Source organism: Arabidopsis lyrata, assembly GCF_000004255.2.
Source record: "Arabidopsis lyrata subsp. lyrata unplaced genomic scaffold ARALYscaffold_2, whole genome shotgun sequence".
Lineage (NCBI taxonomy): Eukaryota > Viridiplantae > Streptophyta > Magnoliopsida > Brassicales > Brassicaceae > Arabidopsis > Arabidopsis lyrata.
Window position 1 is genome coordinate 1,059,835 of NW_003302554.1, and position 202,855 is coordinate 1,262,689.

The following is a 202,855-nucleotide window of genomic DNA, read 5'->3' on the forward strand; positions in this document are numbered from 1 at the left end:
ATTTTCCCGCCAAAAATTTTCCCGCCAAAAAAATTTCGCAAAAAAAATTGCGGAATCACTTTTCCCGCAAAAAAATTTTTTGGCGGGAAAATTTTTTGGCGGGAAAAATTTTTACGGGAAAATTTTACAAGGTTTTTTAAAGGTTTTTACAAGTGTTTTGGCGAGAAAATTGTGGGATCACTTTTCCCGCCAAAAAATATTTTGTATTTTGTGGACCTAATTTTGTTTCAAATAAGGGTAAAATAGTCATTAAAAATTAAAAGAGGGCAAACTTAAAAATGGACTCTCAAAGGGGGCATTTTTGAAAAGGGGTATTGAAAAAGGGGCATTTTTAACAATTTCTCTTTTTTCTATAATACTCAATTGTGGATAATTTTTTTTTAAGATATGAAAAAGAAAAATAATTTTATTTTTTAAAAAGTAATATTTTTTGAACAATGAGTTAATTTATGTTAACAACCACAAAATAGGATTGCATATATTTCAGTTAGATCAAAAATTAAAAAATCATAAATGAATCGCATATAAAACATAGATTATTTTGAATTAATTAAGAAAATTAGCTATTATTTTGAATTAATTTAGAAAATTCTTTTTCAATTTATAATTCTTTGGTTGTTGAAGTAGCGATTTGTTTGAGTTAATCTAATTACAAAATTTGTTTGAGATTTATAATTACGGAATATAACAATTATTCGCATAATCGAATATGTTATAAATATATATTTAGTATATAATAATACCAAAATCAACATGTGCGTTTAGTCTATATTTTTAGAGAAATTGTTAAAAATGCCCCTTTTTTAATACCCGTTTTCAAAAATGCCCATTTTGAGAGTCCATTTTTAAGTTTGCCCTCTTTTAAATTTTAATGACCATTTTACCCTTATTTGAAACAAAATTAGGTCCACAAAATACAAAATATTTTTTGGCGGGAAAAGTGATCCCGCAATTTTCCCGCCAAAACACTTGTAAAAACCTTTAAAATACCTTGTAAAATTTTCTTGTAAAAATTTTTCCCGCAAAAAAAAAAGTGATTCCGCAATTTTTTTGGCAGGAAAATTTTTGGCGGAAAAAATTGACAAGGTATTTTAAAGGTTTTACGGAGTATTTAAAAGTGTTTTGTAAGGTTTAACAATGTATTTTAAAAGGTTTTACAAGGTACTTATAAGGTTTTATAAGGTATATATAACTCGTAAAACCTTATAAAAAACTTGTAAAACCTTATAACTTGTAAAACCTTATAAAATAGCTTGTAAAATCTTATAATATCTTATAAATACTTTATAAATACGTTGTAAAACCTTTTAAAATACATTGTAAAACCTTATAAATACCCTGTAAAAAACCTTTAAAACACCTTGTAAATTTTTCCCGCCAAAAAATTTGCAAAATCACTTTTCCCGCAAAAAAAATTTTTGCGGGAAAAAAATTTTACGGGAAAATTTTACAAGGTGTTTTAAAGGTTTTTTACAGGGTATTTATAAGGTTTTACAATGTATTTTAAAGGTTTTACAAATTTTTACAAGTGTTTTGGCGGAAAAAATTGCGGGATCACTTTTCCCGCCAAAAAATATTTTGTATTTTGTGGACCTAATTTTGTTATATTTCCTTATATATTTATGATATCTTTTATTAAAAGAAGGGTAATTTAGTCATTTTGTACATAAAAAGGGGTATTTTTAAAAATGGACATCCAAAGGGGGCATTTTTGAAAAGGGGTATTGAAAAAGGGGGAATTTTTGTGAGTCTCCCATATTTTTATTTGAAAATCTCAATATTTTATTTTAAAATATTTCGTGCACAATCTATTATTCGTTAATTCTATAATTGTTTGAGGAATCAAATTTTCAAATATTTAGAGGTGTCAAACCATATTTAAATGTTCTACACTATTTTTAAATATTCTAAATTAAAATCTTTAAATTTTTTTTTTGTAGTTTATAAAATTATGAATTTCAATAAACAAATTATATGAAATTAAATATAACTATTCAAATAGTTATAAGGATCAAAACTCATTTCATCATATAATATATTATATTTAATCCGCTACCTATTATAAATATTTTTAAAAATAATCAAATTAGAGTATTTATAATTTTTAACTTTTTTGAACTATTAAGTATTAATGATATTCTCTAAAAATATCAAGTAAAACTTATTTTAAATGTTGCAAATTAAAATATTTAAATTTTTATTGTAGTATATAAAATTATACAATTCAAAAAAATAAATGTATGAAATCGAATATAAATATTCAAATTCTGACCTGTTGCTCAGTCGAAATTTTTGTTGAATTTATTTTTGTGTAAAAGAAATATATTACTCAAATCTGAATTTTTGACCCGTTTAATTATTTCTTTTATAGATTGAACAATTTATATGCGTTTTTAAAAATTCAAATCTTGGTATATGCAAAAAAAAATTATTTTTTTTTATTATGTAGATGATATGAGGATTTATTTGTTTCTTATAAATATAAGGGAGACTCACAAAAATGCCCCTTTTTTAATACCCCTTTTCAAAAATGCCCCCTTTGGCTGTCCAATTTTAAAAATACCCCTTTTTATGTACAAAATGACTAAATTACCCTTCTTTTAATAAAAGATATCACAAATATATAAGGAAATATAACAAAATTAGGTCCACAAAATACAAAATATTTTTTGGCGGGAAAAGTGATCCCGCAATTTTTCCCGCCAAAACACTTGTAAAAACTTGTAAAACCTTTAAAATACCTTGTAAAATTTTCCCGTAAAACTTTTTCCCGCCAAAAAATTTTTTTTGCGGGAAAAGTGATTCCGCAATTTTTTTGGCGGGAAAAATTTACAAGGTATTTTAAAGGTTTTTTAAAAGGTATTTATAAGGTTTTACAATGTATTTTAAAAGGTTTTACAACGTATTTACAAGGTATTTATAAGATATTATAAGATTTTACAAGCTATTTTATAAGGTTTTTACAAGTTATAAGGTTTTACAAGTTTTTTATAAGGTTTTACAAGTTATAAATACCTTATAAAACCTTATAAGTACCTTGTAAAACCTTTTAAAATACATTGTAAAACCTTACAAAACACTTGTAAATACTCTGTAAAACCTTTAAAATACCTTGTAAATTTTTCCCGACAAAAATTTTCCCGCCAAAAAAAAAAATTGCGGAATCACTTTTCCCGCAAAAAAAAATTTTTTGGCGGGAAAATTTTTTGGCGGGAAAAATTTTTACGGGAAAATTTTACAAGGTATTTTAAAGGTTTTTACAAGTGTTTTGGCGGGAAAATTGCGGGATCACTTTTCCCGCCAAAAAATATTTTGTATTTTGTGGACCTAATTTTGTTTCAAATAAGGGTAAAATGGTCATTAAAAACTAAAAGAGGGCAAACTTAAAAATGGACTCTCAAAGGGGGCATTTTTGAAAAGGGGTATTGAAAAAGGGGCATTTTTAACAATTTCTCTATATATAATCATATAAAGATGAGAGGTGAAGTTTAATGATTAATTACAATTTAATATGGTAAGTTAGATATCAAATCTTATATGTTCATTTTGATTGATCATTTAAAAAAAAAAATAACAAATTTTTGTTTTATAATTTAATTAAATTAATTAAATGACATAAATTAGTATTTTACTTGTTTATCCTTAAAAAATTGAATGAAATTTGTTCTAAAACGTGCTTTTTGTAATGGCATTCTTATGTAATATTTTACAAAAGAAAAGGTTAGTTAAGGGTTTCTTATAAAGTGTACTCCCTAAATAATAGTATAGGATTATCTATTGAGTAGGTGACAGTAAGGAACTATAATTTTCTTTCCTCATGTGAAATTACAAATTAATCTATTGTTATCATTTTTTAAATTAGGTTTATTAAAATTGAAAAAATTGATTTATTAAGATTTTTTCCCTCTACTAGCACTATTTATATGTTTTTGATGAGTAATACTGTATATGACTGTGGAGGTCGAAACTCACACAATCAAGATTTGTCTAGGGTTTTATTTTAGGGATACGATAATCGTGAATTCTCAAAGAACAACAGAAACGATTGATACCAAAGATGGTGTTCTTGATATTATTAATGAAAAGATGACTTTGATCGTACAAGAGTTTGATCGTAAAAGAAAAGGTGTTTGTGCTTATGAGCTTTGTGTAGAGTAAATTCTGGAGCGATATTGCTTAGCGTTCGTTTGAGCCTTGAGTCTCTTTATATAGAGATGATAAACCGCCTCTCCAGCGATATTCTCGGAAGATTTCCATTTATCTTGAAGTCGGCTAGAATATCGCGGATTAGGACAATTTCCTTATTCTTCGGAGTTTTTCGGAAGATTTCCTGATTTGAGTTTATCCTTCGCGCTTCTTCCTTATCATTTCCGAGTTTATCGGAAATGATCCTTCTTTTTCGGAAATGACAATGTGCTTGGAAATGATACCTTTAGAGAAGAAGATTTACTAAGTCCTTGCTTCGGGCGATGATGAAGACTTCGCCTCGGGGATCTTGTGCAACCGGCTCGGGTACACACGAAGGACTGGCTCGGGTATTCAAAGGTGGCTTCTTCGGGTGTCCCCGAGGTGATGGGCTTAGAAACTTCCGAGGCGGCCAGGCTCGGGTACCCCCGAGGCAATTGGGCTCGGGTGCCTGCGTCGTCTTGTCTAAGTATCCCCGAGGCGATGGGCTCGGGTGCCTGCGTCGTCTTGTCTAAGTATCCCCGAAGCGATGGGCTCGGGTTTCCCCCGAGGCAATTGAGCTCGGGTGTCTTCGTCGTTGTCTAAGTATCCCCGAGGCGATGGGCTCGGGTGCCCCCGAGGCGATTGAGCTCGGGTTCCTTCGTCGTTTTGTTTAAGTATCCCCGAGGCGATGGGCTCGGGTATACTAAATCGATTAGACAGATATCCCGAAGTGAATGACGCGATACCCCGAGGTGATCTCTGAAAGACTCCCGAAGTGTTCTAAGCCTGGCTCGGCGCCAAAGGGTGGAAACCGACCCCAACAGTTAGCCCCCCAGCTCGTTAGTTTGGAGAACCAAGCGTGATGAGCTTTATGACATTTAGGCCGAGCCGTTTACTTTGAATAGTTCGGTCCTTTTAAAGTTTTTGGCGATTCGGATTCCTCTGTCGTTTCATCTTCTCTTGGAGTGTGACGGTTGGGATTCCTTCTCGAGAAGTGGAAAGGTCCTTTCGCTGATTCCCGAGACTCGTGCGGATGCGAAGTATCTTACTTGCTTCGTTTGTGCCCGACGCGCCTCAGACGCGGATTCGATGTGTTTTATTTGGCTCGTTCGTACCCGACGCGCCCCAAATTTCTATAAATGTTAAGCCTCCGATTCATTTCTTCATTTCGCATTCGCAACGGAAAAATTTTCAAGGTTCGTTTTCTTCTCTCTGATCTTGAGTTCTTGGATTTTCTACTTTTTCCGTTAATATTTCCGTCGTAGCACCACCGTCATTAGATCTAGGTTGATTTCCCCGATCTGTCAAATTTTTGTTCCTCCGATCAGCTTCTTTAATCTCCCGAGCCAGATAATGTCTCTATCTGATTCCAGCGATTCGCCCCGAGGCGACACTCTTCTTCCCGTCCACAAGAGAAAAAAGGTCTGGAGTTCCTCGAGCGACCCCGAGGCAGACCATGAGATCGTGTTATACCGGGGGAGTGACGCGGAGTCGGCTTCACGGGAAGGAAACCCGAGCCATTTCGTTGCTCGGGAAGATGCGATTGCAAATGTGGCTCGGGATCAGGATTTGCCTGATGATCCCGAGGCGATTTTGAGTAGAAGGAGGGCCCATCCACCGGCAGTTGATGAAGCTGGAGTATCGTGCTGGCGAAACGCCCCCGAGGCGCCTCTACTTCCTATTAAGGCCGAGGAAGTCCACTACGATTCTGACGAGGCGGCTAGGTTGCTTCAAGCTAAAGTCCGAGCAGCCAAGGGTCAGCAGAAGAGAAAACGAGCCAAGAAGGCTAGGAAACCTGATCCCCCGGGTTCTACTTTATGCACGGAGGATTCCCTTCGGGATCTCAAGGCTCGATTTGGTTTCAGTGAGGGGGTTGAACTGAGACTTCCAACTCCAAATGAGCGAGCCGATGATCCACCCGAGGGGTTTTTAACCCTCTACGAGGGATTCTTTTATCATTGCTTCCTCTGGCTTCCAGTCCCGAGGCCGATTTTGGCGTTTCTGTGGTCGTACAAGATTGCTCTATCCCAGATAACGACCCGAGGCTTGCGGCATCTAGTGGGGATTTTAGTCCGAAGTATTGAGACGGTCAATCTAGTTGACCTAAGCCACTTAAGGAATCTCCTAGAGATCCGGCGAATACCGGGCCCTGTTGAGAGGTTTTACATATCTCCGAAGCCAAATAGGAGGGTTATCGGCGGTTTCCCGAGCAAGGATGAAAAATATACCGACCATTTCTTCTTTGTAGCCTTGAATGAGTATAGTGTCCACGAGGACTACTTAGGGAAAATTGTTGGGAAGTGGAGACAAATCGGTACTACGCCCGAAGCTGTATTTACTGTCTTGTTCTTCTTTATATATTTTTTTTTTTTTTTTTTTTTTTTTTTTTTACTAACCGTTTCTCTTGTTCACGCAGATCGGAACCCGTCGTTTCTCGAAGACATTCCCGAAGGTTTTCTAGAACTCCACGACGAACTAATAGCTCGGAAGTGTGATTGGACGAAGCACTTTTCCCAGGAAAGGATTGAGAGAGCCTTGCGTTTGTTGCACGGAGCTCCCTGCCAGTCTTCTTCAGAATCATCCGACCATCGTTTAGATCACCTCATCGAAATGCAAGGAGCCGCGCAATCTTTGAGAGCCAGGAAGGCTGCTGAAAAGAAAGCGGCTAAGGAAAAAGCCGTTTTGGAGGCGAACTTCAGACCTCCTACTCCTCCCGAGGCCAACCTTGAGGTTGTTATGGGTGCCGAGGCAACTGATGTACCTCGGGACACGGTTCCGATCGTTCCTGAGGTGGTCGGACACATCTCCCCTGCGACCGACGTCCCCGAGGCGGTAGGGACTCTGGTCGTTGCTGCTCCGGTCGCCGAGACGAAATCCAAAACTAGGGGAAAAAGACCCCGAGGTGATGGCTCGGGAGTTTCTAGGAAGGAGAAAAGGAGTCGTAGCGAAACTCCAGTGTACAAGGACAAGATCGCTTCGGCGAACTTTGTCGCTTCCTGCTCGGGGCCGCCACTGTCTGCTCCCGATGCCTTGTTGGAGGCTCAAAACTACCGTGAAACCGCTGCCGGATTCTTGAAGGTATTACCGATCCGTTCTTGACCTGTTTTACTATCGTTTCCATGTATACTTGCTAATAATTCTTGTTTTATTTCAGGCCTTCCATTCGATGAACTCCATGGTTCGGGCCTATGACTCTGGAGCTCGGAAGTCCGAGCTGGCCCGTGAGAGATCGGAGACGTCCCGAGCTAAGATCGAGGCTAAATTGTCCGAGGCGATCGCGGCTAAACAGGAGGCTGAGGCGTTGGCCAAAGCCGAGAAGGTGGAGCGATTGAAAGCTTCTGAGGATAGCTTGCGGACTCAGAGAGAGCTTGAGGCCGAGGTCGAACGACTCCATCGGTTATTCAACGAGGAGAAGGCTCTCCGGGAGAAGGAGGTTGTCAGAGAAAGGAGGGCAGCCAAAAGGGAGTTCGCCGAGAAGGTCAGGGCTATCGAGGCGAAAATGGACCAGTTCGGGGAGGCATCCACGCGCTATATGTACTTGGTGCAAGCGCGGGCCAATGCCGAGCTGATAGCCGAGCTGGAGGACGGAAAGAGGGTTGAAGACGAGAAGGCCGAGGTCCTTCAGTGGACTGCTGAATATGGGGGCGCCGAGGACGAGTACGTCCGTCTTGGGACCGAGCTGCGAGAGGACTTGAAGCTCCCTCCGGTTTCCCCGGATTCTGTTGATGACAGCTTCGGAAACCGTTCGATCGAAGGTGCCGCGGTGGCGCTAGGTGTTGCCGACCAGTCCGGTTCGAACCGAGGTACCGAGGTAGCTCAAGTTTCGCCGGTTAACCAAGATTCGATCTGATCCCGAGATGTCTTTTTTGTTTTCTTTTTTCTTTGTAAGACATGCCTGGATGGCTTTATCCCTTGAATATTATGTCGGAAGTATTTTTTCTTAAACATTTTCCCGAACTGAATTCAAAACTAATGTCAAGTATTTGGTTTTATCCTTCGAGCCGAGAGCAAAAAAGAATCATGCACCGGTGTTAAGTTAACCGGGTTTGAGAAGTTATATCCAAACGTCTTAACTTCCGAGCCAAAAATGAAATGAATCGTGTACCAGTGTTAGGATAACTGGGTTTTGATTAAGTAGGACTAATCTTTATCGGTTGCGACCCGAGCTGATATAGTCGATGCCAGTGCTTAGAAGCGAACTGGGGTACCAGTGTAGAAGTGAACTGGGTTTTCTGAAGACAACTTCTTTATGGGAGGATATCTCCTTCCGAAGTGTCTTGGATGCTTATATAGCGCGCTGTTACCGTAGAGGTGTAGATGAATTTAGTTCGCGGGCGTGGCCATCGCCCAAACGAACCGAACGGAGTTTAGACCGTGTTGACCGAGTTTCGGGGTAAAGACCGAGGTGGATTTGATCGGATAAAAACCCGAAGTGTATACTTAGAAATATAGTTTGATAAACTTTGAGACGGAGTATATGAAACGTATAATTGACAAAGTTTGAGCGGGAGTATGGATATACGGACCCACTCCCCCCCTTTTTTAATTAGGGGGGGTAGCTGAACTCGTCCGAGGACGAGCTGCCTACGTACCCTTTTCAGGGATCAAGCCACCCCGTAGTTCGAGTACATGCGTACCTTAGGTTTTTAGCGGTAGTATTTCCTTAGATGCGTTGCGTTCCAGGATCTAGGTACCGCTTTGCCGTTCATGTTGATGAGTTCGTAGATGCCGGGACGGATTACCTTTGCGATCGTGTAAGGTCCCTCCCAATTCGCGCTGAGTTTGCCTGCGTTCTGCTCGGCGGTATTCTGGAAAACTTTGCGCAGTACGAGATCTCCTTCGTGGAAACGGCGATGTTTAACGTGAGAGTTGTAGTACCGAGCCGTTGCATTCTGATAGTTCTGCATTCGAACCAAGGCCGAATCTCTTCTTTCGTCAACTAAGTCCAGCTCGTCCAGCATCATCTGTGTGTTGGAATTTTCGTGCTCGGGGAGAAAACGTCTCCTTAGTCCCGGGATCTCGGCTTCGGTGGGAATCACACACTCCGTGCCGTAGACAAGGGCGAAAGGTGTTTCTCCCGTGGCTCGCCGTGGCGTGGTTCTGTGTGACCAGAGTACTCCTTCTAATTCGTCGGCCCAGCGGCCTTTCTTTGCGTCGAGGCGCTTTTTTATTCCGTCGAGAATCGTCTTGTTTGCCGCTTCGGCCTGTCCGTTCCCCTGAGGATACCGAGGCGTAGACTTGCTGAGGCGAATTCCCCATTTCTCGCAGAATCCTTCGAACCGAGCCGAAATAAACTGCGATCCGTTATCTGTAACGATTTCGTAAGGTATCCCGTGGCGGCATATGATGTTCTTCCAGACGAAGTTTTCGACCTGCGCGTCTTTGATGCTGGCGTAGGAGTCTGCCTCGATCCATTTGGAGAAGTAGTCTGTTAGTACGAGGACGAGTTTCTTCTGTTTGGAGTTGTGTAGAGGTCCGATGATGTCCATGGACCATCGCATGAACGGATAAGGCGAAGTGATGGAAGAGAGGAGCTCGGCGGGTTGATGAATGGTTGGTGCGTGCCTCTGGCATTTATCACACCGTTGAGAGAATTTCTCGCAGTCTTTGACCATCGTCGGCCAAAAATATCCGTGGCGTTTGATCTTTATGGCTAGGGCTCTCCCGCCAGAATGGTTTCCACAAGATCCGCCGTGTACTTCTTCCATGACTCTCCGAGCTTCGTTTCCTTCGACACAGACAAGGAGAGGACCAGAGAATCGCCATTTAAAGAGTTCTCCGTCGATCAGAGTATACCGAGCCGCTTTGGCCTTAAGCTTCCGAGCTGCCCATTTTTCAGTAGGAACTTCTCCGTCGGCGATGTAGCCTCGGATGGCTCCGATCCATTTGGCGTCGCTTCCGTATTCGGGCTCGGTTGCGTCCGTGGTTTGCTGGTCCAGCTGTTCGATGTCCATTTCTTCCGGTTCTTCCGTTTCCCGAGCTGTTAGAACTTGATCTTTGCTATTATCTTCAATGCTCGGCTTTTCGATGAACTCAACCGGTATGATCCTCTTCTGATTTGGGTCGGAGGTTGAAGCTAGAGCCGCTAAGGCATCGGCCGATGTGTTCTCACCTCGTGGGATTCTATTCAACTCAAACTCTCCGAACTGTTTCGCCAAATCTTGCGTGAGAGCAAGATACGCTTCCATTCGTTCGTCGCGAGCCGCGTATTCTCCATTGAATTGATTAGCCACGAGCTGAGAGTCGCAAAAGGCTCGCAGCTTGTTGATCTTAAGTCCCCGAGCCAGCTTAAGTCCTGCTATCAGCGCTTCGTACTCAGCCACGTTGTTGGTCGCGTCGAAATTTAGCCGAAAGGATTGTTCAAGGATCTCACCCTCTGGTGATGCGAGGCGGATTCCGACGCCAGAACCTTGTTTTGAGGATGAGCCGTCGACGTGGAGGATCCAAACAGCGTTGGGTGACTCTTCTCGGACGTTCTCTGTTGGCAGCTCGATGATGAAATCGGCCAGGACTTGAGATTTCGCGCATGTTTTGTTTCTGTATTCGATGTCATATTCGCTGAGTTCTACTGCCCACTTGGCTAAGCGTCCCGATTGGCTTGGACTGTGCAAGATGGTTCGGAGCGATACGGGCGCCATGACGACAATCGAGTGAGACTGGAAATATGGCCGTAGCTTCCGAGCTGACATTACTACGGCGAGGGCGAGCTTTTCAGTTTGCGGGTAGCGTGTTTCCGCGTCGGTGAAAGTTTGCGAGACGTAAAAAATCGGCTTCTGCTCCCCTCTGTCTTCCCTGACTATGACTCCGCTTATAGCCGTGTCGGAGACTGCGATGTACAGGAATAACGGCTCGCCCGGGATTGGTTTCGCTAACACCGGTGGATTAGCCAAATACTTCTTCAGTTCCTGGAAAGCTTCTTCGCAGCGATCGGTCCATTCGAATTTCTTGTTCCCGCGCAGAGTATCGTAGAAAGCCAGGCATTTGTCAGTGGATCGCGAGATGAATCGGTTCAAGGCTGCGACTCTCCCGGTGAGACGTTGGACTTCGCGCTTGTTCTGCGGTGAGGGCATGTTTAGTAGAGCATCGATCTGTTTCGGGTTCGCCTCGATGCCTCGGTGTGTTACGAGATATCCCAAGAATTCTCCAGACTTTACCGCGAAACGACATTTTGCCGGGTTAAGCTTCATGTTGTGCTTGTTGAGCTGACGGAAACAGTCGCGTAGATGGGCTATGTGGTCGCTTTCTTCAAGAGATTTGACTAACATGTCGTCGATATAAACTTCCATCGTCTTCCCGAGCTGTTCGGAGAACATTCTGTTGACGAGTCGCTGATACGTCGCGCCGGCGTTCTTGAGTCCGAAGGGCATGACTTTGTAACAGTAGATACCTCGGTCTGTGATGAATGCTGTCTTCTCGCGATCGTCGGGGTGCATGAGAATTTGATTGTATCCTGCGAAAGCGTCCATGAATGATAGCAACTTATTTCCCGCGGTTGCTTCCACTAAACGATCGATATGTGGGAGCGGAAAACTGTCTTTAGGGCAAGCTTTGTTCAGGTCGGTGAAATCGACGCAAACTCTCCACTTGCCGTTCTTCTTTTTAACCACGACAGGATTTGCTAACCAGTCCGGATACCTTGCTTCAGAGATCGAGCCGATCTTCAGGAGTTTTTCAACTTCGGCGTTCACTGCATCTGCGCGATCCCGACCCAATTTTCTTCGCTTCTGCTTGATGGGCTTGAAAGATGGGTCAACATTCAGCTCGTGGCAGATTACGTCGATGCTTACCCCAGGTAGATCTTCAGCCGACCAGGCGAAGGTGTCGATGTTCTCCTTGAGGAATAAGATGAGCTCGGTCTTGAGCTCCTCGGTTAAGTCGCTGCCAATTTCCACACATCGTTCGGGCCGTTCGTCATCGAGGCTAATGGAGATTACAGGATCCGAGGTAGGCTTCTTCTCCTCGCGCGCCTCCTCGATCTGTAATTGCTATAACTGTTTAGATATAGCCTTCTCTTCACTCCGGCCAAGTTTCGATTTCTTGTGATCCGTTTCAGCCTTTACTTCAGTGACAGGGTTTCGGAGTTTGTGTGCTGCCATGAAACATATCCGAGAATTTTTCTGACTGCCCCAAATTGTTTTCACGCCATTAGGGGTCGGGAACTTGACACACAAATGATGTGTTGATGCGACAGCTCGCATTAGATTTAACCACGGGGTTCCCATTATGACGTTGTAGATGGTAGGTCGATCGGTGACTGAGAAGTTGACTATCTTTGTCACCCCGCCGGCTCGGACTGGTAGTTGGATGGTCCCAAGCGTCATCAAGGTTTCTCCTGAAAACCCGAGGACAGGCCTCGGGGTCGGAATCACCTGTGACATATCGATGTTCATTCGTTGGAGCGTTTCACGAAAGATCACGTCAATGGTGCTGCCGGTGTCAATTAACACCCGGTAAATATCGTGGTCTCCTATCGCTAATGTGACGACGATTGGGTCGTTATGAGGCATGTCGAGCCCGTTTGTCTCGCTCTCTTCGAATGTGATCACGTCGTTAGGTCGATCGAAGGGTCTTGTCCAGTTGCTAGGTGTCTCGGCTCGGCGTTGATAAGCTTTGATTGCCGCTACAGTGTCAGGACAGTATGGCGATCCACCCATTATGGTAAAAACCTTTTGCCGCGTACCATCTCGGTCTTCGTCTTCCGATCCCCGGGTTCTTTTCTGAGACTCCTGGTTCCTCGGTTCGGGGTCTCTTCCTGGGTTGGTCTGCTCGGCCTCCGGTTCCGGCTCGAGGTCCTTAAGAGTAACGTTTGTCCCGAGCTCTCCAGCTAGGAATTTGGTTGCTAACTTGGCTCCGAGGCTTCGGCATCTCGAGGTATGATGGCCGAAAATTTTGTGGTGTTCGCAATATTCTTGATCATTGCTCGGTGGCTGATCCCTTGTCCAGGTGAAGGACTCTCTTCCCCGCCCACGGCCTCGGCCTCTGCCGCGGCCACGGCCTCGGGGTGTGTCGATTTGGTAGCTATGGTATCCTGAGAAATTGCGCCCTTCGTGATGCGTATATGTACTGCTTTCACGCGTCTTCTTCTGGATTGGAGGTGCCGCTGGTGCTTTCTCAGTTTTCTCCGTTTTCTCGGCTCGGGACGCCTGTTTCGTCGGCTCGTGCCTCTTTGCTAGTAGCGCCATTTCTTCTTCGTGGGCAACGAAATCCGAGGCTCGATGCAGCGCGTCACGAATTGTTGTTGGTTTGGACAGGTTCAACTCCTTTCTGAATTCTGACTTGTACCAGAGAGCTTTCTTCAAAGCCGAGAGAGCTGCTACATCTGTAATTCCTTCGACCTTGGCTAGCGTCGATTTGAAGGTCTTGAGGAAATCCCTTAATGGCTCGGTGGGCTGTTGAGATAAGGACCATAGATCCGCATCGGAAGTTCCGGGGTCGATGAGCACGGAGTATTGTTTGAGAAACAATGTCGACAGCTCGTCGAAACTATCAATCGAGTTTCGTTCCAATCTTGAAAACCACTCTAATGCGGGTCCTTTGAGATGTTCCACGAACAGTAAGCACAGACCCGCATCCTTTTCTCCGGGCTTGAACCTGGCTCGGGCCACAGATATCACGAACGATTTAATGTGGCACTTCGGGTCGGTTGATCCGTTGTAGGAGTCGATTCTGAACTTTCCCAGGTTGGACATCGTCGTCTCAGAAATTCTTTTGGTGAAAGGCGTATTCCGAGATTCTTCCAAAATTCGGTCGATGTTCGGCGCGGAGGATGAGACGCTATGTATCTGGGTTTTGACGAGTTTCATATCTGCTTCCGCCTTGGCTAGGGAGGCTCGGATCTTGCTTAGCTCGTCTTCTCTTTCGGATTCTTCGGCCCACCTTATGTTTTCTTCAGTTTCTTCGTCATCAGTAAGGTCTGTTCGCTCGACGGAATTAGCTCCGGCTCGGGTACGCTCATCCTGAAGATCTGGCTCGTCTGTCAAGTCCACTGCGTCCGGCTCGGTGGGATCATCCTGGTCCTCGCGCCTGACAGGGTCGGCTCGGGTTGCGACTCTGGTGTTGCCGGTTGGTGTCGCGAACGTGAGTCTCGTTGGGTTGATGCCAGGCAAGTCCCTCCGAGCTCGTGGTGGCCGAGTTTGGAAACGTGTGGTTTTTTGTTGCCCACGTGTTGCGATTTCGTCGACTCGCTGCGCCAAGGTTTGGTTGGCTTTCTCTTGGTCGTCAGTTTTCTTCTGGAATTTAACCATCAGATCTTTCAGTTCGGCTAGAGTCGCTAGGATCGTCGGATCGGCGGGTTGAGGGTTCTGAGGGTTCGGAGGGTTCGGGATTCCTCCTCCAGCTGGTGGCGTCTGACGACCGTCTTCGGTCATCGTGCTTTTCGGTAATCGACTTCTGCGTCTTAGGGTAAGAGAATTCTAAAGTATTCCCCACAGACGGCGCCAAACTGTGGAGGTCGAAACTCACACAATCAAGATTTGTCTAGGGTTTTATTTTAGGGATACGATAATCGTGAATTCTCAAAGAACAACAGAAACGATTGATACCAAAGATGGTGTTCTTGATATTATTAATGAAAAGATGACTTTGATCGTACAAGAGTTTGATCGTAAAAGAAAAGGTGTTTGTGCTTATGAGCTTTGTGTAGAGTAAATTCTGGAGCGATATTGCTTAGCGTTCGTTTGAGCCTTGAGTCTCTTTATATAGAGATGATAAACCGCCTCTCCAGCGATATTCTCGGAAGATTTCCATTTATCTTGAAGTCGGCTAGAATATCGCGGATTAGGACAATTTCCTTATTCTTCGGAGTTTTTCGGAAGATTTCCTGATTTGAGTTTATCCTTCGCGCTTCTTCCTTATCATTTCCGAGTTTATCGGAAATGATCCTTCTTTTTCGGAAATGACAATGTGCTTGGAAATGATACCTTTAGAGAAGAAGATTTACTAAGTCCTTGCTTCGGGCGATGATGAAGACTTCGCCTCGGGGATCTTGTGCAACCGGCTCGGGTACACACGAAGGACTGGCTCGGGTATTCAAAGGTGGCTTCTTCGGGTGTCCCCGAGGTGATGGGCTTAGAAACTTCCGAGGCGGCCAGGCTCGGGTACCCCCGAGGCAATTGGGCTCGGGTGCCTGCGTCGTCTTGTCTAAGTATCCCCGAGGCGATGGGCTCGGGTGCCTGCGTCGTCTTGTCTAAGTATCCCCGAAGCGATGGGCTCGGGTTTCCCCCGAGGCAATTGAGCTCGGGTGTCTTCGTCGTTGTCTAAGTATCCCCGAGGCGATGGGCTCGGGTGCCCCCGAGGCGATTGAGCTCGGGTTCCTTCGTCGTTTTGTTTAAGTATCCCCGAGGCGATGGGCTCGGGTATACTAAATCGATTAGACAGATATCCCGAAGTGAATGACGCGATACCCCGAGGTGATCTCTGAAAGACTCCCGAAGTGTTCTAAGCCTGGCTCGGCGCCAAAGGGTGGAAACCGACCCCAACAATGACTTTGATATGCCAATCCCAATCTAATCTTTATGACAGAATCTCTTAAATAGGCCGTTACGTATATTTTCATATATTGCAATAAAAATTAATAAATGTTGCAAAAAACTTTACAAGTTGTTCAATTAATTTTTTTTTTCAGTTTTTTTTTTACGTCTAGATTTATTATTTATTGCAAATTATGATATCTGTTACATAGACGATCTACAACGGACAATTCCTTCCGACCCTTATTAGATCCACGACAGATGACACTTCCTTCTCCATGCTTTTGACGGACACTTTCAATGATCCACGACCTGACGACACTTCTCTCTCTGCGTAGAATCTTGGCGAACGGCTATAATTGTACTTCGCTGGAGATCTTCTGCACACTTGCCTCCTTTAATCTGCAAATTTATTAATAAATCGTAATATCTGGGACTCGAACCCCAGACTTCTTGGTGTAGAAGCATTGATTAACCCTTGGTCAACCAATGGACCAAGGGGCTTCCACTATTTTATTTTTTTTTTTATTTTTTTTTTTTCATTTTAACTTTCATAAATTTAGATTGATTTATGTAATAAGAATAAATAGAAGACACTTTCCATCTTCTTGATATACATATTTTTTTTGTCAGCCATCTCCTTAATAATAATTAAATAAATAATACGATTGTACTCTTTGGTTCTTTGGGACAAACAAGCAAGCTTATATGACAAAAAAAAAAAAAAAAAAAAACAAGCTTATGAAAATGATTACTGTAAAGTAAATTGGGAACATAAACATAGCACTAATCTTCTAATGAAATATTTCATCGATAGTAAAACCAAGAGATTGGCTCAATCACACACGAGGGAAAAAAATAAGTAAATTGACTCATTGGCGATGATATGAAATTAATAACCTAATTTCTTATTGGCGTAATATGAATTGTCATTGATATAAAGTTAACGATATCAAAGTAGTTCTTGTACTTGAACCAAACATCAGCAAAACCATACCTTGAAATCAATCTGCCAAAAAAAAAAAAAAAAAAGTAAGAGAACATCAATTGATACATAAATGAATCTAAAAATCAAACATTTAACCCAAAAGTAACGGAAAAAAGAAATCCATGAAACAAAACTCTGTTCACAATAAACAGCTAACTAATTTAATCTTTTGTCTCTTCACATTTCTTGTGGGATCTTTATCACTTTTGACTACTAACATAAGTTGAATCACATTCTATAGTTCTACTAAACAACAGACCTAATTACGTTCCAAAAACAAAAGTATTGTCCCGTATAGATTTCTTGCCTAAAAAGCAATCGGTCTAAAAAAGGCTTTGCGCTAAAGAGTAGAACAATTCATAAATTCAGATAAATAAATAGTACCTTAAAGTTCACTGATTAGTAATGGCCTTGATCATCAACATGTCTCTTGAAATAAGCAGCAAGCTTATCAAGATCTCCAAACATTCTTTTCCTGAACTTGAATCCCTTTGGATATAAACCGATATACTCATGGTGCGGGTTTGCGGATCGTATGTAAGACAATATAAAGCTCCCTGGATGTTCATGCGAAACACCAAAACTGTAAACTACCATTTTCGGATTTACGCCCTTCTCAACCCGAAGAAGATCATCTATTTCCGACTTTGTCCCAGTCCGAAATTTGCGGTAGTTTAGCATTGTCATAAGATGAGTTACCAAAGGATCAACATACCGATCCATTACCTGAAATTTTTTAAAACGAGTAAGTGTTTTCATTCGTATATCAAAACTGAAATTTATAAGAATATAAAGACGAACCTCATCTAGATCCTCGAAGGTTTCAATCCCAATTTTCAATGTTTTCCCAATACGTTGTAAGCTCACTATGTCCTTGTTCTCCTTCTCACCTTCGATTATCTCCTTGTTAGCATACACATTATCGAAAATCTTGATCATCAAAGTCAGATGATTCAGTCCTCGTGAGCTTGGACGAACAATGCTTTCTCCAATATTCTTATAAGACAAATACTCTGTTGCTTGCTCAGCAGTGATGTTCTGAAACCGAGGATGAACAATCATCCGAGACTTAAACTGCTTCTTCTCTTTAGGGGCTTTCTCTTTCTCTATCAGGACATTTTTTCGTTCCTCCTCGTGGTAATAATCATCGACATCCCGGAGATTCCTGTTCTTTCTCATTTCGCTTTCTTTGCAGACAAGTAACACATGATACCTTTGCTTTAGAATCGATTTGACCTTGCAAGTGACGATATAGCCTTCACACAGTTTGTTTGATAAATCAACGATATCTCTACCATCATCCGAGTAATCTTCCTTTAAGAGAATCCCAGGTAATCCACAATCTAATACACATTTGGCTTTACCACTTGATACTTTCTTAACAGTGGCCTGCACAATTCTCCCTTCACCAATAGTTTCTTTGGTTTCACCAGAAATCATATAAAACTCTTCATCTGGATCAACCTCTTTAAACAGACTTCGCCAATCCTGAAAACCACAGCTTAATTCTCTCATGATAAAACTATAAGTTTCCTTCTTATTCTCTTGGTTCTTGCTTCTCAAATACTCATCAAGAACGATTTTCCTCAAAGAAGCTGGCTCATCTCTTACATACTCTATCGCCATCTCTATTGCATCATCCTCATCATCTCTTACAGTATCATGAGTATAAACATCTTTCGCCAATTCTTGCGCAAGACCGTATGATTCCGGATGTATTCTAGTGTCATCCAACAAGTCAATAAATTGGCTGCTACTACAAGCCAACCCACTCCTACGAATCCGTAAGAAACCAGCTGCATTTACGAAAAGTTTTTTACCAATCCCATGATTTATCAGTTCCTTGCGGACAAATATCGAACCAGATCTAACAAGAGACCTCTGCAAAGATGCAGCTTTCCTAGGGCCAAGCCCTGAAACAAACTGTAAAGGAGCAAAAAGCCATTCATGGCTCGCAGCCAGATTAATGTCGATTCCAACTTGATTTGTTAAGTCAACCATAACTTGCTCAACCATCTCATACTTCTCATCTGGATCAAGAAAATCTTGCAAAGAATGTAGCTTCCATGACAAAATATCTTTACCTGGACCGCATAAGGTTGAGATCATTGCTAATGGATTCTGGAGATAACGTCCAAGAGCAACTGCGCGTTTCACAATCCCTGCCTGTTGAGGTAGTTGTTCTCTTGAGATTCTAGAATTTTCGTATAGCCTAGGAAGAGATTCATCCGCATAAACCACTGGTAAGTCATAAATCCCAGCTTCTACAACAGACGGCAGTTCTTCCACCATTTGGAATATAACCTCATAAATCTCATCCTTCAGACGTACACAACTCAAATTTGCAGCTGCTAAAGCCACAAGATTTGGTTGATGGTCTCTTATAAACTTTCGAAGACGATCTTGATCCTTCTTTTTACGTTTCTGGTCATTTACATCCCGAAACCGCAATGCAATGGATTCTGCGTAAAGCACATCAACCAACTCTCCCGATGAATCAAGCATCACAAATGTAGTTTCTGGATTTCCAGGTCCCCAACAACAAGCTAGGACCCTCGGCGCAGCTTCCTCATCCGAGGTATTATTATTATTCCTTCGATATGGCCCTGAAGACACTTTTTTCCATAAAACCTGTCCATACTCTGAAAGCAACCGAGTCTTCGCTCTGCTAGTTAGCAAGGATCTTGCTTCTTTCTCCATTGACGGCAAAAGAAAACCGTGAACCGCGTCCTCCAGTATCAATTTCCTCTGCTCATTCCAGAGTTGAGCATACTTACTAACACCAACACTTAGATAGTGTTCACTGCATTCACTAATTATCCTATTCATCTGATTCTCAGGCAGCTTGAAAGTTACTTGAAGAAGCTTCTCTTCTTCTGCTTTCTGAATAAGAAGCCATTGTGTACCTTCAAACTTTCTCAATGGCTTTTCGCGTAACCACTTAACCGCAGAAAACCGATGGAAAGAATCTATAACCACATCCCCATCTGGTGTTGGACTCGTTGAGACTACTGCATTCTCCATATAAATCCCGCGAACATACTTTTTAATCAATGGCTCGCAGCTTATCTCAACCGCAGCCACATGCCGTGCGCCTTTAAGAACAACTTGAGGATCTTCAAACATTGCACATTTATAGTACAATGCCATCTCCTCTGGTGTTTTCTTTGCATCTTCAAGCTCATCAACAAAAACTTTCTCAAGAGACAACGCAAATCCCAATTGCTCAGCGCTATAACCAAACTTGTTTGCAAATTCCCGGATTCCAAATTTGCTACAGATGCTATAATGCGATTTCCTATTCGGCCTCTTATACTGTCCTTCATCGATCTCACAATGAGGAAAATGCAAGTTGAACTTTGAGTCTACATCATCAACTTCTCTCTCTGTCTCCGCCGCTTTAAGAGACTTCATAACCGATTCAAAAAGACTCTTATTCAGATCAGACCTGCAGGTTTCTTCTTCAAAACGTTTGGTAAAGTAACCAAACAACGCGGTTTTCCTTTTCCGAAGAAGAAGCCACTTTCTATCCAAATCTTGAATCATCCAGAAGACTTTATTCCACTTGGTCTCAAGCTTCTTGAGAAGATTGAAATCACTACCATCATCATCAGAACTGTCCAACAAACTCCGACACTGCTCCTTCCGGTACATAGCTATAAACGGTATCTCTAACTTCTGCACATGAGACATCTCCAAAAATCTCACAATGTCATCTTTGTTAACCAAAAAACTTGGACCATGTTCTTGAACCAATCGAGCATAAATCCAGTTGCTCTCTTCTTCAATGCTAATATCATCGACGGGAGCGTTTCCAGTGACTTCTTCGAATATCTGCATTCTCTCAGGAACATCAAGCTTCCTAATTTCATCATCTTTCTGTGTCATATACTTCTCAGAGAGAACAATTGGTTCAAACTCATCTTCTAACTTTCTTTCGATCTTTTCGTTATACGCTAAATCCTTTCTCCGAAGTTTCAACAATTCTTCAGGATCACCAAATATATCATTAGCGTTAGCGTATCGTAAAGCGTTGGAATCAGTTCCTTGCTTGAATTTATTTATCTTCCTCCTCCATCCATGATCACCAGGAACATCCTCATCTACAATGAAGTGACTCAAATCATCATCATCATCCTCATTGATCTTATCTTCTTCCTCTTCCTCTGAAGATTTCTTCAAACGTTTATACTTGTTTCTTTGGAAATCGACGTTGTTATCTTCTAGAAGAAGATAATCATCTTCGTGAAGACTAAAGGCTTCGTCTTTCTTCCTTCGATTTCTACTCTTTTTCTCATTACAATGTCTCTGTTCTTCGTCTTCTTCTTCTTCTTCTTCTCCATCATCAGAACTATCCACTAAAAACCCATCTCCATACTCATACTGATCATGCTCATCTTCTTCTTCATCATCGTTGTCTCTATTCTCGACTGGGTCGTAGTGAATCTGTGGCTCTGTGTCAAAAACAGAGTCGAAACTTCAGAAGAAAGAAAAAACAGAGAATTAGGGATTTTAAAAGCAGAGCTTTTTATGTACCTTCGTTGATCCTCTGCATGATTATGTTAAAATATTTAGCTATATGAAATCGATGAAGGTGGTGATCAACCCTAAAAACTCTGTGATCGTGAAGATAGTAACAATTTGATTGTGATTTTTGCGAGGAGAAACAAAGAAGAAGGCTTTCGTAGTTCTAGGGTTCACAAAAGCATTAAGAGGCTACTAATTGCAGTTTTGAAACATTTCTTTAAAAAATCAAAATTATGGATCTCTTTGTAGCTAATATTTAATAAATATTATTATATTAAAATATATAAAATTCCTAATTCAATAATCTAAAAATATTTGTATTTGAATTTATTTTCGATTTACTAAAAGATTTATTTTCCATATTTATACAATCTTCGATTGATAATTTCTTATCACATTTCTTGACAAAGGGCTTTAATTTAAGCCTAGTTATTAAGGCGCTTAACGGTGCCAAAAAGAATGTTATTCTATTACATTAATGATTTTTAATTTAAAGGTTAGGTTATTTTCTTACACAATAGAATAATTAGAGGTTTACGAAAAATGAGAAAAAAAAAAAATGGAAAAATCAAACGGACTGAAATCACAGAGTATGCGATGTGTAACAAAAATGATGTATCCTGTTCATATTATCTAATAAAACAATTGGCCGACAAAAAAAAAAAAAGAAATCACAGAGTATGCATAGGCAGTTGCTTATTATTATTGTGTTCAGATTGCCTATTAATGATCCAATACAATTAAACTGGTCATCAACCTGAACCGGTCAACGAATCAATCCAATTAAATTAAACCGGTCATTGTGCCAATCCAATCAAACCGGTCGTCGTCTTTTGGTTGTCAAGGGCTCACTCACTCTCGTTAGCTCCACGAATCCGTTCAATTGTCAGAGTAAAATGTTGGCTAGGGTTTGTAGATCGGAATCTTCTTCTGCCAATGCTGCTGCTAGATTGATCAGCACGAGATTGATTCATCGTCGCGTCGCCCAGAAAGGTACAATTAGAAAGCGTCTACCTTCTTTGCCAGTCCATTGCAGTGGTCGCAAAGGAACTTTTGAAGGAGAGAGTTTGAAACTGAGAAGTGGATCTCATTATATCAAATGCTTTGATGATGCGATCGAATTGTTCGATGATATGGTTCGATCTCGTACCTTCTATCCGGCTGTTGATTTCAACAAACTAACGGGTGTCATCGTGAGAATGAAACGGCCCGATGTTGTGATTTCTCTCTATCAGAAGATGGAATTGCGGAGGATTCCAATTGATATCTACAGCTTCAGTATTCTCATAAAGTGTTTCTGCGACTGTCATAAGTTGTCTTTTGCTTTGTCGACATTCGGGAAGATCACTAAACTTGGTTTCCAGCCCAATGTTGTTACGTATAGCACGCTGCTCCATGGGTTATGTCTCGAAGATCGGATTTCTGAAGCCTTAGCTTTATTTGATCATATGGTTGAAACTGGATTAACACCCAATGTCGTAACGTTTAACACGTTAATGAACGGTCTTTGCCGTGAGGGTCGAGTTCTCCAAGCACTAGCTCTTGTTGATCGGATGGTTGAAAATGGTCATCAACCTGACGTAGTTACTTACGGAACAATTGTCAATGGAATGTGTAAGATGGGTGACACTGACTCGGCCTTGAATCTGCTTAGGAAGATGGAGGAACGCCACATCAAAGCCAATGTTGTAATCTATAGTGCCATCATTGATCACCTTTGCAAAGACGGACATCATAGCGATGCTCAAAATCTTTTCGCTGAAATGCATGACCAAGGAATTTTTCCCGATGTTCATACCTACAACTGTATGATAGACGCCTGTTGTAGTTCTGGTAAATGGAGTGATGCCAAGCAATTGTTGCGTGATATGATTGAAAGGCAAGTAAATCCTGATGTTGTAACTTTCAGTGCATTGATCAACGCATTTGTCAAAGAAGGGAAGCTCGTTGAGGCTGAAAAATTATACGAGGAGATGCTTCGTAGGGGTATATTTCCTAATACAATCACTTATACCTCAATGATCGATGGATTTTGCAAACTGAATCGTCTAGATGATGCAAAGCGTATGTTTGATTCGATAGCTAGCAAGGGCTGCTCTCCGGACGTAGTTACTTGTAGTACCCTAATTAATGGCTATTGTAAGGCTAAAAGGGTTGACGATGGAATGGAGATTTTCTGCGAGATGCATCGAAGAGGAATAGTTGCTACTACAGTTACTTACAATACTTTGATTCATGGGTTTTGTCAAATGGGTGATCTTAATGCCGCTCAAGACCTTCTCAATGAGATGATTTCTAGTGGTGTGGCTCCAGATTACATCACTTTCCACAGTATGTTGGCCGGCTTATGTAGGAAGAAGGAACTACGAAAGGCAGTGGCAATATTGGTGGATCTGCAGACGACTGTGGTATGTCCTTGACACATTTTTGTCCAGCTTATTTATTTTCCTTCTGGGTTTTTGAGAAGAATGTGTGCATATATATATCTAGCTTTGGCTTCAGAGCTATTGAAAGTACAAGTCAATTTTAAGATAGAGAGTCCAGATTAACCCTCTCTGATTAGCTTAGTGTGTTTGCTTTGCAGGATCATCATCTGGAGGATGAATGAAAGAATGGAAGATTCAATGCCATTTTGCTTCTTGCTTGATCGATTTCGATTCTGATGTTCCACTTACACTTGTTTTTTTTTTTTTTTTGTCGTGTTTATTTATGTTACTGTTGAAATGAGATAAGTTATGAGATGGTCAATTTTACAAAAAGAACTTGTTGGATATGCCTTCTTAATTCATTTGCTAAGTTCATCTTTATACTTTGTTCTGATGTCTCTATTGAAGATTGCTTCTGTCTTTCTTTGGGGCTGCTGCTCAATCAGGTACGTGTCTCTTTGCAACACATGTAGACTGGATTGAATAGTTGCAGATTTGGACTATATAGTATAACAATACTGCATGTTTCATGACTTTCTGGACAAGAATGTGAAACAGAGATCCCAAAGAGCATGTAAGAATGCGATTGAATGAACCAGTGTGTGCTTAATGAATGGAAGACTCTGTCTTCTCTAGAGACTTTTAATGGAGCTTAAAGAATGATGAAACATTTACTCATATGAGTGGAGCCATTAGTCTGTTTTGAGTCGTAACCGACTCTGCAACCTGAAACAGAGCATGAAATGAACTTGCTTGGCTTCTGCAATCTAATCTTTTTCAGATATTTTGTGTGCGTCAGAGAGAGATAGCATGATCGGGGTTAGGGTTCTTCTCTTGTTCTTCTATTTCTTCTTCTTCTTGTAATCGGATTGGTTTGTTATCGGCGAAGCGTGTGAGAGACAATATTGATAAACCGGTCACTGTGCCAATCCAATTGAACGGATTCGTGGTTTTGTGATTCTCAAGGGTTCACACTTTACTACACACACTCTTGTTTGCTCCATCGTCGTAGTTAGAGATCGAGAAAGAACATGAAATCTGAAGCCTGCTCTAAATATCTCAGACCATTGGTCACATTGTTTGTTCTTGAGAATGATGGGATGTTTGCAGAAGGCATTTACTTCTGATGGCAAAAAGTCAGAAAGGCATGTGAGTAGTCTCAGACTGTAACAGTTCAGGTAATGTCATATCATCAGAGTTTTTTTGGCTTCAGGTGGAGGAATGGTTACTTCATAAGGTTTCTCAGGTGATTACATATTGTTAATGATCTGAGTGGTTTTGCTAGCTTACATGGTTTTTCATTTCTTGTCTTTGTGAAACTTATTTTGGTTTTGTTTCTGTTTTGTTTCCTTAGTTTCATAAGTCCCCTTCTCCACGACCACTTTTGTTTTTGGGCTGCTTCAACGATACTTTTTTATCAGTCGTCTTAGTTACTAAATATTCAATTTTTGTTTCTGTGTTTTGTACAAGAGAAAATTTCAACTGAAGCCACATCTTCCTTTTTCAGTCGGTTTAACTTTATCAACGAACCGGTCAACGAACCAGTCCAATTAAATTAAACCGGTCATTGTGCCAATCTAATTGAACCGATCGTCGTTTTCTGGTTGTCAAGTGCTGGACTCACTCTCATTAGCTCGTTGAATGACACGGAGTCACACGTAATTCCACAAGTAGTTCAGATTGAGGTTCAAAGTTGATGAATACGATTAAGAATTGGTGAAGAAGAATTTGGTCAAGCTTTGCCTTTTTCTTTTGATCAACGAACCGGTCAAGCTTAACATCGGAAGAATTGTGTATTTGAGAAAGTAAAAAAAAAAGTGGTGACGTGGAGGCCTAGGTGGCACAGTGAAGCGAAGATTGGGAACGAACCAGAGGGTTCCGTTGTTGAAGAGAGAGTGAGATTCGAGGCTAAGAGGTTAACAATGGTGGGATCGAAGCAAACTGGGAAACTGATCCATGCAATGGCGAGTTCAAGTGCAGAACTTAATTAATCGATTTCACATAATCAGGTACCAATTTCTGTATTCAACGGTGATTCTCCGTATTAAGCATCATCTCTTTGGGTTGTTTTAGAGGGACTTTCAAACACAACACAAGGACACACTTGGTATTCAACGGTGATTCTCCGTATTAAGCATCATGGAATGAAGTCTATGCTGTTTCATTCTCTTCAGGGAATGCAAGTTTCAGGTCTTGCTGTTGTTACTGCAGAATGTGGGAATAGAAAGAAACTTCTTGGGACTGCAATACTCCAGGTTTGGCATCGTTTAAAGAACACATGGCTGACAAGTTACACACAGTTTCATCTCGTGCTATTTTTTATGGTCCATCCAAAGGTCGAGATTGCTGAAGGGGTTCAGGATATGTGTAAATTTTGCAATACAGGCTTCACCAGACACAACAACGTGACATCGATTCCAACAAATTTCCCTACAGTTTTGGCTCAATATTATATGAATCTGTAACTGCAAAATCAACAAACTACAAAGGTTTATAGCACTCTGTACACTGACACCGTTTTTTTTTGCTCTGGTTTGTTAAGTTTTGTTGCTGTAAGAAATATATGAGCTGATGGGTGTTCTGTCAGGTACGTAAAAAAAAGAGTTCATGTGATCACGTTTAACTGTTGGAAACGAGACAGGTTCATGTCTGTGATGTTTTCAGTGTTTGGCTTAAGATTTGAGATGGGGTTTCGGTCATGGGAACTGGGAATTCTCAAAAAGAACATATAGTTGTTTTTATGTAACAGGAATTATCCATCATTCTCAAATGACTGATTCAAGCTCAGGATACAGCTAGCATCGGCACACTCAAACTGTTGCACTGATATGATAAAATGTGATGCAGAAACCAAGTTAAAGCAGATGGTTGTCTAAGTGGATGGTTGTTGCTGGTTACAGAAAAAGCTTAGGCATGTAAGTAAGACTTGGAAGTCTGAAGCCTGCTCATTATGTCTCAGGACATTGACTTGGAAGTCTGAAGCCTGAAGCATCCAATGTGGTGAAAGATGAAGAGTACAAAGGGGAGATTTGGGTCGCGCTCTCCTTCAAGCCCTCGGTATAAAACATCTTGCATCGTTTCTTGATTTGGTTTTAAAATGTTTTAAGTAAAATTTGAAGAACAATGTGTTCTTCTGGTGGTGTTTGTTAGGAAAACCGAAGCAGGGGTATCGATGAGGAGTCCTATGGAGGCTGGAAAAACTCTGAAGCATCATACTAAGAGAAGAAACCATTGTGTGTTACTGTTTGATTTGAGTCTTGGGAACAAAATGTTGAGTTTTCATTTGAAAGAGTCTTTTTGTTCAGAGAGTTAACTCATGAAAAATAGTGTCTTGAATTTTCAAACATGTTACTTTTGAAATCACACTCAACAAAATTGCTTTTGGTAAATGTAGTTTTTTTGTCACAAGTCGTATTATTATAACATCACAAGCTTTACAAAAAGATATTTCAGTGGAGACATCCACTACATAACTGAGTTGTCTTATTAAAAAGTACAAACTTTAGATTATCACATGAAGATTGATAATCCCTGTTAAACTTTAACTTAAAAGAACAAAAGTTAGACTTTAAACTGATCCAAAAGTTGAAGAACATTAGATCAACTAAAGACTAAACTTTGCCTTAGTCAACAGTCTTAATCCTGTAAGAAGAAACCGCAGGAGCCAAAAAAATTCCTTCTGTTGAACTTATAAAATTTAGAAAAAAATTCCTGACAGAAAGTGCAGAGTGAATTATCGTTTTTTTGGAGGTATCTGAAATCCTTCAACATTCTTATCTCTTTTGTGTTTGGAACATTCTCCAACTTCAAACTTTGAGGAGATTGGTGAATTGACTTCAGTGTCAATACTTGAAGAAATTCATGAAGAAGTGTCGTAGAGTGGGCCTCAGAAAATGTTGTTCTGTGATTGGTTAAAACTTAAAACAATGTCCAAAAATAGAGAGATTCTGCAGAACATATGTTGGACCAAAAAGGCCCACTAGATCAGATGACAAGTGACACAAACTTCGTAGATATTAGTATATAATCATTTCCACTAGATGACCAAAAAAAAGGCAAAAACAATGTATTTGTTTTTTTTTTCTTTTTTTTGATAATTAAAAACAATATTTGTTTGTTACACCGTTTATCTTTTGTCATCTTATGTTATGACATGTTGATTTTTTAAAGAGTGATGTAACTATGTAAATTTTTAAAGCACGGTATCAATCAAGAATGCAAAACGTGTTGGTGGTCGAGGAGGCCGTGGTCATCACAATTAGTGTTTTCTAGTAACCTAGATTGCACGTCCCGGCCCTCTTTACTTCATCTTCTCATCCTTATGTTGTTATTCAGTTTCTCGATTAGGTGTAACACTTATCTCTTTGCTCTCTAAACTATAATCTAAACCACATGATCCAAAAGGTTGTGGTCTTGTAACCTGACATTTTTCATTTTATTTTGAAGATTTTTTATCAAGTTATTTTACAGTGAGAATCGTTGTTCTATCATATATAAGGTGGAGCTTAGTCTCGTTACAAGTGAACACGGACGAATATATATAATGAAATTGAGTTGGCACATCAACTTTAAAATACATTTATTTTAAAAGTATTCGAAATAGAAACCCTTCAAGTCGGGGATGTGCCTTTAGTCAAGTGGTTAAGTCCATTTGACTCCGCCTTCTTCACCGGAGTTCGACTCCAGTAAGTCGCGTTACCCCGCGTAGTAGGGATTGGCTATGGATCGGGCCTTGTCGATCCAAAGATGTCAAAAAAAAAAAAAACAAAAAAAAAAAACCCTTCAAGTCGTGAACTCATCACAATCAATAGACTCACTTATTAGTCACTAGTTACAATAACTTTTTTAATGTTGCTGGAAAACAAAGAAGCTGAAGCCTAGCCAGACCCGGCCCGCTACCCATTTTCAAGATACATGGGTATTGGGCCTCAAAATTTTTTGAAGATTTTTAATACCAAAATTAGGCCCCAAATTTTTTTTGTTATTGCATAAGTAGGCTTCAGTTTTTAGAAAGTTTTAGATTTTATCTCAAATTTTAAATTTTATCTATTTATTATTGCAAAAATAAGCCTCATTTTCTGAATTTTTAAGAGTTGATCTCAAAATTTAACTTTTATAGATAAAACCCAAAAAAAAAAAAAAAATTGTATGGGGCCTCATATTTATCTGGGCCGGCACTGAGCCTAGCTAGTTATAGTTTGAACAACAAACATATCAGAATTTGGGGCCTTGAGAACATCAAACAAACAAGGCAAATACTAGTAAGCATAATACAATTCCTCCTTATACAAAGATATATGAGCATCGGTCAACTGTCACAAGGGATTTTGTGTTCCTATGTCAATCTGAGGATATCATTAAAAAAAAAACATGAAAAAGATTCAGCAAAGTGAAAATAACCTTTTCACCAAAAAAAAAAAGTGAAAAAAACCTTAGATAGAAAAAGTTTCTCAAATACTTCTGACTTTTTGAAAGTTAAAATAAATAGCATAAATCATGCATATTTTCTTTTCTAGAGGTGTGCATTTTAAAATTTTAACTGAACCGAACTACACCTAATATATTTTCTTTGTGTTTAGATTTCTTAGAGAGGGTCTTGTGACATAACGAGACTCGGTCAATTATTACAAGAGCGCTTGTCTCACCACCGAGTATACATTAGAATTAGATAGCTCCTCTTTTGAATTGATGTCAACGGATAAGAAAACAAAGGAAAATCTTCCAAAGAGAAAGAGGCAGATGTAAATAATTTATGCCTTTGCTACAAACCTATATATGATTGATCCAAAAGCTGCCTTGTTGTTACATAGAAACAATTACTTCTGTAAACGTACCATTTTCTCATGTTTCAGATCACAAAAGATGTACTTGGGCGGGTAATGATAAAAATAGAAGACCTTAGCTCGAAATTCTCTTGGCTGATCATACGAAGGATCCTTACCTTTGAAGGTAATGAAATACATTACGGCAGGAGTACCAGTAGTGCAGATTGGCTTTGATAACCTTCACAAACTCATATCTTGTATTCTATATTTTAGACAAATGCAAAAACCACTCATAAATTAATAAGTACAACATCTTATAATTCAGTGTACATATTACATAATACGAATTTTATTAAAGAAAAAAACATAAGAATATAGTTTTGACCTCTCTTTCATTGTAACCCGCAAGGGATTCCCGAGACAGCCTATCCATTAACTCTCTGGGGGTTTCTGGTTTCACGACGAAAGCGGTATCATCATAATCAACGGGTCGGTAATTAAAAACGCAGCGGAACTGCTTGAAATCGATGTCGAAACCCTATAAACAAAAGATTCATCAAAAATCCACAAAGAAGATCAAAATCTCTTCCTATAACACTGACTTTTACCAAAGAATGGATTGACCAAGACCTGTGTCTCCGTGATTTGTTTTGTCAAAAGGAGCAACTCTTCGTCAGGGGTGAGATCAGGCCCCTCATCTTCACCGCGTCCCACGGATATGCATTCTTAGGCATAGAACCAGCATCGTACTGTATATATGGGGGTTCGTCCTCAGTAATCCAATCTGAGACCACAAATCGATTTAAGGGATTTTGATCCGTCCATCCTTAAAATCTAGACTTGGATTCCTACCTGGAAAGATATCAGCCATCGCTTCTCTCGGATCAGTCGACCATTGTTTTTGATACAAAAGACAAAACCCTAACTTTTAAGTAAACTTCTAGAGTTAATTGCATTGGAGTTCCTCTATGTTTATATTCTTTGTATTTTCTCCTCTTAGTTTTAATTCGACACTCACATCCCTCTAAATTGGTCAAATGAATAGAGAGTGATGCTTGATTTGAAGGAAAAGTGTATCATACAAGTTCCAAAGTTCGAAAACCGTTATTTCATTGTTAATTAGAGTATTAATTAATATTTGCACAAATGATAATTATCGGATAACTCTTAAAATCGTCATGTTTGAGTTAGAAACACAAAGAAAACATAAAATAGAAAGAGGAAAAAAAAAAAAACAGAATAAGAAGGAGTCTTATCAAAGTTAAGCTTAAGCCATTATAGTATATCCATCAACGGCTTGTTTCTTGCTACTCAAGAAACTGATAACAACTTACTCCTACGAATTTGTCAATGCAGTTTATTGATGATTAAATTTTGTAGATAACAACTTACTCCTACAAAAAGGTTAATGTTGTTTATTGATGGTTAAATCACGTAAAATTGACAATCAATAAGCGAACAAAAGTAATTGCAATGCTACATTGATTGTGAAGATGGGCTTTTAACAAACTTAAACAAATGCAAAATTCGCATCCTCTATAAAACAAAGAAAAAAAGTAAAAAAGTTTTTTTTTTTTTCCCCTCTTTCTGGAACCCTCGATAAAATAAAACAACAAAACCCTTTTGCTTTGTATCCAACTATTTCCCATTATTTGTACACAAGTCCCTCTAGTTTCTCTACTTTTCTTATTTGGCTCCTAGTTGTAGTTGTACACTATAAAAACCCGGGTAAGAGCGCAGACAACATCACGTGCCTACTCTGTGATTTCCTTTGCACCAACAGAGAGAGAGGAGAGAGAGAAAGAGACTGTTTCATGTAGCATCAGATTTTGTCCCCGGTTCGAGAGTAGTAATGATGAGTGATACACGTGTCGCCAGTATAGCTTTCTTTCTTCTTTTTTTCTGAAGAAACAAATTTAAAAGAAATCTGATATTTTCTTTAAGTTTAAGAACAATATATATATATATTTTCAAGATCACTAAAAAATTATGTATAAGAACCGTGTTTTCAACACTAATTATTTATTTTTCAAGATCACTTAAGTCTAGTTTTTGTTTTGAGCAGAAAAAAAAATCCACTTTGATTTCTTTTGTCTCTATTATAATTAATGGGTCCACTTGAATTTTGATCAAATGCATTTTATTGTATGACATAAAAAAAAAAGCATTTTATTGTAATTTTCTTCCCGAGATGATCTTAAGGAAACATTTCATCTCAGAAAATATGGGAAAAGAATGGAGTTAACTACATAATTTTTTTATAAATAATATAACCATAATAAGTTTGACAAAAAAAGCATTAAAATTTTAAGATTAATGAGTAACATTAGGATAAGCGTCGCCATGAAGAAACGAAGGATTGATTTATATTTCCAAAATCTTTGGCAGTAGAAAACGACGAATGTAAGCATTTAATTAATATCCGTACGGAGCTCGCGTGGTTCTAGTTTTCATTTAATAGAAATAAACAAGCGAATATTCAGATTTATTTATTAAGAAAATGATACAATAACAATGAAAAGATAAACTGGTAGACTAATATAGTCCATGTCACTTTACTCTGATGTTCTACTTTTGAATGTGTTACGTAAAGTGGAATTATAACATTTTTTTTTTTGTTAAAGAAAGTGGAATTATAACATTAGGAAAAAAACCAAGCCTAAAGTATATCTCCGATTCCAACGGGAAAAAAATATGGTGCTAAGTACTGTTGTGAGTTGTGAGTTGTGACCATTATTTGAATAATATCTGATACGGTAATAAAGTTACTTGAGTGTGATTTGATATGGTCTTTTTGGTTCGTCAAATATATTGGTAGAATTTCTATTCTGAGCAATTGTTTCGCTAGGCAAATTAAATGTTGGGTTTTAAGTATCCCTTCACCCAAAACGATGAGCTGGGACAGAGGACAAATAACCGATTTCAACAATAAAAATTAAATAAAAAGACAAAAGGTGAGAATGGTATATGTCGAAAAGTGCAACATCTTTACAAGGATGTTGGATTTTTTTTTTTTTAATCATAGTACAAGGTTAGAAGTTAACCACACTACATTTATATTAATTTTAGAATTTAAGTATAATGATGATTGATGAGAGATAGATCATAAATTTCAAACTGTCACGTGAAACTATGAACAAGTTTATCTGATACATTTTAGTGAGCTCAATTGATGATTAATAATTTAATTATTAGACAATCCTCAGATGCATTATTTGTTCCTTCCCAGATTCCATTTTAGATTGTTGACTAATAATCATATAATTGATTGATAATGCGTTGAATATTTAATTTCTTAAAAATAACACGTTGATTTTGGTCGATGTGACGATGTTGATGTGATTTGAAAGTTTTTTTTTGAATGCTGTATTCCACAAGATGCATGGTTGTAAGCATATGTTTGTAATGTAATATCATGATTACCAAAACTTAAAGTAGAAAAGCGTAATATATGGCAAGAAAAAAATATATAAGAGATTGTTAAAAATTTCCACACAAAGTACGTAAAGATAATTTCCACACGCATTCTATTTGCCTATTTAGTGATAGGTTTATTAACTTGTCTTGCTCATAAATTTCTCTGTAGCTAATAGACAGAACGAATCTTGAATTGATTAGTTCGAGGTGTAGAGCTTTATGTTGTCCTTCTATCAACAAGTTTTGCATTAGAATGGCTTGTGCTTCATTGATGAGTTTACTAATAAACCAATTTGAGTAATTTTCAAATATAGGACTCTAGGCTCTAGAAATTAAGATAGGTCAGTAATCAATATGTACTATGTAGTACATGACTCAGTGTGTGCTCTCCAAGTTTTCTATTTCACATACCTTTTGTTCTTTTTATCTTTTAAAGGTTGTGACTTGTGATCTTTTTTTTTTTCATGAAAGTTGGTTACCTAGTTTCGTTTGCCATGAAAGTTGGCTCCTTTCTTACTTGATTTGATACATAGGTATGGTTTTCTATTTACTTTTTTTTTCCATGAAAGTTGCTCTTTTCTTACTTGGTTTGAAGCATATGAATTTCTAATTGTTTTTTTCCATGAAAGTTGGTTCATTTTCTACTTGATTCCAAATTTTCATTCTCCATGAAAGCTAGCTCTTTTCTTACTTGCTTTGAAGCATACGCTTTTCTGTTTTATCATTTTAATTTTTTTTTGGTCGTTGACGTTAGTCAAATGGTTAGAACGGTGGAAATTATGTTTCTTTTCTTCTTACTTGTTTAGTTTTTCTGAAATTGTTTACGCTTACTTGTTTAGGATAGTATCTGTGTTTGTGTGATTTAGTTATATCATCATCATCATCATCATCATCATCATCTATAGTTGTAAATATTGTTCTATACTTCTATTTTTTGTTATTAAGTTTGATTTTCCATAAATGGGTTTTCTAGTTTATTCCTATTAAAGTTTTAGTACTTTATGCTGCTGGTCTGAAAGCTAATTTTGTGTCCTTTTTCAAATTTCAGAAATTGTTTTTGTTTATAATGGGAGATCAAATAGCAAGGGCCGAAAAGAATAAGAATGTGGTAATTATATATATATATATACGTTAAATAGTAAAATGCTTGGTGAGAGAAACACTACTAATGATCATTATTTGATTGATGATGAAATAGGTGGGTTCGTCTAGCTCTGAGTATCCTGAGGTACAAAAATGTGATTTTAATAATTTTGTGGATTTTGTGTTTAAGCGAAACTCTTAATGTATATAGATATCTGTTGTTTCTTTGGTAGGATATTCCACAAGGATGTAAAAGACGATTGAGCTGGAGAAATGTGGAAGGGAAAAACATGTTAAGGCAAGTGGTCGACCAGGGAAATCAGCGTAAGCATTCAACTCTGATGAAATTGTTTTTTTTTTTTTTTTTTTGTTTATCTTGTTTTAAACACAAATCAATTCATCATAGCAATTCTCGTAATGCATATGTGTATATATTATATGATATTTTTATTAATTATTTTTATCTTTTGATTGACAGCATATTGTTGGAATATTTCAACAAGTCACATGGTTTCATCACATTTATACATCCATGGAAAAACGGAAACACTTCTTCCGCTTTCAGCCCGACATTTGTTTGTCGGAGTTAAGGGAAAAAATCCGGATGGTTCGCTCAAAAACTTTGAGAACCTAAAGGATTTTTTGGTGAACCAAGGCATGATTCAAGAAAAAGACTGTGCATGTGTCGTAGAAAAAGAAAACAAGCAGATAGGAAGCAGCTCAAAGTCAAAACCAAAAGACAAGAAAAAAAGCTCGAAGAAGGAAAATGCTAAAGCTAATCCATGTTTTGGAAAAATGAAGGTAATTAAATATAGTAATAATTATGTGGTTTTTTTCTTTCAAATAATTATGTGTTATTTAATCAGATATATAATATATATTTTGATTTTTTCAGGGTAAAAAGGTTACCAAAATCAGGAATTTACAAATTGTGAGAGATGTCGATGAAAGAGAGTTGATCGAGCTGCTACAGAGAGGACCGGTTACAGTTAGTATAGAAGTAGCAGATACATTTAAGCTATTTAAAGGGGTGAGTAAATTAAATAGACCTATATTTTTCAATTTACGATACACTATGATTTTTATTACAGTATAATGTTATAACTATACAACAGGATGAAGTTCTTAGAGGATATAGTCAAAGCGAGAGTCTAGAAGATCATATGATTGAGTTGACGGGTTATGACACTACTCCCGACGGCATTAACTACTGGGAATTTCAAAATTCATACGGTCTTGGCTGGGGGAAAAATGGATTTGGAAAACTAATTCGAAAGAGTAGCCGAAAGAAACACGAGCCATCTCTAATCAATGCTTACATGTATCCAGAGGTATGACATAATAATATAATATCTGTACTTGGTATATATGTAATATGAATTTGTTTTGTTTATAAGATATATATCAATTTTGGTTTTTTTTTTTTTTTTTTAATGCAGCTTTTGGAGAGAGAGGAAGCTATTAATGCGCATTAGCAAAATGAGAAAAAATAATATTTTAAGTTTTTGTTTCTTCTAAACTCTCGTTTGTTTTGTTTGGATAATGTAGTAAATAATTTACGGCTAATGAGAATGTGACGTAGCGAGAGTTAAATAGATGCAAAAAATTCGTTTAGTTTTAAAATGTCAGAATTAACAAGCTTTCTTGATTTTATTGAAATTTTTTGAAATGTATCGAAAATAAAGATCGAGAATGTTCTTCTGAGTCCTTTCAAAAACTCTTTTAATTTGTTTTTCAAATTGACGACTAGATAAAACAATAAACCTAAAATCACATAGTTATTATAATTAATTAATTTTTTTTTTTGAAGTTTTACAAATATCTCCTTATATCATATCTCGCCCGCCTATAAAAATTCATTCTCAAATTTTGTATATACATTTCATCCAGTCGCGTAATAGGGGCGGGTGGACGTACGGATTTTTAGTTTGATTTCGGTTCGATTTTTTCATTTTATAAAAATTGAAACCACATGTATCTCGGTTCGGTTTGGTTTCAAAATTTTAGGTTATTTCATGTTTTACAAAAAAAAGCTATAAATTTGATATATAAATAAAAGTAAACATACAATAAAAATATTATATCAATAACTATAAAATTACTAAGAACTCAATAACTATAAGCCCAATATAGAATTTTTTTAATGATTACTATTATTAATCATAATATAAATTGAACAATATAGTTCTATATAATTATTTCTTAATTTAATTTAAAACCCAAAAATCATTCGGTTTAACGGTTTTTAACCAAACCAAACCTAAACCGAATACTTAATAAAAATAACAACCAAATTAGTTTTTAAGCTAAACCAAACTTTTTTCAGTTTCTACGCTCATGGAGATGCTCTTTTGGTTACTATTATTAGTTTTATTAATTTTTTGGGAAAAACTATCATTAAAATTCCTAACATATTGGAAACGTTGATTTAAATCCTCAACTCTCGACGAAACGAAATAAATATCAAATTTATATTGACTTTCCAAATAAATACCAAACTTTCGTTGACATGACCATATTAGACATAACGTTAAGTGGATTAACAGACTCTGTTAACGGAGTTAATTTTCTGTTAACATACCCGTTAATTAGAAACAACATCGTTTTGTCGTAACGACTGAACAAAATCCCCAAATTCAATATTAGATCCCCAAATCGAGCAAAATCTCTAACCCTAAAAATCGAAAACCCCCAATTTTCTCTATGTCTATTCTCTTACTCGATTGTCGAAATTGATTGCCGTAATGACATGACAGAAGCATCTTGCTTTCTGGAGTCCACGAAAGAAGCCGCATGCTTCTGTCGAGCCTTCCGAAACGGAAATAGAAATCGATTTTCTCTTTCTAGGGTTTAGATTTCTCAATTAGGGATTTTGCTCGATTTGGGGATCTATGATTTGAAATTGGGGATTTAATTGAGTCGATGCTACAAAATGACGTTGTTTTATTGTTAGAGAGAACATTGTCGTTTCAATTAACAGATCTATTAACAGAAAATTAATTCCGTTAACGGGATATGTTAACCTACTTAATGTCATGCTTAATATGGCCTGGTCAACGGAATTTTGGTATTTATTTAGAAAGTTAACATAAGTTTGATATTTATTTCGTTCCGTGGAGAGACGAGAATTTAAATCAACGTTTTCAATAAGTTAGGAATTATAATTATATTTTTTCCTCTGAAGGGCCCAAATAGTAGGAAATTAGAGGGACTTGTGTACAAATAATGGGAAATAGTTGGATACAAAGCAAAAGGGTTGTGTTGTTTTATTTTTATCGAGGGTTCCAGAAAGAGGGGAATTTAGGGTTCTTCAACACAAGGCAAGAATTTGATCCGTGAGGAGCGATGGGGGAGGTTGATATAGACGGTACGAGTCCAATTTTGCTTTAGGGTTTCGTTTATATAGTCAATTTTGTGTATAGCCCTGACTCTGATAACTGATAAACCCGTTTCAGGAAGGTCTCCAATGCTGGGACGTGTGTATCTGAGTTACGAGGTTGGTTCTTTTCCTAAGAATCTGATTCCTCCGCATATTCGACGGGACGAGAATAAAGAGCCTAAGTACACGACACAGCAAGAGTGTGTTATGATGAGAAGACAAGTCAGGAAGAGCAAGGTTCTTCTTCTCCTTCTTGTTCTTGTTCTTTTTCAATTCGCCACTTCATTTTGAGGTTTTTTCATGTTGATTTGTCGATTCTCTGTGTTATACAATTTAGGGGTTCGACATCGATTTCACACAGTTCCGCTCTGTTTTCAATTACCGCCCTGTTAATTTTGACTGTAAAGAGTATTCTTTGGCACCAGAAACCACTAGGGGGTTACTCGAGAGGCTGTCTCGAAACTCCCTTAAGAACTACAACAAAGAATGGGTCTGCTTTCAAATTCTCTTTGTTGTCTTGAAAGATAGATCAGTTTTAGTTTGATCTGCTAATGAAATTGTTTTCTTGGATAACAGTTTACAGAATATGAATTTCTCAATGTTGTCAAAGCCAATTCTTACATGTGTTCTGGGAGAATGTATTTCATAACCTTTGAGGTTCGAGATCCTTACGACAACCTGCCAAAGCTCTTCCAAGCTAGGGTCCGCTATTATTATGATGTTACGGATGACTACATATTATGCAGACCAAAACCCAATCAGAAAGGTATTATTATTGTTCTCTTCTTTCTGCATGACTAATGTAATCGTTTCCGTAGATCATTAGGCCAGATTGTTTGTGAATTGGCAATTGTGGTGTGCATTTGTATAATTCTTTGTCTTTTGAATTATATGATCCTATATATGTTTCTTCACAAGACTCTTTTGTAATGGTAAAATTTGATTGTTTTGTCAGTCAAATGCGTTGGAACTGCCAAGACACATAAAAGGTAAACCCGTCGTTTACTTTGATGCATCTCTTCCTTTCTGTTATTGTTCTAATCGTAGATCGGTTCTTTACACTCTTTTAATCTGTTCTCTTCTTTCTCTTCATGATTTTTGCAGATTGGCATAGGAAGCTTATGCAATCTCTAATGTGGTTGGATGTTGAGCAGTGAGCTAAATTAGTGTTTGGAGTGTTCAGAGTTTATGGTAGAATTGTTCTTGTCGCCCAAATCCACTACTAGGAAGGAATTATTAATGTGAGATATATTTTAATTAACAAGCTATTGAGAAAGAAAAACATTGAACATTTCTAGTCAAATTCGTGTAATGTGTTGGATGCTATGGGAATCTCTTTTTTTTTTTTTTTTTTTTGATTGACTATGGGACTCTCTCTTTGTGGACGTTTTCTTATTACCCATATCATATGCATCCTTGTATCGGACCCCCAAAAAAATACTTTAGTAGTTTACTCGATGAAAATGTTTTTTTACATTTTTTCTTTGATTTATAGAGGATGCGAATTTTGCATTTGTTCAAAAGCCCATTTTCACAATCAAATTAGGATTGCAACTATTTTTTTCTTCGCTTATTGACTGTCAATTTTACGTGATTTAACCATCAATAAACAATGGTTTACAAAAAAAAAAAAAAAAAAAAACCATCAATAAACAACATTGACAAATACGGTTTCTTCTCTCAAGTCAAGCGACTCTTTCTTTTTCTACTTTTAATTCTTAGGTTTTGTTATTAATGGTTTCCCTATCTCTCTCAAACGAGCATTCTCCTTGCAATTCTCGTAATTGGTTTCTCTTCCTTTGGAAGAGTGTTTGTCCGGCGATTGATCTACGATTCTTTTGGATCAGTTTTGTCGGTGTATGTCCGTTGAGTGCAATCTCTAGCGGTGGGTGGAAAGTATCATCTTCATATCAAGTTCGAATCCCTAAACCGCCATGGATATCTTTTTATTTTAACACTTCTTCGGCTTTCTTTTATTGCCTTCTCCAATTATCAACAAGCACGAATCATGATCTCCAACGCCGATCGCAAGATATTATTTTTGCTGTCGACCATACATTGAAAATTTTACAAACCAACATGTTTGTTCATTTGGTAGATCTGAATCTTTTCATTGTGTATCTTCGATTTTGGAGTGACTTTATTGCCGTACGACATAATCCCTTGCCGGCGTATTTCCAAGATTTCACTTCGTTGGTCTTGTTCTTCATCAGTTTTGGTTGGCTTCGGAAACATGTACTATGGCAACAACTATGGAAGAGATGGCATTTCAGAATGAAAGAGGAAACCATAGTCAATAAGCGGAAACGATATCAAAGGTTGATTTCAAAGAAAGTAAAGTCAAAGTCGAATCCCCATGTAAAGACTCGGATACGAAAATATTGGTATCCGATAGTCATAGTTTCAGAACTTACGATGGAAGCAATAGGTTTCACCATGCAGTGTGCAATTTGGAGATCAAGCCAAGAGAAGGTATCCACGCACACAGTTCGCATCAGAGCGAGATCGAATATGAAGAAGGAAAATAATGGATCTAATAATCCGTTAGCGAGTAAGGCTTATCTGAGAAAAGCATCGTCAAATTCCTTTTGTATCGTGTATCTTTCTTACTATATGGCGCATAAATATGCTTATGTAATAATTTGCTTTTCGAAAGTTCTGTAACCTGACTTTGTAATGTTGATTTGATATCAATGAATTTAGAAGAAAAAAAAAAAAAACAACATTGACAAATACGAAGGAGTAAGTTGTAATCAGTTTCTTGACAAGCGGGTTGATGGATATAATGGCTTAACTTTGATGAGATCTTTTCCTTCGTATTCCGGTTTTTCCTATTTTCTATTTTTCGTTTTCTTTGTTTTTTTTTTTTTAACTCAAACATGCCATTTTTAAGGTTTATCCGAAAATATCATTTGTGCAAATATGTAGTTAATACAATAATACTCTAACAATGAAATAGCAGTTTTCGAACTTTTGTAACTTGTATATGATACAATTTTCCTTAAAATCAAGCATCACACTATACTCATTTGACCAATTTAAAGGGGTGTGAGTGTCGTCGACTTAAAACTAAGAGGAGAAAATACAAAGAATATAAGCATAGAGGAACTCCAATGCAGTTAACTCGAGACATTTACTTAAAAGTTAGGGTTTTGTCTTTGTATCAAAAGACAAGGCGTATCTGATTCACCAAAATTCCTAACCCGAACAAAAATACATGATCCAAACCAGTTCTAGGTAGAAATACCTGAATGACTTAGAGATAGGTATTTCGGGTGTCGGGTTGGGTTTTTGTCGTGCTTTTTATTTTAATGATAGATTAATTTGTATTTTTTTTTGCAAAAATAAGTTAAGGTATTTTTCGACAAATACTAAATAATTCAAATTTTTTCAAGAATATTCCTCTGAATAAAACTAACAGTGTTTGACGATTCGGTTAACACCGTTGATGGCCATTATGACAAAGGTGGAAAACCGGAACAAAAATTTCATCGTTTTTTTTTATATTTCAAAACAAAATTAGTGTATGTATTTTTCTGCCAACTAAGAGAATTCAGTTCGTTTTCAAGAAAATATTAAATAAGTCGGATTTCTATCGAGAATTTTCCCAAAAGAAAACTAATAGTCGAATTCGAGGTAGCTAAAATATAGGAAAATATAAAAAAAAAGGAGAAATCTATATATATAATGGGAGAGTTTTCTCTCCTCTTAAGGTGTCCACATCATCATGTTAAACATCCAATTAAATAAAGCCATGTCATTAGTTAATTTTTTTTTAAAAATAAAGTCTAATTACAATATTCATTTAATTCACATTTATTTATATTAATGTTAATTATAATAACAGAAATTATAATTAAAGTAAAAAGAATTACATAAAAGAAATGAAATTTTAAAATCTATATATATAATGGGAGAGTTTTCTCTCCTCTTAAGGTGTCCACATCATCATGTTAAACATCCAATTAAATAAAGCCATGTCATTAGTTAATTTTTTTTTTAAAATAAAGTCTAATTACAATATTCATTTAATTCACATTTATTTATATTAATGTTAATTATAATAACAGAAATTATAATTAAAGTAAAAAGAATTACATAAAAGAAATGAAATTTTAAAATAGTAAAAGTAATACTATAAAAATTGTATTAGTAATAATAATATTATTCAACTTTCAACATAAAAAAAATGATTATATTTCAAATTTTTGAATGTGTTAAATGAGTTTTAGTATGGAAGTAAAATTTAAATGCATCGTAGAGTAAAAACAATTTATGTAATTGTTTCTGTAATTTTAAATAAATAAAATAAAATTTAAAGTAAAACATTAATTTGTAAGAGCAATATACTACAGAAAGTTTTTCTTTATTATGAAATATTCACTTAATTAAGAAAAAATTACTAAATCCAACTTACAATTTTTAATTTAAGACAAAGACATGGAAAGAGTCACACTTTTTTGTGAAATAATGGAAACAAATCCTAAAAATTCAAAAACGTTATGATCTATCTTCTAAAAAAAAAAAATTGGTTATATTATTCATGAGTTGTATAATAAAATATATGTAAGTTGTTAACAAAAAAAGTGATATATAAATTATGTAAGATATATCTCAAGTTAAACTACAACTATATAACATAATCAAATAGAAAAACACGTTTAAAAGTTCATCACCTAAATCAAATGTTTTCAGCCCAAAAATTGGTGGAAACAACATATTTAAAGTATATTACCTTTTTATTTGACAAGATGATGTTCAGCTTACATCACAAGATTAACATCTCAAAATAACAAAAAGCGGTAAGCCAAGTAGTGGTTTAAAATCACAAAAAGTGGTAGGCTAAAGAGTGTTCTGAAATCACAATGACACTATTATGAATGAAGATGGAATTACATTATATAAGTGTTTGAATGTGTAAGTGTTTTTTAAAAAAGTATAATTTCCATAGAAACTTTTAAGTGCATTTAAACATTAGATTATGCAATCTTAAAAAACAAAAATAATGAGATACAACATAGATATTAGTCAAATTTTTAATATTTAAAGTTATTTTCAACTGTTATGATTCTAAAAACTGACCTCTATGATAACATAATATATTACTAAACCCACGCGCTGCGTGGGTCATTTTCTAGTTGTTAAAAATGCCCCTTTTTCAATACCCCTTTTCAAAAATGTCCCCTTTGAGAGTCCATTTTTAAGTTTGCCCTCTTTTAATTTTTAATGACCATTTTACCCTTATTTGAAACAAAATTAGGTCCACAAAATACAAAATATTTTTTGGCGGGAAAAGTGAACCCGCAATTTTCCCGCCAAAACACTTGTAAAAACCTTTAAAATACCTTGTAAAATTTTCCCGCCAAAAAAATTTTTTTGCGGGAAAAATGATTCCGCAATTTTTTTGGTGGGAAAAATTTACAAGGTATTTTAAAGGTTTTTACAGAGTATTTACAAGTGTTTTGTAAGGTTTTACAATGTATTTTAAAAGGTTTTACAAGATACTTATAAGGATTTATAAGGTATTTATAACTTGTAAAACCTTATAAAAAACTTGTAAAACCTTATAACTTGGAAAACCTTATAAAATAGCTTGTAAAATCTTATAATATCTTATAAATACCTTATAAATACGTTGTAAAACCTTTTAAAATACATTGTAAAACCTTATAAATACCCTGTAAAAAACCTTTAAAATACCTTGTAAATTTTTCCCGCCAAAAAAATTGCGGAATCACTTTTCCCGCAAAAAAAAATTTTTGGCGGGAAAATTTTTTGGCGAGAAAATTTTACAAGGTATTTTAAAGGTTTTACAAGTTTTTACAAAATCAAATTTGTAATTTTGATGTGTGCACATTCTCATGTTTTCCCTATATATTTGTGATATTTTTTTATTAAAAGAAGGGTAATTTAGTCATTTTGTACATAAAAAGGGGTATTTTTAAAAATGGACAGCCAAAAGGGACATTTTTGAAAAAGAGTATTGAAAAAGGGGCATTTTTGTGAGTCTCCAAAAAAAAAGTCATACTCAACTGAAAAAATGCAAACCCACCCCTAACTTTACCTTAAGTAAAATAATGCGTTAACCTTTTTTTTTTTCCTCTAGATTTATTATTTATTGCAAATTATGAGAACTGTTACATAGACGATTCTACAACTGACAATTCCTTCCGATCCTTATTAGATCCACGACAGACGTCACCTCTTTCACCTCCTTCTTCATGCTCACCTCTTTCACTTCCTTCTTCATGCTTTTGATGGACACTTCACTCTCTGCGTAGAATCCTGGCGAACGGCTATAATTGTACATCGTTGGAGATCTCATGCACACTTGCCTCCAATAATCTGCAAATATATTAATAAATCGCAGTATCTGGGCTTCGAACCCCAGACCTCTGGATGTAGAAGCATTAATTAACCCTTGATCAACCAATGAGCCAAGGAGACTTCCACAATGCGTTAACTTTTATTTGTTTTTCTTTTTAATTGTAAACTTTTATTGAACTTTTATTTTAATCGCTAATTTTTGTTGACTTTGTAAAATAAGCCACGCTGTTAAGTTGACTAACGGAACAACTTAATGGAGTTAAATTTTCTTTGAGATTCTATGCTAAACTATTAAACGAGAACGTTTTGATTAAAAAGTAAGACTAAAAATGAGACTCGAACTTCGTAGCTTTTGGATAAAACCATGTATACGCCAATGTTGGTATAAAGAAACATTTTCTTTGTGACAGTGGTGAAGGATAGTCAACGCATTGGAGATTTCTAGAGAATCGAGTTCGGAAACTAATTTTCAAGGAGAGTGTAAAGCAGCCTACCAAAAAAAAAGGAGAATGTAAAGCAAACATGATAAGAATGTAACCCAGTAACACGTTGGTGATTAAACACTAATTTTTTAATTTGGAGAATTTATACTAAAAATATATATAAATATATGTTTGTGGTTGTAAAATTTTAGCTTGTTTGGTAATGAATTTATGGATTATTCGAAAGATAAAAGATTCAATTCTTATTTTTTGAGTTTTATTTTTTAATCAAAATATTGTTGTTTTGTGTAGTTTATCAGAAATTCTCAACGAAAATTTAACTTTGTATATTAGTTGTGATAGTCAACTTACGACGTGTTTTATTTGGCAAAAAAAATTTCAACAAAAGTTAGCGATTAAAATATAAAATTAACAAAATAAATTAACGATAAAAATAAAAATTAAATAAAAGTTGGCTAATTATTTTTATTTTTTTTTGTAGAAGTTGGCTAATTGGTTTAGCCGAAGCAAAATTGGAAATTATTTTGACATTTAGAAGTTTTATCATTAAATATACATGGTCGTTGACAAGTGACAACTAAATATATGGGGTTACTATTACTAATTTTCTTGAGCTTTGAGGGCCCATTTAAGAATTTGTAAGCTAGGTGGACTTTTGTACAATTGGTTTTTCTCGACGGTTCGAGAAAGCGGAGGATGATTAGAAATTAGGTTTCTTCAACACAAAGCAATAACTTGATCCCTGAGGAGCGATGGAGGAGGTTGATATAGATGGTACGAATCCAACTTTTTTTTATCATGCTTTAGAGTTTCGTGTATATTGTCGCAATCGATGCCAAGTTTGTGTGTATATATCCATGACTCTGATAAGCTTGTCTCAGGTAGGTCTCCAATGCTGGGACGTGTGTATCTGAGTTACGAGGTTGGTTCTTTTCCTAAGAATCTGATTCCTCCGCATATTCGACGGGACGAGAATAAAGAGCCTAAGTACACGACACAGCAAGAGTGTGTTATGATGAGAAGACAAGTCAGGAAGAGCAAGGTTCTTCTTCTCCTTCTTGTTCTTGTTCTTTTTCAATTCGCCACTTCATTTTGAGGTTTTTTCATGTTGATTTGTCGATTCTCTGTGTTATACAATTTAGGGGTTCGACATCGATTTCACACAGTTCCGCTCTGTTTTCAATTACCGCCCTGTTAATTTTGACTGTAAAGAGTATTCTTTGGCACCAGAAACCACTAGGGGGTTACTCGAGAGGCTGTCTCGAAACTCCCTTAAGAACTACAACAAAGAATGGGTCTGCTTTCAAATTCTCTTTGTTGTCTTGAAAGATAGATCAGTTTTAGTTTGATCTGCTAATGAAATTGTTTTCTTGGATAACAGTTTACAGAATATGAATTTCTCAATGTTGTCAAAGCCAATTCTTACATGTGTTCTGGGATAATGTTTTTCATAACCTTTGAGGTTCGAGATCCTTACGATAACCTGGCAAAGCTCTTCCAAGCTAGGGTCCGCTATTATTATGATGTTACAGATGACTACATATTATGCAGACCAAAACCCAATCAGAAAGGTATTATTGTTCTCTTCTTTCTACATGACTAATGTAATCGTTTCTGTATATCCTTAGGGCAGATTTTTTATGAATATCATGTTGTGGTGTGTATTTGTATCATTCTTTCTCTTTTGGATTATATGATCCTATATATGTTTCTTCACAAGACTCTTTTGTAATGGTAAAATTTGATTGTTTTGTCAGTCAAATGCGTTGGAACTTCCAGGAAACATAAAAGGTAAACCCGTCGTTTACTTTGATGCATCTCTTCCTTTATGTTAATAGACTCTCGAAACTCTTTAATCTGTTCTCTTCTGTTCATGATTTTTGCAGCTTGGCATAGGAGCTTCTGCGATATCTAATGCGGTTTGGGTGGTGAGCAGTGAGCTAAGTTAGTGTTAAGAGTTTATGGTAGAATTGTTCTTGTCGCCCAAATTACCACTAGGAAGTTAATGTTGACTAAATCTTATTAATGTGAGCTATATTTTAATTAAGAAAGACAAGCATTACATTTCTCGCCAAATCGTGTAATGTGGATGCTATTGTAATCTCTCTCTTTTTGGACGTTTTCTTATTTCCATTTGCAACCTTAGCTTTTATGATTGAACCACAAAATATACTGGTTGCGAGTGTGATATGATGGAAATGTTTTTGGCAAACAAGACATGTTCGTAGTGACAAAACAACCCGAGTAATAAGGGACAGTATCCATAGCTCTGATAGGATTGGGCTGTAGAGCCAACCTAAGGGATCAAAAGTTAAATCTAACTGTATAATAGCATATTAGCTCTAAAGTTGCGGAATCAAGATTTGGCGCCATGTTACAGAATTTGGTAGATGAGAATATCATGTCTTGGGATTTGATATCGATTTTAGGAAGTTCCGCTACCATACTGTTGATTTTGATGATAATGAATTCGTTGAGAAGCCAGAAACTAATGTGGATTTACTCAAGAGGCTGTCTCAGAAATCCATTGATAACTATAAATTTTTAATCATGAAATCATGAACATGTGAGAACTAATTAAGAGCTAGCTAGTCTCATTAAATAATGCTTCTGCTTTTATGTTTGTGATCTCCATTCTTACAATCAAATTAAAAGGTTCTATCTTTGTTTTCAAACAGGAGACAAAATATGAATTTGTTAAGGTTATCTATGCCAATTTTCACATGTCTGCTGGGGTAATGTTTCTCATAACATTTCAAGTAAAGGATCCTGCTTTTCCAAGCTAGGATTCGCTACTCTTTCGTCGATGAGAGCAACTTTGTCTTTTGCAGGCCAAGAAGGTACTCTTTATTTTCCATATATTGGGCAGGTTTTGGAATGGATCATTATATTGGGTACAGTAGCATATGAAATTATTCCGTCTCAAGTGTATTAACCTCTTCCTCCTTTTATCTTATTTTTTGTTCTGAAACTTGTCCTTCCTTGATATTTATTCTGGATTGTTTTGGCAGGTTCGACCCACGAAGATGGCGTTGGACTCTCCGAGAAAATTGTCACGAAACCAAGCTATAGTATTTATCCAGACATGGATGCATTGTTTCCTTAATGTTTAATGTGAGAATCTTGGTTTTTTCTTTAATATTCGCATACTGGCATAGAAGCTTAATTTTCTGCACGAGAGTGTTCCTTGGACGTGTTTCCATCGATTCGTCGCGAACTTACTAGCTCTAATTACAACAGCAAAACTAGCATGTCACCTTTTTAGATTTAAACTGAATTAGGATGTTTTAAACATTTGTTGCGCTAGATCACCTATATTATTTGGATAGTTATAAGACCTTCACATTTCTTGCTTCATACACCTGATGAGCCTGATTGGGTGAGACCAAAATACCACACACGAACCAAGAAAGATGAGCCTCGGTACACAGTAGATGAAGAAATTGCAATGATGAACGAACAAATCGAAGCCAGCAAGTGGTTTTTTCTTTTGTTCTAACTTAAAAGTTTTGTTTTATGTTATCAGTACTGCTTTTAAGGTTGTCAGAACTTAGAGTTGATTACAGAAACCAATGCGGATTTATTCAAGAGGCTGTCTCAGAAATCCATTTATAACTATAATAAGGAAAACGTGAGAACTAGTCTACTTGTTCTGCTTTTATGTTTGTGATCTTCATTCTTACCAATGGTAATTAATATCTATGTTTTAACAAGAACACAGAATATGAATTTGACAAGCTTCTTAAAGCCAATTTTCACATGTCTGCTGGGATAATGGTACTCATAACGTTTGAAGTGAAGGATCCTTCTGACAACCATCTTAAAGAATTCCAAGCTAGGGTACACTACTCCTTCGTTGACGAGAGCAATTATGTCTTCTTTAGGCCGAAACCCGAACAATAAGATACTTTCTTTTCCATAAATTGGGAAGCTTTTGTAATGGATATATAATAGGGTAGTAGCAAAAGCATATGAAATGATTAATGTGGAGTGTAGTAACCTCTTCCTTCTAATATTTCTTTTTCGGGTTGTTCCTTATGGTATTCTGGATTGTTTTGGCAGATTCGACCAACGAAGATGGTGTTGGAGTTGCCATGAAAGATGTCAGAAATCAAGGTATATATCTATTCAAACTTGGATGCATCGTTTCCTTAATGTTTGATGTGAGAATATCTTAGATGTTCATTTGATATTGGCAGACTGGAATAGGAGCTTTATGCACGAGAGGTTACCGATCCTTGGACGTGTTCCCATTGATTTGTGGCAAACTTACTAGCTCTAGCTAGTCTAAACTGTGATTTCTATAACAGTATATAGCAAAATTAGCCTGTCACCTTAATGTTTTGTTTTAAGTGTTAAACTGATTTTAGGGAGCTTTTTTAATCACTTGACTACACTCAAAGTATTTTGAAATTTTTATAAATAAGCATTTCTAAAATTTTAAGAAGGTTTTATGAACATTTGCCTGAAAAAGTTGCAAGAAATAAGATTACAAACTTTATAGAGGAATAAAGAAAATATTACTTCAACTTCACAAAACTTGACATTTTTCCTTTTGATATGGAAACTAAGATTAAACATCGCAATAAAGACAATTCCGTATTTCAATGATTATGCATAACTTTCAAATTCTCATATGAGACTAGCTCATACATTTCAAAATCATAAAAAAAAAAAAAATTGGTTGTATTCTAGATTTTGGAGTATCAATTGCACTTTTTACTAACGTTTTATTTGAATAAGATTTTTCAGAAAAGAGTTTTCGATTGGCTGGTAGTTGTACGAAACTAAAAGTATGAGGCCAAAGAATGATGTATCATAAGAAATAAAAGAGACTTGAGTAAAAAAAAAATAAAGAAGGGGAACGCAACTAAAATCACTTTCAACAAAGCGAACAGAAAAAAAAAGTTAGGGTTTCGTCATCTCTTCTTCAACGCAAAGTGCGATCTGATCCGTGGGGAGGGAGTCATGGTTGAATCATTCGAAGGTTTAGTTTCTCTAAACTCTAGGGTTTGTAAAGACTCCCGATCAATCGATTAAAAGCCCTTGATTTCGATTTGTTATTTCAGGCTGGACTTCATGGGTCGAAGATGCATATTTGCTATGTACACCTGAAGACCCTGAGTGCTTGAAGCATCACTATATCACACGAACTGAGAAAGACGAGCCTCAGTACACAGTAGATGAAGAAATTTCCATGATGAACGAACAAATCACAAAGAGCGAGGTTTTTGACATTATGGTTTTTGTTTTTGTTTCAAAGTTGCCACCATATTGAAATAATGAAGGTTCTGTATGAATTAGGGGTTCGATATTGATTTCTCGTTGTTCCGATGTCTATTCAACTACCATCTTGTTGATCCCAATGATTACGATTTCCTTGAAGATGAAACAACAGAAACCAACGGGGATTTCATGAAGAGGCTCTCTCAAGAATCCCTTAAGCGCTACAATGACGAATGTGTTAGAACTGAATAATCCATTTATGTTCCTATACTGTTCTTTTTTTGTACACAACAATTCAACTTAATGGTTCCTTGTTTGAAACAGGGTACAAAATTTGAATTTCTCGAGGTTGTCAAAGCCAATTTTCACGGATCTGTTGGATATATGTTTCTCATCACGTTTCAAGTGTTTGATCCATCTGATGACCAGGAAAAAACCTTCCAAGCTAGGATCCGTTACACTACACATTACCCGACTGAATTCGTCTTTTGTAGGCCGAAACCCAATCCAGAAGGTACAAATTAAAAGTTATTGTTTTGGATACTTGGGTTCATAGCATAATTGAGTGATTCATTGTGGAGTATATATAGTTTCGTCTTTCTCTTGTTTAAAGATCTGTATAGCTTGTAAAAGTGGTTATTATCTCTGGTCCTTGACATTTGTTTTCTTTGGCTTTATTTGGCAGTTGACTCTGGTGAAACTTCCAAGGAAGATGTCAAAGGTTGACGTTGACGTTGACGTTGACGTTGGAGTCTTGGATTGAATACTTGCAGATTGACGTAAAAAAAATAGTCTAAATTTTCAAAAACAAGGGTCCCATTCAAAGGTTTCTTTTGTATAGTGCTCAGGACCGGTCATGGGTTTATTAAACCCAATTTTTACTTAGCCCTATCGTTAACAAGCTTGCGATAGTTGTTTACTTAGCACTATAGTTAACAATCGAAAAACTTGTTACCATATAATTGAGAAAATTGTTATCATATAAGATTTTTAAATCTAAAGTTCCAAAAACAGTAAACAAAAGGTTGAAAAATTACAAACTATGGTGTGTTGGAGAACACGGTGTCGACAACTAGAGGAGAAATCGACAACAGCAACCATCATCGAGAAGACTTGTTTTGGAGATGAATGTGTGAGGAAAATAAAAATTTGTGTCTTATATCTAGATTTACAGATATTGAATGGTCAGAAAATTCGACATGTTTTCTTTGTAGTATATCTAGCTAGCTCATATACTGTACTTCTTTTTTTTTGTCCTATTCTAGTTTTTGGAGTATCAATTTAAAGCACTTTTTACTAACGTTCTTATTTTGACTAAGATTTTTCAGAAAAGAAATTTTTATTGGGTGGTAGTTGGGAGAAACTAAAAGTATGAGGCCAAAGAACGAAATAAAGAAATAGAAGGGACTTCATAAAAATATAAAGAAGGGTAACGCATCGAAAATCACTACAAAAAGTTAGGGATTTTTTCATCTCTTCTTCAACGTAGGGATGGGTGAAACATTCGAAGGTATGAATTCAATATTTTTTTCTCTAAACTCTAGTGTGTGTATATACTTAGTGCTTGTTATTTTCGATTTGTTATCTCAGGCTGGACTTCTTGGGTCGAAGATGCATATTTGCTATGTACACCTGAAGATCCTGAGTGCTTGAAGCATCACTATATCACACGAACCGAGAAAGATGAGCCTCAATACACAGTAGAAGAAGAAATTGCTATGATGAACGAACAAATCGAGAACAGCGAGGTTCTTTAAATTATTGTTTTTATGTTATATGTTATCAATCCACTTACAAAATTGTGGTCATGATATTGAATTACTGTGTAAATTAGGGGTTCGATATTGATTTCTCTTTGTTCCGCTGTCTGTTCAACTACCATCTTGTTGATCCCGATGATATCGATTTCGTTGAGGAGCCAGAAACCAATGGAGATTTAATGAAGAGGCTTTCTAAAGAATCCCTTAACGTCTTTAATAAGGAGGAGGTGAAAACTAATCCATGCTCTTCATATATGTTTTAGATGTGGTGATGTTGTACACTTATGAATGGTTGGTTACTTTGTTTCGAAACAGGGCACGGAATTCGAATTTGTCAAAGTTGTCAAAGCCAATTTTCACTATAGCGCTGGGTTTATGTTTCTCATAACATTTCAAGTCTTAGATCCATCTGATAACCAGGAAAAACTCTTCCAAGCTAGGGTTCGTTACTCAACACGTTTCCCGGCTGAATACGTCTTTTGTAGGCCAAGACCCGATCCAGAAGGTTCCTTTTCTTTTCTGACTCTTAAAAGTTTATACTGTTTCTACATATTTTTTTGATACTTGTGGGGATCATAACAAAAGCCTAAGTGATTCACTGTGGAGTGCATTTGCCTCTTTCTTTCTCTTGTTTAAAGATGTATAGTTGTTATTTTTATTTTCTTTTGAAGATGGTTGTTATCTCTGTTTGACATTTATATTCTTTGGATTGGTTTGGCAGTTGACTCTGATGAAACTTCCGAGGAAGATTTCAATGGTGTATGAAATTATCCATCTATATATACTTTGATGGATCACTTACTTTACGTTGCCGTTGGAATCTTGGATTGATTTTTATTTCTTTTGTCCGTTCATACTTACAAAAATTGCATGATCGATCGATCATCAATTTATGCGATGGTTGTTTATTAGCACTATCGTTAACAGTTATAAACCTATATATTAATTGTAAGTTATAAAATAAATTATTTGGAAACAGAGAGAGTAATATTTTTGCAAGGTCTGTATATATTTTTTGATACTGTATAATAATAAGTAGTATTGGAACAAATTACTTTCTTTTAAAGAAAAATTCATATAGATTCTAAGAGAAATAGACTAAGACTTTCCCTAGAAAAGTTTGTAGTCATATTAGATTTTAAATCTCTAAAGTTCATAAAATAATAAACAAAAAGTTGCAAGAAATTACAAAATTTTATAATTGAATAATAAAAGATAAAATACTTCAATTTCAAAATAAATGATATTTTCTTTTTGTCGGAATACAAGACATTAAAGTTGTAGTATTTCACTAGTTATGAAAAGATATTTCAAATTCATACACTTTTTCGTATCATAATTTTGAAGTATTTATTCAATGCACTTTTACTAACGCTGTTATTTTGGTGAGTGAAAAACGTTGTTATTTTATAATAAGAAAGATTTCAGAACAGAGCTTTCGATAGGGTTGACGAAATTAAAAGTATAAGGCCAAAAGACAAAGAAAAAATAAATAACAGCGACTTGAGTGAAATAAATTGGATATTAAGTTTAATCTAAACTCACTTTCCCCAAAGCAAAATTATAAATACAAAAAAGGGTTAGGGTTCTTCTTCATCTGTTGATCAACGATGTGTGAATTCGATGGAGGTACGATTCGAATTTCGTTAATGTTAAGTGTAAAGGTTTATAATTTTACTCTAACCCGATGGATTCCAATTACAATGTCTCAGGTTGGGTTGCGTGGCTCGAACCAGTAGCGGACCCAGCCAAAAGTTTTACCCAGTGCAAAAAAATACACTTGCGGGGAATTAAACCCTCAACCCTATGGTTATAGGGTAAATCTTATAACCACTGAACCAATTGCTTCAATATATCTAATGCAAAATCACAACAATTTATATATTACTCGGTGCAACTGCACCCCTTTCCACCAACGTGGGTCCGCCCCTGGCTCGAACCTACGTATTTGCTGTGGAAACCTGGGGGTCGTGGCTATGAGAGACCTTCATACATGACTAGGACGGAGAAAGATAAGCCTGAGCTGACACCAGAGCAAGAACTTGCCCTAATGACCAAAGAAGTCAATGCTAGCGATGTATATATGTCCCCCTTACTTTGTTTTTTCTTTCTTTTTATGATAATAACAAATCAACTTTACAATTTTTTGGTGAAAACATATAATATGCCTTCAGGGGTTTGATATAGATTTCAGCTCCTTCCGCTGTGTTTTCAACTACCATCCTACTGTTCTCCATTCTGATCAATTCGCTGACGATGACTCTGAAACTACTGAGGATTTCCTCAAGATGCTTGCTCAGGAAGCCCTTGATGTCTACAATGGCAGACATGTGAGGGAACTCGTCTTTTGTGCTTTCAAATTCCAATAATGTATGAATGTGTTTATGTTTTCTTTGTTTTAAAAAAATAGGTCACAGAATATGAGTTGGTCAAAGTTGTTAAAGCCAATTATCACTTTGCTTGTGCGATTATGTTTCTCATAACATTTCAAGTCAAGGATCCTTATGATAACATGATTAAGCTCTTCCAAACAAGGGTACGCCAGGGTAAACATATCACTACTCACTATGTATTCTGCAGGCCCAAACCCAATCAAGGAGGTATTTAAACCCAAAACTAATCATTACTCTTGTTGAAATCGGCTCTTTCTTGAGATTTTGAAGTATTTGGTTTGTTTTGATAGTGAAATACATTGGGATCAAGAAAGTTGTCAAGAGAGATATTGAGCAAGTTGTCAAGAGCCATGTTCCGAAAGATGTCAATAAACAAAAGTAAGTGATGGAAACATCTATCTTACATGGGTCTTTACTTTGCTTTTGTGTGCCACAAGGAGTTAGAATCCAAAGATGCTCCATTGGTCCTATAGATGTGACTTTAATTAATTACTTATGGGAGCTCTTGTGTTGCTAGGGAATGAACTTATATATTGTGCGACTTGTACTGTTTTTCTTTTTATACGTATCGTTTATTATTATGAGTATCAACATTATGTTTTAAAATGAGTCTTTGCTACTTTGTTCAACGGAAGCTTTAAAGCTTCCAAAATTTTCTCCACCGTTAAAGCTTCCAAAATTTCCATACGTCAGTGGAGCAAAAGGGAGATAATTAGTATAACGATTATAAGACCTGATTTAATCTGGAAATCGACGGTCACCGCGACAAATTAGCGACATAAATTTGAAGAAGAAGACATTTATTTTAAATTATCTAAAGTCTCCTAAAATTAATTTAAATAGTTTAAAGACAAATTAAGTTTTGAATAACAGTAGATTTGACATGATTCTGGTAAATCATATATTGAATAACAAGAGATTTATAATACTATTTTGAGTGATTATAAGCAAAATTCAAGTTCAATATTTGGAAAAAAATTGGAAACTCTTTAATTGAATAAGAGCTGATTTAAGAAAGAAATCAAACTCCTCCAAAATACTAAAAGTACAAAACTTAGAGGGACTACACTAGAATTAATCTATAGGAGTCCTGGAACTGATATCATCAATTCATATATAAAGTCACTTGCATGACAAAACTAAAGGGTTCTTTAGTTCATAAAACGCAAGGCGATATCAGAGTCAAGAGGAGCGATGGATTATAAACCTTTTAAAGAATGGGATCATTTGGACATACCTGCATATCTGCAACCTGACCCTGAGCATTCTTATATTCCGTGTATAAGACGCGGTGAGGATGATGGACCTCATCTCACGCCCGAAGAAGAGGAACACCCAGGGCCGTAACTCAGCAGAGCAAGAAGAAACAATGGACTTGGGCCCCCATTTCTAAGGGCCCCCCAAAAAGTTTTTTATTTGTATAGGTTATATATATAGTAATAATAAGATTGTACGTATATAGAAGAAACAACAAGCATAAAACTTTTTTTTGTTTATATTTGAAACCGAATGCATTTGAATATGGTTTTAAGATGCGAAATAGGGGCCCCCATTTTCTGTTTTGTTTGTGGCCCCATTTACCTTAGGACCGGCCCTGGGAACACCTTATGCAGAAACAAGTCATGGAGACAGAGGTTTTGATCTTTCTTCATTCATCAGTCATCTTGTAAATTTTGTAAGTTGATTTTTGGATTCTTAGGGAGATCTTGTGTTTATAGGGATTCGAAATCGATTTCAAGCAGTTCCGCTGCATTTTTAACTACATACCTATTGATTTGGATGACAACGATTTAACCATGGAACCAGAAACTACGAGAGAGTTAATGGATAGGCTGTCTCGGGAATCACTTGAGAGATACAATGAAAGAGAGGTTGAAAACTCGAAACTATTTTCTCATGCTTCTGCTTTAAAGTCGTGTTATCAACACTAATACAAGATGAATGGTTTTTTGCTTTTGTTTTAAAAACAGAATACAAAATATGAATTTGTGAAATTTATCAATGCCAATGTTCATTTAAATTGTAATCCTTCCATAACGTATTACATCACCTTTGAAGCTAAGGATCAGAGCCGACGCTGACAAATGAGAGGCCACAAGCGGGGAAAAAAATTTGGGCCAGTTTTTTTGACAGCAAACGAGGGAAAAAAATAATAATGCATTTTGGCAGCTTAAAAGGTTCGAACCTAGGAAAGAGAGGAGAGCAGCCTTATATCCCTTATATCTACACCACTAGACTAAAACTGATTTATTAAAATGGGGGCCGAAATCTTTATATAAAATGGGGCCACAAGCATGGACTTCATCAGCCTGTCCCAAGGGCCGGCTCTGCTAAGGATCCTTCCAATGATCAGCAAAAACATTTCCAAACTAAGGTCTGCTATTGTTTTCGTGCACCGAACAAGTTCCTCTCTTGCAAACTGAAACCTGAGAAAAAAGGTATCCAACTCTCACATTGCCTTTTAAAAAAAAAAATTAAGGCATAAATGACTTTCTTTATCTTTGTTTTCTTGTTTGGATTATTTTTTGGCAGTTCACTCTATTAAAACTGCCGAGAAAGAAGATGTGAAGAAACCAAGGTATATGAAATTTCTTATCTTCTTACTTTGATGAGTCTTTTCCTTTTGTGTTGATTATAGATGATTCTTGTTCTATCTAAGGGTTTTATACTTTGCTAAATGTTTCTTGCTTCTTTTATTGATATCTTCAGAGGAGCTCTCTAATGTTGGTAGTGAGACCCAAGCACTTCTGTGATAATTGACATGAGTGAATATATTGCGAAACTTGTACTACTTTTACCATTCGCGTTCGCCTTGGTTCGTTTGTGTTTTCTGTTCTGTTTGTTATTCAAACTTTATCTAGAGTTTTGTTTTGTGTTTTTATATACTTTAAATGTGATATGTATTTACGACTTCACTGGTTTTTATTCCTAGTTAAAAAGGTATTTTGAAAGTTAATGTGCCAACCCGTACTATACATGCTTGTTCGTTCTCACTTGCAACGATAATAAATTCCACCTTACGATAGTGCAATCACTTCCAGTGTAAAGCATGTGATAAACCAAAAATAATTTATTTTCAATTTCTTTGTGAACATACATTCACTTTCACTTTCCGTAAATCACAAGAAAACGAATAATTATGATTCGTTCAATATTCTAACTCCACCAACAAATCTCTTGATCAAAAAGGAAACTTTCATTTTCAAAAATTAATTTTGCATTTGGGTAAATTTACCATTAATATAACATTTGATTTGTAATAGTCTGCATTCATTTATTCAACAAAAAATTGGGTTTATGAATGCATCGACTTCTATTGAGAAAAGAAAATAAATGTATGGATTTATGGTTGTAGTTGTTATAATATAAAATTTTATACATAGACCATTTAAACTTTTTTTAATAAATTTTATGACGCGCTAGAAAACACGCTAAAGTGTAAACATCGTATAAATGGAAGGTTTGGTTTTACAAGGAGCTCAACCTATACAATTGTTTTTTTTTGGATTTTTGGCAAAATAAAAAAAAAATGAAAAAGAAAGCGATACAGTTGTAAATGGGTCTATATCAGTGAAACTAAAGACTCATGCTTTTGGAAACGCCTATTAATTCTTCTCGCAGTGGTGGAGTTCTTTATCTCTAGATCCATGGCTTTGAAGATCACCAAAGGCAGTACATATAGATATATAGGCTTGGTAGTGGTGCAGGTTATTTCGCTGTTCTAGATGGCATTGCTTCGTTGAACCAAAGTATATTCATTATTGTTACATTGCTTCGTTTACTAATGAGTTTTGTATCTTCCGTCAATAAATTTATCGGACAACTAACATTATACAAATTTAATCGTTTCCTACTGTAAATCTCGATCCAATTTCACAGAAAAATTCGAGCATCAACCAAATGATCCATGCAAGGGGATTTCACTATTGATTCATTGTTTCTATTGAGCAAAAAGTTGAGACATCATTTTTTCTATTGAGATGCATACATTATCTTATTTTTTTCTTTCTTTTGTTAGGAAATATTGACTCAATCTCTCTCTCTCTCTCTAATGACGGTTTAATAACCATATATGTTATTGACTCAATTATTGTGATGGGAATTAACCTTTCTATGATCAGCCAAAATCTCCAAGCTAAGGTCTGCTATTTCTATCATGAACCGGCCAAGTACATCTCCTGCGAGCTAAAACTTGAGAAAAAGGTACTCTTTTCCTTCCAACAATTTGAAAAAGTAATAATTGTTTCTATGTAATAATATGCAGCTTTAGGATCAATCATAGGATTTTTTTTTTGATAAAGCAAAAAAATACTATTATCAATCATATATAGGATTGTTGCAAAGGAATAAATGATTTACATTTGTCTCTTTCTCTATGGAAGATGGGTCCATATTTGTTTCCTTGTATGTTGAGATAAATTTGAAACTGGTTATAATATTGTGCTACTTATTAAGATTGTTTTGGCAGTTCACTCCATTGAAACTGCGGAGACAGAAGATGTCAAGAAACTAAGGTATACAAAATATTTATCTTTTAACTCTGATGAGTCTTTTCATTTGTTTTGATTTTAGATCAGTCATGTTATATATGTGAAAGAGAAGATAATCAATTTAAAATCAACCATACAATATTCTAACATCAAAGTAAAAGCCCTTGTAGATATATATTTCATTACCTTTGTTTCTTGAAATCTCTCTCCACATCTTTCTTGATACTTCCAACGCATTTCATATTTAACAAGGTGCAAAAGCCTAAGAACTATACAGTCTATACTATATAGGATTCATTAATTGTGAGCATTTTGACTTGGAACATGTATTATACATCACCCGAGGGGGATTAGTGTAAAAACCAAACTATAAGACTAAATGCTAAAATTACAAAACTTAGAGGGACTGCAGTACAATTAAACTTGAATAGTTGGATCTTATCTTTTTGATGTATAGAAGATTCCAGAACTACTGGAACTGATTTTAATTCATAAAGTCACTTTGTTCCAAAATCATTGCTAGCTACACGAACTATACGCCAACACATCACCACACATGCAGACTATTTTAATGTTTCGCTAACTACACGAACTATTGGTATTACATACGGACATCCCTGAACTATCATCGGTTATGTGTGCAACACCATAACCATCATTTCCAAATAATATAAATGTCTTGTTAACTACACGAAGTATTTCTTTTTTTTGTCAACTACACGAAGTATTTTCATCAATTTTTTTTTAAAACTAATAAGTTAAATAAAACTATATAATATATCAATTTAAATTATAATGCACACATATATCAATGTAAATTATAATTTAATTAAGTGACACTTTTAAAAATTTAGTTAAATTAATTTCATATAAAATATATGTGTGCATTAAAAAATAGTTAATTAATTTAACTTAAAATTATAAGGGATACTACATATGTGTTGGGGTCGGATCCCACACATTTTTGGTAGGATCCACTTGGATCTGTCCACGTCATTATTACATAATAATTCTCTTGGAGTTAAAGATATTTTATTATGAGAATCAAGCTTGACCAGTCGGGAGTTCGATTCGGTTTACTAAAAGAGTTCGATCTTTACCAGTACGGAGTTCGCTCTTATTCAACATACAGTTCGCATAGAGAAAGGCCGAAGCAAGGAGAATATTGTTCGAGGTTCGCGGCAGCGTCAAGACGCGGGAGTTCGGAGTCAACAAGAAAGAGTTCGGAAGATCCGCGCGAAGCCCAAAATAGTTCAAATTCAAGCCGTTTCGGTCAAAATGTAAATTATATGATTAATGCGGATCAATGCGATTATGAGCAGTAAATGACCGCATTGATCATGTTTTCTCTATAAAAACAACCTCAAACGCATGTGTTTGAGGGGAGAGGCGACTATTCATTACTTCTGAGCAATACAATATATTTTTCTCTCTTTACTATCTTTCGCAAGGCATTTTGTACTTCGTCTTTATCAATTTTTCCTCATTTCTTTTCTTGGTTGATTTCCTTTTCAAATTCTCATATTTATTTCCTGATTTTACAAGAGTTTTTCTCCACAAAAATACTTAAAGATAATCGAGTGTGAATCCTACATCCACAATATGTAGAATTTAAACTTTAAAAGTTATAATGCATATATATAATTAACAATAGTGTATTATTTACTTTTAGTTATTTTTTCATTTTGTAATTTAGTTTTTAAAAAATGATGGAAATATTTCGTGTAGTTAACAATACATTTATATTATCTGGAAATGATGGTTATGGTATATAATTTACATTGATATATTATTTAGTTTTATTTAACTTATAGTGATGTATAATTTAACTAAGTGACTATTTTAAATTTTTAACAATTTAATATAATAAATATTAAATTAGTTAAATTAATTTAACTTAAAAGTATAATGCATTAAAAGTTATAATATATATATATATATAATTTATAATAGCGTAATATTTACTTTTTAGTTATTTTTTTATTTTTAATTACTTTTTAAAAAAACAATTGATGGAAAATACTTCGTGTAGTTGACAAAAAAAAAAGAAATACTTCGTGTAGTTAACAAGACATTTATATTATCTGAAAATGATGGTTATGGTGTTGCACACATAACCGATGATAGTTCGGAGATGTCCGTATGTAATACCAATAGTTCTTATTGTTAACGAGACATTAAAATAGTCTGCATGGGTAGTGATGTATTGGCGTATAGTTCGTGTAGCTAGCAATGATTCTTCTTTTGTTCATGGCGATATCAGATTCGGGAGGAGCGATGTCCGATGATTTACCAGGTACGAATCCAATACTAAATCTTAGCATCTAAACATAAATAAAAAGTACCGATCGACGGATCATATCCCTAACTTCGAACTTTCCGGTCGGCTCTCAGAATGGACCATTATGGAAATACCTGCGTACTTAAAACACTTGCCTGGTTCAGAGCCTGTGGATGCTTATATTCTGTATATAAGACGCGGTGAGAATGAAGAGCCTAATCTCTCGCCCGAAGAAGAGGAACAACTCATCAAGGAACAAGTCTTTGAGAGCGACGTAAGTTTTTTCTTCTTATTACACTCTTTTATGATTGATTTGTCCAAGTCTTTGAAAATATAGTGTTATATAGTGTTACAATGTTATTTTATGTTGTTGATTCTTGCGGAATCTTGTGTTTGTTAATTTATAGGGTTTTGACATTGACTTCAAGCAGTTTCGGTGTCTTTTTAATTACCTACCTCTTAATTTCGATGATAACAACGAGTATGTCATGGAACCCGAAACTACGAGAGAGTTGATGGAGAGGCTTTCTCGGAAATCCCTTGAGAGATACAATGAAAGGAAGGTCGAATACTAATTAGTTCAAACTCATTTAAGAAAGATGTGCTTATTCATGAATGGTTTTTAATTAGCTTTGTTTTGAAAACAGGATACAAAATATGAATTTGGCAAGGCTATCAAAGCCAATTTTTACCCGACTTGGGCTGCTTCGGTAATGTATTTCATTACCTTTGAAGGTAAGGATCCTTCCGATGGTCAGCCAAAACATTTCCGAGCTAGGGCGTGCTTATTCTCAATTTAGAGGTAATGGAGAAAGTGTTTAAGTGTTTGAGAGAGAGTTTTAGGAAATAGAACTTTTATTACTTTGATTTTAACTTGAAGACAACTTCACAACCTTACAACAAATGAGAGAGGGAGGAGGTATTTATAGCCTTCAAACTACAAAATATCTAAAATATTTTAATCCTAAATCTAGATTATTCCATCATAATATCTAGATTATAATAATAAAATTATCTAGATTATTCTATAAAAATATCTAGATTTTTATGTTTAAGGAGGTGATGGAAGATCATTCTAGAGATCTTCTAGAACTTTTTAAGGAGGTGAAGATGATGATATTTCTAGAGAAAACTCTAGAGCTTGGATTTGGCCCATCAAATGATTATTGGATAATTGATCCAATAATTAAACTTGATTCAAAATCAAGTTTAACTTTCAACAAGTCCACCCTTGTACATCTCATGCAATCCCAAACCTGAGAAAATAGGTATTCTTTTCTTTTACTTTTTCCTTTTAGCTTTTGGATGAATCATTGGTTTTATTTGTAGATGGGTCTATCTTTTTCTTCTTCTTCTTGATTTCTCCTTTTCTATTTATAATTTTGGATTGTTTTGGCAGTTCACTCCATCGAAACTGCAGAAAAAGAAGGTGTCAAGGTATATGAAATATATATCTACATTATAAAACGTCTTGCTAGTTTTATGATTCTGACTGTTTGCTGAACGTTTCTTGTTTTTTTTTTTGATTGATTGCTATCCTCAGACAGATAGAGGAGCTATCGAACGTCTAATATATCACTGGTGATGACGCAATTACTTTTACGATAATTGACCGAGACTTGTAATACTGTTTATTGTTTGCCTTGCTGGCTTCTTGTTTTTAGATCTGTGTTGTAAACTTTAACTAGAGTTCAGACTCTTGTGTATTTTTCACAAACTTCAAATAAAACTTTAGCTAGCTAGGGACTAGCAATTCTAGTGATTGCGATATGGGGTCACGACTTCACGGCTTTTACAGTGAACAAATCACGGTTCATTAATCACATTCCAGCCGTCTTAATAGAAACAGTTCGATGTTGAATGGGTTTGGTGATTGTTTTCAGTTAAAATTTAACGAAAAGGTTCAGACAACTAATCAGATTTTCACGACAGCGTTTCTCACTATACCCAGCCCACGAAAGAACTGTTTATTAATGGGCCTAAAAGCCCATGGACCAGATATATACGCACCTAATAACTCTCTGTTCCGTTCTAGCTTTTTTTTTGTTTCACAAATATTAATTTTTTAGGTTTTTGTTTTATTTTTATTGATTGATATTAATATATCGTAAACTTCAAAACACAATGATTAACTGTTTCATATTATTATTGGTTCAAAATGTTTAATTTTAAAAAGAAGTATTGTTAAATAATTAAACAATGATTGTATCTTAATATATTTGAAAACTCTAGAACATCAATTTTCTAGGAAGAGAGGGAGAATAAGACAAGTGGGAAATGGGGGATATATCATCACATTTAGGGTATTCAAGAGAAACCCTAAACTAGTTTTCTTTGTAATCTCATCATTAGTTCACCTATTACTGTAACATTCAATCAATAAACTCTTTATTCATTCGTTCTATCAATCTTTTTAATTCGAGCTATCATAACGAAGATGTAAACCTAAAGTCTATGATCTAAATCATAAATACTAAAGTGGAGATTAATGCCACTGAGGATATTTTAGAATTTAAACGTGTTACTGATGAAAATGCGAGCCCCGTTGGTCGTTACCCATTCTAAACACCGTGTGATGGCTTGGTGGCAACAATCTAAAAAATCACGGGTAAATGGCGAATTGTTTATGGGAACGTTTGACAAAGCATTATGAGTGGAGGATTATGCGACTGCTTTGTTCACATGATCGCAAGGACAACGTTGTTAGAAGCGAAAGAGCAACTCGTGTCGTGTTTCATCGGTGATCGGTGGCTTGCATTCTCAACAACAAAATGCGCTCCAACAATTTAACCTTATAACGGTCTCGCAATGGATATTCAATATCGTTTTTTGGATTTCATCTGTTTCTCTCGTTCACGTTTTCAAAACACGATCACTGGTGAATCAAGCAGGTCCTTCCACTGAACCTACTTTTATGAATCTGTGTATCTATTTTTCTTTTCACCAGCATTCATATACGATGAACTATGGATTAATTGATAATCGTTTATTTATTAATTAAGTTATTACTTTCAAAGTGTCTCTCCTCAAATTAATTATTACACACCCTATAATCTATTGTGGTTACCATGTCTTTTGAGATAATTCAAAACAAAACAAAAAGACATAAAACAAAATGCGAAAAGAAAGAAGGTTTTCGTTCGTTCATAAATTGAAATTTGTAGCAACGTAGTGCACCACATGGAAGACAATTCCTTAGTAAATTAACCAGCAGATTTCTCACCCTTGCACTTCAAAAACTTGATCAAGAAAGCTGCATGGTATTAAAATAAAAAGATTAGTAGAATTATCAATAAAATAGATAACTACATTTGTTATATGATCAACTACTATATAGTATATATGCGATTCAAAAAAAATAAAAATCAACCCAATATATACCTCTGGGTACATGTATGCCATTATCAAATATTGATTTCCTTTAAGACTGACTTTTCGGACTCATTTCCCAAAGCCATTGTCACCTCCCCATGTGGTTCCCCATGTACCTTGATACTCAAAGTAATGAACCCCATTTCTTGTTCCAATCCCAGTAATTAGAACTATATGGTTTTCTGCATCGGTATTGCTGTTCTTTGGACCATAGTATATCTCATCCTAGCTAATTAAAAGGAAATACAGTTATATAAAATGAAGCAAAAATGTGAAGATACTATTTAAAAGAAGGATTTGTACCCACCTTACGACTTCCCTCGTCTTGCTTGCTTACTCTTATATGAGCTGCAATTGGACCTCGTGTTTGGAGCAGTCGTATTATTTGTTTTTCATCAATTTTCTCCTCTACAACGATGAAATCACGGATCTTGAAAGCCATTTTATCCTGAAATTTTTATATAAAAAAACGTAAATTTTAATCCAATATACTTTTTGAGGGGGCCATATGATCAAATATACTAATAATTACTTGGTAACATTTACTTACTTTTACTTTGTCACATGCACTTTTGCTTATCTTATATTTCCCCACATTGCATTTGCACTCCCTTTCTAAAACCATGCCATTTTCCTTTAGAAAAATCTTCACCCCATTGTAGCTTTTGAGAAATCCATTGGAAAACTTTTCTTCAATATTTGCGAAAAGGTGGTGTTTTGCAGAAAGGTTCAAAAGCACTCCAACTTTTTGGTGGATGTATAGATGAGATGCTACCACCATACTGAACACTATGGTCCAACAATATCCTAGTAATACCATTTACCATATTGATCTCTATAAATAAATGAATAAAGTAACCAAAACAGAGTGTGAAATCTTTGTGATCAACGCAGTAATCTTGTATTTTTTTGGGAAGATTGCAATAAATCACCTGACCATCGTATTTCCGTTTTGTTTATAAGTTGGCTTTATACGTTTTTTTATCTTTCTTTTTTAGTTGAGCGTATGTTTTTCTTTTATTTTAAGTTTGGATTTGTGTATGCTTTTATTTTTAGATAGGATTCTTTTAAATAGATACACTCCATGTGCTCTGTTTAAGGGTACACAATACACATTTGTAAGAGTACAAAATTTCTTATTGATTTTAAAATTAAAAATTGTTTTTTCCGAAAAAAAACACTCTTTTTGAAACGCTAATTTAATACAATTGTATATATGTATTTCATCACTAAAAATTAATACTAACTTATATATCTTCAATGAAAATAATAGTTTTTCTATTGTAATAATAAAGAGAAGAGAACTTTATTTATACATATAATTTTTATCATTTTTTGTAACTATCTTTAAAAATTATTGTTAATATTGGTGAATAAAGGAAAACTAGAAGAAAAAAAAAACGAAAATGTTACAGAAATTAGAATTTTGTGCCAACAACACGTATTAATCTGAAAATAAGTATATTATTTTGAAATAATGATAATGATAAAATTGTGAAACGTGAGAAATTTATTTTCAAAATGTTTAAGGTTTATTAAGCTGGGGTTTAGAATTTGAAGTTTGGGTTAGGGTTTATTTGACTGTTTTCAATTTTGATAAAGAATTTATGTAATTCTTAACTCTTCCTTAAGTTATCGGAAAAAAAGACTTACCTACACGTCCTTGGTCTATGATCGGCAGCAAAACTGTTTTTTTGTTTTTGGGATTTCTCCAACTCATATTGTAACTACATCCATCAGGAAGATCCTTATTACAAGAGAAAAACTAAAATGTTAGAGAATATCATATTTATGTACAAAATTATAGAATATTTATAATAAATAGCAAAAAGGTAAATTATATATACCTCAGGAAGTTCTGAGGGTGTCTGTATCAATAAAAATATATATGTTAGTAATTAAACTTTGCTTGTCTATTATAGATTATGGTTATTCATTATTACAAACGAATCTGCTTACCGCATCGACCATGATATCTTTTCCTCTTCTTCTGTAGGCCATCTTCTGAGAATGTAATTGTCAAATAAAAAAAATTAGACATTACGCAGTAAGTATAAACTAAGCTAGATGAATGATTAAGAGAGAGAGAGAGAGTGAGATGAGAAAACAAATTAAACCTTAGACTTTCGGTGAATGTGAGAGAGAAAGAATGAGGTAAGAAAACATGTGAATGTAACAAATATATAAAGAGAAAAAAGAAAAAAGGAGAAAGTGAATATGGGGGGGTAAGAGACAGAGAGAGAGCTTATACTGTTTATTTTCTAGAAGTTCAAAATTAATCAAAATGTTTTAGTATCTGAAGATGTTGTGTTTTTGTGCTTGTAAATATTAGTAATTTGTTTTTCAAACAGCTTTATTTCCTTTGATGGTAACAAAAAAAAACTCCGAAAAAAGACTCAGATTTTTCCCATTGGTTTGGAAAACCCACCACATTATACTCACATAATCAACATGACGACAAATACTCCAATCTTTTCCATTATTCGTAATTTTTATATATCTGACTTTGTTTATTTGTTTTCACAGTAATACTATTTTTGTCAACTCATAGTCTTACAATTTAATACTATATATTTATTGGGCTCAACCATACTCTAATATTTGAAAACGACTACAAAATTAATGGTATTGACAAAATTGTAAAAAAGAAAAAGGTTTTCAGCGATAAAACAAAAGGTTTTAGACAGACAATAAAACAGAGTAACGTGAAATGCCACATATGAAATAGTGGAAAAAGGTTACCCCAAAAAAACTGATAGAAGAAAAATGGAAAAAGAACATACACAAACGTACCGTCGATATATGGTTCCATGCTACTACGTGACTGACATATCCCTTAACATGTGGGAAGTGAGCCCATTTGTTTTTTTTTTTTTGTTAAAGTTTATTAAATGGTGATTACTCGGTTAAGCTAATATATTCATTATTAAAAAAATTCTACACTAAACTCATCAATCGATATGATATACTACTATTAAAACTATTCTCAATTAACTTTCTCTTAAAGGCGACAAAACGAGTGAACCATATTATTCAGAGGTAGTTAAATTTAGTTTAGATAATGGTGGCTAAATATAAAGGCCCTAGAATTTAGAAAGAAATTAAATATAATATTGGTTCCTATATTAATATATTGGATCAACCATCAACTAAACTATTATATAATCGTGGGACCAGTACGAGGTTGGAAATGGTAGCTAGTCAGGGTACTATAGAGATTCGGATTCATTCGAGAAGAATGTTTGGCAAAAAGACCACACAAAATCGCTGGAAAAAATATATTATTCAATGATTTGTTAAATAAAAAAAGTTTATTCAATGCTTTTATTTATTTATCCAATAAAAATTTCACAACTGTGTCTTTTTTTAATATAAATTGTGTGTTCTCTATTACTCCATTTTTTTCTATTTAGTTGAAGTTCAAGGTTTTGACACATAAATTAAGAAATTATTTAATTAATCATATTTTATTTTAAAATATGATTAATTTTTTATTAAAAAAAATTCAAGCAATAAAAAAAATACAGAATTTCAAAAATCAAAAAATTAAAACAATAATTTATTTTGCATTAAAAATCAAAAACACCAAGTAAAATGAAACAATTTTTTTTTTGCTTAAATAACACTTAATAAAAAAAATAGAGGGAGTATTCTTTTTTTGTTTGCCAGCCATGTTCCCTATTATCCTTACTGGTTGTCTTTTCTATTTGTTTTTGGTTTTTAGCTTTGATTTCAATAGTTCATCATTGTTTTTGTCAACTTTATTCTTAAATATTCAGGCCACTTAGTATTTAACAACGGTTACATGGTAAGCAATTACTAATACATTATCAGACCTTGACAAAAATAAGAATATAAAAATATATTTGTGAAACTAACAATAACGCGGATAATTATGATGCTTTGAATTCTCTCCACACAATTCCATTCGTAGAAGAAAAAGACTTTCCTTCTGAAAAATTAACTTTACGGGTGAAATTTTCTAAATTAATACAACAGTTGATTTGGATCAATGATATTTAAGCCATAGTATTCCATAGACTAAAACCAATGGTATTTAAACCAACAGATCCAATTGGGAAGATAGTAGGTGAAAACTGTAACTAAAGTGTGTCATCTGTCAATCGGATGGTCAAGATGAAATACTACAAATAGTATAAGAGAAAAAACAAAACCGAAAACGGTTTTGGAATTGAATCAAATTGTGAATGATCAGAACATAATTTAATACGAAACACCATCGCATGGTGCCCTAAAGCATTAGTATAGGCCACATATTTTTTTTATTACACATGAGACAAGAATATTATATAAAATACATATCGTTACAATGACATTCGGAAGTCATCCTAGGATATATTTAAAAAATACCATTTATCGTAAACTTGTAGTAAGAAATTACTTCAATTTTCCAAATTAATATAACAGTGATGTCAAAAAAACTTTTTAATATAACAGTTGATTTGGACCTCAACATGATATCCCTATTATTATCTTATTTTTGGATATTATATTGTTTATATTGTTTGCCTTGTCACGTACCAATTTTTTATGAATATGGTTCGCGTAAAAAGTTACGACCTTGTCTTGTGAAAAAAAAACAAAAAAATGGTTTTATTGAAAAGCACACTACTATGCCCTAAGGAAAGCAAAGGTCGGTAGTCGCTGGATCAGACATCTGAGATTCTGAGTAAGGGAAGAAAAACTAATTTTTTTCCACAATTAATTAAATAAATTATCAGTTAACAAGAAATGAAATAAATTATCAAACCTTACAAAAAGAAAAAGAAATTTAAAATATATTTGTGAAACTAACAAGAAAGCGGATAATTATGATGCTTTCCTTCAGTCTAACTCTATACACAAGTAATATAAATTAATTTTGCTAAATATTATCTGCTTTTGGGCGAATTTCTATATTAATATAACAGTTAATATGGACCTCAACATAATATTTATAATAGTCTAGATTCATAGTATTTGAATCAATGGTATTGCCAAAGTATCCATAGAATAGACTAAAATCATTAATGGCATTTAAACCAACAATTCCAATTGGGAATATAGTTGGTGAAAACTTGTAGAATGTGTTATTTTGTCAATTGAACAGTGAGGAAGAATTACTAGATACGGATTACGGAAGAAAAAAACTAATACAAAAATAACACTAGCTAAAACTCATTATATTACACATGACTTTATAGGGTATTCACATTTATTTTTGGTAAAATAGAAATGAAGTCAACAAAAATCATGTTTAATGAGTTTTCCCTTATTATCTCTTACAAAATAAGTCTTCCAATTTATTCTACTAGAAAATAGACCCACGCGTTGCGTGGATTTAATAATATATATTCAATTTTTTATAGTTTTGTAAATTACATTATTTAAAAAAATTTTTATTCGAATACTATTTAAAATATATATGTAATTCTATTGGTAAAAAGCGGTTATATAAATATAATATAAATGTTATAAGAGATAATTGTATAGATGTACACGTCTATTTATAATATGCTACATATATTAAACGATCTTTTTTGTATTTGACTTAGTATCTTATGACCGTTCATTATATATATTCTCTTTTAGTGCATGAATTCTTATGAATAACATTTTTTTTTATATAATTCTAGAAACTCAAATGTGATATTTTAAATGTGGTTTATTTTTTCTAATTTATATCTATTGTATTTAGAAGAAAAAAAGAAAAAAAATATACTTTTATATATATATATATATATATATCTCAATTTATATATTTGCTTTTCTTTAGGAATTTAGCTTTCTGAGACTAATTTTGTCACTATTATTTTTTTTTTTACTTTTTGTTTCTATCTTATTAAATTCAATGTTGCAATTGTGCTTTTTCTGCTTCTTTTTGATATTTTTAAAATAAACTTTTATATTTTTAATAAGTGCATAATATTTGTATTACTATCAAATGCATTTATACACCATCAAACGGTGAGCCATCAACAATGGGAGCTGCCAACCTCCGTAGAAGCCTATCTCCGCTACATGCCGAATTCGAGGCCCTCCTTTGGGCGATGAAGTGTATGATTGGTGCAGATAATCAAGAGGTAGCATTCCTTACAGACTGTTCTGACCTGGTGAAGATGGTGTCTTCCCCAACCGAATGGCCGGCCTTCTCAGTGTATCTGGAGGAATTTCAGAGCGACAAAGAAGAGTTCTCTACCTTCTCTTTATCTTTAATTTCTCGTTGTGCAAATGCAAAAGCGGATAATCTGGCACGAAAAATTCGTACGGAACCGCTTCATATCACTTATGTAAACAACATTCCACAAGAATGGCTCTTTTGAGTAATATTTAATTACAGATGACAAAAAAAAAAAAAAAAAAAAAAAATCAAATGCATTTATACATTTACTTATATAAAATTTTATATTATATTTATACAAAGCTAAAATATTAAAAATATACATAATTATATTTTAGTTTTGTTTTAAATTATTATACACGATACTATTTAGCTATATTTTAACATTTTGTTTACTATAGTTTACAAAGTAATCAACTATTGTTTCAATTAGTAATATGTCATAAGATTCATCACTAATTCACTATATAGTTTTTTAAAAAACTAAAAATGTATGCTTTTTCAACTTTCATAGAATTTTAGAATTACCCAACATATTGATTTTTAAGTATTTCATGATTCATTACTATATTTGTTTTTTGAAAGTTAATAAATGTAGGATCTTTCAACTTTCATATAATTTTTGCAATATCCATCATATTTATTTTGAATATATCAATTTTAAAACTGAAATATCCATCATACTGATTTTTATTATCTCAATTTTAAAACAGAAATTTTTATAAAATTTTAAATATGATTAATCTTAAACATTTTCTCACTAAAATTCAATTTCTATTATTATGTATAAGTTTATATTTCTTTGTGTTTTACTTATAATATTAATTCATTTGTATTTAACTTAAATATTTTTAATCATAAATAACAATAACTAAAAATAAATATGTATTGAATGAGCATTTAAAATAAATTATGTTTTTAATTTTTGATTAAATGCATGCTTAGGTGAATGATGAGTTGATAGCCTAGATGGAGAGAAGACTAAATTATATTATTATGTATAAATTTATATTTCTTTGTTTTTTATTTATAATATTAATTTATTTGTATTTAACTTAAATATTTTTAATCATAAATAACAATAACTAAAAATAAATATGTATTGAATGAACATTTTAAATAAATTATATTTTTACTTTGTAATTAAATGCATGCTTAGGTGGATGATGATGTGGATAGCCTAGATGGAGAGAAGACTCTCCTATTATATATATAGATTTTTATTTGTTCTCTCTCGTACGAGAACATTTTTTCAAATAGACAAAATCGGAACGATCCATACCGATTTTGTTTTTTTCCCTCTACATTCTGTCACACCTCATTTAAACAAGAATTGGGATTCAAATATCATGATTACTTCATAGATTTTTATATTATGATTCAGATTTGAGGATTCGGATTAGAATTTTGAAGTGGTATAAGATTTAAGTTTCTCTTAAAATAATTACCATGCATGTTATTTGCATTAGAATTGTTCTGCTTCATTTACTTTATATTCAAGCACACCCACAATTAGTAATTCGGATAGGTAGCATCTTAATTTACTATATCACATGTTACTTATATAACTCATTTTCTACTCGAGTGCTTTATATACGAGGAAAGAGTTTTTTTTCACAGGAAAAAAATAAAAGGTTACTAAGAAAAGGTAATCTTTAATGAGATGTTAATAATTCTTTGCTTAACAATCAAGTTTTTTTGTTTTATTATTTGTGAGCTCCAACAAAAGACAGGTTGTTCTTTGCCAAGGTTACAGAAAAGAAAATGCTCACGGTTAAAATTTTGTCGAGAATATCATTTGACTATTATAAAAACTCACCAAATCAAACTCACATTGCTCACTCACATATTCAAAGCTTTATATTTGATCAGTAATAATTCAAATTAGGCCTGGGCGTTTAATCCGAATCCGAAAATCCGAACCGCATCCGAAAGAAAAACCGATCGGATATTAATTTTTATATCCATCAGATATCGGATAATACCCGATCCGATCTGATATCCGACGTGTATCCGAACATATCTAAACTCTCCTCTATTACCTTAGAGGCCTAGACTATCAATACGTACGAGATCAAGATCAACTTCCCTTATCTTGATTTTCCTAGCAAATCGGGATCCACTCCCCTAGCAGTTAAGCATAAAATCCTAATCTCTCAATATGGAATCCCTAATCTATATATCGTCCCAGTCTCATCCATCAGAATTCAGACTTCAGAGACATCAAGAAATCGATCTCGGGTATGTCTTTGAATTTCAAATAATGTTCCCCGGTAGTAACATCATTTTTTCCATTATTCTCTAGATTTTGTTTATATAAATACGAAGTTCTTTTTTTGTTCTGATTTTGCCGTATTTATTTAATGGACAAGGTTTCGATTGGGTGGTAGTTGAACGAAACTAAAAGTATGGGGCGAAAAGAGGAAAATAAAGAAACAAAAGGAACATTGAGTAAAATAAATGAGATATTATTATAGAGAGATCTAGAAGACGGGGAATCTAAAAACACTCCCCCAAAAGCGAAACTGAAAATTGAGAAGAAGAAAAAAAAATTAGGGTTCTTCATCAACAATAAGCGATGGGTGACTTTGAAGGTACGATTTGAATTTCGTTTATCTAAAGTTGAAAGGTTTATAATTTGGTCTCGCCCGATTACAATGTCTCAGGCTGGACTAAGTGGCTGGTACCAGGGTTTTTGCTGTGGAAACCAGAGGATCCTGGCTATGAGAGACCTGCGTACAGGGATTGGACCGAGGAGGAGGATGAGCCTAAGTACTCACCAAAGGAAGAACTTGCCTTACTCGACAAACAAATCCTTGCAAGCGATGTATGTTACATTATTTCTATCCTTTTGGTTAATAATGAGTTCTATAGATAAATTTGTGAAATTAATTGAGAGTTTGTGAAACGTCAACAGGGGTTTGATATCGACTACACACACTTCCGGTGTGTCTTCAACTACCATCTTGCTTATCTCGACTCAGATGAATTCGCTGAGGAGCCAACAGAAACCACTAGGGATTTACTCGAGAGGCTCTCTAGGAAGGCCCTTGATGACCACAATCTCGAATATGTGAGAACTAACCTATATATATATATATGCCTTGTGCTTTTATCAAATGTTGCATCTATGTATGATCGATTCTTTTCTTCTCTCTTTGTTTGGAAAAACAGGGAACAGAATTTGAGTTTGTCAAGGTTGTGAAAGCCAACTTTCACTGGTGTTGTGCATATATGTTTCTCATAACATTTGAAGTTGTTGATCCTTATGATAACTTGATAAAACTCTTCCAAACAAGGGTTCGCTACGAGACAGATATCGTGACTGAGTATGTCTTCTGCAGGCCGAAACCCAATCAAGGAGGTATCTCTAATCTTGTTTTGTTTTCCATCTGTATAGTTGTTGTTCGTTGTTGTGGAATATATATTTGCCTCTTTCACCCACCATGGAAGATGGATTAAGCTTTTCGTGGCTATTTCTTTAGTAGATTTATAGTATTTGGATTTGTTTTGATAGTGGAATGCATTGGTGTGAAGAACAATGATGGTGTTGGGAATGATGTCCAAAACAATGTCAAGAAACAAAAGGTAATCGAAAGATGTATAACTGCAAGAGTGTTTTCTTTACTTTAATTTGATGTCAAGATTCCTTGTATGTATGGATGGTTTTTAACAGTTATCGGCTTTCTCTTTACAGATTGGAGTATGAGCTTCTATATGCCACAAGCAGTGAGAACCGAGAGATGCTCGATTGTTATTATATCTATTTGCGTCCTAAATTTGACTTGAGTTGCTGTATTGCTGCCTACAAATTAAAAACTTATTGTATGAGATGTTCTTTCTACTGCTTTTTTTTAGCTTGTGTCGTTGTTTACTATATCTAACTCCAGCATTGCGTTCTTTAAAATAAAACTTTCTTTTCTGACGTTTGACACGCACTGGTCAATTTAGAATAAGATAATAACAATGTCTAAAACAGTAACAATGTCTAAACAGAAACAATAACTAAAACAGTAACAATGTCTAAACAGAAACAATAACTAAAACAGTAACAATGTCTAAAACAAACAAATATTAGCAACTAAAAGAAGTTCTGTTGTTACTCCCATCTTTGAACCCTTGAATCACTTTCTCAGGCGTCTTCTATTTCCCCTTCATATAGATCCAGAAGCTATATGAAAAATGTTTTTGTTAGAGTATGTAGATATATGTTATAAGTGTAACTAATAATTCCCATAAATATCATTACCGCAGGGTAAAGAATGCAGGTAAATAGAGACGGTTCTCCTGCAGGGCGACTGATTTTTCGTATGATTTTTCCATACCCATTGTTCCCCCATTTAGTACCTGCTGAATTTTGCGTTCTCCAGAAATGAATCCCTTCAGGCAGTTTTGTTCCGTAGCCATACACTAACAACATATGTTGGTCTTGCTTGCGGCTCCCTTTCTTAGGTCCTTCATATATTCCATCCTGTTAAACATATAAAAATGTATAACAAGAATTAAACAAACAATGTACCCGCCAAAAACTGTATGAAACTTAAGTAAACTAAAGGGACATGAATCCAAAATATTATATGCCTCTATGAAAAACCTTTGTATATATTGCCATTGGTTTTCATATATACTTACATGATTTATTTAGTGATTTCAAGCATAGTAGACTATTTATTTGTAGTCAACACAGGAAAAGACAAAAACATGGTCTTAAGACTCAACACCAAACATAAATTTTGTTAACAAATCCAGTTAAATTTTTCATGTTCCACAGACACCAAAACCACGATAAGGTAAAATCCGTATTATTAAACCAGAACCAATTACTACGACGTTGATTGCTTTAACAATTCTTCTAGTCATAACGCAACATTTAGAATATATTAGAGATAAAAGATTGTGCTAACCCCTTTGAATTTCGAGAATTTTCTGTGAACATCGATAGAAACAGCAACAGGGCCCTTGGTGACCAATTGTATAAGTTTTCCTTCATCTACTTTGTCCAGAATGATTAAATCTTCGACTTTAAATGTGCGATTATGCTGCAAAGTAAAGAAATAGATTAATATATATTAACTAAATGACACCACACAGAGAAGAAAAGAAAAAATCACTGAACACGAAAGAAAGTCAACAAAAAAAAAGTTTAATTAGTTACCATGGATTTGCCTTTTTCGGTACACAAAACCGGATCGGATTTAGAGGCATCATTTTTCATTTTCAATGCTAACTGAGGACAGCCACATTCTTCTTCCGAAACAGTACCATGATCGATCATAAACTTTCGCAAGTGTTCTAAATTATTGAGTCCGCCTGTAGAGTCTACTTTGTCAATGAGACCAACAAGTAAATGGAGCGCTGATAAACACACCGGAGGTAGAAATCTCTTGTCGATTACAAGACGCGCAGACAAACTTCTTGTTGGTGGAATGGTCCAACAAACACCTTCACAAACATATTATTAAGTTAAAAAATTATATACAAATTAGTGCATAATAAGAATTAAACAAACCATGTATCAATAAGTACTGTATGAAACGAAAGGGACATGGATTCAAATTACAAAATATTATATGCCTATGACAAACCTTTGTATTTGCCATAGGTTTTCATATACTTTCATAATTTATATAGGAATCCAAAAACTCAAAACCCCAAATCAAAAATTGGATTTGACAATTCACTAAATTATCCAACCTTAAATTACTTCCAACTTTTACTTGAAATACTACTATATATCTAATAAAGTAAACTGAATATTTGAAACCATACTTATATTCATTTGATTTAATTAGAATCACATATTACTTACGTCGGTCTCCTTGGTCGATTACTTCTCTCATCACGCCCTCCACATTACACCAATCCAGATCTATGTTTTTAATGTTTGCCGGGATATCCTATATATAAATATTTATATGTGTATCAAATAATAAAGCCAGTTTTAGTTTTTAACATAACAAAACTAAATCAGATAAAATGAATAACATCAATGCAAATTCATACAAAAGTAAATATTAATATAAAAGGATGCTTAACTGTGGGATAACACTCGTCTGACTTCGTCAACTATTAGCATCATCAAGATAGAGCGATTAGTAAAAGATATATAAACAATTTTATTTGTTGCAAATGAATTATCATTCTTGCAAATAAACAACAAATTACCTTACTAATTTGTGGAGGTTTTTCTATCTTTTTTGATTTCTTTCTGTTTCCACCACCACCGTAAGAGAACATATCATCTTCCATCATGTTTTTTTTTCTTTTGTTATCACCATCGTCCATCTTTTTAATCAAACACTGATAAATCTTCAGTAGTTCTACAATAACAATTCGAAACAAAAATCTTCAGTTAAAATCTTAGGTTTCAGTAGCTAAGCGATACTAAAACCTGAAAAAAAAAGTGACTGAAAATAAAACAGTCTCGTAAGTTTGACGAAGAAGAACATAGAATCTCGAAAAATCAAACAATATAGAGAAATCATAAAAAATTTGCATTTGGAACCAGAAACTGGAAAAATCGTTAAAGGAGATGAACGATACTTGAGATTCAAAGAATATCCGTACGATTGAAAGATGAACAGAGAGGATTTCGAAAAATCAAAACCAAATACGCAAATCGTGAAGTTTTTCGGTAGCGATGAACATTTCAAATTAGAAACTGGAAAAATCGTTAAAGGAGAGGAACGATACTTGAGATTCAAAGAATATCCGTACGATTGAAAGATGAACAGAGAGGATTTCGAAAAATCAAACAATCTAGAGAAATCATGAAATTTTGCAGTAGCGATGAAAATTTGTAACCAGAAACTGAAAAAATCGTTGTAGGAGATGAACGATACTTGAGATTCAGAGAATATCTTCTAAAACCTGCAAAACAAAAATGACTGAACATTAAACAGAGTCTCCTAAGTTTGACGAAGAAGAACAGAGAGAATCGAATCTCGAAAAATCAAACAATATAGAGAAATCATGAAATAGCGACGAACATTTGCAACCAGAAACTGGAAAAATCGTTAAAGGAGATGAACGATACTTGAGATTCAGAGAATATCCGTACGATTACAAGATGAACAGAGAGGATTTCAAAAATTCAAAACCAAATACACAAATCGTGAAGATTTTCAGTAGCGATTGAACATTTAAAACCAGAAAAAAGTATATGAAAAACAAAATCGTGAAAAAGAAGAAGAAGATGAACAATGCACCATAGTATGTCTAGATGAACAGAAAAGTTCGAGGAAAAACAAAAAAAAAACTAAAAGGAACAGTGAGGTTTTAGATGAAGAATTTGTATCTATTTACCTATCTCAGCTTTACCTAACAAGAGAAAAAAGAATGAAAATCTGTTTAGCAGAGCGCAGTGCAGAGGAGCTGAAGGAGAAGAGCAAAAAGCAACAAAATAAAATAAAATTGGGCCCCACTTTACAATCTCCTGCAGATATATTATTGACGAAACTAGCCCTATTAAGTAATAACCGTTTCTACTAAAGCCTACAGTTATTAAATTACCCTTAATTTTCTATGTAAGAGAAAAAAAAAACAAAACAAATTTTATGTTATTATTCTCAAGGTCTCACAAGGACTAAATAACATGAGTAACCCATCTAATTCCAATGGAAATTCAATATAATTTACATGCATGTGTTTAAATTTTAAACACACAAAATAGAGTTGTTGTTTTTGTTAATAAGTGCAACGGATTCTGATTTTTGTTTTGTTGGTGAATTGGATTCTAATAACTTATGTATTTTCTAAATAAATAAAAAGAGAGGAAAACTAGTTTTGGGGTAAGTGAGGAAACGATACGGATCACTAACTGCTATTATCTGTTTTCGATACCAACATAATTAGAGCTTTATTAACTTATAAATTGAATAGTTGGTTGTTTTGTTAGAGAAAGAATTGATATATATTTGATATTTTTTCTCTTATTTATTCATCATTAGCAGCTGTCACGTGCCTTCCGTACAAGTTATGGGATATGGAAGAAATACGGTGCAGTGACTCACTGTCAAGAAAATGACGGTCGATTGACGAATTGAAATGTTGGATCTGATGAGTAAGGTAAGAAAAGCTACTGCTATTCACCGTTAGTTTTTATTTTTATTTTGTTTTTTGGATATTTTGATAATTGATTATGACCGTTAGTTTTCTTTGGTAGAAACTAATTCAATCTAATTACAAATATAAATCTAACTATATTTTACAAAAAAAAAACGAATTCAATTTGAAAAATAAATAAGATAGTTTTTTTGGGTCAAGGTATGGTGAAAAAACATATTTCATTATATTTAATAAAACTAAAACCCTAGTAATAATAAAAACCTTTTTAAAAAAGGATGCTTTTTCATAATTATTAGTTTTATAACAAAGAACTTCTGATGTCATTTAATAGTACCATATTTTATAAAATCATGGAAAGAGAGCTATTAATACAAGATATATGAACTAGACCTGAGCAAAATAACCGAACCACGAGAACCGAACCGGAACCGAAGCAAAAAAAACCGAACCGAAATTTTAAAATACTCAAATGGATCCTAAATTTTAGAACCAAAAGAACCGGAACCAGAACCGAACCGAACCGAAATATTTCGGGTTCCCAAAAATACCCGAAATACCAACAAATATTTAGAGAATATAGCAAAAAATACTTAAAATATCCAAAAATATTCAAAAATATCCGCAAATACCCAAAAATATCCAAAATATCTAAAAATATCCGAAAGAAAATATCCGAATGGATCATAAACTTCAAAACCGAAAGAACCGGAACCGGAACCGGAACCAAACCGAAATTGTTTGGTTCCTATATGGATCATAAACTCTAGAACCGAAAAAACCGGAACCGAATTGGAACCGAACCAGAACCGAACGGATACCCGAACGTCCAGGCCTTATGAACCATGAAAGAATTAAAGAAATTAAAGAGCTGGCTTCTGGTTTTTGCAGGTAGAGTATATGCAACTTTATTGCTTTCTCATAATTAACTTAATGAATGATAAAATAATAAATAGTAAAAAAACTTATTTTTGGATTGCGAAACGAGCTAGAAAATAAGCAGTTTTTATAAAAACATTCATAAATTGTGATTAGTATCAACTGCTAATCTCTGAAACAAAACAAAAATAAATTAAATGGGTAACTTTTGTTTACATGAATTTTTAACTACGCACCACCGCTCTTTTGAATGACTAGTTACGAACTGATCACGACCCTAAAATTTAGAAAGAAATGAGGATTCTTATTAATTCCATCAACTAAACTGGTTACTATAATATAGCAACTACATGAATCATGATATAATATTTACTATTATATTTTCTTGGGACCAATAGTCCAATACGAGGTTGGTAATGGTCGTAATATAACGTCCACACTACAATGTTTGGCAAAAAAGACCCCACAAGATCGCTTGACAAAAAATATTCAATACCTTTTATTTATTTATTATCCAATAATATTTTCCAAATAGTGTGTTTTGCTGTTATTCTTACTGTTTGTCTTTTCTATCTGTTTTTTTCTTCATCATTATTTTTGTAAACTTATTCTTATCACTTATTTTAAATACTTAAATTTTCATGTCACGTGGCATTTTTTCATTGTTGCATTTCCACTAACTTGTCTTAGGGTATGCCGTGATTATTTTAAATTAAGTAAAGAAACAAAAACTTTCCTTTCTCAGAAATTAATTGGACAAATTTTCTATATCCTATAACAGTAGTTGATTTCGACCTCAACATACTATTTTATAATAGTCTACATTCATTGGAAGTATTTGAATCAATGGTGTTTAAACTCAATTTGGATGATTATAGCCTTAAGTCTCAATTTATATATCTCTTTCTTCTCGTCCTATAATCGGTACAATTGAAAGCTAATCAATAGTTGTTGTTGACCAAAAATATGCAATTATACGGAAATAAAAATATCAATATAAGAGAAGAAACAAAATTGAACATCCCTAACTTAAACTCACTACACATGATTTTCCTAAGATATCATAGTGAATAACGTTATTATTGGCTCATATTTGCAAAATAGAAATAGAGTCAACAAGTTCAAAACTCCATAGGAACACATGTAAGAGGATATTTTTGGAATTAGGATTTTGATTTTTGGGTTTTAGTTTCTCTTAACATAAATAACATGTCATATGCGTTTAGTAATTAATATACTTAATTACTTATATTCAAGCACACGGTAACTATTTTTTTTTATATATAGATAAGCAGCATTATATTTTAATAGTATATCACATGTTAACAGAGCCGTCCCTGAGAATTTGAAGACCACAAGCAACAAAATATAATTTTAGGCCTACTATTTGTAAAAAAAGATTAAAAATGAAAAAAAAAAAATGATAACAGAGTAGTGGATTCGAACCGAGCACCTGCACAAGCTATGACACACTTCAAACCACTAGACTACTTAAACATTATTGTTAAAAATGTGGCCGATTATATATATAGGGAATTTGGGGCCGCAAGCACAAGCTTGCCTTGCTTGGCCTCATGGCCGGCTCTGCATGTTAATATGATTAATAATATGATTCATAGAAACAAAATCCAATTTTTACAAACGTTACATGCAGTTTTGCATAAATCATCCAAATTTTCAACAAGATACATAATTGATTATGATCAGTGCATCACTGTTTCATATGGATTATCCAATTGTCATCGTATTTCAATCATCCAAACACTTTTGTTTAAACGCCGATGCATTTCAAAAGATGTCGTAGTATTCAATATGATCACACTGCCCCAATTTTCTATGAAGAAGAATTGCAGACCAGACTCCTTTTTGTTGCATCGACCATTATGCGTCAGAGGAATTACGTCATTCTGGTGGTAGAGTGCTTTATAGCGCGTGCATACACGCTCTTTTCCCACTTACACCAAATTAGGAAAGTTTGTTACAGAAAAAAAATCAATGGTTACCAATAAAAGGTCCGTTTTGGTGAAATGATAATTAAATATTTGCTTGACAATCAAGTTTTTTGTTTTATTATTTGTGGGCTCCAACAAAAAGACAGGTTGTTTCTTGTAAAGGTTACAGAAAAGAGAAAAGATTTTGCCGAGAATATCATTTGACCATTATAAAAGAGACTCTTGACCATTATAAAAGAGACTCACCAAATCAAAGTCACGTGCTCACTCGCATATTCAACAACTTTATATTTACTATTATTCAAATTATGTTCCTCGTAGTAACACCACTTTCTGGTTATTCTTCTTTTTTTTTTGGTAGGATCTGGTTATTCTTCTTTTATCTTAAATAAGAATTAGCTAGACAATAAAAAAAAAAAAAGAAGAAGTTAAACGTTTGGGTCTTAACATTCATTTTTTTCTACCATCAGATTTCGAATTTAGTAATAGAAATTTAACATACGTAAAAAAACACAAGAGTTAACCAAATGATATTGTTTTTTTTTCTCATTGTTGTTAGTTTGTTACATCTTTTTCTTTTTGATAAAAAAGTTTACTATTTAATGTATGAGAAAGAGATTGTTACAGCCAGCCCATGCTTGTTTGGGTTTAGCCCAATTACATTTTAACCATGTCAAAGTTACATAACAATTAACAAGAACAATTGAGTCCTTAGAACCATATTTTTTGCTTCATCAAAGAAAGTGAAACTGAAAACTTATTTCCATGTAGGAGCGTGTGGTCAATCAGAGATCTTTGGGCAATCACTGCTTATTCAAGTTTTCAAGGAAAAAAAGCGGAGATTAAAGTAAAAAATTTACATGTCCTTGATAAGTTACAAGGGATCCCAGAGTATTCATTAGTAACCACTATCTACATACTGTATATACTAAGTACTAACGAGTATGAAATACTAGGTACGATTCCATCTCTAAATCTAAGGATATATACAGAAATAGTAGTGTACCGATCGAGGGATCAAAATAGACCTATTTGGCAGTTCACTTCATTGAAACTGTGAAGATGATGAGTCTATTTTGATCCGTCGATCGGTACACTACTATTTTGATCCTCTGTTATTCTTATCTTTTTACTTTGATGATGAGTCTTTCCCTTTTGTGTTGATTTTACATTATTCTTGTTCTATCGAAGGGTTTTTCACTTTGCTGAATGTTTTTCTTGTTTTTTATTATTATTTTTCAGGCTAACAGAGGAGCTATCTAATGTCTAATTAATATTTGTGTGATAATTAACCTGAGTACATTGCTATAACGAGACTTGTACTTTTTACTATTAGCTTTCTTTTTCTCGAGAGAACTTATTAATAATTCGGATTCTTTTAGAATGATCTAAGAAGTATAAAAATTATATTACAGAAAAATAAGTACACAAATTTTAGAAACAACCATTCGTTAGTTTAGTAAAACTTTATGGCCTAAATGCATATTTCAACTGTATAGTAGATTCCACCCGTCCATACTTTTTTTTGTATCAATAGATTTGTGTTGCGGCATGTCCCCTAAGCAATTCAAGTCATCTAGGACTCAAATAGATTGAAAAATAACAGAGTATCTCTCGGTTCCCACACCTTGTGGCATATAATAAAAGCTTCTACTCCAATCTGTGAAGAGAACAAAATCAATGTAAAAACCAACCATACAAGTTATTATCATATGTAAAAGCCCTTGCAGATATATATATCAGTACCTTTGTTTCTTGAAATCTTTCTCGACATCTTTCTTGATAATTCCAATGCATTCCACTATCAAAACAATCCAAAATACTAAAGTCTCAAGAAAATAGAGATGGAAGCTCACAAGCTAAATCCAAATCCATCTTCCATGGTGAAAGAGAAAAAATATTCCACAATGAATCCATAAAAACAATTACTTTTGTCATATGGAAAACAAAAGAAGATTAGAGATACCTTCTTGATTGGGTTTCGCCTGCAAAAGACATACTCAGTCACGATATCTGTCTCGTGGCGAACCCTTGTTTGGAAGAGTTTTATCAAGTTATCATAAGGATCAACAACTTCAAATGTTATGAGAAACATATATGCACAACACCAGTGAAAGTTTGCTTTCACAACCTTGACAAACTCAAATTTTGTTCTCTGTTTTTCAAACAAAGATGGAAAAGAATCGATCATACATAAATGCAAAGCACAAGGCATATACATATAACATATTTAGGTTAGTTCTCACAGATTCTTGATTGTAGTCATCAAGGGCCTTCCTAGAGAGCCTCTCGAGTAAATCCCTAGTGGTTTCTGTTGGCTCCTCAGCGAATTCATCTGAGTCGAGATAAGCAAGATGGTAGTTGAAGACACACCGGAACTGTGTGTAGTCGATATCAAACCCCTGTTGTTTCACAAACTCTCAATTTCACAAATTTATCTATAGAGCTCATTATTAACCAAAAAAATCATAAGGAAAACAAATAATGAAATACATCGCTCGCAAGGATTTGTTTGTCGAGTAAGGCCAGTTCTTCCTCTGGTGAGTACTTAGGCTCATCTTCCTCCTCGGTCCAATCCCTATACGCAGGTCTCTCATAGCCAGGATCCTCAGGTTTCCACAGCAGAATTGCAGAAACCCTGGTTCGAGCCATTTAATCCAGCCTGAGACATATCATAGGAATTGATCAGGAGAGAGTATATAAAATAAACCCTAACTTTTAAGGAAACGAATTCCGAATCGTACCTTCAAATTCACTCATCGCCCTGTGTTACGTTGATGAACCCTAACTTATAATAAGTATAAGAGCCCTAACTTCAGGAACTATCTACAGTAATGTCCTAACTATTTCCCATTTATTTCACTCAAGTCCCTTTTATTTATTGATCTTTCGTCTTTTGCCCTCGTATTGTTTTGTTTTGTTAGACTACCCCATCAAAATACATTAGAATACCAAACGATTGTGGCATGAATAAGAGATTTTCAATTTTCAAATCTTCTATATATTAAGAGAGAGTTTTTTTTTGTGATAATGTGTCAATAACGATGATATTTGTCTGTCTTTATTTTTTTTTTTTTTTTTTTAAATTTTAATATATGTAGTACTTCTTGAAAACTCGCATTTTTTTCCTCATACAAATTATTGTAATGGTATAGTGAGTCTTATAGTATCTTTCGATTTTGCTTATTCGGTTCTTTTCATATTCTTGAAAAGGGAACTTCGGATTGAGCTAGAGGAGTCGACGTGAAGGAGAAGTTGGGTTATAAGGGTTTGAATAATTGTGATCATTAAACAATAAGTAGAGAGAAAGAGAAAAACAATTAAGTATTTACACGCTTGTGACTTGGGATGTAAGCAATCAACATTTCTAAGCGATTAATTTATGAAAGTACCAAAAATTCCATTGAAATGGAACTTCGACTGAAAAAGCAAAAAAAATTATGACTATTAATATAATTTTAAACAAATGACAACACAACACCTCATATTATTTGGTTTAGACCATCTAAATCCTTGTTGGCAAAAGACTATCTAAATCCTTATATATCTATAAAAAAATTAGGAAATTAAATCGAATTACACACTAAGAACAACAACAAACAAACTTTAAATACCCCACTTTTCCCTCTAATCCTCGTGGATTTGGTCATCACTCGTTATCCAATAATCCCAAAAATAGCAAATGAATCATCTCTCTTTTTTTCTAACAAGATCTTTTTTTATTTGGTCAAAAAAGGTGTTAAAGTTTGTTCTAACAAGTTATATAAACCCTCACGAATTCAAGAAACCAAACAAAAGAAAAAAAAGCTCTCTCTTTCTCTACCTTTTTCCTTAATTTTACTTTTGCGGCGTCGTTCTTATCTACTCACAAGAAGGCAACCGATCAATAACTCCCAAATTAAAGAAAGACTCAAACTTTTCTCTCTCTCTTTCTTAAATAGTGAAGAAAGCTTCGATTTTGGGAAGTGGGTTTGTGTAAAAATGGGTTCTTCTGTGGAACAGAACATTTTGGTGACTGGTGGTGCTGGATTCATTGGAACACATACTGTTGTTCAGCTTTTGAATCAGGGTTTTAAGGTTACGATCATTGATAATCTTGATAACTCTGTTGTTGAAGCTGTTCATAGGGTTAGGGAACTTGTTGGTCCTGATCTCTCTACCAAGCTTGAATTCAATCTGGTTAGTACCCAAAAAAAAGCTTCCATTTTTATATCAATATGGCTATTTTTGGAATCAAGATTGTATTTTTATCATAGATTCTTAGTTTAGTAATCTTTTGGCTTGTTAGATTTTGAATGTTTTGATTAATTGCAGGGTGATCTAAGAAACAAAGGAGATATTGAGAAACTCTTTTCTAATCAGAGGTATTGTGAAAATTTTTGAAACTGAGATTATGCAAATTGTTTATTCATGTGAATTGATTTTAATATTATGATTCTTTTGTGAGGGGGAAACAGATTTGATGCTGTGATTCACTTTGCTGGTCTTAAAGCTGTGGGAGAAAGTGTTGGAAACCCTCGTCGTTACTTTGATAATAACTTAGTTGGAACTATCAATCTATATGAAACCATGGCAAAATACAACTGCAAAATGGTAAAGATCAAGATCCTTCACTTTTGAAAATGTGTTTCTTGTTCTAGTTTAGTTACCAAGTTGTTCTGATTCTGGAATTTTTTACACAGATGGTGTTTTCGTCGTCTGCAACGGTTTATGGCCAACCTGAAATAGTCCCATGTGTGGAAGACTTTGAGTTACAGGCTATGAATCCTTATGGTCGTACTAAGGTACTTCAGACCTCAAATCTGTTTTGTTCTGTTTTGTGTTCATAATCTTGAAAGTTATATCATTTATGACTGAGATTTTGAAAACATTTGATCTATTTGTGTAGCTGTTTCTTGAAGAGATAGCTAGAGACATTCATGCTGCAGAACCAGAATGGAAGATAATTCTTCTGAGGTACTTCAATCCGGTTGGAGCTCATGAGAGTGGAAGAATTGGAGAAGATCCAAAGGGCATACCGAATAATCTCATGCCTTATATCCAACAAGTTGCGGTTGGACGATTACCTGAACTCAATGTATATGGACATGACTATCCTACTATGGATGGCAGCGCGGTATAACATCGATAATACCGTTTCTTTATGCAAAAATTCGGTTTTCATTTCTGATGATAGATTGATAAAATAAGGTACACTTGACACTTGCAGGTCAGAGACTACATACATGTAATGGATTTAGCAGATGGCCATGTGGCTGCATTAAACAAGTTGTTTTCAGACTCAAAGATTGGTAAAATCTCTATACGACTTTTAACTGTTTGTTTTTTATTTGATGGAGTCAATCAAAGTTTAGAGTTTTAATAATGTTTTGTATGTGTTGGTGTGTCATCTTAATCTTAGGCTGTACTGCTTATAATCTTGGGACTGGTCAAGGAACTTCTGTCTTAGAGATGGTTTCTGCTTTTGAAAAAGCTTCTGGCAAGGTAAGATTTTCTCTTTCTCTAATTGCTCATGAATTTTGTGTGAATGAGACCGAAGATTTGGTGTCTGAAAATGCTCTAAACCATTTGTTTTGCAGAAAATCCCTATCAAGCTATGTCCAAGAAGAGCTGGAGATGCAACAGCTGTTTATGCTTCAACTGAGAAAGCTGAGAAAGAACTTGGGTGGAAGTAAGTCATCGGTTTTACCATTTCCGCATTTAAATCTTTTTCGATCGGATATGAACTCGACTTCAGTTAAATTTCTATGCAAAGTTCATGTTCATGGCCTCATGGATATAAAACTGACTAGATATATGGTTTAACAGAGAAGTATATTGAATCTTGACATGAATTTCAAGAACCATACTTTGAATACTTTTCAGAATTTTTATCTTTATCTGTTGAGTTATTATGAACATAAGATTAATTCTTTGTTTTTCTTTCTTAGGGCAAAGTATGGAGTTGATGAGATGTGCAGAGATCAATGGAATTGGGCAGATAAGAATCCATGGGGTTTCCAGAAAAAGCCTTGAAATGTTTTTTTTTTTGTTTCACCACTCAAATATAAAGAAAAATATATATAGATGTCGATTTATTTTCCTGCATCTATTTTATTTCTCTCTTCAAAAAAAGTTGTATTGAACTCTTCATCTTTCGGTTAATAAAGTATAACGTTTATCTACATTGCGTAATACTAACTAGTCGTTATAATCAACGAATCATTCATTTAGTATAAGCAGAAGCGTTCTCAATTCAGGATTGAATAGGAGAAAAAAGATGTTAACTTGTTGAGCAAGTAAGAACCAAAACATGTTAACAAGAGTCAACAACAACAGAACATACAGACTCCAAACAAAAAGCAACTAAAATGTGTAAACATATAACAAGCAATGTAAAACTACAAGTCTGCAAATTGATTAAATGTCGAACCCTTTTTTTTTTCTGGGTTCCTCAGCTGCTAATGATACAGATATTCGCATATTTGCAAGTCTTCTCTTCTTACTGTTCTAGACTTCCTCGCCTTCTTCGTAGTTGCTACTCTTGAGGATGTTGTATTTGCAGAGGGGACAAGTAGCGTTTATGTAAAGCCATTTGTCCACACAACCACAATGGAAATGGTGGCCACAAGGAAGTTCTCTAAGCTCTGTCTCATCTTCATAAGCCGAAAGACAGATGCAGCATTCCTGTAGATTGACAAAAGCAAAATCCGGCTTTGTTCGTCAAAATCCAAACAGAGTATAGCCATAACATAATATGCAGAGGTTTACAGGTTACTAATAGAAAGAAGAGTGATTTTGAGTGTTACTTACTGCATCCTCATGAGGAAGAGTATGTTCGACTGGTGAATCTGTACCACATTCAGTCATCAGTCCTCCTGAATCTCCTTGTTCTTCATCAACAGTGTGTTTCACAGAATCACCAACCTTTCGGAATTTGAATTTAGTAAGTTGGTCAATGTCTTCTTTCGAAGCTCCTTCCTGCATTTTCAATAGATTTTCATTGGAACAAATCCAACTTTCTTGGAGGTAACAAAAGAAACAGGTTATAAGAAGCTACCTGTTCTGCAACGGCGTATAGAACTGCAATGATGCAAGGCAAGCAGCAGCAAACAGCAATGCCAATAACACAAGCCAATGCAACGCAGAAAACCACAAAGAACACATCGAAACCAAGAAATACTATACATAACCTGTAAAAACAAAGACATCCAAACAAATTGAAGGAGCTTGAACACTTAAAACAGTCCCGAGAATGTAAGAGATATGAAAGAAGTGAACAACAAACCAATAAAGCTGAGGGGATCCTTGCGCTAACTCTTGGCCACCAGAAGATACCCAGTAGAATCCAATAACCCACCATATAAATGAGATCATCGTATTTGCAGATTCTAGATGCTTAGCAAAACTGGTTACAGAAAACACTGCTTTAGCCAAAATTAAAATCACATATAAGACAATATCTGCATCACAATCACTAAAGCTTAAAACCAATATACCTGTTGTTTTCATTCTCTAATTGACCTAGCTCCAAGTAACGATCATCTGAGTTTCTACTCAAACCCAAACCATCTTCTTCCTCCATAGAAGAAGAGCTAGATCTTGGACTCATATCTCTTCTTCTTCTACTATTCCTCCTACGATACTCAACACAAACACAAACCATATGCATCATACATTGCAACCCATACCCAATAACCCAAACCCTAAGAGGCATATTCGGATTCTCATCGCTGCTAAGTACCAAAACAGCTGTAGCAACGGCGACAAAAGCAAGATTCCAAACGAAATCCAAAACCACTACAGGTTTCGAATAAGCCCAATCGCTTTGTCTCTCTTCAAGCTGCTCAGCCGCAGCTTCACGAACAAGCATCGATGGTTCTCTCATCATCATTCTTCCGCTACTTGCATGTCTTAATAACCTCGCCGCTTCTCTTAACCCTTGTCTCCTCACCGATCTCCCTCCTCCTCCGCCGTCGGTTAAAATCAAAGGCGTTGCTTCCGTCGTCGTCTCTGTTGACATTTTCTCTCTCTCTTCAAAGTCTCTTCCTTTCTTCGAAATTTCAAAAATTGATATTGAATTGATGAAATTGGTGAAGCTTTACGCCATTAAATTGGGGCAATTTCAATCTCAGAGACAAATTCGGATTTGCTAGGGTTTCGATTCGAACAGAGAGAGAGAAAGAGAAAGAGGATGAGTCGGACAAATCGGAAAACGTGATGTTTGAAAAATCAAAATTTTAATTTATTTAATGTCTCCTCAAATGCCAACCAGAGAAATTAGCGGGACATATATGTAATAGTGAGTTCTTTTCAGTGGCTAAATGGTCAAATTACAGTTACTTGGTCCAAAAAGGGTGGACAAAAACCAAACCAAACTAAACCTAAATTTATTCATTTGAACTAAATCCGAATTGTGAAACTGTATAAAAATTTCAAAATTAATTGAATTTTCAAATTTTTTGTTGGTGTCGGATCTCGTTATCCATCCGACCCAAAGAAAAAGTGGGTATGGGTCGATCGGCAGATGGATCAAGCCCGTTTTTAGAAATTCGAAGTGATAATTGAAAACATTTGTCTGGACAAAACGGTAGAATTTTTTGGTGTTAAATAAATAACGTTTGCGGAGCATGAGTGACTCCATCTTGGTAGCGGAAGTAACATCCAAGGCATGATTCGCGGCACAAAATAAACTAGTATTTAATATCGTAATTTGGAAGGAGTAAGAAAAACACTATTACGAACAATATAAAACACTGTTCACTTTTTATTTTTGTCCGAAATTTTGATATAACTCAATTCACGAGGTAGAGAACCCCAAACTCTTCACAAATCTTTAAGTATAGATTACATAATTTTTAGCATAAATTTTTAACCCAAAACCGAACTAAATCTAAATCTAACTCAAATCCAAACCAAACTGTAAATTTTTAATTGAAAAAACCTTATTTTATACCTAAATAAACCAAATATTAAATTTATCGAACCGAACCGGGCATATATGTAATAACGAGTATTTAAAGGCGGGGGGCCATATAGTGAAATTTGGTACAGAATTCGGATTCTTGTATTTTTGTAGGCCCTTTAATGCAAACTAATCGTATAATAAAAGTAAAACCCTTAATCGGATCCTCCACCAATTTTCCCTCCAAGCCAGAAAACCCCCAAATCTCACCGGTCGGAGACTCCTTCTCTTCCGACTGATAATGGCGGCGTCTTCTTCTTCAACCTCTTCCGACGGCGGATACAATAACCCATGGGTGGAGAAATACAGGCCGAGCAAAGTAGTTGATATCGTTGGAAACGAAGACGCCGTCTCCAGACTTCAAGTCATTGCTCGCGACGGAAACATGCCTAATCTAATCCTTTCCGTGAGATTCACTCTTCTATTGACATTCTTTGATTTAACCCTCCTCGAATTTGCGAAAAAGTTTTAGGTTTGATGAAAATTTTCTCAATTAGGGCATTTTGGGTTTGTGCCATGTGTAGATTTCAGGATAAAGTTTGGATTTTTAGGGTTTTTGATCAATTTCTATGTCTGTTAAAGTTAATGAAGTGTATTGTAAGTTTGATTTCTAAGTGGATTCTGTGTTTTGTATTTACTTGTGGAGAGACTTGATATATGATTTAGTGTTTTTTTTTTTCTGTTGTATATCCTTAGGGTCCTCCTGGAACAGGTAAAACCACAAGCATTTTGGCTCTTGCTCACGAGCTTCTTGGCCCGAATTATAAGGAGGCTGTTCTGGAGTTGAACGCATCTGATGATAGGTATGTTCGTATGTGAGGTCAATCTTTTTACATATGGGATGTTGTTCCTTCTTCGTTCGTTGTTTGGTTAAATATATTCTGTGTGGTATTGTGTTCTGTTATGGTTGTAGGGGTATTGATGTTGTTAGGAACAAGATTAAGATGTTTGCGCAGAAGAAAGTAACACTTCCTCCAGGGCGTCATAAGGTTGTCATTCTAGATGAAGCTGACAGGTTAAGTGCTGCTAAGTTTGTGGCTTTTACTTGAGTCTTTCTTCTCAAGTTGAATTGTTCCAGTCAAGTTTTTTTTTTGACTCATTGCGTCTTTCTGAATGCGGTTTGTAAAATTAGCATGACATCTGGAGCACAACAAGCATTGAGGAGAACGATTGAAATCTATTCGAACTCAACACGGTTTGCACTTGCTTGCAATACGTCATCCAAGATTATTGAGCCCATTCAGAGTAGATGTGCCTTGGTTCGATTCTCTAGATTATCTGATCAGCAGATACTAGGCCGTCTTTTAGTGGTGGTTGAAGCAGAGAATGTATGGTTTGCCACTTTTCTTTCGTTCCACATGTTTACTTACTGCAATTTTGAAAATATTCTAATTGCTTGTGTTTTTCAATCTCTCAAGGTTCCGTATGTACCCGAAGGCCTTGAGGCGATAATCTTTACAGCTGATGGTGACATGAGGCAAGCTCTGAACAACTTGCAAGCCACATTCAGCGGGTTTCGGTTTGTCAACCAAGAAAACGTCTTCAAGGTTCGAAACAAAACCTTAATTCACTGAGCTTATAAAACACATTAGTTTCATATCATCAATCGAAGATCTCATTACTTGTCTTCCCCTTTCTCTTTTCCAGGTCTGTGACCAGCCTCACCCGCTTCATGTCAAGAACATTGTTCGCAATGTGCTGGAAAGTAAGTTTGACGATGCTTGTCACGGTTTAAAGCAACTCTATGATTTGGGCTACTCTCCAACCGACATTATCACAACGCTTTTCCGTATAATAAAGAATTACGATATGGCTGAGTATCTGAAACTTGAGTTCATGAAGGTATACATCTAATTCTCCTTGACAGCTCAAAACATCCAAACTTTTGTCTAACACCAATGCTTTTCTTCAGGAAACTGGATTTGCGCATATGAGAATCTGTGATGGAGTTGGATCTTATCTTCAGCTATGTGGTCTTCTGGCTAAATTATCCATTGCTCGTGAAACAGCGAAAGCACCTTAAGTTAGGTAACTTTCAGTCTTCCACTCATCTGTAGTGATGAACCGTTGACTGGTTTATGTTTAAACCGATTTGGTTAACCCTCGTTGTTTGAGAATTCGGATAGATCTTGGAACTTCCTTGCTGCTTTACTCTGTTTTCTAGATTTGAATGGCTTGTGAATGTTTATGAATATTATCTTTGAAGCTTAATCCTAACCAATTTGGTATATCGGTATTCTTACAAATAGAAAATCTGGATTTCGGCGGATTTATTTTATATTTTGTTTAAATCACACAAATGAAAAAGAACCAATACACAAACTATTTTACACATTATATGAAAAAAAAGTCCATATAGTATGAGTGATGAATTTTATTGGTAAAATGTTGAAATTATTTGTGTAATTCGATAACGCTATATGAGAAAACATGACAAATGATTTCACAACGAAGAAAACCCGAATCAGAAGCTAGAGTCTCAAATTGTGAAAGAGTCCTCTCCTTACCACCTGAGCTTTGTGTTAACATCAACATGTCCATGGCTAACACAACGTTAGAAGAAATATCGTTGATCTTTGGTTCCACTGGCGTAACCATCTCGACTATTATCACCTTTCCTTTATTGGAAAGACTTTTCCAACAGTTTTTTAGAATCTTTACACAATCTTCGTCAGTCCAATCATGTAGTATCCACTGTCAATCATTTCATTTCATATAGTTACTATATGGTTGACTATGGAGTTATTTACGTAGCAATAGGTACTTACCTTCATGAAGATGGCATCTCCTTTTGGAATTTCTTTAAACATATCTCCTGAAACATGCTCCACTCCTAGATATAACCGATGTTAATGAAGTACTATTGAGCAAGATAAATAATTTTAAGAGTTATAACTTGCTAATTTTCTTACTTAGTATACCTTTATGAAGAGGAGCATGGACTAAAACCGATGCTAGATCGAAATTGACGCCTTTAATATGAGGATACTTGGAAGTCACTAGACCTATGACGGTTCCAATTCCCCCTCCCACATCCACCAAAGTATTTACATCTTCGAATCCTTTGTAAACTTCTAAAACCTTCTTCATAATTAATCTGGAAGCTTCCGACATTGCGTGGTTAAACATCTCAGCAAATTGTTCATTCGAACCAATGTGTTCGAAAAACTTCATGCCATGAGCAGAGCTGAATGCATCTTTTCCTTCTAATATCACATCTTTGAGATGTGCCCTAGGAAAAATATATTATCATTTTTAGTTAACGTTACGAGTATATATATATATATAGAGTATTTTGTGAATAATGAAGTAGGAAGTACCAACTCTTCAAACAGACTTCGCCTTGGAGTACCATGAACAAAGTGGCGAGAGACCCCGAGCCATCTCCACGGTTCAAGAAAAACGTGCAAACCGGTTCAGCTGCATAGACCCTCTCCGTCTTTCTACTTCCGATGTCCTCTCCGTTTTCTACCGTACGGTACTTCAAGATTGAGTGGCTGGCTAATAAAACCAGCATCCGATCTAGCAATACTGGTGCCTCCGGATTGGTCGGCTTGGTTGGAAGGCCAAGAGCGATCTCAGAAGGCGAGAGCCACACGCCGTCATCTACAGAAGTGATCATGTCGATAACGCCAAGCTCCAAAGCGGCTTTGAGAACCATGGGGAAGGCCATGGCATGCAAGATCCTCTCCGCTTGCAAGCTCACCGTATCTTCATCAAAACGTTGTTCTTCTTTGATTAAATCCGGTTTAGGAATGGTGGTTAAGGAATGTTGAATATGGTTCGCCATTGTTATTGTTGGTTAAAAATTTGAGAAAGATGGTAAGAGAAAGTTGGTTTCAAGTTTCAACGTACTTACTGTCACTTTTTATACGGAGAAAGCTCACCAACATTATGCGTAATATTTTATAGCTAAATATTTAAATTAATGAGAATATTACACGTATTTTTATTGTAGAATTAATATTCGTGTAATATTTTAAATGATTTAGGTGTACGAAGAATATGTAGAGATTTGTTTTCAATTTTAGTGTGCGTTCATCAGTACAACTTTCCTAATTGAATGTGAATGTCGTGATCATACTCATTGAGTGTGAATTGTTGGTAAGTACTAAGTAGTATAATCTATGATTAATCTTTTCACAGTACAATATAGTCTAACATTAATTAACACTCCATTTTAAGAAAATGTGAATTTATATGCTTTGATGGATTCATTGATGCAACTATTTTTGTTTTGGTTTGAGGACACTTTTAAGATAACAAGCGAATGAAACTGAACTAAACTAGGGAACAACATGAAAAAATTCTGAATCGACCGTACGTTACCGATTGTATTCGGTAAATTACATTTTGTTTTAAAGGAATGAAAACAAATTTGAATATGGTATTGGTAGCTACTGAATCCGTTGATTACAACTTAAGATACACATTCAATAATGTATGTAAAGGTAGGTACGAAATCGAAATCAACATTTAAGAAAATGGAGAAATAGGCTTGGTATGTGTTAATGAATGTTCAACAAACAACCAAGTTTTAGTGATATAAGTGGGCATACGTGTAGAAAGTATTTCAATTAGGAGTCTCCTATAAACCTCTTGGTGAGCAAGACACTTTCTAAATCTGTCTTTAGAATCTGTGATGGAGTTGGATCACATCTTCAGCTATGTGGTCATTGGCACCAGGGCCGGTCCAAAGTTTCAAAATTTTCTTTGATACCCTACGCATAACTAAAAATTTAGGCCTTTTTGTTAATGTAAAAAAAAAAATTCTCCCAAAAAAAATATTTTATAATGTGAGACCCTAAGCGATGGCTTCACTTGCTTGCCCTCCGGACCGGCTCTGATTGGCACTGCAAATCCAACGTATATAAAACTAAAAGGGGTAATTGTTTGGTGATATATTGACATCTATGTAAAGTCTTAACAATTTGCACTAATTAATCAAAATTTACCCGGGGCATCTGCCCCCCACTTATAACATGTAGCTCCATACTTTAACCAATTAATAAAAAAAATCGAAATGCATGGTCAATAGATCGCCAAACAATTCGCCCTCTGGATAACTTTTGCAGTGCCTATTTGTTTTTTTTTTTCAACTTGTGTGCCACTTAAATAGCCACATTTAATTATGTCCATATGGGCGCATGTTTTTCACCTTAGAAAGCATAGATTTAGAGAATATGCACTATATAACCAAATTCTACTAGGAAGTCAAACAATGCAAAAATCAAATTCTACTATTTTATATACAAAATAATGGACAATAAAACATGAATTTCCTACGGGATTAACAAATATCATGTTACTTTTGCCGATAGTACGTACTCACATACGAAAAACAATCGGAACAAATGAACAGCGCAATACACAAACAATATTACACACAAGAAAGAACCAACCATTACAAACGAAAAAGGTCAATGTTAGTCTCCACTCTCCACAAAATAAAAACTAAACCACTCGTAGTTTTGTTGGTAAAATAATAAACCTATTTTTGTAATTCGATAACACTATATGAGAAAGCATGACATATATGATTTCACAACGAATAAAACCCAAGCATTGTGCTAACACAAACTGCATGTCCATAGCAAACACAATGTTAAAAGAAGAGTCGTTCATCTTTGGTTCCACCGGCGTAATCCTGTCGACAAATATCACTTTTCCTTTTTCAGAAAGACTTTTCCAACAATTTTTTTAGAATTTTTACACAATCTTCATCGGCCCAAATCATGTACTATCCACTGTCGTTTAAAATGAATCATTTCATTTTGTAGTCAATATATGTGTAACCATGGAATTATATTTTTCATAAGAAGGATTGTTATAGAATTTGTCTTTTTAACACTAAGAATGCCCTTTTATAATTTCAATGCATCATTTTATGATAAATTTCTAATTTTATCTATAATCTTTCAGCTTATTAATGGAGTAGAAATTCATAAATGTATTAAAGGTATAAGATAAACTTAAAAACTTTTAAATGTGTGAAAAAAATCGAAAACAACAATAATTGGGAAATAAAGATAGTATTTGTTATTGATGATAGAGAGGAACCTATTGTTATTACAGATGAATCAGAGATTTTGTTGGTAAAATGTTGAACCTATTTGTGTAATTCGATAACGCTATATGAGAAGGCATGACAAATGATTTCACAACGAAGAAAACCAGAATCAGAGGCTAGAGTCTCAAATTGTGAAAGAGTCCTCTCCTTACCACCTGAGCATTGTGTTAACATCAACATGTCCATGGCTAACACAACGTTAGAAGAAACGTCGTTGATCTTTGGTTCCTCCGGCGTAACCATCTCGACTATTATCACTTTTCCTTTCTCGGATAGACTTTTCCAACAATTTTTTAGAATCTTTACACAATCTTCGTCAGTCCAATCATGTAGAATCCACTGTCAATCATTTATCCATTTCATTTTCTAGTTACTATATGGTTGACTAAGGAGTTATATACGTAGTAATAGGCACTTACCTTCATGAAGATGGCATCTCCTTTTGGAATTTCTTTAAACATATCTCCCGAAACATGCTCCACTCCTATTTATAACCGATTTTAATGAAGTAATATTGAGAAATAAGAGCTGTAACTTGCTAGTTTTATCACTTCACGGTATACCTTTATAAAGATGAGCATGGACTAAAATCGATGCTAGATCGAAATTGATGCCTGTAATATGAGGATACTTGGAAGTCACTAGACCTATGACGGTTCCAATTCCTCCTCCCACATCCACCAAAGTATTTACATCTTCGAATCCTTTGTAAACTTTTAAAACCTTCTTCATAATCAATGTGGAAGCTTCCGACATTGCCCGGTTAAACATCTCAGCGAGTTGTTCGTTCGAACCAATGTATTCGAAAATCCTCATGCCATGAGCAAAGCTGAATGCATCCTTTCCTTCTAATATCACATCTTTGAGATGTGCCCTAGGAAAAATAAATTATTCATTTTTAGTTGACTTTACGTTTATATATATAGCACATTTTGTGAATAATGAACGTACCAAGTCTTCATACAGCCTTCGCTTTGGAATACCATGAACAAAGTGGCGAGAGACCCCGAGCCATCTCCGCGGTTCAAGAAAAACTTGCAAACCGGTTCAGATGCATAGACCCTCTCAGTCTTTCTACTTCCAATGTTCTCTCCGGTTTCTACCGTACGGTACTTCAAGATTGAGTGGCTGGCTAGTAAAACCAGCATCCGGTCCAGTAATACCGGTGCCTCCGGATTGGTGGGCTTGGTTGGGAGACCAAAAGCTATCTCAGAAGGCGAGAGCCACACGCCGTCATCTACAGAAGTGATCATGTCGATAATGCCAAGCTCCAAAGCGGTTTTGAGAACCATGGGGAAGGCCGTGGCATGCAAGATCCTCTCCGCTTGCAAACTCACCGTATCTTCGTCAAAACGTTGTTCTTCTTTGATTAGATCCGGTTTAGGAATGGTGGTCAAGGAATGTTGAATATGGTTCGCCATTGTTATTGTTGGTTGAAAAATTGAGAAGGATAGGTAATAAAGGTATGGATGTTAAGAGAAAGTTGGTTTCAACGTTCATACTAGTGTCATTTTATACGGAGAACCCTCAGCAACATTATCCTTGATATTTTTATAGCTAAATATTTAATTAATGAAAATATTACACGTTTTTTTATTTTTTAGAAATTAACATTCGAGTAGTATTTAAAATGATCTTCTAAATATAATTTGATGTACGAAATATGTAGAGATTTATTTGTTTTCATTTTATTGTGCGTTCATCAGTACAACTTTCCAAATTGAGTGTGTATGTCATAAAATTAAACTTGAATATGGTTAGCTACTGAATCTGTTGCTTGCAAACTTTAAAAAGAAAATCACATTCAATAATGTATGCAAAGGTACGGTAAGAAATCGAATCAACATTTAATAAAATGGACAAATAGGTTTGGTATGAGTTAAGAACAACTCCAACCACAACACCAAATTTGGTGTTATAATCATACTAAATTTAGGCCTTGAATGGTTGTAGATTTTAAAGTTGTTTTTGGTTTAATTTTTTACAAAAATCTACTTTAGCCAATCAAGATTATGAAAAAAATGGATTTCCTAAAAGATAGGGAATCTAGATTTTGATAGTTTTTGTCAATTTTCAAAAAAAATCTAAAATCTATGTTTTGTGGGTTTCTCACTTTTTAATGTGATTTGACTTTTTCTTTCCATTTTCCATTTTTTATTTTTTACAAAATCTAAAAACCGTAAACCAAAAAAAAAAAATCCATAAACCAAAAACTATAATCCAAACCACAAATAAGAAATCGAAATCAACATTTAGTAAAATGGACAAATAGGTTTTCCTCTATCTGTAACCACAACACCAAATCTTACACTAAAAAAATATTTTATATTATTATATTATTAAAGTTAAGATTTTTTTATTTTTTAAGTTACTGAAGAAACCAATCATTTTTATAACTGATTAATTATAAGATTAGCACAAAAAAATCAAGAAGATTACAATCGATAAATTAAAAATAGCAAAAGATATATTACAGTATAATCGAACTAGAAGTGTTCAATTAACGCATTTTGAAGTTTAATATTAGTTTTTTGGGTTCAATTAACGCATTTAGGTATTAATTTATATATTACTAGTTTTATATTATTAAAAATGAAAGATACAAAAATATTGTTGTCATATATATTTTTTTTGGTTGATAAAACAACAATTTAATTATATTATTAAATGAAAACCGCGGATTAAAACTAATGTTCAAAGTTCTAAGCTAACACGAGAAAGTGAATGATGACGACGAACAAGATGCTTTTTATACTGGATTAACATATACACTTTATCTCGAGGTAACTAACAAATATAAATGATGTTAAAACTTTATCTCGAGGTGTCGGCAGTGGTTATCAATCTAATACTCCATCCGTTTCGTTTTAGTTGTCGTTTAAGGTTTTTTCACACAAATTAAGAAAACCATTAAATGTTATGTTTTACCCTTTATTAAGATATTTTATAATTTTTTCATTGGTCAAAACATTAAAACAATAGAGATAAAAGTGGAATTTTTACAAAACATTTGCATTGAAAACCTAAAACGACAACTATTATGAAACAAAATTTAAATCCTAAAATGACAACTAAACTAAAACGGAGGGAGTACAAATTATTCAAAAATATTATATTTTAGATAAGTTCTGTGTGGGAACTTCTAGTAGATCTTTCTTGGCTGAATCCCCCAAAACAAGAATTCAACAAAGCAATTGAATGAATAAATCTGTAACCGGTTCACTATAAATTGTATAGACAAAAAGAAACCAAATCAAGTTATTTATTTGAACCAAAAGGAACTAGAAATCAATCAAAACAAGAGTTATAAAATACGTTTGGTTAAAAACAAAATCTACTACAGTAAAACCATAATAATGACACGTCTGAGATCTTCTTCTGATGCTCACCATTGATCTCGTGTGTGTTAACCTAACAATGAAATACACAAAGCAAAGAATCAGTCATCTTTATGAAGCTTACACACGACAGCAACCAAATACACACATGTAGCTTAAGAAGTAAACAGAGTATAGCAACATAAATACTTGATTCACCTCACACTCCTCTTCTCTCGAGGATTAACTGTTTTAAGAAAGCATCTTGAGAAAGCTTTTGTCCAATCTCCCATCATTTAACATATTTGTCATCAAGCTAATGGTTGAAGCATCTCCAGCAAACCCGCAACTCCTCATTTCTTTGATGAGTTCTGCCGATCCTGCTTTGTCACCATCTCTTAGGTGTGCTCTGATAAGCGTATTATAGGTGCCGCTACTTGGGAGGGGACCATCTACTTTCATTTCTCTAAACAAGGCATCTGCTTCTTGTAGTAGGCGTTTACTACACAAGCCTGAGATCATTGTATTGTATGTTACAACATTAGGCTTCACTCCCTTATTGCTGAAGCTACAAAAGAAATCCCAACCATCTTCCACCTGCCCAGCCTTGCACATCCCATCAATCATTATAGTATATGTGAATATTTTGAGTTTCATTTCACTCTTTTGCATATACTCGAATACCACCACTGCCTTCTCTAGGTTCCCGTTATTACAAAGTCCATGTAACAAAATGTTGTATGTCATAATATCTATAGGCACATCGACAGATTCCATCTCTTTGTATACTTTCTGGGCACTCTCACAATCTCCAGCTTGAAAAAACCCTTGGATTAGTGTGTTGTAAGTGAATGTGTTTCCAACCAATCCTCTTCGGGAGATCTCGCGGAAAAGTACCATACCATCTTCTACCTTCTTAGATTTGCAAAATCCCTTTATAAGAGTAGTATAAGTCACTACATCTGGGAAACAGTCCTTGCTAACCATGAACTCAAACATCTGCTTGGCCTCGTCTAGGCGATGACGCATACAAAACCCATTGATCAAAGAATTGTAGGTGAAAATATCAGGATCTAATGACCTTCGGATCATCTCCTCATATAATTTGTCCACCTCTACAAACTTCCCTTCTTTCACAAACGCATCAATCAGTGCATTAAAAGTAACTACATTGGGGTTGATTCTCCTCTCGATCATATCGCTCAGCAGTCGAGAGGCATCACTCCATCTTCCGTAATTACAAAGGCAGCTTATAAGGGAGTTATAGGTAAAAACATTTGGTCTAATTCCTTTGTTCTCCATTTCATTGAATAGGTTGCGTGCATCATTCACATGTTTGTATTTGCAGAGACCATCGATAACTGTGTTGTAGATTATAACATTTGGCTCTATTTTCCCTTTCTCCATCTTCTTCAACAAACTCAAAGTCAAATCAATATCACCTCTCTTACATAATCCATTAACTACAGCACTGTAAGTAACCATATCTGGTTGACAGCCTTTTACAACCATTTGATCAACTAACGCCACTGCTTCTGAAGCTTTGCTGTGGAGAAAAAGTCCATGGACTAGAGTAGTACCAAGTTGATCTCCCATTTCCAACATTTGACAGAATCCATGGAGTATCGAGTTAAGCGTGACTAGATTTGGCTCATAACCGAGTTTCATCATCTTGCCAAGAATAGCTAAAGCAAGAGAGAGTTGAGAGCGTCGACAAAAACAGTTAATCAAAATACTGTAAGTGTAAAGATTTACTGAACTCAACAATGGAAGGGAAAGGACGAGACTTGACCATGTCACTGAACAGATCAACAGCTTCATCTAATTTTAAATCACTCAGCACATTTCTACTCAGTTTCTCTCTGTAACCAACAGAAAAAGCTCGTTCCCAGAAAATGCAATGGCTAAAGGAAGGAGGAGCAACTCCAGGATTACCTTTTCCGAGAAGACTCCGATGAGCAAATCTGTTTCCCGTCGATGTAATCGCAAACAATCTCCTCACCTTCATCTGATTGGGGTTTTTTCTAAATCAGTGACTCGGAATTACTAAACTTGTATAAACCCTAAATGATGAACCCTTTTGGAGAAAGAGAGAGCAAAGGTTCTATGAACCCAAACAGAGAAGATACTCGCGAGTGACTGATTTCATTCATTTGTGTACCGCCGTTGGATCATTTTGATGGTCAAGATTTCATCTTATCATTTCCAATTTTAACAATTTTTATCACCGGTTTGGTTTTATATTTTATCATTGGGTTTTGTCCTAATATAATTGGGTTCTATAATATTTGTCTAATTTTTTTATTTATTTATTGCTGACATGTCTCTTTCTAATTAAGGTGAAACCGCGTGGACCTTACCAATTTATTACTACTTGGATTGTAAAGATCTATCTACTATCTAGTTGGTTCCACTTGTATATGCATAGATACAAATACAAGTTTGGTCATATTATCATTTTTCTAATCGAATGTTAACAAAACTAAAGTCTTAATGATAAATGAATGTGAGTGCAATTAGTTTAGAACATTAAACACGAGTTTCGTTGGACACATGGCTTCCATACGCTTTTGTGAGAAAAATTTGGTTATAGTAATAATAACATCTTTAAAGTTTATTTTAATACTTATTTTTATTTATTAACTTCATTGATATGGTAACAAACTTCAATGTTCTAGATGCGCGGAGTAATGAAAAGATCATAAACCATACAATGTTCCCTAAAGCCATCACCAAAATTATATTCCATCCAATCTTCAAAATTCTCCAACTCTACCTATACCTATAAAATTTTATACGCCATTGAAATATGCTGTAACGAAGTCCATTTAAGGCCTGATCATGAATTCCTTGAAGACCGACAATAACATTCAAGCGATTGTTAGTGACATTAGAGAGTTAATCCTTTGTTGGATTCAATTTCATTTGAATTTGTTCCTCAGTGTAATAAAAGTTCGACAATATATACAGTAATTCATTGTCTCTCTCTTCTATTTTAGAGGAAACTCTATTTTAGACGCATTGGAGATGCTCTAATAATTTTTAAATCTAATATTGTTTTTTAGCAAAAAAATCCATAAAACTTTTTGCTATATAGTATAGTTTTTCTTCTAAGAAAATATTTAAATAATAAATATCTTACGATATTGAATACAAATAACACATAATAATAATACCACTACTTTATATACAAGATTTTATCTTAAATGCCAAAAAAAAAATAGAAGAAACAAGATTTATCTTCTCTTTTTTTTTTCTTTTTACAAAATATCTTCTTTTCAAGTTTGATATTTTGTAATTTTGTCGGAGGTTTTAGTTGTTTTTTTGTGCACTCAAAAAAAAAAAAAAACTTGTAAAACCTAGGAGAGGAGGAGCTGGCACCACCGCCTAACTCGCCATTGACACAACACCAAAACTCTTTCTTTACTTTTATTAATCTACACTACACACATCGATAAAGATAATTTAATAGAATTCCATAAAAATAATAATCGCACTAACTTTTTCAACATCAATTCAACGGTTAAAATTCTTAAAAAAGCGTTTTTTTTTTTAATTTTATTTTAAAGGTTACAACTTTTTTTTCCCTAATTCTCTCCGATTACTGATACTCTGTCTCAATCTCTTCTTCCTTCAAATCCTCTTTCTTCCAAGCTACTTCTCCTGAATTTCGTATTTGATCCGTTTAATCCAAGTTTCGATTTTTATTTAACAACCACATAGTTCCTGAGGTTTTGTGATAAGAAACAGAGATAGAGAGAAACAGAGTAATGGCGAACAGAGATGTGGAAAGAGGAGGGAAGAAAAACAGAGGAGCTAATAGCAATTATTTCTACGATGAGTCTTCCGGTGAAACTCATTGGACTTCATGGCTGATTCCGGCTATTGTAGTAGCGAATCTCGCTGTCTTTATTGCTGTTATGTTCGTTAATGATTGTCCTAAGAAAATCACCGGAGCTAACAAAGAGTGTGTTGCTAGATTCCTTGGAAGATTCTCGTTTCAACCACTTAAAGAGAATCCTCTCTTTGGTCCTTCTTCTTCTACGTAAGTTTTACTTTAAGCTCGAGATTCAAGTTTCATCTTCTGGGTATCTCAAAAGTCTCAAACTTTGGGGAGTCCAATTTGCAATTGAATCTGATCACTATTGTCTGTTCTTTGGAAATTGAGCTCAAAGTTTTCATTTTTCTTCTGGAATTATGTATTTAGCTTGGTTAGGATTTCTTGATTGATAAACCCAATTGAAGACTTTTATGTTCTTGTTTTGGACTAAGCAACTTGTGGGATCCAATTGGAAATTTTGGAATTACGATTCTATGAATGATTATTTATAGTGATGGGTTTTTTACTCGGATTCTTGTATCAGATTGGAGAAAATGGGAGCATTGGAATGGAGGAAAGTAGTACATGAACATCAAGGATGGAGACTTCTCTCTTGTATGTGGCTTCACGCTGGTATCATTCATCTTCTTACAAATATGTTGAGTTTGATCTTCATCGGTATCCGCCTTGAGCAGCAATTTGGCTTCAGTAAGTCTTTACCTTTATGAACAAACACTCTTTTTTCAATCAAGTTTTAGACTCTCTTTAGTTTAATCGTCAAGTGAAATATTTGATCTTTATCGAGCGAATATTACCGTGCAGTAAGAGTCGGGCTGATCTACTTAATATCTGGTCTCGGTGGAAGCATACTTTCGTCCCTTTTCCTTCAAGAAAGTATTTCTGTAGGTGCTTCGGGTGCTCTCTTCGGACTTCTTGGAGCAATGTTATCTGAACTTCTCACCAATTGGACTATCTACGCCAACAAGGTACTTTATGCCCTTTCCACTAAACGCGCCTTAACCTGAAATTTAGCATTGTACACTAGGAGTTGACGATCCGATTTTCACCGTATGGTTTTGGTTAACTGAAATCAAATAAAAATCTTTTATAATTCTGTTTGGTTGAGAGCCTTTAATTCGGTTCCTCAGATTAAACAATCAGTCTTTCACATTTTGGTCTAAGAATTTTAGGTCCGGGTATGGTTTACATATGCCCTCTCTAACGGCTTCTTTTGGCAGGCGGCTGCTCTGATCACGCTTCTGTTCATCATCGCAATCAACTTAGCACTAGGCATGCTTCCTCGGGTTGACAACTTTGCACACATTGGAGGGTTTTTAACCGGATTCTGTCTCGGTTTTGTCCTCCTTGTTCGACCACAGTACGGTTGGGAAGCTTCCCGCACCAACACTTCACGTACCAAACGCAAGTATAGCATGTACCAGTACGCGCTGTTTGTAGTCGCAGTGGTTCTACTTGTGGTTGGGTTAACAGTTGCATCAGTGATGCTTTTCAAAGGAGAGAATGGGAACAAACATTGCAAATGGTGTCATTACCTCAGCTGTTTCCCAACTTCTAAATGGACCTGCTAATCATCATCATCATCATCATTATACAGTAAAAGCTTTTATATGTTCTTCTTGTTAACATTAAATCTCTTTGATCTCTCTAGCCTTTGATTACTTATATATGTACATTACAAAATCCGTCTTGTGTAAAAGGGGATAGAGACAAAAGAGTGTGTATTATACATTTAAAAACCGTACTTCTCAAACTATCTTTAAGTACATAAATAGTAAACAATTTTATTAAAGTAAAAACATAATTAGCTTAAATTGGAAATAAATTCCTTTAATTTGGTTTATAGTACACACTTCGTATTTGCATCTTACGTCTTGTAGATTGTTCTTCCTTTGCTTCAAATTCTTCTAACTTTCTCTATATCTCTTTCTTCTTGAGTTTAACATGATAGCCATTTGGAAATTGCAATCCAGGAGTTCGAAGTATATTTCCTCCACTAATTTCTTCCCATCTGATGAAATCCAAGAAACAAAATTACAAAATCAAGAACCATTATTTGTCATAACTTAAAAGATGAAAGAAAAGAGTAGGTAGTTTCATTAAACCTGTATTTTGTGACTAAGCTATGAAGGAATACTGCAGTTTGAACTTTGCTGAAGTCAGCTCCGATACAGAATCACATTCCGCCACCAAACGCCATGAAATTCTTCGATGCATTAGTAGTTTCTGATCCCTATGTTTTCACCAGTTTGATTAGTTCTTGTTACCAACACTTTATAGGTAACTAAGAGTAGAAGATATTGATGAACTCACTTCCCATCTAGATGGATTGAAGACAAGAGGATCTTCATAGATGTTTGGATTCAAATGTATAGCTGGAGGACATACCATCACTGCCCAGTTGGCTGGAATAATATCATCTGCAACCATTTACAAAGTTATTATATATAATAAAAAGTGGAATCAATTTAAGTGTATAATTGTGTTTTTGCTTTGTTGATCATACTTTTATACTTGATATCTCTCAAGGCTTTCCTGAAGATTGCAGGAGCGATATTCGCTAATCTCACTGTTTCGTTTATGAACTGCAAGTTAGTATTTAACATCTGGTTAGATGAGAATACACATTATAAATTTTAGGATATTGACAGACTTGATCATATACCTGAAATGTGTATAGTCATTGATTTGTATTCTTTCCATGTAAGTCCAGAGTCAGCATCTTCACGGTTTCCCAAAATTTCCTCATGCTCTTCCTAATAAAGACTAAAAAAATCTTTTTTACTTTAGGCAATGATCAGCTTACTTAGAGTTAGAGACAGTAGTTGTTTTTTTCGATTTACTGACCGTTAGACGTTTTAGGACTGAAGGGTTGTCTGAGAGGAACTTGATAGCTAATGTTAAAGAAAGAGAAGTTGTTTCGAAGCTAGCAAAAAGCAAGGCAAACATCAAGTCTAGTGCAATTGCTTCTGTCAGAATTGTGCCTTCTTTCTTAAGCTCTTCGATGACATAATCAAAGAAGTCACTCGGATTCTCCCTTGGCTTCTCACACCGCTCTTGAAGCATATTCCTCAACATTTTCATCGCACTTTCCCTACCCTGCATCACCAATTTTTAAGCATGAATACAATGAATTGCTTAACAAGAAACCATGAATTGTGGCTAAGTAATAACCTTTAGGCACTTGTGATAAGCTGTCCCTGGGATGTCAATAGGGAAGGAGATCAAACCGTGGATGAACGCAACAAAGTATTCCCTTAGATTCTCTGAGGACTTCTCTGTATCATGGCTTATCAACTTTTTCGCGGTGAGATCAAATATCAACTGATAAAAATAAAGTGATAATGTTAGCAATTCAGAAAGTTCATAGTGTTTTAAACAGATGTGGAAAGTATGTTCCTTGAGACTCACGCTTGCCACTGAATCTTTCAGCTCATTTGAGTTTTAAGTTGACCAGAGGTCTAACTTGTTACTGTTGCAATTCTCAAATTTTACTCAGGTTTTCTTAAACTCTCTCTTTCTTTTTTTTAAGATTTTTCATTCATGCTTTCATTTATTACAAGGACACACACATACACATACTTATACAAGTTTTCTTTCACTAGCTAGTAGCTACTCACTTACCCTTACTCTCTCATCTTACTTCTACAATCTAGATTCACTTACACAAGCAATCCACTCCATCATAGACTCCAACAACACACTCTTTCTTTTCATTTGGGCCTTAGTTTATTCGGAGCCCATTACTAAAAACAACCCTAAGCCCATAATCTTTTTGTTGACTTTTCTTCTTCTTCTTTGACTCCCTTCTTCTTCGACGCTTTTCTTCTTCTTCAACCAAGTTTCTTCTTCTTCTTCTCCTCACTGTAATTCTTTTGATTCTTAATCATCTTCTCTTTCTCAATTGCAGGTTCAATCGGAGACTCAACCTTCAACACTCCCTCTTGAGTTTTCGATTGAAACTCTCGATTCCAAGTTAGGATTTTGAATCTTGATATCTTCCCTTCGCCACTGCTGGTTCCTTTTCGCTTGATCGGATGCGAGCTTTTCAAGACGTCGGCATAAGTCATCGGTGAGCTTGATTTCTCAGTCTCCCTCTTGCTCTCAATCCCAGTGGATTCAACGGCTTTTCCCTTTTCAATTTTTGTTGCTCCCTCTTGAACAATTCTCTTCTCAGTCTTGTTCTCGTTTGCTTCATTCTCAGTTGGACTCACTTTGATCTTCTTTTGCAGATAATCAGGATGGAAATTTATGTCGCCAAACTTGATGGCATAATCTGGATGAAGGCTCATGTCTCCAATCTTGATGACGTTCGTTTTTCCAACCGGAGGTAATCCCTTTGCTTCTTCCTTGTTTTTAATTTCACCCTTGCAAATGGTTTCCAAATTTTTAATTCCAAACCCTTTGAACTTTGACGCTTGCTTCTTTTTCTCTGTCTCTGTCTCTTGATCATTCTCTGCCTTCCTTTTGCAGATTTCTTCTCTAGTCCACTTTTTCTCCCTCTTAATCTCAGGTGAGCTTTCAATTTTCTCCACCGTGTCTCTGTTTAACACCATCTTCTTCAGATTTTTTTCTGGACTCACATCCTTGACTTCTCTAACTTTGTTTTCTTCTTTTCCAGTTTCAGAATTTCTCTGGTTCTTAACTTCAATCACTGATTTTCCCTTCACAGCTTTATCTCCATGCTTCTTAGCTTGATACATCACAGATTTGTTTTTGTTTTCAACATTCTTCTTAGTACACCAAGGTTGCAGCGTTTTTTGATTTGCAATTTTAGTGTCTCCAGCTCCTTGACAACATGATTTCACCTTTTCTTTTGCAGCAACCATTGTTGCTTCTTCATTCTCTGGCATCTTAAGATGATAACTCTTTTTGATCATTGGCACCTCAGCTATCTTCCTTCCAGCGGGATCATGAATGGTACAACCATTTTGATCAAAGTTAACTTCATAATCATTCTCAATCATTTGAGAGACACTCAAGAGATTTTTGGCAATCTTTGGAACTAGTAGAACATCTTTGATCATTCTCTTGCCCTTCTTTGTCATGATTTCAATGTCTCCCTTTCCCTTTGTGGTCAGAACAGCTCCATTACCTACATGGATAGGAACATTGAAGCTTGTGTTGAGGTTAATGAACAGTTTCTCCTGTGAGGTCATGTGATTTGTGCATCCACTATCAATGAGCCAGACATTTTCTTCTAGTGTTTCTTCATCCTCTTGTCTTGCTGTGAACATATGGTAGGTTTCTTCTTCTTCTTCTTCTTTTTCGTTGTCTTCTTGAGTAACTTGAGCTTGTTCTCCATTCTTGAGTTTGCAGTCATTTATTAGATGACCTACCTTGCCACAGCGGAAACAGCTTCTGGTTTCTCTGTTTGTGTTAAAATTCGGTCTGATTTTTCCACTCTTGAGCCAGCAAACATCTTCATTGTGATTATCTCTTTTACAGTAATCACACCACCTCTTTTCTCTGTAACTTGACTGACCTTGGTTTTCCTTATTTTTGCTCTTCACATTCAGATTTCGGAAATGTGCATGGAAGGCTCCTTCTGCTTCTTCTTCATCCTCAGGAAAGAATTTCTTCTCATGTGCCTCAAGAGATCCAACTAGCTCAGCATAGGTAACTGTCATTAGATCCTTTGTTTCTTCCATTAAAGATGACAGACCAGCATAACTCTTTGGCATAGAGGCCAGCATTTTCACTACTAAATCAAAGTTTGATTTTCCTTCACCTAGAGCCCTCATCTGATTTGCTACAGCCTGAATCCTATCAGAGTAAGCTTTAACCTTTTCCCCTTCTTTCATTTTCAGATTCTCAAACTCTCTTCTTAGAGACTGAAGTCTAACAGTTTTAACTTTCTCATTACCTTGATAGGAGTGCTCTAGCAGCTTCCATGCTTGATGTGCTGAGGTTGCTGAGAGAATCTTGTCAAACACCACATCTGCCACTCCATGTTGAAGAATTTGAAGAGCAGCAGTATCCTTAGCTTTGAGTGCCTTCAAGTTTGCAGCTTCTTTGGTCTTGTCTGCTCCTGGAGTCTCTGGTGACTGAGATCCCGGATCTGGAACTCCATCTTTTACTACCTCCCACAGATCTTTGTTCATCAAGGTTGTTTTCATTCTTGCTGCCCAGAACTCATAGTTCTGTCCATCAAAAACAGCAACAAGTTGTGAAGATTGCAAGGTAAGTGTCATTCTTCTCTTCTCTTCTTACGGCTTCTTCTTTGCCTCCTTATTTCTTCTTCTTTGAACAGGCTCCAAGATCAAACCTGTCTCTGATACCATGTTGCAATTCTCAAATTTTACTCAGGTTTTCTTAAACTCTCTCTTTCTTTTTTTTAAGATTTTTCATTCATGCTTTCATTTATTACAAGGACACACACATACACATACTTATACAAGTTTTCTTTCACTAGCTAGTAGCTACTCACTTACCCTTACTCTCTCATCTTACTTCTACAATCTAGATTCACTTACACAAGCAATCCACTCCATCATAGACTCCAACAACACACTCTTTCTTTTCATTTGGGCCTTAGTTTATTCGGAGCCCATTACTAAAAACAACCCTAAGCCCATAATCTTTTTGTTGACTTTTCTTCTTCTTCTTTGACTCCCTTCTTCTTCGACGCTTTTCTTCTTCTTCAACCAAGTTTCTTCTTCTTCTTCTCCTCACTGTAATTCTTTTGATTCTTAATCATCTTCTCTTTCTCAATTGCAGGTTCAATCGGAGACTCAACCTTCAACAGTTACATGCACTTTGTTCAATTTCAGGAAGCATCTTCTTGAGACTTTCATGGCCAAATAGACTCAAGACCATGTGCTTGAGGTACTTATGCATGAACCCATGTAATGATCCCACATTCTGCTTTTCCAAAGATCTCAGTGAAAGTGTCAGGATACCAACACTGGAAACATCTACCTTCTTGTTGGAACACAAAATAACTAAAACCAGGGTCTGTTGTTACAATAATTGGTTTCCCCACAAGGTTGGTCTTGAAGATTGGCCCATACCTGCATGAATATTAATAGGATTTTAACTTTGGTTTGTAGACAAATACAAGTATGCAAGAAAGAAGAAAACACACACTTCTTAACCCTCTCTTTTATAAAAGGTTAAATGTCTGAAGTTGTGTAAGGTTTAAAGAAATGGATCGTCTCGCCAATAAGCGGTAAGCCCATAGAACCTGGTGGAAGCTTCCCTCTACATTTAGGGTTCCTCCAATTGTAAACCCAACTTGTGATGCTTGTCACAAGTAGAGAAACCAAAATGCACAATGTCCACAACATCACTATATATAAGAGGGTTTCTAATAACTTTTTTTTTTTATTTGTGTTCTTTGACAACCAAATAAAACAGTTCCAAAGGAAAAAGACAAATAAGAGAATAGAAACTGAATTGTTGGATGTTTCTTCAACCATACGATGACTCCTTAAATAGAGAGGAGGCAAGTACTCAAAACAATATCTACTAACAAGATCTGCATCATGCCATACATCAGCTTCATGCAATAATGCATAATTTTTAGGAGATTTCAGATATTACAAGATGGAACTGAACATATATTTTCAACCGTTCTATACGATTACGATCCGGTTACAGTTTAGAAACAATCGGGTTACAGTCCAAAATACAGTTACGGGTTGATTTTGGTCATGACTAGTGGAGATAACAAAATAAAGGTTCCTAGCATATTATTATTCTTTCTTTTTTTGGTACCACGTGGGTTTTACAAGTTTTTTAATATTACAAGTAAATGAATAATGCACCACACTTCATCATTTATGATGAATGGGTGACTTTAAGAAAACAATGACCACACACCACCCAAAAACCTTCCTGCAGAGTGTGTCATTTACATATAGGCCTGAATGGTGCAGTGAATAAGGATAAAGTACGGGACATAAACGGTGCCTTTAAACTCCACCATTCACAAATAACAATACCTTATATACATGCGATCTAACTTAAAATATAATGATTTTGTGCTTTGCTGATCAAAGCAAGAACTTTAAAACCTCTCGGTAGAAAGTACAAATTAATTGTTACTCTAATGGCAAGGCACAGGAGATTTGTCATTTATATGATGTTCTCAAACAAAGAAAAGTGACTCACACAGATCAACATGTGCCCAAAGTTAAGCTAAAGACCGAACTCTTTTCTTTACGTGTAATAGAAAAGTGGCGCAATGACCTTCAATGGCTTAGCTCTTGACTTCTTGATGGTTTGAGTTAGATCTCTTCAGCGCCCTGTCATGGTTTAGCATTGCGCTTACGCTCTCAACCACGAAAACGATCTGTAAAGAACCGCAGAAACCCGTAAGCCGGTTTTGGTCAAGATAACCCAAAACTACAACATTCTTTGATCAAAAACTGATGATCTCATCATCCTCCGGTTGATATCAAATTGTGCACTCTATGAATATAAACTCCAAATACTGAATAGAATAATGACTTTTGACATGGATCCATGCCTATATTTTACCTGAAAGCATGCGTAGCCGATAGCGTTTCCAAAGTAGAAATTTGCGTTTCCGGTTCCCTGTAACAAAAAATTACAAGTATTTGTGATCACTGGAACATTTTTCTTGCAACTGTTGTGAAGAGTTGGGCTATATATTTGAGTTGAAGCTTACCCGCCATATCCAGAGATTGTGCATCACAGGGCTTAGGAGAGAAATCCCAAGATATCCACAGAAGAGGAAGAATGAGAACTTCATATCTATGTGAAACAAAAAGCAGAGTTTTTATGCATAGACTAAACAATGCGAAAGAAAATGTGAAGCTTTTGCTTTTACCTATTAACTCATTGACAAACAATGCCCATAAGCTCAAGTATAACGCCGAATCTCCGACCTAGTGAGAGTAAGTCGAATGATATAAAGCATTGTTAACATTTATGAATATAATTCCTCGGAAAAAAGATAACATATAGTGCACAGTGAATTCAACTACTTACTGAAGGATAAGATTTAAGAATCGAGGAGATTGCTAAGTATATGAAAGCTAGGAAGCATGGCCGGTGTTTCAACCGTATGGCTAAGGGCAGTAACATGAACAGAATATTTACGTGGAAAACTATCAGGAAAAAGTTTCTGAAGAAGTCGAAGACTTCTGCAAAGAAGTACCTGAAAGCAAGATTTAAAACGAACACTGAATAGTTTTTTCATAAAAAAAGGGATCCCTTATTCATCACCAATGATATGACCTTATTATACTTACCAAAAGACTCCAATGTTTGGTGAAAGATCTTCAATACTGAGAATGAAACCATACGTCCTACAATAGGAGGCAAAGACACAAATATCAAAACGCCTAACGACTATGTTGCAAGTACTTGATATGTAATGATATGAGTAGGAATCTAAGTTATAGAGACTTTATGGCTAACGGAAACTAATCCTACAGCGGTATAATTAATGTTTCTAAGTTAGGGGATACCTCTTGAACATCTCCTCAAGCCCACCATATTTATTCAGTGATAAAGCACATAAGACCAACACATAGAGCGACCACAGAAGTACCCAGAACAAGAAATGAGCAACTGTTTTCCATAAGAAAGGAATGCGCATTGTCTGTTTCAACTTGGCTTGTTTAGAAACAGTAGATGTTGAAGTCTCCTCATTTTCTACACTCCTGGTCTGAAGGAACAATTTAATAGGAGGAGCATCCAAACCACATCCCAATAGAAAGATTATCTGTGGGAAAACACGAGCAATTAGAATTTGTTTAATTTGAGAAACGTGAAAAACATAAAATAAGAAATGATTACATACTGGAATTATCAGAGTAGCAGGATAAAGAGATAAATGGGTGGCAATGACTAAGCCAAATGCAGCCAGAGGAACTCGTCCTGTATGGGTAGAAAACATCAGTTATAGAATGTCGAGAAACTATTGAAAAATCAAATTTTTGCAAGTATCATCATCTTCTTACGGGTAACTGCTCCAAAAAGCGCCAGTATGACAGCCAGGTTTTCAATGGGAGAAGTTGATAAGCCCACACAAGAAACTATCGTGAAAGGGTTCCACAAATACACAAGAGCAGCAATATCACCACAAGGTAGGATCACTGAGGAGACAACGATAAGGGAGAGATAAATCTTTGTCATCAAGTAAATAGTTACAAGAAAAGAGAGTTCCTCTCTGCTTCAATCTCAATGAGCAGATAATACATTTGTGTTTCATCAAAAGAGTAGAAATAAGATAGATGACATATTGGATTCAACAAATGACTTAAATTTACCTTTATCCCTTGATGACTTAAGAAAGCCAAGTAGCCTCGCATTCAGTCCATAAGCCATCTGAAGTTTCTGACCAATACCTCGAAGAAGCATCGCACTTAATATATCTGCAATAACAAAAACCAAGCTGTATCCAAGAGAATGTTGGTATCAACGGCATGACTATAAAGTTCTTGATGAATACTAAAACATTGAAAGATCATCTCTTTTCCATATTCACACTTCTTGTCCCCATATAGAAACAGCTTATCAAGATCTATTACACTCACAATCTAATCCTACCTAAGATTTTAAACCAGCTCAAATCAAAAAGTACCTGCACAAGAGATGACTTGGTTGCCCTTTAATCCTGCAAACACCCAAATTGTCTTCCAATTAAACTCAGAAGGAACAAACTATTGTTTTCATATGGTTCAAGCTCAACAAATCACAAAACCTAAGATTATAGTCACTACCTCTGAACTGTGAGAGGTCCAAGAACCGAGAGCAGCAATGGTGAGCCATGATACATAGATCCTGCTCAAACACAAGTACAATTTCAGCTTCGAATAATAGCCTAAGAATTCAAAATTACAGAGGATCAAATCTTAAGATAGACCTGCGTATGGTGACATTGATGCTTGCTTCAACCAATAACCTTCAGCAACTGAAAATGTTCATACAAAACGAAGAAATGTTAGCTGAATTCTAGATCTTAGAGAGCTAATGAGGGAGTGAGAGAGAGAGGAGATACGGCGGCGAATGCTGGTGAGAGGGGTAGAGACCTCCGGACGGGAAGAGAGATTGAGATTTCCCGGGAAGGAGATCAAGATCAATCGGAAAGCAACGGAAGATAAAGCCCAAATCCAGAAACGGCATAGCTTCTTCTGCCCCTCCGCCATTTCTCCGTCGTCTTTTGTTCTTCTCTCTCTCCGGCGAGTGAAGAGAGACGACTCAGATGAAACGACGACGTATTGATATTAGGCTTTAGAAGTAGCAATCTGCTTAAGGTTTGGTTCCGGTTCGATTTTTTCGGTTAAAGATCTGAAACCATAGTAAATCCATTTATAGCTCGGTTTGATTTCGGTTCGTTTAATCTACTTAACATTTTTGAAGTACAAATTTGCTCAAAGCCAATCGGGTCGGATTTTTAGTGAGATTTTGACCCGATTAGATTTTTTGACCCGACTCACTGGCCAATCAAAACTCTCAGATTCTTTTAAATGCGATTTTCCAAAAAAGAAATCAACTACGACTTTTCAAAAACGAAATTAATTAATAAAATCTAAAATATATATATTTCTCAACTAATTATTATATCTAAACTCTTAATTTATGGTATATTCTTTACAATTTTTATAGATAAGGAAATCAAATCTGATGATTTAATGCTAATATAACAAATTTGAGCGAATTTCCTAAAATCTCTCTAATTAATTTAAACATAAATATATGATTCTCATTTCACTTTTATTTGATGTTATATTTAAATTATTTTGAATTATTATAATATATACATATAGTAAATTTTAGTTTTTTCTGCATATGTTATGATTCAAATTATTTTTAAACGGACATATATTACTCAGTTGATGAAGAAAAAAAGTATGTGTGCAATTTATATTAACATTTTTGAAAAACAAATTGCGCAATTAATCAGGTCGTTTTTTTTTTATTATGACCCGAAATTGAGTCATTCGGATCTTTTCTTAATTTCTACAATTATCTAAAACGGGAGAGTATACCACAGGTGAAATCTTAAAATTAACAAATCAAAATACAATTGTAAATTATTTTTACGGGTTGGTCCAAAAACACATAATTTAAAATATATATATATATATATTTATATATATATATATATTATGAAAACTATTTGAAAGTAAACTTTTAAATTGATTCGAATTATATGTCTTTTAAATAAAAGTGTTATTAAAAAATAACAAAATGATGTTTAATTTCACAGAACGGAATTATATGGTGGGATGGGTTTGGGTCGATATTAATATGGGAAAATATACCACGGGTGAAATCCTAGAATTAACAAATCAAAATACAATTATACAATCTTAAACACTAAACAAAATAAATACAACTTAAAATTTTTATTTTTTAGATACAACGCATATGATCCGCGATACAACAGGAAATATTATACACAACAAATTCATTAGTTTATAAAAAGAATAAAAAAAAAATCAAATAATTAACCCGCGGTGTACCGCGGGTCATATCCTAGTATAACTTTATTTCTGTTCGGTTTTGTTTGATGCATTTCGGTTTCGTATTTGTGTGATTAACAAATACTACAATTACTTTAATATTAGAAAAGAATAATCATATGTTTATTTTCTTGATCGTGTATAATTTTGAAGATAACACTAAATACATATATTATGCTTCGTTACTAAATACATATATTATGCTTCGTTAAATTTGAAGATAACACTAAATACATTTTTTTTTTTTGGTCAAAACAATAAATACATATATTATGCTTATTAACCTTTTTTTTGTTTACTTTTAATTACGTTGGTAGTGTGGACTGCTCTCTCCTGCTTCGTTCTTTGCTTTCTTCTTTAATTCTTCGTCTTTTGCTCGTTTTTGCGCTTCTTCTTCTTCCTTTATTGCTTCATCTCTTGCTTTCTTCCTTTCCTTTGCATCCACAATCGCTTTTCGCATTATATCTAACGCAGTTTTTGATTTCTCGAAGACATCATCCCCCATATTGTCTACCTCGTCAAGATCTCGAAGAAAATTAGGATCTGAATTTGCATTCCGTAGAACTTGCACGTGATATGAAACATGTTTAGATGTGTTGATGATTTGCTCCATTTGTGAAAGGATCGGGTTAGTCACGGCTTTAAACGCTTCGTCTCCCAAATCTGTGTTAGTAGCTTTCATGTAAGCTGTATGGAAATAATCTACATTCGTCCTCGCTTTGTTGGCTTTGGAATTTATCTCCGTAAAAATAGATTCCATCTTAAGAAAAAGAAAATATGATAATAGTAGATTTAGTGTTTTATTGATTTTTTAATAATACGAATAAGAGCTAGTTAGAGAGAATTGTGATGATGCATAAGGGATTCATACCATCCTATATATATACACACATTTAACAACTTGATTAGCAAGTTCAATAAATATCTCAAAAGTGCTTTATTCACTCATAATCAAATTTTTTTACTTTTTATTAAAACTCAAAGGAAATGAATGATCTAATTCAAGACTAATAATACAAAGGGAGTTCCACAATGAATGGTTAACGTGTGAGGAATTAGGTACCTTCTATCTTTTAATTAAGAACAATCCTTTTAATATCCAATTATATATTCTTTATTTTTTAATTTGTTTTAGCTTTAATGCAAAGTTTATTTTCTTTTTTTGGATAAAGACTTTCATGAGAAGTTCTTTATTGCTCTTATCCTATTATATCATCTCCATATTGTAGCATGATAAAATTTTACAAAGCACATGAGCGAACAATTCAACATATATATTTGTGCTACGAGTATCTATATTATTCATTAATATATGTTAATATATGATTTTTTGTGTAAAATTTAGATTTTATACATAGATTCAGCGATTTGTAGTCTAGTGAGTCATTAAGTAGATGATGTTCACATAATCACATCTCATATTTTGTAGTGGTGGTCCAGTGGTTTCCACTTGCAGAGGAGCGACTCTGTTGGTCTAGGCCAGGGATCGACTCCCTGCATGCAAGCGCGACACTCCTGGATTTTACCCCATTTGGCCACTGCCACGCCCTTAGCGATGGGATAACGTGAACCCGGTATGTAAGGCCACCAAGACCACACTTGAGGGCAATGCCCAATACGGTGCTAGTCGGGACCACCAGTGGTGGGGCCCGGACAACCTGGTTAAAAAAAAATTTGACAAAAAAAAATAATCACATCTCATATTTTGTATGTGTTTCCTAGAAAAATCACTAAACCCCCAAATACTTATCTAAACATCTTAAGATAATGTTTTAATAAGATGTTAATCTATCTTATCTAAATATCTTAAGATAAAGTTTTAAGATTTTACACCTAAAAGGTCCACCAAATGTTAATGAATGAAAAAAAAAATTAGGAGAAAACATACTAAACATTATAAAAGTCTTGAATTCTTATTCATTACCATTTTATTTAAAATAATACTTCTACAAAAATTTCCAACTATTTACCCTATTTCATATTCTTATTTTAGCAAAACTATACAACATTTTGACCAAAAAAAAGAAACACATTTTGCCCGTCGCTTTATTAAAAAGCCCATTAGATTTGGCCATGTAAACAAACAAACAACTGAACAAGAGGCTTTGTTCTTAGAAATCATCTAATTTATTTCTAATAGATAGGCTTAAACATAGAGTTTCAGTGTAAGAATCTACTCCCTCCGTTTCAGTTTAGTTGTCGTTTTATGATTTAAATTTTGTTTCATAATAGTTGTCGTTTTAGATTTTCAATGCAAATATTTGGTGAAAATTCCAGTTTTATCTCTACTGTTTTAATGTTTTGGCCAATGAAATTTTTTATAAAATATATTAATAAAGGGTAAAACAAAAACTTAAATGTTTTTCTTAATTTGTGTGAAAAAACTTAAACGACAACTAAAACGAAACGGAGGGAACAGTATTTTCTTTAAAATGTGTTACTTTTTGTGTTTGGTTTTTTTTTAGGCTTTATAAATATGTAAACTTCAAAAACATTGACGGACAATAATTGAATTAGTATTGATTTATAATTATGGGATAGTTTTGTGTAAAAAAATAGTACATGTAAATTATTGGTATAAATCAGAAAAAGATTAAGAGAACTTGTAAAAATCATAAACAATAAATCATATATATATATATATATATATATATATAAACTGGCAATATTTATTATAGACAGATAAAATTAGTACCCTAAATAGTTATTATTAGTAAAAAATGATCATTATACAAACCCAATGTCTTGTTGACAAAAAAACAAAAATAAAATAGTAATGTCTTTTTTGGTGTGTGTATTAAAAAAAAGTCGTTTTTGGCTTTCCCAATCAGAAGTCATTGATGTCCGTACACACCCAACACTCTTCTTCATCCCAACGGTCATATTTCTCCGACAATTCACAAACGGTCACCAATTTTCTACCGTTTGATTTAAAAGATCCAACGGCTCAGATAGATCCAGATTCCTCGTGTACCACTCACTCTGCCCAACCTCTAAAAAAAAACAATTTACTGTAAAAAGAAAAGTCGCCAACTTCAATTCTCGAAGACCCAACAAGAATACAAACTCTAAAAAGTTGCCTCAACTATGGTATTTGTAGAAGCTGTATAGTACCCCTTAACCCCTGTAGAGAGTTAGAGAGAGAAACACCAAAAGTGAGTGAGTGAGTGAGAGAGAGAAACAGAGAGAGTGAAGAAAGGAACAATCTTTGAGAGGTTTTGGATCTTGATCTTGAGTTTTCTGATCTGGGTTCTTGTGGTTTGGGGGTTTTGAGAGAGTTTCTTGATTTTGGCAAACCGGGAATGGAAAACCGGAATGGTGAACCGGGTTTACAGCAACTATCAAGTCTGTTTATCCAGCAACTTCGAGGTCGTTCTTCAGTAGTCTCTGTTCGTGATGATGTGAATTCGTTGGTCGTCATTATCATCTAAATGAGATTTTGTTTTTTATAAAGTTTAAGGAATCCGATGATTGTTTTATGGTAGATTGATTTGACAAAAGTTTTTAGATTAGTTCGATAATTCTTTCATTCTTTATTGAATATATAGATTCGTTGGTTCTTTTGGGGCAGGGGATTCAAATTCATTTCATTCTTCAATTTTTTGCATATTAAGTCACACAAAAAAAAAAAAAATCATTCTTTTTTATTTCTTCATATAGGATTCACTTTGATTTCATTCAAAACCAAAAAAAGATTAATCTTTGTTCATCGGATTCCATTTTTTTAGTTGTTTGAGCAAACACACACACACTTTTAGACCATCTCTTAAATTGGGTTGGGTAGATTTTGTAGAGGATGTTGGCAGGTTGTTCAAGTTCATCATTGTTGTCGCCGACTCGAAGATTGAGGAGTGAAGCAGTAGCAGCAACATCAGCAACAGTATCAGCACATTTTCCCATGAACACACAGAGATTGGACTTACCATGCAGTAGTAGCTTCTCTCGCAAGGAAACTCCTTCCAACAGACCACTTGGAAGAAGCATCTCACTTGACAACAGCAACAAACCGGTTGAGCGCAAGACGAGTGGTTGTTCGCTTAAGCAGAACATAAAGCTTCCACCTTTGGCAACAACAAGAGGAAATGGAGAAGGGTTTTCTTGGAACAACGACAACAACAACAACAGAGGGAAGAGTTTGAAGAGATTGGCGGAGGAGGATGAGTCTTGTTTGAGCAGAGCGAAGAGGACTAAATGCGAAAACGAAGGTGGTTTCTGGTTTGAGCATTTCACTGGCCATGATTCTTCTTCACCAGCATTACCTTTTTCTTTGACATGTTCAGGTGATGATGAGGAAAAGGTTTGCTTTGTGCCTAGTGAAGTCATTTCTCAGCCTTTACCAAATTGGGTTGATTCGGTGATCACGGAGTTGGCTGGTATAGGCGATAAGGACGTTGAGAGTAGCCTTCCTGCTGCAGTTAAGGAAACATCTGGATCATCGACAAGCGCATCATCAGAGAGTCGTAGCTTAAGTCATAGAGTACCAGAACCTACAAATGGTTCAAGGAATCCTTACACACACCGCGGCGCAACAGAGGAAAGGACCAGCGGAAACATCATCAACAACAACAACAATCACAGGAACGATTTGCAGAGGGATTTCGAGCTTGTCAATTTGCTTACGGGATGTTTAGAAGCGATCAGATCAAGAAACATCGCGGCGATTAACCATTTCATTGCAAGAACCGGTGATCTTGCTTCTCCTAGAGGAAGAACACCAATGACTCGCCTCATAGCTTATTACATTGAAGCTTTGGCACTAAGAGTTGCGCGTATGTGGCCTCACATCTTCCACATAGCACCACCTCGTGAATTCGACAGAACTGTTGAGGACGAATCAGGAAACGCATTGAGGTTTTTGAATCAAGTAACCCCAATTCCAAAGTTCATCCATTTCACAGCCAATGAGATGTTACTCAGAGCATTTGAAGGGAAAGAGAGGGTTCACATTATCGACTTCGACATCAAGCAAGGTTTACAATGGCCAAGCTTCTTCCAAAGCTTAGCTTCCAGATCAAATCCACCACACCATGTACGCATCACTGGAATCGGAGAATCAAAACTTGAGCTAAACGAAACCGGAGATCGCCTCCACGGATTTGCAGAGGCGATGAATCTTCAATTCGAGTTTCATCCTGTAGTTGATAGACTTGAAGACGTTAGACTATGGATGCTTCACGTCAAGGAAGGTGAATCAGTAGCTGTGAACTGTGTTATGCAGATGCACAAGACACTCTATGATGGCACTGGAGCAGCAATTAGGGATTTTTTGGGTTTAATCAGAAGCACAAACCCAATAGCTCTCGTTCTTGCGGAACAAGAAGCAGAGCACAACTCAGAGCAACTCGAGACACGAGTTTGTAACTCGTTAAGGTACTATTCAGCGATGTTTGATGCGATTCACACGAATCTTGCTACAGATAGCTTAATCAGAGTCAAAATTGAGGAGATGTTGTTTGGGAGAGAGATCAGGAACATTGTTGCGTGTGAAGGAAATCATAGGCAAGAGAGGCATGTGGGGTTTCGTCATTGGAAGAGGATGTTGGAGCAGCTAGGGTTTCGGAGTCTTGGAGTCTCGGAGAGAGAGGTTATGCAGAGCAAGATGTTGCTTAGGATGTACGGAAGTGATAATGAAGGGTTTTTCAATGTGGAGAGGAGCGGTGAAGACGGTGGAGGAGAAGGCGGACGCGGCGGTGGAGTTACTTTACGGTGGTCGGAGCAGCCACTTTACACGATCTCGGCTTGGACTATCGGCGGAATCGGAGGGAATTAGGGTTTTAAGAAAAATAAGTTTTAAAATATACATTTACGGGGGAAATGGTTTTTTTTTTTTATAAAGAAAATAGGGAAAAAATTGATTTATATTCTTTCATTCATTATTTGGGCGGGTAGGTATTTTTTATAAAAAAAATTGTAAGGATTAGAAGAAATATTTTGTAATAGCTTGGAGTCTTTTACATGTAACTTGGAGCTTTTAAATGTTTTTTTTATCAATGAGAAAAGTGAAGTATTTTTTTATCTATTGCAAATATAGAAAGTTTAATGACATTTTTTGCTCTATTAATTTTGTGAAGGAATATTGAAAACAACAAATGTTATGTTTGAGAAAGAAAATGAAAACCACCACTGTCACAATAAGAGAAATGTGATTGTTGATATGGGCCTTGTATGAGGTCGGCCCATTACTCTCCAGTAATTCTCATTCTCTACTATTGTTGGTTTGTGGAATTAGTTTTTCCAAACTTTGTGTATCAGATCATCATCTTGCGATAGTTTCTGACTCGGTTACAAAAGAAAAATAGTTATGGCTAGTTTGCATGAATGAATTATTTTTTTTCCAAGACTCGTCAAGTCATTTTCGATAAGAGTTTTGATTAAGTCAATTAGAAAGATCACTTATTTATTAGTAAAGAAAATATCCATCATACTTGAAAATTATTGAAGACCATGACCAAATTCTTTTTTAAAAAGTACGCGTTTAATTTTTTAATAAAAGTTTTATTTCTAAGATCTATTTTTTTTTTAAAGAAAAAAAATAGTCAACTACACGAAGTATAATAGAATACATGGCTACGCATGCCAAGTTTAAAAATGCACAACCAACTACACGAACTAAATGTATTGCATGCCCACATATATACCAATTATATGAAGACACGTAGTCAACATCACGAATATTTTATTCCGGTACACTACTCATCAAAATCCGGCATTGACCATCGTTGACCTGTATTGACCAACAAAAATATTCAAAAATATATATTTTTATTTATTTTAAATGTTTTTAAAAATAATTATTCTATAGAATCGGTTATGGTGTTGTATAATAATAAAAAAAACACATTCTATATTTTTAAAATATATATATTTTGTATGATAATAATAATTAGTTAATTTTTTCAATTTCAAAACTAAACTAAAAGCGAAATAAATAAAATTCTATTACAAAAATTGAGTATATGACTCTTTAGTATAAATTTTGCATGGTAGAAAAATATAAAGTTTTCTGCTAAAATCAAAATCATAATACATAAAAAGGATATATAGAAAATTTTATATACTCTTTAGTCTAAATTTAATATATTGTTAAATTTTTGTAATTAAAATTATTAAAACAAATTCTCGTAATATCGCATAAACAACAAAAAAAATTCGCAATATTTCTTTTTAATATATAGAAAATAGAAAATCTAACGATATTGATTTTTGCAAAAGCATTTGTAAAATAAGAAGTTAATGTTTTTTATTGACAATGTACAAATAAGTAATTGGCTTAATCACTTTTATTTTAGTTTTTAAATTGGAAAAACTAACTAATTATAATAATCAATATATTAAATATATATACAAAATATCTTTATGTTGAATTTAATATGTATTAGTTTTGTTTTTAAAATTAAATAAATAAAAATAATTTTTTTGCATATTTTTGCTGGTCAATGCCGGTCAACGATGGTTAACGCCGGATTTCGACGATTGGTGTACCGGAGTAAGATGTTCGTGATGTTGACTACATGTCGTCATATAGTTGGTATATGTGGGCATGTAATACATTTAGTTCGTGTAGTTGGTTCTATATTTCTAAACTTGGCATATGTAGCCATGTATTCCGTTATACTTCGTGTAGCTGAATATCTTTTTTCCTTTTATTAATTCAATCAACATCCTTTTCAAAGAACTAGTATATAAAATATAATTTAATATAACTATTGAAAATATATAGTAGATTGTTGTGAGTTGTGACTATATTATGACTATATTGATTAACAAAAAAAAAATCCACTTGACAACGATGTAATATACATCGTATACATAAGACTACTAGGGACTTCAAACAAACCACTATTAACGGATTTTGTTTAGGATTCGTTTATGTAGATATAAACCTAATTAGTACCCCTAGCTAGTATCTATCTTTTCGAATGATTTTCCTTTTTGTAATTTGGACGCACGGAAGTATTTGTGGACTAGTAGTGATTTCAAATCAATCACCATTAACAGATTCTATTTAGAATTTGCTTTGAGGTGAAATTAAATCAAACTCGTAAAATATATTTTAAGCAAAAAAAAAAAAAAATTGCTAAAATCCTAACCTCAAAAAGGTACAATTTATTTTTATAATTTAATGATAAAAAGGTACCAATTTGAACATAGTTTTATGCTATAAGGAAAAAAAAAACAAGGGACAAGTGGCACGCGGTGTTTGTCTCCTACGTACTTCTTCTATGTTCCGCCGATAATGTCTTTATCATTCATTATTTTTTATTTTTTTATGTTTATTTGCTTATGTATTTTACAGTTGTTCTGATGTTTAATTCTGATATTTTGTCGTCTAAACTCGAGTCTTATCTCTTATGGGTCACTTTCGGTAATTAGATTGTACATTTTCAACTAGTGATATTTTTTCTGCCCATAATTTACCAATTGGTGCATGAAAAGGTTTATGGAGAACCATACAATGAGGTTGGTCGGAAAGTAGTTCACTATTGAGTGGTAACCACATTTCAAATTATTTTGTGGTCACTAGGTTAACCAAAAAAAGAAAGAACATCAAATTATTATGAATAAATGTTGTCAGACAAAAATAATGAATACATAAAATCAAATCTGAAAGATGTAGAATCATATCAATTGTTATCTAATCTAGAGTCATTATCAATCAAGAATAGACACATACTAATTAATGGAGATAGAGATTTTTACGTGTTCGAAACTTCCAATACACACAAAGACTCGAACTTATACGAAACTCTTTTTCGTGCTGAATAATTAATTATAAACATATACAATTTATTTCAAAAGTTCATTAACATAAACAATTTCGTCAAAAGTATCCTAACTAGAACTTATTAAGACACTGTTCTTGTTTTTTTTGCAAGAACATTTAAAACCATTATCATCTTTAGAGTAAGTTGGGTTATTTTTATCTTGGGTCGGCTAAAACATTATTGTTTAATTATGGATTTTAATAGAATACCTAGTACAGTAGTACCTACCTATCCAAAATACCGAAAATCACTGTATATTAATTGTATAGTTAATTAGACGAGCATGGCATCATAATACAAGTATTGAAAAGAATTGCACATGACATCACTATATAAATAGTGGATTCCAACTTCTCAATAATATTTGAACAATTTTAATACAAGTTTTTGTTTTTTTTTTTGACGTTTTAAATATCATATTCCATGGTCGTGGTTGGTTGCTTATTCATTCCGTAACCTTTAGCCAAAAATATAGCATCAGAAGAAATTTTGAATATTTTGATTGTATATATTTAGCAGTTTTATTGTCTTTTTTTTTTTTTGGTGGTCAACAGTGACATGGATGCATGATTCGAACCAAATTTCCTAAAACAAATCTGGAACGTTTATACAAGCTGAACTATAATAATCAGACAACTATTTTTTGGCTTACTCTCTATTAGTGTCGAGTGTCGACTGTTATGTGTAAAAGTTTTAATACTATCTATTATTTCAAACTAGTTATAATATGTAACCACCATTTTTTAATCTCATAACTTAAATTACCAATTTATCTGTCTAATTTTATATTAAATTAATACAGTATTTTATCAGAAAACTAGTATCGTATATTCGTATTTCAGTCGGTTTACTCTATTTTGAATATCAAAACAAATTTTTCGTACGTTTAAGATTTTGGTATACTACCATTTCTGCTCTTTATTAATTTGTATATATCCACGCATAAAATATGATATATTTATGTAATCAATAAGTGAATGTAAATGCATTTTGCATGTTACGAGTTAGTAAACAAACCTATATTAAGAAAAATGGTAAAGCTACGTGCTATATCAAAAGCTTGACCATGCAACATTTAAGAAACATTAACCAAAAACTAAAAGAATTGATAAACGGATCAATTAATTATTTTCGTTCCTCGTCAAATCTAACAACTCATTTAGTAATGTTTTTGGTGCTTTTGACCTACCAAAAACCTTAGAAAATTGGACTATTCGATATTAGATTAAAATAAGATTATTTTGGGAGATACGTATGGGTCTAATTCCGCGTCGTATAATCTCGCATCGTCATGGCCAAGTCCACATTACACGTCCGCGACACGTACATTCACACGTGCCATGTTCTCCACTTCTCATCTTTCACACGTGGCCCATCTAATCTACGCGTACGTATTATTTTACTGTATCTTTTTATTTCTATAGATCGTGTCTTTTTCTTTTATTCTGTCTTCAATCATTCAATATTTCTATTTTCTACTGGTCAAGCCGAGATAAATAATTGTCGGGTGCGTATGATTTTACAAGTTATCACTATGAGTGATATAGCTTATCACATGACTAAACAAAATATCTGGTCGACAGAGAAATAAATGAAAATATCTCGTCGACAGAAGAAAAACCTGAATTAAATAATGGTACTAGCTATGAGATATTTTTCAGTAAATAAGTTAAAGCAAATATTCAGTTTAAGAGAACGTTCGACTTTTCCTTATGACACGATGAATTCTCACTATTTTCTTTCTATCGTATTACAAATCTCTTTAGTGTTTGTTTATATCGTTAGCTTTATCTTCATAATAGACTACTAGTAGTAGTTTATGTGCAATGACATAAAGCTAATTAATGCTTTCTTTGTAATGGATGTGGAATACTTTTAGTTGAAATAAATTGCAACTTTCGGCGATAACCAGGGGATGGCGTTGTTTATTTATTTGACATTCTCTAGGTCAAATTGACACCCATTTTTATATATTTTTTTTGTAACAACCCATTTTTATACACTTGGTCCGGAGGTTATGATAAACTTTTAATTTGTCCGAGATTATAACCAAAGAGAGAAAGAGTACAAATCGTAAATAACACCAACAAAGATGCCAGCTAATAGCACAATGTATGAGTTTGTATCTGTGTGCTGACACTTAGTGGTTTGCCTTTGGATAATTTGCCCAACCAATAGAAAACAATGAAATGTAATCTGTTCTTACGTTCCAATCATAATTCCTTACAGTTTCATAAACATTATCATTGAACGTACGAAGATGTTGAATACATTAGTTTAGAAAGTTCGAAAAACTAACAACCCAATTCGCAAACTTTTACACGTTTTTGTTATGTGTCTCATATATATATATATATATATATATATATATATATAGTATTAATAATCATCGTTTGTCTTTGATGTTGTTATTGTTTAAGGAAAAAAAAGTGTTTTCTGAAAAAACAAATACATGGAGTAATATTGATATATATGTTCAAATCAAAAAATTTCATTCTTTACATGTACATATACCACTATTGTTCTCTTTTACTGTAGCTTTTTTTTTTAATGAAAAAGAAATAGATCTCTTTTACTTGTCTCTTCGTCTTTCTGGATACGTTGGATAAGTCTACTTGTATATTCATCTCTTCTTCTTTTTTTTTGGTAAAAAATTAAATTTTATACCATTTTTGATTTTTGACAAAATTACAGGGATTACAAGAATCGGACTAAAGCAATCTACAGAAAATAAATACAACATTACTACTCAAATTGCTTCGGATCGCTTCTAAACGTTCAAGGCAAAGTTACGAGATGAAACACTCATTCCGAGCCAGTGAAACTCGAAAATTTGCGTGGTTGACACAGAATCGAAAAACTGAAATTCTCATCGTAGTTGTCACGAGCATATCTATCTGAGGCTCATCCTCGAAACCTCGTGATAGAAACCTAGAGCTTCTCCGAGAACTAACGCAAAAACGCTTAGACAATCATGGACTTCTACACTAACTCAATGAGATAGCGACGCCACTTAGACCTATTCGCCGTCTCTATTCAACACTCGTCTAACCTAGCCAATGCACCCAAAAGCTCACCTACATAATAAGAACCAATATCGACAACATCAAGAACAACAAAACTCCACCTTAGAGAAACCGAAGACGAGGCGAAGGGACGAAGAAAAATGGTCACGGAAAAGCCATAACTGTAACACCCGCGGTTCTCAATAGGATCACCGGAGAAGACTTGGTTCGAGGAAGAGTGGAAATCTCGGACTAAATCTAAGGGAAGCAGATAGAATGGCTTCCGAAGTGCGTAACAAGCTTAAACGAGCTGGAAGTGTTGAGCTAAGCAGCTCGACTAGCTGGGCCAGCTGTTCGGTAGCTCACCTAAGCTGGACGGAGTGAAGGTCAGCTGGTCGAGTTGGTCAAACATGCGTGAATGAACGGTTTCAACGAACCTATGCGAACAAGCGTTTTTCACCGAACAAGCACTTTTGGGGTAAAACGGTTTATTCCGGAAAAAAACTATAAATATAAGGCGTTTTCCTTCATTGGACACACGCGCAAACACCTAAAACTCCAGAGAAAAATCTAAGGCATTTGCCGAGAGAAATACGGTTAAAAAGAGAGTTTGCGGAGCCGAGCGTTCTATCGGCGATCGAGAGAGGCGACACGGGTCATTCATCGAACGAATCCGTGTAGTCAAGGTGGGTGTAAAGCCGTGGTAATGTGTCGGAGATTACGATCTCCGGACGTGCGGATGATCTAAGGGCTAGAATATTGTGGGGGTGTTTGATTAGTTTGTTGATCGGCTTAGTCATTCATGAGCATATTCATATCGTGCATACTTTGTATGGAGTATCGGTTTGGTTGAGATGGAGATGTGGCTCGGCAAGGAATCGGCAGATCCGCAAGGATCTACCGATTTTAGGCCGAACTGATGCGCTTACTTCCTCTATCCGATCCGTTTTCTGGACCAAATTAAAGGATTATAAGGACATTTAATGCATTGCATGGACTTGCATCCACTAAGTAAAAGTCGATTACTTATGCCTTGTTGGTTACATGAAAGGATGGTGATCATGGGAAAGATTTGGCTTAGGCGCGAGAGACTCATGGCCGGGAAGATGGGTGGTGATGAAGCGGGTAGAATATGATCGAATATATAACTTGTAATAGCTTATATGCAAACTCATAAGTTGTATCGAATCTTAAAATTATCTAATAAAGTATCCAATTGTTTGTTTTACTCTAAGGTTGCATAACGACTCTAAGTAATGAATCACGGACTAAGATAAATGGATTGTCTTAAAGAATGAGCCCTAAAATTCAACTAAGAATCGGACCACTTAGTGATCCATTTGGAGAGATTCTATTCGGACTTAGGCAGTCCGGATCGGGGTCTTTCAATACCCATGGCTGAGGAAGCTGCCTCCCTCTACAGCCTACCAATGGAAGAGAGATGTTAACCACCAACAACAACCACAACACCCGCAACAAACAAATCAGAGAACCAAAAAAGATCTCGTGACTTGCCTCCACAAGAGAAACCCGCCGGAATCCTAACACACCAACACCGGAGCGGAAAAAACTAAGGTGGAGAGACCCGAGAAGAGAAGATTTGTCACACCGAAAGCTCCATGTAGTGCCCAAATTACAAGAGGAACGACGACGTCTAAAGCAACACGGTGATGCACCACCGATTGCTCAGATCTGGAAGTTTGTCCCGCCGTTAGGAGCCGCACTGCTGCTACAGTCGCCGCATCAAACCACAACCTAGGACAGAGAGACACACACCACACGTCCTTTGCATCGTGCATGGCCACTCGCTGCTTTACCACCAACAAGAGACGAAGAGCAAGCCGTATAATCTGAGCATCTCCGGAGCTGCAAGACGAGGAGGAGGAGAAAACAGAGAAAAAGAGAGGAGAGAGAAGCCCTCTCCGGCCACCGGTAAAGACCACCGTGACCGGAGACGCAGAGAACAGATCTGAATTTTAGAAAGAAAAGTTTTCTGGTGGCTAAACCTAAAATCGCCTCGCAGAGACTCTGTTTAAATTAATAATAACTTACACTTAGTTATCCAGACAGTTTTTTATTCATCTCTTCTTGTTTTTGACCATGTCTTTTAGTATTCATGAATTGTAATCTATAAAAATTTATGTATCCCAACTTTTATGATTACGAGAGACTACTAATTAATATTCTTCCCATTCCAATTCTCTCATCATCTCAACATTTTAGACTTTTAATTAGTGATACATCTCAAGAAAAATTGAGATGACTTTATACGCGTTTGTTACCAACTTACCATACATCCTTCTTTTTTTTTTTTTTTTTTTTTTGTTGCTAATCATCCTTCTTTTCGTGGAAGCCCCCTTGGCCTATTGGTTGAACAAGGGTTAATTAATGCTTCTACACCAAGAGGTCTGGGGTTCGAGTCCCAGATACTGCGATTTATTAATAAATTTGCAGATTATTGGAGGCAAGTGTGCAGGAGATCTCCAGCGATGTACAATTATAGCCGTTCGCCAGGATTCTACGCAGAGAAGGAAGTGTTCATCAAGAGCATAAAGAAGGAGGTAGGTGAGTATGAAGAAGAAAGTGAAGAAGGTGTCGTCTGTCGTGGATCTAATAAGGGTCGGAAGGAATTGTCCGTTGTAGAATCGTCTATGTAACAGTTCTCATAATTTGCAATAAATAATAAATCCAGACGTTAAAAAAAAAAAATCATCCTTCTTTTCTTGGTTTGCTTATTATTTGTTTGATTCATCATATCTTAGATACATTATACATGTGTGTTCAAACGCAAATCCTACTTTCTTATTAGGAAAGAGACCAACACTTCATGAAAATTAAGGTATACTAGATAACAACCCGCACGATGTGCGGGATGAAGTAATTCAAGTAAAATTATTATGATGAAAATTATTATCCGGGATCCAAGATCCGTTTGTGTAAAACAAAACATGTTACACTTTTTTTTTGTTTTATTCAAATTTGGGACTATTTCATATAAGAATGTGTTTTACCCGTGAAATATTAATTGAACCTTGAATAAAACTTCAACGTGATAAAAAAGTATTGACGAAATGTTACCATTTATGGCAATATATCTTTCCGTATGTTTTAAAGATTTCTAGATTTTGTAGTATAAAAAGAAATTTTTTTTTAATAAGTATAAGAAATCCAAAATTTAGCAAATATGAGATTTGATAGTTTCCAAGCTAAGATTTTGTAGTGTTCCAAATCTAAGATTCTTAGATTATGAATGGATTATTTACGAAATGGTTATAGTGTGGCCAGATTTTGGTTTATATACAAATGTGGTTATAATATTTTTCTTCGAAAAGTTAGAACTCCTCCAAAAAATAGGATTTTAAGTATTCGTAACATATATAGAAAGAAGATTATCTTATTTATTTAAGTAAAAAATTTATGAAAGATGTAAAGATTTTGTAGTTTTGAGTTCGAGATTCTTGAACCAAATGTATATATTTATCATTTAAATATAAACATAAATATAAATATAAATAAAAAGATTATTTACCCATCCGCTAAATAAAATTTATATAAATGTATATAAAGAAAAATATAAATATAAAAATATAAATATAAAATAAACAAAAAGTGTATGTTTTTAATTATTTGTGAAATATATAGATGTATGAGACTAATGGCAAATTCTGTAAATAGTCTAATAAATTTTGGGTAATTATCTAAATAGAAACCAAATTATTGTGAGATCGACACATCAGCGTGGCAATCTTGTTAATAACACATGATGATAAGGTTTTTTTTAAAAAATGTTTTTCTATTAATATATAGGGGATATTTGCACATAGAATTTGGTTTGACTGACTTGATATTCATGAAAAATGATGACTTAAAAGGCTATTACAAATATTACAGTTAAATAAGAATATCTAATCATGACTTTAAAATATAAAACGACAAATAGAAAAATTTGTTGATAAAAAACATAGCGGGGAAACCCGATGTAACGTTTTCATGTTGTATAAATCTTATTAATTTTATGCGTTGGCAAAAACTACTGTCTCATGGAAAACCTGTGCGAAGTTTGTTTGGTATAACAATTTTCGATAAAAAAAATTTTCACGTTCAAACAAATTATACTCACACTGGATTTGAATAAAATATATTTAATTTTAGTTTTTCTAAATATTCTATATTGAATAAGTTAGAAGAAAATATTTGAGTAAAGTGAATTGGCATTGATTCATAAGTATTAAGCAATGTTTAGTTTGTGAAAATGGCACATGTATAATTGTTGAAAAAATAAAATAATTACAAAAATAAAATATTTTTTATATGTATGAAAATTGTAAAAATTTAAATTATAAAGAAATCTATAAATTAAGAAACAGAAATATTACTAATATTTACAAAAAGAGTTATTATTGTGAGGAATATGAATGGTTGTAGTGTTGTAGACTTCTTTGAGCTCATAAATTACATGCATTTGGATGTCGAAGAACTGGACGGCTAATATTTTAAACGAAAAGAATCCAATATTTTGAGTTTTATTTTGTAACGCATGGAAAAATCCTTGTGAAGATTATAAGGTATAAATATTTTATTATATATACGCGTTTTTAAGATAGTAACATGGAAAATCCATGTGAAGTTTATAAGGTAAAAAATTCCATTATATTTATGCGTTACATAATTTTTTTTTTTTTTTTTTATGTTAATAAAAGTATCCTAATATTCTATTTCACTAGTTATGTTGGATTTTAATATAAATTTTATATTAATTAAGATAAAAAAGAATAAAATCTCGAATATTATTGAATATATATGAGCAAATTGAATTGGTATTGATTCATATTGAGAAATGGTAGAAAAAAAAAGAAATATTAAATATTTTTTGAATATTTAGTTTGTCCAAGAAAAAAAAATATTTTTGATTATATATGAATATTCTCAAAATACTATATTTCTGATTCAATTCTAAGAAAAAAGATATCTCTAAGATTAACTTTTTGGACATATTTACAAAAAGAGTTATTATTTCTAATAGTTACAAATTACAAAACAAAAAAGTATTAAAATGCTTAGTCATTCATCATTACTTGGATAACTACGAATGGTTGTATACTTGTCTTATTGTTATATCTTAATTCTTACAAACTCATAGAGTACAAACATTTGGATGTCGAAAACAAATCTACGGCTAATAATATTTCAAATTTAGGATCAAAAATAGATAAAACAAAATCCAAAATCCAACAGATTGTTTTCATACTACAACAAATACAATAAACAAAAATACATGGTTTAGCAATAAAATTGCAACGATTTTTCACATAAAATAAGCCAACCAAAAAAAACAAAAACTTTCAAGTATATATATTTTAATTTATATTTACTTAGTTATTAATTAAATAGATCCTCGAATTTGAAGCATATATATATAATACACATATCCCCTCCCATTTGCGTCACCGTCCATAAATCAGAGAATCCTTACAACACCATTTGTGTCTGTCGCCACCAAACCCTTCTTTTCTCCATTTTTTTCTTATTTGCTTTGTTTCTGTGTTACGATTTGTCAAAAAGAAGAAACCCAAATCAAAAGTTTCAAAATTTCTCTGTTTTTTGTTTCTCTGAAGATCCAAGGCACAAAAAAAACAGCTTTTTGATTCTTCAATCAAGGATTTTTGCAGGGTTTTGATAACCCCATGGGTTCAGGGTTCTCTCTGTTTCACAATAGTTTATCGTCATGTTATGGAGATCGAGATCTGTTGCAGCCTGGTTTAGGAGATTTGCCTGAAAGTTGTGTGGCTTTGATTCTCCAGAATTTGGATCCGGTTGAGATCTGTAGATTCTCGAAGCTAAACAAAGCTTTTCATGGTGCTTCTTGGGCTGATTTCGTTTGGGAATCGAAACTTCCTCCAGATTATAGATTGATTCTCGAGAAAATCCTTGGTGGTTTCCCGGAAAATTTGCGTAAAAGAGACATCTTTACTTTTCTCTCTCGAGTTAATTCCTTCGACGAGGGCAACAAGGTTCGTCCTTTTAGATTTCTTTGGCTTCAAGAAAATTTTTAGGGTTCTTCAGAAAAAAAAAATTGGGGATTTTTTTGTTAAATGATTCGCATGAATGGTTATAGGAAATGAATTCATAATATGCAAAATTTTCCTGTGAATTAGAGAAGAAATCTAATGTTTTTGATGTTTTCTGCAGAAAGCTTGGGTAGATAAACGAACAGGTGGGCTCTGTTTATGCATATCGGCAAAGGGCTTGTCGATAACCGGAATCGATGATCGGAGATACTGGAGTCATATTCCGACTGATGATTCTCGGTGAGATTGTGTTTCTCTATCTGTTTCTTACACAAATCAGTTTGTTTTCATTAGATCCGATGCTTTCATGCATTAGGCATAGTTGATTTGATTACTTGCAACAGTTTAATAGTATGTAGATGTTTTACTTTTCATCAGTTATGGTTCCTTTTTGGTTGCTTGTGGTGGCTTGTGTTTGTTAATTTTGGGTGTTCAAAGTTTGGTTTTGGTAGTCTATGTGCAAAGTTTATATTTCCCCTCTGTTTTCTTGTTAGATTCGTTGGTACAATTAGTGAATGTTGACATTTTTCTATGATCGAAAAAGGCGACATTGTTAGTTGTGTGAAGGTTGTAAACTTGTAATGGATACAAATCATAACTTTAATCTAATGTTTTTTATGCTATAATCCTTTTTTGTCTCTTGGTTGTTTCATCTGTTCAAAGTTTTGATTTTTCCTCTGTTTTCTTGACTCGTTGGTAAAATTACTGATTGATGTTTGCTATGATTGAAAATGGCACTTTGTTGATTGAATTAAAGTTGTATTGGTTACAAATCCTAACTTTTAACCGATGTTTTGCGTTACTATGATTCTTAATTTGATGATATCCTTTTTCTTGATTCCTGCAGATTTTCTTCAGTAGCATATGTTCAACAAATCTGGTGGTTTCAAGTTGATGGAGAAATTGATTTCCCATTTCCAGCTGGAACCTACAGTGTTTACTTCAGGCTTCAGCTAGGCAAACCGGGCAAGCGGTTTGGTTGGAGGGTTTGTGACACAGAGCAGGTTCATGGCTGGAACATCAAACCGGTTCGGTTTCAACTCTCGACTGAAGATGGACAACATTCTTCATCTCAATGTATGTTAACCGAAGCAGGAAACTGGAGTCATTACCATGCTGGAGACTTTGTGGTTGGTAAATCGAAAAATTCATCGACGAAGATTAAGTTCTCGATGACTCAGATTGATTGCACACATACTAAAGGCGGGCTATGTGTAGATTCCGTAGTTGTGTATCCGAGCTCGTGTAAGGTTGACGCAGATTAAAGTTGCAAACTGGAGTTTGGTGTAGTTTAGAGGTTTTAAAAAGCTGTTCTTTTTAAGTAGTTTTTGAAACCTTTTGTAGAATCTTTGAGGGGTAATTAGGAAACTCAGTGTAAAGAGGAAAAGAGGGTAATTAGAAAGCTCAGTTGTTTCGTTGTTTAGGTCAAATGTAACTTTTGAAAGAGTTCTCAACTTTCCTGCTTATTTTTCTGTTGGAGGTGTGTGGGAAGTGAAACGCAGCGGTTAATACAGACCGGAATGGTTCAATTAAACCGGTTCGGCGAGAATCCACTAGTGTGAAAGTTTCTGGCTGCTCAATAATTTGAGAGTTAACAATTTAAATTTACAGTATTAGAAAAATCAGAAATTTTTTTTTAGTAAACCTCTTTAATTTGAGAGTTAATCTTATATATTAAAGGAGAAGTCGAAAGTGCTCACGTTCGCTCTCAGAATATATGCAGTCGTTTTTACGCCCCTCCCTTTAATGAAATTAAATTAGTGAAATTTCTATATTTTAATATACAAAAAAAATCGGACGTATAAAAAAAAGGAAATATAACGTTTTCGTTTTTCCAACCCCAATTCGCCTATTGGGCTTATATTTTTACAAAAAAAAAATGGTCCGGTCTAATTTACACCGTCATATGTAAAACCCTAAAACCTTATGCTGGAAATTCTTATAAATATAGGATGCCTCCCTTGAAACTCAAACATCACGGCTTGATTTTTATGCATAGCAATTATGATTTATAGTTCTTTTTTGTAACTCAAACTTGATCCTTTCTATGATGCATCGTCGTCGGTTTTTTTTTCTCCTTTTTATGTTATGGTCACTTGGAAAGTAAGATCTCACAGATCTTTGCCAATTAGTGATGAGTTATTTATGCAAAGTTTATAGTTTGGTCGATTACATGTTTTGGTTTTCGTAGCTGTTTGGCTTTATATGCTTGAGAATTTTCATGATTTTGATTAGCACCTCTTTCTTTTCTCAGGTACAAGCATAAACTTTTTGGATTGTGGAATTGCAAACGATGCTCAAATCAAACTGAGGTATCTCTCTAATCTTGCTTGATTTATGCGTTTTTTTTTTTTTTTAAAAAGAACTTAATTTGATTGCTGTTGCGTTATCATATAGTTACGATCATAAAAAGATTAACCGTGCGGCTTTATTTTATTTGGTACGACCTGTATTCTTTTACGTTTTTTTTTTAACGCATTGTTTTATTGTTTCGAATATATTTCTGTAATACGTAGGCTTTAAATCTGTTCAGAATGATGTGTTATATATTATGGAGTCTATGAAGATTATGCACCGTCTGCAACGTGGTCCAGAACGTATAAGGGAGAGGGCACGAGTCGTTACAGACTCGAAGACGTGTTTCCAGACTTATAATTACCATTATCGTATGATCGATATCTCGATGTATTTTTAGGTTTTGATTATGATATTTTTCTTGGTTATACTAAAATCATATTAATCAATGAAATATTTTGGATTATATTGAGTTTATCATGTTCATTGAATATCACACATGATTATGAATCGAAGTTAATCGGTAATATCTTGGGAATAATATTCATTGTCGACAGTTCTTATATTCTGAATTTATTATGCTTAACTGAAAATAATCGATATTGAGAATACTAATACTCAGAATGATTAATCACCGGCGCTATGATTTTAATGTATACGATGATATATACCTAATCGGCGACGTGACAATTCTTATCGGTACATCATGTAAACTAGACTGGATTTATAAATATCTTATTTGTGTAGAGATACCTAAACGACGGCTGCTAATAATGATGAAATATTGCATCCATGTATTTTATATGTTAGTAATAATTTGTAATACATATATCAAATTGGAATACATATATATCAATAACACTATAACAATATATAATGCATCTTTATTTTTTATATGATAATCTTTTGGGTTGATATTAGCTAATCTCTATCTAACTTTTTGAAACAAACAAAATAAGAGATATAGATAGATATTTGCCTATCTGATTGTAACCGTTCTATAATTTCATATTATTTTTTATATTATTTAATGTTATCCTATATTGCATATTATACAAATAATTATTATTTTATATTATTTGAGTTTATCCTATATAATTTATTATACAAACAAACATAAAGAGTATTAAAATAATAGCTACTTCTTATGTTTTACTACCGAATCTATCGAGATTGTATTTAATTTTGATATATACAAATATTGGATACTATCAAACAGTTTTCTATTTTATTTTTGAATAAAAAAGGATATACTTATAAATTAATTTTTTTATTTTGCTGTTCATAGAAATTTTCGTATTATTATTATATTGTTTATATAGTAGCCCATAAAAAGTTAGGGTTTTCTATTTTTAATTTTTGTAGAGTTAAATGAATATGTGAATATATAGATATTGACATTTTAACGGAATATTTTGGGGTTATTGTTAAGGGTTTTTCTCCTTATGTAATGATATGGAGTATTATGTTAATTTCTTTTTTTAAAAATATATAAAATATTATATTGAATATTCTTGGTATTTTATTTGGTAACTACGAATATATATTGGAGATAAATATGAATTAAATATTTTCGTTATTGGACCCATATTCGAGATAAATCTAAATTATAAAGTGTTTAATGTATAATTTATATGTCGTGTTTTATTAACAAACCAATTACTCATAGATCTTCGTTTGGTCTTCGCTGTTTATCTTTAGTGGTTCGGTTGATGTTCTATTTGGGTATATATTCCTTTTTCATTCGGCTCACGGAAAACGAACGTCTTAATAAAAACTAATGTTAAGAAGATATTATCATATCCGTAAAGTTTTGTATACGTATATTCCTTCTAGCAACAAAAAAGGAAAAAAATCTATATAAAAATTTTGTTGGTTGAGATTTTTTAATATAATGTTAGATTCTCTAATTCAGAAGATTGAATATAAACTTAATGGTACATATATAAGTGCTATTATATCTCATACCTTAGTATCTATTAACCGATTATACTAGGTGCTCTATATCTTTGTTTCTTATGATGTCCCAACTCTCTCCTTGCACCATCACTAGATTTGAAGAAGAGTTGGATGTTTGTGATGATCTTAAAGATCTAAACCCGGACATGATTACCAAAAAAATTAAAGTGAAAATTGTTAGAAGGTTCGTATGGCCTGCGTTACGCGATAGGCTGGTTGAATTTATCCTTGCAGATTCAAAGGTAACAATTATTAATTATCATCATTTCGTTATGCTATAAAGATTCAACCTAATATTGAAATCTTAAATAGCATCAAAAGATACACGTCCTAATTGATGTAGACGTGGCTCAACGGTTCTCATCCATACTCATAGAAGGAAATTGCATACTCTTATCAGAGTTTAATGTCTGTAGGAGGATATTTTAGACCAGCTAGACACAATTTTTTCATACGTTCGAATGCGCTTACTTCAGTTACTTTACTAAGGTCTTTCTTACAAAGTGATTGTTTCACTTTTGTCAAGTTTCGTGAGGTCAAGCAAGGTCGCCTAGATCCTAATTACTGTGTGGGTAAGTGATATGTTATACGTTGGTTATAGATTATTTTTTTATTTGTTTATTAAACCATATCAAATCCAAATCCATAGATCTAATTGGGAGGCTTGTGCGTACTATCGATTTTAGAGCGTCTGATTCGCTAGGCGTTAATCATCGTTTTTTTCCAAATTGAAGACAGAAGGTGACTATTTATTTTATCTGCAGTTTTTTTAAAAAATAATAATTTGTTTTTTCTTTTTTAAAAAATAAATAGACGATACTAACTTGATGTCTTTCCGTGATGAAGTGGGATACGTATACCATGTCGATTGCCGAACTTCTATGTTAATAGATTTATAAACGATAGGGCAAGTTGTGTTGATGATGTCAAAATCATCATAATCAGATTTGCTAAATTGGAGCTCTTTGAAGGTACATATAAGATTTTTTTATATTATTGGATTTTAATAATTTATCCGGCATTGTAACAATTCTAAAATTTCGTATTTACAGGAACAATCCATGTTACAGCAACTGAAAGGTGTACGCAATTCTTATTCAATCATATTTGTCCCGAGGTTACGGTCATGCGGAGATTCTTTGGCGGGCAATAATAAGTGCGAGTTTATTTAGTTATTAAGAATTACTTACTTTCATTTTTTTAATGATAGTTTTAAGTTTTGTTATTTATCCGTTTTGAACCTAAATATTATATGAAACATGCCTTTGATACGTGTTAATACATCTAAATATAGGTGTTGTTATACCCATATAATATATATTTCTTAAATATCTCTAACTTATCACTCTAAATTATGATTGATTCAAGAAGATTCTGTTTTTTAAAAAATTAGAAATATCGAGAGTATTGTCATTCACAACAAACGAAGTCTTCAATGTATTGTCATTCACAATGGCGCAGTTTTTGGATGAGTGCATGCCTTGTTTGAAAAATCACTAGGCGCTAGTCGGGCGCTCGACATGGGCCTAGCGATTAATCAGAAATCGGATTAAAATCGGGGATTAATCGGGGATTAGTTTTAGGGTTATTTTAATATTTTTAAAACATATTAATCCAATATTATTTTCAAAATTGCAGTAAACACATAAAAATATATTTTTGAGATAAATTTTTATGATTTTTATTGGCTTGGTCACTAATAAGTAATATGTTGCATGATGGGAGATTGGACAAAAGCTTTCTGGAAATGCTTTCTTAAAAACAGTTTATCCTAGAGAGAGGAGAAGTGGTAATACAACACAGTCCTTATGTTAAATGTGTGTATATTTGGTTGCTGTTTTGTGTATTTTATTGTTAGGTTAACACAAGATCAATGGTGAGCATCAGAAGAAGATCTTCCCTTCAAGAAGATCTCAGAGTTTATTTGGTTTTGAACCAAACGTATTTTTATAATTCTTAATTTGAATGAGATTGTTTAGGCAGATTTCTAGTTGCTTTGGGTTCATATAAAATAACCAAACGTTATTTTTGTTGCTTTCTCGTGATTACTTCTCAACTCAGTCCTCATGTTACTTGTGTGTATGTTTAATTGCTGTTCTGTGTAAGTTTCATGAAGGTGACTGATATTTTATTGTTAGGTTAGTAAAAGATCAGTAATGAGTATCAGAAGAAGCTCTTCCCTACAAGAAGATCTCAGACATGGTTTGGTGTGATTATTGTTTTGGTATAGATTTAGTTTATTAGTCAAATTCTTAATTAATTTAAGGAATGAAACTCTTTTGGACACTTTTGTTGAGTTTAGAGGAATGACTTTTAAATTTCCAGTTAAGATTGGTAAAACCGAATTAGAGGATATGTGAAATGTTCCTTAGCTTATCACCTGCAACAACTTTTTGCATTCTCTGATCTTCGAACATATATATAATTCAGTTAACAGGAATCACTAAGATTGGTGGTTAAGGAAAATATTTGGAGAATGTTGCAGAATCCAATATCTCTTCTTACCAGAGAGTCCTTAAAGCCAAGTTTTATCCTGGAGAAAGTATCTTTGCTGGATATGGATTGCAGGTAAAGGAAACCAAATCAATGTTTGGTGAGAAAATATAGCTTCCTACATCACCTCCAACGCCAGCTAAAGGTATATAGCTGAATGTCTCTGATCTTATAAGTTCAGGAACTGGCTATTGGTGCCATATAAAAAATTTCATTCAGGATGATTGACAACCACCACACTATCAAAAGCACTCTGAATGATTTCTCGGAACTGAAGTGGCTTGTCGTTTTACAAAATTAGTGGCGCTTTGTTAACTTTTAATCCTTTGGTAGATTTTGGTGTGTCTCTCTGTACTCCTCTCTGGTGTACTCTAACTTGAGAAGCTGAGAAGATTGATTGCTTTAACAGTAAAGATTGTATATGGTGGATTCTGGTGATGGAGAAGCCTTGACTTCAGATGATGTTCTTGAAGGTTAATTGTGCACATTAGATGAATCTGAAAAGACTTCGGAATCTCTGAGCAAGATGAAGCAAAAATGAGTATTTATGCTTTGCCTTTTTATCATCATCATCATCATCATTTAGGGTCACAAACACATTAGCTTGAATATGATGAAGTTGTGTGGTAATTAAAACGCTGCGTTATATGCGTAAAAGTCACTCACTACTAAACAAACCAAGGACTTCTTCACTCTTTATCCGGTTTATCTAGACCGGAGTGATTCGAATATGACCGTTGCTCAATAAAGTAAAAGACAAGAACCGGTTTAAAAGCGAGCAATGACCGGTTTAAGAAAACCAGCTGTAACCGAAGCGACATTGAACGGACCGACTGCTCTCGATTATAGGGTTTATTGGATTCTGCGATTTTGCTGTTTGATCTCTTCACTGACTCTCTAGTGTAGTCTCAGTTCATTTCAAGGGGGAGCCAATTTCGTAGCAAGATGATGAGATCTGTTGCGATTACGGGCATGAGATTTCTTCATCGGCGGCACACTCTGGTGAAAGGTAATCCTGGAACCGCTCCTGCTCTTTGTTGGAGACGAGCTTTTTCTGGTCACAGTTATGATTACAGAGAGAAATTGAGTAGACGAAATGATTTGAAGTTAGACGATGCTGTTGATTTGTTCTGTCAAATGGTAAAGTCTCGTCCTTTACCTTCCATTGTTGATTTCAGTAAATTGTTGAGTGCCATTGCTAAGATGAACAAGTTTGATGTTGTTATCTCACTCGGTGAGCAGATGCAGAAGTTGGGAATTTCACATAGTCTCTATACTTACAATATTTTGATAAACTGTTTTTGCCGACGCTCTCAGCTCTCTCTTGCTTTAGCTGTTCTTGGCAAGATGATGAAACTCGGTTATGAGCCCGATATTGTTACGCTTTCTTCTCTTCTCAATGGATACTGTCACGGTAAGAGGATTTCCGAGGCTGTAGCTTTGGTTGATCAAATGGTCGAAATGGGATATCAACCTAATACTGTTACATTTACAACTTTGATTCATGGGCTTTTTCTTCACAACAAAGCTTTAGAAGCAGTGGCGCTAGTTGATCAGATGGCTGTGAAAGGCTGTCAACCAAATCTGGTTACATATGGTGCTGTAGTAAATGGATTATGTAAGAGAGGTGATATTGATTTGGCTTTGAGTTTGTTGAAGAAGATGGAGAAAGGGAAAATAGAGCCAAATGTTGTAATCTACAACACAATCATCGATAGTCTCTGCAAATATAGACATGTGGATGATGCACTTAACCTGCTCAACGAAATGGTGATCAAAGGAATTAGTCCAAATGTTGTTACCTACAACTCCCTCATAAGTTGCCTTTGTAATTACGGGCGATGGAGTGATGCCTCTCGACTGCTGAGCGATATGATCGAGAGGAGAATCAACCCTAATTCAATCACTTTCAACACATTGATTGATGCGTTTGTGAAGGTGGGGAAGCTTTTAGAGGCTGAGAAATTGTACGAGGAGATGATCAAAAGGTCTATAGATCCTAATGTCATCACTTACAGTTCAATGATCAACGGGTTTTGTATGCACGATCGTCTAGACGAGGCCAAACAGATGTTTGAGTTCATGGTTAGCAAGGATTGTTACCCAAATGTAGTGACATATAATACTCTCATAAAGGGTTTTTGTAAGGCTAAGAAAGTGGTGGATGGTATGGAACTCTTTCGGAACATGTCTCAAAGAGGATTGGTTGGAAACACAGTCACTTACAACACTCTTATCCAGGGGTTATTTCAAGATGGAGATTGTGATATGGCTCAAGAACTATTCAAAGTGATGGTTTCTGATGGTTTGCCTCCAGATATTATCACATACAACTTTCTGTTAGATGGACTCTGTAAAAATGGGAAGCTAGAGAAAGCATTGGTGGTATTCGAGTATCTGCAAAAGAGTAAATTGGAACCTGATATTTGCACATATAATATTATGATTGAAGGGATGTGCAAGGCAAGGAAGGTGGAAGATGGGTGGAATTTATTTTGTAGCCTCAGCCTTAAAGGAGTGAAGCCTGATGTTATAACCTACAATACAATGATCTCAGGATTCTGTTGGAAAGGTTTAAAGGAGGAAGCAGATACCTTGTTCAAAAAAATGAAAGAAGATGGGCCTCTTCCAGATAGTGGTACTTATAATACGCTTATTAGGGCGCATCTTAGAGATGGCGACAAAGCAGCATCAGCTGAACTCATCAAAGAGATGAGGAGTTGCGGGTTTGCTGGAGATGCTTCAACCATTGGCTTGGTGACTAATATGCTGCATGATGGGAGATTGGACAAAAGCTTTCTGGACATGCTTTCTTAAAATATCCTTGAAGTGAATAAGCCTTTTTCTTACTACTTATTACTTCTCAATGCAGTCCTTATGTTCATGAATATGTTTGATTAGCTTTCTGTTATCCAGCATTATAGTTTTGGTGAACGTTTTAGGTTGTGAGTTTTTTTTTTTTCATCCAATATTGTTTATATGTTTATATTATATGTTTCATTTCAGAAGATTACATTTGTGTTTCTTTAGCTAACAAATACAACATTTTAGATATTTGGTGACATTCGGAAGAAAAGATGACAAAGCAGAGAAATCAATGATATTCTTTGAATAGAAGAATCTATCAGTTTTCCGAAGAAGATTTTTTTTTTAGTTTTCGGAGTTAGTCAATGTTTGCCTCATTTCTATGTTGTTCTTTATCTACACAGAACAATCAACTTTCATGGATACAAAAGAAAATCTTTCAAAAATGATCACGGGAAGTCGAGAAGAAAGAGATCCAGTAGAGTAACCCATCCTGGGAAATTCCGGTCATTGGAAAAAGTTTGGGATTGGTACGATGCCTTCTGAAACTTTCTTCAAAGACTGAAAGTTCCGAGATTGGGTTGCTATGTTGGATCTCTGTCTTCTCAACTTCATGTGATCATTTATGACTCACAAGCATTGAGAAATATGTGAGATACTTGAACTATTTTCTTTGATTTCATGAAAGTTATTGGTTTTTGTGTTGACCAATAACATCATATAATTGGGGCAAACATTGCCTGATATTATAGACGGATAGATTCTTTTTTTCTCCTCATAATGTCATTGGTTCTACTTTTTGTCGTCTCTTTGGTATGTTATCTAATATTCTCAATGTTGTAGTTGTTAGATTTTTTTAATCCCAAGTGGAACTGAGCCCACAATATTCCTCGTCTTCTTGAAAATAGTAATTAAATCTTAAAGATCTTTTGCTTGATCTTTTTGACTGAACACAACTGCTCGCTTGAGAAGTTTTAGTAGCAGCAACAACAGAGGATTCTCTTTGATGTAGCTATTTGTTTTCTTAGTGATGGGTTTTTGATGATACAGTTTAGTCCTTTTCCTTCCACTATTGATTTCAGTATATACGGTTGCTGTTGTGTGTAAGCTTCATGAAGATGATTGATACTATGCATTTGTGTATTTCATTGTCAGGTTAACTCAAGATCAGTGGTGAGCATCATAAGAAGCTCTTCCCTTCATGAAGATCTCAGACTTTTGTTTGGCATATGATTGATTGTTCTACTGTAGATTTGGTGTTAACCACACTTGGTTGGGTATTTCCTTCTCGGTTCTATTTCCTGTACACAAAATTTTCTGAATCTGGTTCTTATAGAAATATAAATGAAACATGTAAACCAGCTTGAGTTTGGTAAATATTAGGATAGTGTTTCTTCTGTTTTTTTTGGTGCAATGTCAAGGAGATAATACCGTGAATGACACTCTTTTGGACACTTTTTAGTTTGGTAACAGTCTAAAAGTTGAGGGGAGGTTCTAAGGTGGTAGCATTGCGTTGAATTGACTGAGCAAGTTGGTATTGATGTCTTCAATCATGACGCTGTGCCAGGTTACTTTTGGAAGATAGATTGGTTGGAGAAGAAGGAGAAAGAGCTGTCTGATTTGGCCAGTCTCCTATGAGTTTACATTCTATTCTTCTCAGAACAAGACCTGAACGTTTCAGACAATTAGCTTCTACTTGTTTTTCAACTTTTAGGTTAATCTCTTCTTACTCTATATAAAAATATCTAACCAATTCCTTTATTAATCATGAACTCTCATCATTCACCATCACAGGGAACCAAGGTTCATCATTTTATAGCCTCTCTTTCTAGATTTGTTTGACTTCATGGAAATTATAAAGGTTGACTTCAGAATAAGATTAGAATATGCAGTTTTGTTCTGAGTTCTCCAAAACCATCTGTTCTTTGTTTTTTTTTTTGGTTAGGCTGGATTCAATTAGTGAAGACTCACATATAATTCTGACTGGATGTTCTATGGTTTTAGCTATAGTTTTACATTCATGTTTTTAAATCTGAGTGTGTTAGAGAAATAGTCACTTTGTACATTGGATGAAGTTTGTAACGGATACAAATCCTTGAATGACAAAATCCTTTTTGTGTGCAGATTTTGGCGGAGATTCATTGGAAGCTGTTTCTGAGGTAAAATTGAGAAGATGATAAATAGTATCTTGTCAAAGCAATGAATAGTACATTGTACAAGATGCATTCGAGCAATAAATGAGTTTGCATGCCCTCGTGGCTTTGTTCTTCCAACCATTTTTGTTTGTCATCATCTGATACCCTCACCCAAACTCATTTATTGCTCGCATTCGTTTGTACAATGTACAAACTCAATTGAGAACGGTAAATCCTCGTACTGCCCCCTCCATTGTTTAGTCTTTGCAGTTTCCGATATTGGATGGAGAAGAAGGATAAAGAGCTGTGTCTCTGGTTTGGCCAGGCGCCTATATATTGGTTTTCGTCTTTCAGATTCTTTGTACTATTCACAATGGAGACAAGAGTATATATGCTTTAGAATTAGGCCTTTTTCTTGTGTCACAAATTTGAGTTGTATGCGTAAAGACACATCTACTAATGAAAGTTCATTGTCCGGTTTATCTAGACCGGAGTGATTCAATTGAAATCTTGAGAAGGTAATCCTGGAACTGTTCCTGCTCTTTGCTGTTTCCGTTGCTAGAGACGGTCATATGATTATTTAGTAGAAACGTGTAACTAACTGGATTTGAAGTTAGAGCTTTTGCTGCTTTTAAATTATAAAAGAACGCAGAGTGAACCGGTCGGTTAGTAAAACTGGAAATGATATGATATAATCCTGACCGTCAAATCCCAAAAATGATCCAACGGCCATAAAACTGAAATCAGTCACTCACTCCTCGTGACTGTCTTTTTTGGTAGACCGAAGTTAAAAACTTGAGATTTGCTCATCGGAGCAATTAGATTTGGAGTCTGAAACCTCAATCAGCTGAAGATGAGGAGATTGTTTGCGATTGCGTCGATGGGAAAGAGATTTGCTCATCGGAGTCTTCTTCTTAAAGGTAAACTTGGAACTGCTCCTTCTTCGTTTAGCCATTGCAGTTTCTGGGTACGAGCTTTTTCTGGTGGCGGTGATGATTACAGAGAGATATTGAGTAGAAATAGGATATTACAGGATCTGAAGTTAGATCATGCGATTGGTTTGTTCGTTGAGATGGTAAAGTCTCGTCCTTTACCATCCATTGTTGAGTTCAATAAATTGTTGAGTGCTATTGCTAAGCTGAAGAAGTTCGATGTTGTCATCTCTCTGGGCGAGCAGATGCAAAACTTGGGAATCTCACATAGTCTCTATACTTACAATATTCTCATAAACTGTTTTTGCCGACGGTCTCAGCTCTCTCTTGCTTTAGCTGTTCTTGGAAAGATGATGAAACTCGGCTATGAGCCAAGTATTGTCACGCTTTCTTCTCTTCTCAATGGGTACTGTCATGGTAAGAGGATATCCGAGGCTGTAGCTTTGGTTGATCAAATGGTCGAAATGGGATATCAACCTAATACCGTCACATTTACAACTTTGATTCATGGGCTTTTTCTCCACAACAAAGCTTCCGAAGCTGTGGCGCTAGTTGATCGGATGGCTGTGAAAGGCTGTCAACCAAATCTGGTTACATATGGTGCTGTAGTAAATGGATTATGTAAGAGAGGTGATATTGATTTGGCTTTGAGTTTGTTGAAAAAGATGGAGAAAGGAAAAATAGAGCCAAATGTTGTAATCTACAACACAGTTATCGATGGTCTCTGCAAATACAAACATGTGAATGATGCACGCAACCTATTCAATGAAATGGAGAACAAAGGAATTAGACCAGATGTTTTTACCTATAACTCCCTCATAAGCTGCCTTTGTAATTACGGAAGATGGAGTGATGCCTCTCGACTGCTGACCGATATGATCGAGAGGAGAATCAACCCCGATGTAGTTACTTTTAATGCACTGATCGATGCGTTTGTGAAAGAAGGGAAGTTTATAGAGGCGGACAAATTATATGAGGAGATGATCCGAAGGTCATTAGATCCTGATATTTTCACCTACAATTCTTTGATCAATGGGTTTTGTATGCGTCATCGCCTAGACGAGGCCAAGCAGATGTTTGAGTTCATGGTTAGCAAGGACTGTTTCCCAAATGTAGTGACTTATACTACTCTTATAAATGGATTTTGCAAGTCTAAGAAGGTAGAAGATGGTATGGAACTCTTCTGGGAGATGTCTCAAAGAGGATTGGTTCGAGACACAATCGTTTACACTACTCTCATCCAAGGGTTTTTTCAAGCTGGAGATTGTGATAATGCCCAGAAAATATTCAAACAGATGGTTTCTGATGGTGTGCATCCCAATATCATGACATACACCATTTTGTTAGATGGACTTTGTAGTAACGGGAAGCTAGAAAAAGCTTTGTTCATATTCAAGGATTTGCAAAAGAGTGAAATTGAACTTGATACTTACATATATACTACCATGATTGAAGGGATGTGCAAGGCTGGGAAGGTGGAAGATGGATGGGATCTATTTTGCAGCCTCGACCTTAGAGGAGTGAAGCCTAGTGTTGTAACCTACACTTCAATGATCTCAGGATTTTGTAGGAAAGATTTAAAGGAGGAAGCAAATGCCTTGTTCAATAAAATGAAAGAAAACGGGCCTTGTTCCAATAGTGGTACGTATAATACGCTGATTAGGGCACGCCTTAGAGATGGTGACAAAGCGGCATCGGCTGAACTCATCAACGAAATGAGGAGTTGCGGGTTTGCTGGAGATGCTTCAACGATAAGTATGGTGATTAATATGTTGCATGATGGGAGATTGGACAAAAGCTATCTGGACATGCTTTCTTGAAACAGTCAATCCTCGAGAAACGAATTGCAGAGCGACCATCTTCCCTTGTGAATGCATGCTTCTGTGAGGTTTATCGACCTTTTCTATACTGCTGTTCTTGTGTTTACTTCTCGACCCAGTTTCATGTTAAATCTGTTGTGGTTGTTGAGTGAGTTTTATGGACTCGACTGGTACTGCTCTTTCTTATGCTCCTATTAGGTTGACACAAGAATATTTTCATAGTTTAGAAGTTGTCTACATACTTGTACGAGAGACCCTTTTGGTTTGGTTTGAATTGAGGTATATGCATGGCTTGTCTGATACATTTAGCCTAAGTTTGTTTTTCTTGTGTTTACTTCTCGACCGAGTTTCATGTTAAATTCGTTGGTAATTTTGTGACAAAAATACCCTTCTCAACGGGATTGTGACAAAAATTCGTTGGTAATGTTATGAACTCTTCTCGACGAAACAATGGCTGGAAAGCCACTTTCAGGAAAAAAATTGCTGGAATGCCACCCTTCAATTTTCGTTTTATTTTTGATTTTTTTTTAAAATCAAAATATATGGTAAAAGTCCAAAAACTCTTGACCTAAACCATAAATTACGTTCTCTTGCCATTTCTTTTGCTAACCCATATATTCTCCACATAATTGTCACGCTTCTTCTTCCTCTGGATTTTTTCTTCTCCTCTTCTTCTCCACCATCATCATCAACGCCATAGACCTCTTCTTCTGGATTTTTTGAATCTTTGATCTCAGATCTCTTCTTCTCCATCATCATAAACCAGATCCCAGATCCCAGATCCCAGATCTCTTCTTTTTCTCATGGATCTCTCTTCTCTCTCTTCGCTCTTTTGATCGATCTTTGTCCTTGTCTTCGTTTCCATCACCATAGTTTATGCTCAGATTTGCAAATCAGATATCCAACAACAATCTTGATCTAGATCTCTCCAAATTGGCTTTGTAATGCACGGGTAAGAAAAATCGGTTCACAAACTTCGACGAGGAAGGTTGACGGCGGATCATCGGCGACGACGACGGTGAATAAAACAAGAGGAGACGAATTAGTGAGTGTGACGGCGCTAGGGTTTAGAATTACAATTTTTCGCTTTAGTTGTACCAAGGTGTACCTATTTATATGTCAGTTATACCAATTGTATCAATTGTACTATTATTTTAACTAATACCATTTGTACTAGTTGTTCAATTATCTCTCAGTTATACTAGTTGTATCACTTGTCATATTATCCCTTATCTGTACCAGTTGTACTATTATCTCTTAGTTGTACCAATCGTCTGTTATTTCATTAAGGGTAATTTGAGAATATCACATTTACAGTGGCACTCAGATTACAAAATAGCATGCCTGATTCGTTTTTTCCATTTAGTGGCAAACTAGCATCGGACTCCTTCTCGACCGAGTTTCATGTTAAAAGTGACAAAAATACCCTCAAGAAAAAAAGGCTGAACTTACAGCTGCTGTTCAAATGACGCCACCACCTCCTGAATTTGAAGATTATGATGATGGGGAAGAAGAGAAGGATTATGAGCCAAAAAACAAAGGCGGTCTTTCTCAGCGCAAAAAGGCACGACACAAAGGTCCACTTGACAGGTTCATAACTTCTCCACCTCCAAATTTATTGAATGCTAGAAAAGAAAGGAAAGGAATTTTTGGAGCTTGTGATAAGGAGCTAAGGGAGAAGACTTGTAGAGGTATTGCGAGGTTTTTCTATGATTTTGGTCTTGCATTCAACGCTGCCACTTTAGACAGTTTTAAAGAGATGCTTGAATTGGTTGGACAGTATGGTCCAGGATTAAAGCCACCAACCATGCATGAGCTTAGAGTTCTTTTACTTAAGAAAGAAGTAGACGGTACTAAAAGCCAAATAGTGGAGTACAAGAAAGAGTGGGCTTCTAAAGGGTGTTCACTCATGTCGGATGGATGGCGCGATTCAGTTGTTCAAAAAGATTTAGTTAACTTTCTTGTCAACTCTCCAAAGGGATCTGTTTTCGTGAGATCTCTAGATGTATCAGAAGTCGTCAAAGATGCCAACTTGTTCTTTGATTTGCTTGATAAGATGGTTGATGAGGTTGGGGAGGAAAACGTCGTCCAAGTAGTCACGGACAATGCATCAAACTACGTGAAAGCCGGTAAAATATATATTTGATCTCTTTAAGTTTTAGTAAGTATTGAATTTATTTTATATATTAACTCTAATTTCTTTCTTGGTAAATATAAAATTCAGGGGAGTTGCTCGAAGCGAAACGACCACATCTTTATTGGACTCCATGTGCTGCTCACTGTATCGATTTAATGCTAGAAGACATTGGTAAAATCTCATATGTGAAGAGTGCACTACAGAAGTGCATATTCATAAATGGCTATATTTATAGTCATATTCCTCTACTGAACATGATGAGGAAGTTCACAGGTGGAAGGAATTTGCATAGGCCGGCGATCACAAGATTTGCAACCTCTTTCATCACGCTTGCACAGTTTCACAGGCTGAAGGACAACTTGAGAAAGATGGTTCATTATGATGAATGGAATGCCTCGAAGTGGCCAAAAGAAGCTTGAGGGAAGAAAATAAAATCATTTTTTTTGCAAGAAAGCTTCTGGAAGAATGTTTTACATGCTCTGAAGTTGGGAGGTCCTCTTATACAAGTTCTTCGAATGGTTGATGGAGAGAAAAAACCTCCTATGGGATACATATATGCAGCCATGGATCGAGCTAAGGAGAAAATTATGCAGAGTTTCACTATGAGAGACGAAAACTACAAAACGGCGTTTCAGATCATTGATAGAAGATGGGAATGTCAACTTCATAGGCCTTTGCATGCAGCTGGCTACTATCTAAACCTGAATTTCATTATTCAAATGAAGACATAGGTTGTGAGGAAGTCTTGAAAGGTTTTTATGCTTGCATTGAAAGGTTGACTCCGACAATTGAGATTCAAGATAAGATAATAGCCGAGTTGGATGCATTTAAAAATGCTACGGGTCTCTTTGGTATTCCAATGGCAATAAGGCTGAGAAAATCACAATCACCATGTATAACTCTCAAGTCTGACATCTTCGTTTTCATAATTTAATCTTGGATAAAAACTTACGATAATTTCACTTTAATAGCTGAATGGTGGTCTTCTTATGGATCTTCAACTCCAAACCTCCAGAAGTTTGCCATAAAAGTTCTTAGCCTCACTTGTAGTGCTACCGGTTGTGAGAGGAATTGGATTGTTTTCAACTAGTAAGTAACCTTAATTCGATTATTTACTTTAATTAAATTATGCATAAAACACAGCTTCTAATCTTCTCTTCTAACAGCTTCATACCAAAAGAAGGAACATATTGAATCAATCTCAGTTGAACGACATGGTATTTGTGAAATACAATCGCGCTCTACAACGTCGATACAAGAGAAAAGACACCGTCGATCCTATTGTGTTGGATGAAATTGATGAATGCAATGAGTGGCTGACTGGGACAATGGAATCTGATAATGAAGATGATCTTGTGTTTGAAGATGATAACTTGACATGGAATGTAGTTGGCGAGGCCGTAGGTGCTAATGATCCTTATTATGCAACTAGATCGGCTGCTGCTTCAAGTAGATTTGAAAAAGGAAAAGGCGTTGCTACTGATTCTGGTGGACATGGACGTTCCAAAGCATCTCGCAGGCCACCATCTACTTCTAGTCCTATGACTTTGGTTGATGATGATGACGAGATGGAAGAGGATTTCATTGGACCAGAGTATGAGGATACGCTTTTGGACAATGATGATTATGAGTATGATGATTCTGGTTTTTAGATTATTAATGGTTTAAAAACCATTGTGTTTGCTACTTTGCTTTTATATCTATGTGTTTGCTACTTTGCTATTATTCTACTTGTTGTGGATTGGATTAGATTGTTTTGTAGTATTTTATTTGGGATTTCTAAAGTTTAAGAAGGAAATAAGTCTGTTACATTTTTGTTTTCAAATTGATGTGCCTCGTGTCTAAGTGGCGCTGCGCCTTATGCGCCATGGCCCATGGCTCCATAAGAGGACATTAGTGCCACGGTGCGCTTTGCGCCATTTAAAACTCAGGTAGTGACATATAGCACTCTCATAAAAGGATTTTGCAAGCCTAAGAGAGTAGAGGATGCTCTTGAACTCTTTCGGAACATGTCTCAAAGAGGATTGGTTGGAAACACAGTCACTTACAACACTCTTATCCAGGGGTTATTTCAAGATGGGGATTGTGATATGGCTCAAGAACTATTCAAAGTGATGGTTTCTGATGGGGATGGTGTGCCTCCCAATATCATGACATACAACATTCTGTTAAATGGACTTTGTAAAAATGGGAAGCTAGAAAAAGCATTGGTGGTATTCGAGTATCTGCAAAAGAGTAAATTGGAACATGATATTTGCACATATAATATTATGATTGAAGGGATGTGCAAGGCAAGGAAGGTGGAAGATGGGTGGAATTTATTTTGTAGCCTCAGCCTTAAAGGAGTGAAGCCTGATGTTATAACCTACAATACAATGATCTCAGGATTCTGTTGGGAAGGTTTAAAGGAGGAAGCAGATACCTTGTTCAAAAAAATGAAAGAAGATGGGCCTCTTCCAGATAGTGGTACTTACAATACGCTTATTAGGACGCATCTTAGAGATGGTGACAAAGCAGCATCAGCTGAAATCATCAAAGAGATGAGGAGTTGCGAGTTTGCTGGAGATGCTTCAACCATTGGCTTGGTGACTAATATGCTGGATGATGGGAGATTGGACAAAAGCTTTCTGGACATGCTTTCTTAAAACAGTTTATCCTCGAGAGAAGAGGAGCGGTAGTGCAACAGTCTTCCCTTCAAAGCACAGGTGAGGTGAATCAAGTATTTATGTTGCTTTCTAGTGATTACTTCTCTGTCTTCGTGTTACCTGTGTATATTTGGTTGCTGGTGTGACGTGTGTGTAAGCTTCATGTAGGTGACTGAAACTGTGCTTGTGATGATTTTAGTGTTAGGTAAAACAAGATCATCAGAAGAAGCTATTCTCTTCAAGAAGATCTCAGACTTGGTTTGGTGTATTTATTGTTTTGGTTTAGATTTTGATTTTAGCTAAATGTAGGTGACAAATTCTTAGTTTGAACTCTGAAAGATTGTTTAGACAAATGTTTAGTTTCGTTGGGTTCAAATAAAGAACTTGGTTTGGTTTCTCATTCTCGGTTCTGTTTTTTTTGTACACAAAGATTCTGAATTTGTTTCTTCATTACATGAAAAATGAGTTACCTCCAACGCCAGCTAAAGGTAAACTATTGCTAAAACCAAATCTGAACGTCTCTGATCTTATAATTTCAGGAACTTGGCCATTAGGACCAAATAAAAATTCATCAGGAGGACACATATTTGAAGGGGAACATACAAAGTGAGATCAGGCTACCATTTGCAACGTGAGAGCTCTCTCAAGCTAACCTGCCAATACAACAATAATCTTCAGATAGAAAGTAGCACAAGCATGAAGAATCTGTTTCATCTTGTTTTGCTAGTGCAGTTTTCTGCATAAGGGTCATTCAGTTGGCGGTATCTTCACTTGTAGCTTGCTTCAAAATATTTAATCTCTTAACATAATGTAACATTGGCTGGAGAATATGGAAAATGCGCAATGATCTTTTGTTCCAAGATTCAAGATAGTCTATCCTAGAATCAAAACTTTCACAGAAAAGCTTCTTGGGCTTGTCTGAATCAAAATGCATAGGCATAGGCTGATCAAAACAAGGAAAAGTATACTAAAACAACTTCATCTATATTTCCAACCTCTTGCTCTCTTGAAGCTGAAGCTATTGCAACTCAGTCCTCATGTTACTTGTGTGTATGTTTAATTGCTGTTGTGTGTAAGTTTCATGAAGGTGACTGATATTTTATTGTTATGTTAGTACAAGATCAATATAATGAGTATCAGAAGAAGCTATTCCCTACAAGAAGATCTCAGACATGGTTTGCTGTGATTATTGTTTTGGTATAGGTTTAGTGTTTTAGTCAAATTCTTAATTAATTTAGGGAATGAAACTCTTTTGGACACTTTTGTTGAGTTTAGAGGAATAAAACTCAAATGACTTCTAAATTTCCAGTTAAGATTGGTAAAACCGAATTAGAGGATGTGTGAAATGTTCCTTAGCTTATAACCTGCAACAACTTTTTGCATTCTCTGATCTTCGAACATATATATATGTAATTCAGTTAACAGGAATCACTAAGATTGGTGGTTAAGGAAAATATTTGGAGAATGTTGCAGAATCCAATATCTCTTCTTACCATAGAATAAAAAACACATATGCACAGTTTAAATCATTTTGAACTACCGTGTCCTGTGAATTGAACCTCAGCTAAACCATAATGAGTACTTAATTTGTTGTCCATTAACTAACGGAGAGCAATATAAAATGCTACAAAAACACAGCTGGTTTGATCATAATGTTCTCGGATACTGTTTTTCTGAGATGCTTCCCCTTACCGAACTAAACTTCATGCCAAAGATGGTTGATTCTGGTAATGCAGAAGTTTAGCTGCTCCTGTTGTTCACCATGATGAAGAAGATGAGCTTGTGGTGCCTGTGTGGGATGAACGTTCTGGCTCCAACACTCCTCCTCATCATGTTTCTAACAGTAGCTCTGACAGTTCAGCAATCTCTTCCTCCTCCCTAATATCTCCACCTCCTCAACCTGTTTCCCCACATTTCCGAGGTGATGAGTTTGGTGCGGGTCGTCAGCCTTCCAGGTTTGAAGATTCATGTCAAATATTATAGAATCTATAAAATACTTTATTGAGTTGTCTCTCATATGAAAATATAAGATACATATATATAGTGTTAACATTAACATAATGTTAACACCCACATAATGTAAACTTTCCTAAACATATAAGTAAATAACTTGTACAAGAAGTAATATAGAGATCTAGAATATTCTTCGGTTTAGGCTTCACGGGCTTCACTTCATAATGGACTTTAACGGTCCATATTACTTGGTCCGCAAGATACACATCTTGCTTATCTCCAATACTCCCCCGCACGACAAAGGTGGGATGCGAAACGCAAAATATGCAACCACAAAGCGGAACACCTATGTCGTGGACATCATGTCGAGGACGGACAAATCATGTCAACTGTCTCCTCAGGTATAAACTTCAATTTTCAAAAGAGGATGGAACTTCAGCTCGTCTTTGGTCTTAGTAAAAGGGAATAACAATATTCCGTGGGCGCAAATCCTGCAACTCCACAAATAATCGTCCTATCTCGGACAGTCCACAAACCGGACTAAAAAATAGCCTAAAACATGAGTGTTCCAATAAACTCCCCCGTAATATGAGAAATCAAAACTCACATTAAAAAAATGAGATATTCTAAACTCAAGAATAAATCTCATAAATAAACAACTACTTGTGAAATCCCAAACCCTTAAAACATAATAATTCCTCAAAGATCTCTAATTCTTGTGCTAAACCAAATCATAAACTCAAAATAAACCTAAAACACTAACTTAGAATAAAAGAAATATAAAACTCTCATGTGGACGTCAAAGCAAACTTTGCTTCACGTCATCATCCGGATCGTCTTCGTCACCACCGTCTTCGATGGCTTCACATCCCATGGTTATTGTGACCACAAGATTTTTAATGCGGAAGCGTTTAATTCAGATCCACAAGGATCGACTGCTCTGATACCATGTCAAATATTATAGAATCTATAAAATACTTTATTGAGTTCTCTCTCATATGAAAATATAAGATACATATATATAGTGTTAACATTAACATAATGTTAACACCCACATAATGTAAACTTTCCTAAACATATAAGTAAATAACTTGTACAAGAAGTAATATAGAGATCTAGAATATTCTTCGGTTTAGGCTTCACGGGCTTCACTTCATAATGGACTTTAACGGTCCATATTACTTGGTCCGCAAGATACACATCTTGCTTATCTCCAATAATTCAAGTTCCTCTTCTATGCATCATTCTCCAGGTTCCTCCTCTGTTCATCGAGCTAAAGGGAAAGCAAGGTATGAGATATGTGAATGTTCTACTCGTAAGAAAGGAAAAAGGATTGATCTTAACTCTGAGAGAAACATTAGACAGTGTTGTAAAGACAAGGGGGTTCCGTTTTACCCAGTGGATGGTCAACTTCCCTAGTTTGTTTTCAGACACTTAACACAATCAGAGCATAATTTACCCTTATTGATGAGGACATCATGTCATCATCACTTATGCTCTGGTTTCTGCTGCTTTTTGGGGTAAGTCTTACCTTAGTTTTTAGGAAATAAAGGACCTACTTCAGGTCAAACAAGTGGATGATGAAGGAGAACTTTTTGGACATCATTCTGGTTTAAACTGATGTTAATTGCGCAAAGAGAAGGTTCAGTTTCACAGGTTGGAAGGCTTTCAATGACTTTTTGGAAACTTTCTACTGCTAATCATGGCTGGTATGAAGATGGTGAACAAGCAGCAAGCATAATGCAAGCTTATGTTGGATGCGATAAGATCAACTTCAAGCTACAACGCTTCAATATTTGGTCTTATTGAGAATTGTTATGAGCTTGCTAATACCAAGTTACCATTTTGTTGCTACTCTTTAGTTTTAGAATGTGTTGTATGTTACTTATGTTTTGTAGTTTGTATATGTTTGTTATACCCTGTATTTGGCTTTCCTCCTTGGTTTCTCCAATGATAAGTGATGGTGATGCAGTTTCAATGTAGTATATACTTAAAGGAAAAAAAAAAAAAAAAAAGACGACTAAAAATAAAAGGAGCAATGACCGGTTTAAGAAAACCAGCTGTAACCGAATCGACATTGAACCGACCGACTGCTATCGATTATAGGGCTTATTGGATTCTGCGATCTCTTTTGCTGTCTGATCTCTCTTCACTCACTCTCTAGTTTAGTAGTCTCCTCAATTCATTTCAAGGGGAAGCCATTTTCGAAGCAATCAAGAAGATGATGAAATCTGTTGCGATTACGGGCATGAGATTTCTTCATCGGCACACTCTGGTGAGAGGTAATTCTGGAACCGCTCCTGCTCTTTGCGGTTTTCGTTACTCAGGACGAGGTTTTGCTGCTGCTAGTTATGATTACAGAGAGAAATTGAGTAGACGAAATGATTTAAAGTTAGATGATGCGATTCGTTTGTTCGGTGACATGGTCAATTCTCGTCCTTTACCTTCCATTGTTGAGTTCAATCAATTGTTGAGTGCCATTGCTAAGCTGAAGAAGTTCGATGTTGTCATCTCTCTCGGCGAGCAGATGCAAAATTTGGTAATTGCTCATGATCTCTTTACTTACAGTATTTTCATTAACTGTTTCTGCCGACGGTCTCAGCTCTCTCTTGCTTTAGCTACTCTTGGCAAGATGATGAAACTCGGCTATGAGCCCGATATTGTCACACTTTCTTCTCTTCTCAATGGGTACTGTCACGGTAAGAGGATCTCCGAGGCTGTAGCTTTGGTTGATCAAATGGTAGAAATGGGATATCAACCTAATACCGTCACATTTACAACTTTGATTCATGGTCTTTTTCTCCACAACAAAGCTTCAGAAGCAGTGGCGCTAGTTGATCGGATGGCTGTGAAAGGCTGTCAACCAAATCTGGTTACATATGGTGCTGTAGTAAATGGATTATGTAAGAGAGGTGATATTGATTTGGCTTTGAGTTTGTTGAAGAAGATGGAGAAAGGGAAAATAGAGCCAAATGTTGTAATCTACAACACAGTTATCGATGGTCTCTGCAAATACAAACATGTGAATGATGCACGCAACCTATTCAATGAAATGGAGAACAAAGGAATTAGACCAGATGTTTTTACCTATAACTCCCTCCTAAGCTGCCTTTGTAATTACGGAAGATGGAGTGATGCCTCTCGACTGCTGAGCGATATGATCAAGAGGAGAATCAACCCCGATGTAGTTACTTTTAGTGCACTGATCGATGCGTTTGTGAAAGAAGGGAAGTTTGTAGAGGCGGACAAATTATATGAGGAGATGATCTGGAGGTCATTAGATCCTGATATTTTCACCTACAATTCTTTGATCAATGGGTTTTGTATGCGTCATCGCCTAGACGAGGCCAAGCAGATGTTTGAGTTCATGGTTAGCAAGGACTGTTTCCCAAATGTAGTGACTTATACTACTCTTATAAATGGATTTTGCAAGTCTAAGAAGGTAGAAGATGGTATGGAACTCTTCCGGGAGATGTGTCAAAGAGGATTGGTTGGAGACACAATCGTTTACACTACTCTGATCCAAGGGTTTTTTCAAGCTGGAGATTGTGATAATGCCCAAAAAATATTCAAACAGATGGTTTCTGATGGTGTGCCTCCAAATATCATGACATACAACATTCTGTTAGATGGACTTTGTAAAAACGGGAAGCTAGAGAAAGCATTGGTGGTTTTCGAGTATATGCAAAAGAGTAAAATGGAACTTAATATTAGTACATATAGTATCATCATTCATGGGATGTGTAAGGCTGGGAAGGTGGAAGAAGGGTGGGATTTATTTTGTAGCCTCAGCCTTAAAGGAGTGGAGCCCGATGTTATAATTTAAAATACAATGATCTCAGGATTTTGTAGGAAAGGTTTAAAGGAAGAAGCGGATGCCTTGTTCAGAAAAATGAAAGAAGATGAGCCTCTTCCAGATAGCGGTATATATAATATACTGATCAGGACGCGCCTTAGAGATGGTGACAAAACCGCATCAGCTAAACTCATCAAAGAAATGAGGAGTTGCGGGTTTGCTGGAGAAGCTTCAACTGTTGGCTTGGTCAGTGGTCACTAATATGTTGCATGATGGGAGATTGGAGAAAAGCTTTCTGGAAATGCTTTCTTAAAGACATCTTTGAGGTGAATCGGATTTTTATTTTACTTTTCTATTGACTAGTTCTTCTCAGTGCTGTCCTTATGTTCTCATGTTTACATTTAGAAATAGATATGTGTATATTCGGTTGTTGTTGTGTCTAAGCTTCATGAATATGACTAGGGCTGGGCATTCGGGTATGCGGGTCGGGTTCGGGTAAAACCCGATCGGGTACGGGTCTTTCGGGTAGAGGAGTTTAGGACCCAATAGGGTAAATCTAAAATATCGGTTCGGTTTCGGTTCGGATCTAATCGGGTTCGGGTCGGTTCGGGTTTAGATTTTTAGAACCGCTAAATACCCAAAAAAATCGGGTACCCATCGGGTTCAGGTATTTTATACCCAAATACCCAAAATTTTACCAAATACCCGAATTTTATCCGCAATTTTACTATAATATCCAAGTTTCACCCAAAAATTTATCCGAATAACCGGAATTTTGTCCAAATATTTAAAAAATTTACAAGCATCTCGCGTATAAATATATTTTGTCTTAAATATTTAAATATAAGTGCATTTAATTTTTGGTAATTATTCTCGGATATTTAGATATAAATGTATTTAGCTCAAATATTACTTTTTATATATGTATAAGTATATGTAATTTCGGGTAATCGGGTACCCGTTCGGATATCGGGTTCGGATCGGGTTTTACCGTATACCCACGGGTACGACAATACAAGATCCAATAGGGTAAATAGCTAATACCCGTACCCACCCCGAACCGGTTTTTTCGGGTCGGTTTCGGTTCGGGTACTCGGGTACGGTTTTTTTGCCCAGGCCTAAATATGACTGATACTGTTCTTTGTTATTTTAGGCGTGAAATTCTTGTGAATGCAAAAAGGCTTTTTAACTCATATTGAATCTGCTTAGCATATGGTTACAACTGTTTTGGGGATCTTGTAGGAGATGAAAAAAAAAGCTCACAAAATTCAATTGTGGATTTCTGTGAAAAGAAGAGCTCATTAAGAATGGAGATTTGCCGCTGCTTCCAGAGACTGGCATATCGCCAACTTCGTTATTTCGAGGTAATGAAGTCCGTACTGCTAAACTCTTACACTTTATTCCATCCTAAAACTTCCCATTATATAGGGTACATGTCTAACCGGCGAAAAAATAAAGGTACATGTCTAACCAAAATCACAACATAAAAAATACAAGGAAGCAACGTTCAAAGCCAAACTCCAGGATATCTATCTAATCATAACAAAATATTGTAAAATTTTATAATTGTTCTCTAGCTAGCACCGCTTACTAGAATATTCGAGATTTCATATCTCAGCTCACTTGAGCACCTGATCTGATTTTGAACTCCCCACAGACACGGTTTTCTCCTCGTCCTTGAGCCAATGTTATCCTCTTAACATAAGTATAACGCACATTCTTTGCTCATATGATCATTCAGATTACTGGATTAATGATTCCTTTGATTTTATGTTAATGGTGTGTGACCTGACCTATATAACGTAGTGTTCTGAATTTGATCTACGATCAATTTTTCAACAAATGAAGCAAGTAACTGAAGTTTTGATTTGATTTCCAATGTCTGAGTCTCTTTTGATAACAAACATTGATTGCAGTTTTGGTGATTCAAGGTTTGTTATGTTCGAGAATGCATTTTCGTATGACGTTTCATGTTTTTGACCAGGAGAGGTGTTATATGTACATGAAAGGCTCTGTTACATTCAGAGAATAGCTAATGGAGAATACTTGTCTCGTGTTACTGAAATAGTATTATGCAGGTCAGTTGTCTTTTTTCGTGTCTGAATCTTTCTTTCTTGTTTTGGTTAAGGGTTGTACAAAGGCAGTGCCTCTAATAAAACATTCAGAGAATTTCTGTTTTTGTCTAAATCTTTCTTATTCGCTTTCTCCTTTTCATTTTCTCTCGAGTCTCTGTGCGTGTGTCATCTTTAGCTTAAAAAGTGTATTTGATTTCTATCTTTTTGTGACTCATGGACTTCCGCTGAATAGCCAACCATTTCCGAGCTTGATCGCGCACTTCTCTTGCTTTCCCTCTACAGAATTGCAGCTTTGGTTTGGTTGTTGACAAATCTTTGGTTTTTCTTTATGTGTGTTTTTTTTCTTGCAGTGATGTGCACATGATATTTGCACATATAATATTATGATTGAAGGGATGTGCAAGCCAGGGAAGGTGGAAGATGGGTGGAATTTATTTTGTAGCCTCAGCCTTAAAGGAGTGAGGCCTGATGTTATAACCTACAATACAATGATCTTAGGATTTTGTAGGAAAGGTTTAAAGGAGGAGGCATATACCTTGTTCAGAAAAATGAAAGAAGACGGGCCTCTTCCAAATAGTGGTACTTATAATACGCTTATTAGGGCGCATCTTAGAGATGGTGACAAAGCAGCATCAGCTGAACTCATTAAAGAGATGAGGAGTTGTGGGTTTGCTGGAGATGCTTCAACCATTGGCTTGGTGACTAATATGCTGCATGATGGGAGATTGGACAAAAGCTTTCTGGACATGCTTTCCTAAATCAGTTTCATCATCCGCTAGAGAAGGTGTATAATAGATCAACCATCTTTCCTTTAAAGCATCTATGAGATGAATCGAATCTTTGTATTGCTTTTCTTGGGATTACTTCTCGATGTAGTTAGGTGTGTTTACGTTTTCATGTTAAAGTTGTTGTGTGTAACTGCTTCATGGACAAGACTGGTACTACTCTTTGTCAATTCCTTAATAGGTTGCAAACACAAGATCAGTGATGAAAGTCTTCAATATGCTTATCTACGTTCGAGAGATCTTTTTGGTTGGGAATTTAGATAAATGTATAAAGAGAAACAACTTAGGAAGAAAATGAAAGCAACTTTATTTGAAACAATATAAAGAGATCATTTATATACAAGCTCAAAACTCAAAATTGGAACATGAGAAATAGAAAAGATAAATGCATCAGAAAATATTATTCGATTCATCAGAAAGTTTTTCAGATTCCCTTTGGAGCCACACCAACGGAGTTCAATGTCTCTGCATTTCGAGGCCTTTGCAAAAACAAAACAAAAATGATAGATTTCAGATTTCTATAAAACGAAATTCTAGTGACTGTTTTTCTTGAAAACTATATAAGTGAAGAGAGGTCACTGAACTTACGTGGTGAATGGGTTAGGTCGAGTGGGATCAGATAAGATTGCTTTAGACTTATCTTGAATCTGACCTACTTTACGTAGCCAAGACTTGTTGATAAATTTGTCAGCAGAGGAAACACAATTTTCTGGATCATCGACTTCTGCGACAGCCGCTCTTCTATTCTTTCTTGTACTGATTGCCGGAGCATGCATAAGCTGCTGCTTGATGCTATGTCCGGCCATAAGCACCGCTAAACCAACAAAACCTCCTATTATAGCCACTGGTGCAAACTCTCCCATTATGGAGAACCTGTTTTAAAAATCCATTGATATCAAATTTTGTGTTTTCTTTTCTGTGGATTTGTTCTGTTTTCATTTTGTTATACTCAAAATACATAAAATAAACTATAGTTTTGAGAACCTCTTCATGCTTGAGAAAAAAATGAAATAACATAAACTGGTAAGGAAAACATAGAAATAAAATTTAATTTCTTTTGTAAGTTCTTTTTTAAGATTAAAGAGTGAACCTCTTAATATATACTCTATACCATACCAATCTAAAAGGAAAAGAAAATGAAATTTAAGATTTACAACTAGATCGAACACTTTTATACAAAATTAAGATTCTTTTATAAGAAAGAACAAATGGAAACATGAAAACAAATCACAAAAATTCTATTAGGCTTGTTGAAATACTCATAACAAGATACTGAAATTGAAACCATATACCAATATCTCTTACTTGTTATATGTTTGTTTGGCGCCATCGGCGACCGTGGTTGTTAAACGACGAGAGCCACCAAATTGGTTTCTAACCGGTCGCAATTGACTCTATAAATTAAAAAGTTAATAGAAATGTTCAAAAATTATATTTACATTTGAATAGACAAGAAAAAACAAAAAAAAAACTTACGGTGATTCTGAAAGCCATTTCGGTGAAAAGTAATTTGCTGAGGAGAGTTAAGAAGCTGGAAGAGAAAAATCCGATTATGTTAAAACCAAAACAAAAAGAGAAAGATTGATTGTATATATACACATTGAGGATGAGACTATTTAGGATCTTTCTAACTACGAATGGAGAAAATTTCAAATGGCATCTTATATTTAGTCATACAGAAATTAAACCTTATCCATTGATTGAAATTTCCTTCTTTTTTTTTTTAGTACCATAGGCTAATAATGTTTAAACATCGAAAGAAAGAAAAAAGAATTTTCTTCCTCTCGATTTAGAATTTTTTTTGTGAGGAAAAATAATATACTAATCCCATTCCACCCTATTCTAGGTTAGTTAGAGGAACGTATAATGAGTCATATATGTTTCCGATAAAATAAAAAGAAAAAGTAATTATGTTAAGACGATCGAAGTGTTACAAATATAGTTTAAAAAATACTGTGCAAAAAAGTTCACATAAACTCTCTGTACATGCTCCCAATATTTGGACCTTGTCTTTGTGACAATTGGGAGCTAAAGAAAGCATTGCATTACATTTTCTAATAACTATCTGAATTCTACTTTAATTTGTTGCATTTTCGATATAGTTTTTGAAATTAGTAAATTAATCAAAACTTTTAAATTTATTCTGTGTTACACTAGATTTGTTAGACATCTATATGATATTATTGTTTAAAGAAACTATCAATGTTTATTATATCCCTTATATATTTATTACGTCTCATACAAAACATTATGAGATGATACATATATCTGATGAGTAAAGTATTAAGTAATAAGACAAAAGCATTCTAGGAGCGAAACAACAATCATTTGCTCTTTAGTAATTTAGACATATATATCATCGCTTTCCTTCTTCTTGTTGCATATCTTCGAGCATTTTTTCATGCATGACTCAAACTTTTCCTCATGGCCTGTTCTCATCACTAATTCCCAAAAGAAAAAGAAAAAAAAAAGAACATTTTAGTTAAATCCAAAATATTTATAGGTTCTTATAGTTTTTAATATCAAATAGACAAATATAAACATAAATAATATCAGTTTTCGTGTTTGAAACTATAACAACAACTTGTAATATCAATGGTTTAATACAAGAAACATACGTATGAGCCAAACATTTAATTAAACTGTTCAACTAATAAAAAAAAAGTAATTTGCAAAGGATTAAGCTAATCTATATACACAGATCAATCCTTAGTTAATAATACGAAGAAGATCCAAACTTACTTGAGCTTTTGCCATGGTGAAAGCACTTCTCAAAAGAACAACCAATCATGCAATATGATGATGATTTTTCTTTTGATTTTGGTGAATGAGAAGGAGATTTTGAAGAAAGATCAAAATCTAGTGAAGAAGAAGGAGAATCAGAATCTGGTGTAGGAGAAGGAGATTCTGAAAAAATATCATCAAAATCAGGTGAAGGAGAAGGAGAAGGAGAAGGAGAAGGAGAATGATGATGATGATGATGATGACGATGTGCCTGAACCAAAATGTTCTCCATTCCCATTGTTACCATCATCACCACCATTAACAAGGCTACACTCTTTGTGTTCATCATTTTTTTTTTTTTTTCTCCGAGACTTATCTTTACTAATTAAACAAGTTTTTTTTGTGAATGTTGATGTTGATTGCTTGGTTGGTTATGTGTATTTATATAGGAAGATGTATGTGTAAGTTTGTATAGAAGGTGATAAGAATTATTAAGGTAAAATAACACATATAGAATTAAATTTAGGTGATATTCCACATATATAATGATATTCGCATAGATATGGTTTACTATTATCTAAAAGGTATAAAGTACTAAATCTATGTTTAATTAAATTATTTCTTGTGATCATTTGGGAAGTATTATGATTTTTATTTGCAAGATAAGTTACTCAATCATGTAGCTTTAATAGTTTATAGATATTCCTCGAAATAACATGAACTTGAGTTGTTGTATGAACAAAATATAAAACTCTTAAATTTTTAGTTTTTGCATTTATAAAAAAAATTAGGAGTACGTAAATCAATCTTTAATTAATTGTAGTGTGTTTGTTGGTAGATATTATGATTTTATTTGCAAGATGAGTTATTCAATCATGTATTTCGAATAAATTCAATAGATTTTTTTCAAATAGCATAAAATATATAAGTTTCTTTCTAAACCTAACATATAATTCTTAACTATCTAGTTTTCACAATTTCATATAGTTGGAAAAAAAGAAAAGAAAGCAAGCTATAATTAATTGTTGTGTAATTATAAGCATGCATTCCGATTGTAATTGTGTAAGCTGAGTTGTTCAATCATATATTTCACAAATTCTAAGGATATTCTTCTACATAGACTTGTATTTAATCTAAACATAATCCATTTTTATTTAAACACTGATTTAAAATATGTATTTAAATATGGTGTTATTGCCTATAATTATAAATGATACTTTAAAGTTTTAAAATTTAACGTTTTTTTTTGTTACTGCAAAATTTTATTTTATTTATTAATTAGTCTGGTTAGACAAAGCTCTCTCCATAAAAAAGGAACTAATCTAGAACCAAGTTGCTAATGAAGGAAATCAAAGATTTTGGTGCCCTTAACTCTTTTAGTAAGACAATCAACACATTGTTACAACGTGTGATAAAAACAATAGAATTAAAATTATAAGAAAATCGCAACTTGAAACCATTCCTAGCTAGCTCTATAGAAAACATATATTGTATAATACGCATGATTTCATAACATCTTCAGTAGTTTTGAGCAATCTGACCTAGAAACCACATAAAGTTTCGTTGCCCAAGGAGGGCATAGAATTTTGGTGTGTAAAAGGGATACACATGACACATCTATGAGGCCCCTTCATATTAACCTGACCTAGACGGCTAGACCACTAAAAGGATTTTCTACTTGCCATGAATAAGCTACTAAACAACAAATCCTTAACGAGATCCCATTACGTAAAACATGGGCTGCTTCTTTGGGTGTCGTCGCTTGTTCTTTTTTCTTCCGGTAACAAATCAAAAACTAACTTACTCCACGTTTTTCACAACATCCCGGTTTCAGAAATATGATGGTGCATGCGCAGATGTTTAAAAAAATTGATTTAGCCATCTATCTCACCAACATACATTTATTTTTCGGTCAATCGTCCTGAGAAAACTCCAAGGTTAAGGGTGCTTAAGCTGGAGCATTTTCAGGATGTGTGACCTTTCGCAAAGTAATTATCGGAACCGTGTTAGTTTGGAAAAAAACACAGAAAAAGATCATGTGGTGATTTGTATGGTCGATAAATAAATCTTTAAAGCTTCCTGAACGTAGCAGACCGACCGCCGGACATGAGTGGGGTCCACGGGCCCGAGAAAAGAAGTAAGTGCTGATCACTGGTAAGGATGGTCGAAGTTTATAATACCATCCAAAAGTAAATTTGATAATTGATCCTTCTCCATACCTACTTCGTTCATTTGTCAAAAGAGATAACCAAAGTTATTATTTAGCAAAAAAAAAAAAACCAAAGTTCTTAAAATATGGAGGTGCTCCAACATCTTTCGAATTAAGATTTATGTTGTTTCATCAAAATTTGTTGTTATAATTAATAAAATTTTGATATGAAATAAGAAAAATACATGAAAAATTATCTTTATTACAAGAAAGTTTTGTATTATGTTTACTCATGTATTTCCTATTCTTGTAATATTGAAAAAAAATCAAAGTTTTTTTTGTCGTATTACATAATTATTAGAGATATCTAATCTAATCATATCATCATTATGATATTCAACTATCTGCAGCATATACAATTATGATGAACAGCTCTAACGAATAATGATTCCATGGCTTAATTCTCTCCGCAACACTCGGATCTTCAACGGACAGTTCTGCATTTATAACATCCCTGCGATAGACATGCTCTCTCTGCAACATTTAGACTACTACGAACGGCTCTGCATGCAGTACTTTATACCTCTGATAAGTTCAGCATTATCAATCTACAAAAAAATTATGTTCTCGGAAACTCAAATTCCATGCCTAATGTAGAAGTATTAATGAACCTTTGCGGACAAAAGACACTTCCACAAAAAAAATTGAAAAGTTTGACAAACATTGGTCTTTATTTTTTGGGTACGAGAATAAATGAGATCGAGCTACATAAGTCGGTGTGTAACATATTATTAACTTCCCATCAGTAATAGATAAAATAGTGAGGGTATTATTGTAACTTCACATAAACCTCGTCAACAAGATCGAAACAAACCCACACGAACTACAAAAGACCCCATCAGAGATTCGATTTGATTCAGATGTCCGAACTGTGCGAGTCGTCGTCGTCGTCGTCGTCGTAACTCAGTCCAAAATCCACAATCTTTCACTTCACACAGCCATGGAATTGCTTGACATGAACTCAATGGCTTCTTCAATCGGCGTCTCCGTCGCCGTTCTCCGTTTCCTCCTCTGTTTCGTCGCAACGATACCAATCTCGTTCTTATGGCGATTCGTCCCGAGTCGACTCGGTAAACACATCTACTCAGCTGCTTCTGGAGCTTTCCTCTCTTATCTCTCCTTTGGCTTCTCCTCAAATCTTCACTTCCTTGTCCCAATGACGATTGGTTACGCTTCAATGGCGATTTATCGACCCTTGTCTGGATTGATTACTTTCTTCCTGGGCTTCGCTTATCTCATTGGCTGGTAAAGTTTAAACCTTTATGCTTTTGGGTCTCTAAATCTTGCTCCTTTTGATCGATTTTGTGATTTTGTTTATGTAGTCATGTGTTTTATATGAGTGGAGATGCTTGGAAAGAAGGAGGAATTGATTCTACTGGTAATCTTTTTTCTCTCCATTTGATTCCAATGTTCGATGATTTGATGGTTTATGTTCTTAGAAGAGTGTGGAGTTAGTAGGGATATTTTAAGAGTTTGAATCTTTTAGATCTTTGAATCATTGTAATTATTACATTCTTTGAGGCTGAATCTTGATTGTGATAAATGTATTATAGGAGCTTTGATGGTGTTAACGTTGAAAGTGATTTCGTGTTCGATAAATTACAATGATGGAATGTTGAAAGAAGAAGGTCTACGTGAGGCTCAGAAGAAGAACCGTTTGATTCAGAGGCCTTCTTTAATTGAGTACTTTGGTTATTGCCTTTGTTGTGGAAGCCATTTCGCTGGCCCGGTTTTCGAAATGAAAGATTATCTCGAATGGACTGAAGAGAAAGGAGTAAGTGTTTTTCTTTCTCATTCTTCGGTCTATGTACTTGTCGTAAAAGGGAGATTCTTGATTTATTGAGTCTTGTGTGTGGATTTCAGATTTGGGATGTTTCTGTAAAAGGAAAGCGACCATCGCCTTATGGAGCAACGATTCGAGCTATATTTCAAGCTGCGATTTGTATGGCTCTGTATCTCTATTTAGTACCTCAGTTTCCGTTAACCCGGTTCACTGAACCAGTGTACCAAGAATGGGGATTCTGGAAGAGATTTGGCTACCAATACATGGCGGGTTTCACGGCTCGTTGGAAGTATTACTTCATATGGTCTATTTCAGAGGCTTCTATTATTATCTCTGGTTTGGGTTTCAGTGGTTGGACTGATGAAACTCAAACAAAGGCGAAATGGGACCGTGCGAAGAATGTCGATATTTTGGGGGTTGAGCTTGCCAAGAGTGCGGTTCAGATTCCGCTTTTCTGGAACATACAAGTCAGCACATGGCTCCGTCACTGTGAGTAACAATGCATATCATGAGATCCTAAAGATTGCCATATTTTATAAGCCGTTTAACCGTTTCTTCCTTTTGACACAGACGTATATGAGAGAATTGTGAAGCCCGGGAAGAAAGCGGGTTTCTTCCAATTGCTAGCTACGCAAACCGTCAGTGCTGTCTGGCATGTGAGTGCTCCTTCCCTTCCTTGTTATACTCTCAACTCAGATTATGTTTGGGAAGTCTTGAAAAGTCGCGGTTTTTAATTGTTTACGGCGATAAAAATTAGTTTTACTTGCTCGCACTGCGAATTCTGCATAAAGATTCAATCTTTATGTGCCAAAGAGAGTAATCAAAATCTCTACTTGTTTTTTTTTTTTTTTTGGCAGGGACTGTATCCTGGTTACATTATATTCTTTGTGCAATCAGCATTGATGATTGATGGTTCGAAAGGTACGAGACTCGCCTTCATCTTTCATTAGTGTTCTGTTTTGATTTCAATTTCGGTAAATAAGTATCTAAAAACTTCACCTTTTGCATTGAACAGCTATTTACCGATGGCAACAAGCAATCCCTCCGAAAATGGCAATGCTGAGAAATGTTTTGGTTCTCATCAATTTCCTCTACACAGTATTGGTTCTCAATTACTCATCCGTTGGTTTCATGGTAAACACTCTTCCCTCCGGTTTTTTCGCGTATCTTGCAACTGTTTTTTATGTCAAAAATCTCTCATTTCTTGGGTAATTTTTCAGGTTTTAAGCTTGCATGAAACAATCGTCGCCTTCAAGAGTGTATATTACATTGGAACCGTTATACCTATCGCTGTGCTTCTTCTCAGCTACTTAGTTCCTGTGAAGCCTGTTAGACCAAAGACGAGAAAGGAAGAATAATGTTGTCTTTTAAAATCATCAACTTTTTGGGTTTTTTTTTTTTTTTTTCCTCTTGGACCGTTTTATGTACACAACAGGAGAAATAATATTTGAGTTTATTTTTCTCCTTACCAATTTTCCCCCAAAACCATACTTTCGATTTGTTTCTTTAAAACGCAAGAAATGGGACAAAACAAGATTTTAACAGATTCTTCTCCAACACAGTGTTTTTATTTGTTTAATACTTTAGAATTTAGATAAAGCCATAAGAAAGGATCGCTGTAGACATTTTATGAGAAATTAAGAATATTATCATCTTAAGACTACATTTAGATACATGTTATCGATTTAGGGAAAACCGAATCTCGAAAAGAGTGGTTAAGGTAATAAACAGAGTCATTAGGGGACAATAATTAAGGTTAAAAAGTTGTTAATCTTTGTTTAAGTTAGTGTAAACACATGCCAGAAAGACAAACGTTATGATTAAGAAACATTAGCGAGATTGCGAGACGATGAGTGGACCATATACATTTATATGTAATCAAGTCACATCAAAGTATATGGTCGGGAACTTACTTTATACATAATCACATTACTAAATTCTTGTAACAAAAACCAATTATATTGACAAAAATAGTTTCGATTATAAGGTTCACCTAATTATTTGACATGTTTTAAGTCTAGGTGCTCTTCTACGGACTAGTTAGCACTTAACGCGTATTAGAACATTAGTTTGGTTTAATCAAATTATACATCCTAAAAAAGAAAAAGAAAAAAAAGCACATGAATGGTCATGAGAATGATATGTATAATATAACAATTAGCATCGATTAGATATCTTTAAAAGTATTGAATGAAGATCTAACTTTTGGTTTACTAAAGTAAATTCAAGAGTGATTAACTGCATGGAAAAGTTATAATGAGATATGAACAATCAACAAAGAAGAAAAGAGAGACCGTGTCGGCCATATGCACCACTTTTTTACTTTTAGTCAACAAAGCCATGACAACAAAAATCTAGTACTTATCAATTTACTTCTTCTTCTTTTTTGACAAAATTATTAATTCAAAGTTTTCTGCTCGTTCAAAGTCCATGCTAAATCGAATTTCGGCTAGTCTTGGAGCTCGGAATAATTCTGACATTTGTCTTTCATGTTGTAAGACATAAGAAAAAGAAAGTGGAATTTAAAGTTTCGAATAATTACTTCGTACGTAAAAAGACAAAAGGTACAAAAACGACTATGTATTTTTCAAGTAGTCTAGAGTCTAGACCAACAAACATCTCTCGTTCATTTGAAACTAAATAGTTGATTAGTATTAGTAATCTAATTGAAAGTGTCATGCGCAAAATCAAGTATATATGATTTTAGCTATAGTCTTATCTAAATAGATAAAGAAGAAACTAGTAATTTAGTGTATATTGTTAGTAAAACAATTTTCTTGTTGGATTAAATTTTACTATGCAGTCACGAAACCGACTATTGCACACTCACACGGCGCAATTTACCTCCCCCTCCAATAGTTTATAGTTTGTATTGGAAACAATATTGTTCAACTTCAATGCTTTAATTTTGTTGTTTTGCTATTTCATATATTCCATTATTTAACTACTTGTCGTGCATATAATTCATAATAATAAACTGACAGTCCAAATTTATAGTAATCTACTAATTTTGTTTCAATAGCTAGGGGATGTTATGATGAAACCCGTGAGTTTATTGACAGACAAACTAGCAAAAACCCACTTGCCCACAAGTTCTTGGCAAGCTAAAAACTAAATCATATATTGTGGAATATCAATTAGATTTACTCTTGTAGAAAATTATTGACTTATTATTTTTAACACTAGATTCAGTGTATTATTCACAGATTTGATGCAATAATTATTATTCTATTTAAAAGAGAAACAACTTTAAGCCTACTATGACTTCGATCTTAGAATTCAAGGAAGGACGGAACAATTAAATTTCGCTACAAATGGTCACTTTTTCATGTCGACTCACCAATATTCACACTCAACAAATAAATCAAGACCAAAATGGTAACATTATGCTACTACTACTCGTCATTTAGAGTCGACAGAGACTTTCAATATGAGTCAAAAATAAAATAAAAACTGTGCAAAAATAAAATTTTGGCCGCTATTTGAATCTTTTAGAATTATAAGTGAATGGACCCCAGCGATATCGAGAAAGATATGTGTTGTCTCCTCTCTATCAAGATAATTAATAAAACACAAATACTATAAATATTGCCCTTTCCTTATCAATCTTCTGAACAATAATAATACTAATAAACACAAATGCATAAATATTGCGCTTTCCTTAATTATCAATCTTCTGAACAATAATACTATAATAGTCTTGTTTTGTTCCTCTTCTCTTTCTTTTGTTAAAAAGTTGAGTTATACTGGAAAAAATGATGAGGCTTGACACAAAAAAATAGTACTATATTATACTATAATAATCTTCTGAACAAAAATAATACTATAATAGTTGTGGGCAGTCTTGTTCCTCTCTTTACTTTACATTTAGTTCGTGTTGTGTATATTGTCCGGGCTGCTCACTTTATGTACAACATTCTAGGAAAGCTCTCTACTCTTTCTTATGACGAGAACTTTGTCATCGATTAAAACCGCTTGATTTATTTAGATTGCAATCTTTGAACCAAAAGTTTGTAGTGGTAGGAGATTTTTTTGGATCTAAAACATTGTTTGTGGAATTTAATCTCCCACTGATATTTTGATAATCCGACGAGTTGACCAGATGATCGAAATAAATTTAGTTGAAATTTTTTGTAAGGGATATTTTGGATATTCAAATTAAAGCACGTAGTAGTTTGTTTTTAGGTTTTCTCTTCTTTTTTTTTTTTTTTTTTTTTTTTTTTCTATTTTGCTTTCATTTGATTAAAGAAAAAAAAATAGAAACTTCAAAAGTCAATGTAAAATCCACATCGAAAGAAAATTGATGTCTTTCCACATTGAAAATAAACCACTATAAATTTTATTTTATGTGCCTTTTAATTTTTTTTTTCATTATTTGAAGATTAGATTTGGGATTCAAATCCTACCATCAAGTTAATCTAGTTCTCTTGGGAAAATTGATTTGATTAGACAAAATCTTATACTTTCCATCCTATTCAGAAATATATATAGCTAGAGTGAAAGATGTAATAACATGTTTTTTTTGGTTAATGTCTTTCTATCTGCATGACCTCATTAGGGCTGGCCAAGAATGATTCATGTCTCGGGACTATTTCAAATAATCTTTTTTTTTTTTGTCACGGGACTATTTCAAATAATCTATGGAAGCATCTTCCTATGTAACCAAAACCTTCGTAAATATAACTGAAGTATAATATATTCATCAAATATTACTTTAGTATAATATTTTTATATGATATCTTTATAGATTTGTATATCGTAAAGTGGCATATAGATCTATTGAATACTTTATGAACAGGTAAATGCAATTATTTTATAATTCTAATTAATTTTATTAGGAAAGGTAAATAATTATGCTTTAACAAAAAAAAAAAAGGTAAATAATTATGAGTTATTTGCCATTAATCAGTTTGATAAAAGAATGACTATCATCTTCGACCTTTTGGCAGTTTAAACATGTCAAATGGTCGGTTTGAAGTTGGGTCAGCCTAGCCAACAGAAGTAGTAGGCTACTCAAAATATTTAAATATAAGAAGTAATTAATTAAAAAAATTCTTAATCTTATATTTTGGGTTAGATTCAGAAATAATTAGAAAAATATTTCTAATAAACATATCTTTTAATTTTTTTTTGTGTAAGAACTTTTCGATGATTCGATGCCAGCATCAGAGTCAAGTGTTGAGACATGTCAAATTTAAGTATTGAATTTTTGTCATGACACTGCTTTTTAGCGTCAGACACGATGACCTGAGCATTATATAGCATTATATGCAAATTTATACAATCTATATGTTAAATATATCTGAGTGTGTGAGTATATGTTGAAAACCTATGCTAGTCTTAAGAATGATTCAACTAATACATACATATATGAATATTGCCATTCAATACTTACAATAACTTTATTTTCTAAAAGCCAAGACGGATGTTGTTTGTCAGCAATTCATACAATACAAACAAGACTATAATACAATTTTTTATCATCAGATAATAGTGGTTATCAGCAACCAAAAGATGTTACAAATTAGACAATAACCTATTTGATTCATTTTATTTTCCTAATGGAGATGAAGTAAGAAAAAGTAAGAAACTTAACTTATTTATGACTTTATATATATATATATATATATATATATCAATATATGCTTAAACATACATACAACAAAACAATTTTATCAACACAAACACGAAAGGAAAAACAATTCAAGTACTTGAAACTTCACTAAATACTAAACAAATTAATTCCCACTCAAAGTCGTCTCTTTCTCTGGTTATTGTCCTGCATCCCAAAACAAAAAATCTTTTTCTGCTTGATGCATTTAAAAAAGGAAAAGAAAAATGTGTAATATGTATAAAAACAGTTGGAAATTTCACCGAATGGGTATAGATCTGGAACCATTCAGTTATACACAAAACAAAATAATGTCACTTAAAATACCTTGACCCATCAATCTATGCACATTTCTGGATTTTTAAGAACAATGAGCTTTTAGTATCAATTTTTGATCTTTAGATATACGAAATTAGGATTGTATTCATGAAGTTGTTCATATAATCAAAACATAAGAGACAATCACAAGAAAAAATGGGTAGATACACTACTACTAAAAACCCTAATCAAAAATTCAAGAACTCCCCAGAGCCCTAATTCAAGAACACTCCAAAGACAAATGTGACTAAAATTGTTAAACATGATTTGTCTTCTTAAATCTTGAAAAAGTGGAAAACATACGATTATTTAACAAATCATCTCAAACAATCATTGGGAGAAAGAAACAAATGGCTCGCATAAACGTGAACAAAGGATCCAACAAGAAATTAAACAGATATCAATCGATCAATAGCTCCACAAGCTCTCTCCATCAGAATTTTCCGGCGAATCATCTGACGGAGGAGATCCCATCCACGGAGGAGCCACCATCATCCCTTTGGCCATATCCGCTAGCAAACCAGGCATGTTCAATAGCTCTTCTTCATCCACAAACCCCATAGTTGAAGATCCCGCCGTATCACAAACTTCCTCTTCCTTCTTTTCACCTCCCTTCACGGCCGCTGCAGCCGCACCCCTAGCCGCAGCAGCTGCGGCTGCAGCGCATCTGATATGAGCTGCGGAAGAGGAAAGGGGACTGGGGTAAGATCCCACGGAATCCGGGAAGTTCAAGACGGTGTCTCCACCTTTAAGAGCTAAAGCCGCCACGTCATAGGCGGCCGCAGCCATCTCCGGCGTCGTATAAGTTCCAAGCCAAACACGTGTAGTCTTCTTAGGCTCTCGGATCTCGGAGACCCATTTTCCACTCCGGCAACGAATTCCCCGGTAAACCGGACGCTTTTTCCGGCGAGAGATGTCGGCGTCAGTGGCCATTAAAGTATTAATATCATTACCACTTGTAGTAGAAGTAGGAGCCGCAAAAGAAACAGTAGGAGTGATAGTATCAAGTGGATAAGGGTTTTCACACGTGACAGAGTCAGAGAGGCTGACGATGAAGAAGAAGATTGGCTTCTAGCTTTAGGTTCAGTGATAGGAGTTTTAGGGTCAGCCATTTTTGTATAATATATAGTATATAAGTGAATTTTATATGTATGTTTGTTATATATAAGTAAAATATATATATATAGATGTGTAGAAATAGATTAGGGTTTTAGTGAAAGAAATTAAGGTTTGTTATGAAAATCAAATTCAACAAACATTCCACTAAGAAATCAATGGTGTAAAATCACCAACAATTCCCACTTATAAATGGATGGTGTAAAACATTTATGTGGAGACCACCATCACTAAACATCTCTATATTTCTTCTCTATATATACCATCAAATTCATTGTAAAATGTACACCAAAAAAGATCACAACAAAATCAATGCAAAAACTCTCTCTATTTTCTACTTCTCTCTTATATTGATACTTATTTCTTAAGTTATAAAATCATTCGAAATACGTTTTCACAACAAGGTTGTTAAATATGAGATGAGAGTGCGTTGTTATTGCGTGGGGTTTCCCTAAAGTGTGTTTTGTTTGTGTTTGTGTTTGTGTTAGGTGGGGATTTTTTTTGTAATAGCTGTAAGAAAGTAATACTACAATTTTAATTTGTTAATTTTTTTTTTACGAAAATATTTTGGTTTTTTTTGTTATACTCTTTATTGATTCAGATTTTGTTTTTGTTTTTTGTATAATCAATTAAAATGGATGACATCTGGACATGTCTGTGACCGGCGGCGATTTTTTTTTTCTGTAGACGTCTAATTAAACCCAAAAAAATTTCAGTCAAACATGAGAGAACAATGTAACACTTTCATGTTCATATCAATTTACTATTATTATACATACTGATTTGTTTATGAAGTTTTTTTTATTATTTTTTTTCCTCATTCATGATGTTTACAAAATTTGCAATTTACAGCTATCATTTTAAAAACAATCTGATTTTAGATCCTAGATCGAGGCCCAATAGCCTAGTATCTCATTGGTTATCACTTATCCCCAGCTTAAGAGCATGATTATAGGTGGGTTCTTAGAAATTGCTCTTAGCAATATTTAAGTAATTTATTTATAAAAGTGATTGTTAAGAGATAGTATTTTTGAGTTAAGATTTTTGTGTGATTAATGGTATGCTCTTAACATGTGGTTCTTAGAAAAAAAAATATTAATATAAAAATACAATTTATAATTATAGAAAATTTATTAATTGTTGCAAATTAAAAAAAATTAAAACATACATGAGATACAATTTATAACATAAATAACATAAACCACAAATGTTTTAAACTTGATTTCTGGAATATTTTTGTCCATATATGCATAGCTCGATCACGAAGTCGAATTCTTAGTGGCCATCATATCGACGAGATTTGAAGGCATTTCTATAGAATTTTTGGATTAAGTAGCAAGATCAATTTTTGGATGAGTATAAACGTGTGTGGTATGAGTTTGTGAGAACAAGTGAATAAGTGACAAGAGTCAAAATCTATTAAAAGAGTTTTTGGAATCCCAAACAACATCCAAAAGTTGGGATCAAAGCTCACAATTAACAGATTTCAACAAAATCGAAATCCCTAGTGATTTTGATTTTAAACCAATCTAAACTCTTGATCACATATAAACATAAAAGTCATCTTCAAGGTCCAAAAACCTCGATTTTACATATGCTAGATCGTCTTTGTGCTTCCCGCTCTTGTCGCTTATTCTCTTTCTTCTTTGATGCTCAGGATTGGGATCCACCAGCTTCATCTTCATCTTCATCTTCACTTCCACTGATGTTTTCTGCTTCACATATACCCAAAGAATATTCGAAGGCCAATAGTTCACTTAACTCCAAGACCTCTCTAATCTTAAACTACATTCATAGCAAGATACATGACAAATGAAACAAAAAAAGTTATGGACTATTCTTGAATAAATGGTTTCGAGTTTAGACCTGCAGCAGAAGCTAGTAAGAGCAATGAAATCTTCAAAACAAAACATTAAAATAGAATGGCTGAAAAATTAGCCAGAAAACAATGTAGGAGAAAATACAACATATTATTGAAGACTCACTAATCTGACCAACAAAACTCATCTTCCGAGTAAGTCTATGATTAAAAGTAATTCTAATCATTCATTATAGCAACCAAAACACATTCAGGTCAAGTGAAGAGAGGTCAAAGCAGCTATACATTCATACTAGTAATTGACATAGCCTTGGATTAGTGTGACCGCTCAATTATAACTATAAATCTGCAAACTTTCTTATTCAATTTAGCAATAGAAGATGATCAATTATGAACTAACCCTAATCCAGAACAAAATTAGAAAACAGAGTAATCAAATCCAATAACTCAATCCACCACTATCCAATGAAAGTCAAAACAAATCCAAATCTCAGAGAGAGAGACAATACATATCCGTAGAGAAACCTAGAAGCGAAAGGAGCAGTGGATGCATCAGAAAGTGCAGCGGTGGAGATGATGAACTAACACCGGAACGACGGCGATACCTCCGATTTGAGTCTCTGGTTTTCATTCTCTCGATGAAATCGCGCGAGAGAGAGAGAGACAGAACGCGAAAAAGACTTTTAAAAAAAAGCTCTTTTTTCCTTTCTCTTCATTTACCACGCTCCAGTCTTTTCTCGACACATGTCCGCCTCTTAGATGGAAAAATGTTCCTTAGCTAAGGAACGTTTGTTAGTGTTAAAGGAGTATATGCATTAAATTTAATCAGTTTTATCCTAAGATTTCTCTAAGATTTACCTAACATCCTGCCTATAATCATGCTCTAATATTTCATTGAATATATCTTTATAAGTTGTGTTTCTCTCTATGATATTCACTATTCAGAAAATAAAATAAAATAGTACAAATCTACTATCACTTTTTTCCTACTGTATATTAATTATAATGTGAGAGGAAAAAAAAAATATTAGTTATAATGTGGTTTACGTGACTGGTTTATTGCAGGTAAGGATCAAAAACGGATAATTGAAATATATTATCCGAAGTATATATATCAGATTCAGTTAAGTTTTAACTGAAAGCACTTCTCCAAATGTCACTAACTTAGATTTTGAAAAATATGTGTTAGACTCGAATTCAGTTCAGATAGTTTTGTATAGAAAGATTTTTTTTTTTAATAACTTATAACATTAGAGATTTAAAATCTTAATCGAGTAAGATACAAACCTTAATTCTAAGAATCATAATTTAAAAATACCATATCCAATAACACCAAACTTTAAATTTATAAGTAGTGATCAAATAACAATGAATTGTAATAAAATTTAGATAAGAAAATGAATTGAACACAAGATACAAAATACATGAGACTGGATAAATCTGAATCCAAAAGTTAGGTTTAGGCCCAACAGCCCAATATTCAGATGGGCATATATCTTTCGATAGGTTCGTTGGCCCTATTGGTGTAATATTACATTAGCCTTTAATACACACATATGTTGGACATTTGGTTGTGATTAGTCTCCTCGGATTCAAGACGAACGAGAGCCGGCCATGAATATGTTTTGCCCTATAAATTATTTGACTAATCGTTCTGAAATTTGAAGCATCCATCTTCTATTCATTCGTATTTTAACTCAATAACCAACATAGCCACTGACTTTTAATTCTAAATATCTAGTTTGTTTGTAGTCAAAACTGACTCTGGAACGAACCACGCTACTAATAATATCTATAGAAAAACATAAATCATCCTTCAACTAGTAGAGTTAACCATGTTTGGATATAATGTTATTCTTAAGGAAATATATATAATAACTTTGTAAAGTTTATAGAAGAAATATACATTACAAAATATAGAGCTACAATGGTTAAAAGATTAAAGATTTAAAATGAGTGTGAAGCAGACGCGCAAGTGACACTCACTTAACAGTATTAAGCATTTACTCCAACAAAATTGATTGGGCTGTTGTCCCGACCCCGCCATATCTGCTCTCTATAACTTATACTGTCATACATAAATACATAATTACTCCAACGTAACATACATAATTATATTACTATATTTATTTATTTTTGTCTTTTTAGAAGAAATGCACGATATCTTTCTCTAAAAAATAATATTTGTCTCTTTCAATAGAAAAAAAAAAACTAACATAAAGGAATAACACTTAAAATTAACATAAACAGAAAATAAATTTGTGATTTTTTAAAAACGTCGTAACCTTTTTTTTTTCTTTTTTTTTTTTTTTTAAACGTCGTAACCTTATTACTAAAACATTCATGTTTCAATTTTTTTATCTTAAAAATAAACATATGAGACGTTCATGCTCGTACGTCACATTTTTTTAATAAGTATTTTCGTATACTACGTACTACAGTCTACGATATATATATAGTTCATAGTTGTTACGTTTTATCTTCAATCGAACACGGATCTATGCTTGCGATCACTCAACAACTCTTGAAAGAAACTCAAATCAGCTCAAGAATAAAATCGAAAGCAAGAACATAAAGAACAACAACACTCAAGATTTGTTTACCCAGTTCAATAAGATCGGTATGATCAAGTCTACGTATCGGCCGAATCAACTCGGCAATCCACTATATCAAGGCAATGTATACAAATCAGGGCAGAGCTCTTAACAATGGATTTTTCTTCTTATAAAGAAATCAGAATCGACTAAGGAAAAAGAAAGATGTATGTGACTAGGCCAGACCCACCCATAAAGCAGCAAAAACATTTGCTTTAGGCCACAAAATATAAAAAAGTTTTTAGGGCGACATTATTAAGACACTTGCTTAGTCTTGGTGATTATGTATTTTGTAAATTAGAATCAAGTCCCGAGTTCGAACCACTACTTTTATAGATTTTTTTCGTTTTTATACTTTTTTCGTTTTGTAATTTGGTTATGAGTACTATAATATTTTTTTCAGAAATCTTTCACGAAAAACTCGCCTTCGATCGTTTCACGAAAAAAAATTATATAAATATTTATATTATTTATATATCATTTAGACCACAAAAATCCGAAGACCGGCCATGTATGTTAGTATTTATACCAATAGTCATTAAAACAGCAAACCCTCTCTCGCGAAAAGAGGATCTCCTTTTGCTTCTTCAATTCATGGTTCACCAAGCTCCATTAAACTGGATACCAATTCTTCTTAACCAAATGATTAAACCAATCCTAAGATTGAATCAGAACTTCATATCACAATAATAGTAAATATGTTCGATCATTAATTCTAACATATGTAGCTTTTCTTCAGATGTTATGTTATAAGTTTTTCTTCAAATGGTCCATTGTTTCTTCATAGCATGGGGGTAACCCTAAAAGTGAGCGAAGATGAATGTACAGTGAAAAAATGTTACCCCCACGCAAATCCCACGTGATATTCACAGCTAGTTTAATAAAAAGGTCACGTGCTTAAAATTCACCCAATCCAAAAACCCACTAAAATCATTTTCACGAGGATAATAAAATATAACGGGCTCCACCATTTTTTTTTTTTAACTTTTATTGTTCTTGTCTCATATTGTTTGATGATTTTAAAATTCTTATGTAAATACTACAAATATTTCTTGTTGATACCAAAGAAAAAAAATTAGCAGATTAAAGTATGGTCATATTTATTTTATGTGATTACTAATGTTAATTTCCTATTTTCTAATAATTAAACTCATGTATAAAACATCAAATTGAAGCTCATAATAATTAATCATGTATTTTCTAAGTTTCCTTTTTAAGGTCATAAAATTTTCTAAGTTTCCTTTTTAATGTCAATAATTTTCTAAATTTGTTCAAAAGAATATTACATGCAGTTCTAGGAGTTTTTGTGACGATATATAAATTTGTAACAAATCGTTTTTTTTCCACTTCAACAAAATAGTAGGATTTATAATTTTAAATCTCTATCAGTTACAAATTTTTAACGATTATAAACAGCTAATATATAAAAAGGACGTTTAAATATCTGCCAGATGGCATTGACACAACTAAAAGTTGATAATTAGTATGTCTTACGCGCGTTCGTTTCGTTGTGGGTCTCACCAAGCAACGCCTATATACTCTCTTCTCACTTCACTATTCTACTTCACTTCCATTAAAACAGAGCAACGTCAAGCAACACACTAAAGCTTCATTTCAATTCTATTTCGAAGAGCACCCATTCAGGTATTTTCAGCTTTTCTTCATGTACATTTGACGATTATCAAGTGACGTCTCTGATATTTCTAATCCTCTGTTTTTTTGGGAATTTTACTCTGTTTATAACTATATTTCAAACTCAACAAAATCTTGAAATTGTAAGAATTTAAGTAGGATAATACTTGAAAATTCAGTTTTTTTAACAGATTTATGATTCTGTATCCGTCGAAATTTCAATTTTTTTTTTTCTGTTTTTTCTGTTTTGGCTTGATTTTATATGAATTTTACTCTGTTTTTCCACTATATTTCAAACTCAAGTAAAGCTTGAATTCAGTTTGATTTTGAGAACCCAATACGATAATTTGTGGGGATGTTAAGTTTTTAACAGATTTTTAATACGTAAACCGTCGAAAATTTTGATCTTTTTGTTTTTAGTTTTACTTAACATTTTACTCTGTTTTCATCTGAACCAGATCGGATATGGAAAACGACGACATCACCGTGGCGGAGATGAAGCCAAAGAAGCGTGCTGGACGGAAGATTTTCAAGGAGACACGTCACCCAATCTACAGAGGTGTGCGGCGTAGGAACGGCGACAAATGGGTCTGCGAAGTCCGTGAACCGATTCATCAGCGCCGAGTTTGGCTCGGAACTTATCCGACGGCGGAGATGGCGGCACGTGCTCACGACGTGGCGGTTCTTGCTCTGCGCGGGAGATCCGCGTGTTTGAATTTTTCTGATTCCGCTTGGCGGTTGCCGGTGCCGGAATCAACTGATCCAGACACGATCCGGCGTACCGCGGCCGAAGCAGCGGAGATGTTCAGGCCGCCGGAGTTTAGTACTGGAATTACGGTTTTACCCTCAGCCAGTGAGTTTGACACGTCGGATGAGGGAGTCGCCGGAATGATGATGAGGCTCGCGGAGGAGCCGTTGATGTCGCCGCCAAGATCGTACATTGATATGAATACGAATATGTACGTGGGAGAAGAAATGTATTACGAAGACTTGTCACTTTGGAGTTACTAAAATACGTGTTTTTAGATACGTATGTCATGTGTAATGTATGTATGTGTGGTAAGTAAGTTAGTATTTTATGAAAAAACCCAAAAAAAAAAAAAAAGGTTAGTATTTATGCCATTTATAAAAAACCAAAATAAAAAGTTAGTATTTATGTTCGTGTGGTAAGTAAAGTTAGATTTTCCGAAGATTTATAGATCCACTGTTGGAAATAGAAGATTCTAAGAAGTAATAATTTTGTGCAAAACATTTTTTTTTTTTTTTTTTGTCATCCGAAATTAATTAAAACTCAAAAGACCCATTCCTGAGGAATGTTGTTTACATACGTGATATGAATCGGTTATGTACGAATTTTTCGTGCCAGATTATCCGCAAAAGATTCTTGGAATCTTTAGTTTATTGTGTGTGTGTGTTTTTTTTTTCTTGAAAGGCAAGTAGGTTTGCTTTGCTTTATATTTGCATAATAAATGGGCATAATGATGGGCTTAAATATGATAGGTCCAACCTATAATGTTAAATGTGTTTTTTGGTTTACCTAGTTTCCTAGGTATTTACTAAAAATGTATCAATTAGTATGTAATGTGTAGAAGTTTTATAAAGAAATAATCTAAAATATTGTTGTCAATAAATTAAACTAAACGTATTTTATATAATTTTAAACATAAGAAATAAAGATAATATAAAAGCGGATAATCTAGCACGAAAAATTCGTATAGAACCGTTTCATTTCACATATGTAAACAACATTCCTCAGGAATGACTCTTTTGAGCTCTAATTAATTTCGGATGACAAAAAAAAATAGAAAATAAAGATAATATTAACTGCATTTTAACCCAAACCTGAGACAAAAACACATAAAAAAAAAAAAAAAAAACTTTGAAACCTTCTCAACATGAGAAAAAACAACCTCTCAAGTAACATCTTTGGTTCAGATTCCATTAGAAGATTTCATTTTTGTTCTATGGGTGGGTGTGTGTAGCGAGGAGAACACACAATGATGGGCGTTTTTTATAACCTCATTTGGATGTTGGACTACAGCATAATAAAAGATGGTCTAAATTTAAAGGCCCATAATTTTAAAAGACTGTTTTTTTTTTCTCAATCAAGAAACCGATGTATTTTTGTTTTGTTTTCTTGTTTTCGTTTCTTAATTACCGAGAAAATATGTATTCTCCATCTCTGTCTCTTCCATCGGGTTTCTTCTGATTGTTTGTTTGCTATTTTCAGCTTTCCTGAGCTGTGTTGGAGAATTCAATGTTTTTTCAGATAAATAAAATGGCAAATCCGAAAATAAAACTTAAATAAATAATAAAGCTGTTTTATTACCAGACAAAAATGATGTATATATAATGTTGACCAGAGTGTACTATACGTCTATACTATGTTCACTTCACACAAACAAGACGTATCGTACTATCGTGTTGAGATCCATTTTTTAAAAAAATTATTAGATTATAAAATCCATCATTTTGTACCAAAACAAAAATAAAATCATAATTTTTTTATAACCGGAAAAGTCTTAGGATTTAATACACGCAAACTAATCCTAAAATCTACAAAAAACGACTTTTTTTACTAGTAGCTATAAAGTTTAAGGTCAATAGATCATGCAGTAAAATCATATCACCATGAGTCGGACTATAATCATGTAGTAAAATCATATATCATGTGATTTTTTTTGTTAGATAATCTTCTGAGTATATTTTATTTGTAATAATCGGAAAAAGAATCCCATACTAGTTTCTATAACATGCGAGGTCTCATTCTCAATTCAAAAGTGAAATGTTTTTTATTTTCCCTTCCTCTTTGCCAGTGACTATGATCCAATGGTCACAAATGGATCATTACACTAAAGACAAACGTGGTCTTATTATATATAGATTATAGAGCTTGGTAAAATTTAAGTATTCGACTGACGATATGATCTCTTTTATTAAATATAACTTTCACGGAAAATCCATTTGCAGAAAGCTTATCCCTATAAAGCGACTTTTAAAATATTAGCTTTCCATGAATATAAAAACTTTAATCTTCGACAAAAAAAAAAACTTTAATCTTTTTTTTTGCCTTTTTATTAAGATTTCATATATGTAAAGACAGACATACGGTGGAAGCCCCTTTGGCTCATTGGTTGACTAAGGGTTAATTAATGTTTTTATACCAAGAGGTCTGGGGTTCGAGTCCCAGATATTGTAATTTATTAATTTGCAGATTAATGGAGGCAAGTATGCAGAAGAACTCCAACGATGTACAATTATAGATGTTCGCCAAGATTCTACGCAGAGAGAGAAATATCGTCAGATCGTGGATCATTGAAGGGTGTCCGTCAAGAGCATGAAGAAGGAAGTGTCGTCTATCGTGGATCTAATAAGGGTCGGAAAAAATTGTCCGTTATAAAATCGTTTATGTAACCGTTTTCAAAATTTGCAATAAATAATAAATATAGAGAAAAAAAAAAAAAGGCAGACATATGACCATGTAAGTTTTCTCCCTTCACGCAACCACGTTGTGACTTGTGAGTAACCAACTTAAAAAATAATGATATTTTTAAGGGATTTGCCCTTAAATTAAGTGGACTAGATTGTTAAATTTGGGCTAATTGTGGGCTTCCAACTAAAAACCAATTGGCAATTAATGGATTGACCATAACCTTTTATATATTATTGATTGTCCCATCAAACTTCCGATGTGGGACTTGGATTGTATCTCCAACAATCTCCCCTTCAATCCAATGACCACATGGATCTTAACACACCTCCTCGATCCCTCACTCGGACCGATAATAAGCCCCTTTCTCGGGCCCCCATTATTCGGGTTTGAGGTATGTCCGTATCCACTTTTCTAGGTCCACCAGAATTTGAACCTTGGGCTCTGATACCATGTTAAATTTGGGCTAATTCTGGGCTTCCAACTAAAAACCAATTGGCAATTAGTGGATTAGCCCTAACCTTTTATATATTATTGATTGTCCCATCAAACTTCCGATGTGGGACTTGGATTGTATCTCCAACATAGATAAACTAATCGAAATAAGTGTGTTGCGATATTAGAAATCCGATCCTCTTCAAGTCCTCCTCATAATATAAAATCATTTTTTAGTACTATACTATATGGTTTCTTTCAAGTAATAGAAATAGTGTAATACTATATTTAAATCTTTATAATTAGTGAAAAGAAACTTCTTTTGTTATTCATTTCCCATCGGCCGACCCAATTATTAAACCGAAGTTCTTTTTTTGTGCGGCGATTTGGGGAAACCGTAAAAGCAATCCTTTTAGTTTTATGTATCGTAGGACCATGCATGAAGTTAACTTTTATTGCCAAGGGCACGACCCGATTGGTTGTTTTTTATCAGAGGATTGGCAACAAGTTACAAACAACAAACACTGTATTTATTAGACGTTTTAAGTTCCCATTTCTTTTGACGTCACCAGGGTTGGGCAAATTAAAATAACCGAAACCCAAAATACCGAACGGAACTAAACCAAAACCTATGGTTTGGTTTGGTCATTTTTTAGCATAAAAATCTGTTTGGTTGTAAATTTTGGATCTTATTGGTAACATTGCATAATCACCTAATCACATAATAACATTAGTTGCAGAATAAAATTCGCAAAATGAAAACTTGCAGAATGAAAAATAGCAAAATGAAATTACATTAAAAACATGTTGATTGGATACATTTTTCGAAATGGTAGAATATAATATTATATTACCAATATATAGTTATATTTAATAAACAAAATACTATTTTTAATAAATTTAAAGTAATATTTTATAATAAAATATATAAATATTAAATATTGTTAAAATTTGTGAAATTTTTAAATATTATTTGAAAAATGATATAAGTTTCATAGTAAACAATTATTTTCTTACTTTTTAATTGCTAATATTCTAATAAAAATTCATTATGCAAATAAACAACTATAAACCCACTTATTTGCATAATGAGTTTTTACTTCTGTTTTTAGGCGAAAACGCAAATCCTGCGTTTTTTGCGTTTTCTAATGCGATTATGCAAATTTTCTTGATTAGCAATTTTTTTGCATAATCACATTAGAAAACGCCATTCTGCCATTATGCGGTTACCAACCGGAGCCTTTATCAAGTTCTCGGTTTAGGTATGGTTCAGTTAAAACCGTAAAACCGAATGGTTTATTGGTTTTTGATTAAAATTAAAAATAATTATATATAAAAGTATTGTTCAGTTTATATTGTGATTAATAGTAGTATCATTAAAAAAAGTCTTTATTGAGCTTATAATTATTGACTTGTTAGTAATTTAGAAACCAAAAATTTAGGAATAAAAAGGAAATCTATTGAATTACAAAACCCTCACCTAAACTTATCAACATTACTTATAATTATGCATCAAAATTATATTTTTTTTTGTAAAAACATGAAATAACCGGAAAAACCGGAACCAAATCGAACCGGAATACTTATGGTTTTTATATGGTTTCAATTTTTAGAAAATTTAGAAAAACCGTAAAAAGCTAACCATAACCAAACCGAATTACCACTACAAAAAGAGTCAGTTGCATCAATTAATTTGTGTCAAAAAATTAAATGATATTAATTTGAGTTATTTATTATACAATTGATACAAAAATTATAATTTAACATCACTTGCAATAATTGATGCCATTGTTGATATATATGACATCATTTCATTTAAACTGATGCAAATCTAGATCTATTTGCATTACTTTCACAATATTGATACAAATTAAACATATGAATTTACATCATTTAGAAAATATTATAAAATTTAAATCAATAACAGTCGATGCTAATTCAAGAATGATCATAAGTCGTAAAAAGCAATGTAATTGATCACTTAATTTGTCAACATCCCACATTGCTCTCACTAAAAAAAGAAGTTTCATACTTTTCTTATATATGGTGACCTTGGTTTTTATGGTGTCAACAAAGTGTATAGTTTAATAAGAAGTAATTGTAATCTCAAATAGATATAATCATTTGCTTTCATATTGGTTAATAAAATAAAATAAATTTGTTTGTTAAAAGATTATTTAATATGATTTTATAAAATTTTAACATCAATTATTTATAAGACACTTAACATCACTTATTATTACCGTAGCAAATATTTACATCATTTTGATAAATTGATGCAAATTCTAACATCATTTTTGCAACTAATGCATATTAACATCGATATAATGAGATCTAAAAGAAAATAGAAGTTTATTGATAAATATGACAACTCATGTATATTTATTTCTCTTTCTCACTTACCTAAAGTGTGTATATTTACTTCTCTTTCCTCTTTACCTATAGAGTATTTTTAATATTTTTATCTATAATATTTGATATTAATATTTATAACATATCATGTATATTTCAACTGTTCAAATAATTAATTTCTAACTATGTTATTTAACACGTACATGATAAAAATATGTCATCATTGATTCATGAAATGTCAAATACTTTCTTATAATACACTTTGATGTCAATTGACCTATCAGAATTCAGATTTGTCAACGTATTGACATAATATCCATATCATGACATTTAGATATAGTTTTTGGTATGAATGTAAATATCATTTAACAAAAACCATATTTATCTCGGTTCACAACCTATCTAATTGGTCTCAACTGGCTTTTAACGTCACATAAACATATATATCGTATATCTGATGGTATTAGTCTATTAAAATGACATGTATTTTTTTTTTTTTGTCATCCGAAATTAATTAAAGCTCAAAAGAGCCATTCCTGAGGAATGTTATTTACATAAGTGATATGAAGCGGTTCTGTACGAACTTTTCGTGCCAGATTATCCGCCTTAACATTAGCCCTACGAGAAATTAAAGATAAAGAAAAAGATGAAAACTCCTCCTTGTTGCTCTGAAATTCCTCCAAATACACTAAAAACGCCGGCCATTCGGTTGGAGAAGACACCATCTTCACCAGGTCTGAACAGTCTGTAAGGAACGCTACCTCTTGATTATCTGCACCAATCATACACTTCATCGCCCAGAGAAGGGCCTCGAATTCGGCATGTAGTGGAGATAGACTTCTACGGAGGTTCGCAGCTCCCATGGTTGGCGGCTCTCTATTTGACGATGTACAGAACCAGCCTGTACCAGAGAACTTATCACTTTCTTTCCATGATCCATCTACAAAACAACGGTATCCCGAATACTCCGCCTCAAGTGAAACATCCCTCACTCGAATTCGATCTACCAAGTGCACAGAACCATGATTTTCATTATGGAGCTCAATTTGAGCGGACTGCCACAATTGTGCCTCTTTTTCCGCTAATCGTAATACTTCTAAAGGGTCTGTGTCTATGTTTTCAAAGATCTTTTCGTTCCTCGCTTTCCAAATAAACCAAATAATCCATGGGAAGGCTGATGAATCAACTTCCGTAGGTATTCTCCAAAATAAGTGATCCAAATTAGTAAAATTAGATTCCGTAGGAAAAATCCCCATAGCCGTAGGAATCTGTGAAAGCGCCCAAATCTGCCGTGCTGGGTGGCACTGAAAGAGTGTATGATTGATCGTTTCCTCTGATGCGCCACATCTGGCACATCCCGTGTCACAATCAATTCCTCTTTTCCGTAAATTTTCCGTAACCGGTACACATCCCGTTAAGATTTGCCATATGAAATGGCGTATCTTAGGTGGACACTGCACTTTCCAAGAATATGCTTTTAACGGGTTGATGTTAGGGCCAAAAAAGTTTAAATTGGTCTCCGACGTTTCCATCCGTGTAGAATGATATCCCGATTTGACTGTATATTTTCTGGATTTTGTAAAATGCCAACCTAAAAAATCTTCTTTTGTTGGCGCACCCACAGGTATGGCGCTTATTAGAGCGACATCTTCTGGGTTAAAGATCTCTCTTAAGAGATCAATATTCCAAAAATTTGACCGACTATCTATAAGGTCTTTAACTTTTAGAGATGGATCAGCAACTGAACCATTACTTTTTGCTGGTCTCGGGAATTGAGCTGGAATCCAGGGATCCTCCCACACCGAGATGGATGTCCCAGATCCGACTCTTTTAATAAGTCCTTTATTAACCAGAGATCTAGCTGAACATATACTCCGCCATCCATACGATGGGGAATATGATTTTATATTTTCCAAAGGATTGGATTTCCTAAAATACCGTCCTTTAAACACTTTTGCGAATAGAGAATCTGGAACCGTAATCAACCGCCATAATTGTTTTGCTAGTAAAGCTGAATTAAAATCGTCCACATTCCGAAATCCTATCCCCCCTTCCGATTTGCTATTGCACAATTTGTTCCAAGCCATCCAGTGCATACCTCTGGAGTCACCATTTGAGCTCCACCAGAAATTTGCTACCGCGCTAGTAAGTTTAGAAGTGATTGTTTTCGGTAGTCTGAAGCACGACATAACATAAGTTGGTAATGCTGCAGCTACCGATTTAATCATCACTTCTTTTCCCCCTTTTGATAAAAATTTGGCCGCTTCGTCAAATTAAATTTGTTAAGAAATCAATTTGCTAATCCAAATTAAAAAAGAAAAAAAACTTTTTGACTAACTTATACGGTGTTTATTAATTTTAAATATGTCAACAAATTTTTTATTGTTTTTTGGGCAAATGCTAAAAAATTTATAACTTAAAATTTTAAGGATTATTGTATAAAAAATGTCCAACTCTAAGATAAAATTAAAAACATAGAGTTATTTCAAATATAAAATAATCATATCTTTTACTTTATTATAAAGTAAGATATAGAATATGATTGGGGAAGAATCTTTTTAAATAGGATCCCTCTTTTGGGCTTAGCATACTCTTATTCTACTAGAGTCTTTGACTTCCTTAGGATTGGACCGTTGACTGGAAAAAACTCTTTCCCTTTTGTCTTCTTCAAGCTCAAACCTTATCGTTTGGTTTTCTTCTTCAAAATCTGTGTGTTTGTTCTTCAACCTCAAGCTTTCATTTTTCGATTCTGCTTTGAATTTCAGTTCTCTCTTTGGGTTTCCCTAGTTATGTCTTCTTCCCTTGACAAGATTCTAATGGCGATGACCTTAGAAGAGAAGGATGAGCCATTTAATCTTCCGGATCTGCCTGAATTTTGCTCAAAAGAGATGAATTCCATGAGTTTAATAGGAAGAATTCTCAATCCGGACTGTCAGAAGGTGTCTAATTTGGTACTCGATATGCCAAGGAAGTGGCAAATATATGATCGTGTTCGTGGTGTGGCTCTATCTCCGGAAAGGTTTCAATTCATCTTCGAATATGAACATGATTTGGAGGATATTCTTAACAAAGGAGCTCATACATACAATCAATGGTCTTTTGCGTTGGATAGATGGATGGAAAATCCTCCGGAGGATTATCTTCAGTTCATTCCGATTTGGGTTCAACTTCGCAACATACCTGTCAATCATTACACACCGGATGCTATCCGTACTCTTGCTGGGTTTGCAGGTAAGGTTATTGAATTGGATTTGGATCAAACCAAAGCTCAGAACAAAGATTACGTCCGGGTTAGAATCCGCTTTGATGTTTCGAAGCCTCTCCGCCGATCTAAAGTCGTCAATCTACCTTCTGGAGAAGCTGTGGATGTCGGATTCACACACTCAAGTATTTTATTAAGTGGGAAAGATTATTCTTGAGGGACAAAAAATGAATATGTAAAAACTTATAAATTGATACGAAAATTGCTATAGTATTTTTCTCTTGAGAGGAAGATCCCCTTTACATGGCCATTGGCCTCTATATTTATACATAGATAAACGACATTAAAATGAATAATTAAGTACAATTATTTCTTCTTAAATGTGTCCGTTTTGATTCTTCGGCTTTAATGCTCAACGTTTGAATTTGAGTTGACTCTGATCTTCATGGGCCTCGCCTCTTTTGGCCCAAGTGTCCTTCAACCGACTTACCCGTGTCTTCTACACCGAACTCATGTCACAGTGCAGTCACTTCGGATTCTCGAAATGGTGACAACCACTTCGACCGTCCCTTCAGCTCACGGGTCCAATGGGCTTTATCCTTTATGGGCCATTATCTTGATTACGTGGCAATCTTTGGTTGGTCTCGTACTTCTGGTGCGGGATCCGACACCAACAATTAGCCCCCCAAGTTCTTCGAAGTGCTATTCCAATTCGGAGGACTTTAAATGCTCAAGTGGCCAAAGATTGCGCTCGAGGATCTTTCTGATTTCCCGCCAAAAATCTCATTACTCCTTTAATTTCGGCACTAGCCATTTTTAACCGAGTGACATCTGTCATCATTATGACCGTATATTGATTAATTACTATTAAAACGGGAAAAACCTTCCCACTTCCCACACGACTTCCGAGGTGGTTTCATCATTAGCTTGAGGTAACTTCTTTTCACCATTACTCTCTTCTTTTACTTTTGTACTTTAATCAAAACCTCTCTCTTCGTTCCTTCACCAAAACCCTTCTTCGCCGGATCTTGAATTTTTCTTTCTTCCCAATGACTTCCGATTCCGATAGACCCGAGTCTCCGTCTTTCGATGAGAGGCGTTCTAGCAATGACGAGTGCACCCGCTCTGATGATATTGCCGGTCCGCACTATAGGTCCACTTGTACTCTTCAATCCCTCGAGTGGTTGAAAGAGCTTTGCCGGATTCCGCCGGAAATTATGGCGGAAGCTCAAATAGCTTCCCCCACAGAATCCCCAGAGAACCATCGCGATGGTTACTTCTGTGTGTATGAGATTTATTTCAAGGGTTGCGGGCTGACCTTTCCTCTTCCCGAAGCCCTAGTTCTATACCTAGCGGCTCTTGAAATCGCTCTTCCTCAATTGACCCCCAATCTTCTCCGTACTATTCTTGGAATTATAACAATTGCGGCGGAGGCCGGTTATGTTATCGGAGTTACTGAACTAAATGAGCTTCTGAGCGTGAGAAGTTCATCGAAGAAAACGGGGTATTTCTCAGCATATCCTAACGCCAACAGGAACATCATTTCACATCTTCCGAACAAGGATGAAAATTGGCATCATCCTTGGTTTCTAATTAAGAAAACCCCCGCTTCGATTGGAAATCTCGCAGATTTTCTCCCTTCGAAGTGGTCTGCGAAACCCGGTAGTGATTAGGTTGCCCGTATCTTTCCCGGTTGTTTCTTTATCTTTATTGACTAACACCGTTGTTTCATTTCGCAGCTTTCATCGCTTCCAATCTCCCATCTGAAGAGTTCATCGAATTCTTCAAAATAATTCTTGAAGGGGAAACCTTTTGGAATTCCTTCACTCTTGAACGATTCCTAGAAGCTAACCACAGACTCAGGATGAGTCCGCCTGGTCATCTTCACCAAATTCCTCCCCCTCCCTCAACTCAGGGAATGTCATCTCGGGCCCTTGCGGCTAAGCGTAAGTTGCTTTCCAAGCCGATGGCTGAGGCTTGCGAGGAGAAGAAAAAGTTTCTCGCGACTTCCATAGACAAGAAGGACTACAGTAGGACCTTGCTGGTTGATGATGGCAGCACCGAGGGAGCCCGATCTGTCGCTTCCTTCAGATTAACTCCTCGTCGCGATCGTCGCGACTCACGTTCTCCTCGGAGAGATCAATCTCCTCGCCGTGATTCACCTCGTCCTCCCCGAGATGATTTTAGTAGCGAACCAATTAAGAACTTGGTTCGCCGGAAGAGAGACAAGTCCTCTCGCAGCGATTCTTCCCCGCGGAGGGAAAAGTCGAGGGCCCGGACTGACCGCTCACCTCGATCATCCCCTCCTCCTGAACCAATGGGTCCTCCACGACTGGTTGATATGTCTTCCTCCTCCCAGCCTGATAGTGGAAAGACTGCCCGGAGTGCGTCTCCGAAAAAGGGAGATTCTGAATCTCGAGATGCTTCCTCGAGGTTAAAACCTGCTCTTGTCCCTCAAGTCAAATCGCTTTCAGGTTTGGTGATTTACATACTTCAACTTTTTGTCTTTACTAAAATTCCAATTTTTACAACTCTTCCTTCTTCGCAGCTATGGAGAAAGAGGGCAGCGTCTTCCGATGCTTCAAGACCCGATCGGGCTCGATCCTGCCAGACTTCGACAAATGGCGCCCTGCGATTCGTGAACGCTATTTGCTTCACGCGCATCACTCATCTCGGGTTAGTTCCGTTTTTTTTTTTTTTTTTTTTTTTTTTTTTTGCATTGCCATTCTGCGAACCGACTCACCATCCCTGGTTCATGTATAATGCCAGGCTCATAGCGAATTTAACGACATGATCGAACATTACGAAGGGTTGGTCATTGGACGGGAGAAGGAGATTGACATGTGGAAGAAGAAATTCTCAGCTCTTGAGGCTGACCTCAACTCTTCTGCTGGCTCTAAGCACGATCTGGAGGATAAGGTCGATAGGTTGACGTCGGAGTTGGCGCAGGTAAAAGGGGAACTGCAAGACTACTATGACCGGAATTACAAACTCCAGGACGAACTGTCTGGTGTTCAGGGTAGACTTCATGAATCCGAATTAACCGCCGACACCCTGAACAACCAACTTATCGAGCTTGACGCGAAGTACAAGGCGCTAGCCAAGTTGCGTGATTCTGAGTTGGCGAGGTCGGCATCGAAGGCCAGAAAGGAGGTTAAGGGACGCGGGATGGAATTGATCCAAGGGGCCATTTGCTTCATGCAAACCGAGAAAGCTAGGTCGGACTTGGAGTCAGATATCAAGGAGCACGAAAGCAACTTGATTCTGCTGGACCAAATCCATGAGGCAGAATTCTCCGAGGAGCAAGAAAGGACCGAGCTGTCGACTAACCTTTCTGAAAAACGGAGTCGCTTAGCAGCTCTTCCCACTTCGGCCTTCAACCCGCTTGACTTCGAGGCATTCTTTACTGAATCACCTCCTATCAGTGAATCGGGTTTAGACTGGGCAGGTAACGCTTGGCTCCTGTGGCTTACCTTTTTCTTACCTTGTACCTTTGATTGACTGGAATCATTATTTCTAGGTTCAAGTGAGACGGAAGACGTTGTCCCGCCCGCAGCTCCTATGGTACCAGAGGTCACTCCGGAGGTTGGTTGTACCGCGGAGGGTGGCCAGGGAGCTTCATCTGATCAAGCACCAGTCAAGGAGGTGAATGAAACTTTGGTTGCTGAGCCGGAGTCCGGGGTGGAGATTACTCCGTAGTGGCTGTGTCCACTTTAAATTGGGGATTGTCCCTTTATCTTTAAGACTTAATTTATTTTTGGCCTAAGGAGGCTTTATTGTTTCTTTTGAACAAGATATTTGCCTGAGGAGGCTTTTAAAACCTTTCTAGGTTGTGACCCAAGGGGGTTTGGTTAAAATTATATGCGGGTTTGCAAAGTCCGCTTTTAACCTTTTGTGGCCTTGTGGCAATGCTTTCGAGATTTTTAGGCTGATCAGACCTTTCTCTTTAGAATGCGAGAACTGAGCTCGGCTTAAAGCGAGTTCCCCACTTCGGGTTTAGTCAACTCGATAAACTTGTTGGGCTTGGGCCTTAGAAACTTTTGTAGTTAATGCGACGGTTGCGCTTTCCCTTCTTGTAAGTAAAGAAAACGGCTCGTCTTTAATGCAATAACTGCCTTTTCTCGATTTCCAAAAATGGTTTAAACCACTCGGACACACTACCATTATTAGGTTTATGGTTCCAAGACAAACCCTAAATCATTATAAATAAAGGCTTACCTACTTCTAAGCTTTATTTACACATGATTTTAGAATCTTACTTGAGAAATATTTTGAGAATGGAAAACGAAGGAGTAGCCCCCATCGATCCCGGCAGCCCACTTTTCTTGTCCGGCGACGGATTTGAACCGGCCGGCGTTCTCTTTCCTCACGCCGTCTTTCACTTCCCTTCAAAGGAGAAGAAAGAGGCTTGCGACTTCATCGACAAGGTAAATATTTAAAATTTTTGACTCAAAAACTTTTTGCTTCATTTTATTCACTCATCTTTATGCTAGGTCGCCGACAAGCACCGTCGCTTATGTGAAGAGAGGCAGCGGCTGGGCCTCAAAAGGCAAACACTCGAGGCTCGCATCGCTCGGGTGGAGAGGAAGATACGGGCCTTGGAAAGTGATCCCTTCCAATGGGAATGGCGGAATTTCGATTCTGTTGCTAAGATCCCGAAGATGCTTCGGATGTATCTTCGCGCCAAAGGAGTCCCGGGTCCCGTGAACGCCCCTGTCTGCGCCGTTCCATCTGACAGTGAAGAGGAAGAGGACTTGGAGGAGGAGGCCAGCAACTGCCGGAAACGCGTTCGGGATCGTTTCGAAGTGGATGCCAAGAACAAGGCGTCCACTTCGAAGACTGAACCGGCGATGAAGGAGCCTGTTCCTGAGCCTCTCCCATGAATGTTTTTTAATTTCTTCACTTCTTCTCTCTTTTTTTTTTTTAAAAACTCGTAATGGGCTTCGGCCCCTTTTAATTTTATGGAAATATTTGCTACTTTCCTTTCTTTCCAAATATTCTTGGAGATGCGTCTTTCAATGCAGGATCCATTCGAGGGCATAAATCTCTCCGCGAATCATTCCATTCTTTGGATAGAATCCGCAGCTTGTTAGGGATATGACTTTTCTATAAATTGTTGTCTCAATTTCCCTTTACTCCTCACCATTCTTTTCATTTTAGTAGGTATGGAGTTCAATCTTCGCTGTTCAGAATCTATGCCCGACTTCACCAGAATCGGAATGATAAACGAAGATGTTCCAAATGAGCCAAGCAGGCAGCCTCTTCCACTTCGCGGCTTCTCGAGATCTCAGATCCGAGCCCCATGTGCTTTGATCAGGGATCTCTCAATCAGAGACCAAGGAACAGCGACGGCGTTCATAGAGGCACTCGAGCTTCAACACCGGAAGCTTATGTCAGAAAAGAGGAGACTTCGGAAGAGGATTAACCGGATGCAACGCAGGCTTACTACGGTGTCAAGAGATCTTCACATCCTTGAATCTCACCCCGGAGAGTGGATTGAACTTGGAATTTCAGACTTTGCTCGAATTCCGGACTGCATGATGCCAATCCTCGATCTTGCTGGTCAAGGAGTTGAAGTGTTCTGCTCGTCAACAAGGTTTTCGTAGTTCGAAGTGTACGATGTGGGACACTTCGTCTTTTCTTTCTTTTTTTGAATAAACGCTTTATTTCCAATCTCTTGTATGTTCGCATAGCCGAACCTTCTTCCTTTAATAAAGAAATAAAACAAAAATTTTATTAATAGCTGAACTCGTTTACGAGCTGCCTACGTACCCATTTCGGGATCAAGCCAAATCGTAGTTCATGTACATAAACAATGCATGTAGCTTTTAAACATAAAACTTCTTTAAGTTGATCACATTCCAAGGTCGCTTGACTGGATTGTCTTCTAGGTCTTTTAACCTATAAACGCCGTTTCGAACCACCTCGGTAATAATGTAAGGTCCCTCCCAATTAATACCAAGTTTTCCAGCACCTTCTTCTTTTTTATTGTCAAAGACGCGTCTTAATACGTAATCTCCCACGAAGAACGGCCTACTTTTAACCTTTGAATTGTAATACCGGGCTGCTGCCTGTTGGTAATTCTGGATCCGAATTAGAGCTTGATCACGCCTTTCATTTATGGTGTCTAGTGAATCGTTAAGCATTGCTGAATTTTCTTCCTCATTTAACGGTGCTTCTGTTCGACGAAGTCCGGGCACATTGAGTTCAGCTGGTACTACCGCCTCCATGCCATAAACCAAAGAGAATGGAGTTTCTCCTGTAGGTCGCCTAGGGGTTGTACGATAGGCCCACAGGACGGGTTGGAGTTCTTCATACCACCCTCCCTTTAGATGACTTAAGCGTTTCTTGAGATTGCTTAATATTGTCTTGTTCGCGGCTTCAGCTTGTCCGTTTCCTTGCGGATATCGTGGAGTAGAATAACTAACTTTGATTCCCCAGTCCGCACAAAAGGCATCAAACTCGTGTGAAATGAATTGTGGTCCATTATCAGTGACTATTTCGTACGGAACTCCATGTCGACATATAATGTTTTTCCAAATAAAGGTCTTCACCGCCGAATCCTTGATACCAACATACGCCTCAGCTTCAATCCATTTCGAAAAGTAGTCCGTAAGGACTAAAAGGTACTGTACACCTCGAGTTGATTTGTGCAATGGTCCAATGATGTCCATTGACCACCTCATAAACGGGTATGGGGCGGAAATGGAGGAGAATAACTCCGACGGTTGATGGATTAATGGCGCATGGAGTTGGCAGCGCTTGCATCTTTGGGCGAACTTAACACAATCTGTGATCATAGTGGACCAAAAATACCCCATTCTTTTAACTTTAAAAGCCATAGCTCTTCCTGATGAATGACTCCCACATAATCCTTCATGCACTTCGCTCATGACGATTTCGACTTCGGGCCCAAAAATGCATAATAGGTAAGGGTCACTGACACCTCGTCTATATAACGCATCCTTCGACAGACAAAATTTCGCGCTAACGACTTTCGTTTTCCTGGCCTGCCATTTATTCTTTGGGAGCTCACCTGTCATGATGTATTGCTTTATTGGCTCCCTCCAGTCAGCCCCCCAGTCTTTAGCCGGAATTTGGTCAATTTTGTGAAATATTCGTGGCTCTGGTTCGGGATGCTCGTTTGGTTCAAGAATATCCTCCTCGATTAATGGCCCGGTTTCTGACATCGTTTCTGGAACCACTTCTTCAGCTAGGACGATGGGTTCCTTGTTAGATGTATTTGATCCCTTTGATTTCCTGCGTTTGCTGGGTGGCGGTTCGATCTCTGGTTCGCCACGGTCGCGTGCCGCTGCTCGAGACCTTGTGACGACGAGGGTTTCCTTGCTGTCTTGAATGCTTCGCTCCGAGATGCATTCTACTGGAATAACTCTCTTTAACTCAGGATCTGATGTTGAAGCCAATGCGGCAAGTGCGTCCGCAGTTGTATTCTCTCCCCTAGGTATGCGGATTAATTCGAATTTCGAGAAATTCCTAGACAAATCCTTCACCACTTCAAGGTATGCTTCCATTCTTGAATCTTTGGCTTCATAGTCTCCATTAAATTGGTTAACTACTAATTGCGAATCGCAATAAGCCAATATTTCCTTAGCTCCAACTCCTTGTGCTAGTCGAAGTCCGGCAATAAGGGCTTCGTATTCTGCCTCGTTGTTGGAGGCATTGAATAACAATCGGAACGATTGTTCTAGAATTTCTGATGTTGGAGATTCCAACTTGATTCCCACTCCGGATCCTTGCTTTGTTGAAAACCCGTCTACGTGTAATTTCCAAGTTTGGTTCTCAGGTTTCTTTATCGTTCCAGGTATCGGTAGTTCGGTCAGGAAGTCTGCTAAGACCTGAGCCTTCATACTGATCCAGCTTTTGAACTCTATGTCGTACTCGCTTAATTCAACCGCCCATTTCGCCAAACGTCCGGACTGACTTGGACTATGAAGTATTGTTCGGAGTGGTTGGTTAGTTAATACTTCAACCGGATGGGATTGAAAATATGGACGCAGCTTCCGAGCCGAAGTTACCACCGCGAGTGCAAGTTTTTCCATTATTGTGTATCTGGTTTCCGGATCTATCATTGACTTGCTCACGTAGTAAATTGGTTTCTACTCCCCACGGTCTTCCCGAACCAAGACTCCACTAACCGCGTGGTTTGAAACTGATACGTACAAATAAAGTTTTTCATCTACTTCCGGTTTGGACAGTACAGGTGGAGTGGTTAAATATGCCTTAAGCTGCCCAAAAGCTTCTTCACACTTCTCATCCCAAAGGAATCCTTTGTTCCCTTTTAGAATTTGGTAGAAAGGCAACGACTTATCTGTTGACCTCGAGATAAAACGATTCAAAGCCGCAATCCGCCCAGTCAACCGTTGCACTTCTTTGAAGTTTCTTGGAGATGGCATGTTCAGAAAGGCGTTAATTTGATTTGGGTTGGCTTCAATCCCTCTTTCTGTTACAATATAGCCAAGAAATTCTCCGGATGGGACTCCAAATATGCACTTCGCCGGGTTCAGCTTCATTTGATATTTATTGAGAATATCAAAACATTCCTCCAAATGTTTAACATGATCTTCTTTCTTTAACGATTTAACCAACATATCATCTATGTAGACTTCCATAGTTTTCCCGAGGTGATTGTGAAACATTTTGTTCACCAACCGTTGGTAAGTTGCTCCTGCATTTTTCAAACCAAAAGGCATTACCTTGTAACAGTAGATACCTCTATCTGTGATAAATGACGTCTTTTCTTGATCATCGGGGTTCATCATTATCTGATTATAACCCGAGAAGGCGTCCATGAACGTTAACAGCTCATTTCCAGCGGTGGACTCCACAAGTCGATCTATATGCGGGAGCGGGAAACTATCTTTGGGACATGCTTTATTCAGGTCTGTAAAATCGATGCAAACCCTATCTTTCCCGTTCTTTTTCTTGACAACGACAGTGTTTGCTACCCACTCCGGATATTGCACTTCTCTTATGGAACCTATCTTCAAAAGTTTATCCACTTCGTCGTTTACTATTTTTGCCCGCTCCACTCCAAGCTTTCTTCTTTTTTGTTTTACCGGTTTGAAGCTTGGATCCACGTTTAGTTCATGACAAATTATACTCGGATTTATGTCAGGCATGTCCGCTGCTGACCATGCAAATGATGCTTTGTTTTTCCTTAAGAGTTTGATCAAAGCTTCTTTTATTTGGCCAGTCAACGTTGCTCCAATTCGAATTTTCCGATCTGGTTTGTCTTCTTCCAATATCACTTCTACTACCACATCCTCTTTTTCCTGCCCACTAGGAAATTTTTGCCTTAGTCCTTCTTTTGCGGGCTTCGTTAATTGCTATTGGATCTTCAAATGGTGGCTAGCTAAGTAACACGTCCGAGAAGCTTCTTGATCTCCCCGAATTGTTTCCACTCCATTTGATGTTGGAAATTTGATACATTGATGGTATGTAGAGGGGACTGCTTTCATCCGATAAATCCAGGGAGTCCCGAGGATGATATTGTAAGCTGCGGGTTTATCGAAGACAACAAAGTCCACGATCTTCGATACCTTCTTGGCAAGGACCGGTAGCTTGATTGTTCCGAGAGACATGGCTGACTCGCTTGTGAACGCGACTAACGGAGATGGGGGTCCTACTATGTCTCCTCGGCTGATTCCCATTTTTTCTAGAGTACTTAAAAAGATCAAGTCGACCGAACTGCCTGTATCTATAAGGATCCTTGATACTTCGAAGTTAGCGACATCAAGAGTAATGACTAGAGCATCATCATGCGGTCTTTCGAGATGCCGCGTTTCTTCTTCGTTAAATGATATTGGGGCACTTTGAAAATCAATTTCTTCACTCAAGCTTGCTTTGAGTAAGACATTTCGCCTATGCTTTTTGATGGAACTTATTGAATCTCCGCAAAATCTGGAACCTCCTAGAATCACATTGATCTTACCCTTCGAACTCCTTGGTTCTTCCTCGTTGGATAACCTTGGTCTTTTGGAATCTTGATCTTTGGAGTTTTCCTTTGCTTCGTGGTATTCCTTCACAAAATCTTTTATATCGAATTTAGAAAGATCGCCACTAGCCCAAAGCTCTGCGAGGTGCTTTTTAAGAACGCTGCAATCCTTGGTTAAATGTCCGGTTACTTTATGAATGTCGCAATATAGACTTTCATCACGGACCCAAGTGTTTGATCTTCCCTTCCCTTGGAATTGCTTCCCGACGGTATTGTTGAAGGGTTGCGACCCAAACTTCCTTGGTCCTTTGCTCTACCTAGGCTCGAACTTCCTGGCAGGGACGGTGATTGCTGGCTTTTCTTGCTTATTTCTTTAGGCAAAACTTTCTTTTTCGTCCTCTACCTCCATCCAGTTGTTCGCGCGAAAGAGTGCATCCTGAATTGTGTCTGGTTTATGAAGTATTAAGTCTTCTTTAAACCTTGAATCATGTCGCAATCCTTTTCGTAGGGCAGATAAAGCTGTTTGCTGCGAGATTCTTGGGAGTTTTGACAGCACTCCTTTGAATTTGGTGATGAAAACTTGAAGTGACTCACTAGATCCTTGCGATAAGTTCCAAAGATCAGCATCCGAAACACTTTTATCCATAAGAATGGAATATTGCTTCAAGAATACGGCTGATAGTTCGTCGAAATTGCTGATCGAACTCGGCTCTAATTGGGTGAACCACATTAGAGCTTGGCCACACAGATTCTCCGAAAAAAGCTTGCAGTAACCTGCATCCTCATCAGCTTCATCCAATTCGACTCTTCCAGCAGCGATCAGAAAAGCTGCGAGATAGCTTTTTGGATCCTCCAATCCGCTGTAAGGGTCCAACTTGAGCTTCCGGGAATCTTTGATCCTCAAACTTGCAATTCGCGGGATAAAAGGGGTTCGCCTAGCTTCTTCAATGACTCGATTGATGTCTGGCTCCGAACTTGTAGCCTGATGAAATTTTGATTTCATTTCTTTTAATTCCTGGCTAACCTTCCTCATGGTCTCGAACTGGTCGAGGTTCTCCTGCTCGTACTGAGCTGCAAGTTGTTCTTCATCCCCGAGTTGCGTCTCTTCTTCCGACGTCTGAGCTACATTATTAGTAGCACCGGGAGTTGTTTGTCCGCTGGTTTCATTTCGTGCAGCGGAACTTGGCGAGTTGAATATCCCTCTTCGGATTCCCACCGGGTTTCCTGCACTTAAAGAGCGAACACGAGTTTGTATAGTATTGACGTTTTGACTAAGAGATACCTGGGATGTTTGCAATGTATCGACGGCCTTTTCCACATCCGAGAACTTTTGTGATATGTCCGACATGGTCTGGGATGTCTCAGCGGCGTCTCCTCCGGACATTGTTGCTTATCTCGGAAATGTAGAAAAGAAAAAATCTGACCACTCAAGAATCCTATAATCCCTACAGACGGCGCCAAAATGTGGATGTCGGATTCACACACTCAAGTATTTTGTTAAGTGGGAAAGATTATTCTTGAGGGACAAAAAATGAATATGTAAAAACTTATAAATTGATACGAAAATTGCTATAGTATTTCTCTCTTGAGAGGAAGATCCCCTTTACATGGCCATTGGCCTCTATATTTATACATAGATAAACGACATTAAAATGAATAATTAAGTACAATTATTTCTTCTTAAATGTGTCCGTTTTGATTCTTCGGCTTTAATGCTCAACGTTTGAATTTGAGTTGACTCTGATCTTCATGGGCCTCGCCTCTTTTGGCCCAAGTGTCCTTCAACCGACTTACCCGTGTCTTCTACACCGAACTCATGTCACAGTGCAGTCACTTCGGATTCTCGAAATGGTGACAACCACTTCGACCGTCCCTTCAGCTCACGGGTCCAATGGGCTTCATCCTTTATGGGCCATTATCTTGATTACGTGGCAATCTTTGGTTGGTCTCGTACTTCTGGTGCAGGATCCGACACCAACAGAAGCTACTACTATTCTCTATGATTACGAGAGAATCCAAAAAAGATGCTACTTCTGTCAACGTCTTACTCATGAGCGTCCTAATTGTCCTCTGTTCAATCAACAACAGCTAGCCTTGAAAGGAAGTGAACCTTCTCAACATGTTGCAGAGACAATATTGGATTCTTCTTCCTTGAATTCTCCAAACTGTGCTGGTCGGATTAGGATAGATCCGATGGTCCTAGAAGAGTTGCGACAGTTCTTTGTTGCTTCTTCAGAATTGAATAGATTCTCTTCTCAGATTCAAAGCACAAGTTCTGAAGACATAGTTGAGATGGATCATACCATAACTCTAAATCCAGTCTCCACTGAAGGTAGTGATCGATCTAAAGGAAAAGCAATTGTTCTGGAACCTGAGAATAAAAAGGCAACTTCAGATTCTTCCAAAGAACCTTTTTCTAGACAAACTTTGAGTATTCTTTCCTCCCCTGATTTCATAACTGATGGATCGGCTGTAATCATGAAAGATTTTTTTGGTAACAAGGGAAGCTTCACTTCTGCACCTTCATTCTCTGAAGCTGGAACATCTAAACCTTTTACAAAAAGGGCCTATGTTCGGAAAAAGCCATACAAGTCTAGAAGCAATCTGAAAGGTACCTCTCTTTCTTTATCTGTAATTCCCTCTATTATAGATAAAGGTTTAGAGGAAGGTATCAATCTTAAAAGGAAGAATTTAGAATCAGAAACTCCTGCGGGTTCAGTTAAGATAGCAAAACTATCCAAAAATGAGATGGTCCCGTTTGAGGGACTGTCTGACCATTAATGAGCCTAATGAGTTGGAATTGTCAAGGATTGGGACGGTCTCAAGACTTGACAATTCCCCGACTCATGGAAATGCGTAAAGAACAT

The 202,855-nt window shown here is 35.2% G+C and overlaps 33 protein-coding genes, 4 long non-coding RNA genes and 3 pseudogenes across 52 annotated transcripts in view; 24 read left to right on the forward strand and 16 right to left on the reverse strand.

Annotated features, from left to right (window-relative positions):
- The first annotated feature begins 6,903 nt into the window (after positions 1–6,903).
- On the forward strand, positions 6,904–8,017 carry LOC110230852 (uncharacterized protein At3g60930, chloroplastic-like). The gene is made up of 2 exons (XM_021035037.1): positions 6,904–7,245; positions 7,322–8,017. The coding sequence occupies exons 1-2, from the start codon at positions 6,904–6,906 to the stop codon at positions 8,015–8,017; spliced, it is 1,038 nt and encodes a 345-aa protein (XP_020890696.1).
- An 8,338-nt stretch (positions 8,018–16,355) lies between these two features.
- Positions 16,356–21,332, reverse strand: LOC9324031 (transcription elongation factor SPT6-like). Its single transcript, XM_021010314.1, has 4 exons — positions 21,160–21,332; positions 17,425–21,077; positions 17,008–17,349; positions 16,356–16,644 (listed from the first exon to the last, which is right to left on the reverse strand). The coding sequence occupies exons 1-3, from the start codon at positions 21,176–21,178 to the stop codon at positions 17,023–17,025; spliced, it is 3,999 nt and encodes a 1,332-aa protein (XP_020865973.1). The 5' UTR covers positions 21,179–21,332; the 3' UTR covers positions 16,356–16,644; positions 17,008–17,022.
- Positions 21,333–22,007: 675 nt separating this feature from the next.
- Positions 22,008–23,957, forward strand: LOC110224266 (pentatricopeptide repeat-containing protein At1g64100-like). The gene is made up of 2 exons (XM_021010242.1): positions 22,008–23,558; positions 23,735–23,957. Exons 1-2 carry the CDS (start codon positions 22,047–22,049, stop codon positions 23,756–23,758), a joined length of 1,536 nt encoding a protein of 511 aa, XP_020865901.1. The 5' UTR covers positions 22,008–22,046; the 3' UTR covers positions 23,759–23,957.
- Positions 23,958–25,483: 1,526 nt separating this feature from the next.
- LOC9324032 lies at positions 25,484–26,920 on the forward strand. 4 transcript variants are annotated; one of them, XR_002334230.1, is made up of 3 exons: positions 25,484–25,585; positions 25,751–26,633; positions 26,727–26,920. It is a non-coding gene; the product is annotated as an uncharacterized LOC9324032 (long non-coding RNA). The 4 variants fall into 4 exon arrangements; XR_002334231.1 differs by having other exon boundaries at positions 25,485–25,831; positions 25,913–26,633; XR_002334232.1 differs by having other exon boundaries at positions 25,485–25,831; positions 25,962–26,633.
- A 1,795-nt stretch (positions 26,921–28,715) lies between these two features.
- On the reverse strand, positions 28,716–30,142 carry LOC9322487. Of its 2 annotated transcripts, XR_002334226.1 has the most exons (4): positions 29,972–30,142; positions 29,727–29,879; positions 29,518–29,603; positions 28,716–28,921 (listed from the first exon to the last, which is right to left on the reverse strand). It is a non-coding gene; the product is annotated as an uncharacterized LOC9322487 (long non-coding RNA). The 2 variants fall into 2 exon arrangements; XR_002334225.1 differs by lacking the exon at positions 28,716–28,921 and having other exon boundaries at positions 29,213–29,603; positions 29,972–30,137.
- Positions 30,143–33,824: 3,682 nt separating this feature from the next.
- Positions 33,825–35,316, forward strand: LOC9324033 (vignain). Its single transcript, XM_002886375.2, has 7 exons — positions 33,825–33,866; positions 33,957–33,986; positions 34,075–34,165; positions 34,320–34,642; positions 34,737–34,871; positions 34,957–35,172; positions 35,281–35,316. The coding sequence occupies exons 1-7, from the start codon at positions 33,825–33,827 to the stop codon at positions 35,314–35,316; spliced, it is 873 nt and encodes a 290-aa protein (XP_002886421.2).
- Positions 35,317–37,094: 1,778 nt separating this feature from the next.
- Positions 37,095–38,698, forward strand: LOC9322488. The gene is made up of 6 exons (XM_002886376.2): positions 37,095–37,208; positions 37,297–37,457; positions 37,558–37,710; positions 37,797–37,986; positions 38,176–38,209; positions 38,325–38,698. The coding sequence occupies exons 1-6, from the start codon at positions 37,187–37,189 to the stop codon at positions 38,332–38,334; spliced, it is 570 nt and encodes a 189-aa protein (XP_002886422.2). The 5' UTR covers positions 37,095–37,186; the 3' UTR covers positions 38,335–38,698.
- A 5,979-nt stretch (positions 38,699–44,677) lies between these two features.
- Positions 44,678–46,142, forward strand: LOC9322489. Of its 2 annotated transcripts, none has more exons than XM_021033932.1 (6): positions 44,678–44,764; positions 44,872–45,032; positions 45,133–45,285; positions 45,372–45,561; positions 45,748–45,781; positions 45,877–46,142. In XM_021033932.1, exons 1-6 carry the CDS (start codon positions 44,743–44,745, stop codon positions 45,884–45,886), a joined length of 570 nt encoding a protein of 189 aa, XP_020889591.1. In that variant the 5' UTR covers positions 44,678–44,742; the 3' UTR covers positions 45,887–46,142. The 2 variants fall into 2 exon arrangements, with proteins under 2 accessions (XP_020889591.1, XP_020889592.1); XM_021033933.1 differs by having other exon boundaries at positions 44,743–44,764; positions 44,876–45,032.
- Positions 46,143–48,669: 2,527 nt separating this feature from the next.
- On the forward strand, positions 48,670–50,469 carry LOC9322490. The gene is made up of 3 exons (XM_021035829.1): positions 48,670–48,977; positions 49,060–49,217; positions 49,295–50,469. Exons 1-3 carry the CDS (start codon positions 48,959–48,961, stop codon positions 49,466–49,468), a joined length of 351 nt encoding a protein of 116 aa, XP_020891488.1. The 5' UTR covers positions 48,670–48,958; the 3' UTR covers positions 49,469–50,469.
- A 151-nt stretch (positions 50,470–50,620) lies between these two features.
- Positions 50,621–51,881, forward strand: LOC9322491. Its single transcript, XM_002886379.2, has 5 exons — positions 50,621–50,726; positions 50,807–50,964; positions 51,051–51,203; positions 51,292–51,481; positions 51,698–51,881. Exons 1-5 carry the CDS (start codon positions 50,708–50,710, stop codon positions 51,739–51,741), a joined length of 564 nt encoding a protein of 187 aa, XP_002886425.1. The 5' UTR covers positions 50,621–50,707; the 3' UTR covers positions 51,742–51,881.
- Positions 51,882–52,858: 977 nt separating this feature from the next.
- Positions 52,859–53,998, forward strand: LOC9322492 (the record flags this gene model as incomplete). The annotated part of the gene is made up of 4 exons (XM_002886380.2): positions 52,859–53,053; positions 53,151–53,306; positions 53,387–53,576; positions 53,660–53,998. Coding segments are annotated over 4 exons (633 nt in total), but the record flags the coding sequence as incomplete, so codon positions are not given.
- A 5,902-nt stretch (positions 53,999–59,900) lies between these two features.
- LOC9322493 (UPF0725 protein At1g23960) lies at positions 59,901–61,902 on the forward strand. The gene is made up of 6 exons (XM_021035604.1): positions 59,901–60,155; positions 60,254–60,414; positions 60,548–60,703; positions 60,788–61,408; positions 61,540–61,577; positions 61,684–61,902. Exons 1-4 carry the CDS (start codon positions 60,092–60,094, stop codon positions 60,938–60,940), a joined length of 534 nt encoding a protein of 177 aa, XP_020891263.1. The 5' UTR covers positions 59,901–60,091; the 3' UTR covers positions 60,941–61,408; positions 61,540–61,577; positions 61,684–61,902.
- Positions 61,903–63,581: 1,679 nt separating this feature from the next.
- Positions 63,582–65,513, reverse strand: LOC9322494 (cathepsin K). The gene is made up of 6 exons (XM_021035038.1): positions 65,472–65,513; positions 65,360–65,380; positions 65,166–65,259; positions 64,063–64,319; positions 63,820–63,960; positions 63,582–63,737 (listed from the first exon to the last, which is right to left on the reverse strand). The coding sequence occupies exons 1-6, from the start codon at positions 65,511–65,513 to the stop codon at positions 63,582–63,584; spliced, it is 711 nt and encodes a 236-aa protein (XP_020890697.1).
- A 6,601-nt stretch (positions 65,514–72,114) lies between these two features.
- Positions 72,115–73,560, forward strand: LOC9324034. The gene is made up of 6 exons (XM_021010221.1): positions 72,115–72,227; positions 72,300–72,460; positions 72,551–72,706; positions 72,808–72,997; positions 73,151–73,221; positions 73,331–73,560. Exons 1-6 carry the CDS (start codon positions 72,212–72,214, stop codon positions 73,340–73,342), a joined length of 606 nt encoding a protein of 201 aa, XP_020865880.1. The 5' UTR covers positions 72,115–72,211; the 3' UTR covers positions 73,343–73,560.
- A 118-nt stretch (positions 73,561–73,678) lies between these two features.
- On the reverse strand, positions 73,679–77,026 carry LOC9322495 (cathepsin 7). 2 transcript variants are annotated; one of them, XM_021010125.1, is made up of 9 exons: positions 76,939–77,026; positions 76,476–76,503; positions 75,799–75,953; positions 75,670–75,699; positions 75,443–75,530; positions 74,789–75,075; positions 74,538–74,672; positions 73,883–74,104; positions 73,679–73,804 (listed from the first exon to the last, which is right to left on the reverse strand). In XM_021010125.1, the coding sequence occupies exons 3-9, from the start codon at positions 75,916–75,918 to the stop codon at positions 73,766–73,768; spliced, it is 921 nt and encodes a 306-aa protein (XP_020865784.1). In that variant the 5' UTR covers positions 75,919–75,953; positions 76,476–76,503; positions 76,939–77,026; the 3' UTR covers positions 73,679–73,765. The 2 variants fall into 2 exon arrangements, with proteins under 2 accessions (XP_020865784.1, XP_020865785.1); XM_021010126.1 differs by lacking the exon at positions 76,939–77,026 and having other exon boundaries at positions 76,476–76,564.
- Positions 77,027–81,917: 4,891 nt separating this feature from the next.
- Positions 81,918–83,190, reverse strand: LOC9324035. Its single transcript, XM_002887926.2, has 5 exons — positions 83,022–83,190; positions 82,775–82,930; positions 82,495–82,683; positions 82,275–82,329; positions 81,918–82,188 (listed from the first exon to the last, which is right to left on the reverse strand). Exons 1-5 carry the CDS (start codon positions 83,178–83,180, stop codon positions 82,112–82,114), a joined length of 636 nt encoding a protein of 211 aa, XP_002887972.2. The 5' UTR covers positions 83,181–83,190; the 3' UTR covers positions 81,918–82,111.
- A 1,063-nt stretch (positions 83,191–84,253) lies between these two features.
- On the forward strand, positions 84,254–86,694 carry LOC9324036 (bifunctional UDP-glucose 4-epimerase and UDP-xylose 4-epimerase 3). Its single transcript, XM_002886383.2, has 9 exons — positions 84,254–84,707; positions 84,843–84,892; positions 84,986–85,121; positions 85,211–85,312; positions 85,417–85,644; positions 85,738–85,819; positions 85,930–86,012; positions 86,108–86,199; positions 86,459–86,694. The coding sequence occupies exons 1-9, from the start codon at positions 84,510–84,512 to the stop codon at positions 86,541–86,543; spliced, it is 1,056 nt and encodes a 351-aa protein (XP_002886429.1). The 5' UTR covers positions 84,254–84,509; the 3' UTR covers positions 86,544–86,694.
- Positions 86,695–86,777: 83 nt separating this feature from the next.
- Positions 86,778–88,737, reverse strand: LOC9322496 (E3 ubiquitin-protein ligase At1g63170). The gene is made up of 5 exons (XM_002887927.2): positions 88,007–88,737; positions 87,796–87,915; positions 87,568–87,700; positions 87,321–87,488; positions 86,778–87,194 (listed from the first exon to the last, which is right to left on the reverse strand). The coding sequence occupies exons 1-5, from the start codon at positions 88,528–88,530 to the stop codon at positions 87,018–87,020; spliced, it is 1,122 nt and encodes a 373-aa protein (XP_002887973.1). The 5' UTR covers positions 88,531–88,737; the 3' UTR covers positions 86,778–87,017.
- Positions 88,738–89,611: 874 nt separating this feature from the next.
- Positions 89,612–91,700, forward strand: LOC9324037 (replication factor C subunit 2). Its single transcript, XM_002886384.2, has 7 exons — positions 89,612–89,878; positions 90,169–90,275; positions 90,386–90,487; positions 90,605–90,800; positions 90,891–91,019; positions 91,120–91,314; positions 91,385–91,700. Exons 1-7 carry the CDS (start codon positions 89,714–89,716, stop codon positions 91,493–91,495), a joined length of 1,005 nt encoding a protein of 334 aa, XP_002886430.1. The 5' UTR covers positions 89,612–89,713; the 3' UTR covers positions 91,496–91,700.
- A 31-nt stretch (positions 91,701–91,731) lies between these two features.
- LOC9322497 (indole glucosinolate O-methyltransferase 4) lies at positions 91,732–93,343 on the reverse strand. Its single transcript, XM_002887928.2, has 4 exons — positions 92,793–93,343; positions 92,394–92,704; positions 92,241–92,305; positions 91,732–92,166 (listed from the first exon to the last, which is right to left on the reverse strand). Exons 1-4 carry the CDS (start codon positions 93,260–93,262, stop codon positions 91,867–91,869), a joined length of 1,146 nt encoding a protein of 381 aa, XP_002887974.1. The 5' UTR covers positions 93,263–93,343; the 3' UTR covers positions 91,732–91,866.
- Positions 93,344–95,488: 2,145 nt separating this feature from the next.
- On the reverse strand, positions 95,489–97,060 carry LOC9324038 (indole glucosinolate O-methyltransferase 4). Its single transcript, XM_002887929.2, has 4 exons — positions 96,494–97,060; positions 96,106–96,416; positions 95,962–96,026; positions 95,489–95,881 (listed from the first exon to the last, which is right to left on the reverse strand). Exons 1-4 carry the CDS (start codon positions 96,961–96,963, stop codon positions 95,582–95,584), a joined length of 1,146 nt encoding a protein of 381 aa, XP_002887975.1. The 5' UTR covers positions 96,964–97,060; the 3' UTR covers positions 95,489–95,581.
- Positions 97,061–98,786: 1,726 nt separating this feature from the next.
- LOC110224248 lies at positions 98,787–101,066 on the reverse strand (annotated as a pseudogene).
- Positions 101,067–102,187: 1,121 nt separating this feature from the next.
- On the forward strand, positions 102,188–104,511 carry LOC9324039 (RHOMBOID-like protein 2). The gene is made up of 4 exons (XM_002886385.2): positions 102,188–102,904; positions 103,224–103,387; positions 103,502–103,665; positions 103,918–104,511. The coding sequence occupies exons 1-4, from the start codon at positions 102,630–102,632 to the stop codon at positions 104,266–104,268; spliced, it is 954 nt and encodes a 317-aa protein (XP_002886431.1). The 5' UTR covers positions 102,188–102,629; the 3' UTR covers positions 104,269–104,511.
- Positions 104,512–104,574: 63 nt separating this feature from the next.
- Positions 104,575–109,986, reverse strand: LOC9322498 (annotated as a pseudogene).
- A 606-nt stretch (positions 109,987–110,592) lies between these two features.
- LOC9324041 (phosphatidylinositol glycan anchor biosynthesis class U protein) lies at positions 110,593–113,884 on the reverse strand. Of its 2 annotated transcripts, XM_021035976.1 has the most exons (14): positions 113,673–113,884; positions 113,538–113,585; positions 113,395–113,455; positions 113,256–113,288; positions 112,942–113,066; positions 112,633–112,767; positions 112,473–112,549; positions 112,138–112,394; positions 111,919–111,975; positions 111,656–111,824; positions 111,495–111,552; positions 111,333–111,418; positions 111,182–111,238; positions 110,593–110,993 (listed from the first exon to the last, which is right to left on the reverse strand). In XM_021035976.1, the coding sequence occupies exons 1-14, from the start codon at positions 113,818–113,820 to the stop codon at positions 110,901–110,903; spliced, it is 1,404 nt and encodes a 467-aa protein (XP_020891635.1). In that variant the 5' UTR covers positions 113,821–113,884; the 3' UTR covers positions 110,593–110,900. The 2 variants fall into 2 exon arrangements, with proteins under 2 accessions (XP_020891635.1, XP_020891636.1); XM_021035977.1 differs by lacking the exons at positions 113,538–113,585; positions 113,673–113,884 and having other exon boundaries at positions 112,942–113,046; positions 113,395–113,452.
- A 1,493-nt stretch (positions 113,885–115,377) lies between these two features.
- Positions 115,378–115,968, reverse strand: LOC9324042. The gene has a single exon (XM_002887933.2). The coding sequence runs from the start codon at positions 115,898–115,900 to the stop codon at positions 115,442–115,444; it is 459 nt and encodes a 152-aa protein (XP_002887979.1). The 5' UTR covers positions 115,901–115,968; the 3' UTR covers positions 115,378–115,441.
- A 2,203-nt stretch (positions 115,969–118,171) lies between these two features.
- On the forward strand, positions 118,172–121,155 carry LOC9324043 (scarecrow-like protein 28). The gene is made up of 2 exons (XM_021009942.1): positions 118,172–119,345; positions 119,421–121,155. Exons 1-2 carry the CDS (start codon positions 118,937–118,939, stop codon positions 120,908–120,910), a joined length of 1,899 nt encoding a protein of 632 aa, XP_020865601.1. The 5' UTR covers positions 118,172–118,936; the 3' UTR covers positions 120,911–121,155.
- An 11,180-nt stretch (positions 121,156–132,335) lies between these two features.
- LOC9324044 (F-box protein PP2-A11) lies at positions 132,336–134,527 on the forward strand. Its single transcript, XM_002886387.2, has 3 exons — positions 132,336–132,921; positions 133,100–133,218; positions 133,826–134,527. Exons 1-3 carry the CDS (start codon positions 132,595–132,597, stop codon positions 134,241–134,243), a joined length of 864 nt encoding a protein of 287 aa, XP_002886433.1. The 5' UTR covers positions 132,336–132,594; the 3' UTR covers positions 134,244–134,527.
- Positions 134,528–139,820: 5,293 nt separating this feature from the next.
- Positions 139,821–140,420, forward strand: LOC110224277. The gene is made up of 2 exons (XR_002328954.1): positions 139,821–139,870; positions 140,059–140,420. It is a non-coding gene; the product is annotated as an uncharacterized LOC110224277 (long non-coding RNA).
- A 141-nt stretch (positions 140,421–140,561) lies between these two features.
- LOC9322500 (pentatricopeptide repeat-containing protein At1g63330) lies at positions 140,562–161,024 on the forward strand. 9 transcript variants are annotated; one of them, XM_021034191.1, is made up of 3 exons: positions 140,562–143,807; positions 144,098–144,244; positions 144,655–145,173. In XM_021034191.1, the coding sequence occupies exon 1, from the start codon at positions 140,671–140,673 to the stop codon at positions 142,540–142,542; it is 1,872 nt and encodes a 623-aa protein (XP_020889850.1). In that variant the 5' UTR covers positions 140,562–140,670; the 3' UTR covers positions 142,543–143,807; positions 144,098–144,244; positions 144,655–145,173. The 9 variants fall into 9 exon arrangements, with proteins under 9 accessions (XP_020889850.1, XP_020889853.1, XP_020889849.1 ...); XM_021034194.1 differs by having other exon boundaries at positions 140,562–142,554; positions 143,686–144,244; XM_021034189.1 differs by lacking the exons at positions 144,098–144,244; positions 144,655–145,173 and adding exons at positions 146,484–147,770; positions 152,688–153,066 and having other exon boundaries at positions 140,564–141,608.
- Positions 147,952–151,363, forward strand: LOC9322501. The gene is made up of 4 exons (XM_021034195.1): positions 147,952–149,546; positions 149,642–150,447; positions 150,526–150,643; positions 150,721–151,363. Exons 1-2 carry the CDS (start codon positions 148,883–148,885, stop codon positions 149,971–149,973), a joined length of 996 nt encoding a protein of 331 aa, XP_020889854.1. The 5' UTR covers positions 147,952–148,882; the 3' UTR covers positions 149,974–150,447; positions 150,526–150,643; positions 150,721–151,363.
- Positions 150,769–152,599, forward strand: LOC9322502 (pentatricopeptide repeat-containing protein At1g62670, mitochondrial). The gene is made up of 4 exons (XM_002886390.2): positions 150,769–151,198; positions 151,305–151,312; positions 151,486–152,259; positions 152,399–152,599. Exons 1-3 carry the CDS (start codon positions 150,769–150,771, stop codon positions 152,197–152,199), a joined length of 1,152 nt encoding a protein of 383 aa, XP_002886436.2. The 3' UTR covers positions 152,200–152,259; positions 152,399–152,599.
- Positions 156,138–158,278, forward strand: LOC110230678 (annotated as a pseudogene).
- Positions 161,025–161,091: 67 nt separating the features above from the next.
- Positions 161,092–162,430, reverse strand: LOC9322504. Its single transcript, XM_002887935.2, has 4 exons — positions 162,285–162,430; positions 162,114–162,202; positions 161,397–161,681; positions 161,092–161,287 (listed from the first exon to the last, which is right to left on the reverse strand). The coding sequence occupies exons 1-4, from the start codon at positions 162,300–162,302 to the stop codon at positions 161,233–161,235; spliced, it is 447 nt and encodes a 148-aa protein (XP_002887981.1). The 5' UTR covers positions 162,303–162,430; the 3' UTR covers positions 161,092–161,232.
- Positions 162,431–162,913: 483 nt separating this feature from the next.
- On the reverse strand, positions 162,914–164,039 carry LOC9324045. The gene is made up of 2 exons (XM_002887936.2): positions 163,551–164,039; positions 162,914–163,249 (listed from the first exon to the last, which is right to left on the reverse strand). The coding sequence occupies exons 1-2, from the start codon at positions 163,879–163,881 to the stop codon at positions 163,152–163,154; spliced, it is 429 nt and encodes a 142-aa protein (XP_002887982.1). The 5' UTR covers positions 163,882–164,039; the 3' UTR covers positions 162,914–163,151.
- A 2,468-nt stretch (positions 164,040–166,507) lies between these two features.
- On the forward strand, positions 166,508–168,992 carry LOC9324046 (lysophospholipid acyltransferase 2). The gene is made up of 8 exons (XM_002886392.2): positions 166,508–166,986; positions 167,064–167,119; positions 167,295–167,515; positions 167,605–168,013; positions 168,095–168,180; positions 168,382–168,445; positions 168,540–168,658; positions 168,745–168,992. The coding sequence occupies exons 1-8, from the start codon at positions 166,682–166,684 to the stop codon at positions 168,880–168,882; spliced, it is 1,398 nt and encodes a 465-aa protein (XP_002886438.1). The 5' UTR covers positions 166,508–166,681; the 3' UTR covers positions 168,883–168,992.
- Positions 168,993–173,723: 4,731 nt separating this feature from the next.
- LOC9322505 (ethylene-responsive transcription factor ERF026) lies at positions 173,724–174,565 on the reverse strand. The gene is given in 2 exon segments (XM_021010318.1): positions 173,724–174,502; positions 174,505–174,565. Coding segments are annotated over 2 exon segments (702 nt in total). The 3' UTR covers positions 173,724–173,861.
- A 1,396-nt stretch (positions 174,566–175,961) lies between these two features.
- Positions 175,962–177,012, reverse strand: LOC110231138. The gene is made up of 2 exons (XR_002334238.1): positions 176,898–177,012; positions 175,962–176,281 (listed from the first exon to the last, which is right to left on the reverse strand). It is a non-coding gene; the product is annotated as an uncharacterized LOC110231138 (long non-coding RNA).
- Positions 177,013–180,565: 3,553 nt separating this feature from the next.
- LOC9324047 (dehydration-responsive element-binding protein 1E) lies at positions 180,566–181,804 on the forward strand. The gene is made up of 2 exons (XM_021035532.1): positions 180,566–180,626; positions 181,073–181,804. The coding sequence occupies exon 2, from the start codon at positions 181,080–181,082 to the stop codon at positions 181,623–181,625; it is 546 nt and encodes a 181-aa protein (XP_020891191.1). The 5' UTR covers positions 180,566–180,626; positions 181,073–181,079; the 3' UTR covers positions 181,626–181,804.
- Positions 181,805–201,334: 19,530 nt separating this feature from the next.
- LOC110230853 overlaps positions 201,335–202,855 on the forward strand; it is a 6,677-nt gene continuing 5,156 nt past the window's right edge. The window contains 2 exon segments of the mRNA XM_021035039.1: positions 201,335–201,373; positions 201,954–202,619. Of these exon segments, the coding sequence (XP_020890698.1) occupies positions 201,335–201,373; positions 201,954–202,619 (705 nt within the window).

Bases quoted from the DNA above. Each gene is read 5' to 3' on its own strand.
- LOC9324033 (XM_002886375.2), top strand. From the start codon at position 33,825: ATGGGAGATCAAATAGCAAGGGCCGAAAAGAATAAGAATGTG. The intron at 33,987-34,074 runs GTACAAAAATGT...TTTCTTTGGTAG, and splicing joins CTAGCTCTGAGTATCCTGAG to GATATTCCACAAGGATGTAA. The intron at 34,872-34,956 runs GTGAGTAAATTA...ACTATACAACAG, and splicing joins CATTTAAGCTATTTAAAGGG to GATGAAGTTCTTAGAGGATA.
- LOC9322494 (XM_021035038.1), bottom strand. From the start codon at position 65,513: ATGGCCTACAGAAGAAGAGGAAAAGATATCATGGTCGATGCG. The intron at 65,260-65,359 runs GTATATATAATT...TCTTGTAATAAG, and splicing joins CACCCTCAGAACTTCCTGAG to GATCTTCCTGATGGATGTAG. The intron at 64,320-65,165 runs GTAAGTCTTTTT...TGGTATTACTAG, and splicing joins CATAGACCAAGGACGTGTAG to GATATTGTTGGACCATAGTG.
- LOC9322488 (XM_002886376.2), top strand. From the start codon at position 37,187: ATGGGGGAGGTTGATATAGACG. The intron at 37,209-37,296 runs GTACGAGTCCAA...AACCCGTTTCAG, and splicing joins GGGGGAGGTTGATATAGACG to GAAGGTCTCCAATGCTGGGA. The intron at 37,458-37,557 runs GTTCTTCTTCTC...TATACAATTTAG, and splicing joins GACAAGTCAGGAAGAGCAAG to GGGTTCGACATCGATTTCAC.
- LOC9322491 (XM_002886379.2), top strand. The intron at 51,204-51,291 runs GTGAAAACTAAT...GTTTCGAAACAG, and splicing joins ACGTCTTTAATAAGGAGGAG to GGCACGGAATTCGAATTTGT. The intron at 51,482-51,697 runs GTTCCTTTTCTT...TTGGTTTGGCAG, and splicing joins GCCAAGACCCGATCCAGAAG to TTGACTCTGATGAAACTTCC.
- LOC9324035 (XM_002887926.2), bottom strand. From the start codon at position 83,180: ATGGCTCGAACCAGGGTTTCTGCAATTCTGCTGTGGAAACCTGAGGAT. The intron at 82,684-82,774 runs GTGAGAACTAAC...TTTGAAAAACAG, and splicing joins ATGACTACAATCAAGAATCT to AGAACAAAATTTGAGTTTGT. The intron at 82,189-82,274 runs GTACTGATATAT...TTCTCTTCACAG, and splicing joins AAAGATTTCAAGAAACAAAG to ATTGGAGTAGAAGCTTTTAT.
- LOC9324034 (XM_021010221.1), top strand. The intron at 72,461-72,550 runs GTATGTTACATT...AAACGTCAACAG, and splicing joins AACAAATCCTTGCAAGCGAT to GGGTTTGATATCGACTACAC. The intron at 72,998-73,150 runs GTATCTCTAATC...TTGTTTTGATAG, and splicing joins GCCGAAACCCAATCAAGGAG to TGGAATGCATTGGTGTGAAG.
- LOC9324046 (XM_002886392.2), top strand. From the start codon at position 166,682: ATGGAATTGCTTGACATGAACTCAATGGCTTCTTCAATCGGCGTCTCC. The intron at 168,446-168,539 runs GTACGAGACTCG...TGCATTGAACAG, and splicing joins GATGATTGATGGTTCGAAAG to CTATTTACCGATGGCAACAA. The intron at 168,659-168,744 runs GTAAACACTCTT...GTAATTTTTCAG, and splicing joins ACTCATCCGTTGGTTTCATG to GTTTTAAGCTTGCATGAAAC.
- LOC9324045 (XM_002887936.2), bottom strand. From the start codon at position 163,881: ATGATGAACACAAAGAGTGTAGCCTTGTTAATGGTGGTGATGATGGTA. The intron at 163,250-163,550 runs GTAAGTTTGGAT...TTTGGGAATTAG, and splicing joins TCACCATGGCAAAAGCTCAA to TGATGAGAACAGGCCATGAG.
- LOC9324036 (XM_002886383.2), top strand. From the start codon at position 84,510: ATGGGTTCTTCTGTGGAACAGAACATTTTGGTGACTGGTGGTGCTGGA. The intron at 84,893-84,985 runs GTATTGTGAAAA...AGGGGGAAACAG, and splicing joins AAACTCTTTTCTAATCAGAG to ATTTGATGCTGTGATTCACT. The intron at 85,122-85,210 runs GTAAAGATCAAG...TTTTTTACACAG, and splicing joins CAAAATACAACTGCAAAATG to ATGGTGTTTTCGTCGTCTGC.
- LOC9322504 (XM_002887935.2), bottom strand. The intron at 161,682-162,113 runs GTAAGAGATATT...TTTTTAAAACAG, and splicing joins GCCAAACAAACATATAACAA to GTTCTCCATAATGGGAGAGT. The intron at 161,288-161,396 runs GTAAGTTCAGTG...GTTTTTGCAAAG, and splicing joins CGACCTAACCCATTCACCAC to GCCTCGAAATGCAGAGACAT.
- LOC9322490 (XM_021035829.1), top strand. The intron at 49,218-49,294 runs GTTTTTGACATT...TGTATGAATTAG, and splicing joins AACAAATCACAAAGAGCGAG to GGGTTCGATATTGATTTCTC.
- LOC9322495 (XM_021010125.1), bottom strand. From the start codon at position 75,918: ATGGACGATGGTGATAACAAAAGAAAAAAAAACATGATGGAAGATGAT. The intron at 75,076-75,442 runs GTAAGTAATATG...ATGTTTGTGAAG, and splicing joins AATCGACCAAGGAGACCGAC to GTGTTTGTTGGACCATTCCA. The intron at 74,105-74,537 runs GTTAGCACAATC...TATGTTTAACAG, and splicing joins AATTCTCGAAATTCAAAGGG to GATGGAATATATGAAGGACC.
- LOC9322497 (XM_002887928.2), bottom strand. From the start codon at position 93,262: ATGGCGAACCATATTCAACATTCCTTAACCACCATTCCTAAACCGGAT. The intron at 92,705-92,792 runs GTACTTCCTACT...TATTTTTCCTAG, and splicing joins GAAGTCTGTTTGAAGAGTTG to GGCACATCTCAAAGATGTGA. The intron at 92,306-92,393 runs GTATACTAAGTA...GGTTATATCTAG, and splicing joins CCATGCTCCTCTTCATAAAG to GAGTGGAGCATGTTTCAGGA.
- LOC9322493 (XM_021035604.1), top strand. From the start codon at position 60,092: ATGATTCTTCTTTTGTTCATGGCGATATCAGATTCGGGAGGAGCGATG. The intron at 60,156-60,253 runs GTACGAATCCAA...GTCGGCTCTCAG, and splicing joins GATGTCCGATGATTTACCAG to AATGGACCATTATGGAAATA. The intron at 60,704-60,787 runs GTCGAATACTAA...TTTTGAAAACAG, and splicing joins AGAGATACAATGAAAGGAAG to GATACAAAATATGAATTTGG.
- LOC9322500 (XM_021034186.1), top strand. From the start codon at position 145,519: ATGAGGAGATTGTTTGCGATTGCGTCGATGGGAAAGAGATTTGCTCAT.
- LOC9324042 (XM_002887933.2), bottom strand. From the start codon at position 115,900: ATGGAATCTATTTTTACGGAGATAAATTCCAAAGCCAACAAAGCGAGG.
- LOC110224266 (XM_021010242.1), top strand. From the start codon at position 22,047: ATGTTGGCTAGGGTTTGTAGATCGGAATCTTCTTCTGCCAATGCTGCT. The intron at 23,559-23,734 runs GTATGTCCTTGA...TTTGCTTTGCAG, and splicing joins TGGATCTGCAGACGACTGTG to GATCATCATCTGGAGGATGA.
- LOC110230852 (XM_021035037.1), top strand. From the start codon at position 6,904: ATGGGTGCCGAGGCAACTGATGTACCTCGGGACACGGTTCCGATCGTT. The intron at 7,246-7,321 runs GTATTACCGATC...GTTTTATTTCAG, and splicing joins CCGCTGCCGGATTCTTGAAG to GCCTTCCATTCGATGAACTC.
- LOC9324031 (XM_021010314.1), bottom strand. The intron at 17,350-17,424 runs GTTCGTCTTTAT...AAAAAATTTCAG, and splicing joins CCTTCGAGGATCTAGATGAG to GTAATGGATCGGTATGTTGA.
- LOC9324041 (XM_021035976.1), bottom strand. From the start codon at position 113,820: ATGGCGGAGGGGCAGAAGAAGCTATGCCGTTTCTGGATTTGGGCTTTA. The intron at 112,550-112,632 runs GTAAGAAGATGA...CTACCCATACAG, and splicing joins GCTTTTTGGAGCAGTTACCC to GACGAGTTCCTCTGGCTGCA. The intron at 111,976-112,137 runs GTATCCCCTAAC...CTCCTATTGTAG, and splicing joins CTTGAGGAGATGTTCAAGAG to GACGTATGGTTTCATTCTCA.
- LOC9324043 (XM_021009942.1), top strand. From the start codon at position 118,937: ATGTTGGCAGGTTGTTCAAGTTCATCATTGTTGTCGCCGACTCGAAGA. The intron at 119,346-119,420 runs GTGGTTTCTGGT...TGACATGTTCAG, and splicing joins GACTAAATGCGAAAACGAAG to GTGATGATGAGGAAAAGGTT.
- LOC9322502 (XM_002886390.2), top strand. From the start codon at position 150,769: ATGGTATTTGTGAAATACAATCGCGCTCTACAACGTCGATACAAGAGA.
- LOC9324039 (XM_002886385.2), top strand. From the start codon at position 102,630: ATGGCGAACAGAGATGTGGAAAGAGGAGGGAAGAAAAACAGAGGAGCT. The intron at 103,388-103,501 runs GTAAGTCTTTAC...ATTACCGTGCAG, and splicing joins TGAGCAGCAATTTGGCTTCA to TAAGAGTCGGGCTGATCTAC. The intron at 103,666-103,917 runs GTACTTTATGCC...TTCTTTTGGCAG, and splicing joins GGACTATCTACGCCAACAAG to GCGGCTGCTCTGATCACGCT.
- LOC9324044 (XM_002886387.2), top strand. From the start codon at position 132,595: ATGGGTTCAGGGTTCTCTCTGTTTCACAATAGTTTATCGTCATGTTAT. The intron at 132,922-133,099 runs GTTCGTCCTTTT...TGTTTTCTGCAG, and splicing joins CCTTCGACGAGGGCAACAAG to AAAGCTTGGGTAGATAAACG. The intron at 133,219-133,825 runs GTGAGATTGTGT...TGATTCCTGCAG, and splicing joins ATTCCGACTGATGATTCTCG to ATTTTCTTCAGTAGCATATG.
- LOC9324047 (XM_021035532.1), top strand. From the start codon at position 181,080: ATGGAAAACGACGACATCACCGTGGCGGAGATGAAGCCAAAGAAGCGT.
- LOC9324038 (XM_002887929.2), bottom strand. From the start codon at position 96,963: ATGGCGAACCATATTCAACATTCCTTGACCACCATTCCTAAACCGGAT. The intron at 96,417-96,493 runs GTACGTTCATTA...TATTTTTCCTAG, and splicing joins GAAGGCTGTATGAAGACTTG to GGCACATCTCAAAGATGTGA. The intron at 95,882-95,961 runs GTAAGTGCCTAT...AATGATTGACAG, and splicing joins GAGATGCCATCTTCATGAAG to TGGATTCTACATGATTGGAC.
- LOC9324037 (XM_002886384.2), top strand. From the start codon at position 89,714: ATGGCGGCGTCTTCTTCTTCAACCTCTTCCGACGGCGGATACAATAAC. The intron at 89,879-90,168 runs GTGAGATTCACT...GTATATCCTTAG, and splicing joins TGCCTAATCTAATCCTTTCC to GGTCCTCCTGGAACAGGTAA. The intron at 90,801-90,890 runs GTATGGTTTGCC...CAATCTCTCAAG, and splicing joins TGGTGGTTGAAGCAGAGAAT to GTTCCGTATGTACCCGAAGG.
- LOC9322501 (XM_021034195.1), top strand. From the start codon at position 148,883: ATGACGCCACCACCTCCTGAATTTGAAGATTATGATGATGGGGAAGAA. The intron at 149,547-149,641 runs GTAAAATATATA...TATAAAATTCAG, and splicing joins ATCAAACTACGTGAAAGCCG to GGGAGTTGCTCGAAGCGAAA.
- LOC9322496 (XM_002887927.2), bottom strand. From the start codon at position 88,530: ATGTCAACAGAGACGACGACGGAAGCAACGCCTTTGATTTTAACCGAC. The intron at 87,916-88,006 runs GTATATTGGTTT...TTCTGTAACCAG, and splicing joins TTAGAGAATGAAAACAACAG to TTTTGCTAAGCATCTAGAAT. The intron at 87,195-87,320 runs GTAAGTAACACT...GTCAATCTACAG, and splicing joins CTCTTCCTCATGAGGATGCA to GAATGCTGCATCTGTCTTTC.
- LOC9322489 (XM_021033932.1), top strand. From the start codon at position 44,743: ATGGAGGAGGTTGATATAGATG. The intron at 45,033-45,132 runs GTTCTTCTTCTC...TATACAATTTAG, and splicing joins GACAAGTCAGGAAGAGCAAG to GGGTTCGACATCGATTTCAC. The intron at 45,286-45,371 runs GTCTGCTTTCAA...CTTGGATAACAG, and splicing joins AGAACTACAACAAAGAATGG to TTTACAGAATATGAATTTCT.